Genomic DNA, 288,358 nt, shown 5'->3' with positions numbered 1-288,358 from the left:
TTTACTGTTGCTTGAATCAATTGAATGCGTCTTTGTTGAATAATAGTATTAATTTATATTTTTTCAAAAAAAATATCTTAATGACCCCAATCTTTTAAATGGTAGTGTATCACAGTTTACACAAAATATTAAGCAGTACAACTTAATTTAATATTTTGGATTATACTGTTATTCATAATATTTCACAATAATACTGTTTTTACTGTAATTTTGATTAAATAAGCCTTGGTAAGCATAAGAGACTTCTTTAAAAACTTTTTTTTTTAAAAACCTTAACCCTATATGGGACGCATTATGTTCTAACCATTAAATATTTTTTCAAATAAGTTTTTATTACATGAAATGGCTTCAATCAAAAAAAACAAAAAAGATTTTTAAAAAAAAATTTCGGGGGAGTATTTAGGAAAACATAGCCATATGGCATCTTTTAGAAATTGATAGATGTATATACTTGGGTCTCATGGAAACCAAAAATAAGTAGATTCCTGTCATTTAATCCCTGTCGTTCCCTATAATTTGGCTAATTCATCCTCACTCTCATCACATGGCAGAGCTACCTCTGCACTCTTCCTATTGCCCTTTCCGAAAAATATTGCTGTATTCATTTTCTGAATAGAAGAAATATTTTTTGTTACTTAAACATAAACCCAACTATACTACAATATACTACTAAATTACTGCAATCATATTGTTGATGCTACTATCCCAATTACTGCAATTCCATTGTGGAATTGATTGTTGTGGAACATTGATATTTTCTCATTTACAGTAAAACTATGTTAGACAAAGTTGATTTGTGAATAAAAATATCTAATTTACTTATCAAAGATGCTGCAAAAAAATGCCCCTTGAGATGTTTAGAAATGAGATTAATAGAGCAATTCAACAGGTGTCTTCCGCGTGAGTATATTATTATAATGATTTTGAATGATTCTTTCCAATTATGTATAATATGGATTTATTGTTTCTTTAAATATGTTTTCTAAAGTTTGTATTTGGTCTCTGAGGAGTGACTGAGGGTCACAGTGCTTACTCACTTAGCCCGGCTTCTGGAGATGAAATATGGATTTGTCTTTCATTTTATATTTTTTCCTTTATGGTGAAAATTGTCTGTACCTCTTACTGAGAGAAAGCACATGTTATCAGTATGTTTTTGCTCATTGAACTCCAACCTTGGAGAGACTGTGTATGTGTGCAGTATTCTGTGTTACAGATCAGTATTAGAGGTGGATTATGGGCAGCCTAGGGAGAGTGACATTATGTTGCTCTGGACAAGCTGGCGCCTGCTCCAGATCTGGAAGGTCACTACGTGCCTAATTCCAGGGTGAAAACATCAACAAGTGATCTATGGACACGTGCATCTGATTAACTGACAATGTGTGGAAATTTACCATGACTGTCTATTTTCTCTTAGCCAATCAGAATCATTCAACTTGCAGTAATGACCTGGCTAGACCTTGAAAACAGTATAACTGTTGAGAAGGTGTATGTATGAAATCTGGTAGAGGGAGCGCGGCCTACGAACTCCTTGTGAGACTTGAGGCTGACTTCTGGTGATGAAACTGCAAACTATTCTTCAGTACATTTTTGCGCTCATGACTCTTGGTCTTCACTCTTCACAACTGGTCTTGGGTCCTAAACTGTTCTCCCCTAAAAATTCCCATATTGTATTTCTTTCTGAATAACAAGGAAATTAGTGTAAATTAATTGTTGCCATATGGGAACCCTGCACCATAAAGGGTTGATTATTCCAAACTTTTGACACAAATGCATATTTTTTTATAATTAAAGATCCCATAAAATGTAGGACGTCCTCAATGGTCCCTAAAGAGGCAGACAGGTGTTTGTCATCAAGGAAGAGCAAACAGTGAGAGACATGTGACTCACTCGCTCTCTCTCAGCGCTTCCTCTCCCGCTGCTGCGATCTTCCTGTAACAGTAGACCATCTCCATCACCAGCCATAACTGCAGCCCAATGATAGACACGTACATCATGACCTCAGATAAGATGGACGCCATGCCTCTTGTAGCTAGAGGTAAGTGAGATCAAATTCAGTTCAGAAATCTATATTTGGTTCTTTCATAACTTTCACATTTTACTACTCTTAAAATTACGATCAAACACTGAAAGAAGGAAGTTTAAAGTACGATCTGAACATATTTGGGAAGGTTTCAGCACTCTGTAAGATAGACACATCAGTAGTGACATCAGTGCTGATGTAGGCCTGACTCAGACTCTGACAGGAAGTAAAGACACGTCTGACTGAACTATCACCGTCAGCATATGTGTGGACAGACGTTCTCAGCAGAAGCGTCAAAACCGAACATGTGGCCCCTCTTGATTGATTTTGAGTGTAGCTTCCAACAAAAAATGACAATTTGATAATTTGGCCTTTGATTTTGCAGTGTATTGAAGGGGGAAAGTGTTTGTCAAAAATACTTTACACTTTTCCCTCATAAACTACAAAAGGAGATTTTCGCCTTAATCACTGGCTGTCAAATTTATTTATTTATTCATTTATTAATTTGAATAAATTTTTATTTTCAGGTTTCATTTTAATTTGAGTAATTTTCATTCGTTTTTCAATATTTACAGTATTTATTTTCTATATTTTTCAGTTTTAGTATTTCAGCATAAGCATATTTTATTTCCATTTTTCATATAATATTTGTACTTTATTTCAGCTTTATTTTAATGAACAAAAATTGCATATAACAGCTTTAGTTAACAAAACAACACTGTTGACTACTTGACAAGGATTTAACTTTTGGATTATTCTGTTTCCTGTTTTTCTCTTGTCACGTTTTATCTTGCCTTGAAACATTTTTCCTCACATTACACACAAGGCATTTTGGAGCAGTTAAAGTGTTGATTTGAGGAAAAAGCTGAAAGAAAAATGTATAATGGTGCTACGTCAGTCCATAAAATAAGTCCAAATGACTCGTATAAAATCATGCATTAGATTCTTAAACATCCTTGCTTTCATAACACAAGCATTTGGTGTGTCAAGGACACAGATGATGAAAGCCCTGATTATGCTGCTATGAAAACACTTTGCTTTCAGGGCCATGTCCTTGCTTTTGACATTTTAAAGGCGTTTCTATTCAGTGTTGACTCATCTGTCTTCATGAACACACATTATGTTCCTTGGTTGTGTTGCAGAGGATTTTGTGTGTGTTCTGTCAAGCCAATGATGTTATCTTCACCCTCTTACTCTAATTTGTGCTTGCACAATTCATTTCAAAACCTGTTTGCATTTGTTTCCTCTTATGTAAATTTCATTCTCTTTTAATGGACATACCATTTCCCACTACGTTGATGTTGATAAACTTGGTTGTGACGGTGCGGTACTCGTAATTGGAGAAGACAAGGGTGCGGTCGAAGAAGCATCGATAGGTGCCGGTGTCGTTGAAGGTGACGTTGTAGATGTAAATTGAGCCATCTTGCACATCATCAGTTTTTTTACTGCCGTTCCAGGCCAGGCGGTCAAAGAAGCGGTCATCTATTATGTTGCTTGTCATTTCTGCATAACTGTATATCTAATTGTAAGAAAAAAAAACAGTGGGATAGATACATTATTTGATTCAGGACCCAAAACAACCTTTTTGCAATTCTCCAATATTTTGTGTCTATAAATAGCTGTTAAAGGGTTAGTTCACCCAAAACTTTTGTCGTTAATTACTCACCCTCATGTCATTCTAAACCCGTAAGACCGTCGTTCATCTTCAGAGCACAAATGAAGAAATATTTGATGAAATAGACTGCAATTTAATTAACACTTCAAGGCCCAGAAAGGTAGGAAATACATCGTTAAAATATGTGACTCCAGTGGTTCAACCTTAATTTTATGAAGCGACAAGAATAATTTTTTTGCGCAAAACACAAACAAACATAACTTTATTCAACAATTTCGTTCTAGCCTGTGTCAGTCTTCTACGCAGTTTACGTTGTAAATACAGTGCATCTCCTGCGTCATCATCACACACATGCGTCGTGCTCTCGTGAACAGCATCGGCTGCCGTGGAACTCGAAAGCACTGCTTACAACGTAAACTGGGCCAGACACTGACACAGGCTAGAATGAAATTGTTGAATAAAGTCGTTATTTTGTTTGTTTGTTGTGCACAATAAGTATTCTCGTCTCTTCATAAATTAAGGTTGAGCCACTGGAGTCACATGGAGTATTTTAACAATTTTTTTTACTACCTTTCTGGGCCTTGAAAGTGTCAATTACATTGATGTCTATGGAGGGATCAAAGAACTCTTGGATTTCATCAAAAAAAAAAAATATTTGTGTTACAAAGATGAACGAAGGTCTTGCGGGTTTGGAGCGACATGAGGGTGAGTAATTCATGAGAGAATTTTCATTTTTGGGTGAACTATCACTTTAAATATCTATGAAGTGATTTTACACATCGTTATCCTGTATGAATATCTGGAGAGGTCATGCTAATGAATTTGTCTAAAACTGTGGGAGCCCTTAAAAATTGCAGGATATAGTATTTGCTGTGCATTACTTTTAATATGCCATTCATTTAATAAAATATTAATTAAAAAATATTAAAAATATGAATAAATTAGTAACTATTAAACAGTCAAAAAGTGTCTCTCATTCATTATTACATAAATATAATTCTAGTAATATTCTATGCTAATACACTATGGCATAATGTAACCCTTCCTGTTCAAACCGCCTGCTCCAAAGCGGGACTCGAACCGGGTCCCCCGGCATGAGAGTCGGATGCTCTAACAAGGAGCCTAAAGGCTGCAACCTCTAGCGTCAGTGAGGTTTACTTGCACAGCAACTACTAGCTGGCCTCCGTTACTCTAAGGGTGAGTTCACACTTGTAGTTCGGTTCGTTTGGTCCGGACCAAAAAACAAAACATATAGTCCTGGTCCGCTTAGCGTTCACACTGGCATTTTTAAGAGCGTACCTAAAGTTACAGAACCAAAGGCATAGGGATACGGTCACAACCTGATTGGTCGGCTTTTGACGTATTTTTCGCGACGGAGCTTCCTCACCGAACATTCAAAACAATGCTGTGTGCTGGATTAAACGCCATCATTTTATGCGTGTACATATGGTTTTATTATTACCAGCTGGGAACTCACGAAGAGCTCATAAAATGTTCAAAACATTCAAAACAGCACCAGGATTTCCTCCGTTGTTTGCAGAAACGAAGATCTGCATATATTGATGAGGCACTTTACCTCCTCGTTGCTCCACGTTTGCCCTCAACTCATTTTGGATACGCCGATCTTTCCGCGTCGTCGAATCAGCACGTCCTGTTTTTGGTTTGTTTACATGTCTTTGGTCCGTGTTGCGTTCATATATCAATCGAACCGCACCAGAGTTTGTTTGGAAGCGGGCCGAGACCCATCTTTTTAGCGGTCTCGGCCCGCTTGTTTGGTGCACACCAGGGTTCGGATAGCAGCGTTCACATATGTTCACTAACCGAGCAATCGCATCAGGGTTCGTTTTAATCGAACCAAACATGACAAGTGTGAACGCACCCTAACACTGAAAGACACTGCCGTTTTTAGGTAGTTGGGTAGTAGAACTAGTTTTCTAGTGGCAGAGGACTTCTTTTGCACCCTCCTCGTAATCATACTCAAAGAAAAATGCCTGCTGATACCACTCGGGAATGTTCCTTTATGGAAATAATGGTGGTCATAAATAATGCGTGATCTTGGCCTCGCGTGAAAAATGCAGCAGTCTCAAATCGGCTTTGGGGTTTAGATGTTTTATTGTACCATGGAATAATTAAGTTGCTTTGATTTCTGTGTGCATGTCAGTAGTAGGCACGCAGCTGTACTAGAGCTTTTGTACATGTAAAAGGGCATCTGCTGCAGATTAATTTAGGTAATGCATTGTACGTGGGGAGCAGCATCTGTGTCTCTCAATCACGTGGTCTTTGGTCTCATACTCACGTGTGAAAATTCACTCTCGCCTTTGGCCATGAACCACCAGTCCACTTTGGCAGAGGCCGGCACTTCCCCTCTCATCTTGCAAGAGATACAGCCCAATTTGAAGCCGTGACCCTGCACTGCCTCCGTGTCGGAGTCCACCTCCACACACGCCCCATGGCAGAGCCAAGCTACAGGAAGAACAAGACATTAGACACTCTGCTTCAGTTCTTAAAATGCTCTATTAAGTCTTACTGATGCCCACTTTTTTTGTTTTGAACTGACAGGCATCTAAATCTTCTCTTTTTATCTCTTTTTTTGTTTAGTTTTTTTGCATGCGTTCCCATTTTTGGGGGAATTATGCATGCTGGCTTTTTTAGTTCAAGGCAGAGCATTTTCTTGCAAGCTTTATTTCCACTCATAAAAACTGACTGTGCAGTTAAAATAGTCCTAATTAACTGTGCATCTCAGAGCACAGTATTTGCTTAAAAAAAACCATTTTGTCTTCAAAAAGCTTTGAGGGGAAATAAATTGTTAGCGGTGATTTGTGATCCTTTTTGAGTCATTAATCTACTTTCATATATAGACACAGGTCTCTATATATGCCTAGAAGTCGCAAACACTTGCAGAAAGGGACACACCTGATATTCCAAGTATCTTTCTCTCACACTTCACCCTGCGGTTTCCACAGAGACATCTGCATCGCTTTCAACCAATGATCTTTTTGCAATTCTGACCTCTGGAGAAGTATTTATATATGTGCAATGAGATGAGGGACAAGAAACATTGCACACACATCAATCACAGCTACAACTTTACATTATTAACTGCAGTCATCCTGCTGTTGAGATTAATTTTTTTTTTTACGGGCATCTCTTTACTGTAATATTCAGGAAAACAACATTTATAATTGACTTTTGACTGCTAAGAGAAAAGGAGGACAGATGAAAAAAGTAAAAATTGGTGTGACCCCCTCAACTGGAAGACAAGAGAGGAAGAAAACGAGAGAGAGAAGGGAGACAGAGAGTTAAACGGTTTCAGTGTTACATCCATCACATCACTGATTATCATTGACAGATTATTGATTTATGGCTTCTGATTGGCTGCAGAGAGGAAGAAGAAGGGTAGAATGGGGAGGAAAAACAATTATCAATACAGAAATACTACAGATTCAGAGGAAAGGGGAGGAAGGGTATAATCACATCATGCTGACACATTCCTAAAACAAGCAAATTATTAAGCAAGCCAATAAATGGCTGCTATACTAATCATATTAATAATAAGACATCACAACTTTGTAATGTACAGTATGACAAAGGATTTCATTTTTGAGATTTGCTTAAGATTCCCTTGAACAGTGTTATTATTGTTTTTAACTATTAACTATTAAGTCGTGGTGAAATGTAAGAAGCGACAGATCTTTTCTCTTTTTTGATGTACATCCGGATTATTGAAAAGAAAAAATAGGAAAGGGACTTGGTTCTATGATTGACATGCTTCACTGTTAGATTAATAGCATGCATTTACAATTTGAATTTTGGTTTCATGTCGACTTTTAGTGAGCATACAGCAAAGAAGAAAAAAAAAAAACATTTAAATTGTAGATAAGGCAAAGGACGGTATAAAGGGTGGGAGGAAAGGAGACATATCCCTTTCACTTTAAAAAGCCAAGGAGGGACACAATAAACTGACCTCAGACCTGTCAAAAACTGCCGTCTAAACTTCTGTCAATGTCACTGCGGGGACAGGGTCATTACATAACCCCCTTTTACAGAGATTACATTATGCAATTTATTCCAGATTAGACTGCACAATGCCCACATAATCCCAGGATTGAGTTAATGCACTAAAGTGTTGAATTAAACGCTTTTTACAATTACTTCAGGATGCTTTTTTGGATAGAAATGGGAGAGACCTACAACTTTGCAAATGCTTTTATCCAAAGCAATTTGCATTGCATTCAAGCCAAGGTTAACCTTTGACCAGTTATACATTTCTTGGGAATTGAACCCATGATGTTGTCTGCACCATGTTCTACTGTTTGGGCAACAGGAACACTGTGGTGCAATGAGAGATTCAAAGAAAGAGAAGAAAAAGCCTTTTGAGAGCTCATTCAGGCTTTCTACATGAAAACAAGCAGCCGAGGACAATGTTTCCATGCCAGCCAGCAGTCTCAAACTGTACAGCAGTGACATATACACTCTGGCCTCTCGGGAAATGTGACAAACACTGAGCTCCAGGGTGGAGACTTTCCATAGAAACAAATGCTCTTTGATACATCGCCCAATATGTGGCATGATATTGGCCAGTATTTTAGTCTAACAACCGTCCTGTTGAACTCACATATTCTCATCTCTGTCCACTGCAGTCTTTAATCTAATCTCTAAAATGAATCTACAATGAACGATACTGTTAGTGACAAACGGCATTGATATTTCCCCAGGCGACCAGATCTCAAGACAAAGCCTCTTCTTCTTTAGCTCTAAGACACTGGGTTTCTCACATTCAGTTCTTGATGTTGGGATATGGAGTGTGCTGCAATTGCCATAAATATTAAACCAGCTAGAAACAGTCATTCACACAGTATGTCCTTGTTCATCCTTGCTCAGATTTAGCATTCACGCTCTCTTTATCCTCCCCCATCCTCTCATCCTCTTTCACTGAGACACACCTTTCCTCACACGCTCAGTTTTCCACAGTGCCAGATCTGTACGTGCATGAAACCTGCGACACTGCTTTCTGAAGGAGCATGACAGTGCTGAAAATCTGCTTAGAATACAAAGATCTTGCTCCTCATTGGTTTGCCTGTTTCTAGACCTCCGTTTCAACCTCTGTTAAACAATTAATAGCCATCTTCCATCTCCCCCTAGTCTTTTAGACTACACGCATAGGTCTAATCAGCAAATTGCCTTCCTGTCTATTAATGCTTAGTGGTGCTGGCTTGACAGTTGGCCAGTAGATCCATTAAAGACTGCTAGATCAGCAAGACATACTTGTTAAATAATATTAAAAACGTGCCCTTTTTTTGTCACAGTAGTGTTTTATATATTCAATTTATATATTTAGCTCTCTGAACCCTCCATAGACAGCAACGTAATTACCACTTTCAAGGTCCAGAAAGGTAGTAAAGACATTGTTAAAATACTTTATGAAATAATGACTTTATTCAACAATTTCTTCTCTTCAATGTAATTCTCCTACGCTGTTGACGTAGTAAATACAGTGCAGAACTTCTGAGTTCTACATCAGAACGCTGGCTTACCATTGGCCAACGCTGTTGATCTCATGCGTGTGATGCTGACACAGGAGCTAGCCAATGGTGAACCGCCATTCTACTGTAATACTTGGATGTGCTGCACTGTTTACACTGTCAACAGCGTAAGAGACTGACACAGACAAGAAGAAATTGTTGAATACATTTTTTTTTTTTTTGCACACAAAAAGTATTCTCGTCGCTTCATAAAATTAAGGTTGAACCACTGTAGTCACATGGACTATTTTAACGATGTCTTTACTACCTTTCTGGACCTTGAAAGTGTTCATTAAATTGCTGTCTATGGAGGGGTCAGAAAGCTCTCAGATTTCATCAAAAATATCTTAATTTGTTTACAAAGATGAACGAAGGTCTTACAGGTTTGGAATGACATGAGGGTGAGTAATTACAGTTTTTCTCAGTCGCTTTGGTACATTTCTCAGATCAGAATTGAAATTCTCAAAACTACCTGTTCAATCTTCACATCATTGTGTCACTTGTGCACAACAAAAAAGCAGTTTCTCATTTCTTTGAACAAGTTGCAAATGCTTTGGTACATCCATGCAAATGATTATGTACAATTCTCTGCTGTTTCCTACATTATCAATTGCTTTCGTCATGTTGATCAAAATGGGTCTCTGTTGAATAGTCTCACCCCCCACAACATTTAGCCATTAGTTCATAGCATAAGTCTTGACATGCAAAATGGTTGAACAAGTTGTCATAATATGTCAAGCATTTTTCTATACATTTCCATCAGACGTTCACATTTCTACTTTTTTTTTTTTTTTTTTTTTTCTTGTGCTATGCAGTGCTGTCTTTTCCTTTCTGTATCGCAATGACATGGTCTGTCAACAAATTACAGTACAAACAGTAAAAGCGTAAATGTGAATCTTGTCCAGTCTCTTGCAATCAAACTCCCACATACACTAAGGTGTAACCTACAATTTACAATAATTGTCATCAAAACTTTAGCCATATTTACATCAGAACATCCCTCCAGTGTACACGGTTATATTGACAACATGACTAAGCAATTTGACCGTCTTATCCGTACACAGTGACACAAGGACTTGTCATTCTGATGGCACTGACATGTTCATTGACACAGATATTTACTTTTGAGAGATGAACTAAGGATTTTGAGCAAGAGACTGGCTTTTGCAGGTAATCCATGGTGTTTTGCTATTTGTACGAATTGTTTTGAGAATTGCACTTACTATTTTGCAAATGTCGAGGATGATTCGAGAAATGTACCAAAGCGACTGAGAAAAACTGTAATGACAGATTTTTCATTTTTGGGTGAACTAACCCTTTAAGTAAGCGTTAGATAATCACAAAAGTAATCTAAATGTAAGAACAAATGCAAACCAACAATTCAATACCCAACATAGCAGATTAATAAATTATTCAAAAAAACTCTTATACAGGTAGATATGGCATTAATATAGTTTGCATCCTTATTACAAACTACATAAGCAGATCTTTTTCACTTGCTCTTTGTACATATTTCAATCAAGACGTATTTTCTGCCAATGTTTCTTAGCAGCATCCACCTCCCACTGCTTTACTCCACATTTCCTTTAGAACTACAGAACACTAATCATCATCAGTATTCACTAACATGCACACATCTAAAAACATACATTAACAACCACAGCATCGTCCAGCACTAAGCCAGACGGTCTAAACTTACACTAATGGCACTACTGGAGTATTGTGTTTAGAGCAGGATATGATACAGCTGTTAAACAGCCAGTGAAAATGTTATCACAGTTGGTGTCTACTGAGATCGGTGGAGACTCGCACAGTGTGAGCAACACCCAGAGACTATAATGTCAGGTCCTGATTTATATTAGTCTTCATTAAAACAATCCGGATGCTTTAACACATTACAAAACTAAATAATGTAATCCACAGCAACATAAGATATCCACTGTGAGATTGCACTACTTGTCTTTGTCGATAATAGCAATGCTCTATAGGACTTTTTGTTGATAGCCGGTAAATGGACATCATTTTTGTGCGAGTGCATGGGCACTTTACCAGCTCTAATAATATGTGATACCATTCATAAGTTTGTAAGATTTTTAAAAAATGTTTATGAAATATTCATTTCTTAAACTCACCAAAGCTGTATTTATTTGATCAAAAATATTATAATTTAAAATAACTTCTCCTCTTAAAATCTAGAACATTCATCAAAAGAACATTTGAAAAATATATATTTTGTAATATTATAAATGGCTTTACTTTTGTACTTTTGACCAATTTGATGCATCCTTCCTAAATAAAAGTATTAATTTAAAAAACAACAACAACAAAACATACTGACCCCCAAACTTTATAAAGAAAGAGATATGGCCATCCTTACGAGGAACAGATATTGATTTATTTTGTATTTATTAACAATCTTCTTTCTGATGGTACCTTCTCTTAATTAACTACACAAAAATACAGCAAGGTTTTTAACTCTACTTTTAGAAAATAATGAACAAAGAATGTACATCTTTTTTAATTCATTTAGGAAGTCAATGTAAATTTTGTTACATATAATATTGTTATATTACAATGCTATCATATTTTGTGCAGGCAATTTTTGATTGTAAATAAAAAAGTCACTGCTAAATCCCTATAAGTATTGTCGTATTCCGCCATGTTTCTCGCCGGCACGCCCCCAACTCGTAAAGATCGAGGCTCAAAGAAAATCCAGAGATTCCCACTGGTATTTACAACTTTGTGGTGGCGTTCATGTGCGTTCAGCTCATAAATACGATCTTTATGACATGACTTGAACGCACAATGAGCTTTAAAATCTCAACATCCATTCTGCATATTCAACCTGGTGCATTACATCTTAAATTGCAGTACAATTGACTTATATTGTGCTTTTTTGGGGGTGTTTTTTTTTTTTTACCGCAAATGGATTTGGAATATCAAATAATGCCAATTTTAATATTTGGATCGACTGTTCCTTTAAAGTCACTGTGAACCGGAAGTAGCAACTGATTTTATTTCAGTGCTATGACGTATTTCCAAGTTAAATGGAATATTGAGTAGAGGGCAGGGTTTTACTTCAGCGCTCCTCCTCTCCATCTCGCGCTCATAGCAGACTAACGGTCGGAGGGGAGTGGTTAAGGATATTCAAACCCAAGCCGTCAAACTGACATAATCTGAGATGAAGGAACGCCATTCCAGACCAGAAGTTACTTTTCAGATTTTGATTAAAGATTACCACGGCAAACTCTTTTGTTCTGTGTATTAACTTGCACCGATTAATTGTTCACCCTAAGACCAGTAATGTTTGTTAACAAAGTAAATAAGGCCATTAGAGTTGTGCCCTTGAAAAAGGCATTTAACCTCAGGTTGCTCCGTGGGGAATGTCACTGTAATACATTTGTAGTGCCATTAAATGGTGATGTTGCCATTCAATTCTAGAAATAATTTACACCGGCCCTGATCGTGTGGCAATTCTATTCAATCAGATACTGTAGTTTGGACATTCTGACAGTGTATAATACAACGAAATAGACAAACACAGTGGACTCTCTTTCTGTCTCACCTCTAGCTTTCATTCTCAAACATGGTTTATCTTTCTGTCCATCTGCCCATGCTCACTCCATTTCATCTCCTCTGAATAAAAACGGTTCCTTAAAGCCCCTTTAAAGTGATTTTGTGAGATGAATTACTGTACCAAAATGGTGTTACACAAGTACAGTTGTGTAACCGTTCTCCTTTTGAGCTTTCTCCTTTTCTAATTTTAACCTTGTGCTCCTACAATTTTACTCCTTCCTTAGGGTGAGATTTAAATCAAGTATTCAGGAAATATGAAGTAATATTACACAGATGATAGATAGATAGATAGATAGACAGACAGACAGATAGCATTCAGTAATGAACTACAATTTGTAAGTAATCTACCTAGCACTGTAGATGAATAATTCGATCATTATTAATATTAAACATGCTAAAGCACCTTTGGGAGTTGCTCTGGGTAAGAGGGTCTGCTAAATACTTTAAATATTAATCTAGATGGGCAGTTGATCATGCAAAAAGATGAAATGTATGTTTTATTTTTTAAGCAGACACAATCTTATAAGTGACTTAAAAAGTGTGTATCATTTAGTTTCAATACTTCAAGAGAATTAGCACATAAAGACTTGCATTGGGTCGACATAGGAAAACAGGTTTAACATTTAAGCAGCTGATAACTGGTCTCTTAACATATCCTGCTAGTACAGGAAATACACATATCCTCATAATGGGCGTCCCGAACCAAGACATGAGGAGAGATACAAATCCCCACTGCGTAACTAGGACATCTATCACTGAGGCATAACTGACAACACCTGTTCTCTAGAGAGCGATTTATTTCCATCACTGCCCTTCTTACAGCCACAGATGAAAGATATTCAGGCTTTGAACAAGTGCTGACAGCCACATATTTTGAGCACCCACCACAAAACCGAGTATTCACGAATCACAACACAAAACAAAGCATTCACAACCTATTAGAAGGTAATGACAGCTTGTGACAGAGAAGCAACCGAGCTCGACCAAGAGCTATATTTCTGTCAGGACCACCCCAATCACCAAAGGCTCCATTTTAGCATCAACACATGCTCTACAAAGAGTGACAGCTGGTTTGGGTCTTTTTTACTCCGCAATCCGGGAAGCCCAAAATCCATAAACACACCCACTTTGAGCTAAGACTGAATTAACAAAAAGAAAAGATATACTATTACTGGGCAGGTGCTAAATTGCCCTGATTGGGTCAGCAAGCAATTCAAATAAAACACAGTAATTCATTACACATGGGTGATTTTTATATTGTATTATATATTTATATATATATATATATATATATATATATATATATATATATATATATATATATATATATATATATATATATATATATATATATATATATATATATATATATATAAAATTATACTATATGTATATATATACTGTTTGTATATATAATGTTTGTACTGTTTGTATATATAATAAAAAATGTGTATCTATATAATGTGTATTGTGTAAATTGACATTATCTTTATTATATTATGGCATTATCCGTCTGTCTGTCTGTCTGTCTATCTATCCAAAAACACTTTAAAATACTATAAAAATACTAATAAAAAAACGCATTACAGCAACAGATACAATTTAGCTTGAAAGCGGATTCCTGCAATGCAGATACCTGCAGCTTTATCGTGACCTGATTGACAGACAGACAGAGATAAAGGTTATGAGGCTTGAAATGTGTGTCTCAAATGTTTCATAGTGCACTTAAAACACTCACCGCGTGTTAAACACAACAGCATAGGGACCCACAGAAGTCGCACTGGAGACATCTTCACAGATGATAGCCACAGAGTCGTGTCTCTGTCTTTCACACCCACCCACACACACACACAAACACAGACACAAAACACAGGCTCAAACTGAAGAGCAGGAGGTCTTGGAAAGTAGTCCACAGTGAGACAGGAGCTCTGCGAAGGAAATACGTCCCCTGGATCTGTGAAGAGATGAACTTGACAGTGTGGAAACCAGTTCAGGCAAAAAGATGATACTGGGCTTCCTTCTTAATTCAGACCCTGATGATGTTTTTCTCCTGTCCGTCCTGTCGGGTGGGATGTGAGTGTTTTGATGGAAGAGCAAGGGAGTCCAGTGAGGGAGTATCAGAGCTGTGACGCCCTCTGTGCAGGCAATCAATCCAACAAGTCCGGAGTATTCAGTTACTCCATGAAAGAAAAAAGAGCTTAGATGCCGGATTCAAGTTTCAGTCAGTAACTGTTCTCCTTGGCCTATCTATATGTTAGCCAGTACTTACTTAATAATGATATTAATACACTTTTTCTAGTAATAAAATACTCGGATCAATGTCTAATCTGATTTCTAAAATATATAGTGACATATTCACTAAACGACAAAGTTTTCTTGACAGTGGAAGGCTTGGATCTGAGGTCTGTGATCTAGTTTTGAATGAGAAATGTATGCAGATAATGGAAGACAAGAGACATTAACTAAGGATTTTGTGTTATGCGTTTACGTTAAAACACCAGTTGACTGATATAACCTGAGAAAAAAAAACTATATTTTAAGCGATCCAATCTTTGCCACAGTGAGTTTAAAATGGACAATGGATCTCCTTAATGATCTTTGGATTCATGCAAACATATATTCAGACATTCCCTTCTACACTAAGTGATATTTATTGCTTGTGTATTTTGTGAGTTATTGCTTATGTTAAAGCGTGAAAATGAGGATATATCTCTTAGGATCAATTTCAACTTGACGTTATAGGCATATAGCCAATTATGAACAGGAATGCTAAATGTATGAAATGAGGCAATTTACATTGGATTGTCCATAAAATATCAACATTTAGCAGGCTGAATATTTAATACTTGATTTGTTTGTGTATTTCTCTCATTTAAAGAAATGCATATGTAGCCTAGATGCTGACACAGCAGTAAATGTTTACTATGACCGGATGTAGTTATTCTCATGCCATCTATGTTTGCCAAAGCGTGTGTATTTCCAACTGTCAAACATCAAGGCATTTGTTTAATAATAATATTAAATCATTCATGCGTCAACATTACATATGAATGAATTAAAGATACAACTCCATTCCCTATAGTATTTTAAACAATATTCTGTGGATACTGTTGCCTGATACAAACACCAACGTCGACGGTAAGTTATGTTCACTGTCAACAATAAACGTGACCTCAGGGTCGTTTTTTTGTATGTCTCAGCCTACCGTTTCCGATTATCACACGTATTTAATCAAACAGCATTCCTTCCCCACGTTTGGTCTTCATTCATTTGGTTACGATCCCAAAAAAGGCTTCTCAGTGGATGAAGTCGGTTAAATCAGTCCGTTGGTCACCTCACTCGGGGTGTTTATTTCAGGGTCACGTAAATTAAACTGCCCTGCTGTTCCCGCATAAATGTTCGATATTAAAATGATGATATGAACAAAAGAATCAAAAGGGAGCACCACACGTTACGCCAAAACGTAGTGCGTTCATTGACAATATCTCGTCCTGCTGTATAGGGAAGGATGCTGCGTTTGGGATAGGCGAGGAGAGACTGCGAGGGTGCAGGGATGGGGGAGGGATATAGACTGATGCATTGCAGTAGCCTAGCAGGATGGATGGAAAGCGTGATGTCTGAGGGTTAAAATTTCAAGTCGTTATGTCAACATAAATAGATTTTTTGTCCTTTAGAGGTTTATTGTCCTTCACGTTCATTCATTCGGACGCGCGTTGGTGCAGAAACGTGACTATCTCTGATATGCATGACGCTCGGATTATTCGAGAACAGATTATTCTAGAGTCTAGACATGTGGGACCAATCTCATCACGTTACGAAGAAGCACATACACATTTTACATTGTTATAATATATTTTTTTTAAATGATGAAGCATATATGCTATGCTGTCTGCAGGCAACCACACGACTTTTCTTATGAACACAAAGAAGAGCGTTTCAGGAGTTTCAGTGACTGAAATCTTCATCTGTTCCTAACAAATATATCATATCCTTTTCGTTCCGCCAGAAGAAATTACAGGTTTGGAAGTTTGAGTCACGGTAATTTCATTTTACTGAATTAAAACCAGTTGTAATATCTGTGTTTCATCTCTAGGAGGAGCTACACTTTCATTTATGAGGTGAGGTGAGGCTTTAATGAAAAGCATGGGAACTAACTGTATCATCATACTTACGTGCAAAGTATGTACTCTAAAGGAGTATTCAATTGAAACCCTCCTTTAGAATTTCGTAATATATATATATATATACCTTAAACCTCTTAATGTTTGCAAAACGATACCGAGACGAGTTTGTTCGGCTTTATTTTTATTTATATATTTATTTGGCGAGGTTGACACAACTTGAAAGATGAATATGCTAAAAATAAATTAATGTGTAGGCTACTACAATGTGCATAAAAAAAATCCCTGTTGTAATGTGAAAAATTTGTGTTTAAAAGAAAATAGAATGTCACGTGTTTGAAGGCACGCGGACTCAAAGGCCCAACATTCTATTTTGGATTATGACATCATAATGGACATTATAACAGAGAATCCTGGAGAAAATACCTTCATTTTGCATCTGACTGTCGTTGTTGCTTGCTTCTTGCTCATTCAAGACAGTTTTGTTGTTGTTTTCGTTGAAGAAATCTTCACTCCAGCATTTAAACATGTGGAACAAAGCAAGCAATACTCTCCAGAATCCGCCACTGCTATGCACAGGCAAACAGATTTTCAACAGATCTTCTGAACCAGAGACTGGAGAAAAGAAGTCAGCTTCAGGTGAAAGGCTAACAGGACGTCAAGGTCCTAGATCTCCTGTCTATGTAATGGATGTGGTAGAGAGAAACAGCACAGACCCTTCATGTGAGTCTGATTTGACAGCCAATGCTCACCCATCAAGTGGACCAGTGAGGGTGGACAAACAAGCGCCTCTCTCTGAAAGCACTGTTGCCTTGTCCACAAACATACCTGTTCTGGAACTAACCCATGTTCCCGTCAAGCCGAAGAACAAATCAGCTGGACATTGCTTTTTGCCAAAGGCTGAAAAGAAGAAGACATCAGTTTCAGGTGTAACCCCAGGGCATCAAGGAGCCAGGTCTTCTAAGCATTTCAAGGAAGTGTCGGTGAAAAACATCACATACCCTTCATGTGAGTCTGACCTGAATGTCAGTGCTTCCTTATATCTTCAGTCCAATCTTGAGAGTCGACCAGTGAGAGTGGACAGACGTACGTCTCTGCGCCAACACCCTGTTGCTGTGTCCAAAATCATGCCCGTTCCTGTGAAGGTTCTAGCTGGACAAAGGTCAGTTTCAGGTGAAAGACCTCCAAGACATGAAGGGCCCAGCATTTCTACAAATCGAATTGATCTGGTGGGGAGAAACATTGCAGAACCTTCTGATCTGCAAGCCATTGCTCCCCTTTCCATACCCCTACTGCCCAGTCTCGCAAGTCGGCCAGTGAGGGTGGGCAAACGCACATCTCTGTGTGAACCTGCTGCTGTGTCCATGAACATGTCTGTTCTGAAAATAAGCCATGTTCCTGTGAAGCCTGTTGCTGACCCACAGAAAAGAGGCAGTGTTGTTCTCACGTCTTTTTGACAATGAAGATGTCGAGATGAAGAGGCCTCAGCTTACAGCTTATAAAGCATCCACATAGGAAACAAGATTATGAAAAAGATATTAAAAATATTCTTTGTGCATCAGAAAGCTTTGTGTGCATCTAAAAATGTTTCTTTGTTGATAAACAGGTGTGACAGGTAATGAAATGTACATTAAAAATGCCTAATCATTGTTTAAACAGCATTTGACAATTAATTGTACAGCACAAATTATTTCATGAAGAAAAAGCTTTAACAATCATATTTGCAATATGCCAGCCTGAATAGACAACAGCCATTTCATAGTAAAACCTTGGTAAATGGAAAAATCATTCTGTATAAATATCACTCCCACACAACTGGGACATAAAAAGTGTTATAATAATCATTTAAATAAAACCATTGCAGTAGATGAAAAGGCTTCATCTTTGTTCAGATGTTGTAAACTTGCTTGTATAAATGACTAAGTTCTGATGACTGCTGCAAACCGTATTTGTGGAACTGTGTTATATTTTTTCAGGATTCTCTGATTAATAGAAAGTTAAAAAAGAACAGCATTCGACTGAAATAGAAATCTTTTGAAACATTACAAATGTTTTACTGTCACTTTTAATCAGCTTAATACCTATTAACAGCTTATAAGAACAACTGTTAACAAACTTAATATAACGCTTAACGAAACTGTAGTGCATGCACTTTCAATTTTGAATATGTATGAATATATAAACCGTTTATCAGTTTCTTGATACTCATCATAACAGTTTGAATATGTATTATTTATGATCTGTTATGCATGTTATGTTACTGTAATTCTGTGTGATAATGTTTTATTTGGAATGATATTATTCGTAAATTGTTGTTATTAATAAAATAAAGTTAAAAAGTCAGGGGCTTAATAATAATTTATATAATAAACATTTAAATATAACCATTGCAGTAGATGAAAAGGCTTCATCTTTGTTCAGATGTTGTAAACTTGCTTGTATAAATGACGACCAGTTCTAATGAAATCTTATGTTTGGTAACAAACCGTATTTGTGGAACTGTGTAGGCTAATATTTTTTCAGGATTCTCTGACCAATAGAAAGAACAGCATTCGATTGAAATAGAAATCTTTTGAAATCTTCATCTGTTCCTCACAAATATATCATATCCTGTTCGTTCCGCCTGAAGAAATTACAGGTTTGGAAGTTTAAGTCAAGGTAATTTCATTTTACTGAATTAAAACCAGTTGTAATATCTGTGTTTCATCTCTAGGAGGAGCTACACTTTCATTTATGAGGTGAGGTGAGGCTTAAATGAAAAGCATGGGAACTAACTTTATCATCATACTTACGTGCAAAGTATGTACTCTAAAGGAGTATTCAATTGAAACCCTCTTTTAGAATTTGTAATATATATATATATACCTTAAACCTCTTAATGTTTGCAAAACGATACCGAGACGAGTTTGTTTGGCTTTATTTTTATTTATATATTTATTTGGCGAGGTTGACACAACTTGAAAGATGAATATGCTAAAAATAAATTAATGTGTAGGCTACTACAATGTGCATAAACAAAATCCCTGTTGTAATGTGAAAAATTTGTGTTCAAAAGAAAATAGAATGTCACGTGTTTGAAGGCACGCGGACTCAAAGGCCCAACATTCTATTTTGGATTATGACATCATAATGGACATTCTAACAGAGAATCCTGGAGAAAATACCTTCATTTTGCATCTGACTGTCGTTGTTGCTTGCTTCTTGCTCATTCAAGACAGTTTTGTTGTTGTTTTCGTTGAAGAAATCTTCACTCCAGCCTTCTAAGCATTTCAAGGAAGTGTCGGTGAAAAACATCACATACCCTTCATGTGAGTCTGACCTGAATGTCAGTGCTTCCTTATATCTTCAGTCCAATCTTGAGAGTCGAGCAGTGAGAGTGGACAGACGTACGTCTCTGCGCCAAAACCCTGTTGCTGTGTGCAAAATTATGCCCGTTCCTGTGAAGGTTCTAGCTGGACAAAGGTCAGTTTCAGGTGAAAGACCTCCAAGACATGAAGGGCCCAGCATTTCTACAAATCTAATTGATTTGGTGGGGAGAAACATTGCAGAACCTTCTGATCTGCAAGCCATTGCTCCCCTTTCCATACCCCGACTGCCCAGTCTCGCAAGTCGGCCAGTGAGGGTGGGCAAACGCACATATCTGTGTGAACCTGTTGCTGTGTCCAAAATCATGCCCGTTCCTGTGAAGGTTCTAGCTGGACAAAGGTCAGTTTCAGGTGAAAGACCTCCAAGACATGAAGGGCCCAGCATTTCTACAAATCGAATTGATTTGGTGGGGAGAAACATTGCAGAATCTTCTGATCTGCAAGCCATTGCTCCCCTTTCCATACCCCGACTGCCCAGTCTCGCAAGTCGGCCAGTGAGGGTGGGCAAACGCACATCTCTGTGTGAACCTGTCGCTGTGTCCAAAATCATGCCCGTTCCTGTGAAGGTTCTAGCTGGACAAAGGTCAATTTCAGGTGAAAGACCTCCAAGACATGAAGGGCCCAGAACTTCTACAAATCTAATTGATTTGGTGGGGAGAAACATCGCAGAACCTTCTGATCTGCAAGCCATTGCTCCCCTTTCCATACCCCTACTGCCCAGTCTCGCAAGTCGGCCAGTGAGGGTGGACAGACGTACGTCTCTGCGCCAACACCCTGTTGCTGTGTCCAAAATCATGCCCGTTCCTGTGAAGGTTCTAGCTGGACAAAGGTCAATTTCAGGTGAAAGACATCCAAGACATGGAGGGCCCAAAACTTCTACAAATCTAATTGATTTGGTGGGGAGAAACATCGCAGAACCTTCTGACCTGCAAGCCATTGCTCCCCTTTCCATACCCCTACTGCCCAGTCTCGCAAGTCGGCCAGTGAGGGTGGACAGACGTACGTCTCTGCGCCAACACCCTGTTGCTGTGTCCAAAATCATGCCCGTACCTGTGAAGGTTCTAACGTTAGCTGGACAAAGGTCAATTTCGGGTGAAAGACCTCCAAGACATGAAGGGCCCAGAACTTCTACAAATCTAATTGATTTGGTGGGGAGAAACATCGCAGAACCTTCTGATCTGCAAGCCATTGCTCCCCTTTCCATACCCCTACTGCCCAGTCTCGCAAGTCGGCCAGTGAGGGTGGGCAAACGTGTGAACCTGCTGCTGTGTCCATGAACATGTCTGTTCTGAAAATAAGCCATGTTCCTGTGAAGCCTGTTGCTGACCCACAGAAAAGAGGCAGTGTTGTTCTCATGTCTTTTTGACAATGAAGATGTCGAGATGAAGAGGCCTCATCTTACAGCTTATAAAGCATCCACACGCTAAGGAAACAAGATTATGAAAAAGACAAAAAGATATTAAAAATATTCTTTGTGCATCAGAAAGCTTTGTGTGCATCTAAAATGTTTCTTTGTTGATAAACAGGTGTGACTGGTAATGAAATGTACATTAAAAATGCCTCATTGTTGTTTAAACAGCATTTGACAATTAATTTTACAGCACAAATTATTTCATGAAGAAAAAGCTTTAACAATCATATTTGCAATATGCCAGCCTGAATAGACAACAGCCATTTCATAGTAAAACCTTGGTAAATGGAAAAATCATTCTGTATAAATATCACTCCCACACAACTGGGACATAAAAAGTGTTATAATAATCATTTAAATAAAACCATTGCAATAGATGAAAAGGCTTCATCTCTGTTCAGATATTGTAAACATGCTTGTATAAATGACTACAAGCAGGGCCGGCCCAAGCCCTTATGGGGCCCTAAGCAGAATTTTATTTGGGGGCCCCTCGGTGCCACCAATACAATTTACTATTGTCAATTCCTGATAATTCGCACACCCATGGTAATATTTATAAATATATATATATTTTTTTTAAAATTACTAACATATCAAACGTAAGCAGCGAGAGGTGGCCTTTAGGACCCGGTGGTTATTAACGGATCTTCACATATATTCTGCGACGTGACGTCAGTTGCTGCAAGCAAACATGGAGGACGGCGGAGTGTTAGTTGAGAAACCTCAGGTGAGATGTTATGTTGTGTTTTTAAGCGGTTTACGAAGACAGGGGTGTCATATACATCGTTATTATCTTTTAAAAAGTTGTAGTCTATACAAACAAAGCATATATATAGCAATAACACCGCTCTAAAGCTTAAAATAAACAGTGAAAAGATGCCGATTCATTCAGCTCGCGCAAATGCTCAGTCATGCCACTCTCTGACAGTGGCTAACGTTAGCATCTCACGTTCATTTACTGAAGATTAGTGCTCAATGCCAACCTCTCAAATTCAAATATTTTATTTTTGATCATATATGAGCTGTATATGATTATTTTGAAAATGGTTTCTTCACTCGTTCACAGTAACACAGCACAACCTATATATTAGCTATGTAGCATAGCAGTTTATCAGTTGTATTTGTCATTTTATTAACAACTTATAAGAACCATTATTAACAAACTTTATAAAAATGTTAAACGAACTGTAGTGCATGTACTTTCACATTTGAATATGTATGACTATATATATCAACCATTTTATCAGTTTCTTGATTGTCATCATAACAGTTTGAAAATGCAATAATGTATGATCTGTTATACGTAATGTTAATTTTGTGTGAACATTTATTATTTGGAGTTTTATTTGTGTTAATAATAAAATGAACATAAAAAGGAAGGGGCATAATGATAATAATAGTTATTATATTATTATCATCAGTGGTGGAATTGAATTGGTCGAGATTCACTGGGGTTGGGGTCCCCTAATTCGGGACATATTTTAGATTTTTGAACCACAGTTGCAGAAAATCTCACTATTTTATGTATGAAATTTGCCATAGCATTTAGAGGCTAGTACATCGATAAATTATGGAAGTCTGGTTCAAAAGTAAATTTTGAACTGGTACTTTGAAATTCACTCCCTGGACACCCCATCCCCCTTTTGCAGCTCAGATTATTAACGTTATAAAAATCTTTATTATTATAAAAGTCTTTTACATTTATAGTTGCCATGAAAACAAAATTTAAGTGTTTTGGCTTTTAGTATGAATATGTTAGCCTTACTGTTATCTATAAGCTACTGTGCTCCAAAACAATGACAAATTCGTATTTCGAAGATATAAGCGTTCAAAACTTATTCTCTCACTTCTGCCAATATGGATCAATAATTTTCATCACGCTGCACTTCAGCTTCTAGTCAGATTTGCTGTCCAATCTGACGCTCTCTATTATCTGAAGCATTATAAATAGACGCTGAAGCTGCGGCTAAAATGGGTCACTTGTTCACACATTTACTATTTTCTACATGGTGAATGGCACATAGTGCACTATATAGGGGATAGGGAATGATTCAGACAGTGTGAATGTTAATGTCACATGAACCACCACAGCGCGCACACAGTCTGCCCCGGTCCAGGGACACGATAGCACAGAACGGATCATATGCGCGAGTCGGCGCAGACCACAAAACGTATATCGGACCCATTTGAATTCTGCACCAAATGCTATATTTTAAAGCGATATGGAGGAGAAACGGATAAAGATTAGATGGGAAACTGGCTTTACCAGCTTTGGCCGAGCTTTTGCGAAACTAAACGCTATGGCTATTTAAAAAAGGGCGAGGAGCTGTCCGATATGTCCTGCCCTGTCTTCCTGTTTCAGTGGACACATTAAATAATGCTGCACGTTTCAAGGCATTTCAGTGGGCCTTAATTTGAATTGTGCATTCATGAAATATAGCCTTGCATCTACATATTTGTGATCTTTTTTTTTCTCTCTCTCTACAGGATGATGTGCCGGCCCTGCTGAATTCAAGGCCCCAGACCGTCTTGTCTTTCTTGGCTCCTGAACCAGAAGATCTGGAGGACCTTTACAGCAGATATAAGGTTTGTGAGTTTGTTTTGTGTATTATTGACATGCTACTTGTCTTTCACAAATTTGTCCACTGAATATTGACACTAACGTAGACTAACCATGTTCCGTACACTTTTCGCCATTCACCGCACGCCTACGCCCACTCCTCCGTTGTTGAGAGCCAGACAAGCATGTTTGTGTGATCCTTCCCTAGGTGAATACCCATTGGACAGTCCACACTTTGATTGATGTCTTTTGGACCAATAATATTTGAGAAAAGTGGGGAAAAGTACCTCCTCCGCTGGTGTACGGAAGATGATGAGCGTTAACGGTGTTCCGTACAGGTTACAATGATGTTCCGTACAGAGCGAATAACTTGATTTCAACTGCGAAAAGTGACATTTATCTGATAAATTGTGAGCTGTGTGTTTATTTTAACTAAAGAAAACATAATTTAAATGAATAATAAAGGTGAATACCTTTTTATTTGGTTAAAATGTAAGTTAATTGCAGGTTCAATAAGAGAACCATGCGATCTACGCATGATTGTGTCGTGATATTAATTATGGCATGTGAGTTAAGCATGAACCATGTGAAACATTGGGGAATAATATTACCATATATTTCTGAAGACAAAGAAGGGCAAACAATTTGCATTGATTACTTTTTTTTAATGATAAACCAATGTGTAAACTTCAAAACTCTGCCTGTCTCAGCCTGAGTGGCGCCAAGCGGTCATCGCCTGCAATTTAACGTTTAAAAAATCCCATTTAAAAGCATTTATTCAACAAAAGGTCATATATTTAACAATTTGTGATAAAATAATATTCATTTAATAAAGACTGTAATACTCTGAGAAGCATGAATTAAATCAAAATGTAAGTTTTCGCTGCTCTAGTCATCTCCCCACACAAGCTGCACTCTGACGTGCAGCTTCCCCACCGTCCAATTTCAAGCACAGTGGGCGCACCATGCAAATTTACTGAAATCTCACTGGAACAAACGGCGGTAGGCTCTCTGTCTTGATCGGATGTGAAAGAGGGAGAAATGACGATGACACAGATATATAGTTTATGTATGACCAGGAAGTATTTACCCAGCGATCAGCGGTAAAAGTTCATCTGTACGGAACATCGTTGTGTACGGAACATGGTTAGTCTACGTTACCCCACTTATTGACACGTAATCACCAATGTTAATTGACCCTCATTTCCACACTGCAGAAGTTGCAGCAGGAGCTGGAGTTCCTGGAGGTGCAGGAGGAATACATTAAAGATGAACAGAAGAATCTGAAAAAGGAGTTCCTTCATGCTCAAGAGGAAGTGAAGAGGATACAGAGCATCCCTCTGGTCATTGGACAGTTCCTGGAAGCAGTCGACCAGAATACTGCCATTGTGGGCTCGACCACAGGTAAGTGGACTGCTCTTTATGTAATAGTTGATTACAGTATCATCAGTAGACTTTAATTTACTCCATCTTAGGTTTCAAATTGGCTTTAATTTAAAATGGATGCCTTTAAATTGAATGCACTGTAAAGGGCTGTTCACACCAAGGACAATAACTGTAATGATGAAGATATAGTTCTAAAAAATTTTCCAAATATAAAACAATAGCAGAGTTCATACGATATCGTTGGTATCACTTTTCAGAATGATTTTTTTTTTCCAACTGATGAACGATAAAAACATTGACTGCCAATCAGAAGCTTACGCATTTAAAGTGGCAGGCGACAAAACTGCTGTGTGCACTAAAAGTCCTGATATACTGTACTACTTCAAGCAAAATTGAAGATTGAACTTGACGTCATTTCGAATAAAATCAGGCCAAAACAAAGTTAGTTTTGAGAGTTTGAAGCCGCTTGCCAATGCAAACTTTCTGGAAATTTTTGCTCTGGCTGGTAAACGACCTTCGAACCATTTTGTCGTCGACGTAATAGGCAGGTGTGGCTCTGGGGCTTAGTTTCTTTGACCTGGAAGTCTTCATCGGTTCATTGTAGTTGTAATCTCTCTCAAGTTGTAATTATAATTGAAAGAGACACTTTAGTACTGCTTGCTTTAAAGCAATACATTGTATAAAGTAAGGCTGGGCATTGACACAAATTTCACAATTTCATTCCATTTCCATTCTCAAGCTTGTGATTCGTTTTCATTTAATATTGATTCATTGGGGCCTATCATTACATGGCAAATTTCCTCAAGGAAAAAATATCTCCCAATGTTGTAAACTGTACACTGAACCCCAGGTGGTATACATCACTATAATATTAAAGGTCAAATTTAACTGAATTGTAGTCTACTTAGAGAAGTTTTTATATTATGATACATTTTTATTGACTATTGTTTATAATTGTTTTTTTTTAAAGAAACATTTAAATGGTGGCTGCCATAAAACATGGATTTATTCAAACACACTTTAAATATTGAAGAACAGGTTAAGTAAGAATAAAATGAATATGCAATCTAGAGCAAGTATTTAGCAAAATGCTCCTCTCTAAGTACATTTTTCTAGCTTTTTGAGGTAAATGTAGCATTACGTGGCATTGTTTACAAGCTATTTTATTGAGGTCTTTCCGCCGTTTGACAAAATTACATGAGATGGATTATTATATGGATTTCTGTAAATTGTACTGTATCTTTTAACAGACCTTTTGATGTCCATTGATGTTTTTTTTCATTCGTTTATTTCATGTTTATGCTGTAACTAGTAACAGAAAAGATGGTCGGTTCACATGTGCTGAACGCTTAAACGGCAACAGCAATCTGTCATGCCACATTAAAGAGCTCCAAAACTGTATTTATTGTTTGAATATCTTAATAAAATGGACAGAATTTGAAAGCTGAGACTTTTTCACATCAGAAGCAACAAAGCTTGAGATTTATTGGATGGGAGTTGCACTATAAAGCTTTGTTCATCAACTGAAAACAGCATGGACTGAAAGATCGATTCTTGGGATCGATGTCGGTTCTTCAAAATGCAAATCAATTAAAATCAAGAAATCTTTTTTTAATTTATTTTTTTATGGTATATGAATACCCCTGTGTATGTAGATAGAAATGGCTCATTCTAAGGTAATAAAACGGTTCATCTTGTAGGGTCTTTATACTCCACTGAAAACAGTTATGTATATTATATTGCATTTCTGTCAATAGATCCTCATAAATACTACACACTGTACCTTTAAGTGTACATTAGAAATGTTATGCTTGTTATTTGAAGCTACATGATTTACCTTTGTCAGTAATGAGGTGATTTTTTTTTTTTTTTTTTTTTTTTTTTTTTTAAATTCCTTCAGGGTCCAATTATTATGTTCGTATTCTGAGCACAATTGACAGAGAGCTGCTGAAGCCCAATGCCTCAGTTGCGCTGCACAAGCACAGCAATGCTCTGGTGGACGTTCTGCCTCCAGAGGCTGACAGCAGCATCATGATGCTCACTTCAGGTATTCTTAAACCATTCCTTGTTAATCCTGTATTATGATATACACTTCCCACTTTTGAGTTGGTTGCACCTCCGTTTTAATGTTTTACTCTGTACTTGATCCTAGATCAGAAGCCAGATGTGATGTACGCAGACATCGGAGGAATGGACATCCAGAAACAGGAAGTGAGGGAGGCTGTGGAGCTCCCTCTCACACATTTTGAGCTCTATAAACAGGTATGTGCATTCAAGTGCCTGTGGAAAACAAGTGGGTGTGTAGCCGTTTTTTTGTTTGTCCCCTCACTTTCTGCTTTTGTTCTCAGATTGGTATTGACCCACCTAGAGGAGTGCTCATGTATGGCCCACCTGGCTGTGGAAAGACTATGTTGGCAAAAGCTGTGGCTCACCACACTACAGGTAGACCCAGTTGTGGTTATAGGCTGTCAATAGCCGCTTTTTCACCGTCGGGTAAGCTACAGAAACTGGCGAGTAGGGCTGAACGATTAATATCGCGATATGATAAAACACGATTTCCTAACCGCAAAGGCTGCGATTACAGTCTGGTCACGTGACGCACGAGAGTAAAGTCTGCAGAAGAAGCATCAACTTGGCACGTTACTCATATATGCTTACCGATAGGTCAATTGCAATCGGGCTATGCACAGTTTATGCGCTGTGAGAAACTTTGCTTGATGTCACACTTACAGTGCGTGTTCTCGCCCGCCAGTATTTTCCTTAAAAATGCTCTACAAAAGGTGTGCAGTGTGCTTGTGTATTAAAAATAAGAAACTCACTGACAGAAATGCTCGCACCACGCTTTTCAAAATGCTTTTATGATGCAAAATTAATGTAAACACCGTCAGTAATGTCTTAATGAATTAAATAGACAGGGCAAAATGCATCATATATTTCAAAAGAAATCTGCGCATTAGTGTGAATGCAGATCTCTCGCTGTCTATGATGTCATCATTAATAATCAAGCAACAGTAAAGCTGAGAGAAAAATCACTCACAGTTCAGATACTCTTCTTAAATACTGAAAGCACTCTTTGTTCATTGCTTGTAATATGTTTTTTTATGATTTACTAGCTTTTATGTTTTGCAGCTATATTAGTTTATATATTTAAAAATAATGAACATGTAATTGTTTTAAGTTTGTAGTTATTTTAAAAATCACTTATTATATATCATAATAAAAAATATTTTAAGTTTTTAATAAATTGATAAGATTAATTTCAAGAAAATGTTCAAGAATTGATTTGGAATCGGATCGTGACTCACAGAATCGGATAGTGAGTTGCCAAAAGATTTCCACCATTACTATACAATGATGTATTGTTGAATAATACAGAAGATAGAGTTTAAAAAATAATCGCATATTCAATCGCAATATTGGTTAAAAAAAAAATCACAATTCAAATTTTTTTTTTCCAAAATCGTTCAGCCCTACTGGCGAGTCAGTGACCAATCCTGAGTGGTGGCGCCACTAACCACATTCTACCAGCATGCCGAGAACAGTTTGTAATCGTGCCGTGCCAAACCAAGCTCAAGTGGAAATATAACTGGAACCATTCCCATTCCCTCTACAGGTCATAGAACTGTTCTGCCCGACAGTGGAAAGCCGCTAATGCTTTTACATTTATTAAGCTTTCATTCATAGATGGAACAATAAATTAATAGATCTGAAGCACATGGTTATATATTACAACTTTTATAATTGTGTTTTTATGTTCTATAGCGGCCTTTATTCGTGTGGTGGGATCTGAGTTTGTGCAGAAGTATCTCGGAGAGGGTCCACGCATGGTGCGAGATGTCTTTCGGCTGGCCAAAGAGAATGCCCCAGCCATCATCTTTATTGATGAGATTGATGCCATTGCTACCAAGCGTTTTGATGCACAGACTGGAGGTATGCGTCTCTCACAGGTTTTACAACTTCTGTTACCTTTTAAAGCTTTTGCTTGAGTATATTAGATATGTGGTATGTGATGTCTTAAAGGATTAGTTCACTTTTAGATAAACTTTTGCTGATAATTTACTCACCCCCATGTCATCCAAGATGTCCATGTCTTTCTTTCTGCAGTCGAAAAGAAATAACGTTTTTTGATGAAAACTTTCCAGGATTTTTCTCCATATAATGGACTTCAGTGGGCTCCAAACGGTTCAAGGTCCAAATGACAGTTTCAGTACAGCTTCAAAGGGCTTTAAACGATACCAGACGATGAATAAGGGTCTTATCTAGCGAAACGATCAGTTTCTGCGAGAAACTGAGCAGTATTTATGCTATTATTTTACCTCTTATCAGACAAACGTGATCATCTCTGAGCTCAGCCATAACTTCCGCTAAGTGAGGTCAAAATAGGAGCCTGGTCATAGATATATTGATCGTAGATGCCTCATTCTACTGATCCGTGCAAGTGCTAATGAGGCATCTACGTATACATCGATGACAAGTTTATTTAAAAGTGAACTAATCCTTTAACTTTTATTTATGAACAATAAAAAATATTATTCATAATATTATACACCACCATTCAAAAGTGTGAGGTCAGAGGTTTTTTTTTTTTAAAGAAATTAATACTTTAATAATACTAATACTATTCAACAAGGATGCATCAAAGGGATGGTTCACCCAAAAATGACTTTTTTTAATGTAAGTAAAAAAAATAGGGCTGGGCGATATGACCAAAATCTCTTTTCACGATATTAGTCATCTCATATCCCGATAACGATATATATCATGATATAATACCTTTTCTGTAAATTCAATCAATTAATAGTATTGATCACATGGAAAGGACTATTTATCTAAAAAATTTACTCATGTGATTTTATTTTTGAATCATTCATTTAAAAGATTTATTCACAAACGCTGATTCATTATGTTAATAAGATGGCTGTGTCTCATATAACCTTTTTATTTCTACGCGCTGTAACTATACACATCACAACATGTAAATAGGAAAATGTTGCTGTTATTTTATCATTTTTGAGCAGTAGGCTAGCTGGAGCGTTTTACCTCCAGTCTTTGTGCTAAGCTAGGCTAGCGTGGGGGTGCGTCAGACAGCATTTATTTTTATAATTTCCACAAAAATATTAAGCAGCATAACAATGAAAATTCAGCTTTACCATTACAGAAATATATATATTTAATATATATATATATATTTTTTAAACTAATATTTCACAATATTGCTGGTTTTACTGTATTTTTGAGCAAATGTGACTGACCCCAAACTTTTGAACAGAAATGTACATATTGCTCAAACGTATAAATTGTCATAATTCACTCAATCATGCCTCATTTCATGACATCTTGAAGACGATATTTAGGGAAAACCTAAACTGTTCACTAAAAATCTGTCCTTTGTCTTATTATTATTTAATTTAATAACTTTTTTCTCTGTTTGTAGCTGATAGAGAAGTGCAGCGAATCTTGCTTGAGCTCCTTAATCAAATGGATGGGTTTGACCAGAATGTGAATGTGAAGGTTAGCAAATATTTTGTTCGTCATCTTGTTTTTTTTTTATGACTGTGTGATATGATGTTACTCTCTTCATTCTGTTCTGATCTAATATGGTATCAGCCTTTGTTGACATCTGATTGATTCTTGCATTGACAGGTTATCATGGCCACCAACAGGGCTGACACACTGGACCCAGCCCTTTTGCGCCCTGGTAGACTGGATCGGAAGATTGAGTTCCCTCTGCCTGACCGTCGACAGAAACGCCTGGTGTTCACCACCATCACCAGCAAGATGAACCTTTCCGAGGAGGTTGATCTGGAAGACTGTATCCTTCTGACCCTAAATGAAGTTTTTCTCATTATGAATATGATTACATTTAATCATTTAGAAGAAGAAGAAATGAGAGTAGAAGAAAATATTGAGTAAAAGTAATATTTGGATGAAATCAAGGCAGCCTTGGTGACTTTTAAAAACATAATCTTACTGACCCCAAACTTTTGAATGGCATCATATATCTTGTATTAGAAGACTGTTATATGTGACTGTCAAGTCCAAATAAACGTTTAAAAATTGTCCTTAACTGAAATGCAGATGTTGCAAGGCCTGACAAGATCTCTGGTGCAGATATCAACTCCATTTGCCAAGAGGTGAGTTAGAAGACTTTAAAACTTAAAAAAAAAGTTTAATTATTTATATTTTAGTATGTCTTCATCAAGCTCATGATTTTCTGTTTTGATCCATCTTGTTTCTTTTGTGTCTAAAGGCTGGTATGCTGGCTGTGCGTGAAAACCGTTACATTGTGCTGGCCAAGGACTTCGAGAAGGCATACAAGACTGTTATCAAGAAAGACGAGCAGGAGCACGAGTTCTACAAGTAGAATACTCCACTAGATATCGGCATTAGCTTTTACCCGGTTTGTTTCAGCCTTTATTTGTATGTAGAGTGATGAGGACATAACACTTGAACCTTGATTTAAACCTTCAGGGTTTACACTGCTTGTACTGGGTCTTTGATTTCACAGGATTGTTTCAGATTTACATTATATAAAATATGGATGGAAAAACAAACATGTGCATCTTGTAACCATTTTATGTGTTCTGTTTAATGAAGACCTGCTCAAAGACGACCATTAAAAAAAATTTCCGTAATGACTCTAAATAAACATGTTTTTGATAACAACCCTAATGAATGCTGGCAGATAATAGTTTTGGTGTTTTCAGCACAGATTTTAAAGGGAGTTTAGAATATTCATATTTCAAGATTTCAAGAGTTTTATTTGTCACATACACAGTTATATACACAATATACAACTGGCAGTGAAATGTAAACAGGTCCGCTCCATGGACAGTGCAAATAACAGTTACAAGAAATTAAATAGAAATAGAATAAAATTAGAATAAAAAGTATTAACATAAGTAGAATTATAAATAAATCAAGTAAAAGATAAAAATAGGAAAGATAAAAAAAAAAATATAAAAAATAAAAAAAATATGTGGATATGATAAGTGAGATAAACTGTAGACTTAAAAATAAGTGGTTAACATAAAATATATAATATGTATATATAAAGAAGTATAATGTGCAAGGTTTATTACAGGTTGTTACGCAGTAACAATAGGAACGTAAAGTGCAGTGCAATTGCAGTATGTGGATGTTAATGTTAAAAAACTGTATGTTTATGCGTGTGCGGGGTGAAGTGAAGTCACGTGACTGAGTTCAGGAGTCTGATGGCCTGGGGGAAGAAACTCCTCCTGAGTCTTTCAGTCTTTGCCATCAGGCTACGGAAGCGCTTACCAGATGGCAGCAGGGTGAAGTGAGAGTTTGCAGGGTGATTAATGTCTCTGATGATTTTAGTAGCTCTACCTCTGCAGCGTTTGGTGTAGATGTCCTGCAGAGACGGGAGAGCTGAGCCTGAGATGCGCTCGGATAAGCGCACCACTCTTTGCAGGGCTTTGCAGTCGTGACTGGTGCTGTTCCCGTACCACGCTGTGATGCACTGAGTCAGGACACTTTCTATCGCCCCTCGATAGAAAGTTTTCAGGATGGCTGGTGAAACCCTGAATTTCCTCAGCTGGCGCAGGTGGTACAGTCTTTGCCTGGCTTTTTTCACCTGTGTCTGGATGTGTGTAGTCCAGGTCAGATCCTCGGAGATGTTCACACCCAGGTATTTGAAGCTGCTCACTCTCTCTACCGGTGTCCCGCTGATCATGAGAGGGGAGTATGACCGATGCGGTCTCTTATCTAACAACTAGATATCTGACAACTAGACAGTTTTCATCCTGCTAGTACTAACACTTGTTTGACATTTTAACGTTGCAAAATTCCTTTTTAGTATTTATTTACACTCTTGGGCAAAAAAAGATTAAACGCTAAGCTTTTAATTGTCAAGGAATTTGGCCAAATGCACTACTTAAGCCATTGCTCTCTCAGAAAAACATCAAAGACAGAATTAAGATTTTGGCAGAATATGTGAAGTTTGATTCAGAGTGGTTCAGCATAGTTGTGTGCAGTGATGAATCACAAAGTGAGTTTCATGGTGATGCACCATAGCGGCGTCTTTGAAGATTTGGTAAGAAATATAATGAATACATCTTTATCACAGTAAAGCTTGGAGAAAGATGCCATGATGTGGGGAGCCTTTTCAGCTGCTTGTACTGGTGAGCTTCACTGAAAAGTCATTTAATGCTTTTGGAGTATATTTGGAAAGTTGTTATTTAAAGAGGAATCACCAGATGTTATTTTTCAACAAGAAAATGCTCCTGCCCGAACTGCAAAGACAACCAAGAAGTGGCTTGAGAACAAGTCCATCAGGCTCATGTTTTGGCCTGGTCAGAGTCCACGTTTGAACTCTATAGTGAATATTTGGTCTCTATATTATGATATTTATGAACTGGGAGACATTTTTCGACTACTCATGAACTGTTTGAAGCACTCTCTTCTTCCTGTTAAAAGCGTCCTGCGAGTTTACCCATACAGTTTAAACATTGAAAGAAAACAAAGGGAAGGCTAATTACATGTTAAGTTGCATTTATCTACAGTATTTGTGCTTACAAATTTAAGTAAAATTGTAGTTATAATGAAATCTATTTGGACGTATTAGGTAATATAATCTGACTACTGTTTGATAAATTAAAAACAAAAAACAATCAGGATTAATTATGAATAATTTACTGCCATTTTGTGAGTATTGTGTAATCAATAAAAAAGTAACTAGTCTGATTGAGTATTTTAACACATAATATAATCTAAAAATTAAACATTTTATTTTTGGAATTTGATTATGTAATCCAGATTACATATAATCAGGATTAATCAATTAATTATGAATCATTTACTGTAATTTTGTCAATATTAACTAACCATGTTATCAACAAAAAAGTCTGATTATGAGTATTTTATTTCATAATATAATCTAATAATACAAATGTTATGTAATCCAGATTACATATAATCAGTTACTATCCAGGGGCCCGTTCTTCGTACGTTGCTTATTACATCTGAGATGATTTGACAGATCCCAGATCTTTTAATCGTGATAACTGATCTCTGGCTAATTTGGTTCTTCAAACGAATTTGCGGATTGGATTAAAATATCTGGATTAAATGATCTAAAATCACTGCGCGTTCTTGTGTTCCCTGAAGAGGGCAGATGCATCGATACTCGAAACCACGATCAGCAATGCAGCGATTGGCTGGCGTCAAGACAGCAACGTAATGACATCATATAATTAAAAAAGCCACCTGGCAAAAAACTTGACAAATTACACAAAAAACCCACGAATTTCTGAACCTTTATAAGGAAACAGCCAAACGACCAAACCAACATAAAAGTTATAATAGATAAATGATAAATGTTTTGTTTTTTTAACATGATTACCAATTATTTATATTCACGATTTTATACAGTATTTGTACACCCTTTACATTTTTATTTCAATGTTGTAATTTAATTTTTAATTCAATTTGAAGCAGATTTGTAACGTGACAGTATTCAAGTTTCAAATTATCCTCTCTTGCGCTGCATCAAGCCACTCCCATAATATCCGTGATCCCTTAATGCACGGCTCAGATTAACTGTACAACATGTGTGTAAACCAATAAAAATAAAATTATATAAAGTAATTATTCCATCACAAATAAATCGCTCAATCAAGTGGCTGTCTATAGTATTATACATTCTCATGTACATATACAATATAACATTTTTATATTATTATTTAAAATTATTATTATTGCCCCTGGTTCAGTAATGCACTCTTGTAATAAAGTAGCAGTGGCTGGGACAGATTTTAAGTATCACCTCAAGATGCAATCTAATCCTGTTTACATGAAATAAGCCTGCTCCCGAGCAGGTTTAAGCTTACGGACCTGTTACTATGACAGCAAGTCCAGGATGAGCTTCGAAGAACCAAACAATCCAAGATCATGCCAAATCGTCAACAATCAAATCCAGCTAACTGAGTTAGCGAGGTACGAAGAACGGGCCCCAGCACTGCATATAAACCAGTGTTATTTTGGTATCATTTAGTGTAGAAGAGGAAGTTAAGCAGTGCCCTCTGCTGGACACCATTATCCATTCAACAACCATATAGGACGAGCTTGCGTAGCGATCATGCACTGATCACGCGAACGGACAGCCAATCAAAACACAACATTGGTCAGTGATCATGCACAGAACTGTTTAGTTTGTTATCGCTCATCATAGAGAGATGGTCCGTGTGTTGTTTCCTCCAAATTCCTAGTGTGCATCAATGATACAAAAACCACACACACACACAGACACCAATGTAACCAGTAAACTTGATGGACATTAAAGTCATTTAAATGGGGTTCCTGTCTCCGTGTCCTTACCGACACACCATGGCGATGACCAAATCTACCTAGAGCCAATCCAACTTCATTAGTACAATGGTCCTTCGAGCCGGATCCGGGTCGTTACCATGGCAACCCCAGAGTCTGTAATGTCAAAGTCGGCCCCTGCCTCATCCCGACGTCCACGCAGAGCAATGCAGAGACCTGTCTACCTAGATGACTGCGTGGTTGACTATGTTGGGAACCCATCAGGGCAGACAGTTAGACCAAAGGAGAAGGCAATGGTGACTTCAACCCCCATCTCCTCTCACCACCCATTTGGAACAGCTGGTTCATCAGAGGACTTTATGCTGCAGATAATGGAAATTACCAAGCAACAGAGCGAGACTGCTAGGCGCCAAACAGAACTCTTGGAGAAAGTCCTGCTACACAGCACTCCTCAAACTTCTGGCCACTCCTCACAAGCATCATCCCGGCATTAGACACCTAAGACCCAGATCCTGAAATCAGTGGAGAAGGGACAGCTTAAATCCGATGCTAGCCCTGATGATGTCAGTTCGGACCATCATCCTTGGCCACAGCCTGCCAAACCCCAAACCCCTTTCACTGAGGAGCTTTCACGAGTACTGAGGAAAACCCAAATCAGTGACACTCATTTCCAGTCACCACCTCCTGTGAGCAGAGAGACTACCCTGTCGGCACACCAGTACGCCTCACCATGCTGCAGCCCTCTGTCAGACCCAACCAGAACCCAAGCGGGCTACAGAGCAGAGCCCTGGATGAAACCATTGCCGCCTCTCCCTGAACAGAGACCAAGCCAAACTACCCAGCATCCTTTCTATCAAGTATCACCCCCCGCGGCTTATCCAGCACACAGTCAGTTTGCTTCAGAGACTGAGCCAATGCCAAGAACTTTGTTCCAAGTTACAACATCGCAGCTTAGGCCTGACGCTGTACCTTACACACCCCATCCATCGTCATGCTGGCTTCCAACAGTAGAAGGCCCCACCTTCCCAGATTTCATTAAAGAGGACAGAGCCCAGTATGTGGAACTTAGGATCGCTTTGGACAACCTGCTCCACCCCCAATTACCAGAACATTATAAGTACTCCATCCTTCTTAAGCATGTGAAGGTGCCTAATGCTCACAGACTGGTGTTAGCACATGCAGAGTCCGTCATGCCCTACACTAATGCCATGCAAGCCCTTGATAGAAGGTATGGTCGGCCCTACCAGTTTGTGCTGAAGGAAATAGAGACTTTAGAGAGCCTGCCACCTATCCATGCCGGTGACGAGCGGGCATTTGATGACTTTTCCCTTAGAGTTCAAGCCATAGTCGGCATGCTCAAAGCTCTAAAGGGGGATGGGATTGAAGAACTGCACAGTGGGTCAAATGTGAAACGCCTTCTGAACCGTCTTCCTCGTTCACAACAAACCCAATTCAGGAGGCATCACCTCAAGAGAAACCCAGATAAGACTAAGTTCTCCCTCCTCGAGTTTGCAGATTGGCTGCAGCTAGAAGCTAACTGTATAGAATTTGACCCAACTGACGAGACAAGATCCACAAAGCGAGATCAAATGGCAGCAATTCGGGGACAAAGCAAACAGACCACCATGCTGCATGGCGTGGAGCACAGACAGGTTATGGAACCACTAACCAAACCCAAGGCAGTTCATCCCAAAGTACTGACCAAGCCCAAAGCTATCTGTCCATACTGCAGTGCAGAACATTACCTCAGTCAGTGTACTGCATTCACAACATTAACCAAAGAGCAAATGGTTGGCTGGATCAAAGACACAGTGCTGGAAACGGTGCTGGAAATGTGCACGCTCTCACATGGCCAAAGACTGTGACCTAAAGAGGCCTTGTCACCTTTGCCAAGCCAAACATCTCTCCATACTCCACGACATCAACCAAAGGAAAGGTGAGGTTACCAGTGAGAGTAATAGCCTATACAACTCCACCACAGAAACTCTTTACTTAGACCAACCTCGCTGTGGTGGGAAAGTGTTCCTGAAAGTTTTCAAGGTTACCATCCATCACCAGCACAAAGCTTTGGACACATTTGCTGTACTTGATGATGGCTCTGAGCGCACCATTTTGCTTGCCACAGCTGCAAAACACCTCGGTTTAAAGGGCAAACCAGAGCAACTGAATTTACGGACGGTGCATCAAGACATCAGGACACTGCATGGCACTTCCGTGAACTTCAGCTTATCCACCCCAAGTAACCCCAGTAAAAGGTTCAGCAATCAGGAGGCCTTTACAGCAGATCAATTTGGACTAGCAGAATATACCTACCCGGTGAGTACCCTGCAGGAAAGGTACAGACACCTCAGAGGGATACCAATACCCCATCTGGTCAAAGCTTGTCCCCTACTGCTTATTGGTTCAGATCACACTGAGCTCATCACCCCAATTGAACCTGTGCGATTGGGTCCACCCGGGGGACCAGCCGCTGTCAGAACGCATCTTGGCTGGACATTGCAAGGTCCCTCCAAACTTCTGCAGGATAAACTCCCAGTCTCGCAGTGTCTGTTCACGTCTAATTGCTCCCCATCTGCAGAACTATTTCGTCAAGTTGAAAGGTTGTGGCAGATGGACATTCTGCCGTATCGCAGTGAAAAGATGGTGATAAGGTCACAACAAGACCAAGAAGCTCTGAACATGCTGGAGGCACAGACAGTGCGAGTAAAAGTTGATGGAGTTGAACGGTACGCCACCCCACTTTTGAGAGTTAAAACTATGCCTCTGTTACATGCTCCAAAGGATGCCGTGATGGGCCACCTCCATAACACTGAACGTCGGTTAGCTAAGGACACGCCATTAGCTAACAAGTACCGAGAAGAGATCCAAAAGCTGGAAAAAGCAGGTTATGCCACTAAATTACCACCTCAAGAAGCAGCCGTGTCTACAGAATCATGGTATTTGCCCCACCATATTGTCACCCACAATGGAAAACACAGAGTGGTATTCAATTGCTCGTACACCTACAATGGGGAAAATCTGAACAAGCAACTGTTACCTGGACCTACGCTGGGCCCCTCTCTCCTTGGAGTGTTAATCCGCTTTAGAGAACATCGAGTAGCCATTAGTGGAGACATAAAGGGGATGTTCCACCAGGTCCGCCTGCTCCCCAAGGACAAACCCCTTCTAAGGTTCTTGTGGCAGGACCTACAGCCTGAGAACCCACCAGACGTGTACGAGTGGCAGGTCCTTCCATTCGGTACTACCTGTAGCCCTGTTGTGCGACATTTGCAGTACAGCAACACGTTTTCACCCATTGCCAGCAGGGTAATAAAATACGACAGTCAATTGAACGCTGCTTTTATGTCGACAACTGTTTACAGAGCACTGCATCCTCGGTTGAAGCCCGTGAGCTAATCGATGGATTAAGGTCCCTACTGGCTTCAGGTGGGTTTGAAATTCGTCAGTGGGCGAGCAACGAGGCCTCAGTGATTAGCCATCTCCCCAAAGAGGCTAGATCAGAGAACACTGAGTTATGGATTTCCCGCAGTCAATCAGACCCTCAAGAAATGACCCTTGGATTAAACTGGCATTGTGTACCAGACACCCTCCATTACCACCATCGTTTGCTATCCTACCACAAGGTAACAATGAGAAACATCTACAGAGTCCTCGCCAGCCAGTACGACCCCTTGGGTTACATAATACCTTTCACAACCAGGGCTAAAATTCTGGTAAGACAATTGTGGGAGAAAGAAAGAGAATGGGATGACCCTCTTCTTCCTTCTGAGCTGTTGCAGGCCTGGCAAAAATGGGAAGCAGAACTGGAACATCTACCACTAATCACCATACCTCGGTGTTATGTGTCAGCCACACTGGATGTCCCAGAGGTGGAACGAGAACTTCACATCTTCTGCGACGCCTCTGAGGCAGCCTATGGGTCAGTAGCATACCTCCGAACTGAACACCAAGGTCAAGTTGAGCTGGCATTTGTCCATGCCAGATCTAGAGTATCTCCAAAAAGGCAACAATCAATGCCTAGGCTCGAACTTTGTGCCACTCTCACTGGAGCACAGTTAGCCAAGCTACTCAATAATGAGCTCTCACTGGAGATCAAGAACACATACTTGTGGAGCGACTCAACAACAGTACTCACCTGGCTGAAATCAGAGTCCTGCAGATTCAAAGTTTTTGTAGGGACCAGAGTAACTGAAATACAAGAACTTACCGAAGGTCATTGTTGGCGCTATGTAGATTCAGAAAATAATTCTGCAGATGACATAACCCGTGGCAAAACCTTGCTTGAATTATCCCAACCCAGTCGATGGTATAATGGGCCGGACTTCCTCTACCTACAACCTGATTCATGGCCAGAATGTCCTGCCATTAGACTGAATGAGGACCCTACTGGGCTTCGTAAAACAAAGTTTTGTGGCCTCACGTTGACTGATCCTGAATCACCACTGCCAGACGCTACACAGTTCCCAACCTTTGAGGAACTCCTTGAAGCTACCTGCATCTCCATGCACGGGGCGGTAGGGAAAGCAGGTGACCCAGGAGCACCGGAGTACCAGCAGGCTGAAACAAGTCTATTGAGGCAAGCCCAATTAGACAGTTTTCCCTCAGAATATCAAGCTCTTACAACTGGTAAGCCGATCCATTCCTCTAGCCGTTTGCTCACACTGTCACCAGAGCTGGATGAAAGGACTGGACTCATCCGTGTAGGAGGACGACTACGCCGGGCTACCCAATTGAGTTACAGTACTGTACATCCTATAGTCTTGGACTCAAAACACTCTATTACCCGCCTCCTCATAAAGCATTATGATGCCAAACTCTGCCATCCTGGGCCAGAAAGGGTCTTTGCAGAAATGCGAAGATATTACTGGATCCTCAGAGGGAGAGAAGCAATACGGCGCCACCAACATTCCTGTGTTGAATGCCAAAGGTGGAGAGCTAAACCCAACATCCCAAAGATGGCAGAACTTCCTCCCGCCAGACTTCGCATAAGGAAACCAGCCTTCTACTCCACAGGGGTAGATTGCTTCGGCCCATTCCTGGTAAAACGAGGGAGGAGCAATGAAAAGAGGTGGGGAATAATTTTTAAGTGCATGACTACCCGCTGTGTCCACTTAGATCTACTGAGTAACATGGATACAGACTCCTTTCTGATGGCGCTCAGGCGTATGGTTGCTCGACGTGGAACTCCTTCTGAAATCCTGGAGGATCAGGGCACCAATTTTCGAGGAGGTGATAAAGAGTTACAGACAGCTTTTGCTTCCATGAGTTCACATCTCCAAAACCAATTAGCGAAACAGAAGATACAGTTCCATTACAACCCTCCGAATGCTCCACATTTCGGAGGTATGTGGGAGCGTGAAATCCGCTCAGTGAAAACTGCTCTACATACCATAGTAGGGTCTCAGATTCTTTCAGAGGAAGTTCTACGAACACTCCTTATAGAGGTTGAGGCTATACTCAACGCTAAACCACTGGGTTATGTCTCCTCTGATATAGCGGATCCAGATCCGGTAACTCCAAATTACCTGCTGATGGGGCGGCCAGATACATCACTACCGCAAGTGATTTACCCAGAATCCGAAATTCTTAGTCGGAAAAGATGGCGACACTCACAAGTATTGGGAGACCAGTTCTGGATGAGTTTCATAAAGAATTACTTGCCCAGCCTGCAACCACGTCAGAAATGGATGAGTGACTGCAGCAACCTCACACCTGGGACTGTTGTGATGATAATAGACCAGCAACTTCCTCGAGCTCTGTGGCCAGTCGGCAAGGTAATAACCACATACCCTGGATCGGATGGCCGTGTACGCTCAGCAAAGATTGAAGTAAAAACCAAACACTACCATCGACCTGTGTCTCGTCTCATCACACTGCCCGCCATCCCAGACAACGAGCCTTCAACAGACTAACAAGGAAGATGGAAAGTACATTTACACAGCAAATGTAGGGGCGGCTGTAGAAGAGGAAGTTAAGCAGTGCCCTCTGCTGGACACCATTATCCATTCAACAACCATATAGGACGAGCTTGCGTAGCGATCATGCACTGATCACGCGAACGGACAGCCAATCAAAACACAACATTGGTCAGTGATCATGCACAGAACTGTTTAGTTTGTTATCGCTCATCATAGAGAGATGGTCCGTGTGTTGTTTCCTCCAAATTCCTAGTGTGCATCAATGATACAAAAACCACACACACACACAGACACCAATGTAACCAGTAAACTTGATGGACATTAAAGTCATTTAAATGGGGTTCCTGTCTCCGTGTCCTTACCGACACACCATGGCGATGACCAAATCTACCTAGAGCCAATCCAACTTCATTAGTTCATTTAGATACTATTATAGTTTTTATTAATATTTTGAATTCGTTTTTATTTTTATATTTTCCATTGTAATTTTAGTTTAAGATTTAGTAATTTCGTTTTTTTTTTAAATGTCTATACTATAGTTTTTTATTTTAATTTTGGTTTTAGTACATTAAGTTAAACTAAATAAGATGAAATAAAATATAAAAACCTTTTTATTTAAAAAATATATGTTTTTATTTCAGCAAAAGTTTTTTTTTTATAGTTTTAATTTCAGTGAACTATAATAACCCTTATGTAAACATATAAAACACCTGACGTTTCTGAGAAATAACCTTGTCCTGAGGTTGCAATTAAACCTGTATTTCAAACCAAACCTCTTTGGTAATTTCCTTATTTTAAAATATCTGTCTCCATTTGTATTGCTGCCTTTCACCACAAGATGGAGTTTGGTAATAAGTAAAATATGCATTGACCCTCTGAGTATTGTGCATTGCCATTCTGTATAGACCATAAACTGTAAAAAAAAATATGTACGTAGTGTCCGTGACGTCACCCATAGAGTTCTGGGGCCGGTTGCATAAACCGTTAAGACTAGTCTTACAAGTTAGACATACATTTTTTTTCTTTAAGACTGTTCATAATTTTTTTTAATCAGTTACATAAAATCATAGACTGGCCTAATTTGATACGAAAAGTAAGACTGAATGCCACTTGCCTAACTACTCCTTAAGACACTGTCTTAACATAATGGCTTATTATGCAACTGGCCCCTGAAGAGCAGTTTTGAAGCCTCAAAGTTATGGAAGGCCAACAGGGCCAAAATGTGTGAAACTGACGTGTAAACAAAAGAGTCAAGTTTTAAATAGGAAAAATATCAAAACTCTTTGGTCATTTTTGAGCGAGATGCTAACGGTCTAATCAGATTCAATGATCTATGCTAAAAGTGTTACCGCCAGACCCGGAGATCGGCTGAATGGATTCGAAAACGGTAAAACTCAACTGTTTAACTCTAGGGGAGTTGAAAAATTAGCCTATTTTCAAAAATAGTGGCGGTTTCCTTTAAACATTTGCACTACATGATGATGTATTATTGTAAAGATGAAAACATAAGAGATTTCATCACTGCAATCGCAAAAGTTTGTTTAACAAAAACGCCAGTATAGTCATAAGTTTGTGACGGAACTCGAACTGCTTCAAAAAGCAGTCAACTTATCATTAAAGCAGTTTTCACGCAAGCCATCACATAGTGTGTGAGGTTATTAATGTACAGAACATTCAAAAGTCTTCATTATTTCATTAAGGGAAGGTCTGGGCTCATGTTTGTGCTTCAAGCTTACAAGCTGATATAGTCACATTACGTGTACGACACTTGAATCACATTTTCTCGACCGAATACATGCTGCTCCCCCAAATTTTACTTCATAAATCATCCAGGTAATATATTTGTGGGAGCAGCATGCATTTTGACGAGAGAAAATTACACCTCTGGCCATTGCGTTGGGTCGTTTTTCCAGTTTTTCCAGTCACGGACAATCCGACCCAATACGGCTCAGTTTTTCTATGTATCTTGCTCTGTCAAGCGGCAGAAGTGATTCTAAATAGGCTATACTGGGTTAACGCCATGCATTTCCAGTGTGGGGGAATGGACTGTTTTCGCCCATGCCGCCTCCGCCCCAACCATCATGCCCCAAGCTATGTAACAAAACCAACCAAGTCTATTGTATGTCTGCCACTTGTAGGCTAATCAACCCTGCATTGTTTTGTAGATTCATGGCTGGATAACAACAGGTTCAACAGGTTCGGACAGTTTTAGAACAAAGAGGCAAAAGAATATCTCGCCTATGCCAGTATCAAAGCTTTTAAGTGTATTTTAATTATGGAATTCATTTGAAGTGACTACTCACCTAAAGGCTCAGTGCTGTTGCACTTCATTTATGACTACTTTGTTTGCTGCTTTTATCAGTTGGCTTAAGAACATTATTATATGCCACTGATTATAGACATGTTGGATTATACACTTACCTGCACTTTATATCCAACCTGTATGTTATGGCCTTTTACTGTGACAGTGTGACTTTGCTGCACCTTAATTCTATTTAATTGATGAAATTACCTATGAATGATTAATCTAGAGTTGATCGAGCAGATTGATCTTTAAAATGTCTTATTTTAATTGCATGGAGGAAAATATTTAAGACTGGACAGTGTTGTAACATAGGTTGAAGTTTAGCCGATTAGAAATGAGCTACAGGGATGAAATCACAACAATACATGATCATCCGGAGGTGACAGCAGAAGTTGGAAGATTCTGTTTAAAAATGTAGGATTTACAGGACAAAATCATTTCAGAGTTAATAAAGTAGCCGAAAATGTAATGCCTGGCTTCATAGATTCTAGTACATCTTCAAATTAAAATGAGTAGGGATGCCAGTATCTGTATCGGGCCCGATACCAAGCTCAAAATATCTCAGATACCAAAGACCAATACCTCAGGGGTGTGGATTCGCGGAAGTACTTCAAAATGAATGACAACAACCCACACATTGCGAACTGCATACATTTTTTATGACAATGGTAATTATGCCCTTTGAAGGTTATTGGACACTGAAATTTGTGCTTTAAGTTTGTGATAAACACATACAAATAATACTTTGTTCATTCGAAATAATAAAGAAGCGGTCCTACATTCATCAGTCTCCTTGTGTTGTGCTTGGAAAACTGCCACATCACCAAAAAAAAATTAATTAATAAACTTATAGGTATCGGTATCGGCTAGTACCAGAATAAAATATCTGTACTTGTCCTTAAAAAATGGTATCAGTGCATCCCTAAAAATGAGGGATGTTTTGGGTGGAGTTATAAAGAGGAACGTCATATTTCAAACAAGTAGGCCTACATTTATTAATTATTACGACCCATTCATGCACACAATTTTAAAATATTTTAAAATATTTTAAAATGTCCTTTAGGCTATTAGTGTTGCAAACCACAGTGAATTGTGTTGTAGTAGGCTAATACTCTTTTACATGTATAAACTATTATGGATGGATAGATTGTAGCTGTGTGAAGCAGACGATTGTTATATCAAGGTTAATGACACATGGCACAAAAACACATTTTATTTTACTTTCATACAAAAAATGTGTTTCAACCTTCACTACGCAAAAAGAGGAAAAGGGCTCTAGTGTGCGCGCACATACGCTCGCCACAGCACAGCACAGCACAGCACAGCACAGCACAGCACAGCACAGCATAGCAGCGTGAGCGCGCATCACTTCCTGTGCATGCTGGGCGCTTTCAACTCCGACAGGACAACCGTCGGAGTCGACGAAGTCATACAAATAGACAGGAGTTAAGGAATATCTGGGAGAATACTCTACCAAACTGTCCGAGTTTAATCAGGTAAGTTATAAAGTCTCATATTAAGGTCTTTTTTTCCTCATTTGGCCTTTGTTAAAGTGTAATTTTCTCACCTTTTGGAGGGTTAGTGAGTATGTGTGGAGCCCCAGTTGTGCTAGCCTGCTGTAGCTAACTGCACTGGCTCTGTGACGGTGGGTTGCTCAGCATCGTTTCCTCTCAAGTTGAGGACTACAACAAAACCCCATGTTTACGGGGAAACGACTTTTTTTTTGCGTTTTACAGGCGCTCTAATCACACCGACAGCTTCAGCCTCAGCGGCTATAGTGTGTCATTATATCCAGCTGTGACATTTAAACACAATTATCACGACCCACCGCTGTCACATAATCTATATTGATCTTGATACATATTCATGTCAACAGCTAGCGTTTATTAGATTAGCATTTTTAAACGTTATAAATTCTACTTTCATCTCAAATTACTTAACGATCAATAAACTAAACAAATAAATATATACTATTATGATTATGATTTCTGTTGTTGTTATTGATGCATATAGAAGACGTTAACAAAGATTAATAGCTAATGTTAACTAATGGGAGTTTATTGTAAAGTGTTACCCAATACTTTAAATAATTAATTTAACTGTGAATACTTTTGTGTTTTGCCTTTTGATTTTGGTGTTTTTTTTGTGTTTTTTTTTAGAAACCCACCAAATGGTGACGTTTATTGGTTGACCCGATACAACAAAAAACTCTGTTGTGTGTTTTCCATTAACGTAGTACTTAACATACTTTTGATTCTTTTAGTGTGCTTTTTAATTTACCTATGGTCTATTTCAACAGAATAGGATAAAATACTGTTTATCAAATTATTGTTCTGTTATGATAAGCAACTTTTTAGTAAATAACCAATGTTTTTGTAGCAAAATGTCAGCAATGTAGAAAGGTTTTGCTTAAATAATTGGTTGGTCGGTTGCCTTTGGCCGAACGGTTTAGGTAAATAAATATCACAGTGAGTAGATTGAATTTGCCATTTTAAACACTTCTTGTACGGAAGAATGAAATGTCTTTAAGCTCTGTCACTTTGAACTTCTTTTAAGGAAGAAGTGATTTATACTGTGATAAAGAGCTTAAGAATTCATGATGTTTTTGCTCCTTTGTAGGTGATTTATGAACAGCTTAAGGACCAGACAGATTTGTTTAAAAGCAAGCCCTGTGTGATTTGTTTTAGAAAATATTTTTTTTGTTCTAGTCTTTTAGACTTGCCAGGTAGGAACATGAGGTTAATTACCGGTGAAAGCTGTTGTCTGGTCTTGTTTTACTTATTGCACATTGCAGCTATTCCTGATAATAAATTACGGTGCTTTGTTTTCCTGTGTGAGACCACGACTTTTTTTTTAACGGGTTGACGTTTTTAGTCCCTATGGATCTTATCTCTTGGTTACAGATCCAAGCGGCAGGTTGTTCTGCTTGCTCTCTAGGCTTTGCTCTCCCTGTAGCTTTGTGGCGCATGGGGCACAAAGTAGGAACAGCGAAATCCAAAATAGGTCAGTGAAATATGTTTGGCTTTGCATCAGCAGTCTCATTTAATATCTGTTGAGAGTTAATAGTTAATTTCCGCTTTATACATTGACATTGCAGGAGTCAGAATGTTTGCTGGCTCTATTATAACATACAAGGTTTTAGGTTCTGAAAAACCTTTTCTGAGGTTCTTGAAGATCTTGATTTGTTCCTGAACTCGCTCACTATTTGGCATGTCTCAGTTGCAGTTCTTATGTAACAAGGGAATTCATCAACCAGATGCATTTTAAGACTAGTTGTCCCCAGCAGAGTTTGGTTTTGTGTACTTGCGGTAACCATGTGGAAGCAGTGCTGTGATTTTATTTTTATTTTTTATGATGCTTGTTCAATCGCTGGATCATCAGATCCAGGTTTTTTCCGGAATGTTTTCTACCAAGGCTTTCCAACGTCTTGCCTTCGCAGACAGTATATGGACTAGGCATGGGCCGGTTATGAGATTTTTGACAGTATGATAACCTGGGTTATCATAAAAACTGAATATTAGTTTGTCACAAGTCACAGAATTTTTTTTTGTTAACCACCCAGCCAAATTTGAATGATACAAAAACGGCAAGTAAATAAAATAGCTTATCAAAATCTTTAAAAATATGCGCAGTGTTCTCTGCTCTCAAACGCTGGGGGCGTGTTCATTATCGGCGCTGAAAACATGCCCACTCGCCGGAAAGCTGCCGTAAGCACACAAGACAACACTGGTGGGCACGTACTAGTACCTACACTAGTACCTACACCAGTTGTCGGTGGGACGGGAGGATGAAAGCCAGGACGGGAGATAGTCGGTTCGGCCCCATTCTGCAGCGGATTATCAGTGAATCCCAGCTGTCTCCGATGAAAGTTTGTAAAACTATCTGGCCCGCCCCAAAAAACCCTGATAGGGCTGGGCGATATGGCCGAAAAAATCATATCTTGGTAAAAAAACATCTGTATTTATTTTAATAATTTTATTTCACATCCTGCCCAATGATGTCCTAAAAATAATGTTGATATTGAAGACTATAAACAAATACAGTGAATGTAATGTAGACTATGCAATATATTATGTGCAAAAAGGGTTTACAATCTAAAAACAAAATTAATAATTTTGTTTTTAAATTCACGAAACTAAAAATGAAAATAAAAACAAAATCATATTAGCCGATATTTGATTACCCCATTGGTCACTTTCATAAAAATATACTTGCTTGTAGGTTTAAAATTGCACACATGGCACGTTTATTGTCCAACAACAAATATTTTAGAAATATGTATACTTTAGTCAGAATTATAGTAGCCTATTAGTAGCCTATCTCTTTGAGAGATAGGCTACTTGTGCAGACAGAAAGATAAATACTTGCGGTGTTTAATGCGTTTGAAATGTGGTGCTTTCCTCAGTGCATAACTTACATTTCACAGGTATATGCTCCATCTGTAAATGTTAAAAATTCATGCAAATATGTCAATATTTATGTATGATGCATGATACAAATTGTACAAAATTGACAAATTGTATTATAATATGTCTAAAGCGTTCCTTTTCTATTGCGCTTTGTCTCTTTGGCGCAAATGTGCGTGGTGGCGCTCATTCACGGAAGCCTGAATTTTAACGGAGATTCACTTGCAGAAGGCTCGTCTTCTCCTAACTGCAAAATAGACATATTTGCATGAATTTTTAACATTTACAGATGGAGCATATACCTGTGAAATGTAAGTTATGCACTGAGGAAAGCACCACATTTCAAACGCATTAAACACCGCAAGTATTTATCTTTCTGTCTGCACAAGTAGCCTATCTCTCAAAGCATCTGACCAGGCAAGCTGCTTTCAACTATACGTGTTAACTATATCTTACCAGTTATTTTGAAGCCCTTAATATAAAGTGTGTATCATGTTTAGGACAAATTGTATCATGCACTTTCCCTGCATCAGCTCATTCTGCGTACTCCGCTCTTTTTTTTCAGATGCATTCATATCAATCTACTGTATATCGATACAAACGGTATTGCCTTATTCCATATCGTTTCTAAAATATATATCGATATAGTGTACAAACTCAATATACCGCCTAGCCCTACCCTGAACACAAAAAGGGTGAAAAACTGTTTAATGGGCTAACTCCACAATTCAGGACTTCACAGTTCAGTATTTGTAACGTGTTTCAGCAATACATTTCCAACATTTATGTTTAGAAGCAAATCTCAGAATTGCCTTTACACTGACTTCAAAACGACTGCAACCTATAAATACATGCAGCTGTTTATTTCATTAATTTTAATCGAACAACAGAACACAGCTTTAACAAAGCATAATCTACATTTAATTTGAAAAATTATCTGATCTGTGACTCAAAAAGCGTAATATGATCTGAACCATGAGTTTAGTCATCTGTTGCCCCACTATTAGGAAGCATCAAGCCACGTCGACTTTCAGTGTTTTGCGTAACATCCTGCCTGTAAAGATGAATCCTTTTTTAGATAAAAAAAAAAGAAGCAACTGGTGATCATTATAGTTTGTGGTAAATGGATCTTTTTTTTCACTTTCATGCATTATGATAAATTCTGGTTGATTCCCCTCATTGTTTCCGTGTGAGACATTAAAAGCAGCTTTAGTAAGCAGAGTAATATAGCTGAGGGAAAATATGGCTGTGGGCACAAACTAAATCCTCTAGCAAAACAAATGATTGTCTGCGTCACCATCGACTATTATTCCCGCTGCCCTCCAGGATCAGGATATTGATATTTTTTTCCTTAAAGCGCTTGAACCCATAGCTTACGCAAACAACTCTGGTGTGGTGTTGTATATGAAATTGAGAATTATTAAGGAAGATCCCATTTTCTGTTGCATCAAGTCTGTCTGGATTCGGCATGCTTAGCATTTACTTTCCCTTCAGGTTATGTGCAGAGACGTTATATAAATGTTCCGGATTTGACCGAGTGAAAGTAGTGACAGCCAAATGCCATAGTCCTAAAGAATGACCTCTTTCCCATTAGTTGTTCTGACGTACTTTGAGCTCAGGCCTGTTTTTACACATGAAATTGCGAAACCATTTGTGCCCGGCTGTGTCATTTTATACTATCTTAATTTATGTTTAGCATTTTTATTTCTTTTTGAATCGTACTTTAGGATCTAGAATTTTATCAAGAAATCTGTGCCACGCACATTTGATGTTCAGGGACACCCGCTCAATCTGTGTATTTGTATGCAAATATTTCAGGATATTGCATTAAACATTAAGAATGGAAACACTAAGATGCACATTTCCACAAAGTGATGATGACTCTAAACCCTAAGGTAACATTATTTCAAATCACAAGCACAAATCCAAAAAGAAAGGTATGAGATCATATAAGATAACAACAACACTACATGGTCTTACTTTGGAAGCTTAGGGTTTAACCAAACATCCTCACAATGCTGCATGATAGTAAGGAAATCTTGTCAGAAATATGTTATTCTATAATGATATTTTAAGATTCAGTATTATGTAATAATGATTATTAGGGCTGCCCCCTAATAGTCGACTTAACGTTAGTAGACGAGAAGAAGATTGGTCAACCAAAATTGTATTTGTTAGTTGCAGAACAAAAACTCCACAGGAAGTGGCGAAGTCACATAGTCCAAGAGGGACAGATTGTGGTTATCAGCTTAAAATACTCCATTGTTTTTGGTCATACATCATTTGAAACCGTAAAAGGGTTTATATGTATGAACTCACAGTAACAGCAAAACGTTGTGCTTTTGTAAAAATAAAGTAAACAAACAGGAAGCGCTTTCTGCAGTCTCGGTGAACTAGAACGCATCACAAAAATGAGCCAAAACTCAGCGTATTGACTCCTTGCCTCACAGACATGAGAAATGGATCTATAGAAAGCTTGAAATGTCTACTTTTTAAACGATAATTGAAAAAAAAAACATTCAAATAATCTCTAATTATGTAATCCGTATGAAAGGCGTGTCCAAGCTGACACTGCCTTAGAAAACACTAGTATATTAATGAACAATTAAAAGTAGTTAAATTAATATAAATGTGCAATTAGTCGACTAATGGCTTGAATAAGTATATTATTCTCATTATTTTATGCTCTTATGCTGCATTTATTTAAATACAGTAAAAATAGTAATATTATAAAATATTATTAAGATACATTTTAAAATAACTTTAAAATGTAAGCTGAATTTTCAACATTACTCCAGTCTTCAGTTCACATGATCCTTTAGAAATCATTCTAATAAGCTGATTTAAAAAAAAATAATTTTTTTTAAAATCATTTTGAAAATCAGTTATGCTGCTTATTATTTTTTTGTGTAAACTATTTTCCCCCAGGCGATTTTGATGAATAGAAAGTTCAAAATAGCATTATTTGAAATGGAAATCTTTGTAACATTAACATTTTAAACTCTAGTGCCAGACTGACGGATTGATTAAAGTGAAAAGATACAGTGGGTGCTTTCACAATGCTAGTTTAGTTATAAACAGAGGATTGTTTGCATGAAAATTGGTAGTGTGAAAGCTGTCATGCGGACTATGGAGCGCAGTACACACTAGATGATGTGTAATGATATTCAAACCGAACTGAAAAACCGCGATACACCACCCACGGTTCGAACCGCGATACTCTCATGTCGAACCGAACGCCCCCCTGCTGCCCTAGCCCAGCTCTCACATCACCATATGCCACAAAATATATTTTTTCTTTCTTGACATTAGATTCAATAGTAATTAGTACACTTTTAACAACTAATAAGAGCTGTATTTTTAATAAATATTATTATAATAATATTATTTACAAATTTTTGTCTTCCAAGTGCATGTCACGTCACTTCGGGTGATCGCTCAAGTTGCAGCATGGTGGAAGGACAAAAAGACCCAGTTTCCCCATTTAGCCAGGTAAGCAAAATGCTCCCTGGAGTCCCAGCAACATCGTCATAGCTTGTTACAAAAGAAAAAATCTCCCTCACCTCAGAAAACCGCTTTCCTGTCCTGTAAGCAGTTATACTGTGCTCGTAGCGCACACTCTTTTGTTACACGCGAGCATGCAACGTGCGCGCGCCGTATCACACTGTATATATTATAAGCGCAAGAGAAACTATGAGCAACGTTACGATGGCAATTTGAAAGTCATGAAATAAATTAAAATACCAATAAATCACGTAACTGGTTCGACGTGTGTTAGCTGGGAAGGATTTGCATACAGGTGTGATGTGCATTATATTTATCAGGAGCCGTTTTCATGTTTCATTAACAGTTGATGAAGTAGTATTGTGTATTCGCCATGGTAACTGTTGTTTCCATAACCACAAAATGCCACTTTATTTTCACTTTATTTTGTTTCTTTTTAAATTAGTGTGGTGGCTACTTTTATAGTATTAACAAAAACTGCTATTTAATATATTTAACTTATAGGCCTATTTATTCATCAGTATTAGTCATTTTCATACAATTTATGTGTTTGTTAAGTAGGCTACAGTGGGACATTACTTGTGTGTGTCATCAATGTTTATTAAATAAATGTGCTTTTTTTTTACATTATGGTAAATTATAAAATAAGTAGATTATTTCTGTCTAGTCTACAGTGCAGACATTTATTTCATTTTAGTTTACTCAGGTATGCTAACTGCTCTAAAGAAAATGTGAAGCTAATGTATAAAGTTAAATAATTGCTGTTTTTATTAAGTTAAAAGTGGATCAAGTGTTATTATTGCCGGTGCCCGCCATGAACCATGACTCCACAGCAAACCGAACCATGGCTCCAAAACCGTGACATGAACCGAACCGTGGCATAGGTGTATCGTTACACCCCTAGTACAAACCCGAGACTACCTGTAGTAGGCGGTCCGAGTTCGGTTGCACTGAAACTGTGGCGTGAATGTGAAAGCATTCAGGAGTTCAGGAAGTAAAGCAAAATGTGCTTGCATTTTACCCCATGACAATGTCATTAGTTAAACAAAACACATGTAGGTGTTGACAGTGGTGATGAATTAGATTTACCCAAGTAAGCGTGAGAGTTCAGTGTAATCGAGCAGAGAGAGAGAGAGAGTGTGAGTGCAGTCAGAGCGACAAATGAATGGCTTGCAATCATCTGTCTCCTCAAAACAGTCCGTTTCCAAGCAGCAGAAAACCGCCTTCATGCAACGCACCAAGTGATGATCACTCTGCTCTGCATAATAGCACCAAATTAATAAAAAATACACTATATATTGATCCTCCTTCTATTTTCTATCATGCGGTATGCATGTTTGTATGCAAATGCACCAGGGTTCGATAGAATCGAGTGAGACTAAAGCTGCAGGGGTGTCGGGAACAAACGCTCTTGGATTCGGACCGCAGCAAACATGCCCAGTGTGAAAACACCCAATATTTCTGATGCCTCATCCCATTTAGCTTATTTTGCTTACATCTATTCATTTAGCAGACACTTTTGTCCAAAGCGACTTACAATTGAGGACTACAACAAGCGAGTCATCTTAAAGAGGCAATAAATACGAGAAGTTTCAAGTATCAAACAACTTTCTTAACTGCATAAATAATAAATTAAATATAGATTAATCATCATTAAAGCTACACTTGTCTCTGTTCCCTTTTGTTCTTTGATGAACATTAATGCCAGACATCATTATTGACTGCTGTGACATTAAGATCGGCCGCTGCCAAACATGACGTGGATCTGACGCGCTGTCACGCGCAAGTTCATTTAAGACGTTATTTAACTCATTTAAGACTCCTATTATGAGACTGAGACTCCTAATACTCGACAAACTGGCATTTTGGCAACATTCTCTGTGTTTATTCTCTGTTGTTATTGTTTGTTCAAGAAGGAAAGAGAACTCGATGTGTGCACGAGACTGGCGCAAATCTTTCTGTGCGTTGAGTGTGTGTGTGCGCGTGTGTGTGTGTGTGTGAGCTCCCTATCTTCCTAGGTGGTGAATCAGTATATCGTGTAACGTACATGAATGTGGCCGACTCCCTGATCAGTGCCCTGACTACTGAACTAGGGATCTGATTGAGACGCACCCACACAGACAGGACATTAGATATTTTTAATGCGTTAAACTGAAAAAATGAATAGCCTGCGCCCAGCACTAATTTTTAGACAAGATAAACCGTTGGACATTCCGTTTTGCTTGACTGAAAAACAAACACTCGCTGAGCGTTGGGTGTCTTCCTCTATGTGTTAATGACATTTGTTTTTAGGGTGTAGTTTGATGTTTTAAGACTTTTGTGATGCCTTTTGCCTGCCTTTTGTTTGCAAAGTTCTTCCATTTAGGGATTGTAAAGTTACATACCGGTCTTGTGTATTGTACTCTCTGTAGCTTACTGTACAGATGGTGTGTATTTGAGTGATCTTGTAGGCTTTAGCGGTACATGCTTTGCTATACATGGACAGATGTTGATGAATTGGCTGGTAGATTGACTGTTGACCTTGTGTGACAGTGAAGCAGGAGAACGAAGGATTGTTTTCTTTTCAGTTTTGATTGACAGCAAGCTGCAGGATAGGGAATCCAAGCCTCTTCTCAAACTCCTTTATTCTTACCGTTCTCATAATCTAACACATGGAATCCAGATGCTCGGTATAGCTCCAGCCAACGTTTCATTTGTCTCGCTGACTTGGCTCAGAATTCTTATGGTTTGAAGCCTCTCAACTTTTATTCACTCTTCCTTTCGCTTATAATACTTGCTCTCTTTTCGTACTTGCAGTAGCATGTTTAGTATTCTGGGAATGTTCCTAAACATGTTAAAAGAAGGGGATTTTCCTGTACTTATTTTATTTATATTTACAATAAACCACCTTGTGGCAAAATCACTTGATTATGTATATGAGAGAGCAGTAGGTTTGGGTACCGTTCATATTTTACCCAGTAGCGGTACCCTACCCAACATAACCTTTTTTCGATACTTCATGGATGTTTACCTCAATAACTGTAAAGAAACTAAGTAATTTATAGAAGTGTTATTGTCATTATGCCAGAGCTGCCTCTGTCGATGTCTGCCATTGTCTGAGATGTTTGAATACTGTAATATTTACCAGTAAATAATAGGCTACTAGCTACTTAATTTAATTCACACACATTTTTTTTTTTTTTTTCATTTAATTTCTATGAAAAGATTTCCCACAAATTCTGTTATGTATTTTTTGGTAATCAAATAAAGACATAAAATATTAATTTAATATATCTTTTAATTTAATTAAACTTTTTTTTGTCAAATAAAGCTGTACAACTGAGCTTTATATACTGTTCAAATTCAAACATCAAATTATGATTTATTGCTTAAAAAATAAATTAGATAAATTAGTATTATTACATTAGTGTTAGTATTATAACATTGAGACGCATCCTACTGTACAATAGTAATTTATTAAAACCAAACTTTTATTTTGATAGGTTGATGTGAAGACCTTTGACTTTCTGTGTGTTTATGATATGAAGATAGCTTTTCTCAAATAAAGCGGTAAAATGCTCATGAAGTGACTCTCAGAACGGCTCTGGAGATGACGTTCATGCATTCATGTCCTCGTATGAGATGGCAGAGATGGAAACACAGGCATGCTGCGATTCAGTGTGTGAGGTAAATAAAAAAATTAGAAAAGGTAAATTAAACCATGCATCTATGCCACTCATTCACACAGAGACAGGTAGGACATGCAGGATTCATATTTGAATACGGATCTTTTTGCTGTTTAATATTCACAGACACTAGTCTATATCATAAGATGCGTTCTCAGATACCGAAATTTGGCACCGATTGATTTAATGTGAATTGGTACTCGGTAGTACCGACGTAATTCGGTCGGTGCCCTTAAAAAAAGTAGCTAGTTCGGTACACAACCCTAGAGAGCAGGTTAGCCAATGACTGATACAATGCATATTCTTATTTGATAAATATTTTGAAATTATTACAATAATATATATTTAAATTAAAATATACATTTAATTTGCTATAGTAAAATTACACAAAATATATAAATGTATAATAAACATTGATTTTAAAATAAAAATAAGATTCTGAACTATATATGAATAGTCATGCGGACTATCGGTGCCTCTTATAAGCCTCATGCAGTTCTTCACTTTTCATGATGCACTGCTGAGCAAAGCCACACGAGTCGCCACAGGCCGCGCAGCAGGAAAGATCTCTCAGTTTATTTGTTTATATTTAGGCATTCATCTCCCCATACTGTGTTTGTTAGTGGTCTATGAAGTGTATATAAAATAATATTAAAGCCCTTGGGCATGTTACATTGTGCCTGACTCCTATTGATGCATGCTTGCTGCTGTGTGAGGAAGGAGAGGGAAAGGAAGAAGATAAAAGATTGTGCGTCTTGGCTTTTTGAAGATGGGGTTTGTCATTTCAGTGCTGTCCATTTGAATCCAGAATGGAAGGAGGACGGTGCGATGTGCTCTGGCAAGAAAAGGACACAATATTCTGTTTCCATCTTTTTAATCCCATTTTAACATTGTTATCTGTCCGTCTTTCTTCCCATATCCATGTGGCTTAGTAAGACTGTTACTTTGTTCCAGTATAGAGGCTACAGACCTGCTACGCTTGACCACACTTCCCAGAAGGCTTTTTGTTTTTCTTGAGTGTCTCTAGGTTATTCAAAAAATTTTTTTGGTATAATTAACGCTACAAAGATTGAGATTTGAGTTGCGTTCATATATGGTTATCTTGCCAGATTATGTCAGAGCATCACTTGAAGGTTATACGTGGATTTAATATTCTGGTTATTTTCAATTAAATGTGTATGCATGTACCGCATCTGGCATGACAAAACTGTTGAATTGTGCTACAGTTTATAAATGAATTGGAAACCTGTTTAGCACAATATCTAGTATCCAGTATATCCAGTACCAAGTCAAGTCAAGTCAAGTCAACTTTATTTATATAGCGCTTTTAACAATGTAGATTGTTTCAAAGCAGCTTTACAGTGTTAAAGCTACACTATGTAACTTTTCCGTCCACTAGAGGTCGCCTGTTCAAAACAAAGGCGTAGTTTGATGACGGCACGTTTGAGCGCAGAATCTTGGGACATGTGGTCTTCAGCTCACAGCCGGTGGAAAAGAGTCAGGATAGGACTCGGGCAGAAATCATGTTCATGGATGCGATTATTAACATTACTGTAGTGAAGCAGAGCAGGAGCGAGTGTTGTGGAGCTGAGCAAGGCCGCAGGAGCGATTGAAGAGCGGGACTGTTATTATGGCATAGTCGCTGGCGGGACTTTTATTATGACACGGTTGCCGGCGGCACTTCCTCTTTTCCAGTCATGAGTTTGAGGTAACGCAACTCTGTTTATCGTATTAGATATATCTGAGTGTGTTGAAAAGGAAGTTATGACGTTCGCTCGGCGGCTGCTATGACACTTGTTCACAATGCAGTGAGAGTAAAGCGTTTCACTTTTTTTTTTTTTTTTTTTTTTTTGTAAAACCGGAGACCGAGGGTGACGCAGATATGACGCAATCGACAGGCGACTCCCTCACACGCATAGCTCACACGTCCCGGCTCCTTGGTTAAAATAGCAATTTTCTCACGATTTACAAATAGTTGAAAACATTTGGGATATTCTAAGTACTCAACTGAACAAAATATATAACACTGGCCTGGTGGTTTCTGGATATTTTACTGCAAAAATCCTACATAGTTCACCTTTAAACAGGAAAATAATGCAGCATAATTTTATTCAGCTGTATAGCCATTCTGGAAAAATTTCAAGTATCATACAGTGACAGTGTGGGCTTTAGATCAATAATTTGATCAGTAATTTAGTTTAAATGGTTAATTTAGTTTATTATTTAGATGTATTTCGATGTTTAGTTGAAAAATGTAGTGTCCCCAACTGAGCACGCCAAGCCAGAGGCAACAGTGGCAAGGAAACCAAAACCCCATTAGGTGACCTAATGGAGAAAAATAAACCTTGGGAGAAACCAGGCTCAGTCGGGGTGCCAGTTCTCCACTGGCCAATTAACAAACAGCGTATTATTATTATTATTTTGGCAGTTTTACAGCTCGGAGGTCATAATAGATCAGAATATTCGAGGGACCGGGGGCAACATGCTGGAGACGGGTTTATTGAGGATGATGTTGATTAAATAATTATTAAAGTGCAATATTCGAATGATCGGAGGCAACACGCTGGAGACGGGTTTATTGAGATGCCGTAGAGATACCAAGAAATCCTATTTTACAATAAATATTATTTTTATATACACTACATAGACGACTAACAAACAAAGTATGGGGAGATGAATGCGTAAATCTTGAATCAGTATCATGGATCCTTCACTGAATGATTCAGCGGTTACTGAGTCAACATTATGAATCTCACTTACTGATTTTAAAATTATAATTTAGTTATGTTAATCTAGAAATGAAGCATGTTTTGAGTACTTAATGTTCATTTACTCATATCAGGTTGTCCTTATGAAAATGTGTAGTTACAGATAAAGTGGTTGGTTTTGGGTTGACTCCAATCTGACTTTGAATTTAGAAGCAAGACTTCTTTAAAGGGAGTTTATTGTGCTGATGGTCTAAATATAAAAAATATCCAGACTTTTTTGTTGTTGTTAGTGGTAAACAACATTATGCCACAGATGCAGTTCATAGACATTATTAGGTAGAAAGTAGAGTAGAAAATCACTTTTTAATGTCCATTCTAATGGGTGAGGTTGAGACAGAATGTGTGTGTTAGTCAGCACAGAGTCAAACATCATGCTCTATGACTTCATTTACAGTATCCCTGCCAGCCTTTCCCTTGTTGCTTCTCTCTTTCACTTCCTCTCATTGATCTTCCTGCATCACATAGAGACATACACTATATTGCCAAAAGTTTTGGGACGTCTGCCTTTACATGCACATTAACTTTAATGACATCCCATTGTAGAGGTCAGACACTGATGCTGGACGAGAAGGCCTGGCTTGCAGTCTCCGCTCATCCTGCACCATAATCCCCCCATCACCAAACTTTAAACTTGGCACAATGCAGTCAGGCAAGTACTGTTCTCCTGGCAACCGCCAAACCCAGACTCATCCATCAGATTGACAGAAAGAGAAGTGTGATTATCACTCCAGAGAACACGTCTCCACTGCTCTAGAGTCCAGTGGCGGCGTGATTTACACCACTGCATCTGACGCTTTGCATTGCACTTGGTGGTGTAAGGCTTGGATGCAGCTGCTCGGCCATGAAAACCCATTCCATGAAGCTCTCTACGCACTGTTCTTGAGCTAATCTGAAGGCCACACAAAATTTTGAGGTCTGTAGCTATTGACTCTGCAGAAAGTTGGCGACTTCTGCGCACTGTGCGCCTCAGCATGCTTTGACCCTGCTCTGAGAATTGCTGTTGTTTCCAATTGCTTCCACTTTGTTATAAAACCTCTAACAATTGACCGTGCAATTTGATTTGACCATTGATTTAGGGGGGGGGGGGGGGGGGGGTGTCCCAATACTTTTGGCAGTATAGTGTGTGTGTGTGTGTGTGTGTGTATCTCATTCTTCCTGAAAGCCCTGAAGCCTTACCACAAGTGTGAGAAGGATTGGCTGAAGATGAGATTAGTAAGAGATTACTCTTCTTCTCACACCGTCGCCTCATCTTCCCTTCGTGCCAATCCACCAATCCCTGCACTATTCCCCAGATTAGGATTATCGGCCTGCGAGTGGTGGTTTTAATGAGCTGTAATTGATTTGTAAGCACAGATCCACCAGACTGTGTCAGGAAGATTAAATGAAGCTTGTTTGACGCCCCAGGTCTCTTTTTCTTCCAATGTGTGATCCTGGTAGTGGCGGGACAGGATTCCCAGCAGGGTTGATGTGGCTTTCGGGACCAAGCTTACAGAGTTTCTGCCTTCCTGCTTCCTGCTTTCCCCTCGGACAAGGCCTGTGTCTGGGAAGTCAGCCATGACCAAGTGCAGGCTTTATTCATCTAAACACATTTTAGATGAGTGGAGGGAGGAGCGACACAAGCTGGTAGTGTTTGCTCTCCAACAGTTGTACATGGGCAAAATTAACTTTTTGCCACACCAGCCAGTGAGGTGGAAATTTACAGACCAGAAATATTTTATACTAGCCTTGAAACCATTATTTTTGTTATTATATAAACTACAGTTCAAAAGTTTGGGGTCAGTGAGATTTTTTTTCGGGGGGAATGTATGTACATTAAGGCTGCATTTATTTGATCAAAAATACAGTCAAAAACAGTAGTATTGTGAGATATTACAATTTAAAATAACTGCTATTAGAATATAAAAAAAAATTCTGATGGTAAAGCTGAACACCAGTTTTCATTGTCACATGATCCTTCAGAAATCAATCTAATATGCAGATTTTTTGTGTTTTTGTGGAACTCAAGGTTTTTTCCCCCAGGGCGAATAGCAAGTTATAATGAACAGCTTATATTTGAAACATAATTGTATTTTTTTTTTTGTAACGTGAATGTAACATGAATGTCTTTTGTCTTTTTATATATAGAGAGCGAGAGAGAGGGAGAGTAAAGACATTCATGTTACAAAAAAAATACAATTATGTTTCAAATAAAAGCTGTTCATTATAACTTGCTATTCACCCTGGAAAAAAGTTCCACAAAACCACAAAAAATAATTTCTTTATTTATTTATTTATTTATTTATATTAGTGCTGGGAATCGATTAAAAAACTATTTAATCCCATTTTCTGTAATTAATCGCAATTGATCACAAGTTTTATTTTTGGAGTTTTTTAATATTTTGATATTGTATTCTTTTCAGTTACTCTCCAAATTAATGTTGAAACAATATAAAGACAGCATATTTTAAATATTTGTTGTGGCATCTTTTTATGAATGAAGGCCAGTATCACTGATACTAATGTCTCTATGAAACATTAATGACGTTACATGGATTACAGTGTAAATGAAAGCTAAGCTACCAATTTCAACATTTATTAGGCTTAAAAAAAACAACTTTTAATTTAAGTGAACTTAAAATAATCTTTAGGCTACATAAACCCATTATAATAAATGTTATATTTACCCGTGGCCTTCCCTGTTAGACATATACAGAAATGTAATAGTTATCAAACACCTTTCTTAACTGCATAAATAATAAATGAGATATAGATTAATCAGCATTAAAGCTATATTGTTTTTCTGTTCCCTTTGTTCTTTGATGAACATTTAATGACAGGCATCATCAGTGCTGCTGTGACTTTAAGATTGGCCGCTGCCGAACATGACGCGGATCTGACGCGCTGTCACGCGCATCTCATTTTCTCACAAGTTCATTTAAGACGTTAATTAACTAATTTAAGACTCATAATATGAGAATACTCTACAAAACTGGTGTTTTGGCAAAATTCTCTGTGTTGTTGTTATTGTTTGTTCAAGAGCAAAAGAGAACTCAATGTGCACACGAGACAGACTCGCAAGTCAGTTTGTGCGTCGAGTTTAAAAAAAATATATAATTTGACTGCATCCTTGTTGAATGAAAGTTAGACTGGGTAAACCCAGCCTGATCTGCCGGCGATTTGATTTTGCCCTGCAACTCAGTCTGGAAATCTGTACATTAATTTCTACTGCTTCTGTTACACTTTTGCGGGAACCAATCACAGACTGGCTTATCCACCTGGCCCGCTATTGGCGGGTTTAACACGATGATGGATAGAGAAGCGATGGGTTGTTGCCCGTTGATCACGCCTGTTGTGGTCTGATTGGTTGAAGGACTCTCCAATTATGTACAGAGTCATTTGAATTATGCTCATTTATCACGCCTCTTGTGCAGTAGAAAATACAGAGCAGACTCCCCAGACCAATGTTCAATCTTAAATTGAGCTTGGTCTGGTGATAGCCAGACAAGAATTTAATAATTTTTCTATCCTTATGACACTGTTATTCTTCAGCTGTATTCTTTGCATGTTTTCAAAAGCATTCCATTGTCGCTATTCATTAAAGCTACACTATGTAACTTTTCCGTCCACTAGAGGTCGCGCGTTCAAAACAAAGGCGTAGTTTGATGACGCCACGTTTGAGCGCAGAATCTCGGGACATGTGGTCTTCACCTCACAGCCGGTGGGAAACAGTCAGGATAGGACTCGGGCAGAAATCATGTTCATGGATGCGATTATTAACATTACTGTAGTCTGAAGCAGAGCAGGAGCGAGTGTTGTGGAGCTGAGCAAGGCCGCAGGAGCGATTGAAGAGCGGGACTGTTATTATGGCATAGTCGCTGTCGGGACTTTTATTATGACACGGTTGCCGGCGGCACTTCCTCTTCTCCAGTGCTGAGTGTGAGGTAACGCAGCTCTGTTTATCGTATTAGATATATCTGAGTGTGTTGAAAAGGAAGTTATGACGTTCGCTCGGCGGCTGCTATGACACTTGTTCACAATGCAGTGAGAGTAAAGTGTTTCACTGAATAAAACCGGAGACCGAGGGTGACGCAGATATGACGCAATCGACAGGCGACTCCCTCACACGCATAGCTCACACGTCCCGGTTCCTTGGTTAAAATAGCAATTTTCTCACGATTTACAAATAGTTGAAAACATTTGGGATATTCTAAGTACTCAACTGAACAAAATATATAACACTGGCCTAGTGGTTTCTGGATGTTTTACTGCAAAAATCCTACATAGTTCACCTTTAACTGCATTTTCACAAAAAACGTTTCTTTTTTTTTTATTACCCTGATCATTCAGAAGCATGAGTGAATTAGTATGGAGGCAAATAAACAAACATAACATATTGTAAAGCCTCTATTTTGGGTCACTCCTCATGTCTTCCTCTTTGTTTTTCAGACACGGACTCCTGTCATTGGACCAGCTGGCGTTGGACGGGGTGTTGGACCCTCCCCCTGCGCGGCGACAGAATGAGACAATAGCTGGGGGTGTTGGATATCATCCCTCCCCCCTCCTCTTTGTTTCCCCCTCCTACATATCCAAGGCGCATATACATACTCAAGATCTTACACCAACACTACAAAACAGTACCCTGGACCTCTGTGGCCCCATGCTTTACTTTGTAGTGGCCATGAGACTTTTACAGGGCTGCTGCTCTTGAGAACCCTTTGGGAACAAAACAATCCATTTCCTTCCAGCAAGTGGACACATCCTCCCAGTTCCTATGGCTTTGGTGGAGCTTGACGGAAGCTCAGTAGATCATTGAATCATGAAAACACCAGAGGACCACTGGGAGTTTCCATTGAACATCCATTGAACCCAGTTGTACATTAATAGGCTAAAGACTGCCAGTGAGCAAAGCAAATCTAATTCAACCTGCAGCAGGTCTGAACATCTGTTAGAATAAATGATACCTCTCCTTAGCCATTTTATCTACCACATCTGAAGTGCCTTGTATTCCATCAAACTTTTGTTTACCTCTACTACATATATCTGATCCAATCCTTGAAAAGATTCATTTGTTTACATCTCCAAGCCGTATAACTTTCCATTACATATCTGTTTTATTTGTTACTGTGTGCATGCATAAGTGTCACAGTCTGAAGTGTCTGAGATACAAGGAATGAGACCACCGTAGAGCTCAGTTACTCAAACTTCTAAAATCTCACTCAGACTGTTCATCTGACTCTAAAACGTGGTGCAGAACTTCCACTGAACTGTCCCGTCATCATGTACACGCTGCAGTCCAAATGGCGTTACCTGATAATGTTTTTGGGTGTCCAGTTAGTGGTCATGGCCCTTCTCTCCAGAGAGGGTTACCAGAAAAGAGTGTCATATTTTTTCCGGATTTTCCGCAAGCCGGATTCTTCGTCGGGACACACAGTTGGTGGACGTAACCACACGGATGTGTATGCCAACCTCTCCCTTTTAGGTCCTCCTGTTAATAAAGAGGACATGCCCTTCTGCCCCAAGCAGTCTCCTCTGATTGGTGAGTTCAATATCAAGTTTCGGATCTCTCTCTGTTGTGAATGCACAATATCAGTGTCAGTCGTCATAAAACGCCTGGGAGCTTCTTCCTGTTTTTTTTTTTTATTAAAAAATGTAAATGTATATAAAACGAATATTAGTAATATAAATATACACACTTTAGTTTATTTTATTTATCCTGTTTTATTTATAAAAAAAACTGCAATTCAATATATAAATACAATAAATCTCTATAAATAAATTAAGAAAAAATAAAGAGCTGTTTCCTAAAAAAAAAAAAAAAAACTATGGATAAAAAGATATGGGAACTCTGTAAATAATTAAAATAGATCACCACGGATTCCATGGCAAATCATGGTTCAGTCCATTTTTACAATATTACCATTACCATATTAACGAGATACTATATATATATATATATATATATATATAAATACTATAAACGTCCATGATACCAGTACTCAGGTGTCAGTCCGATACTGTGCTCATGTACTCGTAAAACTACCCGATACAACCACACCCGATACCACTTTATGGCAACGCATCTTTGGAGGTATCAGCAAGTACCCAAATGTAAGTACTTGTACTTGGTTCTGAAAAGGTGGTATCGGTGCATCCCTACTTTGCAGTCTAATAGCTTGGGGCTCAATATACACTCACCTATATGATTATTAGGAACACCATACTAATACTGTGTTTGACCCCCTTTCGCCTTCAGAACTGCCTTAATTCTACGTGGCATTGATTCAACAAGGTGCTGAAAGCATTCTTTAGAAATGTTGGCCCATATTGATAGGATAGCATCTTGCAGTTGATGGAGATTTGTGGGATGCACATCCAGGGCACGAAGCTCCCGTTCCACCACATCCCAAAGATGCTCTATTGGGTTGAGATCTGGTGACTGTGGGGGCCATTTTAGTACAGTGAACTCATTGTCATGTTCAAGAAACCAATTTGAAATGATTCGAGCTTTGTGACATGGTGCATTATCCTGCTGGAAGTAGCCATCAGAGGATGGGTACATGGTGGTCATAAAGGGATGGACATGGTCACAAACAATGCTCAGGTAGGCCGTGGCATTTAAACGATGCCCAATTGGCACTAAGGGGCCTAAAGTGTGCCAAGAAAACATCCCCCACACCATTACACCACCACCACCAGCCTGCACAGTGGTAACAAGGCATGATGGATCCATGTTCTCATTCTGTTTACGCCAAATTCTGACTCTACCATCTGAATGTCTCAACAGAAATCGAGACTCATCAGACCAGGCAACATTTTTCCAGTCTTCAACTGTCTAATTTTGGTGAGCTCGTGCAAATTGCAGCCTCTTTTTCCTATTTGTAGTGGAGATGAGTGGTACCCGGTGGGGTCTTCTGCTGTTGTAGCCCATCCGCCTCAAGGTTGTGCGTGTTGTGGCTTCACAAATGCTTTGCTGCATACCTCGGTTATAACGAGTGGTTATTTCAGTCAAAGTTGCTCTTCTATCAGCTTGAATCAGTCAGCCCATTCTCCTCTGACCTCTAGCATCAACAAGGCATTTTCGCCCACAGGACTGCCGCATACTGGATGTTTTTCCCTTTTCACACCATTCTTTGTAATCCCTAGAAATGGTTGTGCGTGAAAATCCCAGTAACTGAGCAGATTGTGAAATACTCAGACCGGCCCGTCTAGCACCAACAACCATGCCACGCTCAAAATTGCTTAAATCACCTTTCTTTCCCATTCTGACATTCAGTTTGGAGTTCAGGAGATTGTCTTGACCAGGACCACACCCCTAAATGCATTGAAGCAACTGCCATGTGATTGGTTGATTAGATAATTGCATTAATGAGAAATTGAATAGGGTGTTCCTAATAATCCTTTAGGTGAGTGTATATAGTGTGCATCACCCTTTTTTAGAACTATTAAAGTGAAGTCGATACTTGTTCACCCTTTTTTTGTGCACTCTTCTGTTATATTCAGGTGGACCAATTCATGTCACTTTCCCCTCTGGGCTTACGCTTGCCGAAGTTGAGAGGAAGAATCCCCTTGTTGTCCGTGGGGGGCGCTACAGGCCACCAAACTGTGAGACACGCCATCGCACTGCAGTAATCATTCCCCACAGAAATAGGGAGCACCACCTCAAGTTTCTCCTCTACTATCTGCATCCCTTCCTACAGCGACAGCAGCTCAGCTATGGCATCTTTATCATTCACCAGGTGCGTTTGGAGTCGGTTATTATTGTTGTGATTTTTTATTTTATTTGGTGATGCAGAAATCGCTTGAATGTTACCACAAAAAAAAATACTGCTCGTAAATATATTCAAAATATATCATGACCAGCAAGAAATATTTACGATCATTGTCACTTTCAGCATTACATAGTCATAGTGAAATGACAGCAAACATTGCAAGTTTGTTCCTCATATTAATTTTTATTTTGTTCAGGAAGTACGACAATGAAATTAAGAAACTTAAGGCTTCATAGCTAAGTTGCTAATGTTACATTTTCCAGAAATTGCTAATCACACTCTTCTGAAAAATGTCTGATCTTTTCTGTAGCAGACCATCTGTATCTTTCTGATTTGATTCCGTCACTTCAACAAAGGTCAGACTATCATTAAACCTTTAACATTAAAGCTTAATTTAAGTCATACATTGTTTACTTTATTTGGTTTCCAAATCAATTTTTATTCTCATTTGGCACCTGCCGAGTGTTAATTTTTGTCGATGCTCTCACAGTTTCACATTTTGTACAAAGATGTATTTGTTGCTTGGTTACATATAAAATATGCAGCTCTATTATATTACAACTCCTGATGTTTCCTGTCTTAGCCTGTTGTAATCACTTTATCCTGTTTTAGCTGTCGATCTAAATGCAAACCTGTACAACTCACTCTGAAAGATCAATCGCTGGCCATCTTTTGCTCTCCCCCTTGCTGATCTCCCATTTTTGTGAACAACAATGATCCTTAATACAACAGTGTGCCAGATTCAGGCCCGTTTCCCGGAGCTACATTTTCTGGATTTATTTTTGTTGGTTTTGGTTTCCTAGGTTAATACAGTTTTATGTTGGATTATAGATGTACGGCATGAAACGTTTGCAGAGTTTCGAATTGAATTGTTTTTGCTCCCGACCTAAGAGGCTTGATGAGATTGAAATCTCATTTGTGCTAGTTGAGTCGAACTTTTATTTGGTCACATGTTTTGTGCTGTTGTAATCAGACCATTTAGAAAAAAAAGGAAATTAATACTTTTAATTAGAAAGGATGCATTCAATTGCTCAAGTGACAGGACTTTTACACCGTTACAAAACACGATGGATTACCATCAGAAGAAAATCATCTCCTTTCGGATGTTTCTGACTTTGATATTCCCACCTCACATCGAGAGGGCAAGGATTAGACCGTAATCCTCATTAATCTGTTCTCTGAAAATCCTGACCTCATTATAGTATATGTATATGTATATACACAGGCTGCACTGCTGAGAAATTGTTCAATAACAATGACGCTCTTGTGTGTGTGTGTGTGTGTGTGTGTGTGTAGGCTGGTAATCACACCTTTAACCGAGCAAAGCTGATGAACGTAGGATTTCGTGAAGCCATGAGGGAGGAGGATTGGGACTGCCTCTTCTTTCATGACGTGGACCTTATTCCCGAAGACGACCGTAACACCTACGTCTGCGACGCTCACCCAAAACATGCAGCCATTGCCATGGACAAATTTGGCTACAAGTCAGTGTTCAACTGCTCTTTATCTGCATATCATTTTACTTCATTTGCCCGCATTCTACTTCAACACACAACTAGATTATGTACATGTTTTAAATTGATCAGATAGTAAATCATATACATGTATTTGTGGTATAAAATGACGCTTACCATTTTATATATGCAAATTTTTTTATAAATATGTAATATATTTTATTGGATTCTCTCAAAAAAAATGTTTCACATTTTAAAGTAGCAAAAATAAATAAGACACTTTTACTGTGACTTTCAAATAACAAATCCCTGTAATAATAAAATACCTATAGTTGAATAAACACTCATAATACACAAACCAATATGTCACTGTACTAAACCGAATGCACACATTTATAGTGTTTTTGTGTATTTCTCCTTCCTGTTATCACTCAGACTGCCTTATAAGATGTATTTTGGAGGAGTGTCAGCTCTGACCCCTGATCAGTACCTCAAGATGAATGGTTTTCCAAACAATTACTGGGGCTGGGGAGGTGAGGATGACGACATCGGTGTCCGGTGAGTGAGGGAGTGTTTTATTTGCTTTGGTGGGTTGAGTGTGTGCAGAGATGGTTTGTGTGTGTGTACATTAATGGAGAGGTCTGTGTGGGAGGAGATCTTTCCTTGTGATACAGCTGGCCGTGAACCACCTGTCTTTTCTAGCTTTGTCATGTTCAAAGCTCAAGTGTCCATATCTGACGGGGTGTTACTGTCTGCTTTATAAGGATGTGTGGTCTGATGTTTTATACAAAATAAGTCATGGCACACCAGCTCAGCCACAAAGGATCAAATATTGTTGTGCTGAACATTTGAAAATCCGTAGATACATCGTTTTAGCATTGACATCGCAATGTACGCATCCACTCTCTCTTTGTTTTCTGTGTACACACAGAGCTACATGAACACCTTTTTCAGTTTTCTTTCTCCTCTTACCTGAACGAACACATACTAGGAATGTGCGCAACGACTCATTTCTTAACCGTTTAAACAAAAATGTTGTAACCGACTAGTCTAACCCCGCCCCCTGGAGACAGTCTGTATATACGATCCATTTGAAAGAACACTTAATCTATGAACAGTCAAATCCCACATTGAATGCTAAAAATAGATCAGATACATGTGATCGTGCTTGCCTCACATTACAGGGCTCCAGACTAACTTTTTTTCACTAGGAGCACAGTGGCCCCCAACTGAAAATTTTAGGGGCACAGCCAGAAAATTTAGGGGCGCACACCGTAAATCAACATGCTAACCAAATCTACTAATTTCCACTGTATTACAAATAAATACTTTGATAATACAGGGCTCCAGACTAACATTTGAGGGCAGTGGCACCTGATTTGGTGGCGCTGGAGGAAACGTTATCGTAAGGTTAATTTAATCATAAAATTACTATTGTTTTGTTAATAAGTGCAGTTACTAATAATAGTACATGTTTGTTTATTGGAAATTTAACAGTGAAGCGCTGAGCTTGAATTTGAGAAAAATTAACTTTTATTAACAGTAATGTGCAAAAACCTCATTTTTTTTATAAGGCAAATTATTCCACTCTTATTAAATGTACTATTGTTCTTCTATAGTATCATACTGAACTAAAAGGAACACTCTTTACTTGTTTTCTGTGTAATCCAGTCACAATTTGAAGAAAAGTTTTAGTTTTTCATGAGACTTTGTGACTTCCTACTTTTTTCCATTTATTAAGGAGTGGAAATGTCTAATAAGTCAAATAAGTGCTCCTATGCCACCACCTGCCATAAAGTGGCCAGCACCTTTACACTTTTAGTTTTAAAAATCATCACACTAAAAATAATATTAAAATTGGACAACATTTAGAGCTTTGAAGTGCTGGAAAAAGTGTGAAACACTTGAAAAGTGCTTGAATTTCACTCTCAAAAGGTTGTACGAACCCTGAGATGAATAATGTATAAAAAATAAAACATTTTACTATTTCTTCCACAATACCATGGGGTGTTACTACATTAAATCCATGGTGAATGTTTATGATTTGTGGACTGAAACCCCTGAATGTTTCAAAATGTTTCTCCTGGTCTCCGCGTCAGCACGGTTTGCTCTAATATCTGTGATTTTAATATCTGTGACCAAATGCTTCCCACTAGGTCTCGCAGTAGCGATGTTATTAATACTGAGGTGAATTCAAACGCTTTCTCACTGGATCTCCCAGCGCTGTTTAGTAATGGTGTCGCGTGATCGAGATTGGCCCATGTATGAGCTCGCGCTGCGATGTCTATTATTGCTCCGAGCTGATAAACCGTCCGCACAGCACAGCTTAAATGAGTAGTGCGGTTCCGCTTTCATTTCGTTTGCTGTCCGATGTTTCTCATATGTAACAGAAATGGCAGCTCTTATCAGTTGGGCACCGCGGTGGTGGCACCAGTGTGACCTCCAACAAAATTCAGTCGCACCAGCAGGAAAAAAGGTTGCAAAATGCGACCATTTAGTCGCAGTCTGGAGCCCTGCATTATGATCATTGTATTACACTTGAGAGTTCACTTAAGCAACGTTAGCCATTATAGACATATTTATTCAAATCAATAGGCAGGGCAGGACCAATAAGTTCAAACTTAATAGCCTATTATAAACAGATTCCCTTAAATAAAAGTTAGTCCACATAAGTCAGCACATTAAGTATCTATAGACATGCCGGGCGGCAACTGTACATTATTTAACCATATTTTCTTATCGTTAGGTTGTTGAAATAGCAACTGTTCAAGTGTAAAGTAAGTTTAATTTATAATGTTTCTCCTTTAATCAATATAAAATTTCACGCCATATTGTCCCAATAGTATAACAATTCTAAGCCAGCTGAATTGTTATACTAGTTTGACATGACATAAAAGGAAATTTTCACCTCCCGAGTGAACCCGTCGCGAGTGCCAGAGTAAATCAACGCATTCAAAACCTGAGGTAAAATTAAATGGGTTTTGTTTTGCTGCAGATATAAACTTTTCAAAATATATATACGTTTCAAGATGTAACATTAACATGATAGTAATTTAAACGTGTCTTTTGTAAAGATTATGAAGCAAAACATTAAATGTGCAAAAAAGAAAATGTAAATGACTAGTATGTGCCAAGTCGACTAGCAGCAGCACTATCGTTTAATCCACTAGTCTCGCACATCCCTAACACATACGCCGCAAAATTGTCAAAATGCCAGTCTCTGCGAGTGTCCTAGTCGCTTATGTCTTGGGTGAATGAAAACAATTGAGAGAGAGAAAAACAGATGTGTATCATTATATTGGATCCGTGCATTAGATCATAAAGTGACTGCAGTTTAACATTCCTGCTGCCATGTGTGTCATTATCAAACAACAAAAGACAGAGAAAAAACACTTTTGTAGCTTTTAACAAAGATTAATTATATTTAATTTATACAGTTATTTTATATTATATTTAATAATAATTATTATTATAAATAATTATATTTAATTTATGCAGTCTCTGTACCTGAATACTTTTGGACTTGCCTGAAAAACTGTTTATTTCATTTGTAACTTTGTTTTATTGTATTTATCTATGCTTGTAATATTATTATATTATATGCATTCTAGAATGATTCATTCTTTTCAAATAGAGCTATTCAGGTCATCTGGTGAAATTGTTTTCATATCGCAGTATATATTGCAGAAAGAAAATCATTGCAAAGTCTGTTTTTTCCAATATCGTGCATCCCTAAAATTCATATAACTGTAGTTTTAACTTGAAAAGCAGTCTTTGAATGTTGGCGTGAAAAGTTTTATAAAAAGATTTATATAAATGTTTTAAATGCCACTTCTAGAATTTTATACACTACTGTTCCAAAGTTTGGGGTCAGTAAGATTTTTTATGATTTTGAAATAAGTCTCTTCACCAAGGGTATATTTGTTCTATATATTTGTTTAAAATACAGTAAAAATTGTTTATTTTTAATATTTTAATTTGATTTATTCCTGTGAAATGTTCAGCATTTTTATTCTGGTCTTCAGTGCCACACGATCCTTCAGAAATCATTCTATTATGCCAGTCTGGTGGTGTTGAACACAGGTGTGCTGCTTAATATTTTTGGGGAAACTGTGATATATTTTGTCAGGATTAAGAAGAATTTTGATGAATTCAATGCATCCTGGCTGAATAAACGCATTCATTCCTTTCAAAAGAAATCTTACTGACCCCAAAACTTTGAACAGTAGTGTATTTTATCACATTTACTAAATCAATGTTTTCCTCATTTTACAGAATTGATTACCTATGTTGAATTTCTTTGAATAGAATTCAGTAAATTCCTCTTCCTGCCGTTCTGATTTAAATTTCAAATGCAGCTTCCTGAGGATGTGGCCCACAGTTACTCAATCTTGATTGTCTCCTGCTTTTTTGCCATTGTCTAACATTCTTCATCTTCTCAGGGTCTCACTCGGAGGAATGCTGATCAGTCGTCCGTCTCTAAAAGTGGGCCGATATAAGATGATCAAACACAAGCATGACAAAGGCAATGAAGTGAATCCCAAAAGGTAGAATCGCCTTACAACCATCTGATAAATGCACAACAACCTTTGACAAGATGTTTCAACATCTTTCTGTAGTTCTACATCCTAAAGGTGCGGTCACATTAGTGAAATTTCCCAGTCAAAAAAGCTTCATTGTCTGTCGTTAATAGTGTGACATGACACTAGGGCAGCGGGCTGCACGATTATGACCAAAATCATAATTGTCAATTATTCCCTTGAAATTGTAATTGCGATTATTAAAAACGATTATCACAATTTACATTTTGAATAGCTTTATACCATTGTTTGAAGCAACTGCATGCATATTTTTATATAAAAATAAAAAACAAGCTGAAAACACTCTTCCTGTGCTTTTCTGTAGCATTAAAATGTCGACTATACATTGGTTTGGTTTCTTCTTTAAATAAATAAAAAAAAAGTAAAAAGATGTGTGGTACAATAATAGGGGCTTTTGCACCAGGTAGTTACAGGAAGTAGGCATCAGGGTGGTTCCCCGAGAACTAAATATTCTTCTAGGGTTATTTTCCTGGTTGCATTCACTCTCGAGTGATATCAGCCGCACTTGTTGTTTTGATGGCGCGGCAAACATTTATTTTGACAGCGCTGAGAATGCCAGAGCCTGAGCACACAGCTCTCACATTTTTCGTCTTGATTTGCTTACGATCTGTTTAAAAGTCCTATCTAAAGCCCGTTTCCACCAAAATTACCCAGAACAATTTGCATCAGGAACTTTTTTCCTGCTTTCCTAGTTCCTGGGGAAAGTTCCTGCGGTGGAAACGTGGCTTAATATGTACAGTAGAACTGTTATAAATAGAAAGTAGACATTTATGTAAAGTATTAGCGTTTAGCATATAGGCTGTGTACACACACAGCTTTTTAAAAATGGTGGGTGCTGGTGTTTCCGACAAGTCAGCATTCACTTACATCACTGGTAGTTCGTATTGTGCTGGCTTAGACCCTACTCTGAAGTAGTCGTGATTCAACTCTCACAACGTAACATGCTCTAAACCAGTGGTTCTCAAACTTTTTATGCCAAGTATCACCTCAGAAAATATTTGGCTCTCCAAGTACCACCATAATGACCAACATTAAAATACAGTAGCGTAGTAGCTCTGCACAGTTCAAAAACGAGGCAGTTTATTCCTAATAAGAATATTTATTTGTTGTTTAACATTGTAAATACACAGTTTGTTATTAACACTGCACTGTGCTTACATACAGGTAAATTAAATGATAACATAATAATTATTAAATTAAAAATGTGTTGTATCTAAAAGTTAAATTAAAACTAATGTATTTAAATGTAAAAAAAACTTTACTCAAAGATGAAATTAAAATGTATTGTTTTAACATTAATTTATATTTAAAGTCAAAATTAAATATTTGTTCTGAGTTTGTCACACCACAGAACAATTTGTTATTTAATGTGTGCCAAATGTAATATATATATATATATATATATATATAAATAAAAAAAGCCAAGCAAAATCTTGAAAAAATAAGCAGCATTCTCTGCGCTGAAACCACGCCCTCTAGCGGGAAAGCAGCGGTAAGCACACAAGACAACTGGGCAGTGGCACGTACTGCAACGATGGCACCAGATGTTGGCGGGACGGGCGGATGAAGTTCTGTGTCGGTCGGGCAGTGGATTATCAGTGAATCCCAGTTGTCTCCTTTGAACGTTTGTAAAACGATCACTGCAGAGGGAGGTGTTGGTGGTGTTCAAGGTAACTGTTCACAAAATTAATCCACCTCTTCTTGATATCAGCGATTTTGTTTTATAAGCTTTTTATACGTTTTACAATTAGGTAATATTCATGTACGTGATGAAGACATAACTAGCTAACTAACTGTAGGCTGTAGTAACTAACGGTTGTGACAGCAACACGCGATTGAATGGGCGAACTGATTGCGAATGCACTCTAACGTTAGTTGTTATAGAGTTAGGGGAGGGGCCAGACCAGTGGCTCAAGTGCGTCATCGAGCCACCGTTTTAGAACAACACAGCTCACAGTGTTTGTAACGTGTTTCAGCAATACATTTATAATGTGTTTAGAATAGAAACAAATTTTAGAATCGCCTTTACAGCGACTTGTTTAGTGATTCCTCTGCGTACCACTAGAGGGAGCCTGAGTGCCACACTTTGAGAACCACTGCTCTAAACACACCTCTTAAGCACGCAGAATAATGTAAGTGCATTTTTTTTGTAATCACGGCTTTGACCGTTTACGTAATCGTGGCATCACGATTAGAAATTCGATTGAATTTTGCAGCCCTATATGACACACAGCTCACACAGAAGTCACTTTCAAACCAAGCAGCTTTCTATTGGTCAATGTGGCGCAATCTTTTTTGGAAACATTTTGCCTGAAATTCCCATTCGCATGGATTCCTATTGAAATGACTGCATTTTGCCCGCAAAGTTCACCAAACAATGTTAAATGTGACCGCACCTTAACACGTTTTCCCTTTAAAATGATGACATCATCTCCTGGTACTTTTGTTCAAGCTGTTTGCTCTCATGCAGGTTTAACATGTTGGCTAAGACCCGGCAAACGTGGAAAAATGACGGCATGAACACGGTGGAGTATGAGATCGTGTCCCGGGATTATCAACCGCTTTTCACCAACATCACGGTCAACATTGGCACAGAGGCAGGGTTGCACCCACCCCCAAAAAAGACTGCTTCTTAGCTGGCTCCCAGCATTCTTGTGGATCTCCGAGGCACAAGTCTTAGCGCCAATGCCACGCTGCCTGCAGACCACTCGCCCACATGCACATGGCCAGTGAATTCACGGGACATCATGCCTTTACTGCACCACAGACCTTCTTCTCTAATGGTGGTCCCATCTAGTGGTCCCATGATTCTCTGTCCTTTCTCTCTCTCTCTCTTTCTTCCTCCAAAGTTTGACATTTTGATCCTGTGCTCACTGGTTCACTTTATTAGTCAGGATGCTGCAGAAACTGGTCCGCGTACTGACCACTTCGCAGAATCGGTAACGGACCACTCTGCAGGAAGGATGTGTTTCCTGACGGACGGACTGTTCATACATCCTCTGTGCCCATGGGCACCATTTTAAAAACCTCTATTGCCTTAGAATCAAACTGCACTCTCTCTTAACATTTCTTTCATGACGATTGAAACGTAGATTCGGCCTCCTGTAGTAGGGTGAGGCCGACTCTTAGGGAAGGGTTACATTTGTTTTCTGCCATGTGATGGAAATAGTGAAGCAGGCCGATGTACTGCATAAGCAACATTGTTTTCTGCACTACTCTGTGAGTCTGGTGCATTTCCTGTTCAGTAAATTAGTACCTTTAATTATGTACTGTATTGTTATCCAGGCAGGTGGAGTGATATTTTGTTACATATCTTCCATTTTGAGTAACACACTCGGAACGGGCCTCTTTGGTAGTAATAACAATTCTACATATACTGATCTTCTCCTTTTTGCCTTTGGTTGTCTTAGTAATAACATTGGCTTTTATAATCAACGCGCTGCCTCTCATTTTGATGAATTACTCAACACATTGTATTTTATCTGCATGAGTATTGTTTAATTTTTTATGATTGCCTGGCTGTGTGCGGTTTCGTCGTTTGCTTTGGATTAGTAATAGAGTTGTTGAATGTAGCCGTGTATCTCTTATTGGTGAGAGAATGTCACGTCATTGCAGAGTGCATCACGTTTCCGTTCGGGTTGGCTTCGTGAAGAGTGCATCCTTCTTTGTCTAGAAATGCCTAGAATCCGTGTTGTTCGAAAGGCATTTTCTCATTTATGAAACACTAGTGTAAATTTATTCGTCAAACCGTTCTTTAAGGGATGGTTTGCCCAAAAATTAAAATGTACCCATGATTTACTCACCCTCGAGCCATCCTAGGTGTATATGACTTTCTTCTTACAGACGATTACAATCGGAGTTATATTAAAAAATGTCCTGGCCAATCCAAGCATTATAATTGCAGTGAATCGCAGCCCAAAAAAGTGCATCCATCCTTTATAAAAGTAATCCACACGGCTCCGGGGGGTTAATAAAGGCCTTCTGAAGCGAATCGATGGGTTTGTTTAAGAAAAATCATATTTAAAATGTTATAAGGTAAAATATGTAGCTTCTTCCAGACCACCTTCCATATACAACTTGCGGAAAAAAATGTAACTGGTGCAAAATATGACTTTGGACATAGCATAAGCTTTTTGAACTGCGAGAGGCGTTACACTTTCTTCGTAAATTGAATACGGAAGGCGGTCTGGCAGAAGCTAGATATTTGACTTTATGAAGTTTTAAATATGGATATTTTTCTTACACAAACCCATTGATCAAATTTTGGACTGCCATTATAATGCTTGGATTAGCCAGCGCTTTTTAAAATATAACTCCAATTTTATTTGTCTGAAAGAAGAATGTCATATACAGATGGTTTGAGGTTGAGTAAATCATGGGGTCATTTTCATTTTTGGGTGAACTGTCCCTTTAAGTAAATTGCCCCGTGGAATAAAATACCCTAAAATTTGTAAAAAACATTTTAATGTAAATTGTCGCATTGAATTGAACGCTTTAACGTTCGTAAAACCACTTTTACATAAATCGTTCCTCGACTCAAATGCACTAATTTTTCGAAAACAATTCTTGCGTAAACTGCTGCGTTGAATTCAATGCGTAAATTGGTGTAAAGAATTGAATGCGCCAACAATCGTGAAATCAATGTAAATTTCTGCATTTAAATGAAAAGTTAAAACTCATGAACCATTCTTAGTAAAATTGTTACAATGTAGTGAATGTCCTTAACCATTTGTGCGCAAATTATTGAATTACATCAATTGCGTTAATACATGTTAAACCATTCTTGCGTAAATTGTTGCATTTTAAAATGTAATACACAAATGTTTGTAAAATCATTTTTACATCAATTGTTGCATTGAATCGTGTGTGTGCTATCAATCATAAAACCATTCCCGTGTAAACTATCCACTTGAATTGCATGCGCTAATGTTCATTCAATGCAACCGAACAATTTACACACCGATTGTTCTGCTAGTTCATAAATGAGACCCATTATTGGCATAATCTGAAAAAAGTACATTCTTGCGGACTGGCACGGATGACAAAAGAAACTGGAAATATATTGGAAACTATTATTATTTAAAGATATAACCGCGAAATTAGACTGAATCCTGGCCTTCACTGGCTAATGTTAACCTTTTGAGATTTCTTTGTCTAACTTCTTCTGCATTGTCCAGTCTCATGGTTAAACTGACTCTGTGACGGTCCAAACACAGATGTTTCTGACTGACCTGTGCATGTGTGGCAAGTAAATGACTGAAGGCATACTTGCATCTCAGATTTGTGTTTGTGAGACTGAGAGAACTCCATCATACATTGTTTTCCGATTGCTGCTGTTCTCTGTGTGAATGTGAAAGGGTGAGGCATCGCTCCCCTTTACTAATCTGTATGCTGTTGGAAGCTTGTGAATGGGGCATTTGAAAAATATGGTGTTGGGTCTTTGGATGTCATTGAGGCAGATACCAAAAATTATTCTTTTTCTTTTTTTTTACAAGCATGTTTTATTTTATTTGCTTACCGTAATAGTCTTTTTTTCTTCATTATAAAAGGTTCAGGTGGTCATTAATGGTCAGGTTAAATAAACTTGTCCCTTACCCAAGTCTATTGTATCACAGAATATAGTTTAATGACTGCAAACACTTTTGATCTGTTATTTTGGGATGGGTAATGGGTGACTCGAGATGTCTATTCTTCACATTGAGAATTTATATTTGATAATTATTCAGATCATCATCATAGAAGGTACTTTTGAAAATCTACAGTTGTTAAGCCATAAATGACATGGTTTGATGTGTACAGATGAGAGGCTGCACACTACTCAGATGGGGTGATGGATCAGATGTTTCTAAATGTGCCTTACTAGGCGTCCGTTATTGCGAGTTCTTCAGTGGGCTGTGCTCTGAACGCGGGGCATTTGTTTCTCTTTAAGAAGTCTGCACACTACTCAGCGGCCTTATGATGATTTAATAAAGCAGATGTTAATGTACTAAATGGCTCATGTGTTTTGTGGCTGGTGTGTTTTAGAGATTTGTGCAATTCTTAAAGGGTCTAATTTTTATTTTTAAATAACAGGCGGTTTTAAAAGATGGATTAAACTGCTGCCAAAACTTTTTACAAACCTTCATAAAAAGAATAGCATTGCTTGATGATCTTGAGGGATTTTTTTTACACAAATTAATTCAGTGCACTCTTAATGTTGGGTAAATGTAAAGCTCACACATCACCCTGGATAGTCAGCATTTGTAAATCTTGGGTTAACCTCCTTGTTTGCATATTTATGAGATCAGAAGCATTGATTGGACCAGTACCACATGTGTTGTTTTAACCACTTGTGATAGTGGAAATGTAACCACAGATCCAATCTGAAAGGCTTCCGTAAACAAAATTTCTACTGACAGCTTTGTGAATGCATTGCATAATTGTGTTTTTATATAAAGTTAAATAAGGGTTTTAATTGTTCATCAATCAAGTAAACCTTTCATTTCAGCATGTTTGCATCTGATTGATTTGCTGTCATTAAATTGTATTATGTATGAGCAAAATATCATATCAGTCATTAAAAAAAAGCCTTATTGTAAAGTGTTATCATTTAACTAACAAAAACTAGCAAACAATTTCTACAGCATTTATTCTTCTTAAACTCCTTAAAAGAAATGTTTTCTTATTTTGTAAATGTATGTTATTGTGAGGGATTCATCCATCATTCATTCATTTTCGTCATATTTAAACACCATACTCTCTGCTGACTCACTATATTGCCAAAAGTATTGGGACACCCCTCCAAATCATTGAATTCAGGTGTTCCAATCACTTCCAAGGCCACTGGTGTATAAAATCAAGCACTTAGGCATGCAGACACAAATGCAAACATTTGTGAAAGAATGGGTCGCTCTCAGGAGCTTTGTGAATTCAAGCGTGGTTGCCACGTGTGCAATAAGTCCATTCGTGAAATTTCCGCATAACTAAAACTATACTAAAGTCAACTGTTAGTGGTGATGTTATAAAGTGGAAGCAACTCAGCCACAAAGTGGCAGGCCACGTAAAATACAGCGGGGTCAGCGCATACTGAGGCACAGTGCGCAAAAGTCGCCAACTTTCTGCAGTCAATAGCTACAGACCTCCAAACTTTGTGTGGCCTTCAGATTAGCTCAAGAACAGTGCATTGGGAGCTTCATTGAATGGGTTTCCATGCCTAGCAGACATTCTAGCAGAGACTCTGAGCCAGGCCTTCTCGTCCAGCATCAGTCAAATTCCCATGAACACACTCCTAAACCTTGTGGAAAACTTTCTCAGAAGAGTTGAAGCTGTGATAGCTGCAAAGAATGGGCCAACTCCATATTAAACCCTACGGATTAAGAATGGGATGTCATTAGTTCATGTGCATGTAAAGGCAGACGTCCCAAATCTTTTGGCAATGTAGTGTATGGGACTTCTCCCATCGTGGTCTGCTTAAACCCCTCTGCACAATAGACTGCAAGCTCGCATCCATTTTTGAGTGCAACAGCCGGATGTCAACATCCAAATCAACAACTGAGGAATAAGCCCCCCATCCTAAATTTTGTTTCTTTTTCAATAATCAATATATTCTTTAGCTACTTCTTTCATTGCGACTTTAACGTTAATTTCATTTCAATTAATCATTTTTAAAAATCAATTATCCATTAAATGTAACATGAACAAGTGAATTTTTTTTTTTAAGTAACATTTATTTTGCTCATTGTTAGGGCTAATGTATTAAAGGGTTAGTTCACCCAAAAATGAAATTTTTCATTAACTACTCACCCTCAGTAGTTTGTTCATCTTCAGAACACAAATGAAGATATTTTGATTATCTGAGAGCTTTCTGACCCTACATCAACAGCAACGTTATTACCACTATCAAGGCCCAGAAAGGTAGTAAAGACATTGAGGTTGAACCACTGTAGTCACATGGACTATTTTAATGTTATGAAACGACGAAAATACTTTGTGCGCAAAAAAACTAAACAAATAACTTTGTCCAACAATTTCTTCTCTCTCATGTCAGTCTCTGGCACTGTTCACATACCGTAGTAAACACACTGCAGGGCTTCTGGGTTCTACGTCAGAACGCTGGCTTAGTATTGGCCACTGATTGGCCAGCTCCTGCGTCAGCAGATCATCACACTGCTCACGCGAACAGTGTCGGCTAATAGTGAGCCGGCATTCTGACGTACAACTCGGAAGCGCTACTCTGTGTTTACTACGTGAACACCGCCAGAGACTGACATGGAAGAAGAAATTGTTGAATAAAGTTATTTTGGTTTGTTTTTTGTGCACAAAAAGTAACCTCGTCGCTTCATAACATTAAGATTGAACCACTGGAGTTACATAGACCATTTTAAAGATGTCTTTACTACCTTTCTGGGCCTTGAAAGTGGCAAATACATTGCAGTCTATGGAGGGGACAGAAAGCTCTCGGATTTCATCAAAAATATCTTCATTTGTGTTCCGAAGATGAACGAAGGTTTACATATTTTAAAGTGTTTTTGCCCATAGAGTTGAAATCAGTGGAACCCATCTACTTTTGTTGTATAAACAAAACCCAGTAATTTTCTAAATATCTTGTGTGTTCCATAGAAGTTTGGGACGACGCAATGACAATTTTCATTTTGAGTGAAAATAACAAAACTTCGAATAATCATACGTCAACACAGCTGTGCAAAGAAACTCTTTAATCTTCATTATTCGTTAAACATGACTTCTATTAACCAATAAATACGAAAGAGGAAACCGCATGCAGCTGACAGATCGTTGCTGCCATCTTGCACAACACAAGTTAAGGCATTGAAATTTCCTGACACTGCTGTACCTGGTGTAACATTGATCACGAAAAACCCGGCCGACGTCACTACTACTTCACCAAAGCGTACGGTAAGAAGTTGTTTGTCTGATAATAGCGTCATCTACTCGTGCTTACCAGCATCAAGTCTCTCAGAGTTCGGTGCGGTTTCCACATATGGCTTGATTTGTTGCTTTTCCTCCCTTACAATAGTAAAACAAACCGGCTAAGTTAGTGCACTCTAAACCGCCTCAGTGTTTCATGAATGAAGGAGGAGACAACGCTCTCATGTAACGGCTCAATGATCTATAGGTTTCTGTGCGTATATCTTAAGTGTTCTTGACGCTTCCCTAGTGCTTCATGAGGATCACCAGGATCTTCTTCAAAAACATTTTCTGCAAATACAAATCAAATTGACTGTATAATTAGCAGTTAACATACATTAAAAAAAAAAGAACTAAATATGAATGAAGTATCCCTTCATGTAACGTTACAGTACTTTGTCTAGATATACCTAATGGGATGTGGACACTAGGATGGGATTCACAACACCGTGGATTAAGGGTATCAAAAAAATGAGTCACTCAGGAAGTATGAAATTCTGTACAACCCCAAGATTGCATATGTTGTCTCTTCCGTACGCTTCATGTCTCTCTTCTAGCCTTCTTCTTTTTGACTGGTGGTTTCGGGGACTCCCAGCTGTCATCTGTTTTTTCTGGTGGAGAAGAGATAAAATGTGATTAAAGTGCCCCAATAATGCTTTTTTTTGTGGAAATTACATTTCATGTTGTGAGTAATATAGCGGTTTGTGAATTTAAAAAGGTCTGCAAAGTTCATTATGAATTGAGTTATTGTCTCCCAAAAGAAAGAACTGAGTCGTCTAGCCTGAATGCCAGCCGAAATTAGCCCCGCCCACAACATTGGAGGCCAGGAAGTTCGGTCTGGACTTGATCCGTTGTGGAGCAACTATGCTCGAACCAGAGCTGTTCGGACCAATCAAATGTTCAGGGCGGGGTTTATACGATGATGGACAGATGATCAACAGTAACGTAATCATCCACGTCACCAAAGAGCGCTTGGGTTGAATCCGTTGTAATCCTAAACGGAGAACTGGTTGGTATATGCATTCACCTTTACTATTTCTCTCAAAAATTATGATCGCGTTGGTAAGTACTCCGTGTATCCTTAAATACAACACCAGCAAAGATCGTTTACACTCATCTTCTCCTCCTACTTCTTCCAGCGTGCGTGCAGTTGAGTTCTGTTGACAACTATGCGACGCTCCATTGCTCTGATTGGTTTTAGGTCTATCCGATTGAGTGCAGAGGCATTTTCTTTCCTGGTTCAGTTGAAACATGCCTCATGATCACAGCCCATTGGAGCAGGATCAGACTCATATTCTGACTAGAATCTGAGTATGACGACGTCAGGCTACGAATTCCGACATGAATCAACATAGGGTCTAATTTGCATAATGCCAGCCTATGGTCTTCATTGGCTGCCACCAACAACCTGCCCTGAAACACTGTAGTTGTAGCTGAGGCCTGGAAGAGTTTGGTTTGACATTTAGATGCTGTTTTAAACAAACTTACTCTGCACTTCCAAAGGATGAGAAGGGCTTGAATTGATAAAACCAAGCGGCAACCTCCCGCGGTCTCTCTTGAAACCAACGCGGCAGTGACAGGCTCCAATAGGCAGTCAAATCTGCATCTCCCCCATGTTAAAATACCCAACTTTACAGCCGAAAAAAATATGTTTACAGCCTGATACAAAAAGTGTTTTTTGTCTATACAGCAAATCTTTCCCTTCATGATAACTGTGAGGGGGGTGAATTTTTTATAACTCATACCTTTAAATTATATTAAGCCTTAAAGTTCTGTATAATTAAGGGCGTGGCCACTTGAGTGACAGGTGGATTGCCACTATGGTCGAGCTAGGCGGGCGTGGTTTGAGCAACCAGACACCTCAGCTCTACGCACGTCCCACCTCTTTGCCCATTTTCAGTTATCCAGGAGTGGCGTGCTGCCAAGATGGCGACAGCTGGCTCCGCGACCGTAAGCTTCAAAAATGCTCTTCAGAAACATATGGATGACATCACAGACACTACGTCCTCATTTTTTTCTTCAGTGTATGGGTAAAACCGACACCATTAACTTTTTTTATACAAGTGCTGAGTAAGCCTCCAGAGCGGAAATTCAGATATGGTAATGGGAGTTTCGTGTCTGACACGTGCTGTAAGCGGTAGACTAATCACATTGGGCCATCGGACCAATCAGAGCAGAGGTGGACAAAGTACACAACTCCATTACTTGAGTAAAAGTACTATTGGTTAAATATTACTCCATTACAAGTGAAAGTTGTAAAAATACATTTTTACTTAAGAATAGAATAATAGCACTTATCATTCTATTCATTTTCTGTCTGTCTAATTTATTTATAATAATAAAAATTCTGTCCTGTGTGTTCTGTGCTAGATTAACTGAGACTTGTTACAGCACTTGCATACTGTTGCCCTTGACTGTTCTAGTTGCTTCTATTGCTCTCATTTGTAAGTCGCTTTGGATAAAAGCGTCTACTAAATGACTAAATGTAAATGTACTTAAGTAAAAGTACAGAAGTACTTGCTTTTAAAAGTACTTAAGTATCAAAAGTAAACGCATTTTTATTATTGTTGCATTGTTGTATGAATGCAAGCTGTTCCATCATGGTGGTTTAAGCCAGTCATGCTCCACCTGACATGCTAGCATATCTTGAACTCATTTAAATACTTGCTTAAAAGTTACAAAGCTCTTATCAAAGTCAAAATCATTCTAGAAAAGAAAGGTTTCTACATTGTGTTTATTTGACAGGATTATGTAAAAACATTTCTGAAAGGACTTCAGTTAAAATTATTAGCCCAACTACGTTTTTTTGCATGCTAACTAACATCATTGTCGAACGTTACCTATGCGTTAGCGCTGTATCCACAAGGCTATGGCAACTTGGCGGGTAAATCTATAAAAATCATTTGACCAACCATATTTCATACCAGTGTTAATTTTGACACCAAATTTTTATTTAGTATTAGTCATAGACTTTTGACTACATTTTAGGCATCTGAATTGTTTTAGTTTTAGTCTAGTTTTAATTGACTACAATAAGATTTTAGTAGATTCAATAGACTAAACTTCAGTACTTGTGGTCTGGCGTCTGAGAGGCAGCTTTCTGTGCACTTTCGCGTCGTCGCACTTTTTTTAGACCTATCCACGTCTGCTCTTCTGAATTTTAACTTTTAAGTTTGACTATGGTTGCTCGCACTGCGTCTGGGAACTGCCGCCTTCTATTTTGCCATCAATTGATTGGTGTTCAAAAAATACTTGGAAATCATTGAACTTTATGTGATCCTACAAGAGTGACTACTGATAGGCTGTCTGCAAAAAAAACAATCACGTTTTAAAGAAGAAAACAAATCATCCACTGACTTTCAAAGTGGTTACGACTTTCTACTTCGAGGGCCTTGATAGAAATGTAGTGGAGTAAAAAGTATGATATTTGTCTTTCAAATGTAGTGAAGTAAAAGTCATAAGTAGAGCCCGACCGATATATCGGCGGGCCGATATTATCGGCCGATATTAGGCTTTTTCCAAACTATCGGTATCGGCATTTATGATGGCCGATAAATGAATATTAAAAAAAAAAAAAAAAAAAAAAAAAAACGGACGAAACACCGCTCAAACACATTGAGTGTTGGCGTTTCATAGTTTGTCCACCAGAGGGCACCCTACAACGTGCCGGCTGGCAACACCACCAGCTGATCCAGCAGAGTCATGCTGAGCTTCAGCGCTGTGAGCGTTGCATTCACAACACAGATCATCCTTGAAGTGCATGTAAGTTGGCAACGAGACATACATTGCTTGAATTGAATAACAATTAAAAGAACATCCCCATCAGTTCTCTTAACTCAAATAACATGACAATTTGTAACTGCCAAGCCAAGAGAGCTGGTAATTACGCTAGGTTACAGTTGACTAAGTTTAACTCGGACAATGTGACTGAATAAGATGTATTTCTTTAATAGTCTGACAGTTTGACAGCATGAGACGTATCATCTCTCCCCTGCCCGTTATTTTGAAAAAGTATACATATTTCTAAATTATAACTTATCATAGACGCTAACCACAAAGCTAGCTAATGCCATGGCTATCAGTGGGAGACCGCTAACATTAATGCGCCTTGGAAATCACAACAAACTTATTCTGCCTAAATAAAGTAATGATTACTGTATTTATAACTAGTATATTTGTAGTTCCAGTCCCTGCATTGTAAATCATAAGTTAGGCTCGTGAAGAGTGAACGAAAGTGCGTGACTTCGTTCAGACGCAGCATTAACAAGTCAAATAATGGATTTACTGCATCATCATAAGTAGTAGATTTTAGAAGGCAGGCAGCAAATGATGATTGAAAATGGTTTGTTGTAGCTTGATGGATAGAATTAAAAGAGTGCATGTAAAGGGATAAGCAAGTTGACATTGTAATTATAAGGTGGCTCATATTTATACTGTATATAGTTTATATTTTGCTGTTGTTGTTATTTATCAGAACTTCTAGAACTTAACTGAATATTTTTTTTCCAGTCTTGCTCAAAGTTATATTTATAAAGCTTACCACATCTATTAATACTGGTAACTTAGATTTTTTGTTTTTGTTATTGTGTTTTCGTCTAAACGACTTTAAGTTTCATATCTTAAGTTTGTATTTTTATACATTTTATTTATCAGAACTTTAATATATTTTTATGTTCCTCTGTTCTGTTGTGACAATAAAACAAGTTTATTTTTAAACTGCATTATCATGTTATTTTAGAGAGGCTGAGGGATCATGAATAACTACTTATAACTAATGTATAAGGGAAATCTGTTTAAGTGTTTTTTACGCGTTTCTGTTATTTTATTTATTTATTTTTAATATATATCGGCTGATATATCGGAATATCGGATTTTTAAGTGACCAAATATTTGTATCGGTATCGGCCTTAAAAATCCTTTATCGGTCGGGCTCTAGTCATAAGTTTCCAGAAAAATACTACTCAAGGAAAGTACAGATACTCAAAAAGTGTACTTAAGTAGAGTACTCAAGTAAATGTATTTGGTTACTGTCCATGCTCTCAGAAAGGAGGGGTTTAGAGAGACCGGATCTTTTATTGAACCGTTTCAGACACTGTGACACAAGAGGTGATGCTACTATGTGTATTATAAGAACATTTTAATGTTAGGAAAATTAGGAACCTTTAAAAAAGCATAATAGGGGCACTTTAAATGTAAATGCTTTTATATGGTTGTTGAACGTACTTTGTGTTGGTACAGGAGTGGATTTGTCGGTCGGCTCAGGTCCACTCGTTCTCTGTTGCGTCTGTACTGGAGCTGACGGTGGCTGTGAAGATGACAACTTTAGGATCTATTTTTGTTGCTAATAGCCAGATGAAGGTTGAAAAACAAGGAGATCTCACCCCTGCTGTGGCAGCTGAGACATTTCCCGTCATGCTCTGTGCCGGTGTTGCAACGCTTGTCTCTCTCTCTGCCTTCACCTGTGACTGAATGATGCAGATTTTCTGCATTAGGTTTGAAGTAACTGATCAGTTCTTTGTGAAAAATGTCTGGAAATATCCTCACCTGAGCAGAAGGTCCAGCATCCTCCACCTTCTTCTTCTTCTTTTTCTTCTTCTTAGCTTTACCGCTACCAGGGGCACCTGCTTCGTCTTTATCCTTCTCATTATCAGACTCCTGTAGAATGGAGAGAAATACAAATAGAAAAAGGCAGTTTTCAGCCTGGGTTCAACTGCTTGGTTATAGGGATGCGAATTGTCAGGATTTACTCATTTCTGATTCCATTCACGATTCTTTAACCGTACTATTTTAGTAACCATGATTTTTCAAAGTACCATATTTACAACAAAACTGGGCAACAATAAGGTCCGATTAGTTATTGTTAGCAATACATTTGTTAAAAACTGTTCCTTGTTAATTCAAGCTAGTTCATGTCCACTGAATAATATTTAAATATACAACTTTTGATCTCAAAAGGAGTAGTTCACCTCTGAATTAAATTTCTGATAATTTACTCACCCCCAAGCCATCCTAGATGTTCATGTCTTTATTTCTTCAGTCAAAAAGACTGAGCTGCTCTGTGATGCGCCACGTATTACGTAATCACGTTGGAAAGGGCACGCAAAAACTTCTCCTTTAACTTCAAAATCGTCCGACATCGTTGTTTTACCTTTTCTTGTTTATTTATGTATTTATTAGATTTATTTGACATGGACATAATTACATTGGACGAACCATATGCATTTGCTTGAGTGTTTTAGCACAGATCCTAATTTACAACACCTGTCCATGGCAGGCTTTTTTAAACAAGGATTAAAAAAACAAAAAAAACAACATAATAAATAAATAAATAAGACTAACAAAATATATAAATGATAATAATGAAAGAGAAAATAACACATTCCAAATTAATTTCATACAAAAAATATAAAGCAAAGACAACATAATCAGACTATGTGAGGCAATTCATGCGAGCACTGTTGTTTTGTTTTTAACCATTGTGCATTGTTAACAAGTGCTCTGTAAAAACTATTGCTGTTAGTCTCTAGTTTTAAATTTGCAGGTAAAGCATTCCAGAGTTTTGGCCCCTTTGCCGAAAAAGCAGACCGACCAAAAGATGTCTTACACTTTGGGATAGTACAGTCGCTACTAACAGTGGCTTGTGTGTTTGCCTTAAGTGAACTCTGACGCCTACTGACCAATTTAGAAAATAGAGGTGGCACATGATTCATCAAACGTTTAAAAACCAGTTTAAGATAATTAAAATCCACAAAACTGTTAAAGCTAAGAAGATTATGCTTTTTCTTAAAACATTACAGTGATGCCATCTCATAGGTTTCTGGTCCATAACTTTTATTACCTGTTTGTATATTGAACTAATAGGCTTTAATTTAGTTAAGGAGGCTTGTGACCATGATGTAATGCAATATGATAAATGTGAAAATATCATCGCATGCATTTATAGTTTTGCAGTTTGACATGACAGATCTCTTCTAATGATACGAAAACAATTTAGATTAGGTTTAACCTTCTTACATATGTACTTAACCTGACTATCAAATTTTAAATTCTTGTCTAAGATGATGCCAAGATACTTGACTTCATTCATTTATTTGATTACTTCCTTCTTGATCCGCACATCAAATATATCACTTGCAGGCCTTTCTCGTATGGAGAAGCACATAGAAGGTTTTTTAGGTTTTTTATCCAATTGTGAAGGCCGTTTGACTTAACCTTTGCACGCTTGCTTTGTAAACACTTGATCGGTGCTTTCGCCTACACAAATCAGCTCAAGACAAACATTTGTGGTTAGAAAATATATTATTTATTTTTTAGAAAATGACAGATCGTTTTGCTAGATAAGCCCTTTGAAGCTAGCCTGGCTCCGCCCTCCTACGTACTTCCGCTCAATTTTCCATTTTCCTTCAGTACTACGTCTGGGACTGCGGTGTATGCTTAGGTTTTCCCCCGAACAATTTTTTACCGGTCCAATCAGCGCACAGAGGGAGTGGCTGAGAGCGATGACGTTGATGTCGTGCGCTAGTTTGAGTTGTAGTTCAGTAATGGCGTCGGAGAAAGATGCGAGTGTGTGGCAGCGCTGACGAATGTCCAGAAGTTAAAAGTGTGGCGAGGTGGACGAGCGAGCGAGACCGGTGTGCGTGATTGAGACACACCGGTCTCGAGTCCTCTCATGAGGGAGCACGGAGGCATATAAGGGCGAGCGACACCGGTGAAGGACGAGAGAGGACCAGGCCTGGATTTTAAGTTGGGTTTTGTTATGTTTGTGCGCGGCAGTCGTCCGTGAGGGGCTGCCGCTTTTACTTTCATTTTGTGTTTATTATTTGATTAAAAGTTGTTAAACGTTCGCCGGTTCCCGCCTCCTTCTTCCCTGAACAAACGAACTCCCGTTACACGGAGCAAGAACAATCACTGCTGTACTGCTGATGTTGTGGTCCGGGAAAAGTCTTTTCCAGCTCGCTCCGTTAGTGGTGAAGGAGTTGCTGAAGCCGTCCGTCTCCCACCACCCGCGAGAAAAACCCAGGCTGAATTATCGACTTTTGACAAACACCAAGGTCGTGTGGTAATGTAATTGCTGTCCGAATCCACATCTCTGAGTTTTCAAGAATATATCACTTCAAAACTCACTGTTTATATCCTTTATAGACCCTTTCAGAGCACTGCGCGGTTGCGTGAGCTGTAATTTGCATTTCTAGACTTGTATCTCTTTGAATACTGGCAAGTGTTTACAAGAGCAAAATATTTCACCACCGCTCAAAAAATAAAAGAAGAAAAGCACGTAAACATTTGAATTGGGCTGTTATTCAAGGCAGCATTTATTCTTATCATACTAAGCATATGACATTTTATTGACAGCATACAATCATGTTATGATTGCACGATATATGCACCACGAGAGCAGCGCGTTCCGATCACAAAACTCTCCTCCACCGTGAATAAATAACAATCCGAATGCACGAGGTTTTATCACTGATACTGAGGTGGTGTGCTCAGTTATTAGGCTTGTTTGAGATGAGCGAAATCTGCGCAGAACCGATCACCGGTGATCAGCGCGAGATGCATGCCGGTTAGAAAAGTGTCCGAGGGTGGTCCGCCTTGCTCTGATGTCATGCCGACGTATGTCAAAAAACTCTCGCGAGCGAAAGGCGGATGTGTCGGATTTTGCAGTCGAGCGCAGCTGCTCTCCACCGACTGCGCGGAGCAAAAGCATGATGGGAAACGACTTGCTGACGACACAGCTTAATGCTTATTGGTTTAAACAACCGTGATGTATGGTTCTTTTTCGAAATGTTTGATTTTAAAACTCTGATATCATGTTTTTATGAGTGAATATTCCCAAACTCTCTAACAAAGGCGATCTCTCTGTGGGTTATGTGATTGTTGTCATATTTATATAAAAAAATATATATATACAAACATGTATGTAGGCCTAATTAAAGTAAAAATGATTGATAAACACGTCTTTCTAATGGAAATAAATAACAAAAACTTTGGGTGTCTTGTTCATAATATTTATTTTCATATAAAAGTAACAGAACTTAAATTACATCCAGTTTATCAGCAACAAAGCGCACGAGTGTGAATCCCGCGATATCCGCCTTTGATCTCGCAGGTGTCTGATCCACTACGAGAAGAGAGAACTGTCCGGCTTGCCTGCACTTTTTTCACTCCTCCCCTCACTGCAGCCGCCTAGTCTCGGCTGAATTTCAGGCGAGGCGAGGCGCATCTCAAACAAGCCTAATGTGAGAATCAAAGGCGAACGGCGCATGACATACGTCACGACCAAACGTTAGCGATTGGTTAGGCAGATTCAGAGTGACTCTTGGCAGAACCAATAGTTTTAAACTTCAACAGAGAACCCGCCTTCAAGGAAGTAAACGCTTGTCAATGGAGAGTGGCCAGACTCTATGTACAAATGAAATGTACGAGAGTCTGGTAAAACCAGGCTACTTTGAAGCTGCATTGAAACCGCAATTTGGACCTTCAACCCATACACCCTTTTCACAGACTGTGATGACGCGTTTTAATTTTTGTTTAGTTTTTTGTATTTTCCTTTTTTTTTTTTTATGTATGTACAAATATAACACTAATACTTTGTATTTTGCATCAAATTACAGAAAAACAAGTTACCGCTGTGGTGAGGGTGTTTCTAATACAGCGTCTATTGGAGTGATGGTAAAAATTAACATCTTTCTCTTTTCACTGCCGTTATCAATCTCACTCTATTTTTTTCCCTTTTCTTGAAAATAGTGAAATCACTATTGTGGACTTTTTCTTTTGCTATTTGAGCAAATGGGGACACAAAATATATTTAATGTATACTCTCATTTACCGCTATAAAAGTTAACCCAACTATGACGACTTCCGCTCTGAGAAACCCAGAAATGTGAAAAGGGTCTATTGTACCCCATTGAAGTCCACTATATGGAGAAAAAAAAAGTTTCCCTTTTCTTTTCGACTGAAGAAAGACATGAACATCTTGGAAGACCCCACGTCAACTTTTCAGGAAATTTAATTCTGAAGTGAACTAGTCCTTTAATAATATATTTAGTAGTAAATGCTGAAATCTAAATGCTTTAGAAGTATTTTATATCATTAGTTCATGTTAACTAATGGAACTTTTTTGTAAAGAGTAACTCAAAACTGTTCATCGTTAATGCATTTATTTCAAGTCAGACTTAGAGATTCATTTGGGAGTCATTTTTGACTGATTCATTAAAAGAACCAACTCATAAGAGTCAATTGTTCTTTAATGCGACTCCATTAGTAACACCAAGGATTCCCTTTTTTTCTCAGCCAAGCCCCTTTGATCTAAAATATTTTCTATTAATATTTTATTTAATATTTCAACCCATCCGCATGCCCTTTAATGTCGGTATATGGTCATTTGACAAGCAGGCAAACAGATAAAATATTTTTACAAGGTTTTATATTTTTGATGTTTTTATTTTAATATGATTCTTTTGATATAATTATTCGTTTTAACACACAAATCCCCTGCAGTTTGTAAACAAACAGTGTTTGTTTGTTAGGTGAAAAATGTAGTATTTTCTGTAATTATTTGCAACACCAGTCTCTCTCTCATCACCATCAATATTTCTACATGTAGAAACATATTCTGGATTCTCAACCCAGATCAGAAACTGATTTCGATTCGTTCTCGTTATTAATTCAGAGAGGTAAAAATTAAGTTTGTTTCCACAGGCCTAAAGCTGCACAACGAACTGACCTGTGTCACTTCCAGGACTGACCTGTGCCACTTCGGGGACTGGCGGCTCCAGCGGCAGTGTGCTCACGGGCTGTTTCTCAATATAGTTCCCCCACTCCTCTGATGGAGCATTCCAATCACACGATGGATCTGCAGATGTGCTTTCTTAGCAACACAACAGCAGCTTTTAGCAAGTCTGTGACTCTGTATATGTGAATGAAAGCATGTTCTGGGCATGTATAGATTCTTACTTATTCCAGACCACTCGTCATCCACTGGTACAGGAGGCTGAGCACTCCAACTCAGATCAGGGACTGTAAACACAGAGTAAAGTTTGTTTTACGGATCTTGTTATTTTTAAACGAATTGGAGATACTGTACATGATTAAATGGTACAGAGAAACAGTTCCTGGCTAAATATGAGCAGAGCTACAGTTTAGTTACTTTATTTCATGAATTTGTATTTACCAGCAGTCAATCCACTGAATGAAACTGGAATATGAGATCCATCCACAATGGTCCATGAGCCTGTATTAAGAATACAAAAATAAAAATGAATCAATTTGTATTTACATACATACAATGTATATACAAAGAAATCTCTTGTACTCAGCAAGATTACATGCATTTGATCAAAAGTACAATAATTTTAATATTGTGAAATAGTATTACATATTAAAATAACTGTTCTATGTTAATATATTTAAAATAGTTTAATTTTAAAAAGCTGAATTTTCAGCATCATTACTCTAGTCTTCAGTGTCACATGATCCTTCAGAAATCATTTTAAGATGCTGATTTGATGCTCAAGAAACATTTCTTATTATCAATGTTGAATGTTATGCTGATTCATATTTTTTGTAGAAACCATGATACATTTTTTCACAATTCAGTCTTGAATGGAAAGTTCAAAAGCACAGCATGTATTTTAAATTTAATTCTTTTGCAACATTTTAATGTTTTACTATCACTTTTGATCAATTTAATGCATAATTTCTGGAGAAAAAAAAAATCTCACTGAATAGTACATTAAGAGTTGATTATGACCAGTGTTGGGAAGGTTACTTTGGAAATGTAATAGGTTACAGATTACAAGTTACCCTATTTAAAATTGTATAAGTAGTGTAACTATTTATATTACTTTATTAAAGTAATGTAACTGATTAAATTAGCTTACTTTTCTAAATTTGTAATGAATATTTTCAACACACTATTTTCAAACAATTAAACCAGGCAGGGTTAACCTCTAAAAACAAAGATAATTATATTTTTATATTTAAAAACTAAAATTCTAGATTATTATGCCGAAGTAAAAATCGACATACTATTCTTTTTAATATGGGCGTATGAAGGGACATAATATTATTCAACATATCCTAGCTTTTTACAGAAAATATTCAGATGTAACCCCCTTTGTAATCGTTAACATTTTCATAAGTAACTCATTTAATTAAAAAAAAAAAAATTCTAAGTAACTGTAACAGATTACACTAGTTACATTTATTTTGTAATTAAATTATGTAACCCCGTTACTAGGGTTGGGAATCGTGAGAAATTTTCCGGTTCCGGTTCTGGTTCCGGTTCCGCCTATCGATTCTGGTTCCGATTCCGGTTCCATTAAAATTATTAAACAAATATTGGTAAAGGAAAAAGGCCCAATACCCAACTCAAACAACCCATTTTGTGTTGATTACTTGCTCTAAAATTAATTTACAGGTTGGCAATGTCAAAAAAGTCCTGGACTGTACATATATTACAGTATTAATTAAGCCATTCTTGCAACAAATTTTTTTTCAAATGAACACCTCTGAAATTGTCTTATTACATTTTATCTCTCTGTCTCTGAATAAAACCAAGTTATAAATTATATTTATTAGTTATATTTATTAATTAGTTGTATATTAATTTAATAGTAATTCAGTTATTCAGTGAACTTGTAAATATTAAATTGCAATTCAGCATTACAAAGGTAATTGAGCCTTAACGCTTACCTAAACCATGGTGACTCAACGGTTGACATGTATATGTATGTATGTATGTATGTATGTATGTATGTATGTATGTATATATATATATAGGCCTTTCACTATAAATCTGGTATAAGCCCTGAGGCACTCTGTGCTGTAGAAAATGTTTTGTCAAATTGCTAGTGCAGCCTCCTTTGCATGTTATTAACTTTTCACATGTGTTACATTTTGCTTCATTATCATTAATTCTTTGGAAATTAATCCATACTTGTGACTTTCTCTTTGCCATGCTGGTGGTCAACGAGAAAATATCTGACGCAAAACCATAAATGTGTAGCGCGAGGGCTTTCAGTGCTGAACTGCGTTGCACTCCTGGAAGCGGCAGGCAACTTAATTAATATTCATGATGAGGTGAGCCAGGGTTGCCAGGTTTTCACAACAAAACCCGCACAATTGCACAATCGCTTCAACCCGCGGACATGAAACACAGCCCGCGTCAACAGTGTTTAAGTAGCCCAATTCCGCGGGAAAACCACGGACTTGGCAACACTGGCTGTCACTCGCTATTGAAGGATACGCTTCCAGCGCTTCGCACACACATTGCACCAGAACCGTTTTCGGAACCGAAACTTAGGAATTTCGCGCGGTTCTGGTATTTTTCAAAAATCAGTTTCGGTTCTGCATAAGAACCGGTTCTCGGTTCCCAACCCTACCCGTTACTCCCCGACATGATTATGACCACTATTATAAGTTATCAACCATGGCAATAAAGACATTAAGAGAGAATAAATGTGATTAACCAGTTGCAAGTCAGATTCAATCCATGCATCTCCTGCATGAGCACCAAAGCTAAACCAGTCCATGATTTTGATAAGACACATATAATAAGACAAAATATGCCCTTGTTGTTTAGAAATTGTGATTCCTGAAACTTTTTTTTGTCCTCAGTACCTTCCATGTCTTGGGGCCAGACAGAGGGTTCACTTGTCTGACGCTCAGTAGGGACAGACATGCTGGTCCAGCTCTCTGTCTGAACACTGGTCATCTGAGGAGGAAGCTGCAGGCCCAGATCACTCCAGCCAGAACCATTAACAGCCAGCACTTCCTCCCAACATGGTGTCACTAACATGACCAATATAAGCATAAACAAACAAATAAGTCTATCTATATTTCACATTATAATCTGTTAACATTTGATTGATTACCTTGAGGAATGACAGTGTCTCGTACAAAACTTGCTTCAATTTCAGGTGGGTCAACTAAAACGTTGGGGGGAAAAATAGTTTGATTCTCCCATTATATATACACAACTGTAATGAATAATAAACAGTGATCATGAGTGTTTTCAAACTAATTCCAGATGAAAAACATACCCTCCTCCACCTCTCTTTGGACTGGAAGTGTAGAAACACTGGTGGTGATGGTGGTTTCTGGTTCTTCTGGGGTGGTTTGGACCTGCTCCACAGTACTACTGGCAGTCAAAGGTGCTGTTGCTACTGGGCTGCCTGACCCATCACCTGGAGTCTTGTCCTTACGCCTCTGTTGTCGTTTCTCACGGTTACTGACCTTGGTCACCCAGGTACCTGACAGATTAAATTACCATGACAATCATGTTCCAACCACTGTATGCAAATAAAATTTAGCAAAACAAGTTCTGAGCCACAAGTATGTATTAGGCAAATAACACACACATAAACATAAAGTGTGATATTGCATTTTTATACAACAGTTTGACGGCACAAGTGTGTAAATAAACAAGAAACAACAACGGAGTGTCTTTAAAAACCCTCTTTTGTGCAGAACTACTTCCTTCCGCCATGGATTCAAATTTCAAGTAGACAGTTGAAGCTAAGCCTCCGTCACTAATTCTAAAACATTCTAAAACATACTTTATAACTAGTAACAAAGGAACGTTGAGTCACTTCATTGAACCATATTGTATTGTGTGTGTGTGTGTGAGAGTGAGTGAGAGAGAGAGTGAGAGAGCGAGAGAGTGAGTGAGTGAGTGAGTGAGTGAGTTAGTTCGACTAATTACTATTTGCATCCCTTTTAATATAAAAGTCTTTGCTCCTGACTCACTCACAAGTGTGTGTGTATATATACACACGTGTGTGTGTGTGTATATACATATATATATATATGTATATATACACACACGTGTGTGTGTATATGTGTATGTGTATATATGTACACACACACACACACACACACACACACACACACACACACACACACACACACACACACACACACACACACACACACACACACACACACGGTGAATTTAGGGTGAGTGGGACACATTTTGCCATTGAGATGACTTGGAAAAAGTGCCCCAATCAACCTGAATTCACCCTATATACACATATACGCACATACACCATTATGCATGTAGGCTTACGAATAAATAATCTAATAAATCACTTAAGTTTATTGTACTAATTCTGTGCTTTGTTTATAAAGTAGGGGATTCATATTAATCAAAACATACCTTCATCAGGTTCTTTGCCGTCAACAGATACAGAGGATTTTTTCTCTTTTGCAGGAGGCTTTGGCTTTTTCTTATTCTTCTTTGCCTAAAACCATTAGGGAACATCGGGACGAATAAATGACAGTATTTTCATTTTAGGGTGAACTATCCCTTTAAACCTAAATGTAAGTGAGTAAAACAATATCATAATGACCTTGTCAGTCTTCAGTTCTGGTAGTTCTTGACCGTCCAACACTTCCTGTGGTTCAACAGCAAGCCCATTTCTCTGGGCCTTCTGTGAAACATTTAGAAAACAGCTGACTTTTAAAATAAAAGACAAAGGGATAGTAATACATGTAAGAGTTACTACTGATATTTTAGTAAGTGTGGCGATTTCAGTTGTTTTGAAAAGAATTTGGATGCCTGGATACCAAGTAATGGTGTTGATCATGAACAACTCAGCATTTCTAATTAATCATTTGAGTAAAAGTTCACTCAGAAAAAAAAAAACTTGATATTAGTCAGCAATGTAATATGAGGACGTGCAATGCTCGAGCCTTTAGTAAACAGGTCATGTGCGGCGTTTTTCCACACTGACACCGCAAATGAGGACTTTAACCCGGGGTTTAGGAACGTGGAGTGTGAAACGGCAGCTTATGAATACCCAGGATTACTGTTAAACCCGGGTATAATATGAGCAGTGTGAAACGTGACTAAAAGATAACCCAGGATTCCGTTAACCCGGGTTTATAATGAACAAGGGTTAACTATTTCAAGTGTTAAAAGCCCTAAAACACTCGCTTGTCTCCACCTACAGGCGTAACGATGCAACATGCGCTAAAGGAAGATTCTGATAGAATCTTTCTGGTGAACTGATTCAAAAGAATCGATTCAGTAACCCCCCTCCCCCTCTAACGAAGCAAACCTTCTCCGCGTTCTTCTTTCTGTTCCTTCTCTTGGGCTCATCTGCCTTCTTCACCGGTTGCGCTGGACCGGTGTTTTCGGCGGTGTCTCCGGTCTCTGTCCCTGTATGTCTTTTAGAGAAACCACGACAGACCGAGACCCATAAAATTAGCATGAAAACTAGACCGACCCAGGCCGTTAAAAGGAGCAGCCATGGAGCGCACAGATCAGGATTCAAGCCCAAGTCTATTCCCAGCTCAGACTTCAGATAGACGAGGCCGGTCGACAGGGTTTCTCTGACATATCCCGTTATCTGCTCCACATGCTGTGAAGCGATCTCTTGCCAACCCGGTGCCATTGCAATCTATTGTGCGGGCACCGGCGTGCAATCATTCACAAAATCAATACTTTGGGATAATTACACGGGAATAAACGTTGCTTTGCCAGTTTGCCCCAGCGTGCCACCGATTACTGCTGCTCATAGACTATTGCTGCTGCTTCTATTCAATCATTGGTTGGAGGTGCATGAACTGACTTGCAGACAAGCTCCCCTTATTGGGCTGGAGTGCAATTGAGTTTACTCACAGTCTTTTGAAATGGACTGGGTCAATGTTTCCCAACCAGGGGTAAGCTATGTGTAGGCCTACCCCAGAGTAGGGTTTTCCAATGTTTTTTTTAATGTCATCAGGGCCCCCTAAATATAGCTTATTAATACTATGATATAAACACAACTCTACTGTAGGTGTTTATGATAATGACCCAATTTATACTGTGAAAAATATAAATATAGCTTTTGTCTGCAGTGCAGGACATGTAAAGATTTTCTGTGTAAATGTGCCCCTTCAAGCTGAGCTGTTAACTATAGATGCTATGACAACAGAAAATAGCGCACGTATGCAGTTGTTTTGATTCTTTAATAGAGCCATGGAATATTTTAATATGGCATTGTCTTAACTCAATAACTCAACATTTTTTATTCATAATACATTTGATGAATTCTATTGAGAAACCATGAGAAAAAGGTTAATAAAGACAGAGAGTCAATGTTCAGAAATGATTAATTATTATGTTTTGAACTATGCTGTATAGCTGTGTTTTGTGGTGTTTGTTGCCAAACTCAAAATTGTGTTTATTTTTAATTATTAAAAAATGACATTATTTTATATGAAAAGTTAATCATTGTATTTTATTGACAAAATATTTTAGTTTGCCTTGTATTTTTTTTATTAGATCAGATTTTAAGCTGTCATATGGTCATGTACAATGTGCCCCTCACATGTTACACATTACACATTGAACTTCCATTCTCTCGGGGTAAATCAAGAAAAAAGTGTACACTGTATTAATGAAAAACTAAATCAAAGCTGCTTTCCGTAACTTTTTTGTGTTCAAGATTTACAAAAATTATATAATGAGAATGTACAACATGAATCCATTTTCCGAACCGTGTTTTTGTCTTACCCTGAATCATTATGGTACACTTATAATAAGTGTTTATATTGGGACTATTTCAGACAGGTCTGGTAGGAACCGCTGCGGAGGAGCACAGTCCCTGCGTGACTCGCCATAGACATAAACAGAGAGAAGTAGCTCCGGCTGCAATGTTCTTCCGCAAGACGCATGCAGTTCTGTTTATAAACCGCTAGAGCGCAAAAAGTTACGGACTGTAGATTTAATGTGGGGGGAAAATAAATACTCTGAACACCAGTGAATTTAAACAAACTGAGAGAGTCAAAAAGTGTTAGGTTGTGCCCCGCTCTCCCCTATACATTTTATTTAGGAAATGTAGTGGAGTAAAAGTAAAAGTTGATATAAACATATAAACTCAAGTAAAGTACAGATTCACCCAAAGATACTCAAGTACTGTAACGAATTATTATTACTTCATCACATTTCACCACTGAAAAGCAGGTGTGGGTCTGTCGCTCCATAGTCTGCTCAAAGTCTGGTTTACCCGTCTGCAGCTCACGAAGCAAGCGGTAGGGGGCGCTTGCGGTCTCAACGTGGCACGCGAGCCAAACGCAGAGGAAGAACTAGATTAACGGTTGAAAAAAAGAGTCCCGAGTTCCAGTGGCACAGCGGCGGGTATTTGAAGCTCGAGGCCGCCTTTAGTTGGACTGCTTTGTGTCCTTGTTGTCGATATTAGCATCCAATGAGCGTGTCTCATGTGATGAAGCACATTATTGTCCCTCTGGTCTGTGTTCGCGTCATTGTTAATTTTAGTAAAGACCCTTTCAGCCCATGAGTTAAGGTACGTGGAGTTGTTTACTTTTTTACCGACCTTTTAAACTCTTTACGTTGGCTAACTTCGCTGTCTGTGCGATGTGTAAAGTGTTTGTTTGAAGTAGCAACACACGGAGAGCTTGGTTAATAACATCTAACGTTAAATGAGTTTACTGGGTTTCTCTTGATAACATTTGACCAATTTCTCTGTTGGCTTTATGGTTGTGCTATAACGCGCTATTGAACTCTGACTTCGATAACTATTCCAGCTCTAACTAAGCGTTGGAAAATATTTTCGCCTGTAAGTTGTGCAAATAAGATATTTTTAAATAGTTATTCTATTAATTATTTTGATTACTTTCTAAATGTATATGTAAATAATCAGTAATTCTGGAAAACTACTATTACTAAAATGCATATTATATTATGTAATATTAACAATATTATTATACATATATATACTTATAAACCATATTATTATTATTAATTATAATTATTATTAAACATAATAATTATGTTTATTTTTTCATTTGTTTCCAGCTGCTTTTCTCTTTTGGCTATTTTCATTTGCTTCTTTTCACTTTGTTAACATATATTGGCTAATTTCACAGTTCTGCAGCACAGCTAAATGATTTAATTTCTTTTTAGATTTAATGTATCCTCTTTCACTGCCTCCACAAAATTGTTGTGTGTTTGACTGTTGTTGTTTTTTTTGTTGTTGTTTTATATTAACTAATGAATCCTGTCCACAGGTGACTGCTTCAGGAATGACCACTTCACAGAAATACCAGAACCCTAAACTCACAGGTACAGATCCAGGATGAACTTAAGTTATGCACCTCCTAAACATAATAGATTATCACATAGTGTGGTTATTGTCTGCGCCATCAGGGCACTCCGACACGGAATGGCTGACGCCTGCTGTGTCTGAGAAGTTCCAGAGCCGTTTTGGATGGCGGCCCAGCACTGCGGACAGTGGGGACACGGGACTGGGTACCTCTGACCACACTGAAGGTGAGAACTCCGCGGGTGTTCACATATTGTCATGTCCATTTGCTTGGCTGTTGTGTAATAGACCCAAGTTCACATGAGCAAGTCATCAGCCCCTTAATCTTAACATCTAAAAATTGATTTCCAGGCATTGAACAATGCACGTGTACCCATGTGCAAGAATGGAAGTGAATGGATCACAAAATCTAGCGGCACCTTAAAAGTTCACCCAAAAATGAAAATGATCCCACAATTTACTCACCCTCAAGCCATCCTAGGTGTATATGACTTTCTTCTTTTAGATTAATACAGTTATATTAATATACAGAATTATATAAAAAAAATGTCCTGGCTAATCCAAGCATTATAATGGCAACCCAAAATTTGAAGCCCCAAAAGTGCATCCATCCATTATAAAAGTAATCCTCACGGCTCCGGGGGTTAATAAAGGCCTTCTGAAGAAAAATATTCATACTTAAAACTTTATAAAGTAAAATGTCTAGCTTCCGGCAGACCACCTTCCGTATTCAATTTACGAAGAAAGTTTAACGCCTCTCGCTATGTCCGACTTCATCATCGTCGCGCCAGTTGCGCTTTTTCCATAAGTTGAACAAGGAAGACGGTACGCCGGAAGCTAGATATTTTACTTTATAACGTGTTAAATATGGCTATTTTTCTTACACAAACCCATCGATTTGCGTCAGAAGGCCTTTATTAACCCCCCGGAGCCGTGTGGATTACTTTTATAATGGATGGATGCACTTTTTTGGGCTTCAAATTTTGGGCTGCCCTTATAAAGCTCGGAAGAGCTAGGACATTGTTTTTATATAACTCTGATAGTATTAGTCTGAAAGAAGAATGTCATATACACCTAGGATGGTTCGAGGGTGAGTAAATCATGGGGTAATTTTCATTTTTGGGTGAACTATCCCTTTAAGAATTAATATATATTAATCTTCAGATATCATGGATATAAATTTAATTAATTTGACAATCATTTTTAATTTACAACAGACATTCAAATCCTGCCGGCTGTTTTTAGACTAAGCTGTAATATTCTTATTCATGGAGATGTGCTCAGAGTTCTGGAGCTCCTATGAGATTTGGAGGAGGATATGATATTCCATACCGTAGATTCCTCCAGGCGGTGTTGCACTTCCACCGATGGGGGTCTCATTAGGAGGGCCTGACCTGGAGGGCCGAGTGGAAACTCTGATCCAGGTCTTATTTCCTTCTCTCTGCCTTGTTAAGCATGTAATACACAAAGATTAGCTGTACCGAAGAGCTGGTGTATGTTGATTACCACAAATCTGTACTGAATGTGCAGTGCGTTTAAAAACATTTGTGTACTGTTAATGTATATCTTATGTTTGCATTATTGTAATAGTGTTGTTTGGCCTGGTTATTTCTGGTGATAGACTGACATATCAGTTAGGCTGATTATTGGCATAACCATGCCCTATTAACAGAGGTTTTTATACCCTCTTATGTGACTTCCAAAACATAATGACCTTTTCAGTGGTCAAATTATTTTACTTATTCACTTATTTTTAGCAATATTGTGAAAAAATTATTTGACTAATTTGCTATAATTTAGCATTTTATACAGGATTATTATTATTATTATTTCCATTTACCACGGTCATGGGGAAGCCTAAAAATATCAGAGAATGAAAAAAAATAATATTTTTTTTCCTTTGTTTGGAAAAGTCATGAATTTTTCTATAGTGATGCTCACCAAGTCTGCATTTATTTGATCTAAGAGATACTGTAAAAGTAGTAATGCCAATTTGGTGCTCAAGAAAAATGTATTTATTTATTCATTATTATCAATGTTGAAAACAATTGCTGAATTTTTCTGGAAACTGTGATATATTTTTATTCAGGACTCTTTGACAAATAGAAAGTGTTTATTTAAATAAATAAAAAGTTGTAACCATGTTAAAGTCTGTACATTTAAGAGCAAGGCTGCATGAAATTGATGAATTAAAAAAAAAAAAAACGTCTTATTGACCCCAAGCTTTTAAACAGTAGTGTACCAATAATTCATTAGTGCTTTTGTCTGAATCAAAATTATTTTACAATCGTTATCCATAAATCATAAATGACTGTAAATGTCATGAAAATTAATTAGTCCAATTAGATCCTGTTTTTATCTGACCAGCCTATCTAGATATTGTTATCAGCTACTGAAAAGCATAAAATATTTTTTTTAGTTGTCGTCATCCTGAAACAATTCTCAGATAATTCCCATAGAAACAGTAATGTTTAACCGCTAAATCTATTGAGTTTCCAAATATACAATTGTGGCACCTAGCAACTCTGACACACGAATAAGAGTGCTTTAATTTGTTTTTAAAACAGCCAAAACGGTGGAGGCACAATTTCTTGGCAGCCGTTTCAGTTTAGAGGTTCTAAATATATGGTTGACTGTCTGTGGGCTTCTGTGTTGTGATGGTGACGGCTTTGTTTTGCTTGGGTTTCTTGTAATGGCAGAAAGCCTCCAAGAATCTTTCGTTGGCCCAAAGAATTGTTTAAACCTGTCCACAGCAGATGTTCAAAAGAGACACCCGCGGGGCAGACCCTCCTACTGCTGCCTGTCTCTTGACATCTCTACTTGATTTGTGTGCGTGTTAATTTTATTAATTGAATTGTTGTATTGAGGAACTTATTTAAAGCCACTACAGAAGTATTAGAGTATTAAGGACCATTAAGCATGTATGAGTGTGAGGTGAACTGTATGGTTAAAGCAGGAGGCCCACACATAGACACCTCACAGCGTAACATGAGAGTGCGCTATAAATACCGCTAACCTTTCTGTGTGTATGCACTCCTGCACTAACAGAGTTGTAGGAGAGAGAACAAACTCTCATAGCAGGTACTCTCACCTTGCCTGAGCTTGACATCAAATTTTTGAAGGACGAGTTCTGGCAGATGGAGTGGGCGTGTTTTAAGATCAGTAGTTTGTCTAAATCACTTACTGAAGATGCACTGGGAGGAGTGTTTGTTTATGCCTCACTGTCCTTCAGTGTATGAAAATGGTATCATTTGTCGGTATCGCTTTTACTGCTAGCAAGGTGAGTACCATTTTTTTTTTTTTGCAATGGTTTGTTTGTTAGACGTCAAAACTAGCTAGAATTTATTTATGGTTGCCAAAATAGAAAGATTGGCCAATTTAGCTAATTTTTTTTGCAATTATATCATTTCTATATAATTTGTTTAGGATTTATGACTTAACTGTGTGGCAAAATGGAAGAGCTATCATTTTTTATTTAATTTTATTTTACTTCCGTTTCATTTATTTTCCCAGGGCATACCTTGATGTACAGCTCAAATATTCCAGGCTTTCTCCAATTTAATGGTTGAAAAAGTGTCTATCAGTGAATAACACAAACCGTTATTTAGTACTTAAACATTAAAACTATGCCATCACTGTCCAGCTTTATAATTGTAAATATTTGGTTGAATATAAAAGATTTTTTTCTTAACTCTCCAGTGCTCTTCGGTCATTTTTGACTAACATTTATTTCTTAAATTTTTTTAAATAATTAGTTTGCTTCATCGGAATGGTACGAAACTTAGTTTTGGCTCTTGCTATGTGAACACGCATAAAAATCATGATTTGAAAAGGTTAAATTAAATAGTCTAAAAATTAAAAAGTCACACATACTCTTCAGAGTCAAAAATGACTGCATTGGAAATGACTAAGAAACTATTTTCATCTAGTGGAAATGTTTGGGACTGCGCCTAAACAATCTTAATGAAGACATCTCGCAGATTTAGTGTATATCATGTTTTAGAAAAATATATATTTCATATAAAAATTGAAAATAGTATTACATTTTTTTTATAGCAATAAACTTAAAAACTTTAAAAAAAAAAGTTAACTTTTTAAAACTTTTTCTTTAAAAAGAGACCAAACTTAAGTTTGTGCTCCAATGCATTCAAAATGTATGACCGTTTAAGTTGGAAATTTCATTTTCAGGTCTATGCTCAACAAGTGAATGGATTATAACTACTGCATAAATCTAATTTAGTACCTTAAATCCCCTAAAAATACAAAACACTAACTAAAAAACATTATCAAACTAAAATATAGCATATATAAAAAGATAAAAATAAATAAAAAGATTTCTGTAATTTGACCACTGTGTGAGGAGCACCAAAGACAGCCACTTTTTTCCCCCCTTTTCAAAACTTGTCTTTGGTTTGATTTATGTCTCACTCCATTTTCTGTTCTAGACATCTGCAGCACTAGCAGCAGTCCATCCTTCCAGCCCATCCGCAGTCAGATCCCCATCCCCACCGCCCATGTCATGCCTTCCACGGCCGGAACTCTGGCCTCTAAGATCAAGCCACATGCTTCTGAAGAAACCCGGGCGTCCTCCAGCTCTTCCAGCTCCAAGTCATCCCTCCCCAAGTCTGCATCTTCCCCCAACCTGGATGCTCAACACGATGGAAATTTAGACTTGACAGCGGTCAAGCCTGATTGCCTGAGCCGATATCGAAGCCTAGTGAACGGACTCGACCACTCGCTCTTCCCCTCTGGAGATCAGACACGGCTGGATGAAGCCCAGAAGTTTGATGTACCTTCCATGGAGCCAACACTTAATCAGTCGGCTCTGCTCGGGGGCCTTTGCCCTGATATACGGCAGCAGCTGCAAATGACCGGGCTTGGGGACAATACAGGCTTGCTGGAACAGACTTATAAAGTCCTACCAGAGGCCAGGGCAGGTCTCGCTTGTCCTGTAGACCCATACAGCCAAAGGAACATTCATCCAGGTTCTGGCTCCTCTGGCAGGATGTTCTCCGTACCTCAGGGCCTGCAGACTCAGGCTCTCCTGAGGGACCAGGCCAACACAGGAGCTTATGATCCGTTACTGCAGGAACGCTGTTGTGAGCTGGCCAGCTGGCAGCAGCAGAAGCAGAAACTTGAGAGTCTGCGGCTACAGGTGGAACAAATGCAGGTTAGAGTTCAGCTTGTGTCCTGCTGCATACAAGAAAGGAAAAGGGAACCGTTATGTAATCATCTATAAAGTCAGCAGGGAATCAGAATTAACTATCTTTAATTCAACACATGTTCCTAGTCTTATTGTAGAATAATGATTTTTCAGTGCATGCTGTTACAAAAATAGACAATGTTTGTCTTTATTTTTCACCGATCAATAAGTGTTATTTTAGTATTAGTATAACTTAGTGTTTATTCATATTTTGAATTGGCTATTATTTATAGATTTTTAGTTTTTATTTTAATTTGAGTTAGGTTTAGTAATTTTGGAATGTGCTTTTGTCATTTTTAGTTTTAGTTTTAAATATTTCTATTTTGCTTTAATTTTTTGTTTTAGTTGTAATAATTTTAACACTTAAACATTTTATTTCAGTTAGTTAGCTAAGGCATTTTTAATTTTCAAGTTTTCATCTAATATCGTCATTTTATTTCAACTTCATTTCAGTTAATGAAAGGGATTTTTAATACTGTGTTAGTTAGTTAAACGCATTGTAATATGTAAAATGTAATGCTCTGTCTCTAAAACAGCTTTATTCTTCTGTTATCTTTCATCAATAAATGTTATTTTAGTATTATATGTACACCTATTATTATTTTTAATAATAATTAAAATCTATAAATAATAGCCCATTTAAAAAAAATGAATACTAATGTTGGAAAATGGAAAATGTTAATCAATAGCAATTTAGTCCTAACAAAACTAATAACCGATGCAAAATAGTACCGATGTCAATAGTAGTGTCAGATTATTTAGAACAATACCTGATAGTTTGGCGTTCTGCTTTTTCATCTGTTGTCTTGATTTTGAAATAAAAATGTATGGTTTAAAAATGATCTATAGTATGTTTTCCATGTTTATTTAGCTAACTAGATGACTTGCTTTATAACAGTTTCTCATTATGGAATTATAACAGCGATGGAAAATCCAGTGCTGTTAATGTTTCTGACAAATAAACCACACATTTGATTCTATACATCTAAAATTCAAACTGCTATTAACAAACACTGAAACAAAAAGTACCAGATTTTATGAGTGTGAATTGCCTTTGCAACTCTGCTGTCAACGTCATGCATGCCAGAGACTTTTTCTTCACTGCATGACTTTGTAACGGTCCAAAAACATAGTTCCACCCTCTTTTGAGTGTCAGGAAGTTCAACGCTACGTGTCATCTTCTTTAATATCCAGTGTCATTCGGATACATCATGCTATAGTGTGCTTACTTTAAAGTTAACATAGGAATAAATCTAGGGCAGACTGTTTTTATGCCTTTTTAAAAAAAATGAGAGTTCCTGCTTCACCTTTTTTTTTTAATGATTATTATTGCAGTTAATGACAGGAGGAAGTGGACAGTATGCATCTCTGTATCCAGCATCCCCTCACACAGAGAACAGCAATTGGGAGGCTTTCATTAAAGCTAACGAGAACTTGCTGAAAGAGAAAGAACTCACCATTGAAAGGTAATGCCAAGTTTTCAGTAGTGTCATTATGTTGTACAAAGATTCTGAACATTTATGCTAATCGTAGTAACTTGTGCATTGCAGGCAGAAGCAGCAAATGTGTCAGCTGGAACAGCGTCTCCGAGAGAGTGAGCTGCAGGTGCACGGTGCCCTCATGGGACGTGGAGCCCCTTACACCGATGTCTGTCTGTTGAGACTACAGGTTAGCACACATGCATGCACATAGTCTTTTCCTCATTCTGGATCAAAACATCTCCGTGAATTGTCTGTCGTCTTTCTGTGTGTGTGATAGGAAGCCCAGCGGGAAAACGCTTTTTTGCGAGCCCAGTTTGCAGAGCGCAACGACTGCTTTACCAAGGAGAAGCTAGAAGCAGACCGGAGACTGGGTGCAGTGGAAGCAGAGACGCAACGTCTGAATGAGGTCTTGAAAGAGAGCAGTGAAAAACATGCAGAGGAGTTAAGAAAACAAGAGGAGAGGGTGAGCATGGCCAAGCTTCATCATATGACCTGAATCTCATTGAACTGATGTTTGATTTTTTACATCGTGTTGCTGCTCTTTAATACAAAGATCCGCAGTCGGGACAAGCACATCAACAGCTTGAAAAAGAAGTGCCAGAAGGAGTCAGAGCAAAACAGAGAAAAACAGCAGCGGATTGAAACGCTCGAGCGATATCTGGCTGACCTCCCCACCATGGAAGACTACCAGGCCCAGCACAAAAAGGTATTGCACTATCAGTGGCCAGCCAACAAAAGCCTTTTCGCTGTGGTTTCAGAACAATTGCTCATAATGCTCAGCTTGAGATGCTTCTCTTGTGTTGTGTTGCCAGACACCATTATAGCATCCACTGCACCCATATATCACACATCTGGTCCTATTGTATTCTTTATCTAAAGTGCTGGCTCACAAAATCCCAGGCTCATTCTGCCTTTTCTCCAAGAAAACTGCAATTGTTTTTGATTGTGTTTCGTTTGCAAAAGTATTTTTATCTCAAATGCACCTAAATCTTAGATTTAATTTTTCTGTATGTAAATGATTAAACCTGTTTGTCTATGCCTTTTAACATATGTTTATTAATCTGTTTTCTTAGTGATTTTAGCGGATTACACCCCGCTCTTGTCATTTTAAAATGGCCTTAGAACAAATAAATTAATTGTTGTTTGCATTAGATGGCAAAGATGAGATTTTATTTGAGTGATAGTAGAATTCAGTTTCAGAATCTCACCCAGAACTTGTGAAGGTCAGTTTATTTGGTATCATTTTTTTTTTTTTTTTTCAAACAACACCATTCAAATGTTTGGGGTCTGTAATATATTTAGTTTCAGAGGTGGACAAAGTACACAACTCCATTACTTGAGTAAAAGTAAAAGTACTACTGGTCAAATATTACATTACAAGTGAAAGTTGTAAAGATAGATTTTTAATTTTTTTTATAATTAAAAAAAATAAAAATTCTGTCCTGTGTTTTCTGTGCTAGATTAACTTAGACTTGTTACAGCACTTGCATACTGTTGCCCTTGACTGTTCTAATTGCTTCTATTGCTTTAATTTGTAAGTCGCTTTGGATAAAAGCGTCTGCTAAATGTAAATGTAAATGTACTTAAGTAAAAGTACAGAAGTACTTGCTTTTAAAAGTACTTAAGTATCAAAAGTAAAAGTAAACGCATCATTTTATTATTGTTGCATTGTTGTATGAATGCAAGCTGTTCCATCATGGTGGTTTAAGCCAGTCATGCTCCATCTGACATGCTAGCATACCTTGAACTCATTTAAATACTTGTTTAAAAGTTACAAAGCTCTTATCAAAGTCAAAATCATACTAGAAAAGAGAGGTTTCTACATTGTGTTTATTTGACAGGATTATGTAAAAACATATTTCTGAAAGGACTTTAGTTAACATTATTAGCCCAACTACGCTTTTGCATGCTAACTAACATCATTGTCGAACGTTACATATGCGTTAGCGCTGTATCCACAAGGCTATGGCAACTTGGCGGGAAAATCTATAAAAATCATTTGACCAACCATATTTCATACCAGTGTTAATTTTGACAGCAAATTGTGATTTATTTTTAGTCAGTCTTGACTATAACATTTTAGGCATCTGAATTGTTTTAGTTTTAATTAACTATAGTACAATTTTAGTAGATTCAATAGACTAAAATTCAGTACTTGTGGTCTGGCGTCTGAGAGGCACCTTTCTGTGTGCACTTTCGCGTCGTCGCACTTTTTCAGACTTATCCACGTCTGCTCTTCTTAATTTTAACTTTTAAGTATGACTACAGTTGCTCGCACTGCATCTGGGAACTGCCGCCTTCTATTTTGCCATCAATTGATTAGTGTTCAAAAAATACTTGGAAATCATTGAACTTCATGTGATCCTACAAGAGTGATTACTGATAGGCTGTCTGCAAAAAAACAAAAAAAAACCAATCACGTTTTAAAGAAGAAAACGAATCATCCACTGTCTTTCAAAGCGGCTATGACTTTCTACTCGAGGGCCTTGATAGAAATGTGATGGAGTAAAAAGTACGATATTTGTCTTTCAAATGTAGTGAAGTAAAAGTCATTAGTTTCCAGAAAAAATACTACTCAAGCAAAGTACAGATACTCAAAAAGTGTACTTAAATACAGTACTCAAGTAAATGTACTTAGTTACTGTCCACCTCTGTTTAGTTTTTCAGAAAGAACGCATCCAATTGATCAAAGTGACAAGATTTCTAGTAATTTATTTCAAATTATTTGAAATTCTCAATCAAAGAATCCTGAAAAGATTATTATGGTTACCGCAAAAATATTAAGCAACACCACTGTTGTTAATAAAAAAGGTTTCTTGAGAACCAAATTAGCATATTAGAAAGATTTCTGAAGGATCATGTGACTGAAGACTGGATTAATGATGCTAAATTCGCTTTTATTTTAAATTGTAATATTTCACATTTTTACTGTTTTTAATGTATTTTTGATCAAATAAATGCATGCAGCATTAGTGAGCATTAGAGTCTACTTTCAATTAAACAAATCTAACCGACCCCAAACTTTTGAATGGTAATATATTTATGTGGTATATGCTATTGCTCATTTATCACCTGACTCTTTAGATATTGGTATTGGCATCAGCTATTAAAAGACCCATATTGGTTGACCACCATTTTGACTTGTTCTCATTTCTTATTTATAATGCATTTATGGATGTTGTGTTGCAGCTGGAGGAGGTAGAGGAGAGGGCAGCTCAGTTGCAGGCCACCGTCAGAGATCTGGAAGTCCAACTGGAGGGGGCCCGCAGTGCTGTGCGTAGCAAAGAGACCCAACTGGAAGAACAGAGACACAAGGAGAGAGAACTACTTACAACAGTCACCAGGTATAGGAAAAACCATGCAAGCCCATGCACAAAAGACACAACGGATGTTTCAGAACCGGGAGTCTACTGATTCGCCATGCATGTGGGGTCTAATATTGTTTGATTTGCTTGTGGTTTTAGTCTCCAGAGCAGAGTGCAGGAGAGCCTTGAGGATGGAGTGAGATTGCCCTCTCTTGACATAGAGAAGCTACGAGAAGAAAACACTACCTTGAAAGATGAGCAGCAGCGACTCAAAAAGGTTTTTATTCACATTAGTTGTTAAACAACTGCAGTAACAATTAATTCAGCAAATAGATTTGTTAGCAGTGCTGAAGCATGACCATTGATTAATATGTATGTGCGTGTTCTGTACAAATCTATTAAGGAACTGTCTTAATGAATCTTGGTTTTTAGGTCATTGAAAAGCAACTCAGGATAATGGAGCAGCTTGGCTCACAGATAAGGGTAAAGTTTTATTTTGTTTAACAGGTGCATAACCTATATTTACATAAAACTGTACATTTATGCATTTGGCAGACACTTTTATCATGAGTCATTTCCTGGTAAATGAACCCATGACCTTGGCATTGGTAGCGCCATGCTCTAGTGTTTGAACTACAGTGATGGCTTTTGTAAGTGTGTCGGAAGAATTATTCAAACAGATACACGTTTCATAAAAAATTACTTTTTAAAAGACAATATTGTAAAATCAAATTCAAAATAAGTGTTTTCTATTTTATTCCTGTGATGCAAAGCTGAATTTTCAGCATCATTACTCCTGTCTTCAGTGTCACATGATCCTTCAGAAATCATTCTAATATGCTGATTTGCTGCTCAAGAAATGTTTTCTTATTTATGAAAAAAAAATTACATTATAAACATTATAAATGTCTTTCACTGTTACTTCCGATGAACTCAATGCATCCATCCTGAAGAAAAGCATTAATTTCTTTTAAAAATCTTGCTGACCCCAAACTTTTGAAATGGTAGTGTAGGTGGAAAAATGAAATTCAAGAACCGTTAATGGAAAATTAGCATCATTCTGTTCCATTTATTGTTGTTTTTTGTTTTTTTATGGGAACTTGTTCTGAATAAGAATTGGTCTTTTGTTTGCATCTCAAATTACAGCTAATTACAGTCTTCAAGTTAAGTAAATCCCCATCACTAAGAGCCAGGCATCATATTCTATTATTAAGTCCTCGGGAATGTACTTGCAATATTATCTAGGAGGTGAGGAATCTTTACAAACACCTTCGGCAAAGTATGAGGCTTCTTTAGAAATGCCTGATATTTTTTACGATAGGAAAAAAAGTGAGACCTCTATATCTATTTGACACCTCAGAGCACCCCCACCCCCACAAAGATCTTGCACCAAAAGCAGTCGAGTTTAGTTTATATCAGTAAAATTTGTTTACAACCTTAATAGTGTTTGTGTGTTGACTTAGACTCTGGAGGAGCAGCTCTCTCAGGAGGAGTGCAGTAGTCAGGCCCTGCGAGAGGAGGTGGCAGAGAAAGAGGAGAGTCTGCTGCAGTTACGCACCGCTATGAAGGAGGTTAGTATTTGACCATAATGCATATTCAGCTTTTTGCCTTTGTATTTTCATAGCGCACAGGAGAACTGAGGTTTGCATGTGTTTGCATTTTAGCTCTCAGTGCAGAACCAGGAGCTGATGGAACACAATCTGACTTTGCAAGAGCGTCTTCAGGGTGAGGAGCCGGCGAGTGGCCCTGGTTTGCTCCCTGTGGGAGCCCGGCTCACCCAGAGGCTGTATGGAGAGATGGCCGCCTGTCTGTGTGACCTCCGCTCCCTCTGCAACGTCCTCACCCAGCGGGCTCAAGGCCACGACCCAAACCTCTCCATGCTGCTCGGGATTGCATGTAAGTGCGCCCTCTGCTGTCTACATGCTATAGAGCAGTGGTTCTCAAACTTTTTATACCAAGTACCACCTCAGAAAATATTTGGCTCTCCAAGTACCACCATAATGACCAACATTAAAATACAGTAGCGTAGTAGCTCTGCACAGTTCAAAAACGAGGCAGTTAATTCCTAATAAGAATATTTATTGTTGTCAGCCACTTTAATATGCACAGTAAATACAGTTTGTACATTAACACTGCACTGTGCTTACATACAGGTAAATAAAATGATTAAATAATGATTCAATTGAAATGTGTTGTAAAGTTAAATTAAAACTGTACTGTACTTAACTTTAAACTTTACTCAAATAAAGATTAAATTAAAATGTATGTGTTTTAACATTAATTTATTTAGTTATTCCTCTGCGTACCACTAGAGGCAGCCTGAGTACCACACTTTGAGAACCACTGCTATAGAGACTAGGACTTCAGCAGATCATGCCTAAATATAATAGACACCTCCATTATAATCTTTTGTTTAATAGAATAATCCATTTTTATATCTGTATTTGCTTTACATAGCTTATGAGATTGGTTTGTTTGTTTCTTTTTTTTCAACAAACCATTTTCAATTCAACACAAAAGCCATTATGGTCGTAATGTACATAATGTAACATTTAAAAATAAAACTTACGGAACAACATTGTTTTTGCTTGTGCTCTGCTCCTCTGTGCAGATGAATGTGGTTTGAAGCTCAGCTGTACACATGGCTACAGGACATCTTATAGGAGTGGATGGGCAAATAAATCATTTTTTTTTTGTATTTTTACAGCCGGTGATTCCCAAAGGCTTGCCATTTTTAAATGATCCATGGTCAATTTTACTTTTTTTTGTGCATCAAAGTTTCAGATTCACATCACTTGGACATCATAAAAGCACCACAGTAGCTGGAGCTACTTTTCACTTTGTATGGAAGAATGACAATTTACTTGTGATTTATTTTTTATGCTGTTTATTTATTTATTTATTTATTTATATATATATATATATATATATATAAATAAATAAATAAATAATAAACAGAATAAAAAATAAATCACAAGTAAAATTTAAATGGAAAATTAAAAATCTTCATTTCAATCTTTAAAGCCACACACACATGCATACATACATACATACATACATACATGCATATATATATATATATATATACACACACACACATACATACATACGTATGTATGTGTGTGTGTGTGGCTTTAAAGATTTAAATGTTTAATGCAAGAGTTAAGATGAATTAAAAGGATTTTAAAAGATTTCATTAAAAGAATTTCATTTTATTAGTTTTTCAATTTAATTTATTTACTTTTTATTTTCCATTTAAACTTTACTTGTGATTTATTTTTTATGCTGTTTATTTAGTATGGTGTGTGTGTGTGTGTGTGTGTATATATATTACTAGAACATTTTAATATGTGACAAATGACATGCAAATCCTCCTGTAAGTGATAACATCAATGAATATTAAAATCTGTTATGCTAATTGAAAAGGACGCTGGGCAAAAATGAATCAAACTGACCAAAATCTGTTTTGACACACTCATACAAGTCATAGCAAATATTCAATATTTCACCCATGCCTAGATTGGCGTCCTTGGCTGTTGTTTTGTAGTAGTGGTAGTGATTTAAGGTTCAACAGTTTTCACCATGCTGTCATGGAAATTCGGTATAGCAGCTATGTTGTGTTATCTGTGTTGTGGCCGTTATCAGCTGTGACTCTGATGCCGTGTCTGTCTCTGTTTGCAGCAGCTCCCCCTCCAGTAGGAGAGCAGTGGGAGGACTGGCTGAGCCCCGAAGGGCTGCAGAAGAAGCTGCTTGAAGCTCAGCAGCTCCGTCGAGACGTCGAGGAACTGAGAACCACAGTCTCTGACCGCTATGCTCAAGATATGGGAGAAAACTGCATCACTCAGTGAACTCGAACAGTATGAGGGTAACTCCACATCATGAGTGCCTTTTAAAGACACTACAATCTCTACCAAAACAATTCTTCTTCACGAAGGACTAACGACACTAAGGACAAAGATATCTCTCAAAACAGAGTGCTATTTTTATACAAAGTTTTCATAAGATATTTTTCTAAGATTCTGATGACTTTGTGTGCAATGGAGAGAATGATTTAATATAAACCTTTCCTTGTATTTGGGAACGCCTGAAAGTTTGAAGTTGACAGTCAACTGAAAATATCTAATCTCTAACATGCCGTGTTTTATTACAATGGCAAAACCGGTTTTGTGTAATGACAGGTCATTAACTGGCATCCATTATCTTACAGTAAACCGAACGTATCATATCTAACACACATCCAAGGCTGAGGAAATATTTGGCCACCTCTGGATGTTTGAGGTCACGCGTAGATCATCTGTAAAAACCTAGTGGTGTATAGTTGGTGGATAGACATTCCCTAAAATAATATAACACAGGCAAACCTGTGGTTTCTGAGTCAAGATGTACACAGCAGACCAATAAATAGGGACATTTTAAAGCAAGACGGGTTTATCATAATATTAATTCTGGTTTGCTCTTCAATAAAAAAAAGTAATAGAAAAATAACCAATAAATAATAATAAAAAACAATAGGTGCAGAGTAAATAATCCGAATTTTCAAAGGTCTCCTGAAAACCTCATTGCATTATTAAGTTCTTTACCGCTGCAAAATTACCACAGTAAAAAATACATTTGAACGGGTAACATTTGCTTATGTATGTTTGTCGAGGGGCAGGACCGTCTTGCCAGTAAAATAATAGGATGTATGTGCTCTCTTGTAATCCATATTTGCTGTCTGGCGGTTTATAATTAGTTTAGTCAGCTATAAAAATAGCCACACCAATGAATCAGTACATCAGATGAAATTAACTGGGGAAGCAAATATTGTATAAGTGAATGTCAAACATGACAACAGGTGCCTTGCGTTCAGTGTCGTAATCTGTATTTGCTGAAGTTTTACAGCATGACATCAATGTAGACACTAACCCGTCTTTCTCTACTGTAATGTGTGACTGACAAGGTATTGGGATTCTTTTACTAAAAGGGACCATAACTTGTGGGAAGTATTGCAATGGTAAATAGTTGTCTTTGGTCCAGCAACAGCACTAACAAGTGTGAATGTAATTAGACGATGCAGCAGATGTGTTTTCTATTGTAAAATGATCTCTTTCAGGTTAAACCCAAAACCAGCCAGGCAAAGCTTTGTGTGCTAAACTTTATAACAACACATGTCTCTGTTCATAATATATATATATATAAATATTTCTTAATTGTTTCGGTTTTTAGAAATAAAGATTTGTATTTCATATGTTACATTGTTTGTTTCCAGTATGTATCATGATATTCTGTGAATGTCCTAATCTTGATTATCTGAGTAGTGTCATCTATCATTTAACATTATTATAACAAGGTTTTAAGGCTCCGGGAAGAAGGGAAGGGAACCGGCAAACGTTCAACAAACTTTAATATCAAAATAAATAAACACTACAAAACGTAGGTAAAGCGGCAGCCCCTCACAGACGACTGCTGCATATAAACATAGTAAAACACAACATAAATGCTCCCGAACTACTTTTATCCTTCCGGAGCTCCTCCGTGAGACTTGAGACCGTTGCTGTGCAGGTGATGCCCATTTCTTATCACTCCGTTCCCACGGCTCTTGGCCCCGCCCTGCTTGCCACAGTTATGTTCTCTTTTTGTAAAATAGATATTATTAGAACTTAGAATAATTATAACTTGGGCCATATATGAATGATACAATTTACGTTGTCATTAAAACCAGAAAAAAGTAGTAGTAGGAGTACATACAATTCTATACAAAATTAGAATTATTTGGCTGTATGTTTGATTTTATGCACCTACTAGTGATGGGAGAAGCTAAAACAGCCAAACCTGTTAATTAGATGGATGTTTCAGTGTAGTTGACCTCACCCAAAAGATGATTTATAAGCTAATACAAATTGGACATTTCTGCAAATAGTGCCAAGACTTATAATAACATGGGAGTTAAACAAACCATTAACCACTTCGACAGCAGATTGGGTGTCATATCCTGGTTTATTTACAGAGAATAGAAAAAAGGTTTCCATTTTTTCATGACTTAAATATTGTAATGTGGCTTTTTTAAATTAATTTAATTATCAAATTGATTGTTCTATTTATTGATGTTTTTGGATGTTTCATTACGGCTTTATCAATTTAAAAAATTCATACTTGATGCATGATCAGGTCAGCAATGCTGTGAAAGTGTGCTAATGATGCTTGCACGTTATTTAACATCACGTGAGAATGGTTGTTCAGTTTTAGTCAAGCATTGTTCTGTATGTGCCTTCACACTGTCTGTGAGATGAAGCTTGTGGGCGCAGGAGCAGGGCTGCATTTGGAGTCAGACCACAGGACAGTAGCGTCTGGGTGTCATCGCTGTAGCACCTCTGTGGAAATGCGCTAATGATGTCATATGGCGCAGCACCCGGTCCTCTGTCAAAAAGAGATTGCCTCAAATTATTGTCTGGAAACTTGTTGACAACGGACAACTTCTGCAGTAACTCTACTTATAAATAGACGGCATACATAAGTTAAAGTTTTTAATTATTTAATGCAATTTTTATTAATACGTTTCAGTATTGAGTGAATTTCTTTTTGCATTTCTCAAGATCTATAAGAATACTTGCAGTGCATTTTGGAAAGAATATACAGAATGCTGCCTTAAAGGAATAGTTCGCCCAAAAATTAAAATCGTCATAATTTACTCACCCTCAAGTTGTTCCAAACCTGTATACATTTCTTTCTTCTGCTGAACACAAAAGAAGATATTTTAAGAATATGGGTTTATGGACCCTATTGACTTTAAATAGTATTTTTTTTCTCCGTATTATGGAAGTCAATGGGGTCCCATCGACCGATCAAATTGTTCAGGAGAAAAAAGAATTTTATGCAGGATTGGGAGTGAGTAAATGATGATAGAATTTTCATTTTTGGGTGAACTATCCCTTTAAAATTTGGCCTTAAAATCGTGATAGCGTTTTCTTTCGTATTATAATGCATATTCAAGTGAAATGGCTTCTTGAACAAGAAAAAAAAAAAGTAAGGCAGGATTGCTGTGGTTTGCTATTGTTGTGATTTCATGTGAGATCAGGGGTCCGTTCTTCGTACCTTGCTTAATACATCTGAGATGATTTGACAGATCCCACATCTTCTAACCGTGAAAACTGATCTCTGGCTAATTTGGTTCTTCAAACGAATTTGCGGATTGGATTAAAATATCTGGATTGAGTTATCTAAGATTACTGCGCGTTCTTGTGTTCCCTGAAGAGGGCAGATGTATCGATACTCGAAACCATTGGCTGGTGGCAAGACAGCAACATAATGACATATATTTTAAAAAGCCACCTGGCAAATTACACAAAAACCCCCCACGAATTTCTGGACCTTTATAAGGAAACAGCCAAACAACCAAACTAACATAAAAGTTAAAATAAATAAATGATAATTGTTTTTGTTTTTTTTAAACATGATTCCCAATTATTTACATTCACGATTTAATAGTAGTTGTACACCCTTTACATTTTTAGTTCAATGTGTTGACAATTTGTTACGTGACAGCATTAATTAAAGTTTCTTAAGGGTCAAGATCAAATTATCTGCATCAAGCCACTCCCATAATATCTGTCACCACTCAAATTAATGCACGGCTCAGAGTATGTGTACACCTCCAATAAAATTATAAAGTAATTATTCCATCACAAAAAAATCTCTCAATCAAGTGGCTGTGTCTATAGTATTATACACATTTTACACAACATTATAATATTTTCAAATAAATGTTTATATTATTATTTAAAATTAGTATTGCCCCTGGTTCAGTAATGAACTCTTGTAATAAAGTAGCAGTTGCCCTCAAGTAGCACTCAAGATGCAATCTAATCCTGTTTACATTAAATAAGCCGCTCCTGAGCAGGTTTAAGCTTCCCGGACCCGTTGCTATGACAGCAAGTTCAGGATGAGCTTCGAAGAACCAAACAATCCAAGATCAGGCCAAAACGTCAATTAAATCCCTAACTGAGTTAGCCACTTACGAATGACGGAGGAGGAAGTTATTTGAATAAAGATTATGGGGGCACTTGTTTTTTTTTTTAATGAAATGCATGGATAAATCATTCATAATAAACACTGCAATATTAAATAAGAACGGTCCGTTTTGATTTCATTGTGACTTAAACGTTTGGCTTAAAATTGTTAAAGGTAGTATAATTAAGTTGTGTACATCCGGAGCACGTTTATGATCATTTAAAATGCTAGTAGTATCTCATACCTTTTCATGTCCAGGTAATGACGGAGATCTCCAATAGTCTCAGTCAAGTACATTTTCATGATAAATGTCTCCATACCATCCTCAGACTTCACTCGAAGTGTGGTGACGTCTTTTGCAGATAGTGTCAAATCTATCTCACTGAATCACACAACATGGGTTGGAAAAGTGAATTATTCAAGTCAGCAACTTTTATGCTGTCTATCAAAGATAAGGATTTTTGATACCATTCTCTCAAAGCCTGTAGGGCGGATGTTTCTACAGTGGTTGCTGAATGACTCTTGGCACCATCAGGGAAGCCCTTAACAAAACGAAAATTCAGTTCAATGGGAAATGTGATCGAATGGCCCTAAACGGAAGAGACTGAAACAAGTCTATACTGACCTGTAGATGAGCTTTCACTGAGTCGCGTATACTAATCACTTTACCTGCCTTCACCACAGTCTTTGGGAGCTTTTGCAGAAACTGTTCCATAGACAGTTTTTTGCCTGAATGCCACACGAGGGATTCAAATCCAAGATGTAAAGTACAACAATACAGTAGCAGTAAATTTACAAGTCAAGTCACACCAAGGACATGTTCAAACCTGGTATCTGACTCTGTTTTGGCGCTGTGGAGATGGTCTGCTCAGATCTGTCCACCGACTGCCTTCTTGCTCCATCTATAGTTTGTCCTCTTCCAGGAAACTCAGTCCATGGTCGCCTAACTATGAACTCCTCGTCCCGTTTGTCATGAACCTGTTTGTGTGGTAAAGGGTCCTTCCATTAAAGGGGTCATGAATTGAGAAATTAACTTTCCCTAGAGCTTGTGACATATAAAAGGTCATGGTAATATAAGAATATCTTGTAAGCTTCAGAGCTGAAAACTTCCTTGTTATTCAAAGAAAAGCTTTTATTGACACCCGGCCCAGCAAACGATCGATTTCAGTATATGCCACACCTTGATGTCATCGTGTGGTGAAACACCGCCTCAACAGAAAAAGAACAACGCCGGGCTCTGTAGCCCCGCCCACCGACTCGTGCCACTGACATGACATAGGCCTACATAGAGCTAAACCGGATCGAACTTCTAAGCAATAAACATACCGCATGAGCTTCATTCGGATTCCAATATTATGAATGCATGGATGAACTTTATTTTTAATTAATATCCAGCTCACATGGGGAAGACATTGCACGTTTGTTCCTTTATTTCACCACGGATTCGTTTGTAAACAAGAGACTGGATTTCCAGACAGGATGAGATTACATGAATGAATGAAGCAACACACTAATGTGAGTAAAAATGTTTTTATATGTGATTACCGATCGTTTATATATTATATTGTTACAGATCGTTTGATAGGCTATCTATTGATTATGTGTAACTTGCGTGTCTAACTGAACATTAGCACGCTGTCAGGCTGAAGAGTCCTTTATTTGTGGTGTTGTTGGTTCATTGCGGTTCGGGATTAGACTCTGACATGTATAGAGACAGAGCGTATTTAGGCCACGCCCACACCGGGGGGGGAACAATCCAACGCTCTCCATTGACTTTGCATTGCGTGAGGCTGCCTCATTGTCATTTCGGACTTATAACAAAAAACAGAACAATGTATAAAAGCTGATATGTGACAAGGTGTACAGCAAACAAGCTAAAAAACACAGAAATACGTTTTTATAAGCTGTCGACCCAAAAAAACGAGAGTTTAAGGAGACAAAAGTGGATAAAGGCAGTAAAACGTGACGCTTCAGCAGGAAGAATGGGTACATTTTGGGATCCTGACACTCAGTATGCCTCAGTATACCTATGTGTGCAGTAAATATGTTGTCACTGTTAAGTCAAATGTCAGGTTTATATATGATATTTCCTGTCGTTGATTACATTCCCCTCTAGTCGCCGTAGTTATCAGTGTAATATGACCCGTCGCGCTCTGTCTCAATGGCCTGAATCCAATTTTTTGTCCTTAAACGCTCGTTTTTTGGGTCAACAGCTTATAAAAACGTCTGGGTTTTTGCCTCTGGGTTTTGTTTAGCTTGTTTGCAGTTCACTTTGTCACATATCAGCTTTTATACATTGTTCAGTTTTTTGTAATAAGTCCGAAATGACAAAGAGGCAGCCTCCCGCAATGCAAAGTCAATGGAGAGTGTTCGATTGTTTTCACCCCCGGTGGGCGTGGTCTTCAGATTATGACGCGTGTCGCTCTGTCTCTATGGGCCAGGGCTCGCAAAGCCCAATGTCCCGGGGCTATGTGTTTTCCAGACGGGCTACCAAAACGTATCACCGGCCTGCCGACGGGCTATCTTAAATAGTGAAATAACATTCCTTTCTTGATGTACATTGTTCACTCTCTTGACTTGATATTTGAAGGAAAAATACAATTGCGGAAGTTTAGAACATGCTGATTTGTCTGACTCTGCAGTGTGTGTGTGTGTGTGATGCACGGTTCGCTGTTATATCCACCGATCGGGTGGGTCAAGCAATAAAAAAATTACATTCCAATCAATCGCGGGTGGATGAGAGATAAATCATTGTGCTAGTTTGATAAAGACATTTTGTGAGCCCTGTGGCCAATTCAATCCAGTTGCCATTTACCCACACACTTTCAAAACAATTCCCACATGTACTGACAGGGGAGCTGAAGCTCATTAAATATGCAAATCTTATCCAATCCCAGCCGTGGGCGTTTACTTCGAAGTCTTCAGTGCGGCACGCCCATAAAAACCAAGCGTTCCATGAGAGAGCCTCAAAACCAGGGCAGAAAATAGCCTATTACTTATTCATTATGATGTTTTTGAATGTAAAAACCACGAGAATGTCATAAGTTGACCTCAGACAACAGTATAAAAAAAAATACAGTTCATGACACCTTTAATTTAAGTCTATGGGATTTTCACGTCACGTAACAATGTCTGTCTACAAACACGTTCAAAAGGTCAATAAGATTTATTTTTTAAAGAAAATCAACAAAGGTGTATTAAATTAATCAAAAATGACAGTAAAGATATTTATGATGTTACAAACGATTTCTATTTCAAGAAAATGCTGTTCTTTTGACCTTTCTATTCACGAAATGTATACCACAAAAATGTTAGCAATTTAAAACATCAATAGTAAGAAATGTTTCTTGAGCACTAAATCAGCATATTAGAATGTTTGAAGGTTAATGTGACACTTAAAGGGATAGTTCATGCAAAAATTTAAATCATGTTCCAAACCTGTATGAGTTTCTTTCTTCTGTTGAACACAAAGGAAGATATTTTAAAGAACGTTGGTATCCAGGCAGTTGACGGTAGCCATTGACTTCCAAAGTATTTTTCTTTTTTGTTTCTACAATGGAAGTCAATGGCTACCGTCAACTGTTTGATAACCAACATTCTTCAAAATATCTTCATTTGTGTTCAACAGAAGAAAGAAACTTCAGAGTGGAAGCAAAATGATGACAGAATTTTCATTTTTGTGTGAGCTATCTTTTAAAGACTGGAGTAATGATGCTGAAAAAATTGCTTTGTCATCACAGGAATAAATTACATTTTAAAATGATATCAAAATAGAAAACGGTTCTTTTCAATTGTATGCTATTTTTATGATATTACTGTTTTTTATACTGTATTTTTGATTAAATAAATGCAGCCTTGGTGTGCATAAGATACTTTTAAAAACATTTTAAAATCTTACCGACATTTAGTGTAGGGTTAGGGTTTGGTAAATCTTTAATCATAAATATGAGCAATAGTAATTGTAGTGCATAAATTCACAGTAGGCTACACACCTGTAAGGGCACACCATTGGGAAACCTATTCTGAAGCTCAGAAGGAAAAAACCCGTCCATCAAGTCCTGCATGCATTCCTGCAACAAGAAGGTAAATCTTACAATGAACAATAAATTTGATCATTCATATCTGGCTGTAGGAAATGTACAGTATTTCTGTGGTCAGATTTGGTGATGTAAGCCGAAAGCAGGAAAACAACTGAACCTGTGTGGTTGGGTCTTGATAGGAGCGGAATGGACCACTGAACATGACAATCCCGTTTTTGTAGAGCCAAAGAGGTATGGAAGACTTCTGGGTAAGTTTAGCCCCACCAGGAATGGCGGTCACATGGGACTCCCCTTCCCCTGCTACGATATTCAGTTCTTGGATGTTCTGCATGACCACGTCATGGTTCATTTCGAAACTCTTGCGTTTGCAAGTTACTGCTGGAAGTCGGCTGTTAGCTTGCTCGTCGTGCTCTTCCTGACCTCCAACCCAGATCATTCCATAATCATTCAGAAACTTCTGTGTGGGTGGAAAAATGCTATTCTGTTGAGTTGAAAACTATTGGTGCAATTATACAGGAATGTCCTCTGTATGTTTTTCTGCATACCATAATATGTATTAATAACAGGTTGAAGGGAATTGAAAACGTCACAACAATCACGCAAAGCACCTCACCTCCATTTCCCACACTTGGCTTTGAAGCTTGAGGCACAGTTGAACCAATTCTTCATCTTGGTTCTCATTACTTGCAGATTTCTCTAAAGCCAAAGACAAACACATTTGCTTAGACAAACTTTTATATGACTGGTAAACTGGTTAAAAATATTAGCCAAAACTAGTTCTTTTGAATGTACTCCCCAAATCATCCATTCACCCCTGTATTAATGTCCAGATGTTTTCCTCCTGGATGTGTTTGATCTCATTATTTTACAATTATTTATTAAAATCAGCATATATTGAAACAAAAAAAACTTAATATGACCGTAGATTACAACAGTAAATGCTTAATGTATATTAAACCAATCAGGCATAACATTATGACCTACTCTAATCCATACTCTAATATTGTGTTGATCCCCCTTTTGCTTCCAAAACATGACCCGTCGAGGCATGGACTCCACTCTGCCCCTGAAGGTGTGCTGTGGTATCTGGCACCAAGATGTTGCAACAATGCTTAGGTAGTTGGTATGTGTCAAAGTAACATCCACATGGATGGCAGGACCCAAGGTTTCCCAGCGGAACATTGCCCAAAGCATCACACTCCCTCCGCCAGCTTGCCTTCTTCCCATAGTGCATCCTGGTGCCGTGTTCCCCAGGTAAGCGATGCACCCGGCCAAATGTGATTCATCAAACCAGGCCACCTTCTTCCATTGCTCCGTGGTCCAGTTCTGATGCTCACGTGCCCCCTGTTGGCGCTTTCGGTGGTGGACAGGGGTCAGCATGGGCACCCTGAATGGTCTGCGGCTATGCAGCCCCATACGGTTCACCACTGTTCCTTCCTTAGACCACTTTTGATAGATACTGACCACTGCAGACCAGGAACACCCCACTAGAGCTGCAGTTTTGGAGATGCTCTGACCCAGTTGTCTAGCCATCACAATTTAGCCCTTGTCAAACTCGCTCAAATCCTTACGCTTGCCCATTTTTCCTGCTTCTAACACTAGCTTTGAGGACAAAATGTTCACTTGCTGCTTAATATATCCCACCCATTAACAGGTGCCGTGATGAAGAGATAATCAGTGTTATTCACTTCACCTGTCACTTCACTGGTCATAATGTTATGTCTGATCGGTGTATAAATCATAATGTTAAATAATATATGATTTTTTTTTTTCATTACTTGAGGTGAATTGGGGGATTTAAAAGAGATTTAAATCTGGTACAATGTTTCCTACTAACAATGTGTTTTCCTTATGGGTTCTTATTGTAATTTTAATGTAGTTTGATCGTGTTAACCTAATCTTGCCGCAATTTTATGTGCACGCATAATGATTACCTTTTGCCTCTTGCAAAAGATTCAGCTTCTTCTCCAGAACTGCTATTCGTCTTGCCTTGAGCAGGAAGTGTAAGGAAAATAAGTGCTCACACAACATGACACCTGAAAAAGGATATAACTTGTGCACACAGAGACATCTGAGATAACCCTGATGACACGAACATGAACACTTAAACTGTACAGCAAAGCATATTTAGGTGTTAGAGTCTGTAGGACAGTGAGACCGTGAGAATAAAGAAAGTGCCTTACCTTATGCTCTATATCCACATCCTGAGTTTTCACCTTATTCTCAAGCTGACTGATCTTCTGCATCATGCTTGACATCAGTTCAAAATCACTCGGCGGAGCTGTGACACGTTTATAGAAGATTTGAAAAACATCATATTTAAAGTTGTGAGAAAAACACATTTAGTTTATTCGGTCGATTCAGTCATGGTACCTTTTTTAGCCGGCTTCTTTTGCATAACCTTTGGTCTTACAGTGGAAAGGTTGTCCGTGATGTGTGGCACTGGCTGGTTTTGTGGGAAAATGTCTTGGAATAATTTAGCTTCATAGTCTGAAACATCAAGATTGATACATTTAAGTGTCATTTTATATGATCAGATGGTTAATGTCTTGTATTGATGGATTGTCTTCTGTGTATTTTGAATATTCTATATTTTTTCCCGTATGTTTTTATATTCAGGAACTGGCATGGATGGAAACCTGCAATTTATATAATCTGTAATGGATGGCATTAGAAAAGCAGTTCAAACTGTTTTGCCTCTTGACATTTATCTTGCCATTTCATTTGCTTGTTAGTACAGATGGGGAAACTGTAAAATGTCTGTAAGTCTTACCAGTGTCTGACCTTTCTTTGTAAGGCTTTCTTTCCCTAGATCACAAAAACAGATACGACATCTGATTATTTCAAAGATTGTCTGGGTCATTCTTGTAACGCGGTAACTTTGAGCTTATGTAACTTTATACATTTTATGAGCTTATTAACTTTAAAAAAAAGCAATAAGATTGTGTTGACATTTAAAGGAAGTATTTCGATGAAAGGCTACAGCAGACTTTCAAAGAACAAGAACCTAACATTATTCTCTAATCGAAGTTAATTTGAAATGGTAAACATCTTTTGATAAAATTTTGATAATAATTTTATGGGGAGGATGGGATGTAGTTAATACATGTTCCATTATTCCCCCCAAATATATATCACTTCCTGTCTATCCAATATGTATTTGTATTACCAGTATAATCTTTATTAGTGCTATCAAATCGATTTATTGCATATAACATAAAAGTTTGTTTATATAATATATGTGTGAGTGTGTGTGTGTATATGTATGTGTATATATATATATATATATATATATATATATATATATATATATATATATATATATATATATATATATATATATATATATATATATATATATATATATATATATATGTATATGTGTGTGTGTGTGTGTGTGTGTGTGTGTGTGTGTATATATATATATAATGTGTGTGTGTGTGTGTACTATATATATATATATATATATATATATATATATATATATATATATATATATATATATATATATATATATATATATATATATATATATATATATATATATATATATATATATATATATATATATATATATAGGTTGTTTTTTCTTTAATTGCTAATGCAACCTTTTACACCACAAAATGAAGCATTGCTTGGTAATTGGTATTATCTAATTGTGTACTTAAATTTTTACAGCTGACAGTTGATTGGTTGTATGTAATCCATTACATACCTTTCTATCAAAGTTATCTGACATTATCAAGATGAATTTGTTCTGACACAGTGTTACTCTGAGTACTTGTCATATTTTATTACCATTTTCCAAACTGTGATAATGTGAGAAAATGTTGAAGGTGTCTGAATAAATTTTGGTTTGACTGTGCACACACACACACACACACACACACACACACACACACACACACACACACACACACACACACACACACACACAAAAGAGAATATTAGAGAATATATTATTATATTAGTCTGGACCACAATACGTGATCATAGTCATATTATTTGTTTGGTTATTAAAGAACAAATAAGCAAGGTGAACTATAACAAATGTAAATTATAACAAATAATTTGCATTTGACATAAAAAAATAAATGATTTGGATTTGCTCCAGGCATAAACAGACAAAAATGTGTGCTACATCTGTGAAGAAAAAGGTGCGAACAGCGTGTCTAGGGTACTTAGAATTCCAATTGTGTCAATTTTTACAGCTTTTCATAAAAGATACACATGAATATGATTTAGTATTTGTCAGTATTTTAACATTCACTAGGCCTGCTGCATTTTGTTGGAACTCACCCATCATGTAGCTCTGGTAGAGGAGCTCGTTTGTTCTTCCTCAGGGTGGACAGCGGTGAGCTCATGTTTCCAAAAAACACGAGTTTATTTGGTACTAAAGATGATTAGCCTACGTCATCAAGAATACAGAAAAGTAGCAACAAACTATTTAAAACACAACGATACAACCCCTCCTAATTCCCAAGATATTAGATATTTAACCTATATGTTATTTGTTTTTTTTAAAGTTACACACGGAGTTAAACTAAGTTTGTTTTCAGTGCTGGGATGTTTGTTTGAACAGTTGTCGTTGGTAACGAGAAAGCTCCACTTATTCAAACCTCCACTGTGTGGCGTTGCGGATATGTGTTCAATGAGTAAAGTTACCACCATCATTTTGACCAGTTTAATTTGAAGAAATATGGGAATGAACTCCATATCAAAGCTTGAAACGCATAGCAAAAATAAATAAATATATAAATAAAACGGCGCATTGCTGTTATTGTTAACCAAAACTATTAAAACTAGTTTTCGTTCATTGAAATAAAGCTGAAATAAGGTAGGCCTAATATAAGTAATATTAGATGAAAAATGAAAATTAGAAATGTAGTAAAATTAGATAAATAGTATTTGATTGAAACACTAACTGAAATAATATAAGTTTAAATTAAGTAGGCCTACTAAAATTATTAACACGGAAATAACACGGAAATAAAATAAAAAATAGAGATGTAAAAAACTTTTACAAATTTGACTTTAATAAAATCGACAAAAGCACATACAAAATTACTCAAACTAAATAAAAATAAATAAAAAAGATGATGGTATAGCACTGATGCAGTGGGAAACATCTTTGTAAAAAAGGTGTCACTTTTTTACTTTGGGCATTTCATAATAAAAATAGGGATTATTCTGCAATGGATGAATGAAATCAAATTTTTACTTCACAGATAACTGTTATTTGTAGACTAGAAAAAAGCTCTATTGTCCTATCATAAAACACTATGTGTGAGTTAGAACATATTTGTTTAATTATTATTATTATTCACACTATTTAAAGCTGTAGCGACTATAGAGATCTATGTGTAGGCTACAACATACAAGACCTAATGGAGAGAGTCATGGTTTATCAAATTGGGACAGAACAGCAAAAAAAAAAACATTTTAAATAAAGAAAAACAATTATTTTAAAAAAAATTGTTTCGTTGTCTTTAGTCATTTTCAGATCCCAAAAAAAGATGTGTTGTTTATAGCGCATTATTAAAACTGTGTTTTTTAAAGAGACAATTGTATTATATTCCAAATTTAGAGACAAAAGAGACAAAATTTGCAAATAGTCACTTTTTATATGATTAGAAATGTATTTATAATAGCGCTTCAATGCCACTATATCAACGACTTATATTTCCTGAAAATTATTTGATTTTTTTTAAACAGTTTAAGTTTATTGACAGTTCTCTTCCCGTCACCCCGCCCCCTTATACGTGCCATGCGCGATGACGCCATCAGCGGCCGTCAGACAGATTCGACGAAAGCTCACGGAAGATGCAAAAGAAAAAGGACCCGCTGGTAAGTTTCAAGAAAAGGCATTATTCCTTTTTCCGAGAACCGTTGCCGGCTTCATAGCGCTCTAAAATACCCACTGCGAGGCTCAGACAAAGCCCGTTTGTTTAGACATTATTCCACACGATGTTCAGTGTGGATGTATGCCATGAAACACAGCTAAAACACAATTAGAAACCCGCTGGTGTGATTTAAACATTAGCCGAAAGCTTGTTGTCGCCGCTCGCGCTCGGCGAGCGACCGTCATTCAAATTAACGGCTTCAACAGAAAGCAACGTACACCGGCTAGAAAAGCGACTAGAGAAGGTTTAATGTCAGCCGTCATGTGCTGTGCTGTCATTCTCCTACCAAAATAACCAATTTACCGTGCCTCGCGTGACATGTATTAGTGTTATAGATGAATTCAGTAGGTTTCACTTAGGCGCATTTGCGGCTGAGGACAGTTGAAACTTTAGTTGAGAGCGAGAATAAGTGATACATCCAACCTTTGTAGTGTGTATGGATTGAATTGGTTTATTCTGGTCGTATAAAACATATATCTTGGAGTAGAACATTGAAAAATGTAGATTTGAAGCAAACCATCCGGTTTTGTCGGACGCACACTTTGTTACACCCTGTCAAACGTGTCTTTGTTTTTTTCAGCTGTTATCTAACGTTACAGTTATATCTGTTATCGGCAAACAAACAAACAAACAGAAAAGGGTAGGAACTATTGTATTCATTCGATAAACAGGCCTCAGAGTAACCTTATAAGCGTCACATGAGTTGTAAACTGCACCCCAGCCAACCCGCTGTCGTTCTCTGGCTAATGCAGTGTTAAAGTTCATTGCCACTGTGTGGTGTGCTTGACTAGAGGTTTTTACAAGCACGGCTGCGCCAATGACAACAAACATGGAGTAACTGGGGTGTCAGAGTCCAGTTCATCCCTCGTGCTCTGGCATAGGGAAAGCATACATGTAGGCTGTGTCCTGAAACCTAGTGAGAGGCCTACCTAGACAGCATGTTTGGGCATTGTAGGCAAGTTCATGATTTTGAAACGCTTGATCAGATAAAATAAAGGAAGTCAATGAGGGTTTTCTCGCTGTCATTGCATGCAAAACGTTTCTTTGTAGTTTGCTGACATGCATGTCTGATAAATAGCATTGTTGCCCGACACATCACGTTAGAGTGTCAACATATTTTTCTGTCTTTTCTTTGTTATAGGGAGTTTTCTGATGTGCCTGCAGTGAAATAGAAAACCAGTGTAGTGTCACGTGGCTAGTTAATGTGAGCCACTAGTTATAATAATAGGAACTTTCTTTATATCCGTAGAGAGATTGGTTTTTAACAATAACAAAATAAACAGACCTTATGTGCAGACTGAGATGCAGACAAATACAATGATATATTGTGATTTTTGTTCTCAAATTATTAAAATTAAAATATATATATTTTTGAGCTTGAGAAATGTTGTATAAGCACACACTCTTGTTTCTAAGTGTGGTTAGAGACTATTAAACTCGTATTGAACAAAAGTGTTTGGCACAGTTTTAATCACAAACCACCAGTCATATCGCTAGTTGAAATTACCCCATGATTTACTCACCCTCAAGCCATCCTAGGTGTATATGACATTCTTCTTTCAGACGAATACAATAAGAGTTATATTAAAAATGTCCTGGCAAATCCAAAGCTTTATAATGGCAGTGAATGGCAGCCCAAAATTTGAAGCCTAAAAAAGTGCATCCATCCATTATAAAAGTAATCCCCATGGCTCTGGGGGGTTCATACAGGCCTTGTAAAAAAACAATGGTTTTTGTAAGAAAAATATCCTTATTTAACACATTATAAAGAAAGTTAAATATCTAGCTGCCGGCGGACATGCCTTCCATATTCAACTTACGGAAAAAAACGTAACTGGCGCGATGATGACGTCGGACTTTAATTGTGACATATTATGCATATTAATGCATGTGTTGTAGTGTTTTTTTTTTAAAGTCCCTGTAAAGACATTGAATAGGGCGAGTACTTGCGTAACCGTGGTTTCTGAAAAGAGGGCGGTCACTGTTGCGCTCTACAGCCTGAAGTAATACCCAATAGTTCTGTGCAATGCTGATCATTACAGAATCATATGTTTGTGTATGGTTGATGAGGTGAGGGAGAGTTTAGTGGGTGTCTGACGATTTGCCCCTTGGATGATGAGTAGGGTATATTTGCTCTTTTCATGTGTGTGTTATGGGATTTGCGTGTGTGAAGAGGACCGCCTCATTCCACTGGATTTCCCTCTCTGCTGCTGCTTCCCTGTCCTCTGTTTCTCTGTTTTTCACTGCACTTGTGGACTGACATCTCTCTGCTATCTAATAGTTCCAGAGAGCCTCCGCCTGCAGGCACTATCAGGACAGCCAGAGGAAGATTATAAACTGCTCTATGTCCCAGCAGCCCCTGCTCCATCTATATATAACTGTGCAGTGCATTTAACTTCCTGTGAAGCTCCCATTAGCTTTAGGTGACAGATTGAAGATTGACGTTCAAATTCAGAACAAAAGTTTTTGTGAAATCAATTAGGAAGTAAGGCAGTTGGTAGCATGTGTTTCAGTATATCGTTGTGATGCAATCCTGAACGTTTTAGTTTGGTATTTTCACAAGTGGAATCAATCTTTCGATTTCCCACCACTGAGCAGCCAGTGCTTGGATATTTGGTCCCTTGTTTACCTTGGTTTTGGAGAAAAAAAGATTTTCTTTCTCTGTGGGAAGCTCTGTTCTTGTTTCAACAACACTCTTCTCAGAGAGGACTTTCAAAGTTAACAATAGTGCTTTTTGTTTTCGCTGAAATGTATGATCTCTGAGCCCGGACTTATTCCATTGTAAATGATAATCTTTTATTTGTACATATCCTGAATTCAACTCCTGCTTTGTAAACAGGGAATCAAGGTATTACTCCTTTTAATTTGGTCACTAACACCACAAACAGACCTCTATCTTAGGTTATGTTTTATTTAGCATTAGTTGCACTTACTAAGGCGTTATTACCATTGTTCATACTTATTAGGAGTAATATTTACTAGTAATACTATCATATATCGCATTTCTTTTTCTCATAATACTCCATCAGTTCTAAAAGGAGGGCTCAATCAATTTCATTCCAACCCTTTATCACTTTTTTTCTTCTGTGAAACACAAAATCATTTTTTTTTATGACGACTGAGTTCTATTATATGAATAGAAAACATTTTTATTTATGTTCCACTGAAGAAAGAAAGTCATACATGTAAAGGACCTTTCACACCGGACGCGTTACGGAAAAGCGAATATTTTGTGTGTGAATAGTTTGCGTCAAAACCATTCACATCAGCAGCGACACGAATTTGCGACATCTGTGATGTTTCAGAGCTCCAACATTCCAAAACATTCGCGGCGACAGCTGAGAAAACACGGACACTTCCTCATTCAGTGAAGACGAGCATTAAATTTTTTTTTAAAAGACCGAAAAGAAGGTTTTGGGTTCACTCAGTCTTAAAAGAACAGAGTCTGAAGGGGAGTATGCTTATCTTATACAGGAGCTAAAACTTTATCTCGGCCGGTTCCGCACTTGCTTTCAAATGTCCGTGGGACAATTTGAGGAGCTCCTCCAGAGACAGTAGCACCGCATCTGACGAGACAAACACACACTTCAGGAATCAATCGATCTGGAGCAGCTATGCTTCCAGCTATGTTTCCAGTTGAGTCACAATGTAAACATTTAAGTGCCACAGTCGTACTGATGGAAACACATTCACTTTCCAGTCGCGGACACAATTAGGTTTAACGTACAAAAAAATCGACATGTTTGAACTCAAAAGGTTATGTTATCGTTGTCTGTAGTCTACAGCGACTTGCACGTACTCCACAGGCTGTAATCTTGTGAGAAATGCGATACCTGGCAAAGGTTAATGTTGATTGAATAGCTAATGACATCAACTGGACATTTTGTCACTTGTTTCCTTGTATGTTATTGGTTTAAGCCTTTTCTGTCGCTGCGAGAGTTTAAAAAAATCGACAACGAAGCGTTCGGTGTGGAAGCATTCATTACACCGACAGCTGATAAAAAAATAAAACCATCGCACAAAATATTCACATTATTCATATTGGGACATTGACAGCTTCACTTTTCTACAATAGAAGAGAGTGAATGTGCGTCATCCATATTTCTTTTACAGTCTATGGAGCAAATACAAATTAAAATTGAAATAGGTAATTCAAATATATATATATTTTTTTTAGCAATTAGAAAAAATATCATCATGATAATTTATATACACCATATAACAATATTTAGTTTTATTAATAAACAATATTTAGCTACAAAAGTGTTTTTATCAAAATATTTCAATGTATGTAAACGTTTTTTGCCAAGTTAATCAAAATGTAGAATTTTAAATATCATTAAAACAAAATTTAATATCTTTTTTTTTTTTCTATTTAAAGGGTAACTAAACCCTAAACCAACTTTTTTTAGTTAATGATCTGTAATACTGGGGCTTTATTAATGCTGTTCATTGATTCGAGTAAATGTTTTGACATTTGAGTATAAAGTGTTTTAATTCTATAAAATATGGTGTAAAACCGCCAAAGTGCTGCCCTCTTAAGGTTGAACGGTGGCTACTGCAGTTGAATTTTCCTATTGGACGTTGTGGTACATCGTGACGTAGGATGGTACCTCCAACGGCTCACTATCCGCGCCCCTGGCACGAGCTCACCACGCCCTCAGAAATGTTTCCCCCAATCACACGATGAGAACGGCTTTACTCCAGTATGAACTGTCATATTACATGAAGTGGAAACATTATGAATGAAACTCACTTGACACATGCTTTAACATTGTATTGAAGAAAATACGGTTAAATAATGAAGTTGTCAGTACACGTCAGGCTTTTCTTGCGATATTATTGCCGCCCGTCATGTGTACAGATAATTTTCATACATGAGACGCGCTTTCAAACACGCAAGTGGTTGCCGCGGACGCAGATAGATTAGGTCGGTTCTCTTGCGCGGCTGCTTCACTAGCATCGTCTGCATCGGGAGTTAACGCAGTTTGAGCAGCGGCTCGCATTGATAAGGCTCCGGGTTTATGTCTACAGACAATCCACCCTCCTCCACTTCAGGTCAAGGTAGGAGAAATGACCGCTCTGTTGCAAAGCTGGCGTCACTCCAGTCATTCTCCATCTTTGCGACTCGCGAGTCTGACAGCTGTCAATCAACCCGTCACTGCGGGTCTCAGGTGCACACCCTCCGCTCAGCCCCGCCCTCGGTTCGTCCCCTCTGTGTCCGCCGGGCTCTGCCCACTTTTCCAGCATTTTTTGAAAATTGCCAGTGGGTGGAGTTAAGCTCTGAGCAGGGGTTTAGTTACCCTTTAAAATGTTATTAAATAGGGTTTTTGCCAGGAAATAGCCAAATATGGTGTTAAAAAAGTGTTCATGGTGTTGGTTTATTTTTTATTATTCATGGTATTCGATATATTTTAAATGTATCGCCCAATCCGACTTCTGTTCAGTTCTGTACATGGCAAGAGAGAAACAAATTCTGTGCTCTATCTCTCTATCTCTCTATCTCTCTCACTCACTCACTCACTCACTCATAGATACGTGTACAACACTTTTTGCACAAACAAAAGAACTCAAATTATTGAAATGTACTGAGTAACAATGTGGACTGACCTTCAACACACAACACAACGCAAGGGATAAAGGTCTCCCCACCCCTCGACTTTTGACTATCAAAATTCCAAGAATTTCCATAAACAAAGATGAAAATCGAAGAAATAGAGGTGTGACCATTCAAAGACAATTTTGTGCGTATTTGTATTCTGGTTTGTTTAGGAGCATTGTGTAAGGCTCAGCTTGTCAGATGGAATATGAAAAGTAAGGTTTGTTAAGGGCATGGCTGAGGGCAGGACACTTTTATTAGTGTTTCTAGTGAACTGCGTTTTTCCTTCTCCTTTTTGCGTACAATGCATTTCTTAACAGATTCTTTTCATACCACATAGGTAAGCTCCTACCCTAGAACTGTTTAAAAGGTGAAGAGAGGTTGATTGGAGAGAGTGCGGTTTCAACACTGTGGAGGCTCTGCAAGAGTGAACGTGACCTTGTGCCTCTCAGCGGACTGCAGACGATCAGTCTCGATCATCTAATGGAGAACGCTGAGAGAGCAGTTTGTTCTGTGTCTGCATGGCCTTGAACCTGCGCTTGTCCCAATTCTGTCAGAGGGAGAACTAGGCACAGTTTGTAATTGAGACCCAGATAGGGGGCCCTGGGAGACGCAAAAACAATTAAAGTTTGGTTTGTTTATTTATTTATTTTCGATTTGTGTCACCAGCTGAGTGAGAAGATAAATGGCTTATCTTGCTTTCAATATCACACTTGTTAGTAACTGATTTAGAGTTTTACTATTAAAACATGATATAATTGGAGAGAGAATCTGTCAGTCAAATTGCGCATCTTAGTTATAATAGAGCCACGTCATATTCCTGATATAGGTTAGAGGACACTGAGATATTGTTGAGCTATTATTAGATCTCTAAAAATGTTAAAGGTTGTTCCAACCCTGTTATTTTCTTTATTCTTTTTTCGAAACACAAGAGGAGTGGAATGTCAGAGGTTCTGTTTTTCATACAAAGAAAGTGGATGGACAAAATGTACCAGAAAAGTAGTCCATAATTTCTGAAACTATACATTCGCAAGGAACTCATTTGCATTTGTTGTCTCGCCTGCGTTTTTCTCGCCTACATTACAAATTACAAAACAGAATAGATAATAGACAAAAAAACACTGTAATAGATCATATTTTCTGCATGTGAAATGCTTTTACATTATTCGTAAACTTGATTTTGAGATAAATTATAAATCAAAACTGCCAAAAGTAATGTTGACAAACGCCAGTGACAACAAACTATGATCAAGTGTCAGGGTGTTTCTGAGAAGGGATGCATTTAATACCAGTTTTTGCACAGTACAAAGATTTACAGTGCCATCTAGGTCTGTCTCTAATGATTATTATGGTAATCGGATACATATTTTTGTAGTAATAAAAATATACCTAAGTGAACATTAATAACCATTAAATAATACATGGGTATAATTACAATGAGGAAATAATAATTGTTTCAAATAAAGTTTAAAAAGCAAGTAATCATATGAAAAACGCTTAAAATGCTTAGGGCCAGATTGACTAAACAGGGCTACTTAGCATGAGAGCACAATTCCATAAAAGCACCGATAGGAGGAGTGGAATGTTCTGCTTGTGATCTACTGACAACGAGCAAATGAAAGAACACAGACGCAGCCGGATCATTTCCATAATGACCAAAACAATCTACCAAGAGCAGTGCAACGGGTGCCAATGGCCTGGTGATTGTTGCTGTTACACATACAGCATGATCAAATCCTAGTTTAATACTGGCCAAAAAAACATTTAATTCAAATGTCCATTTAATCTTCAATATTTGGCCACGTTAGAAATGCTACAGCCACTGTCATATCTTGAACAAAAACATGTGAAACATGTTGAACATCAAAACATGCAAACTCAGAGTGAGGGTTTAAACTTTTATTTTGAAATCATAATGATGAACAACAGTCAGTTAGCATATTTAGAAACATATTGATGTATTTTCCAGTGTTGGCTTAGGTGTAAAAATTATTTACGTTTAGACATGTGCCGGCATACGGTGATACGATATATCACTATAATGAACATGCATGATATTGTTATCGTGGTCACTTCAAAATACCATGCATAATTATTTATTACGAATTATTTCGATTTTTAGAATGCATTTTAAGAATACTTTACCCATGAACAACACCGCTGTATGCTATATCAAAGAGGCACGCACTGATGTAAACAAGCCCAACGCGCATGAGCAGCGCATTGCGGAACGAGTGAAGGATGAAAATGCACATTCACACTCTCTGACAGCAGATGGCGCTGATGAAACAGCAGAAATGCAGCCGTATGGAGTGAATTCTGTGCCATAATTAAACAAACAAATCCAGCATTTTGCAAACAAACGATCTGCTTTGCAAAGGAAAACTCGACTCGCAAACAAACAGAAAGCGATGTGCAGATTACATGCAATTTGTAGGATGGTTTGTATTTATTTGTGAAATATGATATAACTTACTCTCACTCATTTATTATTTTCAAAACACAATACATATATTTGTTACTCCTCTGTGTTTTCGCTCAAACTGACCTTTGTATTTGCACATCGCTTTCTGTTTGTTTGCGAGTCGAGTTTTCCTTTGGAAAGCAGATCGTGTTTGTTTGCAAAATGCTGGATTTGTTTGTTTGATTATGGCACAAAATTCTCTTCATACAGCCGTTTCCCCGGAAACCTCGTAAACAAAGCAGACTCTACAGACTACAAAATGCTACTAAACAGTATTTAAATGTTTCAAACAGCCATTCAGTTTTCTGTATTCGCTATGGTTCAAATACTTAAAGGGATAGTTCACACAAAAATGAAAATAATGTCATTTATTCCTCACTCTCATGCCGTTCGACACCCGTAAGACCTCCGTTTATCTTCGGAAGACAAATTAAGATATTTTTGTTGAAATCGATGGCTGAGAAAGACCTCCATTGGTAGCAATGTAATTTACACTCACAAGACCAATAAAAGGTACTAAAGACGTCGTTACAAAGTCCATCTCATTACAGTGGTTCTACAATAATTTTATGAATCGACGAGAATAGTTTTTGTGCGCAAAAAAAAATCAAAATAACGACTTTATTCAACAAGTGCTTGTCTTCCGCCTGGGCCTTCGATGTGAACTCACGAAGCACCACGGCGTTTGGGCATCCAGGAAATGCACACTTTAGCCCCGTTTTGACCACTACGCCCAGACCTAAAGCACGATGTTGAATTCAACAGCTTAGATACGGCGCGTCTTCCTCTGCTTGTAAACAAAGCTCCTCGCTGCCAGGTCATGTGTCAGAACGTTGGCTCTACATCATATTCTCGCGCATGCGTCGTGGTGCTTCGTGAGTTCACGTCAAAGGCCCAGACGGAAGACAAGAACTTGTTGAATAAAGTCGTTATTTTGATTTTCTTTTTTTTTCGCACAAAAAACTATTCTTGTCGTTTCATAAAATTATTGTAGAACCACTGTAGTGAGATGGACTTTGTAACGATGTCTTTAGTTCCTTTTATGGGTCTTGTGAGTACAAATTACATTGCTGCCAATGGAGGCCTTTCTGAGCCATCGGATTTCAACAAAAATATCTTAATTTGTGTTCCGAAGATGAACAAAGGTCTTATGGGTGTCGAACGACATGAGGGTAAGTAATTAATGACAGAATTTTCATTTTTGGGTGAACTATCCCTTTAAAATCAAAAGTTGTATTACCGTATTATTTAATGGACCTGAGCTAACATTAACAGTTGTATTTTTTTTTTAACTGAGGTTATCAAAGAATAATAACTTTGTAACAATTGTAGCTATTTACTCTTTGTTAATGTTAGTATTAACTAACATTGACTACTAGTGAGACCTTATTGTAAAGTGAAAGCCTACCTATTGTTCTTTATAATTCTTTTGCACTTTAATCTGTTTGAAACAATTGACTTTATACATTTTTGTGTATTGCTTTATTGTTTTTTAATGTTCAGTTCTTTTTGTCATAAGAAAGTTATCAAGCCTGTTATAGTATGACAACACTGCATTTTGCCTGTTTATTGACACGGGCAAATTGCAATCAAGGATTTTCTTTAAAAATTGAATACTCAAATTGAATCGAGGAATCATGACAGCCCTAGTACCATCATTTTGCAAATTGACCCGTATAGCTCAGAAAGCATTTATTCATTAGTTTAAAGAGTCTGTTCAGAGGTGAGAACGAGGGATTGGTTCATGCAGGTTTAAGCTGTTGCCACTCTTAATTATGGGAATCCGCTCAGGCTCAGACTCACTAGATCTTCAGTAAGATACTTTTTATCTTTACGCTGGACCTGCCGAGTGAAAGTGTAGAAAGAATGATGTGTAACTCTTCAAGATGCTAAGCTGATGTATAAGACGCTGTAAGATTCTTGCTGGATCTGAAGCATAACGTGATACGGACTATAAAAGGTAGCCCTGATTTTCTATTTCTCTTAAGATCTCTTCTCTGTCTTCTTCGCTCTGTCACCCTTTAGAAGGGCATCGTTCAGAATGATACCTGCCAATGACATCTACATTTTATTAATTTATCCAAAGCGACTTGCAATGACATCCATCCGAGGGATAAGTTCATTCTCAGAGACTGTTTAGAATGCGCTCTGAGCATATTGTCTGTCTGGTCTGTTTTGCAGTCGTTTCTTGAAATCTAGTCACAACAGGATTTTGTTTAGATTTGCATTTTGTGCCTAAAAATGTAAACATCCATCTGGGGTGTTTTGTTCTTTCCATTGTAACCTAGTTTGTTTAAAGCATAGCACTCTAGTACAAAGTCTCTGAACATTTAACCTTGGGTAGTTTCGAATGACCCGAGAATATATCTACATTTCATTAACTTAACTTCTATTCATAGTAAACGTAAATCATTGGTCATAGGTAAGTTGAAACTTCCTAAAATTCAAAAACAAGAATGTAATTTGACCCTGGCCACTATTCAAATTACTAATACTCATACTTAAGAAGAAGCGTGTTGTTTTCAAGCAATCCACAAATGCCATAGACTTACACTACCATTCACAACCATTTGGGGTTGGTAAGATTTTTTTATGTTTTTGAATGTAGCCCTTTCTGCACACCAAGGGTACATAATATATATTTGAATATTTTATAAAAGTATTAATAATAATAAAAGAACATACTGATCCTAAACTTTTTCATAGGCAAGTATCATGTTTTCATCAGAATATTTGAAAATGTATTATATTCAGCCTGGATGGTTCTGTTTGTTGTTTGCAATGCATCATCATTTGTATGTTTGTGAGTTTGAGTAGCAGATTTCTGGTTAGTTGACCAGATCAATATGCAGCAAAGTAAATAGGATAGGATATTGCAAGGATGTTCATCAAGTGCTCTTTGTGAGGCTGAACCTGATGTTCATGGCCATCTAGATTTTAATGTCATTCTCTTCCCTAATGCGCTCCAATCCATCTGTTGGGCTACATTATTGCTGTCGGACGATCTTCCTCCAGTTAGACTGCGGCTGTGGCTTGCTCTAATGGGGCTTTTTGGAGCTGAAAGTCTATGCAATTTGTGAAAGTATCAGATGATTCTTAAGGAAGTGACTGGTTGGTCTGGTCAAAATGGCCCATGTGTTTTGCCTAGATTTGTTTATTGTTTCCATGTGCAGCACTGAAGGGGTCAAAGTTTCTTCTGGGCCTGTAATCCTTTTGTACATTGCACTCACGTTTTTATGAGGAGAGATTAGTTTATGATGGCATTAGCTTTGGTAATGCTTTGATGTGGATTACCTCCGAAGTTTGAGCCTTTTTCAATATTTTCTCTGAGATCACATGGGTTATCAATTTTAGATGCTAACATCCTCCTCTTTTGATGTTGTTTTAATCTGTTTAAAATACAATTCTTTTTTTCCCCCAGCTTGCCGAGTATCAACCCCACTGTGAAAATGAGACCATGGTTCCAGTACTGACTTCAAAAAAAGCCAGTGAACTACCTGTGAACGAGGCTGCCTGTACACTGCAGGTATATTCATGCCACACATCTAATCTAAGAGGGACTAAATGTATTAAACTGTTAAAAAAGTATTGAATTATTTGCAATTAGATATTTAGTTAAAGAGAGAGTTCACCCAAAAATGAATATTTGATGTTTATCTGCTTACCCCCAGGGCATCCAAGATATAGGTCACTTTGTTTCTTCAGTAAAACACAAATGAAGATTTTTAACTCTAACCGTTGCAGTCTGTCAGTCTTATAATGCATGTGAATGGTAACAAAATCTATGAGAGTAGAAAATAACAATTACAGACTAATCCAAATTAAACCCTGCGGCTCGTGACCACACATTGATATCTTAAGACAACGAAACAATCGGTTTGTGCGAGAAACCAAACAGTATTTATATATATTTTTTACCTCTAATACACCATGTCCAACTCGCCGCAGTTATGCTATTCATACAACATTATTTAATCATATATTCATCAGAGCAAATGTAATTTTGCTGCAGAATTGTTGAATTATTTGTTTTGACTCGACTCATTCAAGGTTGTTGATTATGAATTAGACTATAAAAAAGATTTGATGACCATATTACAATATTACAGTTGCATATCTCTTCCATGCCACATTGTTTTGAACTATTATGCAATTTAATCAGATGCACAAGGGAGTAGTTCTACACACAACAGTTAGGGCCCTATGATTTCCGCGATCACCGAATCGCGGACGGAATCGCGGAATTGGCATATTAACGCGGAATCTATTGTTAACGCGGAATTTCCCGGAATTTGACATATTTGGAATGAAATGCGGTTTTGTGTGGGAGAAGAACGTATGTCTGGGGAAAATGCAGACCGGGGGAAGCAAATCTGGGCAACACAACCCCTACTGTCATTTCAGCTCCGCCTTCAAAACAATGAGAGTATGGCGAAGCGGCTCTCCACGGCTCTGCTTTCGTCAGAGGAAAAGTTAAGAAACTCAACGCTAAGCCCTCTGTACCGAGCCGAGCAGTTCCCTCGCAGGGAGTGCTTGCTGTATTTTGCCTTGTTTTTAGTGCACTTTAATGTACTGTATGGAAAATAATGCCTTAAATTAACTTGAGAGAAAATGAGATGCGCGGGTCAGCGTGTATTATCCACATCATGTTTGGCTGAGGTAGATCTTAAAGTGACAGTAGCACTGTTAATGTCTGTCATTAATGTTCAAAGAACAACGGGAACAGAAGATAGTAGCTTTAAAGGGTTAGTTCACCCAAAAAGGAAAATTCTGTCATTAATTACTTACCCTCATGTCGTTCGACACCCGTAAGACCTCCGTTCATCTTCGGAACAGAAATGAAGATATTTTAGTTGAAATCTGATGGCTCTGAAAGGCCTCCATTGGCACAATGGCACTTTACACTCTCAAGACCCTTAAAAGGTACTACAGTGGTTCTAAAATAACTTTATGAATCGGTGAGAATAGTTTTTGTGCGCAAAAAAACCCTAAATAACGACTTGCATAGTGATGACGATTTCAAAACAAGGGATCATGAAGCTTCGAAGCGTTATGAATCAGTGAGTCGAATGAGCAGTTTGAATCACCAAATTTCAGCAGTTTGGCGGTTTGACACGCGATCCGAATCATGATTTGGCTCACTGATTCATAACGCTTCGAAGCTTCATGATGCCTTGTTTTGAAATCAGTTTTCAGTTATACTGTAATGTAACGTCATCAATGTTTCATATAGACATTAATATCAGTGATACTGGCCTTCATTCATAAAAAGATGCCATTACAACACACATTTAAAATATGCTGTCTTTAAATTGTTTCTAAATTAATTTGGAGTGTAACTGAAATTATTACAATATCAAAATATTAAAAACTCCAATGTTTTAATTGCAATAAATCATGATTAATTACAGAAAAAATGCGAAAAATGCGAATTGAAATTTTTTATTATCAATTCACTGCACTAATATTTAGTTGTGACTTGAAGTGCTTAGAGTGCAGTGTTATGTTGCAGTGTTTGTCCTGAAAAGTAAATATGATGTTTGTTACCTCAATAAATTCCTATTTTATGTTTTGTTCTATTATATTAACATTAAAAACACACTCTTTTTACGACTAAAATAACAGTTAAAGGTAAAAAAAACTGAATTCCCAAAAATTAAAACGGAAAAAAAGGAATTAGCAAAAATTAAAACGGAATTTGGGAAAAAATAAAACGGATTTCATAGGGCCCTAAACAGTGTGAGATTAGAGATAAAAACCTGAAAGACATGTACATGCGGTAACTGTCGTATAAACTGAATTGACTACGAACGTTTTGGCCATTTCATTCCAGATTTTTCCCAGCATGCTTCATTCTTGATGACCGTTGTAACCTGTGGTAAACTGCTCAATTGGTCTTTTTTTGTTTTTGTTTTTTTTACTGACATTTGTGGGGGATGAAAGTTATTCAACTTCATTGCTCAAATTCAAAATGGGTTCTGTGTTTTACCCACTAGTCACAAATGTCATGTTTACTGAGATTTATGATCTTAATTTATTTGGCCATGTAAAAGGGTTCACATGAAACCAAGACAGTCAATATAGATGAAAGTTGTTGACAACTGAGTAAAATATAGGGCTGGGTTAAAAATATAGATTTCTCGATTTTAAGCGATTCTAATTTTGATGAACCGATATTGATTGTAAAATCCCAATAATCAAAATGTTTTAATCTAGTCAGTTTAGTCATTAAATGAATGAACAGAACAGAACTTTGTAGCGCACCTCCCATCCAATAAATTGCAATAAGCTTTGTGCTTTGTTACTTTTGATATGAAACAAAGTCTCAGCTTTCAAATTCTGTCAATTTAATTCAGAAATTCAAGCAGTAAATAAGTTTGGCGCTCTTTAATGTGGTGACAGATCGCTGTTGAGTCGACCAAGTGATTGCTCTGATTAAGCGAAGCAGCAGCCTGGAGCGCACATGAATTTATCGTCTCTTCTGATTTATTACTAGTTACAGAGCGAAATAAACATGAATGAACATCAGAAGGTATGTTAAAAGATGCAGTTCAACTTAGTGAAATCTATATTGTAATGGCAAAAATTAATTCGTCGACATCACTAATAAGAGACAAACCAAGATCCAATTGTCTTTATAAAGATTTATTTTCCTTGCAAGGAAGAGCCACGGTCAAACGCAGCCGCTCGAGGCTACCTTGAGTGTGAACTGCTAAAACAAAAGAAAGCACAAACTTTTATACCCTCAACAACCCCCTCAGTAATTTTCCATACATCTGGCGAAACCCACTGAAGGTTTCGCCTTGAGCAAGAGGTGAGACAATACACAAATGGTCCCCCTCCTGTCTTGGATCTCATTTGAATTAAAAGCAAGAAACACAATGGTCCTTCATCTTCATCTAACAAAGCATGTTAGCCAGGAACTCAGATTCCAAGAGCAATAAAAGATAAAAGGGACAATGTATGGCTTCCACAGGTGAGGCCTCTTTGATCTGACTCATTTAAAACACAATAGAGAAAACAGGTCTGGAAGATTAAATCTTCTGTGATTAAATTTTTCCCCAACAATTTCCCCCTTTTATCATTCTTTGATAACTTTCAAAAAAGAAAAATTTTAAATGTGTATATAATAAAAATAGAAGTAGTAATAATAGTCACTCATCACATTCATTAAAGCTGGGTAACAGCAACCTGTCGAGTCTTTCTGTGGCATGAAATGGTTTCTGTCACCACAAACCCAAATTACAGCATGCGAAGTGTCACTTGGTTTGCTAAACGTACAGGTAAAACCTGTTGTGATACTGCCTATCACCGCTGTGCAGTTCCCTGTGGTCGAATTCTTGATGTCAATTCTGACTCTGCAGTCAGAACACCCTGCTTTCACGTTCAGCTTCAGTCTCGTGAGCACACGAACACATCTCCTTGAACATGCATCACTCTCAATTTTGTAATCAACATGTCTGTGTGGTTGTACCGCTGCGTTCTCTTTCGAGCAGACGTTGGATGTTTTGTTGGAATCTTCCCTTGCTCGATGTCCGCTGCAGCTCTAAGCACCACCTACTGGATTCTGTAGGCTTGAAATAGGGTTTAACTTGAAAACTGGTTGGCTCAGCACCACGTTGTGCCAGTGTCTCTGCTCCTGAGATGATAACGGCAAATGATGTTTATATATCTGCCCGCACAGACGTTTTCCTCCTGCTTCTCTCTCCTCTTGGCTCCTCCTCCCCGATCACTGTTGGGACCTTTCTGCAATGGCTCGCATGCACCCACGTCGCTCTCTCCGCTACTTTGACGGCAGTGTCGTCAGAAGCCTGACAAAAGGCCCTAGCCGCCTTTCCGCCTTCCAGCTTTTCGTACTCAGGTCCTGTTTTACCACGTGATCTCCTGGCTTGATGTTGTGCAAGGGAGTCTCAGCCGGTTTCCCCTGAGCAGTTTTCGCCTGCACACATACACCAGACAACAGAGAAGACATTTCTTTGCAATAATTCACAATTCTATTGATGCAAGCTATTGTTTACCCCCTTCCATTCCCATGAATGGTGGTCTTCCAAAAAATGTCTCAAACGGGCTCAGATTTACTAAAGGCCTTTTCTCGTTTTCATGTATTTCAATATGCATCAAAATGCGAAATTTTCAGCAAATATTGTAACCCCCTTATAAACTTCATTCATTTGAGTACCATTACCATTACCATTCCCCCTTTGGCTGCAGGCTCGCCCATGCAGCCATTTATCATAATCATTGAAAATATTGTTGAGGTAAACAAGGCTTGCCATCACTTCTTGTCTAGACGCCATTTTGCACATTCACACATCATTCATAAGTTTCCAGCCACGTCTCCACAGGTGCTTCTCCGCTGCTGTGGCAAATGCCTGCATACTCTGTAAGGAAATCAAAGCATTTGTGTTAGTTTCAGATAATAAAATGCATTCTGGTTCCTTTGACTGCTGTGCTGCCGCGGCCTTCGCAGCCGCATCTGCTCTCACGGTTTCCTGTTGAAATAAACTCTTTGTTGTTAGTTACGCTGCGCATTTAAGTCTTAACTTGAAAGTTTCCCATAAACATACTGAAAATATCCAATAAAATGAAAGACAAATCCGTATTTCATCTCTGTAAGCCGGGCTAAGTCAGTAATCACTGTCACTGCTCTCCCATCATGTTAGGGGTGTGTGATACCTACAAAATTCAAACATGCCAACTTTCTGCTATCAACCGTTTGACGACACACACATCCCTAGGCCAGACCCACAGTCACTCCTCAGAGACTAAACACTTTAGAAAACATATGAAAAACCAACAATCAGTGGTTCTTTTGATTAATCAAAATCATAACAGACCTTTTTGGCATTCACTCAAACTCAAACTAAACAATACAAATAAGTAAGATAGATAATAATCCATCTTAGCGCCTTCAATCTCTGCATAAAACATCCTTCAGTTTACATTTTGTGCTTTGCCCACAGTTTCTCACTGTGCATCACATTCTTATCAACCTTCCTTCAGTCAGTCATTTCAACACAATTCTTCACAAACTGCCCTACTTACTATTTCCAACAGAACCATTTTCACTCATCATAGCCCACCTCATATTTAACCATTAACAAATATAAATCTAAATTTGTTAATGTTAAATATACTTCATCAAAATGACAAAATTATCAATTTGTATTACGTTCAATCAGCTCGTTCACTCATCTTTATCTCGTGACATCATACTTAATCATACTCAATACCCAATTCTTTATCAAAATCTTTTCAGCTCCTGTTATCAATAAACAAAATTAATTAATTAATCAATTAGGATTTCTTTTAAAGTACCCTTTTCTCCATGCCCTGTCCATTAAAACTCCTCTTACATCATGTAATTTGGCAGTGATTCTTATCATCAAACTTGCCACATCAATTTCTTTAACGCTGGTTAAAACCAATCTGTATTTTAAAAAGCATTCATATTTCAATATCCATTTTAGCCTAATTTGACTTTGATTGTTCACAATCCCTGTCAGAAATCCTAATTTTTATTTTTATTTTCTATTTTTTTTTTTTTGTTTCCTGTATGAATCAAAATATGTCTAGAAGTTATCTAGATATTCTTTTAGAAGTTATCTTTTTGGTTCGCCCTCCGGCCTTTCATAAATATGAGTGAGTCTCTAGATCATTTGGATAGTGACTTCGGTTAAATTGTCACTTTGTCTCTTAATTAATCCGAAGATAAATTAAAATAGTCTTCATCCATGACAAATTTGGTCATAATTACTAGTGACAGACAGAGCTGGATGTCCAATCCACTTAAAGCTCGTCCCATGTTCTGATCATCTTTTCATCAGATTCACTCAGAATAATCAACTTCCTCTAAAGTTTTTTTGTTTTGTTTAACTCAACCCATCTGTAATGATAAAGACACTAATTCCAGAGGTTACTGACACACTACACTCAATCATGACACATAAATATGAACTGCTCATTCTCAAGATGTGCTTTTACATGGTCTCTTAACCAGTTTCAAATATGTTCGTTCATTAGTTGTTTATTTTTAGAAAAGTCAGCTGGGTTGTTTTGTTCTGATATCATTGTTTTTGTGTAGTCTCAGCTTTAACTGAGCAATAACAGATATAGTACAATCCCTGTTTCCAGCCTCTCTCTCTCTCTCTCTCTCTCTCACCCAGATAATCTTTTCAACAGTCTTCTAAGACTTTAACTATAATGTTAAATTCATTAACCCTTAAATCATTAATCCTTCACAAAGTTTTAGAAATTTCATAGTGTAACTTATTGTTTCAAGTTATCTTTAGTTTAGATTTCTTTGTTATTCAGACCTTCTCTTTAAACTTCAAAAGCCGTCCTCATCTTAAAGCCATCACCATGTCTCCAAATTATCCTCTGCCATCCTAATGACCTGCAGGATTAAGACTATGATAGAGACATATTAGTTCAATATCATACAGTTTTACTAATCCAAATAAATTTTGTTCTGCTCCACAAAGTTATCAATCACAATCACAGCATGGTCTCAGCTGGCTCTTGAATGCCGATCTCATTCATAGCTCTTTTCCTTCAGGGTGTTTCCTGGCTCTCAATTTATGCGGTATTTGGTGAGCGGTATAGAGGGGCCAATATTAGGGCAGGGGCTGCTGTGTCCAGTCTTGACCTCGGCCCTTACGAAACACAGCTCCCCCCCCAACAGAGATGCTGCTGGCCTCACAGACATCTGCCTCACCTCTCATACACACCTCACATAAAACCCCCTCCTCCTTTTTTTTTTTTTTTTTTGGTAGGGGGTCCAAGGCGACTTATCGTGATTCCCCTGGCTTGGGTTGCCCCCCGTCAGGCCGTAGGAAGTCTTACCCGTCATCGGGAACAACCACATCGTGCTCAACCTCGTCATCGCTTTGAGATCTTTGACCCTAAACAGGATCCGATATTTTCTAGAGCCTTTCGGAAAGTGCATTCAAGAGTCATCAGAGCCATCTGGTCTGCTTTCAAATTAGCAAAAACATGGAGACAGGTTAATTATAACACAACTTAATCACTAAAATCCAGCATACTTCTTCAAAGCTGCCCCATAGCAGTGCTTAGATTATTTTCAGTGAATTTAGCCAAAACACCTGTCCATTCATTTTAATGTTCTGCTACATCTGTGACCAAGGCCATCAGTTCTGTACATGGTGAAGGCTAAAAGCAGACAGAAGTTACTGGTCATATCATACATTAGTCAAACATTTCAGTTCATTAAAAGTCTGTATTTTTAAAACATGTCTTATTGCCCTCTTGATGGCACCTTTTTCTATCTTAACAAATAACTGTCTATTATGTTCACATGATACCCTGTGCCTTTACTCATCAATATCTTCTATCATCTGTGGCACAGGCTCATATATCAGCTTTGAGCTGGTCTGGGATCAGAGAGAGACTTTGAGGCCTTCAGGGCTGGTACACTGCATTTTCATAAACTTCTCACTCTTCACACTAGCTCAGCCTAAGATCTGGCTTTGTTTTCAAATAAATGAGACATTTTCCTTTTAACTCTATCCTTAGACAGAAATCACATTTTCAAATGATCATAACTTTATATTTGTCTCTTGCCCCCAAAATTAATTCAGAAACTTTAATTTCCACTCAGATTGAGTCTCGGTTACTCAAATTAGGCCACGTGGTGGCCGGATTGAGATTACAAATGGTTTATTTCAGATCAGCACAATCTTATCTTTTGAAACCAAAACATCAATTTCTAGGGTTTTCAACATTTTAACACCTATAGTTATTTCAACAACCCAATATTCAGTCAAATCATCATTATCAGAGTTTTGCAAAGGTGAGAAGAGCAAGAACATATTTATTATATCTTTTTCATTTAACTCGGTTAATCAGGATTTATATATTTTATATATATCTTTTACAACATGTTTTATCATCTTTAACTTTAATTTTAACCTCATATTAAAATTATCTCAAATCCGTCCTTCAAAAATAATCACTAAAGAATTTATCAAGCTTATTATTTTCTCATTTTCTTAGTGTAAATCTCTGTTTTATTCTTTATTTTTTTTTTTTTTTTTACTGATTTCATTTACAGAATTTAGTCTGGTGGCCTGATTTGCCACACTTTTTACACCTTATGGGTGTTCAGACACAGTTATGTGCAAAATCAATGGCCCAGCTGACCACAATTAAAACACTCTCATCTTTAGCTTATGGAGCAACGTTCAGCAACCTGTGTGCTCCAAAAGTGGCAGTCTGTTTGAGAACAGAGCTCGCTCGAGGTCCAATAAAACAGACAATGGCTTGCAATTTATGGTGCTTTATCAAAGTTTATCTGCTTTTTCACCAACATTATTTTTAGTTACTCAAATTGTATATCTCCCTTCGGTTATGGCACCTCCCCCATTTTATAAATTAATGAATACGCACAAACATCTACAAATTTGAATTTTCTTGTTCTCTCTTTGTTTGTAGCTAGTCAACTTCCAATTACAATAAAAGCATTTCTGCCCATTATCTTCATCAGTCCAGCAAATTTCTTTGAAGTCAGGGTTTCAGAGCGGAGCTGCTTACAGCATTTGCTCTTGTTCATCTTACAATCTTTATACCGACTAATCAAATTACTGATCATATCACTCAAATTGTTAGCTAAAATTTAGTCAAAGTTCATACTCACCAGCGATCTTTAAACAGCTGTGGCATTTTAATTTCTCCGTTTCATTTCTCCACAGTCAATGCCTCTCACACCCAGCATTTCGGTGTCTGCTCACAGTTCTCACACGCGTTCTCACAACAGCCCATCGATTTATCCTTTTCCTTCAACTGACTCTCTTTCACAGTCCCAGTCCGGTCACTCAGCGGTGACACTCAAATCATGACATTTAATGAACTTCGTATACGTTGCATGCATTTCTGGCCATATAATTTTCTCATTTGATAAAATACCGGTGTCTCATATTCAGCTAGCTTGCTTTGGATTTCCCCATATTGGCAGTCTGATTCTGTGGCTTTTTCGCGCGCGCGCTATTAATCTGTTGGACGTCTCCGTACAGATCTGATCTCTTCACCCAAGACCAGCCGGGCGGACACTCGCAATAGTGCCCTTTTCGGGACTGCACACAACTCAGTCCCCGGACCGCACACAACTCAGTCCCCGGACCGCACACAACTCAGTCCCCGGACCGCACACAACTCAGTCCCCGGACCGCACACAACTCAGTCCTCCAATTCGCCCACGTGATTTCAGTTTCTATCCCATAAACATATCAACCACGTTGCATTCGTCACAGAGTCAGACTCCCCCTATGGTTTATCCCTATCAATTCAATTTTCAATTTAACCAAATTCTAAAAAATAAAATACAATTCCCCCTGAATTTTTTCAAGAGTTTGTCTCTTACCAGAAGCGCCCCGTTGCCATCGGATTCGTTTTCTCTGATTCCAGTGTCTGGACCCTCCGGACACCCCCAGAGCAGTCAGCCCTTCTCCCTCAATTCTTCGGGGTAAGGCTGTGACTCTAAGTCCAGGATGATCGGGTCACTGTCTGCTCTCGGGGTCCAGAAGGCACATCCAAGGAATCCCAAACTTCTGACACCAACTGTAATGGCAAAAATTAATTCGTCGACATCACTAATAAGAGACAAACCAAGATCCAATTGTCTTTATAAAGATTTATTTTCCTTGCAAGGAAGAGCCACGGTCAAACGCAGCCGCTCGAGGCTACCTTGAGTGTGAACTGCTAAAACAAAAGAAAGCACAAACTTTTATACCCTCAACAACCCCCTCAGTAATTTTCCATACATCTGGCGAAACCCACTGAAGGTTTCGCCTTGAGCAAGAGGTGAGACAATACACAAATGGTCCCCCTCCTGTCTTGGATCTCATTTGAATTAAAAGCAAGAAACACAATGGTCCTTCATCTTCATCTAACAAAGCATGTTAGCCAGGAACTCAGATTCCAAGAGCAATAAAAGATAAAAGGGACAATGTATGGCTTCCACAGGTGAGGCCTCTTTGATCTGACTCATTTAAAACACAATAGAGAAAACAGGTCTGGAAGATTAAATCTTCTGTGATTAAATTTTTCCCCAACAATATCAATGTCTCATGTAATCGTTCAGTGAGAGTTTCAACTGCGGAAAGACGTCAATAAAACAAGATAAAATAGACGCAATGTCACCTATGACGAGTTCACACTGCACGATTTTAATTCCGATTTTCACTCGCCAACAGATTTGACTAAATCACTGACAAATGCCGAAATCAGAGGCAAATTGGTGCTTGTTCACGCGAGTGAAAATCTCGCAGTGTGAATTATCAAAGACGCAGTCTTCTTCTGTGAAGACCAGTGATCTTGCATTATTTCCTTATCACTTCTTGCATGTGTTTGGTTGTGTAACTGATATTCTGCTGTAAAAATACACGTGAGGCGAGAGTGAGCTTAAAAACTAACTGGCCGTCTCTATTGTTCCTGAATAGCACAATAATATCTATGTGCCGTTTTACCACCAATCACGTAACACAAAAGGAGGTATGAAAACGCAGAAAGAACAATTTGCATTTCGTAAATACACAACAGTAACCTAGTTTACAGACCAGACAGAGTTGTCGGCGATTCTTCCTATTGTAAAGTCATGCAACCCCCTATCGCCAATCCATCATGCGGTGTTCACACAGCAGCAATTGAATGCTACCCCAGATAGTTGTGCAGTGTGAAAATAACAGTGATCTGACGACTTTGAAAATCGTACAATGCGAACTCCGCATTAATATTGCATTTACCTCAGAAAAGTTATCATTTCAATAATCATTCACTCGTTAGTCAGCTTGATAATGAACTCTAGAGAGGAGTATTTTGCAAAATATAGGAACTATATACATATTTATTTTATTTTTACTTAACCCCTTGCCTGTCACCCCCCCCATTTTGGCAAGTGGGGCATTTTGACATACCCCAAATAAAAGGGCTGCTGCTCGCAAGTCTTTCTGAATATACACATAAGAAACCTGTATCTAGAAAGCCAATGCTTAAGAATTTACAATTCAAGACTCAGAATTACTCAGACTGTTATTAATATGGAGATAAATAGGCTCAAACATTAAAACAAAAATAAAGAATATTAATAATATATTTTTAAATGTATAAAAATATTATGTGAATGTAGTATAACAACTTATAACTACAACTAAAGTGAAGCCACAATTGTGGTCATGCTTCATTTCAAAAGACCCCTTTGCAGTTTTTTCAATATTTAATGTATGTTTTAATAAATCTGTGATGTTTTTATTACAGCAACCATTTAAATGTTTATAAGGTCATTTAAAAAGTTAGTATTATAAAAAACTTTATCTGTAATTTAAATGTATGGAGCCTGTACAAATCAGATAATTGTAAGGGATAGTTATAATTAAAATGTTTTTTTTTTCTTGAGTAAATTTGCCATGTACTGTACATAATATTTACCTCAATAAATCGAAATTTAATTTAATTTAAATTGGAATGGAGTCAAATCTAAGCTTGTGAATCATGAAATTTGCGCCAATACCCAGCCCTAAACACATCAGCAACTTTAAACCCTTCAAATTTAAAAGTACATTTTGGTCCATCATTATTGCAAAATTACTCAGACAGGAAATTCAGGATGCCAATGTGAAGTAGTTATTATATTAATATACAGGGAGTGCAGAATTATTAGGCACGTTGATTTTCTGATCATATTTTTTTTCCAGGCACATTTGACCAATTCCAAACCACAGTAATCCTAATAACTACTATTGATTTAGTATTTAATAATGTATAAGTGATATATAATTGTTCATGAAGGCTGGAAATGAAAATCACCTTATATTCAGGTGTGCAGAATTATTAGGCATGTTTTCTTTTACAGATAAATTGAGCCAAAAAAGAGATTTAACTCAGACTGAAAAGTCAAAAAGTATTAAATGCCCATGAGAAGGATGCAATACTAATGCAATACTAGACATTGCAGTTAAGGCATGACCATTGGACAGTGAAATGCTCGTTGGGTCAGCAGGATCTGACAAAAACATGTGGCGGAGAAAAGACACCTGTTAATAACTGCAAAAGAATTAAGAATTAAGGTGAAGAATTAAGGGTGAAACCATCAGGAACCCTTTAGTCTCCAGCGCCACCGTTTTCCAGAGCTGCAACCTACCTGGAGTCTCCAGAAGTGCAAGGTGTCAGGATCTCAGAGACTTCAGTTAGGTAAAGAATCCTAAAAAATGACCCCCACTAGATAAGAATCACAAGCTGAAGTGTTGTAAAATACATGAAGAAGGTTTTTCTATAGGCTTTATGGACAGATAGGTTGAGAGTGACTCTTGAAGTACCAGCACCACATCCTCTAGTACCACTGTTTGAAGAATTCATCTTCCAGAATCTGGCAGTACGTTTTGGGAGTTCATTTTTAGTCCATCTCTGCAAAACGGACTTCAGGATGGACTAAAATGAACTCCCAAAACGTACTGCCAGATTCTGAAGATGAATTCTTCAAACAGTGGTACTAGAGGATGTGGTGCTGGTCCTTCAAGAGTCACTCTCAACCTATAAAACCTATAAAGCCTATAGAAAAGCAGGCTTCATGTATTTTACAACACTTCAGCTTATGATTCTTATTTAGTGGGGGTAATTTTTTAGGATTCTTTACCTAACTGAAGTCTCTGAGATCCTGACACCTTGCACTTCTGGAGACTCCAGGTAGGTTGCAGCTCTGGAAAATGGTGGCGCTGGAGACTAAAGGGTTCCTGATGGTTTCACCCTTAATTCTTCACCTTAATTCTTAATTCTTTTGCGGTTAATAGGTGTCTTTTCTCCGCCACATGTTTTTGTCTGACCCTGCTGACCCAACGAGCATTTCACTGTCCAATGGTCATGCCTTAACCCTTAATCGTCCCTTGGGGTCCAGCTGACCCCACTGGACTTTTCCTCCATTTTTTAAAAGTGTTCCCTTCATCTCAGGGCCATGAGACTCGGTGACTTTTCCTAAATAATCTATCTAAACATGCACAAAAAATCTGGGCTTGATTTGGTTGTTCTAAAGGTGTGTAAATTTTTTTTTACCGTTTAAGTCCCTCGGGGTCAGATTGACCCCACATTGAAAATGAATGGGAAAGTGTAAAAAAAACATTTTTTTTCACTTTTTTTGTCAATTTTTTTGTACTAAATCCAGTATAAATCTGAAAATTTCCACATTTATATCAAGGCCTGGTCCTAGAGCATAAACACAAAGTAGAACGAACTTTCTGTCTCATACACACACGCGCACACACACACACACACACACACACACACACACACACACACACACACACACACACACACACACACACACACACATGTGTGTGACTGCAACAGAGAGCTTTTTTATAGAAACTGGCAAATAAAATCAACAAAACTGGCATAAATCTGAAAGATTTTCATACATAAATGAAGTACTAATACTAGAGCACAAATGCAATATGGAACAAGCATGTTCACTCACACGCACACACACACAAACACAAACACAGGTGTCTGGAGCATTTTTTTGGATTTTGGCAATGAATGGGAAAATGTAAAAAATGCTTTTGTTTTCACTTTGTTTGTAAAAACAAATCAACTAAATCCAGTATAAATCTGAAAATGTCTACATTTATATCAAGATCTGGTCCTAGAGCATAAACACAAAGTGGAATGAACTTTCTGTCTCATACACACACGCACACACACACACACACACAAACACACACATGTGTGTGACTGCAACAGAGAGCATTTTTATAGAAACTGGCAAATAAAATCAACAAAACTGGCATAAATCTGAAAAAATTCCATACATAAATGAAGGACAAATACTAGAGCACAAATGCAACATGGAACAATCATGAGAAAGAGAGGGAAAAGGGCAAATAAAAGAAAGATGAAAGGCAGCTTAACTTTTGCATAACTTCCCTATGGACCTCTATTGGATAATGTGGTCATTGCACTCTCTTTCTCTTTAACTATAATTCCTAAAGTTTTTCCACAAACCTACAGATGGCGGTATTCTATCCCTAACACACAGAGCAATGTCCAAAAACTATTTATATTTATTTAAGATCATCATTCAAGTGATTTTTTCATAAAAAAATGATTTTTAATGAGCCAATTTATGACATAGTTAAGTATTTGTGCAGTAAATAGGTAAAAAACTACCAAATACCCACAAAAACACAGCATAAATGTATAGTTGAGAAGTAAATAAAAAAAATGATATATAGTTTTCCATGTAAAAAAATTATATTTCCTTATGCAATCGCTCTGTAAAAGTTTGGGGTCTAACGTAGACTAACCATGTTCCGTACACAACGATGTTCCGTACAGATGAACTTTTACCGCTGATCCCTGGGTAAATACTTCCTGGTCATACATAAACTATATATCTGTGTCATCGTCATTTCTCCCTCTTTCACATCCGATCAAGACAGAGACCCTAACGCCTTTTGTTCCAGTGAGATTTCAGTAAATTTGCATGGTGCGCCCACTGCGCTTGAAATTGGACGGTGGGGAAGCTGTACGTCAGAGTGCAGCTTGTGTGGGGAGATGACTAGAGCAGCGAAAATGTACATTTTGATTTAATTCATGCTTCTCAGAGTATTACAGTCTTTATTAAATGAATATTATGTTATCACAAATTGTTAAATAAATGACCTTTTGTTGAATAAATGCTTTTAAATGGGATTTTTTAAACGTTAAATTGCAGGCGATGACCGCTTGGCGCCACTCAGGCTGAGACAGGCAGAGTTTTGAAGTTTACACATTGGTTTATCATTAAAAAAAAGTAATCAATGCAAATTGTTTGCACTTCTTTGTCTTCAGAAATATATGGTAATATTATTCCCCAATGTTTCACATGGTTCATGCTTAACTCACATGCCATAATTAATATCACGACACAATCATGCGTAGATCGCATGGTTCTCTTATTGAACCTGCAATTAGCTTACATTTTAACCAAATAAAAAGGTATTCACCTTTATTATTCATTTAAATGATGTTTTCTTTAGTTAAAATAAACACATAGCTCACAATTTATCAGATAAATGTCACTTTTCGCAGTTGAAATCAAGTTATTCGCTCTGTACGGAACATCATTGTAACCTGTACGGAACACCGTTAACGCTCATCATCTTCCGTACACCAGTGGAGGAGGTACTTTTCCCCACTTTTCTCAAATATTATTGGTCCAAAAGACATCAATCAAAGTGTGGACTGTCCAATGGGTATTCACCTAGGGAATGATCACACAAACATGCTTGTCTGGCTCTCAACAACGGAGGAGGGGCGTAGGCGTGCGGTGAATGGCGAAAAGTGTACGGAACATGGTTAGTCTACGTTATCTGACCCCAAGGGACTCAAATGTAAACCCTACTTGAGGGGCGATTAAGGGTTAACTGCAATGTCTAGTATTGCATTAGTATTGCATCCTTCTCATGGGCATTTAATACTTTTTGACTTTTCAGTCTGAGTTAAATCTCTTTTTTGGCTCAATTTATCTGTAAAAGAAAACATGCCTAATAATTCTGCACACCTGAATATAAGGTGTTTTTCATTTCCAGCCTTCATGAACAATTATATATCACTTATACATTATTAAATACTAAATCAATAGTAGTTATTAGGATTACTGTGGTTTGGAATTGGTCAAATGTGCCTGGAAAAAAAATATGCTCAGAAAATAATAATAATTCCTAATAATTCTGCACTCCCTGTACTAATAAATAAATATTTGCCAGCAGAATGCCACAACTGAACAATCAGAATAAGCCATTTGAGAAAGGAACTTCTAGGAAGGACTTCAAGGAACAATATTGAGTGATGACTTTAAATGAGTCAATATCCTTTGTTTTTCTTGGATCAGCCCTCCCATCAAACATGACTGCTATCTGATTTTAGTGCCAGGGCAGGGGATAGGACTATGATTGTTTGATAGGAATTATGTTACAGGAACAAGACAGGATGTTGATATTGGATCATATCCTACTTGTTTAAATCTCTAAACTTTGCGTATTTAGCAACAGCCTATAGAAACGGCAGCAGCGGAAGTCCAATTGAATTTCGTTATGCAGTCAAACATTCACCAAAAGCACAGACTGCATGCCTTGACACTGAGGAATTCAAAGCCCATCCCTACAGATATCACACAGTGTCCCTTAATGAATCACGCCAGGAAGATTAGAGAGTGCTGGGATGCTCTTGCAGTCTCAGCGTGGATGATAGAGCTTGTAGTGCCATGTCCATCACCACACTGACATGACCATCTGCTCTCTGAAGACCTTTATTCATCCACTGTCATCAACATTCAATCACAGTCTCTAGGAATCACTTACTGTAAGCCTTGACAAGTATACCTTATTACTATTTCAATAGAAAATAAAACGGAAGATGTTTTTCATTTGTGTGCCAACAAAAGTTTGTTGTAAATCGATACAAAGCGGTTAGATTTGGTTGATCTCAGCATCATTTTGACCCCCATTCCTAATTTTGCCAAGACAGCAGGTCTTTAGGTGCAGCCATCTAGCTTTTATGACTCTCATGTTCACGATGCAGCGCTCTGTTCTCAAGGTCTTTCTCCACGCAGTGAGCAGAAATGCATTGTGGTGACCGCTGTCTAACAGTAGACTTACTAAAGCTCAAGTTCCAGGACACTGGCTTTATTAGTTGTTTCCATGGCTCCAGCATTCTTATTTGTTAGTGGTTAATGTCAGTTGTCATGGTTACAGATCTGATGAGTGTTATTTTGGGAAGGCTGCATTTTTCTGACTTAATTCCTTCCCTCTCTCCCTCTGTCAGGCTGACCTGCAGTTCGGTCTCACCCAAGAGGAGGTTGAAAGGCGTCGTGTCTACCATGGATGGAACGAGTTTGACATCAGCGAAGATGAACCACTCTGGAAAAAATATATCTCTCAGGTTTGGTGGCTAAAAAAAATTCATAAAAGCAACAACAACAAAAAACCCCATTGATCCTTAACTTGCTAATATGATACCAGAATTTCAGATGATGGCAATACTAGTGCATTTTGATACCGAAACTAACACAATAACACAGTCCTTTAAGTTAAATTTCAATATAAATATTATCTTAATACTGCATTACTTAATTATTCAAGTAAAGAGTCAGTATTAAAATTAGAAGCAATAAAATAAAAACAATTATGAATGAATGAATAAATAGCTCAAAGTCATTTGTGAATCAAACTACACTGGTTATGCTCAGGGTTGGGAAGGTTACTTTTAAAATGTATTCACTACTGATTACAAAGTACATGCTTTAAAAAGTAATCTGTAATGTTTCGTCAGATTACACAAGTTTTGTGACTTAATCTAAATACTTTAGAATACTTCGGAATACTAATGAGGTATGTAACACAAAGGGACCACCAAACATAGGACTTGGTTTTCCTCTGCATATTATTTTAAACAAAATCAGTTTTCCACAATATTTCTTGATATTTCTTATATATATATATATAGATGCTCAAGAAGGCAACACAATGCATTAAGATCTGGGGTGTGTAATTCAAAAAGTTGATGAACAGGGTAAATTGTACTTATTTTGTCTTCTGGGAAACATAGTTATTACTGTAGCTTCTGAAGGGCAGTATTAAATGAAAAAATATGATCCATAAACAAAATAAGAAAAATTGACACATCATCCTATTCAAAACTTTTCACCCCCTGCTCTTAATGCATTGTATTTCATGGAAGCTTGTTTCCGCACCTAAAAATAAAAAAAGTAATTGAGATTTTTTTTTTTCTCACAATTTGCATCATACAATTCTGACTTTTTTCTCAGAATTGAAAGGTTTACACTCGCAATTGCATGTTATAAAGTCCGAATTGTGATATAAAAATGTCCCTTTTTACTTTTTTTTTAATTTGTCGCAATTCTGAGGGAAAAAAAGTCAGTCTTTTTTTCCCCCTCATAATTGGACATTATAACTCTCAATTCTCAGAAAAAAAGTCACAGTTACCTAAACAAATTACTTAACATGAAACATGAAAACAGTCATGGATCATCCAGGTAATGACAGAGTTAAGTTTCAAGGGTGTACATTTTTGAATGTGGCAAAATCCGTCATTTCGAGAACACTACCACCACCACCACCACCTCAGTACAAAGAAGTGTTTTCTTAGCATTATTTTGTAGTATATGATATCTTATTGAGTTTAGACTGAAAACTTCAGACTGTAGAATCACTTCCTTTGCCCTGGGGTTGTATTTAAATTATATATATTTTTCCCATCCCTATTGGTTGGTGAGTTTTCTTTAGACAGCAAAGAAAAGTTATTGACGTACACTGTGTAAAAAATGTCAATGAATCTTCGCACCCAGGTTGAAGGAGTCCATTAGGGATGGACCAGAATATTCGAATATTCGTTCGGTGGGTTGGTATTCGATTTTCAATTTTGGGATTTTCGAATATTCCTTGTTTTTTTCTCGCAAACCGTCATCCTTGAATATGTTTACACTATAAAATCTGGTGAAATACAATACTCTTTCTTGTTTTAGTTAATCTGTTCTCTAACTGAACTAAATGATTTTTACTATTATAATATATCAAAAAGACAGTGGGGGGCTGTGCCGCGGTGGGCAATTGATGACTTGACTGTCGCAGCAAGCCTATTACCCATTATTATACATCTAAATGAATCTACTGCAAAATATAGGAGCTTGTTACTGGGACCTAACAGACCCGTGTGTTTTGTATCACTAGTGCAGTGTCCGTTCTCGGAGCATATAAGCCCTGCCCGCGTGAAGCGCGCCACTTCTCGAGATTCCTGCCTTTATCAGAGAGAAGAATTTTGGGCTGTTCAGCGCCCTCCCTCCAAAGCTTCAAAGCTCAAAAAATTGTATTCGGACCATTTGGAGTCCATAAGCATTGTTTCTATTTAAAGTCTTGCTACAAAAAATAACACCATTGTGAATATGCCTTAAAGCTGTAAAACGACCCAGTTCATCCAGTTCTTTCTTCCAATATAAAGCTGACAGGTCGCTGTAAAAAGATTTCAGTCCACCCTGGTCAGGAGGTTTGTGCTGATTGGTTAAAAATAGCATTATAACTGGGGGGAATTGTATTTTTTTTCCCACAGCCACCTGGGCCTTCTTCAGAGGTGGCACACTTTGTCGCCTTTATCTTTTTTGGTTTCCTGTGCAGAGTGTGATATTTTAAATCCCCATTTCTCTAAAATGGCAAAGCATGTGTAAATTCTAAGTCATAACAAGGGGAAAAGCACAAATATGTCACGACTGTCAAGTGCGACTGGGTGGTTCATGCTGACAATTACTGCGTGAAGATGGATCGCCCTTTATTTCTCATTACTACTAATCTTTTTACTCTTCAAATACAAAGGCGTCTTCATTTCTTATGTAGCACCTGTGATTACACTAATTTTCTGAAGACGCCAAAGCACCTTTGTCTTACCTGTGCTGTTCAGAGTAGAAAAGGCTTGTTTTTTGGCGAGTAAAAGCGTCTTTGAACAAAGCTGTCTGAGGTATTACTGCGTCTCAGAGAGTCGTTTTAAGAGCAACAAGCTGCCGTGCCTTTAATCTGTCACTTCACATTGGCTTTTTGCTTTGGGATGTGCCGAACTCCCTCTGTCTCTCTCTCTTTTTTGTATTGTTTTCCCCCAGCTTTCTCTCTCTTTTAGGCTCCCTCCTCTTTTCCCGCCCCATGCTTCACAGACCAGAACATATCAGACAGGTTTTTTTTTTTGTCAGACACAACCACAAGCACTGCTTTAAAATAATCTCCCATACTTCTTTCTTTTTCCTCCAGATTTATTCAAATTCTCAGCTGTATTTTTATCACAGTGCCACCAGCCTTAAGCACAAAACCACGCCGTAAATCCTGATCTGTCACAGTAGATGTGAGAGAACGTCAAAGGACTTTCAACAGACAGCAAAGTCAAACACTGTTTGTTTTGCCTTCCCATGTGTAACCTGCCTGTTACCGTGTGGCCATGGTTTGGATTTAAAAAGACTGCTGTATTGCTCGCTCAAAAGAAATGATGAGCTCATCTTGTGTGGGGCTGTTAATTGCCGGTTATGCAGAAGCGACGATCCGCGGGTGTCAGATCCTGCCGTAGATTAAAGCTACATTCTCTGTATGTGGCCAATCAAAGAAAGTAACCCACTCTCCCATCGTTTTAATCTTCACTTTCTAAAGCTTTACCAGCGTGTCATTAGTCATTTCTGTTGCCGTTGGTTATTAGATGACCTTGGGGTTTTTTGAAATAAACCAAATAACATAAATTTTCTGTCTAAGTAGTGTCATTCCACTGCAAGCATTGCATTGGTGGTAATTTTAACATTTACCTCTTTTAAATCACAGTCACAGACAAGGCTTAAGCCTATAGCTCCAATACATGTTTGAGCTGTTTTAACTGAAAGTAATTGGCACTGACATATCTTAAAATATATCAGTGCCATTGTTTTGTCTCAAGATGCACACATCAGTAATGTTTTTTTTTCAAGGCATGCTTAGAAAAGCTACTTAAATGTATACCTTAATATGTATTTGCTCAGTAAATTGAGTACAAATAAAGTACAAATCTATTTAAACATAATAAAGGTTCCACATAATTGTACAGTAGTGGCTAAAAGTGATGTCTGGAGAGGATATGCTTGTTTTTAATAACCCTATACCTATTTGTTTAAACTACCAAAATATGAGAACAAAATAAATAATTTTAAACATGAGAGAAGAACAAAACCCTAAATGTGGTTGAAGGGTTAGTTCGCCCAAAAATGAAATTACTGTCATTAATTACTCACCCTCATGTCATTCCAGACTCGTAAGACCTTTGTTCATCTTCAGAACACAAATGAAGATATTTTTGATGAAATCTGAGAGCTCTCTGACCCCTCCATAGAAAGCAATGTAATTAACACTTTCAAGGTCCAGAAAGGTAGGAAAGACATTGTTAAAATGGTCCATGTGACTACAGTGGTTCAACCTTAATTTTATGAAGTGACGAGAATACTTATTTTTGGTGCAAAAAAAACAAAACATTAAGGTTGAGCCACTGGAGTCACATGGACTATTTTAACAATGTCTTTCCTACCTTTCTGGGCCTTGAAAGTGGTCGTTGTGTTTCTGTCTATGTGGCATCAGAAAGCTCTCGGATTTCATCAAAAATATCTTCATTTGTGTTCCGAAGATGAACGAAGGTCTTATGGGTTTGCCTATGAAATCTTTAACTAATTTTGAATAGTATTGGAATAGAGGGTGGAGATGTAAATTTTTCACTATTTTCCAGTATTTCCACTAACACTATTTCAAACCTGGGATTCAAAATCTAATTTAAAGAGATTTAACATTTTAAATTCACAAATGATGAATTTGATTTTTTTTGAACGCAAACATTTTGAAATTTTTTTTTTGTAATGCATGCAAATAGTTAAATCCGTGTTTTGAACTGATTCACTGAAATGTACAGATTTATGTAAATGAATAGAAATACTCTACTCTACTCCCAACTCTTTTGGGATTTTTCCTACTAAACTATTTTACAGCATAAACATTTTTTCTGAGCACTGTTTGACCAATTCTGCAAATCGTTTTGGGCTTTGGTTTCCTGCTGTCTGTAAAGATGCGTATGTATCTGTGGTGTCTGAAAAAGCAGACTATGACAGAGCGGTCGATAATTGTTGCTGTCATGTATAGCTAACATTGATTATTCTACTTCAAGCCCTGAGGCAGATAAACACAGGCCTTCACCTTGAGATGTGGGATACAATGGATTCTGAGAAGCATTGTGCCCCCATGCAGTCTCTTTTTCTGAATTTTCTTCTATTTCTTTTGGTCTCCAGTTTAAAGACCCACTCATCCTGTTGCTGCTGGCGTCCGCTGTCATCAGCGTGTTGATGAGGCAGTTTGACGATGCTGTCAGTATCACAGTGGTAAGTTCCTGCGCGCTCCCCTCTGTCAGAGTTTTGATTTCATTGAAGTACTGGATCAGTTCATTAACACGCTTGTATCATTCTTTTTGCAGGCCATTATTATCGTTGTTACAGTTGCCTTTGTACAGGTAAATGATGATGACATTATCTCACTTGAAATACCTTCAATCACCTGAAGCTATAGACCTATATATGTATGCAAATAAATACTTTTGAGATACTTTGTTCTGCTTCATTTCAGGAATACCGCTCAGAAAAATCCCTTGAAGAACTAGGGAAACTTGTACCTCCAGAATGCCATTGGTGAGCATTATCTACATAACTCAAAAAGTGCTTTACCTTCCACAGCTTTAATAGATTAAATGTCAAAATCAAGTGGCTGTACAAATAAATGACACAAAATCAATCCTACTTTCTAGTATTTACACTACTGTTCATTTGTTATGTTTTTGAAGTCTTTTAATCTCACCAAAGCTGCATAAATTCTCAGTTCTTATTAAAATAAATCTTAAACATCTTGTGTAGGTTTTTAGTTGTTTTAACTATTATTTTAATCTGGATTGTATCTTAAAAATAGACTTGAAAGCTTTCTCTCTCTCTCTCTCGCGCTCTCTCTCTCGCGCTCTCTCTCTCGCGCTCTCTCTCTCGCGCTCTCTCTCTCGCGCTCTCTCTCTCGCGCTCTCTCTCTCGCGCTCTCTCTCTCTCTCTCTCTCTCTCTCTCTCTCTCTCTCTCTCTCTCTCTCTCTCTCTCTCTCTCTCTCTCTCTCTCTCTCTCTGTATGTTAGGTGTATTTTCCAGAGCTTTACACCCACCAAATGCATAAAAGACAGCCTTTCAGACAACATATGGAGAGAGTGAGAATGGGAGATGTAATTTCCACTTCAAACACACAAAGTCTCATATTTGCACTTCAAAACCGGGGCCTGCCTTAGTCTTGAGCCCTGTCCACAAACACCTGTAGGGCACCACTGAGCACACCACAATGTCCGTCTAGCCCTCAAGGGCTGTCCACATGACTTCACTGGCCTAATTTCAAACCGTTCAACACTCAATCCCTCTGATGCCCTCTCTATTTCTCTTTCCAACTCATCTCATCTCTCCCTGTACTCCAGTGTTCGAGAAGGACGTCTGGAGCATCTTCTGGCACGAGAGCTTGTACCTGGAGACACCGTCTGCCTATCAGTCGGCGAGAGAGTCCCTGCTGACCTGCGTCTTTTCGAGGTGTGAAATTACTATATATATATATATCTCCTTGTCTCTTTCTTCTTCTCTTCCATGTCTCGCTTTTATGCACATAGTGACTGTGTGGTCATATTCTGATTATGTAAGCGCTAATTATCTTTATTATTGGCATAAGAAAATTAAGCCAATACTACTACAGTTTCTAGAAACACTCAATTTAGAATATTCACTGGAACGGTCATTTTGTGTGATATTAAATGAAGGCTTATCCAGAATTGGACTTAATTGGAAAGTGATGCACATGTAATCTGTAACTGTTACACTGTTTTAGTCAAACACAACCCAGAACAATATGTGCTTTGAGGTTTTCTGGATTGCACATTGAAATGGCAGTTAGCGGTAGAAATGCCTTGTTCTAATGGCCTGTTAGTGAAGCTGACCCTTCCCTGCACTCCAGGCGGTGGATCTGACAGTTGATGAGTCCAGTTTGACAGGAGAGACCACCCCCTGCACCAAGACCTCTGCCCCTCAGCCGGCTGCCACCAATGGCGATATCACGTCCCGCAGTAACATTGCCTTCATGGGTACGCTGGTGCGCTGTGGGAAGGCCAAGGTACAGTTACATAGACCTGCACTGATTTTACCCCCCACAGATGTCCTCAGAGAACTCATAATTCAAGCTGCTTTCATTCATAAAATGAGACATATCCCCCACTGCTTGCATGTTTGTTTTTGTTTTTCTTCAGTATAATTGCATTTTGAAAGAGTAAATGTTTCAATAAGGTACAATTTTGCTAGTGCACTGTGGGAAGGCTAAGGTACTGTTACATCTTTGTATTTCCTATTTGATGCATCAGACCACATGGTACAGTACCTGTTAGCAAGTTCTCAATACTCAGCAAGGCTGCATTTAATTAATCAAATTAATTAAACAAATTCTATTTTAATAAGTGTATTCCTGAGTGCAAAGCTGAATTTTCAGCATCATTACTCCAATCTTCAGAACATTTGTGGTGAGATTAAAATAAAGAGAGAGAGAAATTAATACTTTTATTCATCAAGGATGCATTAAATTGATCAAAAGTGACGTGAAGACATTTGTAATGTCTAAAAAAAATATATATTTAATAAATGTAATGAATGCAAAGAATGCTGTTCATTGAACTTTCTAATCATCAAAGAATCCTGAAAAATTATCACAAATTCCACAAAAATGTTTAAGTAGCACAACTGTTTTCAACATGGATGATAATAATAATAATAATAATAATAATAATAATAATACATTTTTCTTGAACACCAAATCGGCATATTTGAATGATTTCTGAAGGATCATGTGACACTGAAGAGTGAAGACTGAAGTAGTGATGCTGAAAATGCAGCTTTGCCATCACAGGAATAAATTGCTTTTTTAATTTGTTATATACATTTTTCACAATAGTATTGTTTTTACTGTGTTTTGTTTATTAAATAAATGCAGCATTGGTGAGCATTAGAGACTTTTTTCAAAAACATAAAAAAAAACAACTTTTGACAGGTACTGTACCACCAATAATAACCATTTGCAAAATTTAAAAGAAGCTCCTTTTTAACAATTTTGTTTATAGTTATCACTGAATGATTTGTGTGAAGAGTTTTGATATTCAAAGTAACACAGTTATTGTTTTCCTGAACATTTATTGCTGGTATTCACTTAATTTTTTTGTTCTTTTTAGTGGAATAAAAATAATTTCAAAAATTGAATCAGTGTTTATTTTATTATGTTAAATAGTGTCTGTTTATTTATTTATTTACCCATTCTTCAGATTTCCCCACATAATTAGAAAATGTGAAAAAAGTATGAAGATTCTATGTGAGACTAGACATTTCTCTTTTTTCATTGGATAAGATGAATCATTTGCAGTCATTTTTAATAGTTTTGCTTTTAAATTTTAGGGTATTGTCATAGGCACTGGAGAAAATTCTGAATTTGGCGAAGTTTTTAAGATGATGCAAGCAGAGGAGGTAACCAAGCATAAACCAGAGAGATTGATTTTCTAAAAAACACCTTTTGCTTCATATTTAAATGCTTTCTTTCTTTCTTTTTGTTTTTTAAACAGGCTCCTAAAACCCCATTACAGAAAAGCATGGATTTGCTGGGAAAACAGCTCTCCCTTTATTCCTTTGGGATAATCGGTAGACATCTTACATCTTGTTAAGATTGTCCAATTAATATTCATTGCACTTTCATGAGCTAGTGATGCATACCATCTCATTGAATATGCAAACCCTAATTTCTGTTCTGTCATATCCTGCCTTCGCTCTCTGTGATGGCACTAATATATTTCCATTTTCAGGGGTGATCATGATGGTTGGATGGCTTCAGGGGAAGTACATTCTAGACATGTTCACCATAGGCGTCAGGTATGTCCTTAATTAGTCCAGCACGGAGACTCATGTTCCCGAGAGGCATGTGACTTAATGTGTAGTGCGTGTTTCAGCCTATTAAGTGTTGCATCATTGCTCTTCTCTTCAGCCTGGCCGTGGCAGCTATCCCAGAAGGCCTCCCCATCGTGGTGACGGTGACTTTGGCACTGGGAGTGATGAGGATGGTGAAGAAACGAGCAATCATTAAAAAATTGCCCATAGTGGAGACTCTGGGTATGTTCTACATTGTGACGTAAACCAGTAGTTTTGTTTCATGACCCAGATTTTGCTTTGGTCATCATGTGGTGAACCAGTACATTACCAAAATGATTTATCATGCAAAAAGTTTTAATGGTTTCTCTCTCAAAGCACATTGTAATGGGGAAAAACATGTTTATCTTGTGTGACAATGAATTTTTATCAAAATGCCATATAATTTATATAGCATTGTTTTTCATGCTATCTACAAAGGGTTGTGACTGTTCACAAAACACTGATCAATTGAATAAAAGGACATGCTGTAAATGTTCTATATTGTCAAAGGATCTCTCATCTAATGTTCAGACAAAGCCTTGTGTCAGGAAGTTCCTTCCTGTTGGCCAGTGTACAGGGGAACAAAAAAGTCACGTTGGTGGTTTCTCCCCTCTGTGGCCTTACATAATCAGTCATATGAGAATCAGTCAGCCCACAGAGTCAAATGACTAGCCACAGTCACACTGAACATGCACTAATTTATTGTGGAGTAAACGCATTAAATCAGACCCAAATGTTCTTGTGGGTGTCAGTAACATTTTAACGGTTTCAAGAAATGTTTATTGCTTTGCTTAGAACCATTTTCAACCATGTGATGAAGTTAATGGCTCTATGAAACAACACTTTTGCCAAGTAGCACTTGAATCTGTGCGATATTGTGAACATAGTCAGGACCAGGATTGTTTGGCGCCGCATGCAGAGGAGTTTATCTCTAAAACTATATTTGAGCCTAAGTTTGGGCTGAACTAATCGCAGATCTAAAACAGGAATACTGTGGCTAGGAATATAGAAAACAATACATGACTTGAACTGTTTGAAATACATTTTATAAAATACACTTAATTATTTGACATTTTTATAAAACAAAAAGTATTTAAATTTATTTATAGAAATAAAAGTTATATAATTTATTATCTCTAAAATATTAGATAGGCTATTTCCCATTTGTAAAGCTGTTGCCACTTGCGTCCATACATTTACATTTTGCCACAGGGGTGTTGTCACTCCACAAAAATGTTGTTTGTGTTAATATGTGAAAATATAGCGTAGGTGTCTTTTTCTAATACTGTGGCGCATTTTCTCTTGACAAATGAGTTCATGGAAATCAGAATATCTTTGTTGTCTGTATTAAACTGAGAAACCTCCCTCTCCTCTCCAGGCTGCTGTAATGTGATCTGCTCAGATAAGACAGGCACTCTCACTAAAAATGAGATGACAGTCACTCACCTGTTCACTTCTGATGGACAGCATGCTGAGGTAAGAGCCTTGAAATTTTCAGGACGGTAAAATTACACTACATGACCAAAGCATGTGGACACCGAAACACTAAAGGCATATGTGCTTGTTGATCACTTAATTTTAATAGGCAGTTATATGATATAGCCCTACCACAGCTCGTATGTAAACACATCACACGCGGCTGTGTTGATGGATGATTTAGTCATGTTCGGGAATCATTAAACATAACTAAATTAATATTATTATTACTGGTAAAGTAACCACGTACCGGACATTTTCTCACCGCTTCCCAACTCCCAACATGCACACGCACACGCACACACCGCACGCATATCTGTGCAACTCTCATTGTACTGTAGCCTACGTTAGTGTTGCATTATTATCTCGTCCCATCTCACCAACAGTTTAATACTCGCACATCCAAACGTAGTCACAGTAAAAAGTCACTGTGGCAGGTGGATTTTTTTTTTTGTAAAAGTTTTAAAAGCGGTGGTCAAAAAAGTAAATTTCAGGCCCTGAACACATTATTACAAGCTTACCATTGTGAATTGGGCTAAGGTAAGGAGATATTTTTGAACACTGGCGGGTTATGTACTTGCGCAAATTTATTTTGGATAATTTTTAACCAAAAATAATTATTGACTGTAGCTGTAATGTGTATTTACACATTACACATTGTATTTACTCTGCAGTTCAAATGTTTGGGGTAATTGTTTTTTTTAATGAAATGAATACTCTTAATCAGCAAGCACACATTAAATGTATTTACTGTCACTTCTGATAAATTTTTATATTACAAAAGATTTCTGTTTTAACTAAATCTTTTGATTTTGAACTTTGTTAATGAAAGTTATAACAATGTCCACAAATGTTAAGCAACACAAGTGTTTTCAACATTGATAATCTTTCTTAAGGAAAAAATTGTCATATTAGAAGGATTTCTAAAGGATCTTGTGACACTGAAGTCTGGCTTTGCCACGTCAGGAATAAATTACATTCTAAAATATTTTAACATAGAAAACTATTTTAATTGTAGTAATTTTTCACAATGTTTCTTGTTTTTGCTGTATTTGATCAAATAATTGCAGCCTTGAGATAATTCCAGCATAAGAGACTTCTTTCAAAAACATTACAAAAATCTCACCAACTCCAAACTTTGAACGGGACAGAAAATTGAATTGTTGTGCCTTCCTAAAGCCATTACCACATTAGGAATATGCAATCTTAAGTGTTACTAGCTGCAGTGTTTCATCAGCCCTATGGATCTGAAGAGAAGCCTCTGGTTTTCTCTCCCAGGAACAGAAGCAGTGTCTCGGATGCCTGATGGCATCAGTGTAGAGTCCTGAATTCATTGCCGTGCCATCGGCGTGCTCTAATAAATCTTCAAAGCAGTCAGCTTAGGAGTAGATTGAGTCTCTCACTTTTTAAACTTACTAGGTCGCTTCTCCCAGGTCTATTACATCATGCTTTTTTATTTCGCATCCCTTTGGGCTTCAAACGGAGCACTGTCAAAAGACTGCTAAAAGTAATCTATCGTCTGTGTTTGCGTGTTGTGTGGCAGTGCATGTTAAAGTTTAAAAACTTTCCTCAAAATTTTATAACTTCCTTGTAAAAAAATGTTCATGATTCCGTCAGTTTCTTTTGAAAAAAAAGTCTCTATAAATCTCTATTCAACATATTCTCATTCTTCATTTTTTTTTCCTGATTCACTTGTAAATGCCATGCTACTTAAGTTAAATAGGTTGTGAATGCCGTTTCATGTTGACTTTAAGGTGTTAAGATGATGTTGACCTGATTGAGCTTCTTTTACAGGTCACCGGTGTCGGGTACAACAATTCTGGCGAGGTATTGCTGGATGGAGAGTTGGTGCATGGTTTCTCCAACACCTCCATCAGCAAGATAGTGGAGGTGAGGTTAAGAAGAGAATATTATGAAAAGCAGAGCTGTTTGGATCCTGTAATGTGACTTTACGTTTGGTGTCTGAAATCCTGTAGGCTGGCTGTGTGTGCAATGATGCCGTGATCAGGAGCAATACCCTAATGGGCCGCCCTACCGAAGGCGCCCTCATCGCCCTGGCTATGAAGGTACAGTATGTTGTGTCCTGCAAGATTTGCTGATAATTATTGTTCTTTTGGGATACCACATGCAACTCTTATCATAACTAAACCCAAACATTGTGGTTGGATGTGCCTGTTGGCTCTTCCCACCTGTTCAAACACGAGGCAGCCTGTGGGAATAATGCCTGCGTGGTATTGTCTGTCACCTCGTGTCACCTTATTTTGGCAAACAGAGAGTATTTGAATCGGTTCTTCTCGCTCATGCTAATTAAGATGAGCAGACACGCTTTCACACCCCATAGAACAGGTTACTGTGGCAACAGCATCTCCCTTGAGGGTTCCGGTTGTGTTAACGTCTGGTACATTAATAACATTGTTTTCACCACAGGGATGTTTACATGAGGTTTAAACTGAGAGAAATGTCATTCCAATCCAATGATAAAAAGAACTAGATTTTTAAGTTTTCTGAAGAAAATGTGGGTGGTTCTTGCTAAACTCATAGCCACAAAGTTAGGGTGTTCTGGGTCAGGCCCTTAACTATAAGAATTGCACAGGAGCCAGTGTGAAAGTTTGACTCGTCACTTGCTGTATTTGGCACTACAATGCCTCATTCGAACAGTCTTTTTGTAGAGGCATCCTTACTTTCCACATGAGCAACAAAGACTTTGTCTCGCATTATCTGACCTTGCCTTTCTTTCATATTCTGATTTTGTATGTATCCACTCTGTTTTATCAGAGTTTTTCATGGAAGCAGAACTGATCAGTCCAGAACTTTGAGATTAGATTGGATTTTCTATGTCTCCCTTTAAGGATTCAAGTGAGCAGAGTATGTAACTACATGCCCATTTATTTTCTGTTGTTTATAGATGGGTTTGGAGGGACTGCAGCAAGAGTTTGTGCGGTTGGAAGAGATTCCCTTCTCCTCAGAGCAAAAGTGGATGGCAGTCCGTGTCGTCCATCGTACCCAGCAGGTAAGCTGTGCCACATGGCATAAAGCACATTGTAAACTTGGAGTAGATGGTGCAAGGTAATTGGAGCTGAAAATTCCTTGGCAATGTCACAATAGTGCACATTGAAATTGACATTCACTTTGCAGATCCTGTTGACTTGCACTAAACGAATCCCCCCAAAAACATCATGTCTTAAAATGGGTGAACAGTGCCCAAATGTTTTTCTACTTGGCTGGCTATTTATTTCTCTCAGGCTCAGACTGAGCTCTCTCGAAGAACTCTCTCAAAGTCTTAAGATCCAATCTGAGTGGCCAGCTTTATGCAGTTTATGGAAGTCAGGATCCACAAGTGTATACACACAAAAACTGTGCACTCATATATATTACATAGGTCCTGCCATAAGGAATAACTCCCGCCTTCTATATAAAAGAGCCAATTGACGACTGGTAAAGTTATCACTGAAAGTCATCACAGCAGCTGCCGTTAGAAGCTCCGGTTGCTATTCTGAGACGCATGCTTGGGACTGCATTGTGCATTGGCTGGTCTAGCCTGAAAAATAAGATTTTTTAATAATATTTGAGCTTAAGAAACAACCTTTATGAGACAGTTGTTGTCAAATTTCATTGGTGATTTCAAATATGAAATTTAATCGTAAGCTTGGTGAACAGCTTTTGGTGAATCTGATGATCCCTCATTCACTTGCATGAGCTGTACTTGCATGACTGAAATAGCTGCCCGAGAGGCGTTTCAAAGAAGGCAGCTGAGTAAAATTGCTTGCTTTAAAGTAGGGATGTGACGGTGAGGAAATTTTCCCACCGGTTAATTGATGTGTGACAACACCGGTAATACCGGTATCACCGGCGGAGGCTTTTAAATCACTAATTCTATCTAACCGAAAGTAACATGCACACGACCGCTCTGAACTGAAAACGCGCCAGTGCGCACACACCGTGACTGACCGCTCGTCTGTAAATGCGCGCTCTGTGAGGCCATGGGCGCGTCTCAATCAGTTCCCTAGTTCAGTAGTCAGGGCACTGATCAAGCATTGATCAGTCTATGATTGAGATGCACGCCATGAATGCACACTGTTAGTTCGTCCGTAAAGCCTCGTTTATACTCGACGCGCCCGCACGAGCGCGAGGGTGTGCGCGGCAAAAATAAATCCACGCAGCAGTGTAGCGCGGAGGCTCGCACTGCGGAGCCAGGCGAAAGTAAACAATGCGCGCTCTGTGCGGCCGTGCACATTTTACTTTCGGTTTTTAATCAGCGCCAATTCGGCTGCGGGTTGCTTGAATTGTGGGTTCATTAGCCTATTATTTCTAACGAAAAACACAACAACAAAACAAATGACAAACTCCCTTAAATAGGCGCTTTTACGTTTCGCTTTGAAACCAAATCTTCCGCGATCATCTCAGTCAGCTCCTCACTCTTAAATCTGATGAATGACTCCTGCCGCTGCCGAGACTCACGGTCGGATCCTGCTTTATTAAGCAGACACGTTCAGTTTTTATTTGTATTGTCTGTTCTCTAACTGAACTAAATTATTTTATTACTATAAAAAAAAAAATCAAAAAGACGGTGGGCGGTGCCACGGTGGGCAAGTGATGTAACCGGTGTGGAGTCTGGACACCGGTAACACCGGCAACACCGACTATCGTAGCAAGCCTACTTTAAAGGGACTTTGTCGGAACTTAAAGGGTTAGTTCTCCTAAAAATCAAAATTCTGTCATTAATTACTCACCCTCATGTAGTTCTCAACCTGGAAGACCTTCATTCATCTTCGAAACTTAAGATATTTTTGATGAAATCCTAGAGTTCTCTGACCCCTCCATAGCCATGAATGTAATTACCAATTTCAAGGTCCAGAAAGGTAGTAAAAACATAGTTAAAATAGTCCATATGACTCCAGTGGTTCAACCTTAATTTTCTGAAGCGACAAGAATACTTTTTTTGTGCAAAAACAATTTCTTCACGTCTGTGTCAGTCTTCTACGTAGTTTACTTTGTAAATACAGTGCAGCTCCCGTGTCATCATCACACGCATTTGTGGGGGTGCTCACGTGAACAGCGTCGGCCAATGGTAAGCCGGCGTGCTGGCATAGCTCTGACGTAACTCTGAAGCGCTGCATTGTGTTTACTACGTCAACAGTGTAGGAGACTGACACAGACGTGAAAAAATCGTTATTTTTGTTTGTTTTTTGCACACAAAAAGTATTCTCGTCACTTCATTACATGAAGGTTGAACCACTGGAGTTATGTGGACCATTGTAACCTTCAAAGTGTTAAGCTCTCAGATTTCAGTAAAAATATCTTCATTTGTGTTCTGAAGATAAATTAAGGTCTTATGGGTTGGGAACTACATGAGGGCGAGTAATTAATGACAGAAATGTCATTTTTGGGTGAACTAATCCTTTAATAGTTAGGCATGAATTCTGATCATAGAGTCTTCAAGCAATCGTAAATGTCATGGTCACTTTAAATATAAAGTACACAGCCCTTTACTTTCTAACTGAGCAATACTTGGTCAGAATAATCTGCATAGTATTTCTGTATTCAAAAGTCTGGTGCGAGACTAACTAATTATATCCTTCCTTACATCTGATTTAAATAACAGGATAAGCCTGCCATGTTCTTTGTGAAGGGCGCCTATGAGCAGATCATCCGCTTCTGTACTTCCTACAACAGTAAAGGTGTCACTCTGCCTATGACTCATCAGCAGAGAGAACTCTATCAGCAGCAGAAGAGCTACATGGGCACTGCGGGTCTCAGAGGTACAGCACTTGTTACACTAGTACCATTTGAAAGTTTGGGGTCAGTAAGATTATTATTATTATTTATTTATTTTTATTTTTTAAGAAATTAATACATTTATTCTTCAAGGATGCATTAAAATTGCGTGGAGGTATGAAAATACATAGGGGCAAGTAGGACATCCTATGCAGACCGAATGCAATGATTGGATGAGCATTTTTTAGTCATGTTCCATGGAAGATATATGTAAACTTATGTAAATATTTAGACCACTTCTATTATCGATTGCTATCAGGATGTGAAAAGAGTTTCAACCAGGATAACAAAAAGTGTTTATGAAAAACATTGCCTACCCTACCTTTAAGTTACCTCTGTCAGTACTTAAAAATGTGGATTAAATTTTGCTGTAAGGTACTACTAGCTGCTTTGTGTAAAGCTCTGATGTCCTAATTTTACAAATTGACTCTAAAGTCACAGCTTATATGATTCTTAAAAACATTCCAGAAAAGCTCTGTACATAAACTTCAGATCATTTGGTTTCCCAAACGGTGGCTTAATGTCAAACAGCTTTCCTGCCATGATCAAAATACACATAACTTTGAAACGACACACAAATGTTCTTTGTGTCAGCTGGTGCCTCCTTAGTTGCACCCTGGCAAAGCTTTCGTAGTTTACAGCTGGCCCGCTTGTCATTTGGCTTGTTTTGATAAGATTAAGTTGTCTCCGAGGACGCTGAAGAAGTGCTTTCACATATTGACATTCCTCTTTATTAGCTTCCTTTTAATTAAAGACATTTCATGGAGGACACAGTAATAATATTGACATCAAGCAGCAGGTTTTGGCAGCAGCTGATGCTCTTCATCTGTCCTCTGGCAGTGCTGGCGTTTGCTTCTGGATCTGAGATGGGCGCTCTTACCTTCCTGGGGTTGGTGGGCATCATCGACCCTCCCAGAGCTGGAGTGAAAGAGGCTGTGGCGACACTCATCAGTTCTGGAGTGGCGGTGAAGATGGTCACAGGGGATTCTCAAGAGACTGCAGTGTCGATTGGTATGACATTCAACCATGTTACCATTCCTTTTCCGTCTCAGCAGTGTCTCTCCTTCAACAATTATAACAACAAAATATAGCTACCAAATTAGATATTTGTTTTCAGCGTTTTGACTCATACATATATATAAAATACATATATCTCAAATCGATTAATTGCATCCAAAATAAAAGTTTGTGTTTACATAATTATACACAGTACACACACATATATTATGTATATTTGAATACACACATACAGAAATATTTAATGTGTATATACTATATATATTTATATCTTTTGTTATATACATATAAATTAGTGCTGTCAATAGATACATTTTTTAAATTGTGATATCGCGATTAATCGCACACTTAACGTGCAATGAATTAAATCTCATTAAACACATTCATTTTGTCATCATTTGCTATATCCAGCAAAGTAAACAATCAGATTGAAGGGTGATTCTCACAAAACTTTTTTCTGCAAGCTTCAAGGATCATTGGAGACTCCAAAATGACACCAAATAAACAAATATAAGTAGTCCAGATAATTCTATTATATAATAAATTTATACACACCTAAGCACCCATGAAAAACATTACAGAAAAAAACGTTACCGAATTCAGTGTATAGTATGTGTACTGAGCAGCAACAAAGAGCTTGTTTTCATTTTAGACGAGTCAAGCTGCGATACCGATCAGGACCACACGGAGACGCTAAAAAAACCTCCTAACTGCTTTGACTGCATAACACTACGATCAATAAACACAGCGATGTACACATGACAAATCAAACATTATCCTTCCTGAGTGTGTGTAGAAACAATGTGAATGTACTGAAATGTGTCTTACATGAATGCAGCGTGCAATCAGTGATCGAGAGCGCGCAAAAATTGTGCTCTTCAGAAACAATCGCAGAATACGACGGAGCTCATGTTTTAAAGCAAAGCACACACTGGAATGAATAATTCACTAAAAACGCAACGTGAGTCTCTATTCTTTCTGATATGTCTGACGTGATCAGCCTGGCCTTCTTTACATTAGCACTGTTTTGGACTGTTTGAATGATTTCGATTACTGGATCACTGAAAACTTTCCCAGAGTTTAACGGCTTGAAATTGCCTGATCACAAACCGAGCAGAATCGGGTTAAAAAGTTACACACTCAGTGTGATTGTGATAAACTCCCGGCTTCTTAGATCATCTTAATGCGTGACGAAAATTACGTTAATGACACAGCTTCACGTACTTCTGTAATTTATTTGCGTTAATTGCTTTGAATTATTTGAACGTGTTAAGGACTTTAAATTAATCGCATGAGTTAACGCGTTAACGGTGACAGCCCTAATAGAATTTTTTTTTTTTTTTTCAAATATTTCTTAAATATATACATGCATGTGTGTGTATTTATTTATTTATTTATATATATATATACACATACATACATGCATACATACATACATACATAATTATACACAGTACACGCATTTATTATGTAAACACAAACTTTTATTTTGGATGTGAGTAGTCGCGATTAATTGATTTGACAGCACTTTTATATAGATATAGAGATCTAGTAGGCGATAACTTTCAAACTATCTTGTGAGCATATGGTTTGTTGTTTTATATGTCCTTGTGTTAATTTACAGCAAAACAGAAAACAGTGTAAAAAAAAAAAACATTTATTTATAGATTTTTACTTTTTAGTTCTGACATTAAACATTCTGATTGTGCTTATTTTTAAATAAATATATGCACAATATGTATGTTTCTTATTATAAACACACACATGCACATTTATTCTCATAATTTCTCCACAACAGCAAGTCGACTGGGCCTCTATACCAAAGGTTCTCAATCTCTGTCTGGAGATGAAGTCGACAAGATGGACATCCAGCATCTCTCTCAGATAGTGTCCAGGGTATGAACACGCCTTTTATACACTCTAAGCTTCTTCTCAGCACTACGATCCAAAAGACTCAAAACAGTTTTCGACAGGTTTCAAATCCACAAGTGTTGAACAGTCTTAAACGTTGTACATTAGCCGAGCAGTTACAAGAATAATGGCCAGTTCACATAATGGCCTTTTCCATTCCACTGAGCTACTTTTCCATTGTTTTTCAATGTAAACATGTGCTAGACAGATGTCTTTAACCGGTGTGCTCATGTCTTGCATATTTTGCAGCATGTGGCGCTCAAGTTAAATGGTTTTAAAAGCTTTTTTAACACTTTTTTTCCGTTCCACTGACATGCTGTCTCGCATTATTAACAGCAAAAACAGGTTCTGTGTGAACCGGCCCTAAGATGCGCAATGAAATTAATTTGTAACCTGTCTCCACAGATAGCGGTATTCTACAGAGCCAGCCCTAGACACAAGTTAAAGATAGTTAAGGTGAGTGCACCAAACAGATTGTTTGTAATTGTACTCCGCATATGGCCACATGTTTTTTAGCATGTTCTTTCTGGCTTCAGTCCTTACAGAACATTGGTGCAGTTGTCGCTATGACGGGAGATGGTGTTAATGACGCGGTGGCACTGAAGGCAGCAGACATCGGTGTGGCGATGGGTCAGACCGGCACTGATGTCTGCAAAGAGGCAGCAGACATGATCCTGGTAGACGACGACTTTCAAACTATCTTGTGAGCATACGGTTTCTTTTTATCTTTTCTTTTTTGGCTTTATCAGACTTGTGCGGACTGTTGATGTGACATCTGATATGTTTACACATGTCCTCAAGCCTTTGTTTCTCATTCTAGGTCTGCTATTGAAGAAGGGAAAGGGATTTACAACAACATTAAGAACTTTGTGCGCTTTCAGCTAAGCACGTGAGTTGGCATGCTCTCGTATCAGAAATGAAAACGTTTTTTTTTATTAGTTGAATGTGGTGTATGAGAAGTGTGCTGTTTTTAGTTGCTCTGAAGATTGAGTCTAAATATTGAAAAAGATTTTTCTGGGGACCTAGGGTCCGTTCTTCGTACCTCGCTAACTCAGTTAGCAGGATTTGATTGTTGACGATTTGGCATTATCTTGGATTGTTTGGTTCTTCGAAGCTCATCCTGAACTTGCTGTCATAGCAACAGGTCCGGAAGCTTAAACCTGCTCGTGAGCGGCTTATTTCATGAAAACAGGATTAGATTGCACCTTTTTTAAGCGCCGTTGATACTTAAAGTAGCAGTGATTGGGACAAAAAAGAGTTCCTTACTGAACCAGGGGCAATTATCATTTTTAATAATAATAATAATATAAAAATGTATTTGAAAATAATATGATAATGTTGTGTATACTATAGACAGCCACTTGATTGAGAGATTTATTTTTGATAGAATAATTACTTTATCATTTTATTGCAGTCTTACACACGTTGTACAGTTAATCTGAGCCATGCATTCATTTCTGGTGACGGATATTATGGGATGTCAACGCAAGAGATGCAGAGAACTTGATCTTGACCCTTAAGAAACTTAAATGAATGCTGTCATGTAACAGATCTGCTGATTGAATTAAAAATTAAATAAATTGCTATTTACAACATTGAAATAAAAATGGGTGTACAAATGCTATAAAATCATGAATATAAATAATTGGCAATCATGGACATTTCATATATCTATTATAACATTTATGTTGTTTTGGTCGTTTGGCTGTTTCCTTATAAAGGCCCAGAAATTCATAGTGTTATTTTTTTTTTTAATTTGTCAAGTTTTTTGGCAGGTGGCTTTTTTAATTATATGATGTCATTACGTCGCTGTCTTGCCGCCAGCCATTCGCTGCATTACTGATCGTGGTTTCGAGTATTGATGCATCTGCCCTCTTCAGTGAACACAAGAACGTGCAGTAATCTTAGATCACTCGATCCAGATATTTTAATCCAATCCGCAAATTCGTTTGAAGAACCAAATTAGCCAGAGACCAGTTATTAGAAGATCTGGGATTTGTCAAGTCATCTCCGATGTATTGAGCGATGTACGAAGAACGGACCCCTAGTGTCCTCATTTTTGTATTGTTGTGAATTTTTTTTTGTTAGCATTCAGAATTAAAACCACCCCAAAGATCTAATGTGATTTGAAATATTTTATGGTGCTCCTTTATCACAAAAACTCAATATTTTAATTAGTCTCTTCTGTTCACCAAGGCTGCGTTTATTTGATCAAAAATACTGTAAAAACTGTAAAATTGTGAAATACAATAATAAAAAAAATACATATATATATTTTTAAATATCTGTTTTCTTTAGTGATAAATTCATGTGATGGAAAAGCTGAATTTTCAGCATCATTACTCCAGTCTTCAGTGTCACATGATCCATCAGAAATCATTCTAATATGCTGATTTGCTGCTCAAGAAACCTTTTTTATTATGAATAATGTTGAAAACACTTGTGCTGCTTATAAAGTTATAGAAATAGAAAGTTTAAAAGAACATACAACATATTTCTATTTAAAATAATTTCTATATTTGTATATTTTTTATATCAAATTGTGTAATTTATATAAACATTTAAATGTGTATTAAATATTATCTAGTCTTTATTTCTTTTAATTAATTTTACTTGTATTACTTTTACTTAATATAACTTGTGTATATATATACGGTATATAATATATTATATATAATATTTGAGAAGAACCAGGTTATGAAAAATGATAAAATAATCTCTGAATCTTTGTGCTCACTCTCTTTAGGAGCATTGCTGCCCTTACCCTCATCTCCCTGGCAACGCTTATGAACTTCCCCAACCCTCTGAATGCCATGCAGATCCTCTGGATCAACATCATCATGGACGGGCCGCCAGCCCAGAGGTAATAAATTGATTTCAAACAGATTTATCACCATATCAGGACAACAATTTTTAGTGCAAGAACATCAAACTTTGCTTATGTCAGGATAAGAATGAACTTTAAATATTCTTCTAGTTTGGGAGTGGAGCCTGTTGATCAGGACGTGATCAGGAAACCCCCGCGGAATGTCCGAGACAGTATCATCACACGGAGTCTGATTGTGAAAATCCTAGTGTCGTCCTTCATCATTGTTTGCGGCACTCTGTTTGTGTTCTGGAGAGAGGTAGGCTATATTCATCTGATGACGGCCTTCCTGAACATCATTTGTGTTCTGCTTTGTTTTTCATTTGTGTTCCATTTCTATTCAAAACAGGGCATTAGGTAAATGACTAAACGATTTGTTAACAGTGTGCCTTGTGTTTGTTAGAGGCATCATGCAATGCTGTTTATATATTACCTTTTGTGGTGTGTTTTTGCTTGTCTACTACTATTGAGAATAAATATGGAGCCTTGGTACACGAGTGCCATTACTTTTCCTAGCCGCTAATTGGTTAGAAACACTTTAAACAAGAGCTGTAAAACGATTAAGTGTTGTTTTTGTAGTGTTGTGTGTCTGGGAAAAGTAGCATTGAAACCATTTTGGAAAACGTAGTACGTAATAATAAGTACATTAAATCTGTTGAAATAATTGTCTCCTGAAAGCTACAGGAACAATGTTAAAAGCTTTTCAAGGAACCACAAACCACTTCCTTTCAGTCTAATAAAATGATTATTATTTTTTTTTCAGCTGCGGGACAATGAGATCACCCCACGGGACACCACCATGACGTTTACCTGTTTTGTGTTCTTCGATATGTTCAACGCTCTCAGTTCCCGATCACAGGTATAAGCAACATCTAAAATAAACAAAAGGCACAAGCATATTTCTGATGGAATGTATTAAGAATGGGATTCCAGCAGGGATGAGCAGAATCTTAAACACTGCCACCTGCTGTAGGGATTATGAGTGATGTTGTTTAAAAAGCTGCTGTCTTTGAGGTCTGTATTTTATGCCAGTGAATCATCAGAGGTTTCTCTTCACTGTTTTTGTCATCCTGCAGACACGGATGGTGCACGAGATGGGCTTATGCAGTAACAGGATGTTCTGCTATGCTGTTCTGGGCTCCATCATGGGCCAACTTCTGGTCATATACTTCCCTCCACTACAGAAGGTCTTTCAAACAGAGAGCCTCAGCATATTAGGTATGCAAACAAAAAAATACAGGAAACCACAGTTTTCATATCACATAGAGTGAGTCCAACAAATATGTCAAATGCAGAAGAAATCGTTTCTGTGCTATTTCTATTTCTTTAATAAGTAAGTAAATACGTGACATTGATCTTGCAAACTCCTTATAAAAACAGTCAGATGTTCTTGCTTCCGTTGATGCTCATTGGAACATTCTCACATCATCCTAGAGCTTTTTGTTCTTTTAGTATTATTTATATACTATTATAGTATTTATTAGTATTTTGAATCAACTTTTATTTTTATATTTTCAGTTTTCATTTTAATTAAATTTTTTTATTTATTTTTTTATTTCAGTATTAAAAAATTTTAGTACTTCAGCTTAAACTTAATTTATTTCAGTTAGTTGCCAAAAAAATATTTAATCTAATAGTTATATTTTATTTAATATCAGCTTTATTTTAATTAACCAGTTTATATAGTTATGGTTTTAGTTATAAATAACCCTGTCCTAGAGAACATGATTATTATGTTTTACATTAACTTTTTGAATGCTGCTATCATTAAAGCAAATCATTTAATACTAAGGGCCAGATTTACTAAACAGGGCAAATTCCAAAAAAGCACAGATGGGAGTGGAAAGTTCTGCATGTGATCTACTGATGACACGCAAATGAAAGAACACAGACACAGAAGATAATTTCCATAATGACCAACACAATCCACCAAGAGCAGTGTAAATTAGCATGTTTAAGACATGCTTTTTGGGCAGTAAATAATGGCGCAAATACCAGTAAATTGATTCATTTAAGTACTCTCCTCGCTTAAATTTCGCGTCTGAAAGGGAAACTCCTGCAAATGTATATGCAATAAGGTCAGACGCAAAAATAACTGTCCACACCTTTTCAGGCCAAAAGAGGGTTTGCGCTGGCGCAAGCTGTTCGTAAATCTGTCCCCAAATATTCATTCTGAAATTGTTCATTTTCATATTTTACATTTTCACTCAATTTGTTCTGCTGATAAAATAATCAAATTCTTAATTCTAAGAGAAATAATTGATTGACATATCATTTGAACAAAACATGTGTATTTCATTGTTTAAACACCTGCACTTATCGTGTTAAGGATGTGTGTGTGCTTCACATAACTTGTTCACTGATATATGCACCGTCCTCTCTGTGCAGATCTGCTGTTCCTGCTGGGCCTCACATCCTCTGTCTGTGTGGTGTCAGAAGTTATAAAGAAATTAGAGCGACTCAGAGGTGGAGACAAAATGGCAGACACTGACGATTTCCATGATGTATGACACACATTGTGTCTCGCGCAGGAGATGGTGGGTGGGGCGTGTGGTTGAGAATGTCGCTCGGGCCAGTCTCATACCGTACGAAAACAATCCAGAGTGATCATTCGTGTCCGACCTGTATGTACAGTTCCTTTTTGAGCTGATTGTGGAGCAATGAACTGGTCCTGGCTGAATTGTCGCCTCTGACGCGTGCCCTTGCCCGTGGAGATGCTTTGGTGTGCTGCTTTATGACTGTACTACTTCCCATTGCATCTGGGCGAACTTTATTTATGAGATACTGTATTTGTCCATACAGTGGCTGTCTTGATTTCATGATTTAAGGGATGTATAATGCTTTTTCTATATTATTATTAAAAGGATTTTGTGTTTAAATCATCTTTTGTTTAAACGTTTCTGGTTAGAGGTTCGTGGAACAATATGGATAATGCCTTTCTGCATTCCAGATTTCCAAATTGATTTTGCGTTGGAAAATACTTTAAGCTTTTGTCCTCTTAAATCATGGGCGTTGCAGTGTTTGGTGGAACGGACCACTTCGTGTTCTGGGTCACAATGAGACTTAATGTGTACGTGATGTGCTAAACCCTCACATCATTTACTTCAAAAATGTTCACATTTTACATTCATGTGAAACAGGCCCTGTTTTGAGTCTGTTGAAGATGCAGGATCCCACAAAATGATGGCATTACGAGATTACAGGGTCCCAACTTTTGATGACCTTCAAGGTACATGCACTATTAGTTCTATGCCCTTATATTAGACTGATGGTAAATACAACTGGCTTGTACAATTGCTTATCAGTTCCTCTGTATTTACATAATTTCAGTACTATTTTATTACTTTCCTTATGTTAATACACTGGTATCAGGGCCATCTGAAATTTGCCTTTTTCACCTTACTTTGGCTCTTATCTATAGTGTTATTTATTTTCTCACCAGCTTGGTGCTTGGTTAGGTGAATGCGTAGTATTTTAAGGTTTAATGATGTAGTTGGTTAAATGGATGCTCATGTTGGGTGTACAGAAATGTTCGACTGATACTAACCCCCTCCTCCGAAAAACCTCAGTGCAGCCCACCAACATTGACTTACTCCCATCTGCCAACACTGTATCTTGTTACTGTGGTACAGGTAAAGATGATACACATTCGAGTTTTTACAGTATCTCTCCTCTGTATTGCAGATTTATGGCCACATTGTGCAATTTATTTTCTGCCCGTTCTGTTTTCTAGCATCGTTCTTGCTTTGAAAACGAACAATGTAATACACTGATATTAAAGCGTATAAACTATTTTAAATGAAGGGTGATAGGTAAAAAGCTTCTTTTTTTTTTTCTTTTTTTGAGATTGTATTTATTTTATTGTGGTTTGCACAGCTGAAACCAGTAATCTGTTGTGGTCATTTCAGAACACAATTGTACAATAAAATTTTTTACAAATTAAAAAAAAATCTGTATCTGAAGTTGATCACTGACTAATCTGATTATTTAACTATACCTTTTGTTAAAGAATGAAATGCACGCACTACATAAATGATTTCAAGTCCAGTTTTATTTGTCACTTTTCACAATCGTTTCAAAGCAGCTTTACAGAAATTCATGATGTCAGATGCCCAATTGTCCACACGTTGCAGTTTAGAGCTGTACAATAAGATGATGTAGACAATCAAGCAGTTGAAATTTACTCTATTGTCTAATATTGTTTTATGTGAGTGTACTGGATGTACCATTGTGGTTGTGTAGAAATCTGTAAAGTTATTGACACAAGATTAAAATGGAAAAATAATGTAATACCTAATTCAAAAGTTTCACGTTTGTAAATATGTTCCTTAAAATACTCTGGTAAATTGAATGAATTTGCAATAAAACCCAAGACCTTTTTGATACCAATGTCACGCAGCTAAATACAAATACCTTATAATCAAGTAATTATAATTTAAATCAAGCAAAGTCATGCAGAAAATAATACAGGAGAGCAAAAACATGATTGTGCATGACGTGATTCTGATATCATACATGCTATCGTTTTAACATTCATTCTGGTCCAATGACTTGCCCTATTTCTATTATAAGTGCATTACAACAAACGAATGATTTTTTTGTTTGTTTTTACAAGTCCTTAAGGTCTACTCGAAGCATCTCCTCTCATATTTCTTGGAGGGATTATCAGCATTACGAGCTTTAGCCTTGTGTCTGGTACGGATGGAACATTCAGACATCATCTTCGGACCCTTGGCCTTGCTCGTCTTCTCATTGACGACATAATCTTCATTGTCATCAATATCCTCATCCATCAGATGTTCAAAGCAGCTGCTCAGATCATCTATAGGCGGATTCTGGCCACTCTCTCTTTTCCCAGCACTCTGTCTTTTCCCTCTGTGCTCGAGCCCAGTTTTCATTTTCTTCATGAAGTCTTCACCCACTAAGCTCACAATTGCTTCCTTCAGTTGTTTGAAGAGCTGCTCAGCGCTTGAGCCCCTCATCAGCAGAGATTCCAGAGTGATGCCTCTCCTGAGCTCCCCAACAACGTGGTGCACCAGTGTTCCACAGTACAAACTAAACACAACACGAGAACACACTTAGTATTCATGTGCAACAACACAAGTGTTCTAAGATGTACATATGTATGTATTATTAGTTATATTTTGGGTCTTGTCATTGCGTAGGGCAGTGTAGAGATCAGACTGGAAACCACAGAGTGGAGAGAGGAATGGGCTCGTCAATCCGGAAACTGCTTTGTTACAATGGAGATCAGAAGTGTAAATATAGATGGTATACACATGGCGGCCGGAGTGACTGCGGTTGTGGCCATTGAGTGGCAAAAAGACAGAGGCAGCATTGGTTTTCAGCGCAAATGCCGACGACAAACACACAAAATCAGGTCCGGCGCCAGAGGACATCCCATCATCTTGGACATCCCTGTGCCCCCCTCCAGACTGAGGGAGACGGACTCGATAATAGCATGCAATTTTTTCACTCAAACCACTGCTGCCTTCTGCTGCTGATTGCTTTTAGAGGGAAAAACTGCTCATAACTCATGGTCTAGGATCTGTTTTCTTCATAATAATAGCATATTAATATCGAAAAAGTGTTTTACGCTTCGGTGAGTAATGTCACAGACATGTTTGTTGGTTTCTTGAACGCAATGGCCAATCGCAGGTGTTTAGGCTAGAATCCACTCACCGCTTAAGTGCTAAGTTCTGCACACGCGCAAATCCTCTCTAACAACGTGTAGACATTATGTAAATAAGAGATTCATTGTGTGTCGTCAGCTTCACTGATTAATATAACAGAACTTTGTGAGATCGCGTTTAGTGATTATAAACGAAGCGCTCTTTGGTTGCTGCCGATTATATAAAAAATAATTAATAGGCCTATAATATATTCAGAATTTGAATAAAACTTTTGTTTTTCATTTTTGACAACCAAGCGAGTTGAATTACTCAACTCTTCTATGGTTACAAACATTGGTTACAAACATGTTTGTAACCAAGCAACCATTGACTACCATAGTATTTTCCCCACTATGGTAGTCAATGGTTGCTTGGTTACAAACATTCTTCCAAATATCTTCTTTTGTGTTCAGCAGAACAAAGAAACAAGGTTTGGAAAAACCTGATGACAGAATTTTCATTTTTGGGTGAACTACCCCTTTAAACTGACAACTTTGTTTTACTCGCATTTTTCCCTATTTACTCCAGTCATGCAGCAGCTCTTCTGCCACTCTGTTCCGGCTGATGGGGTGTGTTCCGGCGGGAAAGTGATGTCAATGCATGCCCTCTATTTTTAAAAAAGGATGGGTAATAAAGGATGTTGTACCGTGCACACTCTGGTTCAGATAGCGGATCCGATAGTAAACGATTGAGATTGAGACTCCACTTCAGGCACGACTGCCACTGGCTGTATAGATGAGCTGCTTCATTCTCCAAATAGATCCTTTTTCGACCAGGTTGTAGTTTAAGTTTCAACAGCGTGTCTAAACAAACAAACAAAAAAACATGTATTGACTAAATGATATGCTTAACACCCATTTCAGAAAAAATGGCTAAGCCATTGAGGTGATCAAATAGACTGTGGAAAAATATGGATGTAGTGTCCGTGACGTCAACTCGTAGATTCCTCAAGAGCATTTTTGAAACTTAAAGGCAGCTGTCGGCATCTTGGCAGCGTTACCATGCGTCACTCCCAGATAACTGAACAGGGACAAAGGTGAGGGATGTAGGTGGAGCTGAGGTGCCTGGCTGCTGAAACCACGCCTGCCTAGCTCTACCATAGTGGCAATCCACCTGTCACTCAAGTGGCCACGCCCTTAATTATGCAGAACTTTAAGGCTTAATATAATTTAAACGTATGACTTATAAAAAAAATTCACCCCCCTCACAGTTGTCATGAAGGGCAAAATCTGTATAGACCGAAACCAGTTTTTGTACCAGGCTGTAAACATATTTTTTCTGCTGTAAAGTTGGGCATTTTAACATGGGGGATACATATTTGACTACCTTTTGGAGCCTGTCTCTAGCGGACAGTCGACTAATTGCAGTTGAAGTCACTTCTGTGTTGGCTTCAAGATAAACTGATTAATTTTATCTTCATTAATCATTACACCTTATCACACCATATTTTGCATGAGACAAAGCTGGTGTACCTGAGGTGGCTTTATTAACTTATTGCATGCTATAAAAACAACATGCTGCTAACAAGATTATGATGTACGATAATGTCAGTACCTCTTTCTGTTTTAGACGTACTGCTGGACTTTCCATAGACCATTCCCACTAGCAGCCCCCAAAGATGCACTTGGCACGGCTGAGGTTGTGCGTTCACAAGCCAGTAACGAGTCACAAACATTTGCAGCTGTAGAACACTTGGGATCCCTTTTAACATCGTGGACGACACGCCCAAAGTTTCAAGGAGCACCTGAAGCCGCACGGCATGTGGTTGCTAGAATCATTAGAAAGACAAACACTGTAAACCAAACAGTTTCATTTCACTTCAAACCAGTGCTAAGACATCTTCATTACCTTCCATAATGTTTCCAGTTGAAGTTCTTCCATCACCCTGGTCTGAATGGCTTCAACCTTCTGATTGCTTAGTGCTAATTGTTGTCTGCTGTATTCCTCTACATAGCGCTTGCTTGTGCCAGTGAATATTTGAATGGCTAATTCTTGTTTATCTGTCGTCTGTTGTTCTCCCAACAGTAGTAACCCGTAAATCACCTGGCGTATGGGACGAGAGGTTTCACTGGTACAAGGGAGTTGGAAATTTTCAACCTGGGGCGTCAAGTAAACCCTTTGGTGTACCAGCATATCGATAATAGAGGAGCTCATCCTCCCCTCAAGTAGAGGCTTCAAGATCCATTTAGGTAGATCTTGCAGAGGACCTGGCAACGCTGTCTGTGGAATCACTTTTGAGTGGAAGAACTGGGCAAGAAAGCCAGTGGTGAGCTGGTACTCTTTGATTCCCTTTAGAAGCGCTTCTTGGACGATGGCTTTTTCTTTGTTGTCTGTAAATTTCAGCAAAGCACTTACAGCTTCTTCTGGCCCTCGGAACTGGGATAACCAATTAAGCAACCCATCAATACGAGCATTTTCCATGCCAGTTATCGTCGAGTACTCCTCCCAATCCGGGTACTTGACATTTTCCAACTTCACATAGTCGTTGCCTGAGATAGAAGCAAAGACTGGGAGAAGTTCAATGTTCATTTTGAAAGATGCGCAGAATGTTCCCACTGTGAAGTGTTTGACTTGGATGATTTTTTGGTTTGTCCGTTTGTCCAGTCTCACGTTTCTCCACTGGAAATGTGTGAGTGGCAGTAATCCCCTTCTGAGGTTGAAAATGTAGAAGTCACTGTCGTTGGACAAAACTGGACAATCCCACTCTTTAGCCAAGGCAGCAATTTCCCAGTCAGCCTCTGCAAGACACTGAACCATTGGAACCTTGAGCTTACGAAGGAGCTGTCTGAACACATTTTTAACAAGCGTAGGAAGGACTGACGCTTTCTTGCCCATAGACAGGGCATAGGCCGCATTTATTTTCTGCTGCTTCCGTTTCATGAGTGTGTCAAATTTTTTGTTGGTATGGTCATCCCCGCCATCAAGTACAACGTAAGGTTTAATGTTACAGGCTGCAAGGTTGTCAAAGAACTGTATGATCATCACCTCAAAAGCATCATAGTCTCCTCCATGCATCTGATCCAATTTGCAGTCAAAGTAGAGTGAATAATATAAGTTACATCCATCGATTATTAGTTGAGAGTCTCTGAAAGCCCAGCTCCTTATATAATTTTTTTTTCTGCTTTCAATGTAGCTCTTCAGTCCTTTGACTCCCATGTTGATAAGTGATTGTCACCAATTTTCAGCAATATTTTGGCTTTGAATTGCTGTGAAAACATAATTTTCTAATTATTGAAACTGTAATTGGTATAAAAAATGAATGATTATAGTTTATGCTATACAATGTTGATTAGTGTCACAATCAAAATGTAGGCTATTCATTTAATATCAACGTATTAAAAAATAGCCTACTCTACATAATTTGCATTGTATAAAATGTTATTTCGTAATTTAACTCTGTTCCTTTAACAGTAACAATAATGATAGTCTATGCAAAACAGTTACAGTTCACATGCAGAGCGTTGTTCTTGATTTGGTCGGAATATAATTATACAATGCGAAAGTATATATGTTAAAGTAGAAATAACCTTAAAGTAATTAAACCGCACTTACCGAATGTTGAGAGATAGATGTGTGTGAGGCGTCTGTGCGCTTCTTATAGCCTATCCGACCACTGTAGATCATATTATATAAAGCCGATAGGAAAACGAAACTTAACTGTGTGACGTTAGGAATCACAAAGCGAAACTCGGCAGCAGCCGCATCATAACAACGAGACTGTCATGTAAACATAGCAACATTAATACTTCTACCAAACAAATCAGATAAGATTAGTCAATCGGTGTTGTGGTACAAAAACAGTCGTGGGACGTTTTTTGAATAAGCCTAAACGTTCTATATATCTATCTGTTTGTTTGTCTGTCTGTCTAAACATCTTTCTATCTAAATGTCTATCTAAATGTCTATCTAAATGTCTTGTTGTTTATTGTCTTGAAATCAGAATTAATTTCTATGGCATGAATCACGAGGCTACGTGTATTGCAAGTTTCGGCTTGTTTTGTTTTAGAGAGATGTGAAGTGACAAATGAATGCATTACTCTCCAAATAAATTTTCTATGTATTTCTTTATTTATCTATTTATTATTTATCGTATTTATCTTTCTCTGCAAGAACAGGCAGGTTTCATTTTCTTACATGGCATAAAACAACGTTAGCACATTTGGATAAGTGGGAAAGTTAGTGAACTGTGATTTTGACACAAATAATTATACAAACATAGATTATGTGTCTGTCTGTCTGTCTGTCTGTCTGTCTGTCTGTCTATCTATCTATCTATCTATCTATCTATCTATCTATCTATCTATCTATCTATCTATCTATCTATCTATCTATATATCTGTCTGTCTGTCTGTCTGTCTGTCTATCAATCAGTCAATCTGTCTGTCTGTCTAAATATCTATCTATCTATCTATCTATCTATCTATCTATCTATCTATCTATATCTATCTATCTATCTATCTATCTATCTATCTATCTATCTATCTATCTATCTATCTATCTATCTATCTATCTATCTATCTATCTATCTATCTATCTATCTATCTATCTATCTATCTATCTATCTATCTATCTATCTATCTATCTATCTGTCTGTCTGTCTGTCTGTCTATCTGTCTGTCTGTCTGTCTGTCTGTCTGTCTGTCTGTCTGTCTGTCTAAATATCTATCTATCTATCTATCTGTCTATCTGTCTATCTGTCTATCTGTCTGTCTGTCTGTCTGTCTAAATGTCTGTCTGTCTAAATGTCTGTCTGTCTGTCTAAATGTCTGTCTGTCTGTCTAAATGTCTGTATCTATCTATCTATCTATCTATCTATCTATCTATCTATCTATCTATCTATCTATCTATCTATCTATCTATCTATCTATCTATCTATCTATCTATCTATCTGTCTATCTGTCTATCTGTCTATCTGTCTATCAAGTCAAGTCAAGTCAACTTTATTTATATAGCGCTTTTAACAATGTAGATTGTTTCAAAGCAGCTTTACAGTGTTAAACAGGAAAATAATGCAGCATAATTTTATTCAGCTGTATAGCCATTCTGGAAAAATTTCAAGTATCATACAGTGACAGTGTGGGCTTTAGATCAATAATTTGATCAGTAATTTAGTTTAAATGGTTAATTTAGTTTATTATTTAGATGTATTTCGATGTTTAGTTGAAAAATGTAGTGTCCCCAACTGAGCACGCCAAGCCAGAGGCAACAGTGGCAAGGAAACCAAAACCCCATTAGGTGACCTAATGGAGAAAAATAAACCTTGGGAGAAACCAGGCTCAGTCGGGGTGCCAGTTCTCCACTGGCCAATTAACAAACAGCGTATTATTATTATTATTTTGGCAGTTTTACAGCTCGGAGGTCATAATAGATCAGAATATTCGAGGGACCGGGGGCAACATGCTGGAGACGGGTTTATTGAGGATGATGTTGATTAAATAATTATTAAAGTGCAATATTCGAATGATCGGAGGCAACACGCTGGAGACGGGTTTATTGAGGATGACATATCGATTTAAGTATTATTTAATTGTAATATTCGAACAATCTGAGTCAACACGCCGGAGACGGGTTTATTGAGATGCCCTGTCGATGAGGCAGTTGCAGGGGGCGTCTAATCACGGCCTCTGCAGACACTTCGGGGTCTTGTGTTGGTCTTCTCTGGGCGCAGGTCCACCATCTGAACTGGAAACGGCCCGGATCCGGCTGACTGCAGTAAACCTCGGGATAAAACAGAGAGACTATCATTAGCGTAGATGCCATTCTTCTGATGATGTAACGAGTACATCAGGTGTTATGGGAAGTGTTCCCGGTTCCGGCTGACCTAGTTAATGCAGCCTAACAATCATTTCATTGAAAAAGTGTTTTATGTGTATGCCACAGTAAAGAGATGTGTTTTTAGTCTAGATTTAAACTGACAGAGTGTGTCTGCTTCCCGAACAATGTTAGGAAGACTGTTCCAGAGTTTTGGAGCTAAATAGGAAAAGGATCGACCGCCTGCAATTGATTTGGATATTCTCGGTATGATCAACTGGCCAGAATTTTGATACCGCAGTAGACGTGATGGAGTATAATAGATGTCACTTCACATCTATCTATATGTCTATCTATCTATCTATCTATCTATCTATCTATCTATCTATCTATCTATCTATCTATCTATCTATCTATCTATCTATCTATCTATCTATCTATCTATCTATCTATCTATCTATCTATCTATCTATCTATCTATCTATCTATCTATCTATCTATCTATCTATCTATCTATCTATCTATCTATCTATCTATCTATCTATCTATCTATCTATCTATCTATCTATCTATCTATCTATCTATCTATCTATCTATCTATCTGTCTGTCTGTCTGTCTGTCTGTCTGTCTGTCTGTCTGTCTGTCTGTCTGTCTGTCTGTCTGTCTGTCTGTCTGTCTGTCTGTCTGTCTGTCTGTCTGTCTGTCTGTCTGTCTGTCTGTCTGTCTGTCTGTCTGTCTGTCTATCTTTGTTTGTCTATCTGTCTAAATGTATGTCTAAACATCTCTGTCTAAATGTCTATCCATCTGTCTGTCTAAATGTATGTCTAAACATCTCTCTGTCAAAATGTCTATCTATCTGTCTTGTTGTTTATTGTCTTGAAATCAGAATGAATTTCTATGGCATGAATCACGAGGCTACGTGATCTAACGAGGTTACATCCCTGATCTAAGAGATATGACAGGCTGTATAGCTTGTTTTGTTTTAGTGAGATGTGAAGTGACAAATGAATGCATTACTCTCAAAATTCATTTTCTATGTATTTATTTATTTATTTTGTCAGCTCTGCAAGAACAGGCAGGTTTCGTCATTTTCTTAGATGGCATAAAACAACGTTAGCACATTTGGATAAGTGGGAAAGTTAGTGAACTGTGATTTTGACTTGGGTCCAGAGCAACACTGTGATTTTTACATGTTAAAAGAACATAGAAAATCAACAGATTATGTGGCTGCAGTTCTCTGCTCTGCAATGTTGAAAATGAAAATGGGTTTCTCACGTAGCCTCATATGTTTTGCTTCTTTTAGGCAGTTTGGAGCAGTTTATGCAAAGGTGTAAAAAGAGCTTGCATTTTGAATGCCAAATATGCCTTGCTATAAATGAAAAAGGTCAGGGATGCGATTTGGTTCAGTGAGAAGGCTGTGATACACTGATCAGGTAAGAACGTTTAAATAGGAAGCTTGATGATTTTAGATTTTTTATTGTATAATGGTTATAAGCCCAATGAAGAATGACAATATGTCTTGGAATGTGCAGCATACATTATTTTTTGTTGTTGTTGTGTGATTTAGTGATATTATTACATGAATAAAGCGTTTAAGAATTTGAGAAATTAACTATGAAGTAGAAATAGCAACATGATTCTTTAGTATTATATTATGATTGTACCCCCTGAGAGAACAATAACTATTTTAGAATGAAGAATTTTGAAGTAGGATATTTATTTGTTCTTTCTCATTCTTGAAAGTGCTTTTTCATCTTCACGAATCTTGAAAAACTGTTGCATAACTAAAGTAAAGGACAATCGTATTGCTATTTTCTTTATTTACATAAAAAAATTATACAATTGCATGATTTAAATTTTAAAATTGTTGTGATGTCAAGTTATTTGCCTGCTTAAAATGATCAGTGACTCTTGTAGTGCTTTATGCGTCAAGTGTTGACATCTGTGTGAGTTCATTTTTAGTTTTTTGTTCATGTGATGTTTGTTGAGTCGACTGTCTATGCGCTTTGTACATTTCGTTAGATTAATCACATCATTTAAAACAATGTAACAGTTATGGCATATTTAAAGTTGATAGTTTAAGTAGGCTTTAGTAAATGCATGGGGAAATATCCTATTTCTAAGAACACCTTATTTTTTACACTGAAGCAGAGAGTTATACACCGATCAGGCATAACATTATGACCACTGACAGGTGAAGTGAATAACAGTGATTATCTCTTCATCACGGCACCTGTTAGTGGGTGGATATATTGGGTATATTGGGCAAGTTAACATTTTGTCCTCAAAGTTGACGTGTTAGAAAAATGGGCAAGTTTAAGGATTTGAGCGAGTTTGACAAGGGCCAAATTGTGATGGCTCTAGTTGTCTGGATCAGAGCATCTCCAAAACTGCAGCTCTAGTGGGGTGTTCCTGGTCTGCAGTGGTCAGTATCTATCAAAAGTGGTCCAAGGAAGGAACAGTGGAGAACCGGCGACACGGTCATTGATGCACTTGTTGGGGAGCGAAGTCCATGCCTCGACGGGTCAGGGCTGTTTTGGCAGCAAAAGGGGGACCAACTCAATATTAGGAAGGTGGTGTTATGCCTGATCTGTGTATGTTCTGTGTATTGATTTACAAAGTTACAAAGCAAGCTGTGTAAATGATGTTGCAAATTCATAATACTGAGACATGGGTCACATGGCCTTTTTCAGATCACTGACTAAAATCAGGACAGAAGTCATGCTGACTGTTCTTCTGATCATGGCTATGTTTGGCCAAGGTAAGCAATGTGTCATTCGTTCTTTCTCAATAGATCCATTCTTCATATGTTGCTGTTTTATTCTCTTGAAGCCTAATAAAAGGCATGTTCATTTGATATGTTCCTGATATTAATAACTCTTGATTTGACAGGCCAGTCATGGGACAATCTTGGGAAAGACTTCATCACAGCATTCCCAGAGAACATAGCCTTCTACTATCCACTAAATCCAGTCAATGCTCTCAATATCACCGCTCTCTATAATGACACTGTGGTGACGGTCTCCATCCCAAACGAATGGACATACGAGGACACGCTGCCGGCAGGAAAGCCTGTAACTGTGACTCTGCCACTAAGCATTGAGAATTACCTTCTTGGTCAAACTCTTCAGACCGTCAAAATCAACAGCACACACAAAATCGCAGTGCAGTCGATCAGTCAGCGAGGAGATAGTGTTCAAACTAATGTCGTTCAGCCACTGAAAAATCTTGGTACGCTTTATTACATCCCCTCGCTGAATTACAGCAAGATGATTAATACTTTGTATCAGTCGGAAGGAAAAAGCGCCAAGAGATTCAGCTCCTTCAGACTGGTTATCATCAATGGAGCAGATACGAGTAATTATGTCCGAATTGTAAAAATGAATGAAATCACTCCATACATTCTTGATCCGTATGCCGTTCTTCAGCTCCAAACCAACGGGACAGAAATTTCAGTTCAATCTGATTATGAAGTAGCTGTGATGCTGACCCATCCATGTTTAGAGATGGCAGAATGCAGATGCAACTTGGTGGTGAACCAACTTTATCCCGGCACTCAGTTGGATAGTGGATTCGCTGTACCGTCAATACTGAACACAAGCAACGTTTGGTTACATCTGACGTCCTCAACGAATATCATTGCCAGTGGCGGGAATCTAGAATCGGGTACTTTGGAAGCCTATTCCGCAAAACTCCTGTCTCTCCCATCTTTGCAGTCAGGATCTCAGTTCATCAGCACATCTTATCCTGCTTCGCTCAGGCTTATCGGTCCAGGCTTTATCATTGAACCGATCCCACAATCCAGGTTTTCTGCGTGCTACCTAGTAGTGCCTGTCAGCTCGACACATGCCAAGGCCTTAGTGATAGCAGAAACGGAATACAGGGATAGTGTGTATATAGATGGTGATTTGCTTTCATCCTCTGAATGGAGATCCATCAGCAATTCAAAGTACTCATCGGTAATAGTGCCTCTTGACGACACGCACGTCATTTGGCATCCGTCCACAACGATTGCCGTGTACATGTTTGAGACAGGCACAAATGTGTATGGAGGCCCAGCTATAGCTTTAAACGAAAAACCAGGTAAGAAACCTGTCTATTTTTTAGGCTACACTTATTGTTCTTTTTGTTTTGCACAGTCTATTCTTCTAACATCAACACAAAGTATGAAATGCTTTAAAGTTTAAAGAGATAACTCATCCAAAAATGAAAATTCTATCATTATTTACTTTCCCTCATGTCGAAAGTCCATATTTGTTGGTTTGGACCCCAATTTGTTTTTGCTCCACAGAAGAAAATTATGGAAGCTTGTTTCCACCACAGAATAAAATTGCGAGAAATAAAGCCAGAATTGCAAGATATAAAATCGCAATTCTGAGAAAAAGGCATATTTTTTTCCCTCAGAATTTATAACTCGCAATTGCGAGTTTCTATCTCACTATTCTGAGAAATAAAGTCAGAAATGCGAGATATAAACTCGCAACTGCAAGACATTTTTTTTAGAATTGCGAGTTATAAAGCCAGATTTGCAAGATATAAACTCGCAATTCTGACTTTTTTTCTTGCAATTGCCACTTTATACCGCGCAATTGTGAGATAAAAAGTCAGAATTGTGAGATTTTTTATTTTTTATTCTGTGGTGGTAACAAGCTTCCATAGAAAATAATTTCTCGGTTCGGAAATGAAATGAAGGCGAGTAAATAATGACTGTCCCTTTAAGTAGGTTGAAATGGGGCTATTTGTCACACTATTATTTCTAAAGTTGGATTTTATATCTATTTATTACAGAGCCCCGCACATGACATGCAGTAAAAAACTAGTAGGCTAAATCGTGCGCACAATTTACTATTTCGTTCCCTCGATTTATAAAGCGTGCGCACGTTTTACTAATTCGTTTCCTCAATTTGCTAAATCATGCGCATGATTTATATATTTAGGGAACAAATTAGTAAATTGTGTGCACGATTTAGCAATTTGAGGGAACGAATTAGTAAAACGTGCAGACGATTTATAAATAGAGGGAACGAAATAGTAAATTGTGCGCATGATTTATAAATCGAGGGAACGAATTAGTAACTTGTGCGCACGCTTAACTTTTTTTTTCTTGCATGTCATGTGCGGGGCTCCGTAATTTATTTTATAAGACACATACCTTGTTATTTTTTTCTCTATTATTGCACAGGAAAAAAAAAAGATGCAGTTAATTGAACACGCTGATCCAATAGCAAGGCACATTGAAAACCTCCCATTATTAATAACAATAAAGTTTTTTCAGAAAAATTTAAACAATTAATGAAACAACAAATATGTATACGGTAACATACAAAATATTGAACCATTGTTTTTGTAATTAACAGAAACTGTAACTAATAAACTACATAAAATATAAAACGCAATGTGACAAGGTGCCCAACCTTATATTTATTAAAAATACTAAGAGCAAAGTTAAAAGTTTAAGCTTTTGGATCAAATCTGCCATAGTTAACACTTTCCTAAATGCATACTAGAGTGGTTTGTTCACTCAGGAATTAATGGAAAAATATGTTATTTAATTCTGGTGAGGTGAAATCACAGAAATGATAAAATTTTTTGAACAAAGTATTTGAAACCAACTCACAAAACCACGAACTAAAGAAAACTTGTTTGTGTCATTGGATTTTTGTCTTTAAACCTTTTAGTTACTGAGTGTGACAGCTAGCCTATGCACTGCTTGTATACGTTCATACATGAGTGTTGTGTTTGTGTGCATTTAGACCCTTTTGGATGTGTATTCACCCCTTCTAAGTTCGACGTCATCTTTACACCTCAAACCTGGGCTGAATCCCATCATAACTGTATGGACATAAGTGACGAGCTTTTCAATCCGAGCAATAAAGAGGCTCAAATGGAGATGGACACGATTCTGAAGAGTGAAGGTTTAAATGAGGGGCTCTGGATCGGATTGCGCCGGGATCTGCTCACATTAGAGTGGTATTGGCAGAAGGGTAAGAAAGTACACAATTTGACATACACAGAGTGGGGAGCCGGGGAGCCACGTGTTGCTGCACATGGTATGTGCGCTTCGGTATTCCCAAATTCAGTAATGGATTTCCAATGGGAAAGTGTGTCCTGCTGTGCTCAGTTGAAGTCTATCTGCTACACAAGTACTCATTACTTTCCTCTGTATTTTCCCATCTCAAAGGAGAAAGATAGTACGTCTGATAAAAATGATCATATTGCATAAGAGGATAAGAGTTTTGTTTCTTTATATTTTACCATTCATGGCTGGATACAGCATCAAATTATATATTGTTAATATACAAACAGTTAAACGTCCAAAATAGCTTGAGATTATGCTAGTAAATATAACAGATTAAAGATGTTAGATGATATAGTTGCAAGAAAAAGTATGTGAACCGCTTGCAGAATCTGACTTTTGATAGGTAGACATGAAGTCACAAATACCTCCAGGAAGTTTGCATTTCCTTTATAACCATGAATATTGTATGTATCCTAGATTTTTTTCACAATGTTCACACTGTTTATAGGAGCATGGAGCATTTATAGCTGTCAGCACTTTGTATTTCCATTTTTAAAGATGTATACTTTAAAAAAAAGACCGATTTCAAGGTACAAAGTTGCCATAAAACATTTGTGATAATCTTTTATTCCCTATTGTAATGTGTATCTGAGTGAAATGGCTCCTCTAATAAGAAAAAAAATAGTTTGACTATTGCTATTGGCTGATCTCATGCGAGTGACAGGTTGTCCCGCCCTCGTGCCAGTAAACATCATCAGAGAAAAGATGTTGCTGCAAGAGAGAGGGGAAGTTATTTTGATTTGTTGAGGGTACATGAATTTGATGTGAGCACGGACAAGTCATTTGTAATAAATACTGCAATATTCCATATAAAAACGAGAATTGTAGATTTTGATTTCATGGTGACATAGCATCATTATGTTTATATATATGTGTCATATTTGTATTCATGTTATGGAAGTAGTGGTAGTATTCTAATAAACAAGCATTCAGACCTCAAACCTAGTGCATGCATCATTTAGCCTTGAATGGCAGTGAGGACTACGTGACGAGTGTGCTGTAAAAATATACAGCGTTTGCTATATGACAAATAGCCATATGTCAACAGCTCATTATGCAAACTTATGTGGCGACACTAAATGTGTTTTGAATGCAAAATATGCCTGTGTTGCTGGAAAAACACATAAATGAAGATTATTTTGCTCAGAGGGTGGAAGACCTGTGGCCTTGACGCATCAGGTAAGTCTTGCTGATAATGCATGACATGACAGAATGTTAGATATTAATACTGCACTAAATGAGCATGCTTATGAACTTTCTGTCTATATTGCAATCATAAATTTAAGAACTGTTTGAATCAATATGTTTTAATGGGCTATGTTTATAACTTGAATCCATTATAGCACTCAACGTGTTTCATAATGTAACATCTACATTACAGGGTTTTATTCAGTATAAATTCAATATGAGTCAAATATATTATTTAATGTGACTGGTTCGAACTGAATTTTAATCTCAGGTCAGGTAGAAATACTTCCTTAAAGGAACAGTCAGCCGCACAGCTTCACTTTCTACAGTGCTCGTCTTTCTATTTGAATCACGTAATGCATTTTATTTTACATTTCACATATCAATTAACTCTCATCATTATTATTCCTCTTCATTGTCAGATTTGTTCCGTCTAGGACGGAATATAACACCAGTAGCTGCTCAAATCAACCGAGAACCACAAAGTGACAGAGATGCTGTTTCCTCTTCTCTTCATGTCACTGGTTAGCCAAGGTAAATCATCTCTCACATTTTCACAAATTTATGTTCAACATTGATCTGTGACAGGAAGGCTATAAAATTGACTGGTTTTATCATTGGTCTTGATTACACTAATTGTATTGTGTTTTTACTGCAATTTACCTCATGTAAAGGATAGTACACTCTGAAAAATAAAGGTTGCAGAAGGGGGGTTATGTAGTGATGCCATAGGAAAAAAAATGTTGGCTTCCCCAAAGAACTTTTGATAACACTCTAGAATAATGGTTCGTCAGGACAAATGAGGACAAATGAGTAGCACTACATTAACACTTCAGCTACTGCTATTAACTAATAGGGAAGCAAGTTTAAAGGTAAATAATATCAAATTTAGGACTGACATTTCCTTATTAGGTAATCAAAATGTACTGAATGAGATTGGCATCATTAAGAACTAATAACTATGACAAATTATAAAGAATTACTAATTAATTACTAATCTGAGATGTGAGCAATGGTCTTTTTTTTTACTTTCAACATGGTCATAAAATGCATCAGTAATTACTCAAGCGTTACCTAGTCACTCGTCAAGAACTACTAGTGACCTGGAGCATTATTTTATAATGGTCCAGATCACTAGTTTTTGAGGAGTGACTATATAACGCTTGAGTAATTACACTGTAAAAAAAAAAAATCCCCGTAAAATTTACAGTAAAAAAATGGCAGCCGTGGTTGCCAGAACTTTACCGGAAAAAATACGGCAGTAACGTTTTAGGTGTTTAGGGACAGCACCATATAATTTAATTTAAGGTTTATAATGTAATAATTACGGTTAAATTTTTTTTTTTTATTTTACAGTTCAAAACCGTATCATTTAAAGGTTTATATTGTAATGATTATGTTTACACTGTAAACAATTTACGGTAAAAAACATATTTCATTAACTATTGAAATAATGTTAAATTACCAACCTATTGAAATACTAATATCTGTTATGTACCTTTGATGTATACGGACAACCACCAATCATAGTGGTGATGAGATTCACGTGATGAATCAAAGCTCATCACACGCAGCTTTTAAGAGGACAATAGTAATATATAGAAGATGATCAGTGTCATTTTCACTGTAAATTACACAATAACTTGTTATTTTTCACTTCCAAAAATTTTACTGTAAAATTAAATGAAACCTAAGGTTAGATCTATTACAGTTATTCACCGTATATAGTACGGAAACTTTCGCCGTAGCATTTTTACAGTAAAATACCGTTAAAATCACAATCATTATTTACAGTGTGCCGATGCATTTTATGACCAATGTTACAGTCAATGGACTATGGACTTTGTAATTTGTATTTATAATTTGTCATGGTTATTAATGATGCCAATCTCATTCAGTAATCATTGATTACCTAATAAGGAATCTCAGTCCTAAATGTGATATTACTTACTTATTACCATATTGTTTCCATATTAGTTAATAGTATATAGCTGAAGTGTATTTGTCCAGCATTACTTCCTGCATAGTTATGATGAACCATTATTCTAAAGTGTTACCAAAAGTACAGTTTTTTTCTATGGCATCACTACATAACCCCCCTTCTGCAACCTTTATTTTTAAGAGTGTACTATTCTTAACATGCGGTATATTTCAGTAAAAATGCAATGCAATTGGTGTAATCAAGACCAACAATACAAGACCTGCATGGTTACCTGATAACAGGGCCGTGCACAGGGGGGTGGCCCGGTGGCTACACTCTTAAAAATAAAGGTTCTTTGGTGGGGTGTATGGTTCCATGAACAACCTTTAATATCCAAAGAACCTTTCCATTGCACAAACTGTTCTTTTGTGGCGCAGAAAGGTTCTTCAGACTATAAAATAGTTAGTAAAAATGGTTCTTTAAAGAACCTTTCACAAAATGGTTCTTCTATGGCATCCCCATGAAAACCCCTTTTTGGTTCTTCCTGGCACCTTTATATTTAAGGGTGTACAGCCACTGCCCCCCTGCCCTCATCGGCTGAGGTGCCCCTAAAGATCCACTAATTGCGCTAATCCGCTCCGTGTTTTCCCGCTCCGCAGCATCGCTCACAGTCTATGGCAATGCCGACTCAGCCTTTCTGTGGTGGAGACAGTTCCAGAATGTTGTCCCAGGTAGATAACAAACTACAATTCACATTACAGACAGTGGTTGATCCGCAGATTTAGTAATTTGGTAGTTTGTGTTTGTATTTCTGTCGGTAATGTTTTGCTCCTGTTCTAATAGTGCTAACAACTTGCTAACAAAAATAGTCACGTTCTTGGAAGATAATTAACTGTCTAATCAAATGATTGTTCCTGATCTGATCTAATATAAATAACACCACATTTGCTATTGCTGGCACACTTTGTTGACAAAAACTTCACCAAAAGAAAGACGGTGAGAAAGAGCAAAGAAAGTCAGTTCAACATTGCCAGGCTGTTGTTGAAAATAAGAGCTTGTTCTTAAAGGGATAGTTCACCCAAAAATGAAAATTCTGTCATCATCCTCAAGTTGTTCCAAACCTGTATGAGTTTCTTTGTTCTGCTGAACACAAAAGAAAATATTTAGAAGAATGTTTGTAACAAAGCAACCATTGACTACCACAGTACCCCCCCCCCCCCCCCCCACTAGTAGTCAATGGTTGCTGCTCTATCTGCTTTGTTACAAACATTCTTCTAAATATCTTCTTTTGTGAATACAGAAACAGAAATTATTTTAAAAAGTAAAGATTCTTAAAGCATTGAATGATAATTAAATTAATTGTATACTAATACTAAAGCTTTAGTAGCAAATAATTAAAAATATGATATTTTATTATATGATGTGGTTAATATCATATTTTTAAATATGATTTTCATTATAAATATGATTATCTCTAAGGTGGACACCCAATTTAATATATGATATTTCCCATCTGAATCTAACCATGTCATGTCAACAAATGTTAAAGTCAGCCGCTGTTTCTTATAATGTTAAATATTGTAGTTTTTACCCCAAATACCATACTTTTACATATTCTTCTGTTATGGAAAAACTGTTGCTTTAATTAGGCTACAAAACTGAAAATCATTAACAAGACCTTTGTTTCAAAATATATTCAATAGTTTTAGCGATTCTCATTTGCTACATAAATCTTCAACATTTTAAAACACATTAAATATGAGATCAAATTAGTGCAGCGGTTGAATTAGATTTTAAAAGGTATGTTATTAATTCTCTATATTAAGATGATATTATAGTGCCCCCTTTTTTTTGGTTTGGGCCACTGCCCCTCAAAATGTCTGTGCACGGCCCTGCCTCATAATTTTAAAGTGTTACCAGTCTTTTAAGTGAACAGTTCTTAAAAGAACCATTTTTATCTAAGTCTGAAGAACAATTGAATAATCTAAAGAACCTTTTGTGCAATGGAAAGGCTTTATGGATGTTAAAGGTTTTAATCAATGCCAATATAGAACCTTTATTTTTAAGAGTGCGTAATTAAACAGCCATTAATAAGAGAGCCAGGTCAGGAGTTTATTTTGCTATTTAACCATTACATTACTGTACATTCTTCTTATAATATGGCTGCTTAACAAATAAGGAAAAGAAATGGCCATGAAATATTGATTTGAGTTGAAAAGATTTTATCATGTGAGAAGTAAAAGAGTGCAGAGTGATAAGAAAATTGTAGGAAATCATACTGAATCGTGGAAATGTTATATCAGTATATCTATAGTCTGTACAAAAACAATGACCTCTAAACTGACGGTTTGACAGGGCTGTCGGTGGAGAGCTATGGAAAAGAATTCATCACGGCATTCCCGGAGAACATTGCCTACTACCATCCTCGACAGTCTAACAAGCTCCTAATTAATGCTTTCTACGATGGCACCGAGGTCACAATCACCACCCAAAACCTAAGCGAATATAGAACGCTACAATCTGGGCAGAGTAAAGTTTTCCATTTTCCCAAGAACTTTGAGCAATATCAGTTCACACGCTCCTTTTCTTCTGTCAGAGTCAATAGCAGCAAATTGATCACAGTGCTTTGGATCAGTCAGCGTGGGGACAGCGTGCAGTCTAATTACGTTCCACCTTTAAGGAATCTGGGAAATCTGTATTCAATCCCCTTTATCAATTACAATCAGATGATGGCGTCCTTGTATGGTACGGCAGGACTGTTAGCATTGGACAACTGGAGATGCATTGTCATCAATGCTAAGAAAATAACAAACAAAGTCATCATCCAAACAGTGAGCACGAATGAAACTGCTTTTAACTATAATCTCGGCCCTTACGAACTTTTCCAGTTCCAAACCAACGGCTCAGAGATTAAAGTGTACTCTAATAACACCGTGGCTGTGCTGTTGACCCATCCGTGTGTACAAACTACCAGGTGTGATTGTAACATGGTGGTGAACCATGTTCTCCCCCAAAATCTCTGGGGTCAGAATTTTGTTGTGCCGTCGGTGAAGAACCTGAACTCGACTTGGCTGCAAGTGACATCCACAAAGGAGGTCTTGCTCAAAGGTCACAACATACAAATTCTAGTCTCAAATTCTTCATATCTAAATCCCTTCCCGTACCTCGGAATCAAATCTCAGTTCATCACTGCACCAAATAATGTGTCCATCAGGCTAATCAGTCCAGGCCTTATCTTAGAACTCATGCCAGAAACCATGTTCGCTGCCTGTTACCTGCTGCAGATGAACTCCACGGAAGGGGAGGCCATTATCATAGCTCCAACAGCCAGTAAGGGTAAAGTGTATATGGACAACGACTTGCTTACATCCTCTGGCTGGAGACCCATTGACGGTTCAGACTACTTCTCTATATCAGTGTCGCTTAGTGGTACGCATGTCATCTGGCATCCATCTTCCAGGATTGGAGTGTACTTGTTTGAGAGGATGGAGAGTGGAATTCCTTATGGAGGCCCAGCTATAATTTTAAATGAAGATCCAGGTAAAATTATACCTTTTTTATCCATGAATGTGATTGATTAAAGCCAACATGAAATGTTGTTTACAACCTTTTTTACCTCTGAAATGTTACATAATTCCGATTATTATCAAATGTTTGAATGACACATGACATGAAACTGGATTCAGCCATATATATATATATATATATATATATATATATATATATATATATATATATATATATATATATATATATATATATATATATATATATATATATATATATATATATATATTACTACTATACACAACCGTGCAAGTTTTGGGCTAGTAATACTTTTATTCAGCATGGATGCATTAAATTGATCAACATTTACAGTAAACGTGTTAAAATAAATGTTGTTCTTTTGAACTTTCTATTCAATTAAGAATCCTGAAAACAAAATGTATCACGGTTTAGTAAAGTCAAGTCACCTTGATTCATATCACGCTTTTTACAATACAGATTGTTTCAAAGCAGCTTTACAGTGATGATAGGAATATAATGTACACAAAAATATTAGAACAACTGTTTTCAAAATTAATAATGATAAGAAATGTTTTTCGAGCAGCAAATCAGCATGTTAGAAGGATTTCTGAAGGATCATGTGACACTGAAGACTGGAGTAATGATGCTGAAAATTCAGCTTTGCCACCACATGAGTAAATTATATTTTATGATATATTTAAATAGAAGACAGTTATTTTAAATTGCAATAATATGTTACAATATTACTGCTTTATTGTATTTTAATCAAACAAATACACCCTTGTTGAGCATTTTTTAGAGCTTGACAGTAAAAATCAGTCTTCTTTCATCGTATAGAAAGGACTAGCTCGGATAATCTTCAATCAAACAAACAAACAAACAAACAAAATGTGTTCATATTGTTTCCTGATGTAAATGCTTCACACATTTTCCTGTACAATAACATGCACAGATGTCAGATGGATAAAGCAACATAAGACCAATTTTGAGTTTTATTGACCAATATATCACCCTACTTGAAATTACATTAAAATATGAATCAAATCAAAATTCACAGTGCATACTGAAAATGTCACTTTATGTTTGTATGCTCATAGATGCTGATGGCTGTGTGGCAGATCCTGCGCTGTTTAAGACCGCTACTCATGTCATGACGTGGCCCGAGTCCCATGCTTACTGCTCAAATGAAACTTTCCAGCTGAGCACACCAACCAGCTCAAGCGCCCAAACTGAGATGAGCAACTTTCTGAAAAACAACGGCAGTTCCGGGTACTTCTGGATCGGGCTGCGGCGCAGTCTGATCACATTAGACTGGTACTGGAAAATCGGCGATGACAGCGACTACAACGTGACCTACACGGAATGGGCCACTGGGCATCCACTGGCACCTAAGAAAGCTTTGTGTGCTTCTGTGTCAAAGAACAGCACCAAAATGTTCTCCTGGAAGAGTGTGTCCTGTTGCTCTAAGAGGAGGCCCCTCTGCTACAAAAAGGCCAATTACTTCAATGATTTGACCTTTGATGCACTACCCTAATCATTTTTACAACAATTAAAAGGCCTGTCTTTTTATTTTGAAGTCAGTAACTGTAGTAATAAATCAAGTTTAATGATGATTCTGAATAAGACTAATTCTTTTAATTCTTTTAACTTTTTTCTACATTTAAAATATGTGGATCTTTTGAAAACAAAATAAAATAATGTATTATTGTCTATGATAGTTAATGAAATATTTTATGGCCTCACTTACTGTTATCGCACAAACTGTATAGCCTCTCACACTGGACACCTGTAAAAAATGTTGTGATGTAGGGTGATCTAAAGTGAAGGCATCTAAAGTGACATTATTTATGTTGAATACAAGTATATCACACAAGTTCACAATGCTCTTGAAAAGGGCCACACCTTCAAGCCTATTTGTTTGGCTTATTTGATTCTGTTGGCTGACGTCTTTCAGCTCACCATCGCCTCCATGCTGCAACGTCATTTAGGCAAATCCAGGGTTCTTAATCACATAGACAACTATAATAAGCATAACAACAGGTAGCATTTTTTTGAATCATAAATGTGGTTTATATCATTCAAAAGACTTTAAAAAAAAAAGAAAAAAAACTTTGTTCACTTTATTTGCTACAAGGAATTTGCTTGTCTAAATGTCACCATATTTTTAAGGGAGCTATTGTTATGCTAGAGAGCTATAGCTATGCTATTTAATATTATATATACAAAATACAATATACAAAGTAAAAAAAAAACGTCATATATGTGTGTGTGTTACCCTGGACCACAAAACCAGTCATAAGTTGCACGTGTTTATTTGGCAATAGCCAATAAATACATTGTATGGGTCAAAATGATCTTCAGTTATGCCAAAAATCATTAGGATATTAAGTAAAGATCATGTTCTATGAAGATATTTTGTAAATTTCCTACCGTAAATATATACAAAAAGTATTATTAGTAGCAATATACATTGCTAAGGATTTCATTTGGACAACTTTAAAAACGATTTTGTCAATATTTAGATTTTCTTGCACCCTCAGATTCCAGATTTTCAAATAGTCGAATCTCGGCCAAATATTGTCCTATCATAACAAACCATACATCAATGGAACGCTTATTTATTAAGATGATGTATAAATCTCAATTTCAAAAAAATTTACCTTTGTGACTGGTTTTGTGGTCCAGGGTGTCTCTCTCTCTCTCTCTCTCTCTCTCTCTCTCTCTCTCTCTCTCTCTCTCTCTCTCTCTCTCTCTCTCTCTCTCTCTCTCTCTCTCACACACACACCCACACACACACCCACACCCACACCCAGAAAATGGTGGGCAATATTATTAGAACACCTGCACAGATCTGAAAATATTGACCTTTTTTGCCTCCTAAACATGATTTAATTTCATATTGTTCATGAAACATGCAGATGGTTGCTCTGACCATCAAATAACAGATGAAGTGAGTCGTACTGTTTTTTTATCCACTTTTAACCTTAAGATTTGTTATGTCCACCTTTTGCAGCAATTACAGCAGCACATCTTTCTGGTATAGTGTGAATATATTTCCTCTGAGAACTTCAAAACTCATGTTATCCCATGCCTTCTGCAACTGAAGCCAAAGGCTTTCCTTTTTAAATGTATCTGTCCAGTTTATTTTCCAACTCGCCCCAAATGTGCTCGATGGGGTTGAGGTCCGGACTTTGAGGGGGCCAGTCCATCATTTTCAATGTTCCAGCAGATTCCTTCTGTCGCAGGGAGTTCTGGAAATAGTTAGAAGAATGTTTCGGGTCATTGTCCTCTTGGAAAATAAATCCAGGTCCAATAAGATGACTCCCAGATGCCAAGTGTTCTAACAATTTTGGCCACCACCACTATATACTGTAAATATATATATATATATATATATATATATATATATATATATATATATATATATATATTTGGGTAACTCCTGTTAATTCAAAAATGTTCAATAAAAAAAAAGGTTATTTATAATTTGTGTCTTCCCTTTTATTCTGTTCCATCCCTATGTGACAAGTTTTTTTGTTGTATTTGTCGTGTAGCTATAATCCAAGTTTACAATCTAATTTGTGTTTTATCTAATGTATATGTTCATCATAGATGTGAATTGTTAACATCACATGAGTGAACTTGTGCCGTACTGTCTTGTTCTTATCAGTAAAACCATATTTGGCTGTTTATGCAGTAAACAACGTGGTGAAACGCAGTAACAATTGAAAACATGTTTTTAAATCCTTTTGAGCTAATCTGGTGGATGTACAGTGTGGTATTTTAGGCATTTATGATTTTGCATTGTGAAAGTCATTATGTCAAATGAAGTATGTACTGAAGTCAATGGTGTATGCAAATCTGAGAGTAAAGCAACCCTTTTGAAAGTCAAATGTGTTTGACTAAAATAAGGGCAAAGAGGTGATTCTTAGAGAGAAGAAGAGTGCTGGCCAAGACATCTGGTAAGAGTTTTTACTGTAGTTGTGTTTAGGAATAGCAGGCAACTTGTTTGGATAATTGTTGGAGTATTGACAGAACTACTACGTTTCTGCAAAGAAATACATATTTGCCTTGTATGAAATGCAGAGAAAAGATTAAGACATAAAAAAAGACAACTTTTTTGTCGTCTCATCGTCTTTTACTTATTTATCTTGGATGATATTGGATTGTCTTTAGAGACTTTTTTTGACATTCTATGGATTTTAGAACTTTTTTGTCATCGGTTTAATTGATTCTGTGTTGAATGTAATCAAACACATTCTATTCATCTATACACATTAATGTGCATTTTACAATAATTTTTTTCTTAGTTTTTGTCTTTTCTTCCAGCAAGTTAAAGCCACAATCATGCTTGTCTTTCTGCTGATTGCATCGATGTTTGGCCAAGGTAAGGGAAGAACTTTTACTATCTTGAGGTTTGGATAAAAGTGTTTACTACACTGTAAATAATATATTGTTGGTTTAACTTAAAAAAATAAGTTGCCTGGTTGCCTTAAAATTTTGAGTTCATTGAAATTAAAAATTTGAGTTGATACAATGAAAAAGATTGGTTTAATGAATAGAAACTTATAAAATGAATACATGTAATATTAGTTGACTGATGCTTTTCTGATCTGGTTTCTCGGGCAGTTTTTGTTGTACTCTTCTATACCGCCTGCAAATGTTTGACAGCTACTGTTTTTGAAGTTATTTGGAATGCAGTATAGCTCATGTACAATGAACATTTTTTATTTAAGGTCTTACAGTGCTGAGCTATGGAAACAACTTCATCACTGCCTTTCCAGAGAACCTAGGTTTCTTCCATCCGGCGTATCATTTGACGTCTCTAAATGTCATGGCCCTTTATAACAACACTACATTCAAAGTCTTCTACAGTGGCATAGAGAAAGAAATAATAATCCCGAATTCAGGGCAGACCGTGAATGTGAATATTGCACCATCTGCTGAAGTAAATCTCTTCAGCTCTTCAGACAAATCTGTCAGAATTACCAGTGACAAAAACATCACGGTGTATTCTGTAAGTAAACGGGAAGCAAGCACCCAGATCAATGTTGTCCAGCCCACGGTAAATCTCGGTAAAAACTATATGATCCCTCAGCTGGATTACCTAAATTATCTTGATTCCTTCAACCTAAATAAGCCTGGCAGTACAGCCATGAGATACAGCTCATTCAAGTTACTCATTATCAATGCGGTGGCCAGTACAAACACCATCACTGTAGTCAAGAAAACAGCATCAGATGATCAAGAAGATGAATTCAAAATCGATTCCTACAAGCTGTTCCAGTTTCAGACCAACAGTTCAGTGGTGAGGGTCGAATCTGACAAAGAAGTAGCTGTGATATTGACCCACCCATGTGTAGAGGTTGAAGACTGTGGCTGTAACATGGTAATCAATCAGATTCTTCCCACAGAGTTTCAGGATAAGAACTTTATCGTACCTTCCATCTTCAACGTGGCCATGACCCGGTTACTTTTGACTTCAGAACAATCAACTTCACTCATTCGCAAAGGTAGCACGTTAGCTACTTCCTCAGCTCTTCTGCCGTTTCCAGACCTGTTGACATCTGAACTGGTGACTGCTTCAGAGAGAGTGTCCCTTAGACTTGTCAGTCCGGGCCTCATTGTGGAATTGATCCCACTCTCCATGTTTTCTGCTTGCTACCTGCTGCAGTTTAGTGACAATAATGGCCAGGCTGTGGTGATAGCTGAAACGGACAGCAAAGGTGATGTGCGCACACATACAGGTTTGCCTTTAGCATCTGTTTGGACTGCAATTACCGGCACAAACTACTCTTCCACTGTAGTAACTATTCCAAACCGAACTGCCACAATCTGGCATCCAACCTCAAAGATTGCAGTTTATATGTTGCAAAATATGTCTATGACAGTACTTTTTGGAGGCCCAGCTATGCCAATCAGTGAAAAACCAGGTAAAATATCTATCTATCTATCTATCTATCTATCTATCTATCTATCTATCTATCTATCTATCTATCTATCTATCTATCTATCTATCTATCTGTCTGTCTGTCTGTCTGTCTGTCTGTCTGTCTGTCTGTCTGTCTGTCTGTCTGTCTGTCCGTCCGTCCGTCCGTCCGTCCGTCCGTCCGTCCGTCCGTCCGTCCGTCATCTTTTTAACCTTACAAACTTTTTATAGTACTGTTATATGATGTTAATTCTACTACTGAATTGCGATTCTGGGTAACACTTTAGAACACTGTTTCGTCATTAATGAATAACTACACAGGAACAAATGAGTAACGCACTAACATTCTAGTCACTACTATTAACTAGCAAGAAATTCAAATTTATGAATTAGTAAGTAATAGTGCTTAGTTGCATGTGGTAGTTAACTATTGTGCTACTAGAATGTAGGTTCATAATTAATGTGAAAAATGCATAATGTATAATTCATTCTAAAGTGAAGATCATGGTAACCCACTAGTAATGACTCAAGTGTTACCAAAGCCATCGGAACTACTCTCCAAAACCTCACAAACATGTACAAAAACAATGTGCAAGTTATCTTTTCACTTTAGAATACGGATCCAAATAATTTGTTATTTAATAAAAGATTTGGTAATACTTGAGTCATTAGTGGGTTACCATGTTCTTCACTTTAGAATGAATTACACATTATGCTATGCATGATTCATGTTAATTATGAACCTGTATATAGTAGGTTTTTTTTCCACACTTGGTCTTTTTCAGGGGTCTGAGCACGGTTTGTGTAAATTTTAGCCCATAAGTGAATACTCCAAATGATCACACCTCTTTAAAGCAAACCGAACCGAGACAATCTCTGAGTACGTTTCGTTAAAAATGTCATTGTGAACACAAATCAGTCCGGGTTCACTTATTTTGTCATGAATTCCAATGTAGTTTGGTCATCAGATGCCTTTGAAAAAATTGGCTGTTCATCGTAGCTGCTGCTTCTGGCAGATCTCTGCAAGTTATTCATTCACAAACGTGCACTTGTTTATTAAAATTTCAACCGCTTCCAAACCGTGTACGCGTGCCTTGTCAGTTTAAAATGTTTGATAAATGGTTTTATGAGCGCACACACCTAAAACGAATGCACAGAAAACCAGTTGTGTCAGACGTGTACTAAACTAAATTCTCTGTAGTGTCTTATTGTGTCTAAAGTGTCAAAAACACTTAAATTTAAGTTTAAGTTTTTAAGTTTTTAACTTAAGTTTTGTCTTAAATTTGTTTTTGTTTTTTTATTTGATTATTAAATTTCACTTCTTACTTGAATGCTTACTTGAATTCCAGGTACAGTAGGTATACCTTCTGTGCCTGGAAAATTTAAAGCAGTTTATTTAATTTGCAAATTTTTTTCCCCCTTTTTTTCCTATGCTGATGTTATCATTGCCGTCTGCAATAAAAAAAACAAGGAATACAATTCAAAATAAATGTTATTTACAAAGTTGGATGTGTGATATAGTGCAAGAATATGGATGCAGTCTTGCAACAATTTATATTTTTTGTGCAAAAGATAAACAACTTAGAGTTAAGCTCATTGAACAGCAGTTGTAGCAAAGTCATTTTAGAAAATAATAATAATCTTTACAAACAAATATCTTGGTTAGTGAGGCATATACAATGTAAGTGAATGTGATCAAATTTTGAAGGTCATAGCCATCAAAACACTGAACTGGACTAGATCCAAAAAGCAACAGTATGAACACGAAGAGGTCTGAGAACACATTCCAACACTGTAAACCCTGACGCTCAAAATAATTCATTGGTTTGAGTAGAGTCAACTCAAATTAAACAAATTAGTTAAAACATATTAACTTTTGTGAGTATTTAGAACTTTCTTTTTCTTCTGAGTTCTCAAATCTGACACATTTTAAGTAATCTGAAGTGTTTCATTGTTTTGAGTTTCCTGAACTTGTTTCTTTTAATTCAGACTAACTTAAATTTAAGCGAAACTGGGCTGGGACTTCTATTTTTTCCAGCATGCTTTGCCATGACACTAAAAAGGCACATTCAATTTTGTTATGCTAGTTTTTTTCTCATTTAAAAAAATAAGGTGGCATTTTTTTTTTATTAGCTATAAACTAGCCAAGTTTCCACTACTAAAAATGATCTGCTTAAACTTCAAATTTCTCAACTTGAGGCAACTGATTGCCTAATTTTTTTTTAGTTTTGCCAACTTATTTGGGTTTACAGTGTACTTAAAGGGATAGTTCACCCGAAAATGAAAATTCTGTCATCCTTTACTCACCCTCAAGTTGTTCCAAATCTGTGTGAGTTTCTTTGTTCTGCTGAACACAAAAGAAGATATTTTGAAGAATGTTTGTAACCAAGCAGATAGAGCAACCATTGACTACCATAGTATTTTTTTCCCTACTATCGTAGTCAATGGTTGCTCTATCTGCTTGGTTACAAACATTCTTCAAAACATCTTCTTTTGTGGGACAGTGAATGTAAAGAACTGGGTCCCTTTTCACTTGGTTCACCTCTTGGTCCAGTTGGAGTCTGAGTTTGTTTCTTTTAAAGAGGACTCAAGTGTGAAAACACCCTTATTTAGTAATGAAAAAATAGTAGTCATTGATTAGTGAACTACATTCAATTAAGCACTATTACCTAATTAATTAATCAGAGTTTCTTTCTAGTTACTAGAATGTTAATAGTGCGTTACTCACTTGTTCCTGTGTAGTTATTTATTAATTACGGAACAGTATTCTAAAGTGTTACTCAGTTCTGAATCTTGTTTGGTACCTCAATTCATTATTCTACCTTATATATACCTCAAGAATTACAAAGATTATCAATTAAATTCTGAATGGTGCATATCCCTGGCTACAAGGGATGTAATTGTGAAGGTAAACATGTTCATTTTTTTATGCATTCAGATCTTCATGGCTGTGCGTTGGTTCCTGGAGCATATTCGGTTGGAGCTGACCCTCTGAGTTGGAAGCAGTCGCGTGAATACTGCATGAATAATGGAAAACAGTTTGCCTGTCCTGTAAGCAAAACCGTCCTGAAGGACATGGCTGATAACCTGACCAAGAATGATGGGCATGGCTGGATTGGTCTCCGTCGCAGTCTACTAACTACAGACTGGTACTGGCAGGAGGAGTATGATACCCCAACTGATGTCACATATGTCCACTGGGATGATAAGCAGCCATTGAACCCTTTGAAGGGCTTATGTACTTCAGTGTCCCTGGACCATAAAAATGATTTCAAATGGCACAGTGCACGCTGTTGTGATCAAAAGAAGCCGGTCTGCTACAAAAGGCCAGAATACTTCAATCCTTTACCATTTTGGATTCCACAAAGTTTTCCTTAAGTTTAGTGCTTCTTGGTAATGCTATTCTTCTTTAGGCTCATTGAGTTTATATTTGATTCCCTACCTGCATATCTGAGCTGTATTTTTAAATAAATATAATTTGTCTATATATTAGATTGATTTTAGTCACATAAAAAAGTAAATAAGGTTAATGACTTTTTAAAATTACGTCAAGCAGTTGCGTTGACACCATTAATGTATGGATCCTGAATTATGTTTTCAACTTAGCTTAGACATCAACTCAAATGGAAGCACGAAGTAGATCCTGGAGTTATGAATGCCACAATAAAATGTATGTAATTAAAAATCTATAAAGCATGAGTTATGCACTATGCTTTTCTTTTCTTTTTTTTAATGTATGCAGTTATATGTGCCTTATTAAATATGAATTTACCACTTTCTTACAGTATGGCGCATCTGCTGATTTTATGCTCAAAATTAAGTATAGTGACTGATGCAATAATAGTCACATATTGTACAAATCTAAACCATGTAGTGACCAATCATCCACTTCATATAGGCCTACTGTAGCAAATTACTGTTTCAAAGAAATTCTGTGAATATGCATATATCACTGTGTGCAAACTGAGATTGCCTCATGCCTGATGTGAACGCTGCAGGACGGCATGAATCAAATTTATCGCTTGACGAGCTTAATAGCTCTAATCTCACCCTGTAGAATGTAGAACCATTAATCAGCCTATTTATGACTTTAATAACTGTAAACCTCCCTCACTGGCATTGTTCTGTATGCTTGAACCTAAATCATCTACAGGTATAATTGCTGAAAACTATACGATTTAAAGAAATCTCAATTACTACTTGATTAAATAAAGAAGTGTGCTCTCATAAAGCACAGCATGCTAAATATTTGTCTCTAGAGCCAATTAATGTGAGGGGTGAGCGCTTTTTGTAGGTGCAAATTCTCATTAACCAAGGCTGGATAGATGTGGGTATTTATAATAGAAAATTTAAGGAAACATTGGCACGCACTCAAGAGAAGATCAAGAGTTTGTCCGGTTCATGCTTTGATCAGGGGTGTCACTAGACCGTCTTTTTTAGTACCCGAGGGTAAATTTGTTATGCAGACATGCAGGAGATTCAGCAATCCATAGTTAAGACAAATTCATAAAACATCAGAACATGCATTAAAACATATACCATTATAGAGTATCAAAAAGCTAAAATAAATCCCAAAAGGTCATTACAAAGTGCCTCTTCACACACACACACACACACACACACACACACACACACACACACACACACACACACACACACACACACACACACACACACACACACACACACACACACACACACACACACACACACACACACACACACACACACACACACACACACACACACACACACACACACACACACACAACCTCAAAAGCTTACAGGGTTAGTTAACCACTTAAAGGGCTCTCTGCAAGCTTCACAACGAAATGGATAATCAAATTCTTATATCTTACACCATTTTACCAAAATTTTACAAATACATACTGAAGCATAGTGAAACCCCCGCGCACACACACACACACACACACACACACACACACACACACACACACACACACACACACACACACACACACACACACACACACACACACACACACACACACACACACACACACACACACACACACACACGCACCCTCAACCTTAAACATCTTCCAGTTTGATTTGAAACTCATATAATCTTAAAGCTACACTATGTATTTTTTCGCCACTAGAGGTCGCAAACCTTTCAAAACAATAACAAAAGTGTAGATTGATGATGCATAGCAGGGGTGTCCAAACGTTTTTAAAAGGGGGCCAGATTCGATGTTGTGGACATACCTGGGGGCCAGTCCCTTTTCTATTTTATATATATATATATATATATATATATATATATATATATATATATATATATATATATATAGGACATGTTTTATTTATTTGAAACATGACAGATTTGACAAAAGCTTGAGCTGACAGTAGAGTAGCTTGAGATAGGACACAGATGTAAATGTATAGATATGTAACAATATCTGTAAAACTTGAATCAATCAATCAATCAATCAATCAATCAATCAATCAATCAATCAATCAATCAATCAATCAATCAATTTAAATATTATTACTGAGTTAGAACTCTATTCTTATTTAAATGTAACAAGTGCTCTATTAAGATCACCACAGGTAAAGCCACACTACAAAAAATACTCTTCTTACTTGGTATTTCTGTCTTTTTTCCAGTCCAATTATCTAAACATTCTTACATCAAGATGCTTTTACTAATGAAAATTACATATTTTTTCTTGATTCCTGGGGGAAAAATTTAAATGAATTGAGTTTTTGCTTGAAACAAACTAAATTATCTGCCAATGGATTAGAAAAATAATCTTGTTTCTGTTTGGGACAGAAACAAGATTCCAAACAGAAACATTTTTTCTTACCCCATTGGCAGATATATTTGCTTGTTTTAACCAAGGACTCACTTCAATTTCATTTTATTTTCCAGAAAAGAAGAAAAAATATCTAATGTAATTTAACTTATCTGGTAAATGCATCTTGATTTAAGATTTTTTGATATATTAATACTAGAAACAAGACAACAATACTAAATGACAGCATTTTTTCCAGTGCACACAAGGCAAAAAGTAAAAAAAAAAAAAAATTATTTCTATGTCTAGCATGGCTTTATGGTATTGAGTCTATAAACATAAATACAAATGCAAAAAATGGCAAGTGTATGACAAAAATAGTCTGCAATTTGGCCTTCTGGCACCCTGCTATGCATCATCAATCTACACCTTTGTTATTGTTTTGAAAGGTTTGCGACCTCTAGCGGCGAAAAAATACATAGTGTAGCTTTAAGATTATATGAGTTTCAAATCAACTCATATAATGAGGGGGGCTTCAGTATGTATTTGTTCACATTTGGTGAGAAGTAAACAAAACAAAAAAAATATATTATATGTATTATTAAAAATGTAAAAAATTTTTTACAATCATTCTTTAAATGTTGGGGTCATATTGACCGTGCGGTTCAATAGGGTTAAGTGGTTAACTAACCCTGTAAGCTTTTGAGGTTGTGTGTGTGTTTGTGTGCACATAGCGCTGTTTCGTTCCGCTTTTGGCGCTATTCCCCGGCCTAAAATCTAGTACTGCCACCTTGCGTTGACATCGTGAAACTGCACGATTTGTAAATTATCCGTGGGGCCACACATAATATAGTTTAATAGACAAGCCGCGGGCCGTTGGAAATTCATCCCCGGGCTGGACTTTGGACACTCCTGATGCATAGAATGAGCTTGGAATCATGGAACTTGTCATATCTGATTTAATATATAAATATAAATTTTTTTTTTGGGGGGGGGGGGGGGGGGGGGGGGTATTTCTATTGGGGAACTAAAAATGGTTAGAAAACCAATGGTTGCGAAACCCCCGTTTGGAACCTTTATTTTTAAGAGTGTACCAAGCTCCTGATGATTTATATGGTAAAAGTTTAGCAATCATGTCATGCGTGTGGGTTTGCAAAAGGTATGGTCTACTGAAATAGTTTCCGAATCAGTTCGATTCATTCGGACAGTTCATTCACGCACTGAATCGTTTCTCACACCGTAAACGGGAAAGCCTACTTTATAAGACAGAAAACAAAAACAGAGCTTGATGAGGTCATATTTACCCATGAAACCATACTGGCAAATGTCTTCTATTGTCCGTGTGTCCGCGGTGCAGCTTTTAGGTTAAACGAGCAACACAAGGTAAAGACAATTTATATTCACAGCTATATCTATTCTAGAGTGTCAATGTCATAAAAAGTATCAAAACGTGGATACACTTTTGGTACTTAGGCCTAGGCTATAATTGGTTGAACTTTTAATTGGACTGTGACAAGTTCCTAATTCTGAACGCTCAGTGGCGCTGTGTTCTTATAAATCACTCGTCTTGACTACAACAGCTCATTTAGCCTACAAGAAGCAGCAGAAAATAAATAAATATTTTTTTTAAAAGTAGCAGAAAAATAAAAATTAATTAAGACGTAATTCATACAAAGTCTAAATGTAGGGATTTATTTGTTTATTAGTTGAAGTTTTAGCGAGATGTTTGGATTGAAAATTTTAAATCATAAAATAAAACGGAGAACAAAAGCACACACACACACACACACACACACACACACACACACACACACACACACACACACACACACACACACACACAACACACACACACACACACACACACACACACACACACACACACACACACACACACACACACACACACACACACACACACACACACACACACACACACACACACACACACACACACAAAGAGGAATTGAAGCTAATATAATGTTGTCCTGAGTTCTCAGTAATTCGAGAGATTGTAATGAAGAGGTTATTCTCCTCATACCATATGTGGCCATTGCATGAGCTTGCTTGCTAATATTTAATTTATTTGACCTCTTCACAAAACATTAAATGAATGCATGAGCAAAAAATAAAGACAAATATAATGGCCAGAATCCATGCTATAATTATTTATGTTACATGTAAATGATTTTTCTTTGGGTCATGCTTTTTTTTTTTTTTTTTTTTAGTTTAGCCATTTGTTCCAAGGTTTTATAGAGTTAATAGATCTAAACTACACTTCCCATGAACATCCGCGGCACTTTACGGCAGAGCTGACGTCACACGCTGTTACATGTGGATAAGCGATCTGTTCTTCTGTAGCATAACGTTTGAATTTCGTGAACGGTCGCGGTTTACTTGTAGTTAGTTAACGCAGCATTTTTAAAGTGTCGAAGCTAAGCGGCCACAGTTCAGTTAACTTATATGGAGCGACATAAGCCCGCAATTATTTAGAAAAACAACTGCAGCCATCTGAACTTGCTAGCCTGTTCGCTAGCAAAGGGAACGAAAGTAAGTTTATTATAATTGTTCACGTGCCACTCTGAATTATGATGCTGTTTTCGGTAACATAAACGCATGTGATAACTGTCATTTATGAAAATCATCCTTGTTCTGATGACACTGCCAAATATGCTAATTTGTTAATTGTAGTTTGGAAAATGGTTTGTTTTTATTTTATTTATGAAAATCATCCTTGTTCTGAGGACACTGCCAAATATGCTAATTTGTTAATTGTAGTTTGGAAAATGGTTTGTTTTTATTTTATTTTGCAGTTTGGGCATATGGTTACTAATATACTTATAGATATATGTGGGGAATTTTTTGGAAACAAACTATACATACACATGAACCACAATGCATTAGCATAACTTGTATACAGTCATTTATAATGCCTTTTTAATTTCCACAGGAGAAAGCTAAATGTCATGGAGAACTATAGAAAAGCACGCACCGTTGAGCAGCCCTGCCCGTGTCCGTTCCCCGACCTGCCCAGCAACACTCCAGAAGTTCGAGTAAAGGATGGCAGCAAAATCCGCAGCTTGATGAGGTTTGCTTTAAGCCGTATGGAGGAGAAAGCACCTTCAACAGATCACCCAGGCACCCGTGAAGGCTCAGAGGTGAGCGTTGGGTCGGGGGAGAATCTATGCCGCCAAATCGTGTTCACAGGTGTGGGTCCGAGCGTGGCTAAAGCCATCACATGCGTGGAGATCACGAAACGCCGTGTTCCCGGCCTACACCAATATACCAAGCTGGCCTACCGCACAGTTCAGGAGGTCTGGGAACCCCTGGAGCCTGAGGCTGGGTTGGACAGTCTCACAGTCAGCAGAAATGTACCGAGTGTATGGGTTCTGCTGTCCAGAGACTCACTTGATAGGAACCAGCCGGGTTACCAAGCGCCAGGTTCTTTTGATGCCTTTTGGGCTCAGGCTCTCAAAGATGAAGCAGCAACCCCAAGAGATGAACAGAGAAGGAAGAGGGGAGGAACAGGGGTTGGAAGGGCAGAAGGGGGTGGCAGAGGAAAGGGTCCGCGCAAGCACTTGGGCCGACCTGTAAAAAAACCCACATAAACGTCATGCAGGAGGTGAGCAGGAATTAATGAATGTTGAACTTCCTGCCACAGCCGTAGCTTTGTTTATACTGACTGACACATTTTGATGGGGAATATTCAGTGCCACATCTAATAAGCAGATTTTGGAGAATATAGTCGTAAAATAGTTGTTCAGTCCCAGAACAGTTCACCCAAACTAAAAACACTGTCATGATTTATTCACCCGCATGCCATTAAAATGTGGGGAACACAAAAGGAGAATTTTTGAAGGGTTTTTCTGCAGCTCCTTTCCGTACAACAATGCTCAGCTGTGATCATGTTTGTCAAGCTCCATAAAAGTGGTTCATATGACTTCTGCACTATAATCTAAGTCTTCTAAAGCCGTACAGTAGTTTTCAATTAATATTTTAATTTGAATCCCTTCTGCACATAAAGCATTCAGAAGACTTTGAATATAACACACAAGTTAAAGAACGGACCACTTTTATAATGCATTTTGGAGCTTGACAGATTTGAGGGTGTGTAAATAAAACGACAATTGTTTTTAAAAAAATGAGAAATGACAATTTTGTTTCTTTCTTTTTTAGGTTAACAACTCCTTTAAATACATTAGACAGAAAGGCCTAAAACTAAATTGCCAGATTGAACTATTGTGCCAAAGAGACTAGAATGGGGTATTTTCCTTTTTTATACATCAGCATGTTTTTCTGTTAAAATATCTTATTGCGACAATTCTTCTGTAGGTTTCTTTAGAGATGATTGGTTTTTCAGCATATATGGTATACATTGTTTAAAAACTTGTTAGAAATGTATAGATTGATCCAGTTTGATGATCATATATGTTTAAATGGATAGGATATTTTTCAATTTAGAGGAGTTGCTGCTGTTCAAACCATATTGGGGTAAAAATACACCATTAATTTGATCTTTGTATTATATGAGTGCAGATTTGGTTAACAGATGAAGTGCCAGGCTAAGTTTTTCATATCAGAAGAATAAAAATAGCCTGTGTCATCTTTTGCCTCCATTATTTTATGCAAAGGAAAGGAAATTGTTATTTTGAATACCAAATATGTCTGCAGAAAATATACAAATTTGGGCTTAAAGGGCTCTGACAAACGCCAATGTTTTTTTTTTTTTAATGGTTCAGCTTACAAAGTCTAAAGGCATCTAGATGTTGTATTGGGAGTTATATATATATATATATATATATATAAGTTCAAATGGAAACATGTTATTTCATCAGATTTGGGCATATCAGCAGCAGAGGAGAACTAAAATTAATTTCTAAATGAATTTCATGTTTCCCCAGCAAAGACTGATTATTTTAGTAAATTAGAAAGAGAGTGAACACTAGAGATGTATGGAGTTTTATGTTAAATTTTCTTTTGGAAGTCCTTTTTTGTGAATTTGAGAAAAGAGAAGTTCAAACAGTAGAATTGAAAGTTGCGATGTGTGGATACAAACAATGGTCAGTTCTGTGGCAGATAAACATGTAATATGGAAAATATACTGTTTTGAAACTGAATTATTTTGAGTGAATAAAGTGTAGATTCTTATGAAGGTGTTGGTGAATTTCTACATTTGTTATGAAACCTGTTGATCTTAAGACCCAAACCTTTCCAGCATCGTATGCAAAACCACATAGGGCGAGGAGAGAAGGATTTTGAATGTCAAATTTTTTCTTTTACCGAAAAAACAGAGAATGCACGGCTTATTCTGTTCGACTAGAGGACGAGCGCAGATCTAGATATTCTGTTCGAGTAGAGGAAGAGCGCTTATCTTGATATAAGGTAGGATATTTTTTCATTACATTTGAGTCTATAAAAATGCATAAATGTTTCTGTTCTTCTTTCAAAAGTGGTCTAGCACTATAACAATATGTAGACTAATATTTATCTTCAGAAGGGAATCTAATTAAAAAAGCTATGCAGAATAATTTGATAGAAATGCCAACACATGACAACATCAGTTTATTTGGATGAAAAAAAAAGCTTTAACACAGCCTCCTAAATATTAACTGATATCAAAAGGTTTTGTTTATAGTGCTTAGTACACTTTGTATGACATTATAAAATCTCAATACATTTGCTGAAAAGTAGACTAAATGTTGTTTATCATCAGGATTATGCTTCATATATTCTTCTGGATAGATATAAAATGTCAAGTTTTCGGTTTATTAATTTAATACATTTTCTTGCTTGTTCAGACCTAACTTTCCACCAAAAAATATTAAGCAGCAATTTTCATTTTTCAAAAAGGACTATAGTGTAAATAATGTTTCAAATGTTATTTATATTATAGTCTAATTTTAAATGTTTCTTGAGCACCAAATCAGATTTCTGAAAAATTGCGACACTGAAGACTAATGAAAATTGCCATCACATGTAAAATTCAAAAGAGAGATTTTAAATTGTAATGATATTTAACAATATTACTTTTTACTGTTTTTTTTTTTTTTACCAAAACCAAACGTAAAAAGAACCTGCAAATGAGAGACAAAATATATTGAAAGCAGGTGTTTTACATAGTAGTCTTGTTTCAGCACTTGTTTGACTAACTGTAACAAGTTTTTCAGTTGAAAAATGACATATTGTCTTCCTTTTGTCTGCATGTGAATTTTGTACACTGAACACTGGATCAACTTGAGTGTTCTTACACATCCACAAAATAATTAGTCAATTACTCCTTTTTTTTCTTTCTTTTTTTGGCTGCTCAGCACACATCAGTGCCTTACCAGCTTCCCTAGTCACTCATCGAGGAGCTGCATAGGCAGAATACGCAGTCATGTTGACTGTTCTGTTGACCATTTTTATGTTTAGCCAAGGTAAGTAACTATTTAATGTGATTACTTGGGATCCACTAATACCAGTTGAATATTTTGAACTCCTGGGGGGGTGTTCCAGAAAACAGGTTATGTGCCATACCTGGGTATGTTTAAGAGTAAGCGAATAACCTCAACTTTTGGTTCCAAAAATGGAGGTAAGGTTCAGGGTCTGTAAGTAGCCATAGCTACTCCAGAGCAGCTCACGATGCAGGGTTAGTTTGCTTAAGAGGTACTCAGATGCATGTTATATAATAAATATAGTTATATTACTATAGCTAAATGTTATATAGTTATAATATACAATATATATTAATTCTAAAGCACTATTATAACAAGGTGATGTTTAATTGTCAATTAAATTCAAATATATTAGTTACTATTTATTGTATTGTCATGTCGCGTATGGATCTGCATTCAATTAATTAGCATCAAACAAACAATATGATCCTTATTCTCAATGACTAAAGATTACTTATTAAACGAAAAGATTGAAAAAATGACCAAATAGGTGGCAGCTAAGTAGGTTATGTAAATCAACATTAAACAAAAGAAGAAGGAAGTAGAATGGTTTAGTTTCCATGGTGAATTGATTCGTTGCTCTGTTGAGAATGGTTTGGGTGTAAACCGGGAACATACTACATAAACACTTGTGTGAACTTACTCCTGGATGCGTTTTTGGAACCAGCATGAGTAAGCAAGGGTAGGGTTAATCAACCGTGAGTTTGGGGTATATGTGATGGAGAGTTAACCTTGCTTTTTGGAATACTCCCCGGATTGTGCTCAAGTCCTACCCTTAAAATCAATGTTACAAATATTACAATTGGCAGTCTTTCTTTTTTATTCATGTTTAAAACACATTCAAATCTTTGACATTGACCAAAGTGATCTCATGAGAATACGTGTGTATTTTTGCGTAAAGTGTGATTCTACAACGTCGATTTACTTACATTTTCATACACACTAAAGCGTACAATACTGACGTATTGACAGCAAAAACGTACAATACTGACGTATTGATTCACTAAAACGTACAATATTGCCGTATTGACATATCCAAGTGTGAACGTGTACCAGCTCCCTGCTAAATTGTGACATCAATGTTTTGTTTCTATTGTATTCAATTGTCACATAAATACATGTTTTCAGTTGCTTTTATTAAATGCATTTTTACTAATCTACTTAATATAAATTAACATTTTGCTCTGTTCGTGACTTCTGCTGCAAACTCATTTCGGATGATTAGATAATGTTAAAGAAGACTGCATTTTAAAACCTTAAGATGAATATCATTTCTGCAATCGTTTAACCGTAAAACAAAAAAGGCGTTTCTCCTATTCAAGCAACTGACGATCATAAGATGCACCAAAACACAACATAAATTCACAAAACACATACATTTTATTCGTTTGCTGTAATCCAAATCTTTAGAAACCATATGTTTGTGAGGAACCGATCTAAATTCAGCCCTTTATCCAGTGATCTTCATCTCCATTCTCATCAGTGACCGTAAACGTCAAATCCCGCGCTCTTTGTGATGAATTCAAAATTCATATAAAAAAATCGCGCCCTCATGAAGCGTTACGACATGATTTACGGCAGTGGCATTGAACGCCTGCTTCATCACAGATTGTAACATGCCGTGTTTCAGTCAATTTGAATTTGAAATGGGAAACGCGCGCCGCCGCCTTCACAGAGTGAAGCCGGATTAATATTTTCATTGATTAATAACTTACATTCTGCTCTGTACCTCATACAAAATGATTATATACCACCAAAGATGACTGCGACTGCAACACATCGTCATTTGAACTACTTTTGGTACCACTTTTGACATTTTTGCAATAAATAAATTATTGTGATTACACTGGTCTGTTTGTTATGCTCTTATCTAGAACAGTACGTAGTTTTAATAAATGGTTAGGGGTAGGTGTAGGATTAGCCGTTCAAAACATCTTTTTAATGCTATATTGTTACTAAAATCGTCCATTTCCAACACATTTCTGTCCGTTACGTTTTATTCTCTGTATATTCTGTATAAAATTGGTATGTTTAGGTTTGGGGGTAGTGTCAAGGGATCTTGTATTAATCCATAAAATTGTTAAAGGGGAAATTATACAGATATCTTTCATATAACAAAAAAAATTTGAATCTTTACTCGTATAAATATTTTAAGCTTTTTAGCTGTAAAAACGTAATAATGCTACGTTTAAATGTTGCCGATACGTCCATTTTCTACGTTTTAGCACTTCTCAATGTACAAAAACGTACGTTTTGTCTCTTTAAAGTTACGTATTATTAATATCTACATATTAACAATGAGACCAGGCTGCATTGACAGTGGTCAAATCATGTCAAAGTGCAATCATGTCATCATTTAAGTGTTCTCAGAGACATGATGATATTGATACCAAGAACTAGTATTTACCATCCATTATTATTTTGAGTATAACAGAGTAGTATTGGTGCATCAGTAGTGATTACCATTGGCTGAAAATAAATTGGATTAAATAGCGAAACAAATGCTGATTTATGATAATTGGGCTGTTGAACTTTCACAGGGCTTTCAATGGACAGTCGTGGGACGAGGTTCATCACTGCATTCCCTGAGAATATTGCTGCTTATTATAAAAAGACCACGAATCAACTTAAAATCACCACCCTCCACCCAAAAACTACGGTCACTATCACCTATATGGACACCGGCAACGTCACCACCACTGAAGAAATGAACTGTGGGACCGTTTTGACAATGTATTTGACCAAGGAGGTTGAAGAATACCAGTTTGAATCTTCCAATAAGTCTTTTCTAATCACCAGCAATAAAAATGTCACAGTTCTTGCCATGAGTGGATGGGAGGGGCGATTCCAGTCTCGTATTGTCCAGCCTGAACAAAATCTCGGAACGGTATATCAGGTCCCTGCTCTGAATTACACAAAGATATCCTCGTCCATTAACCCTTTAATGACATCGGATTTCGGATTTCTCCCTTTTAGACTGATGATTATTAATGCAGAGGACAGAGGCAACAATGTCACCATCAAACAGGTTGACAAAAGTGGTCAGATCCAGGCAGTTAATATAACGCTCGGTCCTTACGAGCTTTTCCAGTTTCAGATTAATAACACGGTGAGAGAAATAAATGCAACGGGCAAAGTGGCTGTCCTTGTGACCCATCCGTGCTTTGACAGCAAGGACTGCAAATGCAACATGGTGGTGAACCAGCTCCAACCCCCAGTGTTGGTCGACGACATTCCAGACAGATTCCTCGTGCCCCCAATCTTCGGTGCCAAACAGCTACTTGTGACAACAAATCAGTCCTTCAAATTCTGTCAGGGTTTTTTTTGTGATGATTATGGTGGTATTTTGGTGAAAAATTCTACAGACATCCTGCCTTTACTCCCACAACTTATAAACGAGACTTCGCTTATTTCTACCACTGCGCATGTTTCCCTCCAATTAATCAGTCCTGGAATCATTCTAGACCTTATTCCGACAAGCATGTTCTCTGGCTGCTATCTGTTAGATTTTAATTCCTCACAGAGTGGGGCTTTGGTGATTGCTAATACATCCAGCACTGATGATGTGCGAATGAATTATGAGTCTTTGCCCTCAGGCACCAATTGGAGCGTTTTGGCTGGCACAGGTTATTCGTGGGCTCTGGTGGTGGCACAAGACATGGGCACTATCTGGCATCCTACCTCAAAGATTGGTGTATATATGATAGAGTACTTGGAGTCCAACAATATCTACGGGAGCCCAGCAATAGCTATAAATAAGGACCTAGGTAAGTCTGTTGTGATGTTTAACCATAACAATTATATTCTACACATATTTACTGAGACTGTTTTGAATTAATTAATTTTGTATACTGATTAATATCAATCTAAAGATATTTTATGTGTATTATATGTTAATTCAAAGCATATATATATATATATATATATATATATATATATATATATATATATATATATATATATGCACAGTGGTGTTTTGAATTAATTACATTATATGCTCATTCAAATTAATAATATATATAACCTGAATATTGCATGCTACTAAGACTTATTCAGGTTAATCGGTTGGCAGCATGTTAAGCTAATTTGCTAATTGGTTAGCACAAGGAAAAAGGTTCAATACCAACTGAATACCAAATATTTGTTTGTGTGTGTTTAGATCCTAATGGTTGTCTGGTGACTCCGGAGATGTTTGTAGTTGGTCAAGAGGAAATGAGCTGGTTCAAGTCCCATAAGTACTGCTTGGAAAACGCTGATCAGTTTGCCAGGATCATCGATGAAGAGACAATGGAAAAGCTGATTTTGAACGCGACACTCAAAGAACCCGTGGATGGCTGGATCAGTCTGCGGCGCGGCCTCTACTCAAGAGAGTGGTACTGGAAAAACGATGACGGTTTCTCACCCACTGTGAGCTACACTTACTGGGGGCCTGAACAGCCTGAACAGCCTGAGAAAGGCTTGTGTGCCTCAGTTTCCCTGGACCCCAGCAAGTATTTCACGTGGAAGAGCGCACGCTGCTGTTCTAAAAAGAAACCTGTTTGCTTTAAAACCACAAAATATCTCCAATACCTTTCTCGCGATCCTGAAGTATACTTGTAATTGTAATTTACTCCAAATATATGTTTTGCTGTAAGGATCAATCGAGAAAATAGAATCATTTTCATGCTCAACATTAATCTGTCTATATAGTTATGCCCCTATAGATGTAATGTTATTTGATGGGCAATGACTTTAGTTTGGAAATATCATTAGAGATGGCAGTAAAAGGAAAAACTTTACTGTTAACTTTTTTCTTTTTAAGCTATAAATAGGACTATTATTGGCCTATTGGAAGTTAATGTTCAAGTTGAGATGCATTTTGAGGTGTATTCAGATTTAAACTGTGAAATTATTAAAGAATGTTAATAGAACTAAAATGAGTCCTTTGATGAGACTTTTTTTGTGAAGTTCTGTAGAGCGTTTAAACAAAAAAATTATGCCATAGGTTTTATTTGATATAAAAAATTATAATACTGCCAAGTCACTCAAACAAGTTCAAATTGTCTTCAGTCAACACAAAATCATAATTTACCATTTCATTTCTTATTTCAAACAATTGGTGCATATTATTTTAAAAAAATTGATGGATAAAATAAAGTCCCAAATCTGTGTTTTTTTTTTTTTGTGAGGCAAAAAAATCAGGGGGGAAAAAACTCTTTGTGAATTGTGATGAATGGTGTTCAATGCTGACTTGACAAGTGTCAAGAAGACAGATATATATATATTATATATTATATATTTATTTATGTATATATATATGTATATGTATTATCCTAGTTTAAGACAAAATTATGTAAAATTCTTCGTCTTTTCCAACCCACTGCATTTTTTTTATTTCATTTTCAAAAATTTTATTTGACACTTAGATATTTGTGTGAACGAAGTGTGTGGATTTTAGTCATTACCCCCTGGTTTCACAGACAAGTTCCAGACTAACATGCATGTTTGAGCGGTTTTAACTGAAAGCAACTTGCACGGACAAATCTTAAAATATGTCAGTGCCATTGTTTTGTCTCAAGATGCACACCAGTAATGCTTTTTCTAAGGCACATTTTTAAAAGCTACTTAAATGTCCTAATTGAACTAAGGTTTAATCCTGTGTAAATCTAAACCCTGTCTATGAAACCAGGCCTATAAGTATTATATTAGTCACTTGAGTAGATTATCCAGTCAGGTGGTCAGACAAAGATGGAAGTCAGAGTCATATGGCTCACCTCAAAACAGGAAGTTTTATTTTTAAGACCGTGTATTTATAACACATGGAACAAGAAACAGCTTTGAAGACCAGAGTGCTTTGAATATTTGGGCAATACATTTGTGTCTTGTCAGTGGTCCACGCTGCTGAACCTCCTTTTGATCACCCAAGCTCCCACACCCAGAGCCAAAAGCAGCTTGGTCCCCAACGCCAGAGCAAGAAGCAGCACAAGGAGAGAGAAGGAGCTCTTTGCGGTTAAGCTCTCTGGGCTGGGGGGCAAAACATAGAGAGTGGCTTGATCCTTCCCCAAAGAGTTTGAAGCCGCACAAATGTACTGTCCTCCAGGTTTGACATCCAGTAGTTGGCTTGATGTGCGAAATTGCCCGTTAGCCTCCTGAGAAAGTGAGAACGAAGTGTCTCCCTCTAGAACACCATCTGTTGCGATCCACTGAACATCAGGAAGAGGGGAACCCTGAACGTGACACACGGCTTTGAAGCCAGATGCTTCACTCCCCTCAGCCGACAAACTCAGGATTCGTGGTGCAGCTGGTAATGAGCAATAAAAACAAAGCGTGTCACAATTTAAGTTTGAATTGTATTCCCCATAGGAAACTGAATTGGAATTTAACAGGACATTGAATTTACTGAATTGCGGAAGGAATGAGTTCTAATACCCGTAAACGAGTATTTGTACTTCCAGATTCTTCCTCCTGAAGTCAATAGATTTTTTTTTCTAACTGCCTGAAATAAGGTCGTGATATAGACAAGCCCAAAATATTTTCACATTTTATGCTAAAACATAAAATACACCCATAATACCCCACTCATGATTTTTTTAAGCTTTTATGTGTCTTGGGAAAAAAAGCGGTAGCTAAAAGGGACTACAAAGGTTGTCTGGGATATTAAATGTCATTACATCAAACAGGTAAACTTATCTAGCTACTTGTCTGATTTTTTCAGCATTGTTGTGTTTTGCAATCTATTCTAACTCAAAATTTCCACCGTGTAGATGTTATATTAAGATTGAAAGAGTTTTTGCCAAATATGTTGTAGTTTATTTATACTTTGTACTTTTTTTCAATTCAAAATTCATAAAAGATTATATTGATAAACCAAACTGGTAAGAGTCATAAAGTTTTGTAGGACACAGATCTTATGTTCTGCAATAATCCAAAAACCAAAGGAAAAATCCAATTGGGTTTTTGTCAGGGAACCAGGTTGATGCTAACTTCTGGATTGGTCTACAAAAATAGCCTACTGAAACGCTCTATTAAGAGAAATTCAAACAGGCATTCGGAGAAACTAAGTGCTCTTCCACCTTGGGCTATAAATTTCATTCTTATTGGTCTTTGAACAACCAATCAATTTGCTGTTAGAGTTCATTTGTTCAGATTTTTCTTTTTAACAAAAGATGTTGATTCAGGAAGCAAAGTTTTGGTCAATGTTACAATATATTTCCTTTCCCACTTAAAAGCATGTTAAGACATCAGATGGGAAAATACAGAAGTCAGATGATGTTTTTTCTTACCCTCCACTCGTAGACGGGTTCCCAGCGTGTTTTCAAAGCTTGTATGAGGGTGCCCCGGTAACTCTACCCGGCAGTAGTAGCGGCCACTATCCTTCAAGGTCACGCTGTTGATCCTGAGTGAGACGTCATGGTTTCGGTGGTTGCCCTCCAGGCGGAAGCGCTGGTCCTGGTCGGGCTTTGATTGGCACTGCTGGCTGTTGTTCAGGCTCGTGCAGCGGAACAGAAGTGTGGCAGCCCGTCCGTGGCCCAGGGTCCACACCACATGCATGGAGGTGGGATGGGTGTGGTGCGGGTGGCTGAAAGAGCAGGGCAGCACTACCGGGTACCCCTCAATCGCCCGGACCTCAGTTGGTGCCTTTATCAACCAGCCCTCATCGTCTTTGGCTATAGCTAGAGAAATATGTTTATAAAGGAAATCATTCAAATAGGTACTTTTTAAAGTAAAGTAATTTTCTCACCTGCACCTTGAAGGACTACCAGCAGACCGAGAGTTTTACTGAACCGTTGCATGTCCATTGCAGACATTTATGATTCATTATGAAAAGGAAAAAAAATCTACTTGCAACATGTTCCTATTTCTGACTCACCATCACACATTACTGACTTCATGCATCTATAATAATTTCTATCTATCTATCTATCTATCTATCTATCTATCTATCTATCTATCTATCTATCTATCTATCTATCTATCTATCTATCTATCTATCTATCTATCTGTCTGTCTGTCTGTCTGTCTGTCTGTCTGTCTGTCTGTCTGTCTGTCTGTCTGTCTGTCTGTCTGTCTGTCTGTCTGTCTGTCTGTCTGTCTGTCTGTCTGTCTGTCTCAATATTTATCCTTCTATATTATTATAATGATTTTTTTTATATTTTTTCCTTTTACTGAAACACTAAAGAATTATGGTGAAAACTGTCTGTACCTCTTACTGAGAGAAAGCACATGTTATCAGTACACTCTTAAAAAAAAAAGGTTCTATATGGCACCAAAAATGGTTCTTGGCTCGTAATCATAGGGGAACCTTTTTTAGTGCTATATAGCACCAATTTTGGTGCTTCAGTGGTTCTTCAGCGGTTCTTCAGAGGTTCTTCAGCGGTTCTTCAGAGGTTCTTCAGCGGTTCTTTGACTAAGGTTCTATATAGCACCTCTGAAGAACCGCTGAAGAACCACTGAAGCACCAAAATTGGTGCTATATAGCACTAAAAAAGGTTCCCCTATGATTACGAGCCTTTTTTTTTAGAGTGTATGTTTTGGGAAACTTTCTGGTTAGAGCTGGAGCTCATCCAACTCCAACCTTGGAGAGATTGTGTATCTGTGTATGTGTGCAGTATTCTGGTGTTACAGATCAGTATTAGAGGTGGATTATGGGCAGCCTAGGGAGAGTGACATTATATTACTCTGGACAAGTTGGCGCCTGCTCCAGATCTGGAAGGTGCCTAATTCCAGGGTGAAAACAACAACAAGTGATCTATGGACACGTGCATCTGATTAACTGAAAATGTGTGGAAATTTACTATGACTGTCTATTTTCTTTTAGCCAATCAGAATCATTCAACCTGCAGTAATGATGTGGCTAGACCTCGAACACAGTATAACTGTTGAGAAATTGTATGTACGAAAAAGGGTAGAGGAAGAGCGCGGCCTACAAACTTCTTATGAGACTTGAAGCGGGCTTCTGCTGATGAAACTGCAAACTATTCTTCAGTACAGTTTTCTTTAATTAATTGCACTCCTGACTCTTGGTCTTCATTCTTCACAACTGGTCTTGGGTCCTAAACTGTTATCCCCTAACACAAACACCTAAGTGCTGCTTGAAAGTTTGCAAACTCCTTGCAGAATCTGTGAAAATGTGAATCATTTTAACAAAATAAGAGGGATCATACAAAACTGCATGTTATTTTTTTCAGGTCCTGCTAATTATTCAGTTTTCCAGCATCTTTTGATTTTTGAGACCCATCTTTTCACACTGAGGACAATGGAGGTACTCAAACACAACTATTCAAACATTCACGGATGCTCCAGAAGGAAACACGGCACATTAAGAGCCGGGGGTGAAATCTTTTGAACAGGATGAAGATGTCCACATTTTTCTGGAAGCAACAGAAGATACTTACATGTTTTCTCGGAGGACAAATTAAGTACAATTTACCTTCACCTCAGTTTTCACCCCTGGCTCTTAATGTGGCGTGTTTCCTTCTGGAGCTTCAGTGAATGTTTCAACCTTTTTTAATAGTTGTGTTTGAGTCCCTCAATTGTCCTCAGTGTAAAAAAAGGACTATTATCTATCCATCTATCTATCTATCTATCCACCCCCCCCCCCCCCCTTCTCTCTCTAATGGATAATGCTGTTATAAACAGAAGCAGGGCCTTTCTGAAAAAAAGTACCTGCACTGTTCACTAAAAAAGGTACATAGGAACCGTAAGCAGACAGTTCCTTGTTTTAGTCATTACTTACCATCTTGTTTAGTCAGCACGCCTTCATTCTCAAGTGTCTCTCTGTGAGATCCAAGAATGTTCTCTCTAAAGATGCACGATTTTGTGTTTGGTTTCCTTTTTTTGATTTGTAGTCTCAAAGGTAATATTTGTTTATTTATAGTCTTCTACTGGTCTAGCAGTCTAATCTTTTCAGTTTTAATAGTGTAAGAAATAATTAAAATTGAATCAATTCATATAAAAGAGATACTACAGATTTAAGTTTTCTTAATCTAAAGTTATTATATTGTATATTGTTCTGTTCTCATCCGCAGGCCTAATATGTTCAGAGTGGACCATGTCAGTAAAGCCTCAGGTCAACGGCTCTTTGGGACAGAATGTGATTCTCCCCTGCGACTTCACACACTCGAAACAAAATACTTACACCGGCGTCATCACTGTCAAATGGACAAAGGACAACAAACTCATCATTCACTGCAATCTTCACAACCAGACAAATAGACAAGACAACCTTAACTGCATTAACCTAAGATCATCAGAGAGACTCTCGCTTAACGGTAACCCCAGGAAAGGAGACCTATCCTTGAGTATCAGTAATTTAAAGTTTACTGATGCTACATTGTACAACTGTAGGGTGGAGCTGGATTATATTAAGTTTGGGAAAAACACAGATCTTCTTATCAACGGTGAGCTTTACACATTTGTAAGATCCCCCAAATATACAGTGGTAAGCCTAATAATATACAATATATCGAAGTAGGCTATTTGAATGCCTTTGGGCACTTTTACTACTTTCACTTTTCTTACTGGCGTAGTTCACTCTTAACTATAAACCTGTTCCACAAAGTCTTTATTTTAAGGTGCCGTACATAGTTACAGAAGTTGTACACTCTAAAAAAAAAAAAGGTTCTATATGGCACCAAAAATAGTTCTTGGCTCGTAATCATAGGGGAACCTTTTTTAGTTCTATATAGCACCATTTTTGGTTCTTCAGCGGTTCTTCAGAGGTTCTTCACCGGTTCTTCAGAGGTTCTTCACCGGTTCTTTGACTAAGGTGCTATATAGCACCTCTGAAGAACCACTGAAGCACCAAAATTGGTGCTATATAGCACTAAAAAAGGTTCCCTTATGATTACGAGATTTTTTTTTTTAGAGTGTAATAACAGTAAAATATACATAATTTCAAGGAACTAACTTTAAACCAAACCATAACCTTATAGTAAGTAGTTAATTAATATCACTTGTTTGCTAGGTTTCAAAATGCATATTATTTTTATATTACTATTTTTTGGACCACTGCATGCATGCATTAATTTACCAATATTTTTTTTTTGATTGTCAACTGTAGCTCCGGCACAAATCCTCAGCCTGGATTTAGATGCTAAAGCTAATGGTATGATGCTGAAATGCATTGCCCAAGGGAGTCCGGTTCCAGAAGTGAAATGGACCTCCTCATCTGGGCCACTGGAAAATGGTCCAATCAAAACTCAACTCAGCAACTACATAGTCATCGGCTCAGTTCCATTCTCTGAGCAGGACGTGTACACTTGTCAAGCTGTGAACCCACTGGGCCGAGATCAGAGAACATTTCCACCAGATCATCCAAATTGTTCTGGTCTTTTGATAGCGACTTGTTTTCTGGGATGTTTGCTGTTGCTTGTGCTTGTGGCATTCGTCATGGATGTGATAAAAAGAAGTAAGTATTTTTTTTATATTGTTTGAGCATTTTTGGTTTTATTTTAAAATAAATATATTTGTGCAAATTCTGATGTTCTGTGTGTGTCCAAAAAAGGACGAAGGGAGCTGGCAGTCATGCAACAGTAAGAATGAATGTTATTCGATTAAACTGGCCTCTGAAATAAGGAATCGTTAGTACAAATTATTTTAATGTATCATAATAATTGTTTCATTTTCAGCCATATAGATGAACAAAGGACTCAAACCTCTATATATCAAGCTAATGAGACAGTCTATGCCAATGTCAGCACAAATCCAGCTGGTGAGTATGATGATTAATATAACCTATTTCATTGTCCATTATAGTTGTATCACATATATTAATATGTGCATTAATACTATGTGATACAAACTATAATGGACAATTAAATAGGTTTTATTTTATTATTTTATTTTGAATGAACTAACCCTTTATTATATTACAGTCATGCTCAAAAATGTACATACACGTTGCAGAATCTGCAAAATGTTAATTATTTTAACAAAATAAAAGGGATCATACATAATGCATGTTATTTTGTATTTAGTACTGTCCTGAATAAGATCTTTTACATAAAATATGTTTACATATAGACCACAAGACAAAAAAAATAGCAGAATTTATACAAATGACCCCGTTTAAAAGTTTACATATTGATTCTTAATACTGTGTGTCATTACCTGGATGATCCACAACTGTTTTATTTTTTGCAGATTCTGTAGGGTGTATGTAAACTTTTGAGCATGACTGTGTATTAGATCACCAAAAAAATGTGTCATCATCTACTCACCATCAAACCCGTAAGACAGAGGAGGATCTTTTTAATGAAATATGGCAGATTTCCGTTCCTCCATTGACTGTCTGCAACTTGATGCTTCAAAAAGTTAATAAAGAAATCGTAAAATAAATACATCGAACGGTTTAGTCAAAATTTTCTGAACAGACTCAATTGCTTTACACGAGGAACCAATTTAGGCTTGCATTCACATCTCTGAGATTTCATTAAAAATATCTTCATTTGTGTTTCCAAGTTGAACGAAAGTCTTATGGGTTTGGAACGACATGAGGGTGAGTAAATGATGACAGAATTTTAAGGTGAACTATCCCTTTTATCTTTATAGGTTGTGAACCTAGACTAGATGAAGTGTACTCAAAAGGAGTGTCACCAGAGGGACGAAAAGTGGGACTGATTCCTGGGGCCCCGGACCACAAAAATCCCGGAGGACCCCCCAAACCCCACACCCGCCCTCCTCCACCACCCCAGTAGGCCGGAGTCAAAAGTGAAAGGTAAGGACTATTTATGTGTAACATCCTAATCGCATTGCCTAAATAAAGGGTCATTTAAGTTTACCTTTATGTATATATATTTTCATAGATTTTAATGAACCAACCGATGTTGTCAACAGGCCTCAAACAGAAATCAAACAATGCTGAAAGAAGATATGAAGTGTATCTAAAAACAACAACAAACAACAAAAACGCTGGCCTTTAACTATATGTGAATAAAGGTGCAGTTTAAAAAAAGAAACATTTGTCTTCTTTTTTTGTTTGTGTGATGCAGCAGTTGAATATAACAAGATATTACAGCAGCATGTGAGCTATCTGAAACCTTACAAAAATGTAAGATAGTGGCCCAATTTCACAGACAGGGTTTAGATTAAGCCAGGAATAGGCCTTAGTTCAATTAGGACATAGCTTTTATAAACAACTATACATAGTCTATACATATCCGCCAGTGAGTGTATGAGTTCAGCAATTTGTGCAGAGGTGGGTGACAAAACTAGACACATTCTTTTGATTGCTCCCCTTTGCTTGCGGTGGAAAATGCCTATGACAATGATGAAAATTGTTGTTACTGTTCTTTCATGAATTTAATAATAAAAATAAAAAACGAATGCTCACAAATCTGTATTTTATAACAGTAAAACCTCGTTTAATGTAGTTGCGATGTTATATTGTGTAATGTTTATCAAAATAAAACTGATAAAATAAGTTTGCGTCTTGTGCGTCATAGCAAGACTCAAAAAGGCTCCTTCATCTTTGTTTTATGTTAGTTTGCATTATTATTATGAACTGTTAATGCATAATAACAGAGACAAGACAATTAGGCCTACCTAACGCCAATAAGCATAACAATATTCCAAATAATGAGTGTCAGCACGAAAAAAGAAAGAAAGTTAAGAAAACGAAACCATGTCAAGCAACCATGTAAATAAATAAAGAATCGATCAAATGCACATGTAAACAACGTAAAAGGCCTATAATGCACCATAAAAATCAGTTATTCATTTTTATTTTATAAATACCTTTAATAGCTAGATACAACACTGTAGTGTTTTGTATAAATGTTAATGTTATCTTAAAACACTTTTAGCAGTTAATTTAGAATGTCACATTATGCTATTAGACATGCTAAAGCAGTAAAGCAGCACTTTTTTAAAATTAAACTTTGGCACATTTTTATTTCTACTTTTTATTGTTTGCATCATCAAAGTTGACATTTATTCAACAGTTATTTGTATATTGTCAATAAACATTTATTTTTATGTTGTTGCGTCTGTAAAGGATACACACACACACACACACACACACACACACACACACACACACACACACACACACACACACACACACACACACAAACCTGCAGGAGATTTTTGTTTTGTTTTTGTTTTTTGTTTTGTGAATTATGTTGTTTCAGAAAATCTGTGTTTTGACCGAATGAGTCTGATATACAACAACACGGCGTATAAGCTGGTCTGCAAATGGAGCGAAGAAATGTCACACACTGTTCAAATCTTGTTTAAACTTATAAGTCTGAAGCATTCTTTTCGCATCATTTAAGTTGACATTTATTCAAAAGATAGGCCTATTTGTATATTGTCAATAAGCTTTTTTTTAATTTATTTTTTTTATGTTTTTGCGTCTGTAACGGACACGCACACACACACACACACACACACACACACACACACACACACACACACACACACACACACACACACACACACACACACACACACACACACACACACACACACACACACACACACACACACACACACAGGTGACAGTACCTACATCTGTGCTTGCAACGATTTATTTGGAATGATCGTTGGCGATATAGAGCAAAATGTCAGAATGTCAAAAAGTAATTTAATATTAACGTCTTGTTTTTTTTAATTGTAGCGAATAAAAGCAATCCTGATGTTTGGGAAAGCACGTCCCTCGTCTGATATGTTGCTTATGTTGTTATAGTTAAATAGAAAGAAGAAGAAAAAAAACCTGTAGGAGATTTTTTTTGTGAATTATATTGTTTCAGAAATGTGCTTTTATTATAATAGCCTATTGTAGACTGAGTTTGGTTGAGTGGTCTGTTATGCTTAATAATAAACTGTATGCCCATCCGCGGCTTCACGTTCTCCCATTTATTCACCAGCTGCAAATGCTAAAAATAGTAATAAACAGCATTAGTTTTTGTATGAACAATCATGAATTTGAAAATGCTTAGTAACTCTTTGTATTTTTATTGCATGTTCAGTTTTAATCCAACAGCCTCACTCACAAACTATGGCGTTCGATTGTAACGTCACAGACTCCTTTAGAACGTTCGGTGAGTATAATGTTGAGTGCAACGGCTTATGCTTTTTGTAGCGAGTCGGCGAGTATGTGAGTATGCTGTGCTTTTTAATCAGGGTTTGGTGATCTGAATTTTAATGTTTTAATAACTCTGAGAAGAATCTGCTTAAACTGGGATGTTATTGTCTCGATGTACTGTACATTTAGATAAATAAATGCTACACAGTGGCAGTTTGTGTGAAAATGGGTGGCTGATATGTAAACCAATAATGATCAAACCAGTTTTCTGTAAATGTTGATCATTTATATTTCATTGACCAACCGATAGCTGATACTGTATGTATACGGTATGTTTACTCAACTCATCGCGTCCTTTTCTCTTTCTTTCATAGTGTTTTACAGTTATAGAGTATTGTTCACATCTAGTTCATCTTTCTCCAACATGTCAAATATGTCCACCATTTTTGAGAGTAACGGAGCAGTCATCTGAATACTTGGATGAGCTCATGGCGGCCCTTGCTGCAGGACGGTGGTGGGCCATCATGGAGGTTTCAGATCCCATCCCTGAGGAGCCTGAGGAGTACCTCATCTCAGGCCAGTGTTGGGGAACACCTGTGCCCGCCAGGTCCAAACAGGGAGCACCTGTGCCCACCAAGACCACACAGGGAGCACCTGTGCCTGCCAGGTCCACACAGGGAGCACCTGTGCCCACCAGGTTCACACAGGGAGCATCTGTGCCTGCCAGGTCCACACAGGGAGCACCTGTGCCCACCAGGTCCACACAGGGAGCATCTGTGCCCACTAGGTTCACACAGGGAGCACCTGTGCCTGCCAGGTCCACACATGGAGCACCTGTGCCCACCAGGTCCACACAGGGAGCATCTGTGCCCACTAGGTTCACACAGGGAGCATCTGTGCCCGCCAAGACCACACAGGGAGCACCTGTGCCTGCCAGGTCCACACATGGAGCACCTGTGCCCACCAGGTCCACACAGAGAGCATCTGTGCCCACTAGGTTCACACAGGGAGCACCTGTGCCCACCAAGACCACACAGGGAGCACCTGTGCCTGCCAGGTCCACACATGGAGCACCTGTGCCCACCAGGTCCACACAGGGAGCATCTGTGCCCATTAGGTTCACACAGGGAGCATCTGTGCCCGCCAGATCCACACAGGGAGCATCTGTGCCCACTAGGTTCACACATGGAGCACCTGTGCCCGCCAGGTCCACACAGGGAGCACCTGTGCCCGCCAGGACCACACAGGGAGAAAGGGAAAAGTGGACTCAGAAAAAGCCACAGGGAGCACCTGTGCCCGCCAGGTCCACACATGGAGCTCCTGTGCCCGCCAGGTCAACACATGGAGCACCTGTGCCCGCCAGGTCCACACAGGGAGCGCCTGTGCCCGCCAGGACCACACAGGGAGCACCTGTGCCCACCAAGACCACACAGGGAGCACCTGTGCCCGCCAGGTCCACACAGGGAGCACCTGTGCCCACCAGGTCCACACAGGGAGCACCTGTGCCCGCCAGGACCACACAGGGAGCACCTGTGCCCGCCAGGTCCACACAGGGAGCACCTGTGCCCACCAAGACCACACAGGGAATTTCTAAATATCTATTCATTAATATTTATTTCTATTAATTATACCTTTTATTTAATAAACTTTATGATACACGTTTATTATTGTTATTATTGGTATTCATTTGTTACTAGTGTTTTTATAGGTTATTATCACTGATATCTGAAAATATCATGTGGTACTGTGTCCAAGTTTTGAACTGTTGAATAAGAAAATTTTACTATATAAAAACAAATACGTACCAAATCCCTCCAACATTGCAATTCATCATCCTGTGGATCCAGTTCAGTTCAAACGGAATATAACTGATCCGGTTCACCAGTCCTCATACATCCATGTAAACATCCGATCAGCTGTCGCAAGATGGCGACAGAGAACACTGTGTACTTGCGTTCAGAAAGAAGCAAATGTGAGCAAAGGAATGAACATCCCATTTTATGGAATCGGCTCTTTCCTCACAAAAGTGAAGTGAAGTGAACAAGAGTGTCCTGACCAAAATGCAGGTAGGAAAACTTTTTACTGGAGTAGGCCTAGTGCTGGGTGGAAGGATTCCACTCTGGATTTCATTATGTCAACAATTTAAATTTTCAACCATCCATCCATCCATCCATCCAACCATCATCTTCCGCTTATCCGGGGCCGGGTCGCGGGGGCAACAGTCTAAGCAGAGACGCCCAGACTTCCCTCTCCCTAGCCACTTCCTCTAGCTCTTCCGGGGGAACCCCAAGGCGTTCCCAGGCCAGCCGGGAGACATAGTCCCTCCAGCGTGTCCTAGGTCTTCCCCGGGGCCTCCTCCCGGTGGGACGTGCCTGGAACACCTCCCTGGGAAGGCGTCCAGGAGGCATCCGAAATAGATGCCCGAGCCACCTCAGCTGGTCCCTCTCGATGTGGAGGAGCAGCGGCTCTACTCCGAGTTCCTCCCGAGTGACCGAGCTCCTCACCCTATCTCTAAGGGAGCGCCCAGTCACCCTGCGGAGAAAGCTCATTTCGGCCGCCTGTATCCGGGATCTTGTCCTTTCAGTCATGACCCACAGCTCATGACCATAGGTGAGGGTAGGAACGTAGATTGACTGGTAAATCGAGAGCTTTGCCTTGCAGCTCAGCTCCTTCTTCACCCCGACAGACCGGTACATCGACTGCATTACTGCAGAAGCTGCACCGATCCGTCTGTCAATCTCCCGTTCCATCCTTCCCTCACTCGTGAACAAGACCCCAAGATACCTGAACTCCTCCACTTGAGGCAGGAACTCTCCACCCACCTGAAGCGGGCAAGCCACCCTTTTCCGACTGAGAACCATGGCCTCGGACTTGGAGGTGCTGATTCTCATCCCAGCCGCTTCACACTCGAATTCTCCTCTCCAGTACCCTGGCATAGACTTTCCCGGGGAGGCTGAGAAGTGTGATCCCCCTATAGTTGGAACACACTCTCCGGTCCCCCTTCTTGAAAAGAGGGACCACCACCCCGGTCTGCCAGTCCAGAGGTACTGTCCCCGACCGCCATGCGATGTTGCAGAGGCGTGTCAGCCAAGACAGCCCCACAACATCCAGAGACTTGAGGTACTCAGGGCGGATCTCATCCAACCCCGGTGCCTTGCCACCGAGGAGCTTTTTAACCACCTCGATGACTTCAGCCCGGGTGATGGACGAGTCCACCTCTGAGTCCCCAGCCACTGCTTCCTCAACGGAAGACATGTCGGTGGGATTGAGGAGATCCTCGAAGTATTCCTTCCACCGCCCGACGATATCCCCAGTTGAGGTCAACAGGTGCCCATCTCCACTGTAAACAGTGTTGGTAGGGCACTGCTTCCCCCTCCTGAGGCGTTGAACGATTTGCCAGAATCTCTTCGAGGCCGACCGATAGTCTTTCTCCATGGCCTCACCAAACTCCTCCCAGGCCCGATTTTTTGCCTCCACGACTACCCGGGCTGCAGTCCGCTTGGCCTGCCGGTACCGGTCAGCTGCCTCCGGAGTCCCACAAGCCATCCAGGCCCGATAGGACTCCTTCTTCAGCTTGACGGCATCCCTTACTTCCGGTGTCCACCACCGGGTTCGGGGATTGCCGCCTCGACAGGCACCCGAGACCTTACGGCCACAGCTCCGAGTGGCCGCAGCGACAATGGAGGTGGAGAACATGGTCCACTCGGACTCAATATCTCCAGACTCCCTCGGGATCCGGTCGAAGTTCTTCCGGGGGTGGGAGTTGAAGATCTCTCTGACAGGGGGCTCGGCCAAACGTTCCCAACAGATCCTCACAGTACGTTTGGGTCTGCCGGGTCTGTCCAGCTTCCTCCGCCGCCATCGGATCCAACTCACCACCAGGTGGTGATCAGTTGACAGCTCCGTCCCTCTCTTCACCCGAGTGTCCAAGACATATGGCCGAAGGTCTGATGACACGACCACAAAGTCGATCATCGACCTCCGGCCTAGGGTGTCCTGGTGCCACGTGCACTGATGGACACCCTTATGCTTGAACATGGTGTTCGTTATGGACAAACCGTGGCTAGCACAGAAATCCAATAACAGAACACCGCTCGGGTTCAGATCAGGGGGGCCGTTCCTCCCAATCACGCCCCTCCAGGTGTCACTGTCACTGCCCACGTGGGCGTTGAAGTCCCCCAGTAGAACGACGGAGTCTCCAGTCGGAGCACTTTCCAGCACCCCTCCCAGAGACTCCAAGAGGGCCGGGTACTCCGCACTGCTATTTGGGCCGTAGGCACAAACGACAGTGAGAGACCTATCCCCGACTCGAAGGCGCAGGGAAGCGACCCTCTCGTTCACCGGGGTGAACTCCAACACATGGCGGCTGAGCTGGGGGGCTATAAGCAAACCCACTCCAGCCCTCCGCCTCTCACCATGGGCAACTCCAGAGTGGTAGAGAGTCCAGTGTGGTTCCAGAGCCCAAGCTGTGCGTGGAGGTGAGCCCAACTATCTCTAGTCGGTACCTCTCGACCTCCCGCACAAGCTCAGGCTCCTTCCCCGCCAACAAGGTGACATTCCACGTCCCTAAAGCCAGATTCCGTGTCCAGAGATCGAGTCGTCGGGGGCCTCGCCCTCGACTGCTGCCCGATTCACAAAGCACCGGCCCCTTACGCTCCCTCCTGCAGGTGGTGAGCCCACAGGAGGGCGGCCCCACGTCACTCCTTCGGGCTGAGCCCGGCCGGACCCCATGGGGGGAGGCCCGGCCACCAGGCGCTCGCATACGAGCCCCAACCCCGGGCCTGGCTCCAGGGTGGGGCCCCGACTGCGCCATGCCGGGCGACGTCACGGTCCTTGGTCTGATTGTGGTCATAAGGGTTTGTGAACTGTTCTTGGTCTGGCCCGTCACCAAGGACCTGTTTGCCTTGGGAGACCCTACCAGGGGCATATAGCCCTAGACAACATAGCTCCCAGGATCATTCGGGTACTCAAACCTCTCCACCACGATAAGGTGACAGTTCAACCATTGTTTTGTTTATTTTATGTAGCCTATGTAACATTTATATTTTTCAAAAATCATCACGTAATAATGATGTATATATATATATATATATATATATATATATATATATATATATATATATATATATATATATATATATATTTGTTGAATTATTATTATTAGTAACATTATTTAATTTGTATTAACATGTAGCCTAACTATTTGTATGTTTTATATTGTTCATAATAATAGTATTAATACAGCTATTTATTAAACACTGGTGTCTTTTATCATATTATTGTTTGTCTAAAACACCCTTGATGTGGCTTACTGTTTTAATAACTAATAACGGTCATCTTTACAGTGGTTGCCATATATGACTACACCAAGGATAAGGACGATGTGCTGACGTTTATGGAAGGAGCCATCATCTACATCATTGAGAAAAATGATGACGGCTGCTTCGAGGGAGATTGCAATGGTGCCACTGGTCTGTTTTCCGTCAAAAAAAGTTCATGACCTCAGGAGGTCAAACTAAATATACTGTTAGAGCCCAAGTGTCAGGCTCTTTACTTAAAGCTCCCATGACATGAAATTTTCCTTTTATGAGGTTTTTTAACATTAATATGAGTTAATATTACCTAGCCTGTATATGGTCCCCAAGTGGCTAGAAATTTTGATAGGTGTAAACCGAGTTCTGGGTGTCCCGCTCTGCCTTTGAGAAAATGAGAGCTCGCACAAGCTGATCTGGAATCTCCCCTATATGCCGTCATACGGGGAACGGTTACCTCTATGGTTACCTCACCTTCCTCTGCCCACCCAGAGAATTTTGAGAAAATGGATTCCGTTTATCAGTTGCAATGTCAGCACAGGCTTTACAAACAGACTTTTACCATATGAATTCGACAGCACCGCCACAAACAGTGAGTAACAGTGTTCATTAATGCCTGATCTGTGATCAGTGATTTCTGATGTGTAGCTAATCATTCAAGTTCACGCAGACTTTCTTTCCAAAATCGTTTAATAAAAAGTCAAAAAAAGTCAAAGAGCTTTTTTGCCAAGGACATTTTTACACATACCAGGAATTTGTTTTGGTGTTGTGCAAGTCACACCGAGTCGCCATCTGCGGCGCCTCTCGAGTTGGAAAGAAAAATACAGCGTAACATGAGGAAAGGTGAGGAGAGGAGAAAAAAACAACCCCCAGACTATGCTCCTTTCGGGAGTACAGTGTGGGAACACTAAAAAACACCTCAGCTCGTAAGCACATACACTTTACAACATGAAACACGACTTGCAACAGGGGAGAGGAGTGGGGGGTTGAGGTATCCCAGCACAGGCAGGCGGCCATCCGGTCCTGCAGCCATTTCAGGCGCTGGTCACAGACCCGCTTGTCTGACTGGGGGTAAAAAGCGGCGAAGGCGAGAGATGGGGGGTGGGTGGTCGGGGCGGTGAGTGCATAAATGTGCGTGTGTGTGTAAGAGTTCATGTACATGTATGTGTAGGCCTGGAGAGTCACGCCTGGCATCATAATCTCGGTGCCCCAGTCCGCAAGTTGCCATGGAGACAACCTTGATAAGGTCCTAGTCCGAGTTCAACAGGTGCCTGTGAGGAGTGGGGGAGGAACGCAAGAGCGTCTCACTGCAGTGCTCTTCCGGGGGAGTTGTTGTTCCAACAGCGGCTTTGGCCAAGGCCAGTGCTGGTTGAGGGAGGCCGAAAGCAGATAAGATTGAGATTTGTTTGGTCTTGGGGCGAGTAGCCATAATTTACGACTACTCTCTTAGTTCGTTCTGGTCTCTGAAGCGATCCATTTGCAAAGCCGTGAGCTTCTCCATTATGTTATCCACATTGTGTTTTATCTCCATGATGTTATCCATATTGCGGTTAATAGTCCCAGTCTGAGAGCTGACCGCTCTGCCCACTGCTTCAATCATGACGGGCAGCCTTGTGGAGCTTTGGACAGCTGTCACCGCTTCCTAAATTCCTCGATATACCAGCGCAATGCCTAATCCAATCAGCAGAAAACCTGTTATCATGGTTTCCGAATAGGTAGATATCTTCAATGTCCTCCACGGAAAGAGCCGCTAGACACACGACATGCCACCTCTCTCACGCATCCATCGTGTAGCCAGCAGCGAACATTCCGGCAGGGCAGTCAGGTTCCCCCGAACCCAAGCTTTTCGTCGAAGTTTAAGACAGTAGACTACACACAGAGAAATAGGGTGTCAAAATTGTACCTTTTGGGGTACAACAGCTTGTCGCTGGGGCAGTACCCTTAAAAGAACACATTTGTACCTTTTTTACCACAAAAAGGTTCATAGTAGGACCTTAAGGTACGTATTTGTCCTCTAAGGTACTAATATGCACCTTTTAGGAGTAAAACAGGTACACATATGTCCTTTTAAGGGTACTGCCCCAGCGACAAGCTGTTGTACCCCTAAAGGTAAAATTTTCACACCCTATTTCTCTGTGAAAGCAAGCAGCGGAGGAGGGAGGAGGGAGACGAGAGGACAGGGAGAGAATGCGACTGCCTTCGTTGAGAGCGCAGAGGGAAGACTGTCAGTCAGTCCCGCCCGCTGGCCGCTAGTTGTGGTGAAAGCATAGCCTAAAAATCTAGATGCACCCTAGCGGCAGAAAATTTATTTTGCCGCGAGTGTAGTCTAGCAACTCTCGGTAGACCTGAGAGCTGGAAAAACCAAACTCTGGTCAGGCCAATCACAGCGTGTGTAGAGTCGGTGGGCGGGCTTAACATAATGACGGCACGTCACGGCAGAGTTGCGGAGGTTCTGCATGCTACTCGTAAACAAAGAAGCTGATGAATAGCGGTCTTTTGAATTGCCTTTGGCTGCGACTCTGGAAGACTTGGAGTTAAGCTTTTCTTTGAGAAAAGAACAAAGAACGGCACTGAAGTCATTCTTAAGAAAAGAAGATGTGTTCGAAGTTTTGCCTACTGGATACGGCGAAAGTCTATCAACTAACGTTAGCTCGGCTTCACCTTCTTCTTTGCTCTGGTTGGTTGTGGCGCTCATGACGCTATCCAATTGCGTTCAGAGGGAATTTGAAAGACAACCGTTTATCCCGCCCCTCGGATTGAGCCCTGTCAAGGGTGAGTTTCCAGACCCAACATCTTGATGTGGGTCTGGCTTGTCACTGTCAGGCTAGTGAAAGCATTTTGTGAGGAAAACACTCATTTCACATGCAAAGATGTCAGCCAATCACAACAGTGGGCGTTTTCTCTGAAGTCTCACAGCAGACACGCCCCTTCAAACAGAGCATTCAAGCCAGAGGGCTAATATCAGAATAGAAAAATGCCTTTTATTTCTAAATTATGACATTTTTTTTAATGTAAAAAACATACTAACAATATAAGTATACCTCAGGAAACATTATAAAATAAAATAATACACAAAATCCATGCCATGGGACCTTTAAAAAAACGCCTAATTTAAGTAAACTGCCAGTCAGGTTTAAGGTCTTGGTTGTTATTGAGCAAAGCGATGCGTTTGTGTAAGAAAAATATACATATTTAACACGTCAACTTGCATGAACTGCGTGAGGCGTTAGGTTACACTTTCTTCGTAAGTTGAAAACAGAAGGCTGTCTGGCGGAAGCTAGGTATTTGACTTTATGAAGTTTTAAATATGTATATTTTTCTCACACAACCAAATCGATTCGCTTCAAAAGGCCTTTATTAATGTCACATTTATCAGCTCTCTGTGATGAGATCACCGTTTACATAGGGGAGAGCGGGGCACAACCTAACGCTTTTTGACTTTCTCAGATGTGTAAATCCACTCAGGGTTCAGAATATTTATTTTTTATTTTTATATTTATTTTTCCCCATTTCACAAGTCTAGTACAATTATGTGGTTTTGTTTTATTAATACAGTGTATACTTTTGAAATGTGACAACATGCCCCATAGGTGGGGTACATTGTAACATGGGCAAATGACAGCTTAAAATGTTACCTGATATAATAAATAAAAAAATCCAAGACAAACTCAAATATCTTGTCAATAAAATACAATTATTGACTTTTTAAAATAAAATGATGGCATTTTTTAATCATTCAAATTATACTCATTTTTTAGTTTGACAATAAACCCATCGCTAAATACAACTATAGCCTACATCTGTATAGTTAAAAACATAATGAATTATTTCTGAACATTTTCTTTTTCTCATGGTTTCTCAAAATAATTCATAAAACTATAGAACATAATAGCATAGTTCTATAGGGGCACAGTGTAACGCAGTGTTACAATCTGCACAATGGGATTTAAACCAGCTTGTGTCTTCTGCTGGTTAGATCAGCATTAAAGCACTATATCAACTGTTAAATAACAGATAAGATTAAAATAATATCAGATTTGTCTTATTTTAAATAAACACAAAAACAGAGATGAAAAATAAACTTAAGAAATTTACTTTAGCTGTGGTTAAATACATTTTAAATGACCTTTCAAAGATTTTTTTAATGTTAGAGCATTTTTTTCTCTCTAAATAATGTTGATATGGCAACTAGTAAATACGAAAAATGTAAACCATGTGTGTTACAGACCCCACGTTAGGTTGTGCCCCGGCCTACACATATTCAAGAGGAAACTAAACATGGCCACACATTTTAAATTAACACTAGATAATACTGTAACTGTTTTGGGTCCCTGCTCTTATGGTGTCACATCACACCCATAGAAATAGAAGGTGGGTAGAAAGGTCAATCCCATAAAACAGAAATTTTGAATGGGCGGGGCTTAGTGATCCAGAAGCTGTATTTTATTCGGGTGGTGAGTAATACATTTTTTTATTTGAAATTTGTACGTGTATATTCAATTCACTCACTGTTATACTTAATTATTAATTATTATCTAGATCGCTGCCGCCGAAGCTGCGCGTTCGTTGTGTTATCACGTGATTTCTGTTATTTTTCAAGGTGCTGATCTAGCTGGACCAATCACAGACGTTTTTGATTAAGCTTTGAGAATTTCAAAAAAAAAAAAAAAAACTTTATATAGATTTTTACGGTGTGTTTTGCTTGGTATGTTAGATTTTAATTATTATACTTCATATATTTTAAAATAGTATGTTTTTTTTAGCATAAATATTTCCAAGAAGACGAAAAACGTCCAGGGTTTTGAATGCAGCTCACTGGAAGCTTCGGCCTTTGGGCCTTCACGCGCACCCTAGTGGACGGAAACCAAACCAATAGAAACATCACCAATGTCTGTGTGGTGATGGTCACACCCGTGTTGAAGTTTACTTGCTTCTCTTGTCTCAACCATTGGTCCCATGTGAGCAGCTTTAAATAAATATTATCTTATTTTATTTGTAAAGTTCCTTATATATTAGATAAATATACCAGAATGCCTCACACTGTCGTTACTACAACCACAACAACAACGTCCAACGCGGGCGCGGATGGAGGATTTTGCAACATCGCTTATGCGCGTTCATTTCAAGGATTACTGAAAATCGGCCAAGTGGTAAGTTATACTTACATCACATTTATTTTATGAAGTAAACGTAGGCGAATGCACAGAAACCTTTTAGAAAGATACATGGTTAAAGAGATGGAAACTAACTGACTGTTTTACACCACCACTGTGCTTCATTGACCGATTAACGGAACTTTCCACGGAACTTTCCATGAATACTTTTGCTTATGTTCGAATCATTCACGATACAGTAATCAGTGGATTTATTTACACTAGCACAGCTAATTTATTTAAATATTTCTAATTGGTGCAAAGTAAGTTAGACCAGAAGTACCAAACGTACCGTGGTATTACCATGTTTTTTTGTTTATTACATGTATCATGTTATTATAATGTATGTTTATGGGCAGACCCATGTTTTTTTAAAGAAAAAAAAATCCCAAAAGTACCATGGACTTACTTGAAAAGGTTGGATTAAATACCATGCTTTCATTCAATAGTATGATGTATAACATATCACTATTATGGTACTGCAACATGTGGGGCCTCAGTGAAAAGAAAGGGCCCACAACAAAACCCACCAAAACCATAGATTTTATATTTATCATTCTTCAGGAATTTGTGAGACAATATAACAGTTTTACCACTATTCACACTTGACTTAACGAAAAAAATATTCGTTATCTAAATTAATTTAGTCTTTATTAACTACTTAACCAGCAGTTGTGTTTTGTGTTCAAGAGTTTGGGTTAGTGTGTGTGTGTGTGTGTGTAGTAAGTGATTTCAGGCAGTGATAATATGTTGAGACACACACCCCGGATGCTAAGGAACAGCCGGCTGCTAAAATGGTTGCAGTGATGAGAGAGATTTCGAGAAATTTGCACTGCGACCTGTGGGACCGAAAACCGAGGTCCCCCAACACGAAACTAAAGATTTTAAGTTCACCATTCTTTTACACTCTTTTCGTTCAACAGGAAACAACGGTGTTCTCAGGAAAATAAACTTTTTTATAGTTTGCATAAATTATTCAACTTTCTATGCAAGAGCAATTCGTGAGTGGAAACACATCATATTTTAAGCTTAAACAGTAACACAGCACAAAACAAATATGATTGCAAAACCTGTGTTGGGTGTAATATATTCTAATTACTGTAAATTAATTACGTTTCCCAAAAACTTCGGTCAGTTCAAGAATAATATATGTAATTTTATGTTATTTATTTGAAAAAATTAAAAGTGCAGTTTCATGTTCAAGTAATGCAATACATTTTAGAGAGAGTAAATAGTACAGTAATGTAATTACACTGTTAGTTGCTAGTAATTCATTAATTACATTTTAATAAAAACTATTTAACTTGCCCAACACTGTGTATTGTTGTTTTTGATGTTTTTTTTATTTTTTCTTCTTCAGATTTGTTTATGATTTCGAATGAGTAAGGTATTTATTATTGTGTTAAAAGGCAGAAATAGGTAGCCTGGATGCCCACAACATTTGATTTTGGGAAGTTCGATCTGGATCCGTTGTGGAGCAATTATGCTGAAATAGGACAATAATTCATAAAAAGTGTTTTTTAGCATTAAAAAAATTAATAAATAAGACTTAAACTTAAAATATCAGACACTTACACATAAAACATTATTTATATTGGTCACTACTTCTAATACCTATAAAGAAAATAACAGAAACTTCATTATTCCTTTTTATCTAAGGACATATCTGGTTGAGATCTTATTTAAGTTAATCCCAGTGGCCGGTTGCATACACATTATGTTAAGACAGTGTCTTAAGTTCTTGTATGACCCACAAGCAATTAGGCCAATCTATGTTTTTATGTAAATTATTAAAAAAAACTCTGAACAGTCTTAAAGAAAAAAAAAAGTGATGTCTAAATTGTAAGACTAGTCTTCAACCAGCCACTGGTTTAACTGAGCAAAAGCATTGCTACCTTGTTCTGTGGTAAGTGTAATAAGATTAGTGTTTGTCTGTTAAGGGCACAAGGGATTTTGAAATGAAATTGACCTCATCTAATTTTGTTTTGACCAGGTGACCCTTCTGATTGCTTTCCTTTGCGTGCACTGTGAGCAGTGGCGCTACGAACAATCTGCCTTTCGCTACTTTGAGGTGGTCACTGCATGGTTTCTCATCGTCTTCTTCTTCTTCTTCCTCATGTATTTGTTTCGACTTCAAAGGAAAATCACATGCATCAACTGGACATTAACGGCAAGTCGGCACAGTTCACATTTCACTTACGTATCTGCGAACTGATGATCATGGCATTAAGTGTTCATTAGGTAGAACGTTTATGCAACTCTAATGAACTCGTAATTGCTTTCGCAGGAGTTTTTACATTACGCTGTAGGAGGAATCCTGGTCTTTATCGCCTCTATTGTTGTAGCTGTGAAGAGTTATGGGATCTCATCTTTCATCGCTGGATCTGTGAGTGCCCTTTTGTGCTTGCAATATGTACAGTACTTGCTGCTGATTGGTCAGGGAAATGCACAAAGACTTCTTGTTTAGGGGAGAGGAAGCAGGAAATGCGTATCTGCAATGTTGCATGTCCTGTTACTAGACAGGGCGTGTGCAAGGTCTTTTAAGCATCACAATTACATTAAATTGTTTTTTTTTACCCCTGGTATTAAGATGCATTTTGGTCAATCGGATCAAAAGTGGGCGACGCTAAATAAACGGTGCAAACGGGGTCTAAAACGTTTTGAGCTTGTCCACTTTCAATCACTTCCAGAGGCTGTCAAAAACGCATCCGACCAGAATGTTTTCAAAAAGCCTGAAAAGACCGCCTACTCTCCACCATCTGACTTAATGCGTAAACATTATGGGAAGCGCACTACCCAGACGGAATTTAAACTTTGTCACCTGATGACCCAAGTTTGGTTTGAAGATGAAAAACAAATTAAGCACAATGTTCTCTCACCATTCCTGATTTCTAACACGCACTCACAGCGTTGTCTTAAGTCTTAAGGCCCGTCCCGGTGTGTACAGTCTTAAGGCCTGTACACACCGGGACGAATATCGCACACGCTTATTGCCAGCGTTTTTTGTGGCGTTTTTCGGCGCGTCTTGAGTGTTCACCAAGCGGCAACCTCACGCAGTTTCTCTTGAAGCCAATACGGAAGTGACATATACTGCAATTCATCGACTGGCCACTAGGGACAGGCTCCAGAAGGGAGCAGAATCTCATTGAGCCCCATGTTAAAATGTCCAACTTTACAGCAGAATAAAACATGTTTACAGCCTGGTAAAAATTGTGGTTTTGGTCTATGCATCTAATTTTGCCCTTCATGACAACTGTGAGGGGGGTGAATTTTTTTTATAACTCATTCGTTTACATTATATAAAGCCTTAAAGTTCTGCATAATTGGCCACTTCGAGTGACAGATGGATAGCCATTAATCTGCTGTCTGTTAGTCATCGCGTCACTTCAGCTCCGCCCACGTCCCGCCTTTTTGCCCATTTTCTGTTATCCGGGAGTGACGCGCGATGACGTGCTGCCAAGATGACAACGGCCAGCTTGTCCCTACTTTACGCTTCAAAACTGCTCATCAGAATCCTATGGGTGACGTCACGGACACTACGTCCATATTTTTTTTACAGTCTATGGTGTTCACACCCAAGCGATTTTCACTGGTGATGCGCCGAGTGAACATGCAAACTCAGTAGATAGCGCTCCCGGTACACAAGGTGGTGCTGCAGCACTTAACGCTTCTGACACTCGCTTGTCACACAGAAGAAGAAGAGAGACAGTATTTAAGCGCTTACCAAAACCATAGTCATATTATGTCTATGGCCAAAACCATTCACACACTTTTTGCTAACTGGCAAGCAGCATTAGCAGCTCATCTTCTTCTTTGTCTACTTACTACTTCTTCGTCGTATCAATGTTTGCTCGGCAAGACCGTTTTGTGCTTGAGCGCCACCAAGTCATGTTTTACTGTCACTTCAGCAGCTCCAGGCACATGAACAAAAGCGCTGATCTCATTGGTCGGCCAGTTTTTAACGCGCTGCGTCAAAATTAAAAACGAACCTGAGGCGTTTTTTTTAAAATGACGCTTTTACGCCTGCCGTTTTGCACGTCGGTGTACACACTCGCATTGGCGCCCTTTGTTTAGTCACAAGGCGTTAAACGTCTGCGATAAATGCACGCAAAAGTCATCCCGGTGTGAACAGGCCTTTACGGCTGTCAGAGCAGAAACAAACTGATTAAAAGAAAGAATCGATTCGGAACTAGCTGAAATGGTGCAGTCTCACTTCCTGCATGAACATTTGGGTGGCATTATGCAAATATTTCCACCCAGTGACGTAGGTCGGTGAGGGAGGATTCAATCGAGATATTTTAGCTAGGTCTGAATCTGCCTTCTCTTTTAGATAGAATAAATCTTTTGGTGAGAGACTTTGAGCTTTGTAATTTTGCAGATCTTATACATGCACAAACAGCTACATAACACACTAAAGAAAAAGGACAACATGAAAAGGCATCATATGACCAGGGGTGCCACTAAGGGGGGTAAAGTTAGGACGATTTTATTAGTAGTAACTAGGGATGCACCGAATCCAGATTTTTGGGGCTCGGCCGATTACCGAATCCACTGGTTAAGTTTCTGCCGAATTCAAATACCAAATCCTACTCCCATTCTCAGTCCATTATCACAGTAAACACTAGCCTGACGTCGTCATACTCAATTCTAGTCAGAATATGAGTCTGAGACCGCTCCGTTGGGCTGTGATTATGGGGCGTGTTTCAACCGAACCAGGAAAGATCTCAATTGGATAGACCTACAACCAATCAGAGCAACGGAGCGACGCACAACGTTAGTTGTCAAATGTCAACAGAACTCAACTGCACTGTGTTGCCATGTCCGCGGGTTGAAGCGACCCCAATTATGTGATATACAAACCCAGGAATGCGATTTTTAGCTGCCAGCCCTGCCAAAATAACACATATTTTACCCCCCAAATGCCTTTTTTTTCCCGGAGAACCCCCCCTGGAAAGCTATTGGGCTTGTTTTTGGCTAGTTTTGAGGAACGTTAGCAATTGGGCGGGTTTTGTTGTAAAAACTTGACAACCCTGTCTGCACGCACGCTGGAATAAGTAGCCTAACGTTAGAAGAACAAGATTAGTGTAAACGATTTTTGCCGGTGTTGTAAAAAAATAATTTAAGGATACACAGAGTACTTACCAACACGATCATCATTTCTGAGAGAAATAGTAAAGGTGAATGCATATACGAACAAGTTCTCCGTTTAGGATTAGAACAAACTCAACCCAAGCGGCTTTTGATGACGTGGATGATTACGTTACTGTTGATCATCTGTCCATCATCGTCTAAAGCCCGCCCTGACAATTTCATTGGTCCGAACAGTTTCTGTTCGGGCATAATTACTTCTCTACCGATCAATTCCAGACCGAACTGCCCGAGTAAAAATGTTGTGGGCGGGGCTAAGTTCGGCTGGCATTCAGGCTAAGTAAACACATTAATGAAGTAAACAACGTCCACAGCAGTTTTAATTTAATTTAATTTGAATTAAGAACAGGCAACATTATGCCAGGATGACTGTCCTTCCTTTGCCCGTACCTGAAGTTGCTGCATTTTGGCTGCTGTCTGTAGATTCCCTCATGCACAACTCATATTCTCTTGGATGTTTCGTACTCAAATGTTTTAACAGCGGCTGTTGTTTAGGGTCCTTGCCACCATGAGACAAATCGGCATTGCAAATTGAACATGTTGCTCGACTTGAATCCCCTTCTTTTGACTGAAAGTACTGCCAAACAACACGTTTTCTGTTCACGAGTTCCATTTTCACTTTCTCACAGCCTACTGCATTTGAACGGTCCACCTAGTAAACACCTTCCCGTAATCAACGGCGGCGTCATACGTTCGACCAGCGGAGCGTGCATAGTGCAAGTCTTGGGTTCGGTTCGGTGGGAAAAATTCTAAGGTTCGGCAGAAACCGAACCCCGTCAAAAAGCCTAATATTCGTCCGAATCCGAATCCTGGATTCGGTGCATCCCTAGTAGTAACAGTTAGCCTGGATGCCAGCCGAACGTAGCCCCGCCCACAACATTTTTACTCGGGCAGTTCGGTCTGGACTTGCTCCATAGAGAAGTAATTATGCCCGAACAGAAACTGTTCGGACCAATGAAATTGTCAGGGCGGGCTTTAGACGATGATGGACAGATGATAAACGTAACGTAATCATCCATGTCATCAAACGCGCTTGGGTGAATTTGTTCTAATTCTAAACGGAGAACTTGTTCGTATATGCATTCACCTTTACTATTTCTCTCAGAAATGATGATCGTGTTGGTAAGTACTCTGTGTATCCTTAAATTCTTTTTTTTACAACACCGGGAAAGATCGTTTACAATAATCTTTTTCTTCTAACGTTAGGCTACTTATTCCAGCGTGCGTGCAGACAGGGTTGCCAAGTTTTTACAACAAAACCCGCCCAATTGCTAACGTTCCTCAAAACTAGCCAAAAAAAAGCTCAATAGCTTTCCTGGGGGGTTCTCCGGGAAAAAAAGGCATTTGGGGGGTAAAATATGTGTTATTTTGGCAGGGCTGCCTGCTAAAATTCGCATTCCTGGGTCTGTATAATCACATAATTGGGGTCGCTTCAACCCGCGGACATGGAAAAACCTGCGGACTTGGCATTGGCAACACCGTGTGCAGTTGAGTTCTGTTGACATTTGACAACTAACGCTATGCGTTGCTCTGATTGGTTGTAGGTCTATCCAATTGAGGTCTTTCCTGGTTCGGTTGAAACACACGCCCCATAATCACAGCCCAACGGAGCAGTATCAGACTCATATTCTGACTAGAATTGAGTATGACGATGTCAGGCTAAGTAACAGTACTAGTAGTAATCACTGTAAAAAAAAAATCAGGTCTCCAATTGAAAATTTTCTAGTGACTGATCACATCTAATTTTTTTTAGTTGGCCAAATTGAATTTCTGTGAATTAAATTGCATCAATTCACAGAAATTCAATTTTGCCAACTGAAAAATTTAGATGTGATCGCCTGATCGGTCACTAGAAAATTTTCAATTGGACACCTGATTTTTTTTACAATGATGTAATGGAAATTATAAATGTATAATCTACCAAAGAGTAACAAATAAAACTAAATTACGGCTTCTGTATTTCCGACTAAATTATCCCCCCTCCCCCATTCACTGCATGATTCTGTCCCGTCCTACGTAGCCTAGAGTCACTGAGTGAGATCAGATGGTAAACTGTCCAATTAAAGATGTCTTTGAGTTCGATGAAGAAGTATAAGTCCGGTCATCAAAACCGAAAAGAGAGGTTACAGAGGGAAGAGAGAGAGAAAAGTCGGTGCGTCAAGTATTTTGCTTCATTATTGTGTACGCGAGCCAGAAAGATGTTCAAGGAGACGAAGACAGAGAAGCGCATCCTGTTGTTTTCTTTAGTTGGCATGACATTTTGTAGTCATTTTTGATGTACACAAATAAAAAATTGACACTTTACCATTTGAATGATGTACTCTTCTGTTTGAGTATTAAATATATATTCTGTATAAATCCAAGTGCATATGTCAGTTCTAGCACTGCCAATTTGACATCGCAGCCTGTTCTTGATCAAAATAAAATAGTTAACTGAACATTTAAAAAGTTCTGCGGGATGTTCACAGCTGCTGAGCTCGCGAATTCCAGCGTGACGCTTCAGTTACCGGACCCCTTTAAAACCGACGCCATTGTTACTGTTCGGAAAAAAACCTGTGTACAAGTGCTGAGGAAGCCACCAGAGCAGAAATGTAGATAAGGTAATGAGCGTTTCCGACACAAGCGGTACCACCAATCACAACAGCCATCTGACCAATCAGAGCGGCCATCAGAGCAGGGTAGGCTCTCAGAAAGGAAGGGTTTAGAGAGACCGAATCCTTTATTGAACTGCTTCAGACACTGTGCATATTATGAGAAAATGAAACTGTTTTTGACCTTGGATGCATGTGAACCTATTGTAAGAGACATCCAAAAGGGATTAAATTACAAAATTAGGAACTTTTAAAATAGCATAATAGGAGCACTTTAATATGTTACTAATCCCTTTTTTTTTTTACATAAACACAGGTGTTTGGCTTTATGGCTACTTTTCTTATTGCATTCAGCATATGGACTTCTTATAAGGTCACATGTGGCTCGCAACCAACTGGTGAGTTCAACCCTGTTTTAATAGTGTCATTTGTGAAATATGAAATCTGTGAACTGTTGAATTGATTTGCATAATCTCCTGCTCTCTTGAAGGTGCCGTGGTGTAACCAGAAGGAACAAACTGTCCTATCAGCTGAAAAATCCTCAATTTGTTCTAGATGGATGATGAGTCCTTTGAGGGCCTGGAAGGGAAATTTTTTAATGTTTTGTAACATGAGTCGAAACTTCAATGCCTCAATGGACTTAATTGTCTCTTATCTCAGCATGCGCAGCAGCTGGGATCAACTCTTTTAGCAGTAGGAATGGATTCGTTTTGGTGTTTATTTGCTAAATCTAAAAGGGGCCATTTATGCACAAGAATGTTTACATTATTTATTTGACAGTATTCCATGTGATGCAGATTTGATTCAGCGCCTGCCATCAAATAATATTTAGGCTCAAGTGAAGTGTTCATGAAGGATTGAAGCTGACCCACAGTATTATTATCATTACAAGAGTAGAAGTGTATTTTTACTTTTCACAGTGTCTCTATATATGATATTATATTATGCAACACAACTGTAACGTTTGAAGACTGTATTTCTGGCTTTCTAAATGCAAGTCCTAGTTTTGTACACTGTGTGATAAAAAATGGAAAAAGTCTCCTAGTGTTGTGTATGTTGTCTTGCTTGCTCAAAACAGGTGGTAATACAGTAGATATGATAGAATTTGCATTCGTTGCATGGTTATAACACATGAAAAGCCAAGAACATGTCATATTTTAATTTAAAAAGAAATAATATTTTGCATAAAATTAAGATTTTTTTTGCATTGTGACATTTTATTTCTTTTTTTTACAACAAACAAATCTCCCTAATTCTCATTAACATGAGACAAAAATGTGAATTTAATTGTAAAGTTTTTATACTTGATTATACATCATAATATTGGCTGTATTTAAAATCTCTTGTATTACAGAGTCTGGAAGCATTACAGTAATGAGAATTAGGGAAGTTGTATTCAAATAATGTCATTATGGTCATAAAATTTTTTCATTTTCTTTATTATTCTTTATTTAAATTTTATTTTATTTTGGGATGAATATGACCTGGCCAAGTTTTTGTTAGAGCTATTATCCTATTACTTATTTAGTCAGTGTGAGTTTATAGCGAAATTATATGGTTTATTTGGGAATGCTACCCATTTAAATGCAGCAGAACGTCTTATGAAGAGTGACTCATATCCTGCTATCTACTCATGGTTACAGTAAGTGGGTGTTGCTGGGCAAGAGATACGAGGAAATCCTGACCCCAATCAGGGAAATGCCTTGAAAAGTGAAAGAAGAAAATTCTAACATGTGCTAGATCGTGGTTTGTTGCAAGTCTGCTGTAATGTGGAAGGGAAGCTATGAGGAAATAAATTCCTATAGGGAAGATTATGCTATATTTATGAAGGGTGTGGAAGGAGTGAATTGGACAGATCTGCCAACCTAGAGAGATTCCATCTTAGTATTCCAGCTAATTTGGAAACATGAGTCACGCCGTAACTCCTCTTTAAGTTTCTGTTTAGAGAACAGTGAAAGAAGCTCTCCCATTGGTTAAAGTAAACTATCGTGGTTCTTTGGTAACTGAGTGTTCACAGTCACGACATTTAAATGCATAAACAACCCGGATAAAGGGGGGAATGGGTGGGGTGTAATTGAGGAAGAAATGTTGGCCCTACTGTATTTCTCACAGTGGTGGTGGGTCATAGCTACTTTACAGAAGTGAAAGAGTTAAGCAAGCACAAACTCTGAATGACCCACAAAATGTGGTCTACTGATGTTGGAAACATACTAATCTTGATATATACCCCTACAACCTACATACTTAAACATACTTAGAATTAAATATTCTATTTTGTGTGTGTGTGTGTGTGTGTGTGTGTGTGTGTGTGTGTGTGTGTGTGTGTGTGTGTGTGTGTGTGTGTGTGTGTGTGTGTGTGTCTGGTTCAGGTATTCCCTATTCCCTATACACTCAAAACAATTATTCAGGCCCTTCATAGATATGACCCATTTAAATTCTGTTTACTTTACTTTAACATATTTTGTCACAACTTAATTTAATTGTGTTCAATCGACCTATTATATTTAAAACTGAAGTTTACTTAATTAAGTTGTGTTAAAATTACATGAAATATTTGTGTTGATATAACTAACTGTGCAGTGGATCTGTAGTTCCCTGCATGCTCTCCATTAGGAGAGTAATTTTAGGGATCAAAGTGTTATTTTAAAAAGGGAAAGATGTTGTTAGTTAATGTTAGTGATTAATGTTCAGTTATGTTGGATATCTAGAGGAGTTTATGTAATGTATTTTAATTTTGTGGTTACCATTGTGCTGAAGAGTGGCGCCTGTGCTTGGGCACTCAGTGATCTATGCTAATGTCAGTATTATATTTACATTATATACATTGTGTATGATGATGAATGAAACTGCTTATAATTGATTTTCCTATTAAATGTTTTAATTTAAGTTTAACAAGTATAAAAAAGTCATGTTATAAGTATATAAATATCATGTAAACTGTATTTGATAAAATTGAGTTGGACTAACTCAATTACATTTCATTGCATGAATTAGTTTTTAATGAGTTGGGGCTACACATATTTATTGAATGGAAAACCTGCCCTCAATTAAATTGAGTTTGTCCAATGAGTTATTTTTTTGATTGTACCGATTCTAGAAATCTTTGGTCTTGTGGGGACATTGTTTGGTCCCCATGAGGAAAACAGCATAAAAATCATACTGAATATGTTTTAATTACAATAATAGAAAAAATAGTACTAAATTAAATGTATGGTTAGGGGATATAATATATAGGCTGCAGTTTGTAAATCATTAGTCCCCACTCTTCACTTGTGAAATATGACAACCGACTGGTGAGGACATTTTACATTTAATCACAAGTTAAAAAGGCTTATATATTGGACAAAACATGTTTTTTATTTATTTAAATACAGTGTTTTGTACATGTTTCTGTTATGGGTACGTTTTTTGGTCTCCATGAGGAAAACAGCTTACAAATCATACTAAGAGATGTTTTTATTTATTTATTTTTTTTAATGTAAAAGTGCAGAATATTTTCTGTGATCGGTAGGTGTTTAGGGGATTGAATATACGGGTTTGATAAAATCATCATGTCTACTATGGAAAGATTCCCGATAAAACATGAAAACACAACGTGTCGTCTGCCCTCTTGTGGTCTGTTGCGGTCTTCAGTGCATGGGAACTACCGGTAACCAAAACTAAAACCATAAAAAACATTTTCGTTACTTGAAATAAAATAAACGTTAACTGAAATTTGATAAAATATATAGGCTAACTAAAAATACGTGTTTTTTATCGCTAGTTGCAGAGGCAATATTTTTCATTTTTATTTAGTTTAATGTAGGCTATAGTAGGCCTACTAAAATAAATATGTAAAATAAAATGAAAATCAATACAACTATATAGACATATTTAAAAACAAAAACTAATAAAAATTACAAAAACAAAATATTGCTAAAACTTGTGAAAACAGAATATCTAGGCCTATCTAATGCAGCATATTAACAAAAACTATGCCATAGCCTATCACTGATACTAAAATAACGCAGCATGCTTTTCTGTGAAACTTTTTTAAAGAAACCTTTATTAAACCTCTTCATATATTTACACTTTTACAAATTAATTAAATTATACAGATTATATACAAATGATAAATTAATAATTATGAATAACAGGACCAATCAAGGGAGATTAATCACATTGCAAGTAATTTAGAGTTTTATTCCGTTTTTTAGTTGTTTTAAGGATTTAAATGTTCAGACTATTTTTAAATGCCACAAAACAACTTTAACAAGTCTTAAATGAAACTATGATTTTAAAGGGGTCATGAACTGAGAAATCAAATTTTCCTTGAGCTTTTGACACTAGGCTATCCTGTCAAAAAAAAAAACTGCTTTTATTGTTACCAAGCATTATTTATTTGTATGCAGTACAGTTGATTGTGGCTTCTTTGGTAAATCAGTCAGCAATTTCGGCGCAGGCTTTGTTTATAATCAGACTTTTACGATATGGCTCAACAGTATTGCTACGTGTTACTTCTGATCTGTCAAACAGAGCCTTCAAATCAGAGAGCTAAAAACAGGGTATGCCTTTTATTTCTAAAGAATTACATTTTTTGTTGTTGTAAAAATCATACTAACATTATATGTGCACGTGCACCACAGGAAACATAAAACAATGCAGTCCATGACCGCTTTAAATGTGGTTTCCACCCACCTGGTAAAACACTGCCCTCTGGTGGCGACCTTTGGAAGTGGCGCTGCAGGTCTTAGATACGTCATAAATGCGTAAGAGTAGCAATAAATGAAATCTGAATTTGAAATCAATTTGTATTATACAGATCAAAGACGTGGTAACATTGATCTAACCTGAATCACTCTGTATTGAGTGCCAAAGTTTGACAGGATTTGTTTAGAAACCTATTTCAGTTAACACAGAATAACCACTCATGTGCTTTGTTCTTTGCTTTCAAAGTATGTCCTGCTTATTGACTGTCAGACAGCAGTGTGTGAAACACCTTAACACAGTGCCTACCCCAGTGGGCAAACTTCCTCAGCATGCAGAATAAAGCCCAATAAGAGTTAACTTGTAAAATGACAAAGTATGCAAAATGATTCAATAAGTCTTATGAATATGATTCATGTCTTAATGAATAAGAGAAGTAAAGGGATAATAATTTGATAGTTCCATTATGATCAGGATCACCCGAAGACCTGCGGCGTACTTTCTATATAATTATTGAGAACAGGTCAAATTGTCACACTGATGAAGGCAAAGAGCCGAAACGTTTGTACATCTTTATCTCCTATAAATAAAGTATTCTTAGAGTGCAGACCCTTTTCACATTTTTGTACTGATATATAGGTCTTAGCACCTAATTAGCTGCACTGTAAAAAAATCCAACTTATGTTTTGTATGACAAATTCAACTTTTAAAGTTTATTCAACTATTTAATATGAAAAAAGTTGAGATAACTCAAACAAATAAGTTGAGAAAACTCAAAAATGTTCTGCAGCTGGTTGCCTTAAACTTTTAAGTTTTCTCAACTTTTTTTTTTTTTTTACAGTGTGGGAGAGAGCAGTGAGGGATTTATTATTGACTCCAAACAGTATTTCAGGTGCATGAGAACGCTTAAATCCTACTGCCTTTTCTCACATGATCAACTCTCGTTGTAGAATGTCTGGATATTCCTGCATAGTTTGTGTGCATACTTTAGGCTATATTCAGGCCTGAGCATAACAATTAAGTCCATTGCTCTTTGGACTGTTTATCACTTAGACTATTTTGTAAAATGGATTTGAATATGTAATGTGGGAGGCTTTAGGCTTTTTACACAAGTTTATTTCATTGCACAGAAAGGTTGAGACCCATATACACTCTAAAAAAAAGGCTCGTAATCATAGGGGAACCTTTTTTAGTGCTATATAGCACCAATTTTGGTGCTTCAGTGGTTCTTCAGAGGTGCTATATAGCACCTTAGTCAAAGAACCTCTGAAGAACCTCTGAAGAACCGCTGAAGAACCACTGAAGCACCAAAATTGGTGCTATATAGCACTAAAAAAGGTTCCCCTATGATTACGAGCCACAAACCATTTTTGGTGCAATATAGAACCTTTTTTTTTAGAGTGTAGGGATATAATCAAATTCATTAAAGGGGAGAGAAAACTGATGGATTCATAAAGATCCACAGTAAAAAAAAAAAACTGTTTTCTCATTTTAGTAAAAAATAAATAAAAGAAAAAAAAATCACATGCATGATATATGGGTTTAATTAAGAAAATGTCAACATCATTTTATTGATATTATTTATAATTTTTGGAATAAAATGTCAGAATCCTTTGTCTTTATGCATTCTCAATACAAATAATGGAATCACATTTCAACACTTTTTGCAAATTACAATTAACATATTCTAGATTTTCTTTTTCTTCACACATCCCAGACTTACGTCTCATCTTAAACATGCTCTTCGTTGACTCTTGTCTTCATAGGCTAACTAACTTACACCAAGTTTTGGTAAAAAGTCCAAAATGATTAGGCTACGTGTGGTGGAAATGGCCACAACTGAGGGAATACTTAGCCTACTTTTAAATTATTATATATTTTTTTTATGTATTTCGCAAAATATATGTCAAAGGTTTATGGATATTTCGCTCTTTGTTCAGATCATTAACATTTTTAACTCATTTTCAGAGCACTAAAATCTTGAAGCAAATAAACGAAGGCACGGCTTAATACGATCTTTATATGCAACAAAACAGAGTTGAAATCTGTTCCTAAACCTGGGACGCATACATAACAGAAACAAAAACCACCAAAACCCTCTTCTTTGGCCGAGTCGTCGATTTGGGCAAACCCCGTAGGAAGTCCATCCTAGTTAAAGAAAACGGAGGCAGTGCGGAAGTGAAACACAAGTTGGGCTACACAAAGGAGGGACGCGTGAACGGCATACACAGAGCACATTAAAACAACCGTCCGATAAAACAAACAGGTATTTTACCCTCAAATATTTCTCAATATTGTTGTCACACAGAATCGGTTGCATTCGGCTACACCCTGCAGTTTGTTTATATCGATCGTTCTGTGTTGATCGATTCTGTTAGCTTAGTTAGACTTGACTTTGACTGGTTTACTTTCGCTTTTCTTAACGAGAACAGCAGCAGCTGTCGATGTGTCGTTACTTTGTTTCCTTTGCAGTATCACATATGTGTTGCTTTTGTTGGTTTCTATATGCGCACGTTACACCGCTAAGCTGTTTAATATACTTCTCGTTTTCAGATTGAACTACAGTATATACAGTATGGCCACTACAGACACGGTGTACAACACCACCACAACAACGCAGGAGCCCAAATCCAGAAAATGGTTCAACGTGCCGTCAGAGAATCTGGAGAAAGTTCGATTTGTGATAAAAGTGATTGAAGTGGTAAGCAACACTTCGGTGTGAAAACAAATGTGACCACATGTACTGTGAACATTTATACGAAATCTCTCTATATTAATAATACTGCACTGCCTTTAAATACGTTATACTTTTGTCCTCTGTATTGGATTTTTTAAATGAATTTCTCAGACACCATACATGCCAGTTTTAACTGTACTGTAACTGTAAAGAGCACATTCAGGGGTTTTCAGAGATACCAAAATGTTTGAAAATTTCACAATGCCAACTGCCTCTCCTTGGACTTTAAAAATGACTGGCATTGATTTAGTGATCAAATTTAACACTCTTATGTAAATATAATAATAACATTTTTTTTTTATTGTTTGTCATAAATCAACACCTCAGGAAAATGTTATGGTTTCAAATCAAAATAGGACTTTCTGTTACTGTAACATTGATTTCATACATGTCCACTGTAGAGGACACCAGGACATAAATCATGTATCAGGCATTTTGGGAGACAAAGCAAGTGAATAGGGAATAATGAAGGAATTTCAATATGCCTATGAAATGTTAGATTATGAAAATCTTGCCAATTGCTGCTCCATTATTACACTTCTTTTTTCATTAGACGTTGCCCCAAAAACACATTAATTTGCAAATTATATATCAAATTATATAATAGTTGAGAATCATCTTTATACAAAGTTTGGTATACAAAATCCTGAAACCTAAAAATGGATTGGTGTTTTATATTTTTTATAAATCCTATTGTTTTTGCCTATTCATGTTTTTAATTTATTTTTTAATTTTTTAAAGAGTCCTGGTGTTCTCTACAGAGGACATAGCATAACATATGAGTAAAATATAATTTTAATATATATATATATATATATATATATATATATATATATATATATATATATATATATATATATATATATATATATATATATATATATATATATATATATATATATATAATCCTTTTCAAACAAAACATTGGGGTGTGGTTTGAATAAGAGGTCATCAGTGGCTAAGTGGTTAGTCTGGTGGAATGACAGTTAAACACAATTCAAGTTAAGCTGGCAATATTGGAACTCCATTGTGTAAGTTTCCCAGAACGTGTATAATAGTAAACACAGTAATGCTGGCAGTTCATTAACATGTGTGAAAGGTGGGGTTGAAATATGACTGCAGTTGTTTTAAAGTGTTAATTAGAATATTGTGGATACTGTTTCGTGCTAATGAAGCATTCTGCTAAATGAACCCACTGCCCTGTCTCACACATCCTTGATAATTCAAATGTTGTTTAACAAATTCTGACTTGGGTGCCAATGGGGGATGGCAACTTTTTGTCTGCATTTAATAATGCCAAGCTTATTTTAACACGCTTGGCCATTTCAGCATTGCAGTCATATGCTGCTTGGCTGTTGATCATGGGGCTTTTTGTACAGAAATTGAGAATTTGAGACTGTTGGTCTTTGTCCAAGACCAAGTTAGAAATTCCCTCCAATTGATTGGTATCTTCCATATGTCATGCAGATCATGCTGCATGCATATTGGTTCACACAGGAAAATGTGCTGCCTGTTTGTGTGGCATTTTGCTTGTGTTTTGGAAAGAGATGCTGGGTTATTTTGTATGCGGTTCAACCTAATTTTTCTTTAACATGCTGCCGTTGTTTGCGTTGCTTACCTTGGACACAATAAGCACCTTATTTGACCTTACACCTTTCTTTTTAACGGACTTGACAAATTTGTGTAAAATCTGAGGATATGAGAATGTGATTCAGTGAAAGCAAGGTCATTTTGAATGAAGGGATTCAATATGTTAAATTTGCTAATTTGATGAGTGACCTAGAAATGGTGCAGAATCTAAAATGCTTCTTGTTCGTTGTGTTTCTTTGTTTAAATTCAATTGGTTTAAATTAGATTTTGAATGTGGTCTAAAATATTCCGAATCCAATGCATACTTAATCTTTAACTTTTAGCATCAGCCATTGAAAAACTTATATCAGTTTTATAATTCTCAGTGTCACTTGGTTGTAACTTTATTTTAAGTGTTTGAATTCACATCTAAAATAAAAGACCAAAGGGCATTGTCTGCTTGCATGTGACATGTTAAGTGATATCAGGTGTAAGAAATGCCTGTCTGGGTTTAAACTGTAAATGCAATTAGAGAGCAGATGCTAAATTTAATTATAGACTCAACTTTTACAGTATGTTGTGGTGAGTCAAACAGTTGAAATGACATTGAAATCACATACTAAAAGCAAGAATCTTGAAGTACAGGGAAGTACACATCTGAACACATTAAATTTAGCCAGTAATGACCATATAGAGGTCAACCTAAAGACAAATATCCTCATTATGAGTAAATACTGCTACAGACCAGAACCTGGTCACATGTTTCTCAGGAAATGAGATTTGATCAAGTATTCAGGGAAATTGCTACTGGAGTTTTTTTTATTTATTTTTTTATTTATCCATGTACCCTAGTGTATCCTCGTGACACACATTATTCTAATGACACAGAACAAAAACTTAGAATTTAATCATAAAAGGTTTAAATTGTATACAATACTTTATTACTTCTTTCTGAGGTTTGAGTCAGTTCCTCCTTGAATTAAGAAATATATATATATATATTATCTTGAGATTGAGACTATTATTTTGTATGCCCTGATGTTTGAAATTCCTTATATCTGATAAATATAATGCTGAACAGATTTAGCAGAATTTAGGCTTTTATTCAGTTATAAACATTGGTCAGTGAACATAAACAGAAGCTCAACCGAACCTGCTTGACGCACGAGAATCAAACCTCATTGGTTCTTGCGGAAGCTCAAACGTGCTATGTAGCACAAGTATAAACCTTATTTGTTTTTTTATTGTCAAGCAAGCATGCTTGAGTGTCCGTTTACCACAACTGATGTGTGAGTTGATAAATGTTTATATGTGAATAAAAGCCTAAATTAAATCTGTTCATCATATAAAGCGATCATGTCTCTCTAGAAAATTTGTACTAAACCGCTCAATTCATGTGGATTAGTTTTACGATCTCTTTATAAACTTTTTGACGCGACAAAGTGGTAGTTGTGGACATGCGGAGCTGTCAATGGAGGGACAGAAAGCTCTCATATTTCATTAAAATACCTTCATTTGTGTTCCGAAGATGAACAAAAGTCTTACGGGTTTGTAAGAACATAAGGGTGACTAAATGTTGACAATTTTTATTTTTGGGTGAACCCTTTAACTAAAATACAATTAAATATAGAATGATCGTTAATCGTATTTTCAGCTACAACTAGTTGCCAAGGCAACATTTCTCATTTTCATTTAGTTTAAAGCAGCTATATGTAGAATTCAGAAACCCCTGTTATTGTTAAGTGAACTGCAGCCAGCAACTCGCACTCGGGTAAACATAGACTGAACGTAATTCAAAGCCCTGATATACTCACAGCGAAGGTCTATTTAATATTTTTTTTTCTTTTAAAGGTGCACTGTGTAAATTTTAGCGGCAGATTGTGAATTGCAACCGGTCACCCCTCCCTTTCGAAGCACATAGAGAAGCTACGGTGGCCTACACAGGACAAAGATGTTGTCATTTGAGAGAGCAGAGTGTAGCTAAGGCTCTGTAGAGCAGTTTGTCCGTTTAGGGCTACTGTAGAAACATGCCGGGGCAAAATAGTGACTTCACTGTAAGGGGACCCGCGGTGTGTAGATAGAAATGGATCATTCTAAAGTAATAAAAACATAACAGTTCATTATAGGGCTGTACGATTAATCGAAACCGAAATTCAGAACCTCTAACCGACGTAATTTTCCCATGTCGGTTATTTTGGTTTTAGTCACGTGACTCCGCCCCGTCACATCAAGTGCAGTTTGCAGGCACACCGAGAGATGCAGGAGCAGTTAACTTTGTTTATAGATGCCTAGAATCACTATAGTAACTGCATGTTTTACACAGTTTATACAGGTAAGTTAATTGCCGTTCTTATAGCCTACGCGGCGCTGCCACACACACACACACACACACACAGACGGCGCGTGCAAGCCCCTCATAAAGTTTGTCAAGTAAATGCGTTTAAAGGCTTGAACATTTAAAGCGATTTTGCACTATTCAAAAACAACAATACGGAAAACTTCTGTGACACAGAGAGCCGAGCCGTGTCGCGTCTCTGACAACGCGTGCGCGTGCCCTGAAGGCAGACCTCTTTCACCTGCGTCCTCACAAAACTTTGTCATTTTTATGTGTTTTAAGGCCTGCCAGTTTGCATATTAAAGCAATTTTAGACCATCAGTTGTGTATTATGTTGAACTAATGCCTGATATATTGTGACAAACGAACACTCAGACAGTAGCTTGCACATCACGTGAAGATCGTGCGCAGAGAGCAGCGCAGAAACGCAGTGTCAACATCGTCCTGTGACTAAAGTAAACTCAACCGTTATAGGCATATATTTTAGTAAGTACAAACCACAGCTTCATAATGAATAGAGACCGTATGAGTAATTCACACACACAATCACTCTCTCATTAATGCATTCAAAGAAATGTAATATAGGTCTACTGTGTTAATTTATCTGATATACAACAAGCAGAAATCTGCCCCATAGACAATAACTGCTGAAAGTGAACTGTTCCCTTCAAGTATTTTAAAATCACAAAGAAATTCACTTTTTCATAAGAAAAAAAATTCCACCTTTAATAGTAAAAAATATTTACAGTAAAAACCTTATCAGGAATTTACTCAACCTTATGAGGGCAAAAAATGGAAAGCACAAAAAAAAAAAAATTTCATTCATTAATCGTAATCGAGGTAAAATGTTCAATTAATCGAGTTTTTAGATGACGTTTAGATGAATATGTACATATGGGCTGCATGGTTTCCTTTCAATAACAAAATAAAATGACAGCGTTAAGAAAGCATCTGAACGTAGCAATGTGGATATGTTTGCACAAGCTCTGCAATTCACCCGCATCATGTGGACAGATGAGGTAATTAAAATGACACTGTTATGATAGTTTGAATTGATTCTAAAGTATATTTGAGGCTATAGACTATATATATCTGGCTGAATGAATTCCTTTTGACATTACAGTACAGAATTCAGCATTCGTTTCATGCATCATTGAAGCAAGAGAGGCTCTGGGGAGCGCGCGTAATCGTCACATTCTTTAGATTTTCCCAGCAAAAACGTCCCGGGTTCTTACATATTGCCCCTTTTAACTTAATGTACTAAAACAATAAACTAAAACTGAAATAAAAATGGGTGAAGACTATGCACCGATCAGGCATAACATTACGTCCACCTTCCTAATATTGTCTAGGTCCCCCTTTTGCTGCCAAAACAGCCCTGACCCGTCAAGGCATGGACTCCACTAGACCCTTGAAGGTGTGCTGTGGTATCTGACACCAAGATGTTAGCAGCAGATCCTTTAAGTCCTGTAAGTTGTGAGGTGGGCCCTCCATGGATTGGACTTGTTTGTTCAGCACATCCCACAGATGCTCGATTGGATTGAGATCTGGGGAATTTGGAGGCCAAGTCAACACCTCAAACTCATTGTTGTGCTCCTCAAACCAAGGCCACAGCCACCAGGGAATACCGTTTCCATTAAAGGGTGTACATGGTCTGCAACAATGCTTAGGTAGGTGGTACGTGTCAAAGTAACATCTACATGGATGGCAGGACCCCAGTTTCCCAGCAGAACATTGCCCAAAGCATCACACTGCCTCTGCTGGCTTGCGTTTTTCCCATAGTGCATCCTGGTGCCATGTGTTCCCCAGGTAAGCCACGCACACGCACCTGGCCATCCATGTGATGTTAAAGAAAACGTGATTCATCAGACCAGGCCACTTTCTTCCATCCGTGGTCCAGGCTCTGTTTGCGCTTTCAGCGGTGGACAGGGGTCAGCATGGGCACCCTGAATGTCTGCGGCTATGCAGCCCCATACGTAACAAACTGCGATGCACTGTGTATTCTGACACCTTTCTATCAGAACCAGCATTAAATTCTTGAGCAATCTGAGCTACAGTAGCTCGTCTGTTTGATCGGACCACACGGGCCACTCATGACCCTGTCACCGTTTCACCTTTGTTTTTTCCTTGGACCACTCTTGATAGATACTGACCACTGCAAAGTCGCTCAAATCCTTAAGGCCTGTACACACCGGGACGAATATCGCGCGCGCTTATCGCCAGCGTTTTTCGTGACGTTTTTCGGCGCGTCTTGAGTGTTCACACCCAAGCGATTTCCACTGGCGATGCGCCGAGTGAACGTGCACATTCAGTAGATAGCGCTCCCGGTACACAAGGTGGTGCTGCGGCACTTTACGCTTCTGACACTCGCTTGTCACACAGAAAAAGAAGAGAGACAGTATTTACCTGCTTGCCAAAACCATAGTCATATTATGTCTATGGCCAAAACCATTCACACACACTTTTTGCTAACTGGCAAGCAGCATTAGCAGCTCAACTTCTTCTTTGTCTACTTACTACTTCTTCGTCGTATCAATGTGTGGTCCGCAAGATTGTTTTGTGCTTGAGCGCCACCAAGTCATGTTTTACTGTCACTTCAGCAGCTCCAGGCACGTGAACAAAAGCACCGATCTCATTGGTCAGCCAGTTTTTAACGCGCCGCATCAAAATAAAAAAACGTACCGAGGCGTTTTTTTAAAAATGACGCTTTTACGCCTGCCGTTTTGCGCGTCTGTGTGCACACTCCCATTGGCGCCCTTTGTTTAGTCACGAGGCGTTAAACGTCGGCGATAAACGCGCGCGAAAATCGTCCCGGTGTGAATAGGCCTTTACGCTTAACTTTATAAAAATGAAAAAAACACTAAAATGAAAATATAAATGAACATATTGAAAATATTAATAAAAACTATCATAGCATCTCAATGATACGAAAATAACTATGGCCCTGTTTTAAAAAGTCAAAGCATTCCCATTGCCATTGGTAACATAATATTCTCTGTATTTTTAAACTTAGGTTTTTTTAGAGTTTCTTGATTTTGATAGACTTTTTTACGCAGACACACCCAGTTGTGTCTTGTGAAACCAATCTACCCACAATGTATTCAGCAGAATACAGACAGCTGACCACAGTCAAGCGACTATTGTAGTGTGAAGAGATGTGATGCTGTGCCGGTTTTATCACTTTAATGAATTCATTTTCATGTACTTTATCCTGAAGCTCCTGTAGCAAGGCTTTCAACATTTTTACATTTAGACTTAAGACTAAAATCAGATCTATATGATTTCATTTAACCATTTTCATTTTGTCTGCATTGTTACATTTTGAGGTAATTTCACTCATAAACGTCTAAATAAGTCATGTTTTTTGGGGGGTGGTGAGCCGGGCAGTATCTTTATTCTGTTGAACAGTAATTATGTTTTATTCGGCTCATTTTGATGGAATGAATTGAAAGGATTCTGTGTGGTAGCGATAAGGTTCTGTTTCTTAAGGGACAATAACATTTGTGTGTTGTGGACTTGCCCTGTTCCTTCCTAGAAGTCAGAGCCGCCAGAGCTCGAAACCGAAGTTATGAGTCAGACATGTGGGCTATTCTTGCTTTGTCATTTTGATGTTGCTTCTGATGAAATGGTATTTTGTATAAACGAGAACACTTACGATTTCCTGTTCCTCCTAAGTTCTCATTATACTCTTTTTACCATCTGAATGCCAGGCAAACACCAACTATTTGTTAAATGCATATTAGATGATTGATAAGATGGTTTATTGTTATTATTTTCCATGCTGTTTTCCCCCTTGTCAAAGTGATTTATGACATTGTATTTATGTTCTTAATTGGTGTTTACTTTAAGCATATTAGTTATTGCTATACATTTAATTAATGATTTAAAATATATTATTTCCTTTCCAAGACCAGAGTTTAATAGCAGAAATGTTGTAGAATAAATATTCATCAGAACAAAACAATAGCCAAGGTTAATTTGAGGGACTTTTCATAATTATTTGAGTAACCTCGTAGCTTGGCTGCGTCATTTACTGTATATTTTGCTAAAGGGAAGTGGAGTGAAAAGTCTCCTGGAATTGATGTAACTGTGAATACTTCACTTTTGGACTGGAAGATCATTTAATAGAGTTACATGTGACTAAAACATAGTTCAGCATGATGAAGTGATGCATGCATGTGATAGTAGTGAAAAGGAAACAAACAATTAAACATAACATTTGCGCTTGTGTGTGTGTTTTCCCAGAGTAAATGTCCTTGGTAATGGGAAATCCCCTACCTGTCACTGCTGTATTTGCACCACACCTGTTCTCTCAGTTTCAAATTGTGAACTACGGATGGCCGTGTCCTAATAAAGCAGCTTCCTTCCGATTAAATACAATATTTTGTCACTGTGGAAAGTCCAGACAAATCTTTCATATTGTCTTGTATTTAAACTAAATAAGCCCCTTATTTTGTGTCCCCTCAGCTCCTTTCGTTTGTGGCTTTTGTGATGGAGGAGGTAGTGTCCAACTGTTCAAACTGTGGACCGCTCTACTTCTTTGAATTTGTCAGTTGCACAGCCTTCCTCTTCACGCTGTTGCTCCTCATCCTCCTGGCTACAACGTTGCACCAGAAAGTCGGAATTAACTGCTGGCCTACTCTGGTAAGTAAAAAACAAACAAACATGCTTTTAATACTCTTATTATTATTATTATTATTATTATTATTATTATTATTATTATTATTATTATTATTATTATTATTATTATTATTATATTATTTAACTATAATATTATCAGCATTACTATTATTATTATTATTATTATTATTATTATAAATAACAATATATTGTAATTATCATCATCATCAACAACATGTTGATATTAATAATAATATTGATATTATTATTATTTAAAACTATAATATTATCAGCATTACTATTATTATTATTATTATAAATAACAATATATTATTATTATCATCATCAACAATGTTACGATATTAATAATAATATTGATATTGATATTATTATTATTATTATTATTATTATTATTATTATTAATAAAAACTATAATATTATCAGCATGTATTATTAATAATATTATTATTTAAAGGGTTACTTCAGCGATTTAGCATTAAGCTTTGTATCAGTAGAAACCCGGTAGTATATTCAAATTATGGTACTTTCCCACCTCATGTCCCCCTGAGACGAGAGAATTATGCATTTTATTTCTGGAAAAAATCCTCCGATGATGCAAATATCGTCATTTTGCGTCATCTGAGGATTTTTTAGCCAGAGGTTGGAGACTACAGCCAGTATAAGGCGCTAGTTCCGCATGTTTTGATCTCACTCACAGAATGTAAATGCACACGGCCACTTGGCTCGGGCATTCATAACGGAGCAGTGCGGAGCAAAGTGAGTGTTTCAACTTTTCAATGAATTCCTATGAAAGTTAAGCTTCCATAGGCATGATCTGAAAACGAACAAAATTATTTTATTACTATGAAAATCAAAATGACAATGGGGGCGGTGTCATGATGGGCAAGTGATAACCAGTGGCCGTGGCTTTGGGAGTGGCCTCCTTGGGCAGCAAAGCAAGTGCATTCTGGGAGTAGTTGTCTTTCTTCCCAATGAGACAAAAATAAATTTTCTGTCTTTTCTCAGTCTAGAAGGCACCAAATTCAAAAATAATTTCACATTTCTACTACATAAATGACCCAGTTTAAATACACATTCATCTTCCCAGCGCTGAAGTACCCCTTTAAATATCAACATATTTAATATCAACTTATTGAGAAATTTAGAAGTATTCATCAGAACATTAACACTGATAACAATAATAATGTTGATATTATAATGATAATATAATAATATTATTATAATTGAGGATGATGATGAATAATATCAACATAATGTTAAATAATAATATCAACTAATTATTAAAAATTATAATTTAATATTATTATTATTTAAATATCAACTTATGGTTAATAATAATAATAATAATAATAATAATAATAATAATAATATCAACTTATCATAAAAAAATGTAGAAATATTCATCAGAACATTATCATTAACATCAACAACAGTTATTATAATTAATATGATGATATTATTGATGATAATCATACTATTACTACTACTACTAATAATACTAATAATAGTAATATCAACATAGTGTTAATAAAATTTAAAATTGTTATTATTATTAATGATAATATCAGCTTATTATTGTTGTTATTGTTATTATTAATGATAATATCAAAATATCATTTTGTTGATGATATTATGATATTAATATATTATCATAAATTATCGTTTCTATTTTATCATATTTTACACACAAATATTTGACTGTTTCTGACCATTTACAGTTTTTATCCAATTTAAACTTTCTTTAATTTTCCCATAGGATTTTGGATACACAGCAGCTATGGCATTCCTGTTCCTCATTGCCAGCATTGTGTTTGTGAGAGACAATGGCCAGACGAGCCTGGAGCAGGCCACTGTGGTATGATGATGCTCGATCTGTGTTTTGTTTGATATGATAACATAGCTGCTACCAACTGGCTGACATTGAACTGTCTTTCCTGTATTACAGGCATTTGGCTTCCTGGCCACGGTGGCCTTCTTGGCTGACTCTGTTTACTTTGTGAAAAATCGCGGTATTCCTTGCCGAAATGGAAACAACCAACCAGCAGACCACGCACCCAGACAAGAGATTGAGAAACTTAACTCTAATGGAACTGACTGAGCGTTTTCACCAGCAAACTGCTGTCATATTCAAAAGCTTTTTTCCCTTTTGACAGTTTTTTTATACATGAGAAATGTTTTTTACCCAAAGCAAAAAATGTCTTAATATTTCCATTTCAGTCAGTGACTAACTGGCATGTTGGACCAGTTTTATACTTTTTACACAAGTCTTAATTTCACAGTTGAAGTAGAAAATGGCGGTTTCTCGGTTTGGGGATCGCTTGTATTATTTTGCCATTACTATTTCTACACGGGGAAAAAGAAAACATTTTAGTCAAACTTTTGTACGAGTACACAAATGAAGTTTTCGTCCCTATACGAGTGTGTTCTGCGCCATTGTAGTCTTATCTGATGAATTAACAAGTACAAAAAGATGCACTATATTTCTAAAAGAAGTACTCATTCCTGATGTTTTATAGTTATATATGCATTCCTGAAATAATATATTTTGGAGAAAAATCAGGGTTTAATCATACTGAAATGAATGACTTATTATTACCTGTTATACGACACAGGAATGTGGATGTAATATTGGATGCGAGGCTAAAAAAAAAATCATGAAATATTCTTTTTTTTAACACTTGTGGGACAGGTAAATATTGCACTGTACACACAAATGTCCTTAAGTCAATTTTACTGTGACAGCAGGATGACGTTTTTATGGCCCTGTGATTATCATGTTTCGCTGTACAAGGGACGTCAGGGGTGTAGTCATAGATTTTTTATGGAAACAATCTCATTTTTGTATTGTGTGGAACTAGAAATGTTGTATATTTTTTTCTTTTGTGCTTTATCTTGTTCCATGTGAGCCCAGATTGTGTTTTTGAAAGCATGTCAAGTGATGAAGTGCTTTAAATCTAATTCCAAACAGATATCTTTATTCGGAGGTATGTGCGTGAAGGCCCAGTGTTTGTTTAAATGCCCGTGGAGATGAACGGACTGCAAGTTTTCCGAGACACTAATCTGCCTTACGCTTCCCACCTCCTGTGCTGTACAACTGACTGCTGCTTTCTGTGTTAAGCATTGTGTATATTTTAAAACCACGTATTTTGTTGATAGTCACTTTCTTACTAACACTTCTTAAGATATGAATAGATCATCTGGTTAGTTTTAATTTTTGCTAAGGGCTTTAGGATTTTTAAAATGCAAAAAGTTGAATGAGTCTGTATGAATACCAGCATTGTTTCTACAAAATGGTCACATGGAACATTTTACAGCACTGTTTTTGTAAACATCCTTCCATTCCAGTTAAGCAATAAATAGCTCCTGGGTCCTGAGTATCAGACTCTTGTTTTAAATGCGGCCTGTTCGGAAACATTCACAAACCAGGAATTTATTGAACAAAACTGTGTATGTGGTTCTTTGGTTCAGTCACGTGCAGCTGTTTCACTGCACTCTTCACCTTCATCTACACATACACTATATTGCCAAAAGTTTTGCCTTTACATGCACATGAACTTTAATGACATCCCATTCTTAATCCGAAGGGCTTAATGTGGAGTTGACCCACCCTTTGCAGCTACAACAGCTTCAACTCTTCTGGGAAGGCTTTCCACAAGATTTAGGAGTGTGTTTATGGGAATTTTTGACCATTCTTCTAGAAGCACATTTGTAGAGGTCAGGCACTGATGCTGATCGAGAAGGCCTGACTCACAGTCTCCGCTCTAATTCATCCCAAAGGTGTTCTATCGGGTTGAGTTCAGGACTTTGTGCAGGCCAGTCAAGTTCCTCCACACCAAACTCGCTCATCCTTGTCTTTATGGACCTTGCTTTGTGCACTGGTGCGCAGTCATGTTGGAACAGGAAGGGGCCATCCCCAAACTGTTCCCACGAAGTTGGGAGCATGAAATTGCCCAATATGTGTTGGTATGCTGAAGCATTAAGAGTTCCTTTCACTGGAACAAAGGGGCCAAGCCCAACCCCTGAAAAACAACCATATGCCATAACCCCCCCTCCACCAAACTTTACACTTGACACAATGCAGTCAGGCATGTACTGTTCTCCTGGCAATTGCCAAACCCAGACTCGTCCATCGGATTGCCAGACAGAGAAGTGTGATTAGTCACTCCAGAGAACACGTCTCCACTGCTCTAGAGTCCAGTGGTCGCGTGCTTTAAACCACTGCATCCAACACTTTGCATTGCACTTGGTGATGTAAGGCTTGGATGCAACTGCTCAGCCATGAAAACCCATTCCATGAAGCTCTCTACGCACTGTTCTTGAGCTAATCTGAAGGCCACGTGAAGTTTGGAGGTCTGTAGCTACTGACACTGAAAGTTGGCGACTTCTGCGCACTGTGTGCCTCATCATGCGCTGACCCTGCTCTGGGATTTATGTGTCCTACCACTTCGTGGCTGAGTTGCTGTTGATACCAAATTGCTTCCACTTTGTTATAATACCACTAACAGTTGACCATGGAATATTTAGTAGTGAGAAAATTTCACAAATGGACTTAAGGTGGCAACCACGCTTGAATTCACTGAGCTCCTGAGAGCGAACCATTGTTTCACAAATGTTTTATAGAAGCGTCTGCATGCCTTGGTGCTTGAATTTATACACCTGTGGAGGGGTGTCCCAATACTTTTGGCAATATAGTGTACATTTATGCTATCTTGCATGTTTGTACCTATTGCCCAAATATATCAATGTTTTTTAGTTGGTAATTCTTCGCAGGAGAGAGATGACTGACAAGCTGGCTTTATTTTTGTAAAACTTAACTTCCCTAGAGCTAACACTAGATGTCGCTGCCTGCAAAGTTACCATCTACAGATGATCGATTATTTGAGGTAAACATTGTAACTCCAGGTAGCCTACTACTGGCATAAATTATGGTTTTAAAAATTGTGAATTTTTGTATCAATTTACTGCCACTTTTTTAAAAGTGACATCTTGCTCATAAAGTAGGCCCTAAAATGTTTTATAATATGATTTATACAGCCTAAATCTGACTTGCCGGTCTAGACTGGACCAGCAACAGTTTGGTTTAATCCGTTTTTAGCAAGGATGTTTTAATAAGATGATGCTTAATTTGGAACATGTTTAGAAAACTTGAATGGAAATCCGCAATAAATAAGAAAATACCGTTTTTGTGTGTGCATATATAGGCCTAGCCTATAGCCTATATTCCACATTTTAATTAAGGAGAAGGGGCACAATCAAGTGTGTTTACCTGTAGTACCTCCCCTAAAGTCCGCGTAACCGCTGAAAGATTCTCCTGTAGCGCGTGAAGGGGAGGGACCGGCGCGCGAGATGAACGCGCTGTACTTTACTTTCACTCATTTGCACAGCGGCTTGAGGATGGAGCTCGAATCCTCGTGTGGAGCATATGTCTTATCAGTGCTCTGTGTTTGATGACAAGCTGCAAAGCAACAAATTGCCTGGAATAATTGTTCATGTTTGTTAAAGGTGAGTGAAACACTCTCTCATCTGTCACTGCTGTACCGCACGCGAGCGCAGGTGCCTCATACAAACGCGCGCGATTTTATTAGCAAATTAATCACTTTAAAGTATAAGATGGAGCTTTTTTTTGTTATTGACTTACAGTAGTAGAGAACTTGGGATGCACCTGAAGGCTTCAGTTGCGGCACTAATGTCTGATACTCTGTTTATGAAGTGAATATATTTTTTATATATATTTTTTTTACTTTGTTTACCGACGCAGTAATAGACATTTATGGACATGGAAGTTTTTAATTATTCAATTGAAAGCCCGCGTAAAATGTTGTGCTGTAATATTAACAAAAAGAAAACCCTTTATTAATTAAATGTACTTTATTATTTGTTTAATATGTTAAACTGCAGGCCTATACATTTGTATAGCCTACTGAACTGCATAACTTGGACGGAAAACGGTTATTAAATCAACATTATTATTCCTATACAAGTGCCTTAAAATGACCATAAGTCTGTTTGATTTGCAAATATGTGCATAGTAGGCTATACTTTTAAAAGTACTGCAGGCGGTCACGTACTTTTCTTTAACTTTCCTTTTAAAATGACCTTTCTTGATGTTTTTATGTGTATATATATACTATTTATAAAGAAGCTATTCCTTCTTTGTCCAGATGGGGGTGAACAATTTAAGCAAGAAATGTGCACGAGACCATCCTAGGTTTATTTTACTTGCACAATGTCTGTAGACAGACTTTGTTTTACTTCTAACATAGTTGGATGTTCATGAGATCTCAGTTATGGGGTTATGAGCAAGCCTTAACAGTATTACGTGAATATTGTACGAAAGCATTTGATATGCACGTCTGGGAGAAAGTTACTGTAAAAATACAGTGACCATGTTACATTTTGGTGACTAATTAAATTAATGAATGTTACTTTACAAATTGTACAATGTAATTGTAATAACAAGTAGCACAATGAAAAGTTAAAGTTAAAAATATTTATTAGTAATATTTTAATCAACTTTTTAAAAAAACATTTTTTTTTTTACATATACACTAACCTTCAAAAGATTTGGGTCAGAAATATTTATAAAATATATATTTAAAGAAATTAGTTATTTTTATTTAGCAAGGATGCATAAAATATATAAAAAGTGATGGAAAAATATATTTATAATGTTACAAAAGATTTCTAGAACTTGCTCCGAACTTTATCAAAGAATCCAGAAAACAAGTGTAGACTGGTTTCCACAAAAATAAGCAGCAAGTTTTTAAGCAATTATATGTTTAAAGCGATAAATTGTTTCTTGAGCAACAAATCAGTATATTAGAATGATTTCTGAAGGATCATGTGACACTGAAGTATATATTGTAGTAACATTTTTAGTAATATTGTCATACAGGCAAGCACAAGTGGATATAAGAGTCTTGGATATTCACTCCAAGAACATTCCTTGAAATCCTGGTTATATTTGTGGAGTGTGTATCTCAAAACATTCAAATGTTTTCCTTTATGTCATTACTATCTTCACATTCCTTTTATCTCTTATATATATTTAATGTCTTGAGAACATGTTTGATGCATTTTTGTTCTGAACTGTGGCTGATCCATTCAGGATTCCATCTTTTTTTTCCATTATGTCAGTACTTACCGTTTCATGGGTGCCTTGTGCGTCACAACCATTTAATGCTTCTCCATTTACAGATTGTGTTATGTCCCAACTAATTAGCCAAGTTCCTCAAGAATAATAAGCTGATTCATTTTCAATAGCTGCCTGCGGTCTTGTTCTCATCCTCATGTAATCGAGCAGGCTGATGAGACGATCACATCCAAGTGAATAATTGGTTTGTTGTAAATGACTGGAAATAAGGCTGAATGAGCTGAGATGGCAGGATTCAAGACTCTGGTGAGATTCCAGTCGACTGCATCATTCATTCTCTGTTGAGAGCCATTACTAGTGTTTGTGAAATTAGGCACACTGGTTGTATGGAGAGGAAATTACCTGCTGAGAGATGGGGAGAAAAATGTGGTTATCATGTTGAGAGAAAGGCGTAACATACTAATGGGTCTCACAGGTTGCATCTGACATGGCTCTCCTGATGTTTGTTTTTAGCATAAGTGAAATGATGCTGAATGCTTGGTATTTAACAATAATGTGATGACAAGACGTCATCATTAGAGTTTGCTTTAAACCCGAATAAACTTCACTGACGTTTAGTAGACACGTCCTTCATGTCACATTAGTGGCTTAGTGGGTGTATAGAATACCATTCAATGATTTAGGCTTAGTAAGAATTTTCAAATGTTTTTGAAAGTCTCATGCTCGAGGCAGCATTTATCGGATCAAATATACAGAAAAAACAGCAATACTGTGAAATATTATTATAATTTCAAATAACGGTTTTCTATTTTAATATATTTTAAAATGTAATTTATTTATGTGATGCAAAGCTGAATTTTACTTCAGTCTTCAGTGTCACATGATCCTCCAGAAATCATTCTAATATGATGATTTGGTGCTCAAAAACATTTATTATTAATACCAATGTTTAATATTTTTGTGGAAACTGTGATACATTTTCTCCTGGATTTTTTGATGAATAGACAGTTCAAAACAACAGCATTTATTTGATCAATTTAATGCTGAATAAAAAAAAAAAAAAACAGTAATCTATGGAAGCTTGTAATTAACTTTTTATTCTTGTAAGCAACTTTTTATTCTTTTGCAATTACACAATTGTGGACTTTATAACGTTTTATAGGTTTACAGTTCTGACTTTTTTCTTGCAATTTCCGAGTTTATATCTTGCAATTCAGAGCTTCTATCTGAATTGTGAGATGTTGCAACCCGTTCTCACTCCCAAGGCGTCAAAATTCGAAGCATGGTCAAGTGCCTTCCGCTTCACAATAAAGACGCTAAAGGCACCCTATATCGACGCGCTGAGTGCTCCATTAATTTCAATGCGAAACCTTTGCCGTCAGACACAGACGCGTTGAGGATGGGAACATTATTGTCATGATGATCATATATTTGGGTTATGATTTTGCCATTATGACATGTTGGAGTGTGATTCTCAATTTAATCAGCCAGCATAATTTTATTTACGCTATCTAGAAACGTTTTAACCCAACCCCATCCCATCCCTGGACCTACCCAATTGTGTATTATATGATATAAAATACAGGATATAACAGACAGATACGACTGCATGCACAATTTATTTAAAAAGTACAAATATTCCAAGTGTTCCGAGGCCAAGCGATTGATTTGTGTAAAGGAAATCCCCAAAAGCGATCAGCGTCTCCATCCGCAGAAAATCATGAACACATTAAATTTCAAATATTGCCGTCCGTTACGTCAGTTTTCATAGTGAAATTGCATTGGCTCTCGTATGTCTCGTGACTAATTGCGTCATTCACGAGTTCACACTTACATCAAATTAAATGGAGTAAAGATTATGCGTATTTGGCGTGCTGTCCGGGGGAGGGCTCCGGGCTCTGAATTTTGGCCCGAACCCAGAGTAAACCATGATAAAGATAGTCTAGAACTAGACTGTATTTTATTATGGATTGTGTTGACGTCTAATGAGAGTTTATTAAATCAAAGTGAGGAGATGGGGTGGTGGAGGGATGCTAAAAATAAAAACGGTCAACGAAAGAAGGTAAATATGCTGTATATATACACCTCTTATCTTTGATTAAATCGATTGGCTTGATGTGCTCCACATGTGTTTAATTAGGTTTAATTATCTGAGGGTGCTCCACTTGGGTTTGATTAGGTTACATTATCTGGCGTGCTCCATTGTTTAGGTTTAATTATCTGGACGTGCTCCTCCCGAAATTAGTTACTAAAACTTCACTTACATCAGCTTTGATTGTAAAATGTAATTGGCTCTCGTGTGTCTTGTGACCAATCGCGTCATGCTAAAGAGTCGTGTGTATTATTTGAATGAGAAATGAACGAGCGCGTTCACGGAACGGCGGGATCATCATTTCAACGATTAAAACATTGAGATCAACTCTGTTCTTTACATGAAGACATCGTGTGACTTCAGAAGACTTGGAATGCAACATGAGATAATACTTTTACACTGTTTTTGGTCAGTTTTTGCAATAAATACGTGACTTTACTTGTATTTGCCTGTTACGTGTTTTGTATTGTTAAGTGGGTAGGTTTAGGGTAGGAGTTGGGTTAGCTGCTCCAAAATATAAAAGTAACCTTTAAATATGAATAAAATATGAATAAAATCATGTCTGCTTTTACAAATGCAAAGAATAAAATGCGTCTTGATCTGACGCATTGGGTAAACAACTGAAATGAATGGAGCACCCAGCGTGTCAATATAGTGACGCCTAGGGGTGACTTTAGCGTCTTCGTTGTGACACGAAAGGCACTTGACCATGCTTCGGATTTTGACGCCTTGGGAGTGAGAATGGGTTGCTACTAAACACAAATTTGTGAGAAAAAAAGTCAGAATTGTAAGATAAAATGCCGTAATTACATTTTATTTTTTATTTCTTGGCGGAAACAGGATTCCATAGAAATCTAAATGCAGGTTCAGATCTCAAAAGACAGTGATAGGGGAGCCTTTGACAGTCAAGAGAAGTATCAAAATGTATAATTTAGCATATTGGTGGGGCTATGCATAATATTAATAATGTCAATGTTTGATTTAAAGGCACTTGTTTGCGCTGTGTTGGAAATTCTGTTTCGTGAAGCAAAACCAGCTGAGAACCACCGCCTTAAGTCATCAAGTTGTTGAAATCAAGTTGATGTTTTTTGGCAAACATGGCATGATTTGCATATATATTATTTGTATTGCTTCTTGACAAAATCCTATAAACTCCAACAAGCCACATTTTCTGACTCTAATATAAGGATAATCAAAGCCACGAGGCTTTGGAGACGACCCGTGGCCTCTGCCTCTGCAGAAATGATTAAGTACCCAGAGCTGGTTCCTGCTGGGAAAGAACATGGTGGGCTTCACCTCACACATACAGGTTCATTTATCAACACGGCTGATTTTTACATTGAGATCATTATGAAGGGTTTAAACAAAATGCTTTGTGCTGTTTATAAACCCATTACTCATAGCACAAAGAAACTGACTGGGGAGGAATAGAGCCCACATAATTCAAACAGGGATTTTAAGTGCACTTCTGTACACAGAACTCTTCAATCTTGATTATTTGAACAGGCTGAATAACTTTATTGCTTGAATCTATTACCTGGAACATATCACCACAACATTCAAAACTGTGTCAGCTGTCATGTTGTGTGCGGCTGGATGTGATATGTTACCTACTGACATGATCTCATTAATATTTATAGGTATGCATATGTAAAGTGTAGTTCTAGCATGCAATTTGTTTTTGACAGCTTCCCCTTTTAAGTTGGTTTAAGTTTTAACTTTAGAGACATATATTCAAATCATTTTACGAAGGTTCATGGCATATTGAATTCATTGTTCAATAAACAGATTTTTCTTTTCACACGATTGAATTTAATGCAACTAATTTCTAGACCTTTTCTATGCAATTTAACCATACAAAGATTGCAAATGATTTACTTTTATTATAAGTCTCATTTGATTTTTGTTTATAAATATGGACTCTCACCATCATTAAATAAAGGAGCAATGTTTTGTTAATACACTATCATTCAAAAGTTAAAAAAGAAGTTAATACTTGCATTAAATCGATCAGAAGTAACAGTATGACTTTTACATTGTTACAAAAATATTCTATTTTAAATGAATGCTGTTTGAACTGTATCAAAGAATCCATCCTTTTGATCTTTCATTCAAAGAATTTGCAAAAATCTAACATTTCATTGAAGTAAAAAAAAAAAAAAAAAAAGATAACAGCTCTGAGTCTTCTTCTATAATACCTGATGAGTTTGGAGAACACCTGACAATGAGATCAGAGACCATTCCTCCATACAGAATCTCTCCAGATCCTTCAGATTCCCAGCTCCATGTTGGTGATTCTTTTCTTCAGTTCACCCCACTCGTTTTCTATAGAGTTTAGATCAGGGAACTGGGATGGCCATGGCAGAAGCTTCGTTTTGTGCTCAGTGACACATTTATGTGTTGATTTTGTGATTTATGTGCACATTTATGTGTTGAAGAAAATCCAACCACAGCGCATTATAAGATTTCTGGATTTTTTATCTGTTGGTATTTGCTAGAATCCATGATACCATATATCTGAACAAGATGTTTAGGACCTCCAGCAAAAAAACAACATTAAAGATCCAGCAGTGTACTTAACCGTGGGCATGGGGTACTTTTTTTTTATTATCCCTGTTTGCACCAAATTTGGTGGGTTTGCTGCCAAAAAACTCTTATTTTAGTTTCATCTGACCACAGAACCAGGTCCCTTTTGAAGTTCCAGTCGTGTCTGACAACAGAATATGCTGGAGTTTGTTTTTGGATGATTGAGGAGGATTTTTCTTGAAACCCTTCCAAACAACTTGTGGTTATTTAGGTGTTTTGTGAGGTTAGGTTTTGTTTAGGTGTTTGTTTAGTTGATTCGATTATTGTGGTGTTAATCTCTGCAATTCTCCATCTGTGATCTTTGGAGAGTCTTTGGCCACTTAAACTCTCCTCCTCTCCGTGCATTAGGACGATATAGACACAGTCCTCTTCCAGGCAGATTCGTAACATCTTTAGTTGATTGGAACTTCTTAGTTATTGGCCTGATGGTGGAAATGGGGATTTTCACTGCCTTAGCTATTTTCTTACGCTGTTTTGCTGCACATCAGAACTATATTCTTTGGTTTTACTCATTGTGATGAATGATTCAGGGAATTTGGCCTTCGCGGTTCCTAATATTTATACTCCCGTGGAACAAGAATTCATAGCTGGACATTTTCATGTTCCTAGTCCCCCTGGGGTGCTAAACATGTAAATATTAATGGAATACTTCAGAGATATTTTACTCAATAAAAAATTCTAGGGGTGCCAATAATTGTGTTTTGGGGAAAAGCATGTATTTCATAATGTGTAATTCATAATGTATTTCATAATTGTTTCTTCAATGAAAGGTTAGATTTTTTAATGAAAGATGAAAAGGATAAACAATGCAGATGTATTATTACAGCCATCTTTGATAATATTTACCAAGGGTGCTACTAATTCTGCCCACAAGACTCTTAAAATTGTATCAACCCCAAACTTTTGAACGATACTGTAAATTTGTGTAACATCATTTTCCACTAGTATCAACAGGACAGGAGATTCATAAATGTTTGTGTGCATCTTTAAAGTTGAACATTTTAAGCTGTCAGTACATGTTGATGTCTTTGAAAACTGTGCTGTTGTTGGATTTAAGACTAGTGTCTGAAGTTAAAGGGTTAGTTCACCCAAAAATGAAAATTCTGTCATTAATTACTTACCCTCATGTCGTTCGACACCCGTAAGACCTCCGTTCATCTTCGAACACAAATGAAGATATTTTAGTATAAGGCCTCCATTGGCACAATGTACGGTACACTCTCAAGACCCTTAAAAGGTACTAAAGACGTCGTTACAAAGTCCATCTCACTACAGTGGTTCTACAATAACTTTATGGAGTGACGAGAATAGTTTTTGTGCGCAAAAAAACCCTAAATAACGACTTATATAGTGATGACGATTTCAAAACACGGCATCATGAAGCTTCGAAGCGTTATGAACATAGTAGTGTTGGACTGCAAAGAATGGCTCAGCATTTAAGCACTGTACATTATTCCTTGAATTGAATTGCATTCTAAAAGGAAGAAACGTAGGGAATCTTGGGGATATCCATGCTGACAGCTCCCCTGTGGAGAAATTCTGTATGATATGAGGTATGATAGAAGGGTTCAACTGGAAATCTGTATTTTGTTTATACTTATTTATGATCTTGAAGCACATGTGAAGTATTTCAGCCAATGTAATAAACGCTACATCTCAAGAAACACCTGTAATAACTCATGACAGTATAAAAGCAGGTTGTAGACGTTGCCTGTCAAAGTGACCAGCGTAATCCAAATCAGCTCATCATTTGCTGAATAGCTGTTGCCCTTTGTGCAATGTTTTTGTTTGTTTACTTGTTACTTGATATGTTTTACTGTATGACAAGCCTACGGAATGTGCTGCTGCCAGGTAATTGCTTGTAAAATACTTGTCAAGGGAGATATCTGCTACGGCTAGCAGATAACCGCTCGGAAAAGTACGCTCGCCATCTGTTTACCTTGGCAGTTTTACATATGAAAACAGAAGCCTTTTTTTTTTTTTGGATATCTGGATATGAGCATCTGCTAAACTACACAAAGGAAAGTGATAATAATAAATATCAAGTCTTTATTTACTCATAACAGACTCGTAAGCTATGTAGTTTTTCTGTGGAACACCGAAAATGATTTCACATGGATCATAGAATGAGAGTTCTTAGTAAACTCAGGCTGTCAAGCTCCAAAAAAGGACCATAAAAGTATAAAACATGTTCCATATGACTTGTGTGCCATATTCCTTAAGTCTTAACTGTTGTATGAAAAAGGTCTATGAAGATTCTTTTAATCTACTCGTTTTCTTCGGAACACAAAATCATACAAAATCTTCATTTTTAATCTTTTTTGAGTTCTGGTTAATTTTGATCTTTTAGTTTCAGTGTTTGAGGATTTTTGGGGATTTTCAAAGGAACTTTTGACCATATTGGAAGTGCAACCTAAGCTCATTGAAAAAACATTTCTGCAAAACTCCAAAAACGTAGCTATACATACAATTCAATGCAGTTTCCAATCCTAGTGGCAGTAAAACAACAGCAATTTCCTATTTCTTTTCACACAAATTATTATTAAAGGGGCAGATTTTCGATTAATAAAGACTTATTACGGGTCCTCGCACATTGCTATATTATTTTAGCACATGATTTTTAAACTAATATATTTTGACATTTGCATCACATCAAGCTCTATATATGTTTGGCTTTGCTGACATAGTAAACTTGCTCGGTAGCTCACCTGGTACAGCACTGCACTTGTGATGCGAAGCTCGGGTCCAAGTCCTGTGCGCTGTAAACCCTAACGCTTAAAATAATTAATTGGTTTGAGAAGGGCAAACTCAAATTAAACAAATTAGATCAATTAAATGAACTTTTATGAGTATTTAGAACTTTCTTTTTCTCTTTGAGTTCACAAAACTGACACATTTTAAGTAATTTGATTTGTTTCATTGTTTTGAGTTCTATGAACTTGTTTCTTTTAATTTAGACAAACTTAAGTTTTCCTTAAACTGGGTTATATCCCAGCCTGCTTTGCCATGGCACTCGAAACATAGAGTACATGCTAAAATTAAGTGTGTTGTGTTTTTTTGTGCAGTATTAAGTGTGAGATTTAGTAGTGTTTAATGTTTTGCTATGCTAATTTAGAAGAGTTTCTGTGGGGTTTACCATCATAGTGACGAGTGGAGCATGAGCTTGGTTTGAAAACACGTATATGTTAAATGTTCTATATTGCCGTACTCTTTCATCAATTCTTTCAGCAATTTTTATGCTATGCTAATGTTATCAAAGTATTGTGTTACCAAGTAGCATTTGTTGAATTAGCTAGTTTTAGATTTAAATTTCCTAAATTTCCACTACTAAAATATTTAAATTGAGATTACATTATGTATTAACTGATTACCTCAATTTTCTTTTGTTGAGTTTTGCCAACTTATTTGGGGTTACAGTGCACAAGTCACGATAAAAGAAGCAAGCAATGTGATATAATTTTGCCGAAATGTTGCCACAGGCAAGCTTTTCCAATAAGCCTGGGTTGCCATACAAATACCTGAATATCTAAGCACTGAGATTTTTGTCTGTTGGTGGATTTTATGAAGCCAAATAAGGGGTTCTGAATCATGATAATGGCAATGACAGTCTCGTAGTTCTGCCAAATCAAATGGCTAACTGGGAGCCAGAGGGATTGTGTGGCAAATTGAGGGATTTCTTTGTGGATTCCAAGAAACAGTGTAAAGAAAATCTGCCTTGTTCCTCAACCCTGCTTCCACCCTCTGAAAAAATCTATGATGCATGAAACATTTTGACTTCCGTTGCTTTAACAAGCAGGATGCTGTATAGAAATGTTGTAGAAAGCACTACATTGTCAGATCGGTGGACAGCATCCTGCCCCATGACTACAGCTGTTGTTGCTGGGAGTTCCTTAAATTCTCATTCACTCTCACCAGCAGTGGAGGAGACCATGTAGCGGTGGAGTTTGTCACAGGAGCGCTGCTTACCTGCCGCCCCCTGCAGCTCCACTGTGAGGCTGTTCTATTGAGACACGTCAATGAATACTGAGAAAGGGTTTCAGCACTATCTCTATTCCCAGCATGTTCTAGAAGCCATTAGGGATACCAAGCCTGTCTATCTTTCTCACTTGTCTACCTCAGATAATACGTATTAGATCTAGAATCAGCCTACTTACCTATTTATGCATTATACATAGACATACATACAACATTTAGCAAGGTATAATGTATATTATGCTTCATTTGAACATGTTGCTATTGGTTAATGGGTGAATCTCAGAAAAATTTGAGAGATGAAATGTGTTTAATGCAACAACAAAAAAATCCTAATGGATCTAAACATAATTCTCATGCAAAATAACATTTCCTATTTTTCTCTTTGGTTTTGGGGATGAAATATGGTAGGCTGGCTCCGCCCTCCTAAGTACTTCCGCTCAATTTTCATTTTCCTTCAGTACTCCCTCTGGGATTGCGGTATATTCTCTGGTTTTCTCCGATCAAATTTTTACCGGTTCAATCAGCAAACAGGGGGAGAACGATGACGTTGATGTTGTGCGCTAGTTTGAGATGACATACGTCATGAACAAACGTAAGCGATTGGTTATGGTAGATCCATAGTGGCTCTGGGCAGATCCAAAATTTTAAACTTCAACAGAGTTCCCGCCTTCAAGGAAGTTAACGCGTGTCAATGGAGAGTGGCCAGACTCTCTGTACAAATGAAATGTAAGAGAGTCTGGTAGGACCAGGCTGGAAATATGGACACCTGGACATGTTTTCTTTTTTTGTCATATTAAAACTTATACTGTTTTTTCAACACCTACACAGCATTGGTATAGGCCTTTGCAGAGGCAAAGAAAGTTATTACATTTCTGGCCTTTATATGCCACTTTTATTCATAGTAGATATATGGGATAAAGATGGGGGATTGAGAAAATAGATTCAAACTCACTTCAGCTGCATAAGCACCAGAACTCTATATGTCACAGCTTGTGAACTATGGTGCTATATTTTGATGAAATACTATAAAAACAAGCTTTTCTTTAGAATACTGTGCACTGATAAATCATGCCAAATACGACCAGGATTATTTATTCAGAAAGAAAATGGGTCCATTTTTATTTAATGTTGTCTTTAAAGCCATAAGGAACCAATGACTGCCACCATTAGATTTTAATGGAGTTTGATTGAATAGCTCAGTGCTTCCTTGTGTATCGTCAGAGAGCACTCACAAATGAGGTAGTCAGCAGTGGAGCAGGTCCACGGGGGCCATCTGAGGTTATTGCCTTCTATGGAGGTCATTTCATGAGGTTTTCTGGGGGATTTTAGATTATTATAGGATACATTATGTTGCCAAAAGTTTTGGGATTTAATATTTAATATGGAGTTGGCTCACACTTTGCAGCTATAACAGCGTAAACTCGTCTGGGAAGGCTTTCCACAAGGTTTAGGAGTGTGTTCATGGGAATTTTTGACCATTCTTCTAGAAGCACATTTGTGAGGTCAGGCACTGATATTGTAGGAGAAGGCCTGGCTCACAGTCTCTACTCTAATTCATCCCAAAGGTGTTCTATCGGGTTGAAGTCAGGACTTTGTGCAGGCCAGTCAAGTTCGTCCACACCAATCTCGCTCATCCATGTCTTTATGGACCTTGCTTTGTGCACTGGTACGTGGTCATGTTGGAACATGAAGGGGCCATCCCCAAACTGTTCCCAAAAAGTTGAGAGCATGAAATTGTCCAAAATGTCTTGGTATGCTGAAGCATTAAGAGTTACTTTTACTAGAACTAAGGGGCTCTTTATGCACTGTTCTTGAGCTAATCTGAGGGCCACACAAAGTTTGGAGGTCTGTAGCTATTGAGTCTGCAGAAAGTTGGCGACTTCTGTGCACTGTGTGCTTCATCATGCGCTGACCCCGCTCTGTGATTTTACGTGGCCTACCACTTCGTGGCTGAGTTGCTGTTTGTTCCCAACTGCTTCCACTTTGTTATAATACCACTAACAGTTGACCGTGGAATATTAGTTGTGAGTACCCATAATAGTACCCATTCTTTCACAAATGTTTGTAGAAGCAGTCTGCATGTCTAGGTGCATGATTTTATACGCCTGTGGCCATGAAAGTGACCTGAATCCAATGATTTGAAGCGGTGTCCCAATACTTTTGGCAATATAGTGTATGTTTTGGTTTATTTGTGCAAAATATACTGATAGCTTCTAAAATGTGTTCAACTTTAAAGATGCACAAGTATTTACAAATCTTCTGTCCTGTTGTCAAAAGTGAAAACTGATATACAGTATAAACTGTAATTATATATGCAAAATTTATACATTTGTGTTAAAAGTATATATAGTTTATTTTATGAAACAACATACCGTATTTAGATTTACTTACCAATCAGAAGGGTTTTAATCA

General features: G+C 37.7%; 18 protein-coding genes across 30 annotated transcripts in view; 13 read left to right on the top strand and 5 right to left on the bottom strand.

Annotated features, from left to right (window-relative positions):
• scn1ba (sodium channel, voltage-gated, type I, beta a) overlaps positions 1 to 16,231 on the bottom strand; it is a 20,551-nt gene extending 4,320 nt beyond the window's left edge. Inside the window, exons 1-4 of one of the 2 annotated variants that reach the window (XM_079836838.1) lie at positions 14,472 to 16,231; positions 5,932 to 6,098; positions 3,302 to 3,539; positions 1,888 to 2,029 (exon numbers count right to left, since the gene is read on the bottom strand). In XM_079836838.1, the coding sequence (XP_079692964.1) occupies positions 1,888 to 2,029; positions 3,302 to 3,539; positions 5,932 to 6,098; positions 14,472 to 14,523 (599 nt within the window). In that variant the 5' untranslated portion in view covers positions 14,524 to 16,231. The remainder of the gene's footprint in view (positions 1 to 1,887; positions 2,030 to 3,301; positions 3,540 to 5,931; positions 6,099 to 14,471) is intronic. The other variant, XM_079836839.1, reaches the window with a different exon arrangement.
• A 6,049-nt stretch (positions 16,232 to 22,280) lies between these two features.
• On the top strand, positions 22,281 to 32,501 carry psmc4 (proteasome 26S subunit, ATPase 4). The gene is made up of 11 exons (XM_079836924.1): positions 22,281 to 22,357; positions 24,118 to 24,216; positions 25,408 to 25,594; positions 27,477 to 27,623; positions 27,729 to 27,838; positions 27,925 to 28,018; positions 29,339 to 29,506; positions 31,011 to 31,087; positions 31,220 to 31,388; positions 31,655 to 31,710; positions 31,827 to 32,501. Exons 1-11 carry the CDS (start codon positions 22,322 to 22,324, stop codon positions 31,938 to 31,940), a joined length of 1,257 nt encoding a protein of 418 aa, XP_079693050.1. The 5' UTR covers positions 22,281 to 22,321; the 3' UTR covers positions 31,941 to 32,501.
• A 12,886-nt stretch (positions 32,502 to 45,387) lies between these two features.
• On the top strand, positions 45,388 to 78,808 carry LOC307138022 (beta-1,4-galactosyltransferase 3). 2 transcript variants are annotated; one of them, XM_079836122.1, is made up of 8 exons: positions 45,388 to 45,582; positions 51,903 to 51,984; positions 62,855 to 63,944; positions 65,909 to 66,144; positions 67,474 to 67,661; positions 68,067 to 68,189; positions 72,074 to 72,178; positions 74,703 to 78,808. In XM_079836122.1, exons 3-8 carry the CDS (start codon positions 63,686 to 63,688, stop codon positions 74,866 to 74,868), a joined length of 1,077 nt encoding a protein of 358 aa, XP_079692248.1. In that variant the 5' UTR covers positions 45,388 to 45,582; positions 51,903 to 51,984; positions 62,855 to 63,685; the 3' UTR covers positions 74,869 to 78,808. The 2 variants fall into 2 exon arrangements, with proteins under 2 accessions (XP_079692248.1, XP_079692247.1); XM_079836121.1 differs by lacking the exon at positions 51,903 to 51,984 and having other exon boundaries at positions 45,418 to 45,582.
• Positions 78,809 to 80,910: 2,102 nt separating this feature from the next.
• Positions 80,911 to 97,687, bottom strand: mtdhb (metadherin b). 2 transcript variants are annotated; one of them, XM_079836115.1, is made up of 13 exons: positions 97,204 to 97,687; positions 96,493 to 96,573; positions 96,300 to 96,384; positions 95,182 to 95,391; positions 95,014 to 95,067; positions 94,760 to 94,930; positions 92,310 to 92,369; positions 92,093 to 92,155; positions 91,885 to 92,006; positions 86,681 to 86,791; positions 86,518 to 86,601; positions 86,360 to 86,441; positions 80,911 to 81,747 (listed from the first exon to the last, which is right to left on the bottom strand). In XM_079836115.1, the coding sequence occupies exons 1-13, from the start codon at positions 97,537 to 97,539 to the stop codon at positions 81,677 to 81,679; spliced, it is 1,530 nt and encodes a 509-aa protein (XP_079692241.1). In that variant the 5' UTR covers positions 97,540 to 97,687; the 3' UTR covers positions 80,911 to 81,676. The 2 variants fall into 2 exon arrangements, with proteins under 2 accessions (XP_079692241.1, XP_079692242.1); XM_079836116.1 differs by having other exon boundaries at positions 86,518 to 86,595.
• Positions 97,688 to 99,193: 1,506 nt separating this feature from the next.
• On the top strand, positions 99,194 to 114,639 carry cep85 (centrosomal protein 85). Of its 7 annotated transcripts, XM_079836686.1 has the most exons (15): positions 99,194 to 99,432; positions 100,157 to 100,211; positions 100,296 to 100,418; positions 104,637 to 105,361; positions 106,730 to 106,860; positions 106,945 to 107,062; positions 107,153 to 107,338; positions 107,429 to 107,581; positions 110,065 to 110,219; positions 110,340 to 110,457; positions 110,613 to 110,663; positions 111,644 to 111,751; positions 111,845 to 112,076; positions 112,792 to 112,890; positions 113,862 to 114,639. In XM_079836686.1, the coding sequence occupies exons 2-15, from the start codon at positions 100,172 to 100,174 to the stop codon at positions 114,026 to 114,028; spliced, it is 2,406 nt and encodes an 801-aa protein (XP_079692812.1). In that variant the 5' UTR covers positions 99,194 to 99,432; positions 100,157 to 100,171; the 3' UTR covers positions 114,029 to 114,639. The 7 variants fall into 7 exon arrangements, with proteins under 7 accessions (XP_079692812.1, XP_079692814.1, XP_079692813.1 ...); XM_079836688.1 differs by lacking the exon at positions 112,792 to 112,890 and having other exon boundaries at positions 113,865 to 114,639; XM_079836687.1 differs by lacking the exon at positions 112,792 to 112,890.
• A 907-nt stretch (positions 114,640 to 115,546) lies between these two features.
• Positions 115,547 to 126,570, bottom strand: ubxn11 (UBX domain protein 11; the record flags this gene model as incomplete). Its single annotated transcript, XM_079836472.1, has 13 exons — positions 115,547 to 116,576; positions 118,411 to 118,548; positions 118,635 to 118,708; positions 118,792 to 118,895; positions 118,994 to 119,144; positions 122,159 to 122,236; positions 122,364 to 122,663; positions 122,820 to 122,902; positions 124,141 to 124,195; positions 124,390 to 124,487; positions 124,580 to 124,696; positions 124,980 to 125,014; positions 126,506 to 126,570. 13 exons carry the CDS (start codon positions 126,568 to 126,570, stop codon positions 116,402 to 116,404), a joined length of 1,473 nt encoding a protein of 490 aa, XP_079692598.1. The 3' UTR covers positions 115,547 to 116,401.
• A 1,427-nt stretch (positions 126,571 to 127,997) lies between these two features.
• atp2c1 (ATPase secretory pathway Ca2+ transporting 1) lies at positions 127,998 to 183,059 on the top strand. 2 transcript variants are annotated; one of them, XM_079836106.1, is made up of 27 exons: positions 127,998 to 128,053; positions 139,594 to 139,698; positions 156,981 to 157,097; positions 162,004 to 162,093; positions 162,186 to 162,221; positions 162,335 to 162,396; positions 163,206 to 163,314; positions 163,733 to 163,888; positions 165,211 to 165,279; positions 165,375 to 165,450; positions 165,612 to 165,678; positions 165,791 to 165,915; positions 167,093 to 167,190; positions 168,985 to 169,080; positions 169,167 to 169,256; positions 170,096 to 170,200; positions 172,793 to 172,949; positions 173,806 to 173,976; positions 175,781 to 175,878; positions 176,299 to 176,349; positions 176,430 to 176,596; positions 176,714 to 176,782; positions 178,640 to 178,756; positions 178,871 to 179,018; positions 179,523 to 179,618; positions 179,836 to 179,977; positions 181,148 to 183,059. In XM_079836106.1, the coding sequence occupies exons 1-27, from the start codon at positions 128,030 to 128,032 to the stop codon at positions 181,267 to 181,269; spliced, it is 2,763 nt and encodes a 920-aa protein (XP_079692232.1). In that variant the 5' UTR covers positions 127,998 to 128,029; the 3' UTR covers positions 181,270 to 183,059. The 2 variants fall into 2 exon arrangements, with proteins under 2 accessions (XP_079692232.1, XP_079692233.1); XM_079836107.1 differs by lacking the exon at positions 127,998 to 128,053 and adding an exon at positions 137,962 to 138,132 and having other exon boundaries at positions 181,148 to 183,054.
• On the bottom strand, positions 182,794 to 188,094 carry aste1a (asteroid homolog 1a). The gene is made up of 5 exons (XM_079836113.1): positions 187,984 to 188,094; positions 186,280 to 187,637; positions 185,986 to 186,199; positions 185,078 to 185,234; positions 182,794 to 183,814 (listed from the first exon to the last, which is right to left on the bottom strand). The coding sequence occupies exons 2-5, from the start codon at positions 187,585 to 187,587 to the stop codon at positions 183,385 to 183,387; spliced, it is 2,109 nt and encodes a 702-aa protein (XP_079692239.1). The 5' UTR covers positions 187,588 to 187,637; positions 187,984 to 188,094; the 3' UTR covers positions 182,794 to 183,384.
• A 3,489-nt stretch (positions 188,095 to 191,583) lies between these two features.
• LOC307138443 (IgGFc-binding protein) lies at positions 191,584 to 197,200 on the top strand. Its single transcript, XM_079836741.1, has 4 exons — positions 191,584 to 191,616; positions 192,877 to 192,944; positions 193,076 to 194,266; positions 195,937 to 197,200. Exons 2-4 carry the CDS (start codon positions 192,905 to 192,907, stop codon positions 196,404 to 196,406), a joined length of 1,701 nt encoding a protein of 566 aa, XP_079692867.1. The 5' UTR covers positions 191,584 to 191,616; positions 192,877 to 192,904; the 3' UTR covers positions 196,407 to 197,200.
• A 185-nt stretch (positions 197,201 to 197,385) lies between these two features.
• On the top strand, positions 197,386 to 204,988 carry LOC307138501 (IgGFc-binding protein). Of its 2 annotated transcripts, XM_079836823.1 has the most exons (5): positions 197,408 to 197,441; positions 197,873 to 197,984; positions 200,031 to 200,102; positions 201,727 to 202,911; positions 203,997 to 204,987. In XM_079836823.1, the coding sequence occupies exons 2-5, from the start codon at positions 197,945 to 197,947 to the stop codon at positions 204,431 to 204,433; spliced, it is 1,734 nt and encodes a 577-aa protein (XP_079692949.1). In that variant the 5' UTR covers positions 197,408 to 197,441; positions 197,873 to 197,944; the 3' UTR covers positions 204,434 to 204,987. The 2 variants fall into 2 exon arrangements, with proteins under 2 accessions (XP_079692950.1, XP_079692949.1); XM_079836824.1 differs by lacking the exon at positions 200,031 to 200,102 and having other exon boundaries at positions 197,386 to 197,441; positions 203,997 to 204,988.
• A 1,826-nt stretch (positions 204,989 to 206,814) lies between these two features.
• LOC307138473 (uncharacterized protein) lies at positions 206,815 to 212,609 on the top strand. 2 transcript variants are annotated; one of them, XM_079836788.1, is made up of 4 exons: positions 206,815 to 206,861; positions 207,229 to 207,286; positions 207,636 to 208,832; positions 211,767 to 212,609. In XM_079836788.1, the coding sequence occupies exons 2-4, from the start codon at positions 207,247 to 207,249 to the stop codon at positions 212,204 to 212,206; spliced, it is 1,677 nt and encodes a 558-aa protein (XP_079692914.1). In that variant the 5' UTR covers positions 206,815 to 206,861; positions 207,229 to 207,246; the 3' UTR covers positions 212,207 to 212,609. The 2 variants fall into 2 exon arrangements, with proteins under 2 accessions (XP_079692914.1, XP_079692915.1); XM_079836789.1 differs by lacking the exon at positions 206,815 to 206,861 and adding an exon at positions 206,874 to 207,144 and having other exon boundaries at positions 211,767 to 212,603.
• Positions 212,610 to 216,890: 4,281 nt separating this feature from the next.
• Positions 216,891 to 219,256, top strand: rpp25l (ribonuclease P/MRP 25 subunit-like). The gene is made up of 2 exons (XM_079836596.1): positions 216,891 to 217,137; positions 217,538 to 219,256. The coding sequence occupies exon 2, from the start codon at positions 217,554 to 217,556 to the stop codon at positions 218,193 to 218,195; it is 642 nt and encodes a 213-aa protein (XP_079692722.1). The 5' UTR covers positions 216,891 to 217,137; positions 217,538 to 217,553; the 3' UTR covers positions 218,196 to 219,256.
• Positions 219,257 to 220,893: 1,637 nt separating this feature from the next.
• Positions 220,894 to 225,933, top strand: LOC307138347 (uncharacterized protein). The gene is made up of 3 exons (XM_079836594.1): positions 220,894 to 221,003; positions 223,562 to 224,788; positions 225,181 to 225,933. Exons 1-3 carry the CDS (start codon positions 220,964 to 220,966, stop codon positions 225,618 to 225,620), a joined length of 1,707 nt encoding a protein of 568 aa, XP_079692720.1. The 5' UTR covers positions 220,894 to 220,963; the 3' UTR covers positions 225,621 to 225,933.
• A 952-nt stretch (positions 225,934 to 226,885) lies between these two features.
• LOC307138614 (sialic acid-binding Ig-like lectin 15) lies at positions 226,886 to 228,799 on the bottom strand (the record flags this gene model as incomplete). Its single annotated transcript, XM_079837044.1, has 3 exons — positions 226,886 to 227,301; positions 228,284 to 228,673; positions 228,742 to 228,799. 3 exons carry the CDS (start codon positions 228,797 to 228,799, stop codon positions 226,886 to 226,888), a joined length of 864 nt encoding a protein of 287 aa, XP_079693170.1.
• A 2,235-nt stretch (positions 228,800 to 231,034) lies between these two features.
• Positions 231,035 to 233,948, top strand: siglec15l (sialic acid binding Ig-like lectin 15, like). The gene is made up of 6 exons (XM_079836595.1): positions 231,035 to 231,400; positions 232,063 to 232,410; positions 232,507 to 232,534; positions 232,631 to 232,713; positions 233,553 to 233,718; positions 233,838 to 233,948. The coding sequence occupies exons 1-5, from the start codon at positions 231,052 to 231,054 to the stop codon at positions 233,696 to 233,698; spliced, it is 954 nt and encodes a 317-aa protein (XP_079692721.1). The 5' UTR covers positions 231,035 to 231,051; the 3' UTR covers positions 233,699 to 233,718; positions 233,838 to 233,948.
• Positions 233,949 to 246,211: 12,263 nt separating this feature from the next.
• cmtm7 (CKLF-like MARVEL transmembrane domain containing 7) lies at positions 246,212 to 255,438 on the top strand. The gene is made up of 5 exons (XM_079836800.1): positions 246,212 to 246,490; positions 248,487 to 248,663; positions 248,781 to 248,879; positions 254,549 to 254,630; positions 254,723 to 255,438. Exons 1-5 carry the CDS (start codon positions 246,371 to 246,373, stop codon positions 254,734 to 254,736), a joined length of 492 nt encoding a protein of 163 aa, XP_079692926.1. The 5' UTR covers positions 246,212 to 246,370; the 3' UTR covers positions 254,737 to 255,438.
• A 5,514-nt stretch (positions 255,439 to 260,952) lies between these two features.
• cmtm6 (CKLF-like MARVEL transmembrane domain containing 6) lies at positions 260,953 to 273,575 on the top strand. The gene is made up of 5 exons (XM_079836397.1): positions 260,953 to 261,184; positions 261,472 to 261,619; positions 270,027 to 270,203; positions 271,957 to 272,055; positions 272,146 to 273,575. Exons 2-5 carry the CDS (start codon positions 261,494 to 261,496, stop codon positions 272,296 to 272,298), a joined length of 555 nt encoding a protein of 184 aa, XP_079692523.1. The 5' UTR covers positions 260,953 to 261,184; positions 261,472 to 261,493; the 3' UTR covers positions 272,299 to 273,575.
• Positions 273,576 to 275,570: 1,995 nt separating this feature from the next.
• Positions 275,571 to 288,358, top strand: part of cpne4a (copine IVa) — a 102,465-nt gene continuing 89,677 nt past the window's right edge. The window contains exon 1 of the mRNA XM_079836117.1: positions 275,571 to 275,803. The gene's annotated coding sequence lies outside the window, so the exon portion shown is untranslated. The remainder of the gene's footprint in view (positions 275,804 to 288,358) is intronic.

Source organism: Gobio gobio, assembly GCF_949357685.1.
Source record: "Gobio gobio genome assembly, chromosome: 15".
Classification (NCBI taxonomy): Eukaryota; Metazoa; Chordata; class Actinopteri; order Cypriniformes; family Gobionidae; genus Gobio; species Gobio gobio.
This window is presented reverse-complemented; position numbering and strand designations above follow the sequence as displayed.

What these genes read in the sequence shown, in the direction of transcription:
- psmc4 (XM_079836924.1), top strand. Translation starts at nt 22,322, where the DNA reads ATGGAGGACGGCGGAGTGTTAGTTGAGAAACCTCAG. An exon ending in CATCATGATGCTCACTTCAG is followed by an intron (nt 27,624 to 27,728) that starts GTATTCTTAAAC and finishes ACTTGATCCTAG; the next exon opens with ATCAGAAGCCAGATGTGATG. An exon ending in GGAGGTTGATCTGGAAGACT is followed by an intron (nt 31,389 to 31,654) that starts GTATCCTTCTGA and finishes ACTGAAATGCAG; the next exon opens with ATGTTGCAAGGCCTGACAAG.
- LOC307138022 (XM_079836122.1), top strand. Translation starts at nt 63,686, where the DNA reads ATGTACACGCTGCAGTCCAAATGGCGTTACCTGATAATGTTTTTGGGT. An exon ending in GCATCTTTATCATTCACCAG is followed by an intron (nt 66,145 to 67,473) that starts GTGCGTTTGGAG and finishes GTGTGTGTGTAG; the next exon opens with GCTGGTAATCACACCTTTAA. An exon ending in AATGAAGTGAATCCCAAAAG is followed by an intron (nt 72,179 to 74,702) that starts GTAGAATCGCCT and finishes GCTCTCATGCAG; the next exon opens with GTTTAACATGTTGGCTAAGA.
- mtdhb (XM_079836115.1), bottom strand. Translation starts at nt 97,539, where the DNA reads ATGGCACCGGGTTGGCAAGAGATCGCTTCACAGCATGTGGAGCAGATA. An exon ending in CAGAACTGAAGACTGACAAG is followed by an intron (nt 96,385 to 96,492) that starts GTCATTATGATA and finishes TAATGGTTTTAG; the next exon opens with GCAAAGAAGAATAAGAAAAA. An exon ending in ATGCTGGACCTTCTGCTCAG is followed by an intron (nt 86,602 to 86,680) that starts GTGAGGATATTT and finishes TGCATCATTCAG; the next exon opens with TCACAGGTGAAGGCAGAGAG.
- cep85 (XM_079836686.1), top strand. Translation starts at nt 100,172, where the DNA reads ATGACCACTTCACAGAAATACCAGAACCCTAAACTCACAG. An exon ending in AAAGAACTCACCATTGAAAG is followed by an intron (nt 106,861 to 106,944) that starts GTAATGCCAAGT and finishes TGTGCATTGCAG; the next exon opens with GCAGAAGCAGCAAATGTGTC. An exon ending in ACCAGGCCCAGCACAAAAAG is followed by an intron (nt 107,582 to 110,064) that starts GTATTGCACTAT and finishes GTTGTGTTGCAG; the next exon opens with CTGGAGGAGGTAGAGGAGAG.
- atp2c1 (XM_079836106.1), top strand. Translation starts at nt 128,030, where the DNA reads ATGCAAAAGAAAAAGGACCCGCTG. An exon ending in TGCGCTGTGGGAAGGCCAAG is followed by an intron (nt 163,889 to 165,210) that starts GTACAGTTACAT and finishes TTTAAATTTTAG; the next exon opens with GGTATTGTCATAGGCACTGG. An exon ending in TCGTCCATCGTACCCAGCAG is followed by an intron (nt 170,201 to 172,792) that starts GTAAGCTGTGCC and finishes TTTAAATAACAG; the next exon opens with GATAAGCCTGCCATGTTCTT.
- aste1a (XM_079836113.1), bottom strand. Translation starts at nt 187,587, where the DNA reads ATGGGAGTCAAAGGACTGAAGAGCTACATTGAAAGCAGAAAAAAAAAT. An exon ending in TACGTCTAAAACAGAAAGAG is followed by an intron (nt 185,235 to 185,985) that starts GTACTGACATTA and finishes TTGTTTGTTTAG; the next exon opens with ACACGCTGTTGAAACTTAAA. An exon ending in TCTGAACCAGAGTGTGCACG is followed by an intron (nt 183,815 to 185,077) that starts GTACAACATCCT and finishes TGTTGTGTTTAG; the next exon opens with TTTGTACTGTGGAACACTGG.
- LOC307138443 (XM_079836741.1), top strand. Translation starts at nt 192,905, where the DNA reads ATGCTGACTGTTCTTCTGATCATGGCTATGTTTGGCCAAG. An exon ending in CATGGCTATGTTTGGCCAAG is followed by an intron (nt 192,945 to 193,075) that starts GTAAGCAATGTG and finishes TTGATTTGACAG; the next exon opens with GCCAGTCATGGGACAATCTT. An exon ending in AGCTTTAAACGAAAAACCAG is followed by an intron (nt 194,267 to 195,936) that starts GTAAGAAACCTG and finishes GTGTGCATTTAG; the next exon opens with ACCCTTTTGGATGTGTATTC.
- LOC307138501 (XM_079836823.1), top strand. Translation starts at nt 197,945, where the DNA reads ATGCTGTTTCCTCTTCTCTTCATGTCACTGGTTAGCCAAG. An exon ending in GTTCCAGAATGTTGTCCCAG is followed by an intron (nt 200,103 to 201,726) that starts GTAGATAACAAA and finishes ACGGTTTGACAG; the next exon opens with GGCTGTCGGTGGAGAGCTAT. An exon ending in AATTTTAAATGAAGATCCAG is followed by an intron (nt 202,912 to 203,996) that starts GTAAAATTATAC and finishes GTATGCTCATAG; the next exon opens with ATGCTGATGGCTGTGTGGCA.
- LOC307138473 (XM_079836788.1), top strand. Translation starts at nt 207,247, where the DNA reads ATGCTTGTCTTTCTGCTGATTGCATCGATGTTTGGCCAAG. An exon ending in TGCATCGATGTTTGGCCAAG is followed by an intron (nt 207,287 to 207,635) that starts GTAAGGGAAGAA and finishes TTTTTATTTAAG; the next exon opens with GTCTTACAGTGCTGAGCTAT. An exon ending in GCCAATCAGTGAAAAACCAG is followed by an intron (nt 208,833 to 211,766) that starts GTAAAATATCTA and finishes TTATGCATTCAG; the next exon opens with ATCTTCATGGCTGTGCGTTG.
- rpp25l (XM_079836596.1), top strand. Translation starts at nt 217,554, where the DNA reads ATGGAGAACTATAGAAAAGCACGCACCGTTGAGCAGCCCTGCCCGTGT.
- LOC307138347 (XM_079836594.1), top strand. Translation starts at nt 220,964, where the DNA reads ATGTTGACTGTTCTGTTGACCATTTTTATGTTTAGCCAAG. An exon ending in CATTTTTATGTTTAGCCAAG is followed by an intron (nt 221,004 to 223,561) that starts GTAAGTAACTAT and finishes GAACTTTCACAG; the next exon opens with GGCTTTCAATGGACAGTCGT. An exon ending in AGCTATAAATAAGGACCTAG is followed by an intron (nt 224,789 to 225,180) that starts GTAAGTCTGTTG and finishes GTGTGTGTTTAG; the next exon opens with ATCCTAATGGTTGTCTGGTG.
- siglec15l (XM_079836595.1), top strand. Translation starts at nt 231,052, where the DNA reads ATGTCAGTAAAGCCTCAGGTCAACGGCTCTTTGGGACAGAATGTGATT. An exon ending in CATGGATGTGATAAAAAGAA is followed by an intron (nt 232,411 to 232,506) that starts GTAAGTATTTTT and finishes TGTCCAAAAAAG; the next exon opens with GACGAAGGGAGCTGGCAGTC. An exon ending in GAGCTGGCAGTCATGCAACA is followed by an intron (nt 232,535 to 232,630) that starts GTAAGAATGAAT and finishes TTTCATTTTCAG; the next exon opens with CCATATAGATGAACAAAGGA.
- cmtm7 (XM_079836800.1), top strand. Translation starts at nt 246,371, where the DNA reads ATGCCTCACACTGTCGTTACTACAACCACAACAACAACGTCCAACGCG. An exon ending in TACTGAAAATCGGCCAAGTG is followed by an intron (nt 246,491 to 248,486) that starts GTAAGTTATACT and finishes TGTTTTGACCAG; the next exon opens with GTGACCCTTCTGATTGCTTT. An exon ending in CATCTTTCATCGCTGGATCT is followed by an intron (nt 248,880 to 254,548) that starts GTGAGTGCCCTT and finishes ACATAAACACAG; the next exon opens with GTGTTTGGCTTTATGGCTAC.
- cmtm6 (XM_079836397.1), top strand. Translation starts at nt 261,494, where the DNA reads ATGGCCACTACAGACACGGTGTACAACACCACCACAACAACGCAGGAG. An exon ending in TTAACTGCTGGCCTACTCTG is followed by an intron (nt 270,204 to 271,956) that starts GTAAGTAAAAAA and finishes ATTTTCCCATAG; the next exon opens with GATTTTGGATACACAGCAGC. An exon ending in GCCTGGAGCAGGCCACTGTG is followed by an intron (nt 272,056 to 272,145) that starts GTATGATGATGC and finishes CCTGTATTACAG; the next exon opens with GCATTTGGCTTCCTGGCCAC.